Source organism: Macaca mulatta, chromosome 8 (genome assembly GCF_049350105.2).
Source record: "Macaca mulatta isolate MMU2019108-1 chromosome 8, T2T-MMU8v2.0, whole genome shotgun sequence".
Classification (NCBI taxonomy): Eukaryota; Metazoa; Chordata; class Mammalia; order Primates; family Cercopithecidae; genus Macaca; species Macaca mulatta.
The window spans coordinates 69,837,598-70,125,955 of record NC_133413.1 but is presented as its reverse complement, the minus strand read 5'-3'; the positions used below and the strand labels follow the sequence as shown (position 1 = coordinate 70,125,955).

General features: G+C 36.7%; 1 long non-coding RNA gene across 3 annotated transcripts; it reads right to left on the bottom strand.

The window, feature by feature from the left end:
• Nucleotides 1–102,530: 102,530 nt before the first annotated feature.
• LOC144330794 (uncharacterized) lies at nucleotides 102,531–285,767 on the bottom strand. 3 transcript variants are annotated; one of them, XR_013397277.1, is made up of 5 exons: nucleotides 181,122–181,312; nucleotides 179,821–179,999; nucleotides 146,643–146,749; nucleotides 104,938–105,035; nucleotides 102,531–104,222 (listed from the first exon to the last, which is right to left on the bottom strand). It is a non-coding gene; the product is annotated as an uncharacterized LOC144330794 (long non-coding RNA). The 3 variants fall into 3 exon arrangements; XR_013397276.1 differs by lacking the exon at nucleotides 181,122–181,312 and adding an exon at nucleotides 285,714–285,767 and having other exon boundaries at nucleotides 102,531–105,035; XR_013397275.1 differs by having other exon boundaries at nucleotides 102,531–105,035.
• Nucleotides 285,768–288,358: the final 2,591 nt, after the last annotated feature.

Sequence of the window (288,358 nt, the reverse complement as noted above, 5' to 3'; positions counted from 1 at the left end):
GAAAAACTAGAAGAAATGCATACATTCCTAAACACATACAACCTATCAAGACTGAACCATAAAAAAATCCAAAACCTGAACAGACCAATAACAAGTAATGAGATCAAAGCCGTAATAAAAATATCTTTCAATACAGAAAATCCTGGGACACGACAGCTTCACTGCTGAATTCTCCCAAGCATTTAAAGAATTAATACCAATGCTACCCAAACTGTTCCCCAAAATAGAGGAAACCAGAATACTTCCAAACTCATTCTACAAGACCAATATTACCCTGATACCAAAACCAAAGACACATCTAAAATAGGAAAGTATAGGTCAATATCTTTAATGAATATTGATGCAAAAATTCTCAGCAAAATACTGACAAACAAAATTCAACAATACATTAAAAACATTATTCATCATGAACAAGTGAGATTTACCCCAGTGTTGCAAGGATGGTGCTACATCAATCCATCAATCAATGTGGTACATCATATTAGACGAATGAAGGACAAAATCTATATGATCATTTCATTTGCTGCTGAAGAAGCATTTGATAAAGTTCAACATTTTTTTCAAAATAAAAGCCCTGAAAAAAACTGGGAATAGAAGAAACATTCCTTAGCATAATAAAAGGCATGTATGACAGACCCTCAGCTAGTATCATATGAAATGGGGAAAAACTGAAATCGTTTTCTCTAAAATCTGGAACATGATAAGGATGCCCACTTTCACCATGGTTATTCAGCATAGTGTTGGAAGTCCTAACTAGAGCAATTAGGCAAGAGAAAGAAATAAAGGCATCCACATTCAAATGGCAGAAGTCAAAGTGCCCTAGTTGCTGATGATATGATCTTACATTTGGAGAAACCTGAAGACTCCAGAGAAAAACTATTAAAACTAATAAATTCAGTAAAGTTGCAAGATACAAAATCAATATGTGAAAATCAGTTACATTTCTATTTGCCAACAATGAACAATCTGTAAAAGAAATAAAATAATGTCTCATTTGCAATAGCCACAAATGAAATTACATACCTGGAATTAAGTTAACCCAAGAAGTAGAAGATAGTTACAATTGAAAACTATAAAACACTGATGAAAACTATAAAATACTGATGAAAGAAACTGAAGAGGTTGCCAAAAAATAGAAAGATATTCCGTGTTAATGGATAGAAAGAATCATTATTGCTAAAATGCTTATACTACTCAAAGCAATCTACAGATTCAATTCCATCCCTATCAAAATACCAATGACATTCTTCTCAGAAATAGAAAAAAATCCCAAAATATATATATAACCACAAACTACCCAGTATATCTGAAGGTATCCTGAGTAAAAAGAAAAACAAATCCCTGGGATAATCACAATACCTGACTGCAAATTATACTACAGAGTTGTAGTAACCAAAACAGCATGGTGCTGGTGTAAAAACCAGACACATAGACCAGTGGAACAAAATAGAGAATGCAGAAACAAATAAACCCACCTACAGTGAACTCATTTTTGACAAATGTGCCAAGTGACAACAATGTGGAAAAGACAGTCTCTTCAAATGTCTGGGAAAATTCTATATTCATTTACAGAAAAATGATATTAGACTCCTATCTCTTGCCATATAAAAAATTCAATAAAGATAAAGACTTAAATCTAAGACCTCAAGATATGAAAATACTACAAGGAAACTTTGAAGGAACTCTCCAGGACATTGGTCTGGGCAAACATTTCTTGAGTAATATTCTATAAGCACAGACAACCAAATCAAAAATGGACAAATGGGATCACATCAAGTTAAAAAGCTTCTGCACAGCAAAGGTGGCAATCACCTAAATGAAGAGACAAGTCACAGAATGGGAGAAAATATTTGCAGCTACCCATCTGACAAGGGATTAATAACCAGAATATATAAGGAGCACAGACAGTTGCATAGGGAAAAAAAACTAACAATCTGATGAAAAAATGGGCAAAAGATTTAAACAGACATTTCTTAAAAGAAGACATATGACTGGCAAGCAGCTATATAAACAAGTGGTAAAGGTCATAGATCATTAGAAAAATGAAAATCAAAACTACAATGAGATATCTCACCTCAGTTAAAATGGCTTATATTCAAAAGAAAGGCATAACAAATGCTGGCAATGATGCAGAGAAAAGGGAACCCTTGTATGCTGTTGGTGAGAATGTAAATTAGTACAACCACCATGGAGAATATATTGGAGGTTCCTCAGAAAAACTAAACAACCCAGCAATCCCACTGCTGATATATACCCCAAAGAAAGAAACTCAGTACGTCAAAGAGATTTCTGCACTTCCCTTTTTGTTGCAGCATTATTCACGATAGTCAAGATTTGGAAGCAAACTAAGTGTCCATCAGCAGATGAATGGATAAAGAAAATGTGGTACTTATATACAATGGATTACTATTCAGCCATAAAAAAAGAATGAGATCCTGTCATTTGCAACAAAATGGATGGTACTGGAGGTCTTTATGTTAAAGAAAATAAGCCAGGGTCAGAAAGACAAACATCGTATGCTCTCATTTATTTGTGGGATCTAGAAATCAAAACAATTGAACTCATGGAGATACCAGAGACTGGAGAAGGTAGTGATTGGGTGGGAGAGAGGTGGGGATGGTTAATGGGTACCAAAAAAATAGTTATAAAGAATGAGTAAGACCTAGCATTTGATAGCACAACAGGGTTACTATAGTTAAAATAATTTAATTATACATTTTGAAATAACTAAAAGGTTATCATTGTATTGTTTGTAACACAAAGAATAAATGCTTGAGGGGATGGATACTGCATTTTTGATGATGTGATTATTACTCATTCTATGCCTGTACCAAAATATCTCTTGTACTCTGTAAATACATACAGCTTCTGTGTACCCACATAAATTAAAACTTTAAAAAATGTATCTTATGATTCTTAGGAATATGAAAAGTTTACACTTGACTGAAATCTGAAAAATATAGAGAAAGGATTAATTAACTCATTTGAAAAAAGTACTTTAAAAACACCTGAATTTGTTAGAAGGTTGTTATTTGTAATAAAAAACAACTTCAGATTTGAAATGGTAATTGCTCTCTAATAATTATAACAGGAAAAGCTAGTGGTATCAACTTTCTTGAAGACTTCAGGAACGCTTTGATGAAAGCTTGTTTGCAGCCTTGACCCAACTCAAAATAAAATATACTTTGTATGTGAGATTGGAAAAGAGTATTTACCTGAATCTATTTAAATGTTAAAATTATTTCTTAGTACATATTTATTTACAAGAATTTCTGCCCCTTGAAACATAAATTGTACAAAACTTCAAATGTTCAATAATTTTAAAAATCACATTGTTGATGCTTTCTATTTAAAGTGACAAAAAACTATCTTTTCTGCAACATTACACGAATAACTAGTCCTTTCCCTTCTCAAGATAAGCAGAGATACCATGCACACTGTTGTCTATTAGAGGTCATCAGGATGGACGACTGCTTACATAAGAGTATGTCAAGATTTTGAGAGAATCATGTTGTTCTCCTCTGTGTCATAAAAACAAATAAGTTAACAAGTTTAAAAAATCTTATCTCAAAAGTGGGAAGATTTCCTGGCCAGTAAATTGGCTGCCTGAGGTTGTCTTGTTGAGTATGAGTTGGGAATAAATAAGTTACATATTTTTGCCTTGCTGTCAGTGTTATCTATTTTATTAGTCCATTCTCACACTGCTATAAAGAACTACCTGACACTGGGCAATTTATAAAGAAAAGAGGTTTAATTGACTCACAGTTCTGCAGGCTGTACAGGAGGCATGGCTGGGGAGGCCTCAGGAAACTCAGGAAGGCAAAGAGGAAGCCAGTACATCTTTCGTGGCAGGAACAGGAGAAAGAGCTGGGGGAGGTGCTGCACACTTTTAAACAACTAGATCGCAAGAGAATTCAATCATGATACCGCACTAGGGGAATGGTGCTAAACCATTAGAGACCACCCCCATGATTTAATCACCTTCTACCAGCCCCCACCTCCAACACTTGGAATCACAATGTAACATAATAGTTGTGAGCCAAAAGCAGAGTCAAAACATGTCACCCATGTCTGGAAAATGTGACCCTATAATTTATAATACACTATATGTAAACAGATAATTTACTCTAGACATAAGTGAAACTTTGAGATCATGAACTCTAATCTTCCTGTTTTACAGATTAGGAAGCTAAGATGACAAATTGGTTAGTGGTAACTGTTGTACACCAGGTGAAAAGATCATTATTTTAGCATTTAGTGGTACACATACACCAAGGAATACTATGCAGCCATAAAAAGAATGAAATCATGTCCTTTGAAGTAACATGGGTGCAGTTGAAGACAGTTATTCTAAGTAAATTAACACAGGAACATAAAACCAAATACCATATATTCTCACAAGTGGGAGCTACCCATTGGGTACTAATGGACATAAAGATGGCAACAATAGACACTGGGGACTACTAGAGTGGGGAAGAAGGAAGCAGGGCAAGGGTCGAAAAACTAGCATTTGGGTATTGTGCTTAGTACCTGGGTGACAGGATCAATCATACCCCAAACCTCAGCATCATGCAAAATACCCAGGTAACAAACCTACACATGTATCCTCTGAATCTAAAATAATGGTTGAAAAAAGAAAGAAAATTGAGCATTTGATTTAATGTTCTTTATCCCCCATCCATTATTACTTTTGCCAGTGTATAAGAATTTACAGTTCAGAATAGCATCTGCTAAGTAGAATTTCTTTACCCAAATCTTATTAGAACTTCTCAAAACTCCTCACTAAAATTCTCAAGAATGAGAACAACCTACAACTTGGAAAAACCAGAGTTCACAGAAAGTCTGGGAAAGAATCCATAATCTAGGATTAAATAAATCCAATCATCTGGGGGGAAAACAAAATACCAACACATAAGAATCTTAACTTTTGAGGAAAAGTATATGAATTGTAATTGTAGAATACTTAGAAGCTAATAATGAGAAGTATGTATCAAATTTAGGGAATTCCATCCAAGATTCATTTAGAGGAAAACTCATAGCTTTGAATGAATTTTATTATTAAACAAATTGAGATGTTAGGCAAAGAACAATTAAAATAATTGGGGAAAATGAGAAAAAATAAATCTGGGAAACATTGTATTGAAAAGTCTAATATTTCCTTTATCCCAACATCTGTCTAAAGGTTTTCTATAGGTACACCTTGTAATATTGCAAAATCAGGAATAGCGATTTCCAAGAAACTAGTTTCATAACTATTGAAAAATTACTAGTCTTCTGGAGGAGCATTTACCACCATTCTATGGCTTAATTGAGACTGTAATCTTTCACTAGCAAGAATTATATCTGTTGTATTGACTTACTACCTTTGGTGCTATTTGGGACATTTGGAGTCTCTAATTTACACCTCACTGGCATGAATATGATATCTAAATCATATCTAATAAAAGAATAAAACTGGATCCATATCTCTCATCATATAAAAAATTAGCCAAGATGGATTAAAAACTTAAATGTAAGAACTGAAAATATAAAAGTCCTCGAAGAAAACTTAGGAAAAACTCTACTGGTCATTGGCCTAAGCAAAGAGTTTATGACTAAAACCTCAAAAGCAAATGCAACAAAAACTAAAATAAACAAATGGGACTTAAAAGCTTCTGAACAGCAAAAGAAATAATCAACAAGAGTAAAAAGACAACCTGCAGAATGGGAGAAAATATTAGCAACTATGCACTTGACAAAGTACTAATATCCAGAATCTACAAGGAACTCAAACAACTCAACAACAACAACAACAATAACAAAAAACAACAGATAACCCCATCAAAATGAGGGGAAAAGCACGAACAGACATTTCTCAAAAGCAGATGTAAAGTGGCCAACATATGATAAAGAGCTCAGCATCACTAATTATTAGGGAAATGCAAATTACAATCACAATGAGATACCATATTACACTAGTCAAAATGGCTATTACTAAAAAGTCTAAAGACAAACATTTGCAAGTTGCATAGAAAAGGGAATGCTTATGCATTGTTAGTAGGAATGTAAATCAATACAACCTTTATGAAAAATAGTATGGACATGTCTCAAAGAGCTAAAAATAGAACTACCATTCAAACTAGCAATCTTACTACTAGTTATTTACCCAAAGGAAAATAAACCATTATATAAAAAGACACCTGCATTTGTACGTTTATTCCAGCAGTATTCATGACAGCAAAGTCATGGAATCAACCCAAGTGTCCGTCAGTGGATGATTGGAACTACACACACACACACACATACACACACACACACTCAGTCAGAGCAAAGAATGAAATCATGTCTTTTCCAGCAACGTAGATGGAACTGGAGGCCATTATCCTAAGTGAAATAACTCAGAAGCAAATTCAAGTACAGCATGTACTCACTTATAATTGGGAGCTAAACAATGGGTACACATGGACATACAGAGTGGAATAATAGACACTGGAGACTCCAAAAGGTGGGAAGGTGGCAAAGCGGGTGAGGGTTGGAAAATTACCTGTTGGGTACGCTGTGCACTATTTGGGTGCTGGCTACATTAAAAGCCAGACTATAATATGCAATATATCCATGTAACAGAGCTGTGCTTGTACCTCTAAGTCTATTTTTTTAATTGATTTTTTAATAGAACAGAGAAAGAAAGAGAAATAAGTGGCCAATTGTTGCTGAATATTCATCCACCAAAGGAAAACATGCATTTTTCTTGGAAAGTTAGGCTATTCCAGTTCTCAACTGACCTATTGCTTCTTTCCATGAGATTCTGGAATATATTATGCAACTTAAAATTAACCACCAAATTGACATGATTGTTTATGCATGTTTAGTCTTAATACATGTTAGAAATCAGTGTCTGAGTAAAGTTGATGGGAAATGTGAGCATTTTACCAAATAAAGGCAATGCTGACATGTCTTAATTTACGTGATATTATCAGCATGTTTTGTAAATGTGTTCTACGTAAACACAAAAAATAAATTTCAAGTTGTAAAAGATTCTGTAAAAAGTTGTTATTTTTTTTCTCTGGAATTCAAGGATGTAATAATAAGACAGTCATACAGAAATTCTTCTTTTTAGTAATGGGAAATAAGGCATTTATTTCACATTCTCTTTAATTCATCAAATCAATCCACAAACTGAAACCAACAATAACCTGAAAACAATACAGCTAAGAGAGCAGACTTGTAGAATGAGATAAGATAACTTGAAAGTTACATGGTCATCATTTTAATAAACGTAATATTAATTACTCTTTACCAGTCAAAGAAACTTCTTATTCCTTAAAAATATCTTTTTACTAAACTCTTAAGTTGTCTGAAAAAAACACTTTTAATCTAACATGCATTTATCTGAAGTAATATGGGAAGACAGTACTAGGAAAGTAGGTTCAAACTGAAAAGGAAAGGTGAAATATTGTTATAATATCAATGAAAAAAGTGAGGTAGACATTTATATGATCATCTGTCCAGCATCCTCACTATTATTTTCATGATTTATCTTCCTCTCTCCATGATACTGCCACACACACCCGGCCACCTTTCTATCATATTCTTGCACGAAACTGCCACCCTAAACACAGTTGTTTCATCAAGAGTTGACATCCCATAAAGGATAGAATAATCTTAGTGTCCCAACCCCTAGTATCACAATCGATTGGTCTACAAACAGGCACAAGACTTAAAGTGGGCTACATGCTTTACTAGTAGGTTTGAAACATAAAAATCATCAGGATGTACCTCTTTCTCTCTCTTTTTTCTCTCCCAGTTGTTGTCTTAAGATCTGATATTTTAGTCATTTAAAAAATTGTTTCTCAGGATGGGTATAGAGAGCAATGGAAATAACAAGCATCAAAAGTCTCTTGGGTTGGCAATGTGTGTGCCCCACTTTAGCCCCACCTTTTCCCTTGAGGATAAGAGAAATGCCCGAGTGTCCTCCAATCTCCTTAGATTCCAGAAGCCAATGTACTTTCTGCATAAGCCAGCTGGAATTGGATTCTGACCTCTTACATCAAAAGGAAACTCATATTGAATGAAAACACATGTATTAAAGCTGGACAGCAAAACCACTAAACAGTTTGATAATTTCTATGCAACAACTGGTCAGTTTAGTGAAAGAAAATAATCCAAGTAAATTAACCAAAAATTTTGTGCAAAACAGTAGCTCCTCAGATGTAGTTCAGGTAAGAAATACATAAAAGTCAGAAGATAATTATAAGAAAAAGCGAAAGAATGTGACTTATTTATCACAGTGGTATCATTCATTATTGTGGCTCTAATAAACTTCTGCCAGTGAGCCAATTCCTTCAGGGTTACCCAAGTTTTACCTGCTTCTAGTGGCAACAGTGTCTGGCATTATGCAAAAAACACAATTCTAGCTGCTTCAAAGAGTTCTGGCACCAAATAGAAGTCTTTGGTCACACATGAAAGTAAATAAAAGTAAAATGTGAATCCTGTACCAACTAACTTAACCACCATTCTCTTTATTCGTGATAACACGGAAATGGCAGCTGTGCCCTTTTTTAGATTCACCACTAGGGTAAGAGTCAGAACTTCAGTGATGAGATAAGAGGAGCTAGAGAAAATGGTACTAAGGAGCAGATACAAGGCTCCCAATCCCACTTTCCCTAATTCCTTTCCCCTTATGTTTTCTTTCTTTCCTCTCTTTACTTTCCCTAAACTGAAATTACAGACTAGCTCATCTCTGACAGGTAGAAGTGGATATAGCAAAGAAGCAAACAACTTCAGTCTCGGGGCTCATATTAGCACCAGTCCCTCTGGGTGCCGCTTGTGGAGTTTCCAGGAAAGGAGGAGGACGGTAGCACATTCAGGTAGCATTTCTAAATAACTATTTCTGAAAAACTACTGAAATGGTATAGATGCTTGTTCCCTCTATAGCCCATGTTGCAATGTGGTCCCCAGTGTTAGAGGTGGGGCCTGATGAGAAGTGTTCAGATCATGTCGATCACGGAGGCAGATCCCTCTTGAATGACTTGGTGCCCTCCCCATAGTAATTAGTTCAGGCAAGATCTCATTTTTTAAGAGTCTGGGACCTCCCTCTTCTCTTTCTTGCTCCCCTTCTTGCCACGTGAACACTAGCTCCCCTTCTCTTACCATGACTGAAAGTTTCCTGAGCCTGCACCAGAAACAGATGTTGGTGCCACATTTTTTAAGACAGTCTACAAAGCCATAAGCCAAAATAAACCTATTTTCTTTATAAATTACTCAGCCTCAGGTACTTCTTTATAACAACACAAGACCGATTAATGCAACTACCTAAAGAGATTTCAGCAGAATGGCATTAAAACTCCAAGCCTCCAGCAATTTGTTATCATTTCTTTTCTTATTTTGAATAAATATTCACTTTTATTTTTGTGAACCCACTTTTGTGTTCATGAGTTCGTATTTATTATGGACTGAATTGTGTCCCCTCTTCCCTCCTAAAATCCATAGGCTCAAGCCCTAAGCCCCAATCATATAGGAAGGTGATTAAGGTAAAATAAGATTATATGTGTGGTCCTCTGATTTGCCATGACTGGTTTCAAAGAAAAGGAAGGGAAACCAAAGAGCACATGCACAGAGGAAAGATCACATGAGGACACAGAGAGAAGGTGGCCATCTACAAGCTGGGAAGACAGGCCTCACCAGACACCAACCCTACCTTGATCTTGGACTTCCAGCCTCCAGAACTGTGAGAAAAAAAATTATGTTGTTTAAGCCACCCAATCTGTGATACTTTGATATGGAAGCCTCAGCATATAGACAGTGTTCTTCTTCAAGAAGGATCTCCAAATTGTATGAAGTTAAGGTCCTACAAAACCTGGATCTGGCATTGAAAGAAAAATTTAAAATAGGGAATAGATAGGGTAGGGACTAGGGCAATGAGGAAAATAATTTCGAGTTTTTTTCTCTCCTACCATCACCACCAAATCTGATGCAGACTCACTATTTTTCCTCAGAAAATTGTCAAAATAGACCTTAATCCTTAGGAGCGTCAACACTGGAGAATGAAGAGTTTAGAGTATTAGCTGAAGTTTTGCTATTTTTATATATCATACTTTAATTATCGAGACATCCAGAACTCAATAAATAATAAATAATATAATAACCAAAATCATTATATTAATGGTATTGCATAAGCTCGTTGTGATTGCTGTTCTCATTTTTGTTTCACTATAAACAGAACTTGAATAGACAGGAATTTATATGATTAAACATCCTACTTGCAAACATGAATATATTATGAAGTGTTAATGTGATACATTAATAAGTTATGTCATGCAGCATAGATTTGCTATTGGAATAAGGAGAACATTTTCAGTTTCTTTTTTAACTTCAAAACAGTTGATTTTGACAAATTTGGAGAGATTAGAATTTTAGAGAAAATTGATTAATACCACAGAGAACCCAACATAAAGATAACCATTCTAGATTGCTGAAGATGCACCTGACTTTTTGGTAGACTAACGGTGGCATTTAGCCTACCCGCAGAAAGCGTTCATTACTGCATGTGAAGCCATGAGTCGTTTTCCCTTTTTACCTGAGGGACACAGGCCATAGGAGATAGAAAGTTCCTATTCTTTGATGCTTGAAAAAGTATTTCTACTCCTTATTATCACAAATAGCTACAACCTCAAATGATTTCCCAGCACATGGTGTGGTTCATGGTCAAATATGGAGCCTTAAATGAATACTAGTGGTTTTGGAATTAATCAAGAATTAATCAAGAGTGGGGATGCGGGGACATGGAGACTGTTAATGAGTCCAAAAATGTAGAAAGAATGAATAAGATTTGGTATTTGATAGCACAACAGGGTGACTACAGTCAGTAACAATTTAATTGTACATTTTTTAATAACTAAAAGAGTATAAATGGATTACTAAATGGAATTTTTCCATACAGAAACTTGGGAAAATCAGGAAAGGCATCCCCAAAGAAATGAGTCAGAAAACACAAAGATATGGTGAGAAGCTCAATATTTTCAATCACTCAGTAAAGATCCAATATGAATTAATTATTAAATAGATTTAATAAAATCTATTATATCAGACATTATGTGGAGGCATGAGAAAACAAAGGGAAATACAACACTTACCCCTCATGTATGTTGATGCTCACTCAGTTAATGTGTACCTTCCAATCTATTCTCTGATATGATCACAGCTGCATTGCAACACATCAGAATATTTAGAATGTTTCCTTCAAATACATAAAGCTGCAATTTGAGACGCTAAGGCAGGTGCATCACTTGAGGTTAGGAGTTCGAGACCAGCCTGGCCAACATGGTGAAACCTTGTCTGTACTAAAACTACAAAAATTAGGCAGACATGGTGGTGTCTGCCTGTCATCCCAGTTACTTGGAGGGCTGAAGCAGGAGAATTCCTTGAACCCAGGAGGTGAAGGTTGCAATGACCCGAGATTGTGACACTGTGCTGCAGTCTGGGTGACAGAGGAAGACTCCATCTCAAAAAATAAAAATAAGAAATAAAATAATAAAATAAAATACATGAAGTTATAAGGTTTTATATTTTTTAGTTGAACTTGTTCTATTGTAAAATAAAATAATAACAAGTAACATATTTTTCCTAGCATATCCTAAAATTGTCTTTTTCTACCAAAACAATCTTATTCCAAATCGAATGACCAATATCTGCTTTTTCCTCAAAGTTGATACACCAGGGCAGGCTCACAGGGCTCAGTCTTCCGAGCTAATGTAATTTTGTTTTCAATAGCAGTGTAGTTACTTCTCTTTGAAGAGCAAAGTCTTCATGCTAGAAGTGGTGATGTAGAGATTAAGGTGATATTGCACATGTCACAACAGACCCCAACGAGAATACATTTTGGAAGGGAAAAAAGTAAAAGCGACAGTCAACTTAGGTATTTCAAATCCCCAGGGACTGAACACCACAGCAAAAATCGCTGGTGCTTTCTTTTCCTGATTTTATAAGCATTTTTTACATAAGATAGACCGTAATTATTGTTAGCAGTCAGAGAGTTGTTCCAGTAACTATTTTATAAGATACCATGTCATACAGGATAATATTGGTACTTTAGGATCTCCCAGAGAGCTGTGCAGAAACCTTACATTCCTGTCAAAACAGGTAAAACTGTACAATTTGATTCCTTCAGTTTTTCAAATAGGTAAAAGTAATAGTAAAATAGTCCAGAGTATTGTATGTGAGTTAATAAATGTATTTAGTGAAAACAAAAAAATAAAGAGAAAGAAAACAAAGGAGAGGTGGTTTGTTTTTCTTATTAATGCTTGTCTCACTAAACAATTTGCTTTCTTCTTCCACTTCAGCCCATTCAAATGACATTTACATTGCAAGGCATTTGAGTAAATGTATTTAATATTTTTCACTGTTTAGTGCACACGATTGCTTGGTAGAGCACAAAACTGCCAAACTGCCTCTACTCCTCCTTGAAGAAAGACGAAAAGTAGTTTAAAGCTGGAAATAGTGAAACCAGAAGCCAACCACCTCCAGGAGCCAGGGCTCTACTTTTTCCAGGCACCTTCCGTTCAGACGGTCATTCCACTAGCAGGAGCTATGTTGCCCATCTGCTTTGAATGGAGGTGTTGTCAGCATTCAAATGGTAAATGACAGCAAATTCTGATATTTTTACGTGTTATGTGAAAGGCCAGAAAATTCAGGCTGTGAAAGGCAAAAGAAGTCGACATCTGTTGAGCCAAAATGTCGGCTATTGTAGAGAACTCAGACCTTCAGTAAGTAAGTTGTGGGAGGTTTAGAGATGGCTCAGAAATCTTTCTTGTGACTCCTCTGCCCCCAGGGAGAGAGAACAAGCAGCTGCCAGAAGTAAATTTTGATCATAACAATTCATTCGACCAGGAAAATTTCAATCACGTTCCATGTAAATTGGGCCAAGTCACAGGTGTTCCAGTTTCCAGTTACGCATGAGTAAAGTGAATCATACTATTCAGTTAAAAAGCACTTTGAAGTAATCGAAATACAGATATTGAGCAAATACAGTGTAGGCTTAACATAGCTGAGCTGATAATGGTGTTTAACATTTTCCCAGGTACCATTTTTCCATACTTTAACTTGGGTACACATCTTTCTTTAATTTCATTCATGAGTCCACTGAAGATTTAATCATATATACACAAATAAATGTTATATACTATGCTATATAATTTTATAGGTAATAACAATAGGAAATGTGTTTTTTCAGCATACTCATTTAATTTTATTAACAGCAAACAGATATTTTAAAATATTATATTTTTGGAACAGTTTAACTTATTTACTTATTAATTTGGTTTTTTTCTTTTTTCTTTTTTCTTTTTTTTTTTTTTTTGAGACTGAGTCTCATTCTGTCACCCAGGCTGGAGTGCATTGGCACGATCTTGGCTCACTGCAACCTTTGCCTCCCAGGTTCAAGCGATTCTCCCGCCTCAGCCTACCAAGTAGCTGGGATTACAGGTGCGTGCCACCAGGCCCAGATAATTTTTTGTATTTTTAGTAGAGATGGGGTTTCACCATGTTGACCAGGCTCAAACTCCTGATCTCAGGTGATCCGCCCACCTTGGCCTCCTAAAGTGCTGGGATTACAGGCATGAGCCACCACGCCCAGCCCTGTTTTACTTATTTTGTGCAGCCTCTATCTTCCTGGTTTTCTTTTCCAATTTACCCTCAGGATTAAACCACTTAAAATCTGTCTAAACTTTACTACCCATTATGCATTCAGTTTTATAACTAATGAGTCAACTGGGTCAAACTCTATACTTTTTTAGAAGCCTAGTATTTTTCTGAATATGCAGTTTTTAAAAATACTGTCTTATTGTTCCAAACAACATATAATTGGGAGACAAATAATAAGCCTTCTTCTTCTTTCTAGTAAGCCTTCTATATGCCATCATCCCCAAAGCAACTTTTCATTTTCTCCTCAGGTAACTTTATAGAGCATTCATTATGAGTGCACATTATATTAGGTGCATTAATATAGTGTGTTGTACTATGAACACCAAGGATGATTAACTTAATAAAATATTATAGCCAAGATAAGTCTAGAATAGATCTTTTGTGGTAGGTGGAGAAAAAGCCTTAGATTAGGCTGTCTATTCTCTAATCACCAACTTGCTATAATCTCACTTCCTTCTCATTTAGCCCTTCTAAACACTTATTTTCTTTAATATTCAAAATGTTCTCATCTCTACACTCACAAAAGAGGAGAAAAATTCTTGTCATTTTTAGTTCCAAAATCATTCTTAACAGTATGTGTTCATAAGTTTTAAAATTTATGCTAATGGCCATCTTCTGTAAAATAGCTTGTTATCCTTACAGTTTTGCATCTCTCTTGCCATTTAAAATACCTATAACTCAATTCAAGTAAATTGCAAGGAGGTGATACATATAACTTTACCCCATTACACATTTTGAGACAAGAAAGTGAAAATAATTGCACAAAGACTGTGCTGTTCATTGATTTCATAGGATCTTCCAGCCTTTTTTAGAATGGCCACCTCCTTCACGTTTTAGTGCGTGTTTTGTATGCTGCAAGAGCAGTGAGAAGATTACATTTAGAATTCTGTGAACTTTAAACAATAAAAGTTGCAGTATTTGTTCCCAGTTGTTTTTCAGTTCTTTCAATTTATCATGAAAAAGAATTTCAATCTCTTCCATCTTATGAAAAGGTCTCTGCCAGATATATTTGTCTGATCTATAACTAGGAATCTGGAAAAACTTCAGAATATATAGCAGTTTGCAAAGGATATATTTGAAAAACTAAAACTCAGCAGAAATCATTTTTAAAATATTAACCAAAAACAATAGCTTTGACCAATAAATAAGTAGGTTTTTTTGGTGTTTTTTTATAGTCATGATTCCCACATGTTTGTTTAGCTACCCCACAATCTTGCTGACTTTTCTCAGCAGTATCTTGTGATCTTGCTTTTCTTTCAGGAGTACAGTCATATAAGTGCTCCTTTTAAATTGGGACTTTTATGGAGACACATACAAACATTAAACGAAGTGCTTTGAACATTAAATGTCCAAAGTTAAAAGAAAAACTAGGCTACGTAATTTAGGCATCTAAATCTTAACCATCTGGGGCCATACTTTCTATTATTTGGAGGAGCAGTAGAGAAGAGCACGCACATCAGAGTCAGTCTGCCCAAATTCAAATTGGTGTTCTGTCCTTTATTTAGTTCTGAAAGTTTGGGCAAATAACTTAATCTGCATGACTCAGACTTGTCTTCTGTAAAATGGGAATAACAAAAGCATCCGCCTCATAGGACTATTGTGAAGATTAAATGGTTGATCCATGCCCTGCCCTCTGTATGTTACTTAAATAGCTAACATTTAAGTACTCAAATGTTAGCTATTGTTACCCAACATGCAATGATTATGCCACTTACTTCACAGTATGTGGAATCACAATTTTCATGAGCTCTTTGAGGTTAAACTTTGTATACTAGAAACAGAGCTAACCATTGCCATCAGCTCGACTCACACTCCAGTTTTGTTGGGATGGCAGCTCCCCAGCACGCTATTCCATACTTAATGATTTCCAATCAATCACTCACGATTGCACATCACTTCCCATCAATCAGTAAGGACAATTCTCAATCTGATATGAAACTAAAGGGTGGAGTCAATTACAGTTGCTTGATATGTTCTGATTCCATATTCTTTATAAATATTTTATGTATCTAAGTCATATTGTCACAGTTGCGTACTGCATATGTGAAACTACAAGTAATTAGGATGAAAGTTCTTAGAGCCTAGAATACAGGATATCCACACAATATTTAGGAACACTAAAAATACATGGTTTTGTGAATACAAATTTACAGCTTAAAAATAAGTCAAAATGTACTAGGTAAATAAAAATAAAAGAGATCACCAGAGAGAAATAGCTAGAATAATAACCACAGAATCAAGATAAATTACTATGATAATTATTTTGGGTTCTTCTCGTTTTTAATAGACTTTTTTTAGAGGAGTTTTAATTTTACAGAAAAACTGAGCAGAAAGTCACAGAGTTCTTGTACATCACCTCTCCCCACTCACCTATGCACAGTTTCCATTATTATTAATGTCTTGTATTAGTATGGGACATTTGTTATAACTGGTGAGCCATAATTATTAACTAAAGTTAATCACTTATAGGTTCTCTGTTTTTTACGGTTCTATAGGTTTTGACAAATGTATGACTTCATGTATCTACCATTATAAATAACTACCATTATTGTTTGTCTGCTTACAAACTCTTTTGTCTGCTAAAATTTTCTGTTCAGTGAAAGAATACAATACATAATGAACCATTCAGCTAGAAAGCTTCTTTTACTTTTCAGGGCTGTTTACTTCTAAGAACCTATAGGAGCCTATAGATGAAGGAAATTTCTGCTAGCTTCATCTTAACATCTACCTACGAATTTTCTCATATGGAATGCTTTAACTTCACTAAAAAGTCCCCTGTCCCCTGTGTTCCACTGCTTTAATGCTCTCTTCCTCTTCCAAAAACCTTGGCAACCATTGATTCTTTTACTGTTTCTGTGGTTTTGCCTTTTCCAGAATATTATTTTGCTAAAATCTTATGGTATATGGAATGTTCAGATTGGCTTCCTTCACTTAGTAATGTACATTAAAAGTTTCTCTATGCGTTTTTAGGGTTGGATATTTTATTTCTTTTAAGCGCTGAATAAGAATCCATTGTATGGATTTACCGTGGTTTGTTTCTCTGATCACCTATGAAGGACATCTTGATTGCTTCCACATTCTGGTAATTATGACTAAAACTACTATAAATATTTGTGTGCAGATATTTGGGAGGACATAAATTTTCAGCACATCTGGGTAAATACCTGGGAATGCAATGGCTGAATCCTATGCTACCCATCATGTTTAGCCTTGTGAGAGAAGCTAAACCGTCAAACCACCTTCCAAAGTGGCTGTACCATTTTGCATTCCCACCAGCAATGAATGAGAATTTCTGTTCCTCTACGTCCTGCCCACATTTGGTATTATAAGTGTTTTAGATTTTGGCCATTCTAATAGGTGTGCTGTGGTACCTTGTTCTTTTAATTTACATTTATCTAGTGAATAATTATGTTCAGCATATTTTCATATGTGTATTTGCTATCTTCTACAAGTAGACGTCTGTTCAGCTCTTTTGCCCATTTTTTAAATAGAATTTTTTGTTTCTTTATTGTTAAGTTTTAAGACTACTTTGTATGTTTTGGATATACAAACCCTTTATTAGTTATGTGTTTTGCAAATATTTTTCTCTTAGTCTGTAGTTTGTCTCTTCACTCTCTTAATAGTGTCTTTTATCAAACAAGTTTTCATTTTAATTATTTGCATTAAATATATAGCTGAAATAATAATTATCTAATCAGGAAAATTTGATGTATCGATTATTTTTAATAATGAATGCACCCAGAGTCATTTCTGAGATTTTGTGAGGAAAACAGCATAAAGATTGAGCTACCACTGACAAATGGTACAGGAAAATTACATAGAAATGTGAAGAATAAATTTAGAAACATGTTTAGAAGCACTAAAAACAAATGTGGGAAATTCACCAAAAAAAGGAAATTGTTTTTTGGGAAATATGTAGCAATTTTTGAAAAATCAAAATTGGATTATATATATTTCATTGGATCATATATAACATTACATCATATATCACATATGATTCATATATATGAATATGATATATACATATATGACACACATATATCATATATATGAAGTATATTTATCTCATATATATCATACATACTATCTATCTACATATGATATATATGAGAGACATCAGTGAAAACCCACGGTTTCACAAGGAATTAAAAATTATATGTGACAGGATCACAACCTATTCTCTAGGGTCAATTGGTGGCCTCGTACATGCCAGTGCCAATGGATTGGTGGAGCTGCATCTAGGGCAATGTTGAGAAGCCTCCACGGGAAAGAAAGGAAGCTGTGATTGTTGAGCAGTGGAATCTTTGCTATAGAATGCTCACAGCATTCAATCTCAACCCTCAACCACAGCCCAGAAAGGAACAGATCCTGGATAAGTCACATGTTTAATTACAAAGCATACTAAAATAGAGATTTCATGGGAGAAGAAAGGCATTGCACCATAAGCTGAATGGTGAGTCCTTTCTTCTTTAAGTTCTGCATGATGACCAATATAAAAAGACAGACTTAATGGTCACTCTTGCTCTGGTAGAATAGGGGCCCCATACTTGGCAGATATGAGCAAGAATCTGTCCAAGACTCAGGCTGGGCTAAATTTAAAAAAAAAAAAATCGCTTTTCAAAATTTCATAGATGTTGAAGTCATCTCTACTTCTGAGCTGCTCCTTCAGGCCCCAGTTAAGAGTCTTCAGAACAAAGACAAAAATGCAAAAGGAAAAAAAAATCTATGCAAGATGGCTGAATGACTGAGAGAGAACATTCTTTCTGAGTAAAATCAGAATAAAGAAACTTGTAAGGTATCAACTGGTGACAACAGTAGACAATTCTGTGGCAAATACACTATAAGAAGAAGAAAAATAATTGCCTTCTAGCATATGAGCTCTTCAACTCTAAGTCAGAGTCTCAGTCAAGTTGATTAAGAAGAGCTGGCTACAGTTTTTCCAGAAGCTACAACTTAGGGTTAGTAATATTATAGATCTGACAAATGTCTTTTCTCAATGTTCAAACACAAAATCTAAAATTTTGCCTACTTCATAAAGGCACAATTGTCTAAACTGATTGTAAGATAATGCAAATATTGATCTAAAACCAAAACAGCAATCCTGTAGCCTGAGTATGCTAACAGCTTTCCTGCCAGATCAACAATAAAATAGCAAACTGGTTAATTGTGCTCCTCTCTTCATTTCATCATAAGCAAGTATCTAAATTTAGCAAATAAGCTGAATATAGGAATCTCCAAGCGTGTCAAAATATGATGGCAATTAAATTGACATCTCTTCTGCACTTCATTTTTAAGGAAACATATTTTTCAAGGCCTTGACAGTCAAAAACTATTTGGATTATTTATGACATTTCCAATGAATTAGTAACATTTTCTATTGCATTACATTTTGCATAATATAATTTGTCACCATTTCTTTATTAAGCTTGTTTTATATTCATAGTTGTCCCACAACACTATATTTTCCTTTTTGTCAGCCCAGAACTTCATTATGAAGGATGAGGTTTTATCGTTTCCCAGTGATGCAAATGTCTACAGTGAATAAGTGTCATTATGCAGGAACAGGAATTTAGTTTTCCTCCATTAACCAGGCAGGCTAATGACTCAACAAGTTTATAGCTTGCCACAAAATTTGATAGCTCAATGTGAGTTAGAACAAATGAGAGTTACATGGATGTAAAGATTTAAAATACACACTTTTTTTTTTATTTGGTTAATTTTCTAAATCTCCTAAAGTAAATTCCAGATTTTCATTGGATTAATGAGTAAGGACTCTTCCTGACCTTTTCTCCTGAGAAAGAATAACTCTAGTTTTCCACTGCCAGCAGTTCAACAGATCACATGTTCATCTCCTCAGATCCAACTCAGCTTGAGGGCATAGTCAAATGGCAAGCATTCACTCATACCTCCAAATCAACATTTCAACTCCTGTGGAAGAGAACAAGCACATTCAATTCTGAAGATTGTAAAGGAAGATCCCCGGAGTCAACTATTGCAGTCTTATTTCTAAATCCAGGGAACGTAAAAAAGATTGAGCAGGTAACGTGTTCAGCCTGCACATAGGCACAACCTTCTGAGTGCATAGCATTAAACAACCTTTCAAGTTAGCCTAGACCTACAGATCTTAAATCTCTTACCACTGTTAGAAGGTGCTTTCGGCTTTAGATGAAGGGAGGTATTAAGGGGAAGGGAGTCAGGAACCAAGTGTTCTAGTTATTCCCATATCTTTACAATGGTATATGTTGGTTATCTATAACTTTACGGATGTGAAGCAGAGCTAATAAGCAGATATTGTACAAGAAGGTGAGATAATTCCAAATTCTAGGGTGTGAGGGAAGGCCACTACATGGAATATTAACCTCAAAAGACTACTCATAAGGAGCAATAGGCACAGAGCACTATTCTGGGCAACCCAATTTTGTTCTGAAAGTCCCAGACTAGGAGGACACATCCACAAAAGCAAATGCTTACTAGGTATCTGTGGAAGAACAAGACAACCCTTCACTGACTGCGCAACTGCACCAAAAGCAGAAAAGATCAAAACAAATTCACTACCAGTAGAGTTTTCCTAAATGAAAGTGATTCAAGAGTCCACTCATTTAAAAATAGTGAATTTTATGTTATGTGATTTCACTTGAATTAAAAATATATGTATGAGCAGAAGGCATGGGGAGTCCATTAAAGTTATTGACAAAAAATGGTCATATTTTATGAAAGAATACAATGAAACATTTTCAACTAGGGAGCATGCAGAACTGGGTTTTAGACTGAGCTATTTGAGTAATTAGCAGTATTACTCTGAACATGACCCTTAACCTCTCTGGATTTTAAATTTCTACAAAGGGAAAACTTTGGACTAGATGGTGACCAAGATTTCTTCTAGTTCAAAAACCAAATGAGTCTAAGATTCTACTTACATTCTACTCACGTATCTATAAGGGAGTTCCAACTGGTTTGAAAACGTGAAAAGAAAATGTCATTATTTGAATACCTATAGAAGTGAAAAATAATGAAGGACTAGAAACTGCCTATGTTTTCCCATAAAGCAAATATTTAACGTCAATCGCTTTTAATTGAAATCATTTACATAATCTTTACTTGAAGAGGACCACACCAAATACATAAAAGGTGAATACTCATGGAAATTGTTATGCCTAAATACTGCTTTGGTTTAGATTTAGAATTTTATAGAATTTCAGCCTGGATTAATATTTAAATCAGCTTTATTGAGGTAAAGTCTACATACAATTAAATTTTAAGTGTAGACTTTGATGAGTTTTGACAAACGTATACCATTGTATACCCACCACCCCATGAAATAGAAAATTCCCATCACTAGGAAAATTTCCCTTGGCCCCTTTGCACCTAGTTGCCTTGCCATCCTTGTCAACTGCTTAGCTGTTATCTTTATAGTTCTGCGTTTTCCAGATTGTTACTTAAATGTACCTAAACCTTAGGTATGCTTGCGTGTATGACTTCTTTAACATAACACTTTAGAAATGTATTGATGTTGTTGAGTATATCAACAGTTTTTCCTTCTTATTTCTGAGTAGTATTCCAATTTATGGATGTGCTACTTTTCTTAACCAGCTGATGACATTTGTGTTGTTTTTTGTTTCTGGCTACTATGAATAAAACTGCTATGAACATCTCAGTACATATATGTGGATATGTACTGACTAGATATAGCTCAGTTTTTATGTGGATATGTATTTTCACTTCTTTTTGGTCTCTGTCTACGAGTGGAATTGGTAAGTGCATGCTTTACTTTGTGAGAAACTGTCAAAGTGCTTGTCATAGTGACTGTACCATTTTGCATTTTCACCAAAAAGACATAAAAGTTCCACTTTCATCTGGGGAGGGCAAGATGGCCAACTACATGCAGGCAGGTGGAACAGCTCACACTGACCGAGATGACTGGTGTGCTCCTAACAGATCCTCAGGGGGAAGGCACTGAGAGTCGACCAAGGGAAGACACAGAAGTTGGACCGAGAGGAGAGAAAGCTGGGAACCCCACACGGAGCTACTGCGCACTGTGACTTGTTCCTGACCCCACATGGCTCTGGGGGAATGGGTGGCAAGGAGCAACCCACTCTCGCCACGGGCCCGGAGTGCCAGCAGACAGAGACCCTTTGACCACTACAGGCACTCGAGTTGGCAGGGAGATCTGCCTAGAGAAGTGGTAGGGGCAGCAAGTCAGCTGATGTGGAGCCCAGAGGATTTGGTGTGGAAGCATCTGTAGCAGAGCACCATCAGGGACAGCTATCGGCCTAGGCTTGACTGGCTCCCGTAGGAGATGTTATTCGGAGCAGAACTGTCAAACCTGAACTCTGCAGCGCAGTCTTGCCCATTAGATGAGGCCGGTTTGACCTGAGCATCCCTTGATCATCTGGCCTCTCCCGAGGCCCCAGTCTGGCTGTGCCTGCTTGTAGGGCAGTCTCAGGTGCCCTGGGGTCTGCCTCTTAACTTCCGATCTAGCTGACCATGCCTGACTCGTGGCAAGCTCCAGTGGGGGAGTCCCTATGGCCGTGTGCCAGCTGGCATACTCCCTCCGTGCACATATATACATATATGAGCATATATATATATCACACATACACATAATGAAAAAAGTCTTTTATGAGATATATGTTTTGAAAACATTTTCTCACTTTGTGTGGTTTGTCTTTTCATTTTCTCAGTGGTGTTTTGAAGTGCATAAGTCTTTAATTTTGATGAAATTAAACTTACCAATTGTTTTCTTTTTTAATTTTAATTTTATTTTTTGTGAATTTGTTTTTTTTAACTTTTATTTTAGGTTGAGGGTACATGTGAAGGTTTGTTACGTAAGTAAACTCATATCATGGGGGTTTATTGTACAGATTATTTCATCACTCAAGTATTAAGCCCAGTACCCAACAGTTATCTTTTCTGCTCCTCTCCTTCTTCCCACCCTTCACCGTCAAGTAGACCCTGATGTCTGTTGTTTGTTCCCTGCTTTGTGTCATGAGTTCTCATCAGTTAGCTCACAGTTATAGGTGAGAACATGATGTATTTGGTTTTCTGTTCCTGCATTCATTTGCTAAGGATAATGGCTTCCAGCTCCATCCATGTTCCTGCAAAAGACATAATCTCATTCCTTTTTTTTTTTTTTTTTTTTTTTTTTTTTTTTGGCTACATAGGATTCTATGGTGTATATCTACCACAATTTATCCAGCCTGTCATTGATGGGCATTTAGGTTGATTCTGTGTCTTTGCTATTTGGAATAGTGCTGCAGTGAACATCTGTGTGCGTGTGTCTTTATGGTAGAATGATTTATATTCCTCTGCGTTTATACCCAGTAATGAGATTGCTGGGTTGAGTGGTATTTCTATTTTTCACCTCTTTGAGCAATCACCATACTGATTTCCACAATGGTTGAACTAATTTACATTTCCACCTATAGTGTATAAGCATTCTCTTTTCTCCACAGCCTTGCCAGCATCTGTTACTTTTTGACTTTTTATTAATAGCCATTCTGACTGGTATGAGATGGTATCTCACCATGGTTTTGATTTGGATTTCTCTAATGATCAGTGATACTGAGCTTTTTCTCATATGATTGTTGGCTATATATATATCTTCTTTTGAAAGGTGTCTGTTCATGTTCTTTGCCCACTTTTTAATGCAGCTGTTTTTCTCTTGTAAATTTGTTTAAGTTCCTTATAAATGCTGGATATTAGGCCTTTGTTGGATGCATAGTTTCCAAATATTTTCTCCCATTCTGTAGCTTGTCTGTTTACTCTGTTGATAGTTTCTTTTGCTGTGCAGAAGCTCTTACGTTTAATTAGATCCCATTTGTCAATTTTTGCTTTTGTGTAATTGTCTTTGTCATGAAATCTTTGCCCATTCCTATGGCCAGGATGGTATTGCCTAGGTTGTCTCCCAGGATTTTTATAGTTTTGGGGTTTACAGTTAAATATTTAACTCAGCTTGAGTTGATTTTTGTATACAGTGTAAGGAACAAAAAACCACATGATTATCTCAATAGATGGAGAAAAAGGCTTCCAATAAAATTCACCACCCCTTTATGTGAAAAACTCTCAATAAACTAGGTATTGAATGAACACCTCAAAATAATAAGAATCATCTATGACAAACCCACAGTCAACATAATACTGAATGGGCAAAGGCTGGAAGCATTCCCCTTGAAAACCAGCACAGGACAAAGATGCCCTCTCTCGCCACTTCTATTCAACATGGTATAGGAAGTCCTACCAGAGCCATCAGGCAAGAGAAAGAAACCAAGGGCATACAGATAGGAAGAGAGGAAGTCAGACTATCCCTGTTTGCAGACGACATGATTCTGTACCTAGAAAACCCCATAGTCTTGGCCCAAAAGCTCCTTCAGCTGATAAACAACTTCTGTGAGGTTTCAGAAGACAAAAATCAATGTACAAAAATCCAACACTTTGGGAGGCCAAGGCGGGTGGATTGCTTGAGGCCAGAAGTTTGAGACCAGCCTGGTCAACATAGTGAAACCCCATCTCTACTAAGAATACAAAAATTAGCCTAGTGTGATGGTGCATGCCTGTAGTCCCAGCTGCTTGGGGGCTGAGGCACAAGAAACGCTTGAACCCAGGAGGTGGATATTGCAGTGAGCTGAGATCGTACCACTGCACTCCAGCCTGGGTGACAGAGCGAGACTCGTCCTCAAGAAACAAAAACCAAACCCAAAACAAACAAACAAACAAAAAGTTATTAGCATTCCTATACACCAACAACAGCCAAGCCAAAAGCCAAATCAGAAAGGCAGTCTCATTTACAACTGTCACAAAAATAAAGATAGCTAGGAATACAGCTAAGCAGGGAAGTGAAAGATTTCTACGATAAGAATTACAAAACACTGCTCAAGGAAATCAAAGACACAAACAAATGGAAAAAGATCCCATGTTCATGGATAGGAAGAATCAGTATTATTAAAACGGCCACACTGCCCAGAGCAACTTACAGACTCAATACTATTCCTATTAAATTACCAATGACATTCTTCACACAATAGAAAAAACTACTTTAAAATTCATATGGAACCAAAAAAGAGCCTGAATAGCCAAGGCAATCCTAAACAAAAAGAAAAAAACTGGAATGTCATGTTACCTGACTTCAAACTCTACCACAAGGGCTACAGTAACCAATACAGCATGGTACTGATACTTTTATTTCAATAGTTTTGGGGTACAGGAGGTTTTGCTAACATGGATAAGTTCTTTAGCAGTGATTTCTGAGATTTTGGTGCACCCATCACCTGAGCAGTGTACACTGTACCCAATATGTATTATTTTATCACTCATTCTCCTCCTACCCTTCCCCTCCAAGTCCCCAAAATCCATTATATCATTCTTATACCTTTGCATCCTGGTAGTTAACTCTCACTTATAAATGAGAACACACAATATCTAGTTTTTCATTCCTGAGTTACTTCACTTAGAATAACGGCCTCTAGCTCCATCCAAGTTGCTGCAAAATACATTATTTTGTTCCTTTTTATGGCTGAGTGATACTCTGTGGTGTATGTATACCACATTTTCTTTATCCATTCATTGGTTAATGGGCACTTAGGTTGGTTCCATATCTTTGCAATAGCAAATGGTGTGCTATAAACATGCATGTGCATGTTTATTTTCCAAATAATGACTTCTTTTCCTTTTGGTAGACACCCAGTGGTGGGATTGCTGGATTGAATGGTAGCTATACTTTTATTTCTTTAAAGAATCTCCATACTGTTTTCCATAGTGGTTTTACTAGTTTACATTATCCATGCCAACATCTGTTGTTTTTTGACTTTTTAATTTTGGTCATTCTTGTAGGAGTAAGGTGGTATCTCATTGTAGTTTTCATTTGCATTTACCTGATAATTAGTAATGCTGAGAATTTTTTCATATGTTTGTTTGCTGTTTATCTTCTTTTAAGTATTGTCTATTCATATCCTTTGCCCACTTTTTTTTTTCTTTTTTCTTTCTTTCTTTTTTTTTTTTTTTTTTTTTTTTTTTTTTTTTGCTGATTCATTTGAGTTCCTTGTAGATTCTGGATATTAGTCCTTTGTTGGATACACAGGGTTGCAAATATTTTCTCCCACTCCATGGGTTGTCTGTTTGCTCTGCTGATTATTTATTTTGCTGTGCAGAAGGTTTTTAGTTTAATTAGGTCCCATTTATTGTTTTTATTTTCGTTGCGTTTGGTTTTGGAGTGTTAGTCATGAATTCTTTGCCTAAGCCAATGTCTAGGTTAGTTTTTCTGTTGTTATCTTCCAGAATTTTTATGGTTTCGGGTCTTAGATTGAAGTCTTTGATACATCTTGAATGATTTTTTTATGAGGTAAGAGAGGAGGATCCAGTCTCATTCTTCTACATGCAGCTTGCCAATTTACCCAGCACCATTTGTTGAATAGAGTGTCCTTTCCTCAGTTTATGTTTCTGTATACTTTGCTGAAGATCAGTTGGCTGTATAAATTTGGCTTTATTTCTGGCTTCTCTATTCTGTTTCATTGGTCTGTGCCTATTTTTATACCAGTGTCATGCTGTTTTGGAAACTATAGCCTTGTAGTATAATTTGAAGTCAGGTGATGTGATGCCTCCAGATTTGTTCTATTTGCTTAGTATTGCTTTGGATATGCGGGCTCTTTTTCGGTTCCATATGAATTTTAAGATTTTTTTTGTAGTTCTGTGAAAAATGATGATGGTATCTTGATGGGAATTGCACTGAATATTTATCTTGCTTTGGGTAGTGTGGTTATTTTTACAGTAATCAATTGTTTTCTTTTATGACTTTTGCTTATTGTGTCCTACTTAATAAATCATTGGCTAACCCAAGGTCATTAAGATATTCTTCTACATTTACTTTTAGATGTTTTATAGTTTCAGCTCTGACATTTTCATCTATGCAAAATAAATTAATTTTTGTATATGAAGTGAGGTAGCAGTTGAATTTAGTTTTTCTTTTGCATATAAATATTCAATTATTCCATGCATTTGTAGAAAAGTTTATCCTTCCACATATAATTACTTTTGCACCATTGTGAAAAATCAGTTGTCCATATATGTGTGGGTTTGTTTCTGGACTCTGTATTTTGTTATATTGATCTATTTGTCTAACAGGATGACAATACCATACTGTATTAATTACTGTACCCTTATGATGAATATTGAAGTTAGATAGTTTTGGCTGTATGAATTGTTCTTTTTCAAAGTTGTTTTGGAAATTCTTGGTACTTTGCATCCTCATATGAATTTTATAATCAGTTTGTCAGTTTCGTCAAAAATAATCTTCCAGGATTTTGATTGAGATTACATTGAATATATAAATTAAGCAGGGGAATATTGACATCTTAACAATATTTAATATTTCAATCCATGATAGAGCATATATCTCCATTTACTAGACACTTAAAAACTTATCAGTGTTTTGTAGTTTTCACTATATAGGTCTTTCACATATATTGTTGATGTCCTCTGGTAATATTTTATGTTTGATCCTATTATGAATGGTAAGTATAAATTTCAGTTTTCAAATGTTTGTTGTTAGTATATAGAAATACAATTACGTTATCTTATCAGTCTTGTATCCTGAGATCTTACACAAACTTATTAGTACTAGTATCTTTGTGCTAGATTCTTGAAAAATGACTATAGATGATGTTGTCCTTTGAAATTTTTATGCCTTTTGTATCTTTTTCTTGTATTATTGCCAAGCTGGAAAATCCATGAAATTGTTGTAGTGAGAGTGGACATACTTTCCTTGTTCGTGTTCTTAGGGATAAAGCAATAAATATGAGGTCAATTGTAGATTTTTCATAAATGTCCTTTATCAGGTTGAGGAATGTCCCTTCTATTACTCTTATTAGATTAATAAGAGTTTATTAGGCATATATATTACATTTGGAAAGATGTTTTTTCTTTATCTAGTGAGCTGATCGTGTTTCTTTTTTTTAATGTGGTGAATTATAGCAATTGTCAATGGAAAACCAACCTGGAATTTCTGATGTAATCTCCACTTAGACAGGATGTGTTATATTTTTTAGGTACTGCTGAATTTGACTTGAAACATCTGTTAAAGATTCTTTTTATTTTTATTTATTTATTTATTTATTTGGTTAATGAAGAATGTTGTTCCATAATTTTTATTGATATATTTTATTTTTTTAGATTTAGATTCACCAAAAAGTTGATCAGATAGTATAGGCTTTCTGTATACCCTTTCCTCATCCCACCCCCACATTTTCCCCTATTATTAGCATTTTACCTTAGTGTGATACATTTATTAATATTATACACATGTATACATTATTATTAGCTAAAGTCCATAGTTTATTAAGATTTCCTTACTTTTTATTCTAGTTTTCCTTCTCATTTCAGGATCCCATTCAGGGTACCACATTACATTTAGTTGTCACGTCTCCTTAGGATCTTCTTGACTGTAACATTTTCTCTGACTATCCTTGTTTTTAATGATCTTGACAGTTTGAAGAGTACTGGTCAGGTATATTTGTGTAGGAGGCACCTCTATTGGAATTAGAATTTCTTTCTCATAATTAGTTTGGGGTTATGAGTTTGGGAGAGGAAGATCACAGAGGTAAGTGGCACGCCATTTTCATCATGTCATATCAACAGTACATACTATCAACATGATTATGATTGTTGATGGTGACCATCATTGTCTGAATGAAGTAATGAATGAAGTCTGAATGAAGTAATGGTTTTCAGATTTCTTTGCTGTAAAGTTACTCCTTCTCCCCTTTCCCCCTTCCAGGCTGTGGAAGGAAGTCATTATACTTCCCTCATTTTGGATGAAGTATCTAAATAATTTATAATTCATATGAGTGGGAGATTTGTTTCTCCTCCCCTATGTATTAACTTACTCAATTATGTGTTTCTGTCAGTATGGAATCATGAATACTTATACTTTGAGATACACTCTAATAATACTTTATTAATTGTTTTACTCAGATTGTTTCAGCTTTGGCCATTGGGGAGAACTTCAGTTGGCTCCTCGGCCCCATTGACAAACACTCATCTATACACATATATTTTTGAGTACTTTCTTACTTTCTGGTACTACAAGATGCTCCAGCTTCATCTTTTATATTTTCTGCTCCAGTACTAGGATAAGCCATTTCTCCAAGAAACCCTGGTTAACTGCCCTTAAAAGCACCTATGCTTTACCTATTCATTCCACTCTCCTTTTCTTTAGCCCTAGCAGCTGCTGACCTGTGCACTGTCTCCATGGTTTTACTTTTTCCAGAGTGTTATATAATTGAAGTCCCACAGTATGTTGCCTTTTGAGACTGGCTTATTTCACTGAGCAATATGTATTTAAGGTTTCTCTGTGTTTTATCCTGGCTTAATAGCTCATTTCCTTTTATGACTGAATAATGCCCTATTATGTGCGTGTACCACAGTTTGTCTCTCATTTTACCTACTGAGGGACATTTTGGTTATTTTCAGCGTTTAGTAATTATGAATAAAACTGCTATAAATATCTCTGTGCAATCTTGTTTAGACATAAGTTTTCAAATTAGGTGGAGGAATAATTAAAAGCATGATTGCTGGGTCGTAAGTGAAATAGCACTGTGATTTCAAATAGTATTGTAATGAACCTGTAGATCAAGTTGGGAAGAATAGGTATCTTAGCAATACTGAGTTTTTCAAAGCATGAACACAGAGTTCAAAAAAGTAATCTCTCTGATTACTTTTTTCTTTTTTTCAAATTTAGTTTAAAGTGGTACATGTGCAGGTTTATTGCACAATTTATTGACTTTATTGCATAATGCTGGAGTTTGGCCTTCTGTTGAACCGATCATCCACACAGTAAAAAACTACCCGAGAGATACCCAATACATAGTTTTTCAACGCTTCCCTGCCTCCCTGTCTCCACCCTTCTGAAGTTCTTAGTGTCTATTGTTTCTATCTCTATGTTCACGTGTACCTATTTCTTAGCTCCCACTTATAAAGAGAGAACAGGCAGTGTGTGGTTTTCTGTTTCTGTGTTAATTCACTTAGGATAATGGCCTCCAGCTACATCCATGTTGCTGCAAAGGACATCATTTCATTTTTTATGGCTTTACGGTATTCCATGGTATATAGCACCATTTTCTTTATCCAGCCCTCCATTGATGGGCACCTAAGTTGACTCCATGACTTAGGTATTGTGACTAATGACGTGGTGTCTTTTTGGTAGATAAATTTATTTTCCTTTAGGTAGATGCCCAGTAGTGGGATTGCCGGGTCAAGTGGTAGTTCTATTTTTAGTTATCTGAGAAATTTCCATACTGCTTTCCACGGAGGCTGAACTAATTTACATTCCCACCAAAAATGCAAGTGTAAAAGAAACTATTCAACAGAGTTAATAGAAAACCTAAGAATTTCAATCAGATGCAAACTAGGCATCTGATAATGAACTAATCTTCAGAATCTATAAGCAACTAAAACAAACTGGCAACAACAAAAACAAACAAGTAATTCCATTAAAAAGTGAGCAAAAGACACGAACAAATACTTTGCAAAAGAAGACATAAAAGTGTCCAAAAAACATGAAAAAATGCTCAATATCAATAATCATTAGGGAAATAAAAATTAAAATCACAACAAGGTCTCCATTTATTTAGATCTTTTAGTTCTTTCATCAAGGTTTTGTAGTTTTCTGCGTATAGATCCTGTACATATTTTGTTAGATTTATAACCTAACTATATGAGTATATTAAGTATATTATGATTTTGTTGTTAATGGAAATGGTATTGTTTTTATTTTCAAATTTTAATTTTTCATTGCTGAAATAAAGGAAAGCAATTCACTTTTGTATATTAACCTTGTATTCTACTTTGCATCTCTTTTGCCATTTGTTTAACTTTTATCCTATTATCCTATTTGTATCTTTGAATCTAAAGTACCTCCTATAGACAGCATATAGTTGGATCTTGTTTTTTATCCAGTCTGACGATTTCTGTCTTTTGATTGGATAGCTTAATCCATTCACAGTTAATGTCATTATCAATATTGCTGGAGTGATGTCTCTCATTTTAGTTTTTATTCTACATGTCTCATATCTATTTTGCTGCTAGTCCTCCTTTACTATATTTTTTTGCATCAAGTAAATATTGTCTAGTGTAACGTTTTATTACTTTTAATCATTTTTCACTATATTTTTAAGTGATTTCCTTAGTGGTTTGTTTAAGGCTTATCATATACATCTAAACTCATCAGAATCTACTTCAGAGTTATACTAACTGAATTCAAGTGAGGTCTTCAAATGTTACTCCTCAAAAGTTGTATCCCACTTCAGTGAAATTACTGTTATATCTGTTATATAACGATATAGTGATATTATTATCTATTATATAACGATATAGTAATATTAGTGCTATATATAATTTTTAGTGATATTATTATTATATATATTGAAACTTTTCATGTTAAAAACCCAACAATATGTTGTTATAATTATTACTTTACATAATTTTATGTCTACTAAAGGAATTTACAAACAACAAATGTAATATATTTTCAGACCACACTCCTTTGTTGTTAGGTTTTCTTTCTCTATCATTCTGTGGTTTAACTAGTGGCACCATCAACATCAGCAGAAGGATACTAGGCAGCATCTCTGTTGCCTTCTTTTTCCTCATTTCCCACAATACATCAATCAGGAAGCCCAGATTCTGCCATCACCATTGCATTCCCACTCTCAAAGTCTTAATACAAACTCAGCTTCAGCTGACCAATTGCCTCAACCTAATACTTATCACCAGTCCCTCCTCCACTTTGGCCATCAGCTATTTTTCTAAAGCACAAATCTGATCAAATCAGTCACTTAAAAGCCCAAATACTTTTGCATTATGTATAAGGTCCTGCGTCGTACATATCTACCCAAACTGTCTGTAGTCATTCCCCTGCCTCTCAACACTCCAGCCTTTTGCCTGGGACACCATCTTCCCTTACTCCCCATAACTAAAACATGACACATTCTGTTAAGAATTTTAGCCTACACACTTGATATTCTCTTTCTGTCTCTGATGCTTTGATTACACTTCTCGGCTGGTAGACTCCTCTGCATGGTCTAAGAAACACTGTTGATGGGCCTTTTGCCTTTGGAAAACATTTATATGATTGACCCAGGAATTCATCCTGTCTTGTATATTTTCATAATGATTCACAGCATACACTATTTTAAATTATAATTGTATATTCGTGCATTTCTCTTCTCCCCACCCCCGCCATTTCCACCTTATCCTCTGAGCTGTCCTAGATCTGAGACACTATTTTGCTCATCTTGGAATGCCAACAAGTGGGTGTTCACTAAGTATTTGTTGAAAATGGATAAATTAACTAATTTATAGATAATAATGACAAATGTTGTCTTCCTTATGTTACCCTGCCATGGGTGGGACCCCAGAGATATCTGCACTTCTTTGGGACAGATTATATTCTGTTACATATTTATTAAAATTCTTTGAAAATGCCTCCTTGGTCTTATGATTTCATCTCTATATTCTATCTCTGTGCTAAGTTAATTACTGATTTACCTAAGATTACAAAAGCTTTAATCTGCAATCTTAAATAAAGTGACATTAAAGATAGAAACACATAGATTTTGCTTTTTTATAATCATATGTAATCATTTTATAATTGAGCCACGTTAATAGTATCTAGATTGAAATTGGTTGCTAGCACTATTTGCAACAAAAGAAATAAGGTTTTTAACCAGGATGTACAATGCTGAATTTTACAAAATCAAGAAAAAGCATTTACTAGCCATGGATAGGAGTGCAGAAAGTTCTACATATTAACATAAGCAAAATGAGGTTTCTGGCCTTAGGCATCAAATTCAATCACTTCATCTCTCCAAGTAGCTCTTTCTCTATTTTAATATCCCCACAGGCACACACTCACAAGGATAGAAATGATGGAAGTGATTTTGAATTTTAAATCCAAATCAAAGTCTAAATGGAGTACAGAATACAATATTTAGCATACCAGGCTTAGCATCCTAGCTCTTAAGTCTCAGAAAATGAAAGGATCTATTAAAAATTATGATATAATAATGTTTGCTTATTGAAGTTCCTAAAATGATTTGGTCTTTGAATTTTAGGCACCAAACCTAAATGTGGAAAGTAACCAGTATACACTGAAACATTATTGTTATCACAAAACCATAATTATTACAAATACTGTTAGCCCTCTCTACAAGTTAACCAATTAAATATTATATAGATAATCTCTTCATAAGTTTAGTTTAATAAAAAAGAATCTAACTGACAAATGCATGTTATATAAAACAAAAGATATAAAAATTGTATACAAATATGAGCAAAATTGGACATTTAACTAAATATTTATACTATTTTAAGCAATTACTTTAGATTATATATTATGTACAATTATATCAGACAATGAAATATAAATTACAAAGTCCAACTCTTACTTCAGGTGAGTACTTTAGGTGATGCCTGGACTAGGCAGTGTCTTGAAACCAACTCACCTTCAACTTCACCAGCAGGTTAGTTTAATTAAATGTAACTATTAACAAGTTACTCTATTCTTAATAAACATATGGTGGTTTCTCATTACCTGGGGATAAATTTCACATTCCTAATGCTAGTGTTTAAGGCCGTTCAGTCATTTAACGACTAGAGTCTTATACCTTATCTATCTTCAGAGCCTTATCTTCAGGGATTTTGTGTATGAGACTAGGTAGTAATCTATGTAAAGTAAAAAATAAAAATCAAGAACTGTGCAAGTAAGAAAACAATACCCATTTCTGAATGAAAGATAAAAGCCAAAGGGTGAATTAAAAGATCAATACAAAGCACAGCATTTGTTTTGATGGACTAGGAGTTGGAAAGATATCATAAAATTATGTTTCAAGGTCAAGGTAATAGCATTTATGTACTTATTCAAGCATCCTCCCCAACAGTCAAAGACCCTTTCCCCATTCTGTCCCCACTACCATATTTTGGTGTCAGAATCTGAAACAAAAACTTCTGTGCAGGTAGTGTAATTGGGAAGTAATCCCAGGGAGCAAGAGTGAGTAAAACATGGAAGAAGGGAATGGCAATAAAAAGATACTTATTCTGATGCTTATTGCCGGGGGCCACTGGCGTTCAATTCCACAGTAAATGTTTGAAAAGCTTGTGAAATAAGTCACCAAAGTGTCTTCTGGAGGACCAAAACCAGTAGCACTTATCTGCCGCCTCAGCAGTCAAAGGTACACATGCTCCTGAAATGAAGATATTTGATGGAGGGCTTGAAAGTAAAACATGCATCTAATAAGATGCAAATATCAAGTGTCCTGAGGGATCCCATAAGTGCACCATTCCTTGGTGTCATAGGAAAACTCAGCATACGATGAGAAGGGTGAAAAATAATGCCTGTGCAAAGCAGATCAGTGTCTTGCAAAAACTGGCTGTCACAGCAGTGACTTAAGTAAGAGATAGGAATGAGAGGGGCTGATGCACATGTACTTAAGCATATTAATTAACTATCACCTGTTGTTATGGTTACAGACTGGCAACTGGAAAATTTGAAACATCACCAACATCAATCTACATTGGGGTACATTACATAGACCTCTTCATACCCTCTAAGAAAAACTAACAACCACTAGCACCTGCTCTGTTAGGCATGGTAGGCAAACTACAAATACTAACAAAACATGTTTTATAAATGAAAATAAATTTTGGCATTCAGGGTTGGGCTTACCCTACCTAGTGACAGGATCCAAATTTATGTGTATATTGGAAAGCCTTGTAACAGATGGTAGAGACATCGGGCAATCTGGATAAAAATCTTACTCTATTAATTATATGATTGTAGAGAGGTAACTTGATGTGTAAAATTGAGAAAATATCTAGCAGCTAAGGATTGTGCAGAGATAATAATTGGTATTTTTCTTCAGAATGCAATATAACATCACCAAAAACAGTCCCTGTAGAGCAGTAAATGGCATTTTGTATTAGTATGATTATACTTTATTAAATTATGATAAAAGTATATAAATGATAAAAGACAATTTGAAGAAAATATACCATTGGTTCCTTTTTAATGTGTTGTAAGAATACCCATCTTAGTCAAGGATATCTTTGAGGAGGGCATTGGATTTGAAAGTCTTTGACAGAGAACTTGAGAATAAAGCACATGAATCAGAAAAGATGCAAATATCCAAGTACAGCTATTTCCCTGTGTCTGTCAGTATTCATTCCTTCATTTACTTATTCATTCAACCAGTGTTCAGATATTCTCTATACCAGGCACTGTGTTTGGTCCTGATCAGTGGAGATCAAAGCAGAGGTTCTGACCTCCTGGATCTTTCATTGTTGGGAACTACGTGTCTTTTTCATTTTTGAAATAATTTGTTGTTTTATCTTGTTTTTCCCTGGTTAGTAATGGAGAGGAGAGTCTTCTCCCATATATACTAGATAATTTTTCCTAATGGTTATTGGATTTCTTCTTTTATTAATTTTCTTCTCATATTTTTGCACTTTTCCCTATTGTATGTTTTTTCTTGTTGATATGTAAATAATATTTATATATTCTGTGTATATTTTATCTAAATAAAAACTACTTTTTTGTTGTTTTCTGTCATTTTGGATTTAAGTTGGTTTATGGCACATTTTGTCACAGAAAATTTTAATGTATATGCAGCCAACCATATCAGTATTTTATTTATGATATTTATGATCTTGCATTTATGCTTTGTTATCAGAGGTCTCCATTTTCCCTGAGGTTATTGAATTACTGTCTCAGAGTTTTCCAATATGTTTATAATGTGAGGTGTTTATATTTATTTCTTTTTTCTATTTAGACTTTATTTTACATATAGTACAACATAAGTTTCCCATTTTTAATTTTCATATGGATAATCTGTTTCCCAAAAATCATTTATAAAATTGTCCAGTCTTTCCCCAGTATTTTGAAATGTCATCTTCATCAACTGTGCTCAGAGACATTGACCTAACTACCAATTTATTTGCTTATTCTTTATTTTATTTCTGTGGCTTTTCAATATATTTTTCTATGTGATAGAAAAAAAATACTTCTCTTATTCGCTCTCGTTTTTCAGTTTGTTGACTATTCTCACACATTTTATTTTACAGATAAATTTTAGAATTAGCTTATCAAGATCCCTCAAAATCATGTTATATATTAAATGAGATTGCTTTCTAATTTTGAGAAAACTGATATGTTTTGCAATACTAAACAGTTCCATCCCAGAACATGCTATATGTTTAAAAAAACTTTTGTCTAATTTTTCTTTATATGTCTGGAATTCTCAGACACTTGCCACACAATAATGAATATTTTTGTCTGTTTCAGGAAAGAATAGGAATAATAATTTGTCACTTATAACTTTCATTCAAGCAAAATACACAGATATATTTATTTGCCCATTTCCAAAAGATAAATTTCACATTATTGCAAGAGTGAAAACATGTAATGCTTAAAAAGTTCCTGCGTGAAACCTCTATTCGTGACTGTACCAGTTTGCTATTTATTTTTGTTATTTAAGAATAGAGGCATATTGTGACTTCCAAAATGGAAGTGTGAAGAGCTTGGTGGCAAAACAATCATTTAACTGGTGAAAATTATGAAAAAAAGGTCCAATCATTTAAAATCTCTGGAAATTGCCTGAAGTACAGATAGCAAATAGAAAACAGGGACTATCTGTTCCATTTGAATCACAACTTGCTTCCATTCTCATCCCCAAGGTCAGTAAAATTAAAATTTTTACTGAGCAAGAGCAACAATAAAATGGGTCACCCACTGACTTCAGTGCCTAGTCTTGGGCTACAGTTTCAAACCAGGAGGAGCAGGGGTCTCCAATTGCCTCCAGCACCCAGTCTGGGGCTACAGTTTTGAGCTCGGAGGGGCAGGCATCTCAAACTACCTCCAGATCCCTGTCTAGGGCTATAGTTTCAAGCCAGAAGGGGTAGGAATCTGGCATCTCTCATCCCTCATAGCTCTGTGTTGCAGAAGCTCTATTCCAAGCAGACATGACAGAGAGGACTGGTGGTTCCTTCCACAATTCAGCCTTCACCTATACAGTGAATCCTCTATCATAGACATGGAAGGCTGAAAATACTGGGCTTTAATGTATTTTATCACCACAGTTTTATCATAAAATGTTAAGTTCCATTCCCAGTTGAGTAAGCCATGTGCACATGGAACATTCTCCAGGAGACACCATATGCTAGGTCCTAAATAAGCCTCAATAAATTTAAAAGTACTACAATCATACAAATTATGTTCTATAGTTATAAGGCAATTAAATTAGAAATCAACAACAGAAAGACATTTGGAAAATTCACAAATATGTGGAAATTAGACAAGGTCCTAAATAAACAATAAGTCAAAGAAGGTATCAAAGGAGAAATTAGAAAATATTTTTATGTGGATAAAAATGAAGTTCAACATCACAGAATGTGTGGCATGCAACTAAAGCAGGATTTAGGGGAAATTTATACCTTTATACACCTTTTAGAAAAAGAAAATAATTATCTCAAGTCCATAACCTAACCTTCTACTCTAACATTTATGGTCAATTAATTTTCAACAAAGAGGCCAAAACAATTCAATGGAAAACGAACATTTTTTTCAACCACTTGTGCTGGAACGACTGTGTGAATACATGCAAAGTACTGGGTTCCTGCTTCTTACTATACTCAAAAATGAACTAAAAGTGATTCACAGACCTAATATAAAACCTAAAACTAGGAAACTCTCACCAGAAGACATAGGAGTAAAGCTTTGTAATATTGTGTAAAAGTGTAAAAGCACCAAAAGCATAAGCAATAGAAGATTAATAAATTGAACTTCATGAAAATTAAGAGCTTTTGTGCTTCAAGGAATACACCAAAAAACTGAAAAGACAGTATCTTAACCTATTTAAATGTACAGTTCAATGGTATTAAATACACTTATAAGGTTGTGAAACCATCACTGTCACCCATTTCCAGGACTCTTTATTTTGTCATACTGATACGCTATACCTATTAAACAATAACTCCCCATTTCACCAGTCCCCTCTCCCAGTCCCTGACAACTACCATTCTACTTTCTGACTATAATTTTGACTACTGTAAGTACCTCATGTTAGTAAAATCACACAGTAATTGTCTTTTGGGGAATGAAATTTCACTTAGCATAATGTTCTCAAGGTCCATCCACGTTGTAGCATATATCAGAATTTCCTTTCTTTTTAAGGTTGCATAATATTCCGTTGTATGTGTATACCATATTTGGCTCATCCATTCATTCATTTATAGACACCTGGGTTGTTTCTACATGTCAGCTATTGTGAATCGTGTAGAAACTACCACAAGACAATAAAAGCCATATGTGAAAAAGCCATAGCAAACATCATAAACAATGATAAAAAGACTAAAAACTTTTCATCTAAGATTAAGAACAAAGCAAAGATGCCTGCTCTCTTCATTTCAACATAAGACTAGAATTTCTAGCCTAAGCAATTAGGCAAGAAAAAGATAATAAAATAATCTAAATTGGAAATAAAGAAGTGAAATTATCTCTGTTCACAGATGATATAATCACATATGTAGAAAATCCTAAAGATCCCACAAAAAATTGTTAGCACTAATAAATGAATTTATCACAGTAGCAAAATACAAAGCCAATACACAAAAATCAGTTGCATTTCTATACTCTAACAATGAACAATCTGAAGATGAAGGTATGAGAATAATTCCATTTATAATGGAAGCAGAAAGAATAAAATACTTAGAAATAAACCAAGGAGGTAAAAGATTATACAATGAAAACTACAAAACATTACTGGAAAAAATTAAACAAGACAGAAATTAATGGAAGTACATCTCATGTTCATGTCAAAATGAACAGATACAATATAATCGCTATCCCAATGACTTTTTTATTTTTTGCAAAGATAGAAAACTCATCCTAAAATTCATATGGAATCTGAAAGTACCCTGACTAGACGAAACAATCTTGAAAAAGAAAAGCAAAGCTGAAGGACTCAGATTTTCTGATTTTGAAACTTACTGCAAAACTGCAGTAATGAAAACTGTGGTACTAGCATACAGACAGACATACAGACCAATGGAATAAAATAGAGAGCCCATAATTCCACCCTGTGATATATGATAAAATAATTTCTGACAAAGATGCTAAAACCATTCAATAGAGAAAGGACAGTTCTTTCAAAAAACGTTCTGGAAAAGCTGGATAGCCGCTTGTAAAAGAATGAAATTGGTGCGTTACCTAACACCATTTTAAAAAAATCACTCAAAATGGATCAAAGAACTAAATATAAGGTCTAACCTATAAAACTTTTAGAAGAATCAGCATGAGGTAAAAGCTTCATGACATTGTCTTGTGGTAGTTTCTTATATTCCAAGTTTTTTGAGGGCTGAAAAGGTATTGAATTCTGTCAAATGCTTTTTCTGTACCAGTTAAATAATCATGTGTTTTTCTTATTTCATTATGTTATATATGTTATACTGATTGATTTTCATATGTTGAACTATCCTTACATTCTAGGAATAAATCCCACTTGGTCATGGTGTAGAATTCTTCTAAAGCACTGTTGAATTTGGTTTGCTAGTATTTTGCTGAGGATTTTGCATCAATGGGTATTGGTCTGTAGTTTTCTTCTCTTGCAGTATCTGCCTAGTTTTGGTAACAGGGTGATGTGGATTTCATAGAATGAATTAGGAGATATTTCCTTCTTTTCAACTTTTTGGAAATGTTTGAGAAAGATTGGTGTTAGTTCTGCCTAAATGTTTGTATGAATTTACCACTGAAACCATCAGGTCCAGTGCTTATTTTTTAAGGAGATTTTAAATTATGAATTCAATATTTGTACTGTTCATAGGTATATTCACGTTTTCTGTTTCTTTGTGATTTAGTCTCAGTGGGTTTTGTGTTCCAGGAATTTGTCCATTTCATCTAAGTTATTCAATTTGTTGGCAATTATTCATAGTAATCTCTTATAATCTTTATTATTTCTGTAGAATCAGCAGTAATGTCCCCACTTTCATTTCTAACTTTAGTAATTTAAATCATTTCTTTCTTAGTCCATTTAGTTAAAAGTTTGTCAATTTTGCTATCTTTTTAGAGAACCAACATTTAAGTTTATTTTCTCTATTGTTTTTCTATTCTCTGTTTCATCTATCTCTGCTCTAAACTTTATTTCCTTATTTCTGTTTGTTTGTTTGTTTTGTTTGCTTGTCATTGAAATGGGGTCTTGGGTATGTTGCCCAGGCTGGAATGCAGTGGCTATTCACAGGTGCTTTCATAGTGCACTACAGCCTTGAACTCCTGGGCTAAAGTGATTCTCCCACCTCAGTCTTTGAGTAGCCTGGACTACAAGTGTGAACCACTGTATTTCTCCCTTCATTCAGTCAGTTTTTGCTTCATATATTTTGAGGGTCTGTCATCAGGTGTGTAAATGTTTATATTATAATTATTATATCATCTTGCTGTACTGAACCATTTATTAGTATATAGTGTCATTCTTTGTCTCCTGTAATCTTTTTTAAGTCTATTTAGCTGATATTAATGTAGCCATTCTTTCTCTCTTTTGGTTGCTATTTGTGTGGAATACATTTTTCAATCCTGTCATTTTCAATCTATTGGCTTCTTTGGATCTAAAGTGAGTTTTTTGTAGGCAGTATATATGTCTGTTGATTGGAGAATTTAATCCATTTTATTTAAAATAATTACTGATAAGGAGGGAATTACTTCTCTCATTTTTATATCTATTTTTATGTACCTTATAGATTTTCCCCCTCATTTCTTTTCATTATTGCTTCTTTTTTGGTTTAGTTGGTGTTTTGTAGTGAAATGTTTAAATTCCTTTCTCATTTTCTTTTGTATATATGTTGTTGTTATTTTCTTGGTGTTATCATGCGAATACAATTAATGTTCTAAAGTTATAATACTCTAACTTAATACAAATGTAACTTCACTAATGTAAAAAAAAAAATCTATTCCTTTGACAGTTTTTCCCCACCCCTTTTGGTTGTTGATATCATAAAATTACATCTTTATACTTTGTGTGACCAAAAATAAAAACTAAATGTTCTTTGAAATGCATGAATTTCTTAAAATATGTAGAAAACAAAATGTGGACTTAAAAACTAAAGTTATGGTAATACAAGCTTTTAGATAATAATTTCTTTAAAATTTTTTATTAGTCTCTTAAATTATGTTAGAAATGAAAAAAGTGCAGCTACGATTTTTTACAATAACACTAGTTTCAATAATTGCCCATGTTTTACATTTATTGAGATTTTTATTTTTTATATAGCTTCGAGTTACTGTTTAGTGCCCCTTCATTTCATCCTACAGGATGAAATGAAGTATTGAGTACTTAATTGAGTACTCTTGAGTATTTCTTGCAGAGCCGGTTGAGTGGTAACAAATGCCTTCAACTTTTGTTTATCTGAAATATCTTAATTTCTCTCTCCCTTTTGAAGGACAGTTTACCTGGATATAGGATTCTTGGTTGATTTTTTTTTTCTTTTAGCTCTTTGAACATGTCAGACCACTCCCTTCTGGCCTCAAAAATTTCTGATGAAAAATGTGCTGATAATCTTATTAAAGATCACTTCTATGTGATAAATTGCTCCTCTCTTTCTCCTTTCAAGATTTTTATTTGTCTTTGTTTCCCAAAAGTCTGATAATAATGTGTCTTGGTGTGTGCCTCTTTGAATTCATCCTACTTAGAGTTCATTGAGCTTCTTGGGTGTTTATATTCATGTATTTCATTAAATTTCAGAAATTTTCAGCTATTATTTTTTCAATTGCTCTCTGTGCCCCTTTCTCTCTCCTCTCTCTCTCTCTTTTTGTGTGCGTGTGTGTGTGTGTGGTGTGTGTGTGTGTGTGTGTTTTGTTGTTACTGTTTTGAGACAGAGTCCTGCTCTGTCACCCAGGTTGGAGTGCAGTGGCACAACTACGGGCTCACTGCAGCTTCAAACTCCCTGGGTCAAGCAATCCTCCCACCTCAGCTATCCAAGTACCTATGACTACAGATACATGCCACCATGCCCAGCTAATTTTTTAAAAAATATTTTGTAGAGATGAGATCTCCGTATGTTGCCAGGGACTCTGTCTCTTCTATATCTGAAACTCCCACAATGGATAGATTGGTCTAATTGATGGTGTCCGACAGGTCCCTTAGGTTCTGTTCACTTTTCTTCACTCTTTTTTTCTTTCTGTTCATTGAACTTAATAATTTCCATTGTTTTATCTATAAGTTCACTGGTTCTTTCTGCTGGCCTGCTTAAATCTACATTTGAATCCATGTAGTGAATTCTTTATTTCTTATTTTTTATTACTTATTTTAGTTTTCAGCTTCAGATTTCTTTTTTTAGACTTTAAATTGATATTCCCATTTCCTTTATGTTATTTTGTTTAACTTTCTCCACAACTTCCTTTAGTTTCTTAATCATCTTTAAGATAGTTGTTTTAACATCATCATTTTGTAGATTTTCCATCAAATATTTTCAGGGACAGTTTTTGTCTACTTTTTTTTCCCTTTGAATGGGCCATCTTTTACTGCCTCTTTATATATCTTGTGATTTATTTTTGTTGGAAACTAAACCTTTGAATCTAATAAAGCAGCATCTCTGGAAATCAGGTTCTCCCCTTTCCTAGAGTTTTCTGGGTTTTGCTATTTTGTTTACGTATTTATTTTAAATTGTTGTAGGCTGTCTCTGTGCCAAGGATTAGTCTAAGGTATGAACTTAATGTTTCCTTAGATCTTTTCTAAGCCTGCTCCTATCCTTTGGCATGCATGGTCACTTTCTAATTTCCCCATATATTCAGTTGCTTTTAAATATCCTGGCCGTTTAATATCTGCCTCTCAAAAGCAGGGAAAATGGGAATGAAGTGAGGAAGACGTGTTGGCACTTTAAACCTTCTGGAAGTTACATCAGTCAGAGAGGAAGGGGCTTACATCAATAGGGGAAGATGAAACATCAATGACTACTCATCCCCTTGTCTGTACTTCTGTGATTAGAAGTGACAATCACTGATCAGCACAAAGATATCCAGTATTTGTAGGATAGTGTCTGTTTTGCCCATTCTGGCTCCCACAAGTGGTGTGAACTTTGCTCCAGGAACATGTGCAAAATTGTCTACCATGATGCTAGAGAGTGAGAATGGGTACTTACTACGTGCTAATTGCTGAAATTGACTGAAATTAACTGCAATATACTGTCTAAGCCTTCCCTGGAAGGTTCAAGCCTTCAATAGATTCCAGAGTTCCAATATAGTTACATCAGACAGATTCTGCCAGTACAATTGTTGTCTAGGTGGGGAGACAGATTTTTGGTTCTTCCTACTCTGCTATCTTCCCAGAAACCCTTCTTCATGTGTGCAAGTTGCTTAATGAGCACTTGTTTTCAATTTTTAAAAAACATTTCAACTTTTATTTTTGATACAGGGATACATGTGCAGACTTGTTACATGGGAATACAGTGCAATACTGAAGCATGGAGTATGAAGCTCATCATTTAGGTAGTGAGCATAGTACCCAATAGGTAGTTTATTAACTCCCACCTCTTCCACCCTCTAGTATTCCACAGTGTCTACTGTTCCCATATTTATGCCCATGTATGCTTAGTGTTTAACTCCCACTTACAAGTGAGAATATGTGGTATTTGGTTTTCTGTTCTTACGTTAATTTGCTTAAGATTATGGTCTTCGATTCCATGCATGTTGCTACAAATGACATGATTTCATTATTTTTTGTGACTATGTAAATGTTTTATGATATGTATGTACCACATTTCCTTTAATCCACCATTGAGGGGCACCTGGGTTGATTCCATGTCTTTGCTATTGTGAATAGTGCTGCAGTATCTTTTTGGTGGAATTATTTTATGTTCTTTTGGGTATGTACCCAGTAATGGGATTGTGGGTCAAATAGTAGCTCTGTTTTAAGTTATTTGAGAAATCTCCAGACTGCTTTCCACAGTGGCTGAACTACTTTACATTCCCACCAACAATGTATAAGCATTTCCTTTTCTTTGCAGTCTCTTCAGCATCTGTTGTTTTTCACTTTTTAGTAACAGCCATTCTGACTGGTGTGAAATGGTGTCTCGCGGTTTTTATCTGCATTTCTCTATTGATTAGTGAGGTTGAGCAATTTTCTCATGTTTATTGGCCACTTGTGTGTCTTCTTTTGAATATATACCTAGGAATGGAATTGCTGGGTCATATTACCCTATGGGTTATATTACCATATAACTCTATGTTTACTTCTTTATGAACCAACAGACCGTTTTCCAATATCTCAATTACTTTTGTGAATCTATTTTTTTAATTGAGAATTACTTGGGTGTCTGCTAATCATAAACATCCATTCCATAAATGAATGACTTCTCTGCATCCCCTCATTTTCTGTCTATATTGCTGTTAATCAGATACCACCACCCAATATTTTTCTGCGGAGGAGTTTCTATGAAGTCCAGTCAAGCTGAAGGCCATATGTCCCTTCTTATACCATTCAAATGAATCTTTGCTCGACTATCCTGCTTTTTATACATGTCCACATCTAACTACAAATGTCCACTAAACAAAAAATTAGTAACTTCAGAATTGTAAATATTTTAGCCTTAAATAAACAGGGCTATAGGTTCTATATGAATGTTTGTTACTTAACATGAGCATTCAGGATCTCAAAAAATAGTTAATGAATATATTTATTTTAATGATATGAAATTTTCAATTCTGCTTAAGTATCTCTACTAATTATTATGCCATGAAAAAGTTTATGACTAACAGTTCACCTAAACTTACAAAGATCTGGGGGAAATTGCTGGACTGGCTGAGATAACTTATAGCCCATAAATAAAATGTACATCACATAAAAACAAACATGTAATTTCTTCCCAATACTACAATGACTATGTTATTGACCAAACACAATCTGAATTAGTCATACAGAGATCAGTGTATTCTTTACCATGTAGCACAATCCGGCTTTTACATTCAAAATAATGCATTAATTTTGAAAGAAAATTGGATACCGTAAGCGTAACCAGTGTCTCCCCTTCTTGTATCATTTTATGAATTCTTGCCTACTTTTGTGAGTGAATATATAGCTGTTTCATTTGTCTTGGCCTGAAAGCTTTAATGGTGATTTAACATTAAAATAAGCAATATACTAAGTGTTAAAATAAGAAGTCAATAAATGTGATCTTTCCTTATGATTTTAACAACTAAGATAGCCCACAGGGAGTAATTTCAAGCTCTACTTAGTGGATTAAGAGCACTGGGCATACTATAAAGAAACCAATTCAATCCAAGTGTGATTGAGATAGGCTTCAACCAAATACCAGAATTACCAGTTGAGCCACTTACTTTAGTTGAATAGTCAAACTTGGCAGGGCAGGATACTGCTGTTTTTGGAGACTTGCTCAATTGTCCTCCGGGCAGAACCTCTGTGCCATGACACAGAAGCTGGGGGAGGGAACTAGGAAAGAATGCCGCAGACTGGTATAGATCTGCTGTACCCCAGAGCTGGAGTAGGTGGGATCTGAGGATGTTCAGAGGCTGCAGGTCTCCCAGGAATAGTGACACACAGCTATGGGGAAATGAGGGGCTGCATTGTTCCCCAGCTGTCCTGCTTGAGCCCTCCCTACAGAGCAGGACCCGGAAGTTGGGGGACATTGAGATATTGCTTAGAGCATCTTTAGATCCCCTCTGGAATGACTGCTTCAAGACATAGAGCTGGGAGGACGTGTGGGGATGAAACCCCTACATAAATGCTGGCTTCTTACTGTTCTCACAGAGTTCAATTAATGTTGATGAATAAATGACTCCTAATTTGTTGTAAGCCCTTGAATCAACCTCCAGAGACTGAATAATTGTTTTTACTAATTTTGAACAGCTTAATATTTGTCTCTTTGAGGGAGAGTGTTCACCTAACCCCTCATAACACGTTTCTAGAAGTCTCTTCTTTCAGAGTTTTAGGATCAGTCTTGTAGCCCTCTAAACTCAAACTTTGGACAAGTCGTTTTGACTTAGTTTCTTTATCTGTGCTCAGTTTCTTCATCTGTATAATGCAGATAATAATAGTATCCACCTTACTGGGTTGTTGTGAGGATTCATGAATTTCATTTTCATAATACATTTATTTTTAATACATTTTGTAACACATTTAGAATATTGACTACTACATTGTCAAGTTTTTGCTGCTCTGAAGCTGGCTATTTTCCTGGTCTAAGGAGCAAGTTGAAGATACTTGACAGCACAGATGTGCACATACACAAAAGGTTTTTACTCACCACTGTGAATATCTCAGATAGAAGTTATTCCAGTAAGAGTGGTTCTCTGGAACTAGGGAGACACACATCTTCATCTCCTTTTGACATGAAAACCTACCCTCTATTTTAAAAAATATTGTACAGTGAGTACCAAGTGCTAGCCAAGAACCCCTTTTTTTGCCCTGGAGAAGGAAAAGGGAAGTGAGATGGAGAAAATATAGTCGCATGCCACATATTAAAGTTTTGGTCAACGATGGACCACATATGAGACAGTGGGAGGTAACACAATTCCTTTTATTTTTATAACTTTAATGCCGCCTAAATGTACAGAGTTTATAAAGTCTACAGCAGTGTACGGTAATGTCCTAGGCCTTCACATTCACTCACCACTCACTCACTGACTCACCCAGAGCAACTTCCAGTGCTGAAAGCTCACTTCATGCTAAGTGCCCTATACAGATGTATCATGTTTTTCCTTCTATACTGTGCTGTTACTGTACCTTTTTAATGTTTAGATATGTTCAGATATACAAATATTTACTTATCATTATGTTACAATCACCTACGGTATTCAGTACAGTAACGTGTTGTGCAGGTTTGCAGCCTGGGAGCAATAAGCTGTAAAATTTAGCTTAGTTTTGTTGTAGGCTGTACTATCTAGGTTTGTGCAAGTGTATTCTGAGATGCTTGCACAGTGATGAAACTGCCTAATAACACATTCCACAGAACAATTCCCATGGTTAAGTGATATATATGACTGTACTTAAGTGTCTTTTTTTTTTTTTTTTTTTTTTTTTTTGAGATGGAGTCTCGCTCTGTCTCCCAGTCTGGAGTACAGTGGCACAATCTTGTCTCACTGCAACCTCCGCCTCCCAGGCTCAAGCGATTCTCCTGCCTCAGCCTCCTGAGCAACTGGGACTATGGGCGAATGCCACCACGCCTGGCTGATTTTTTGTATTTTTAGTAGAGATGGGGTTTCACCATGTTGGTCAGGCTGATCTCAAACTCCTGTACTCGGGTGTTCCACCCACCTTGGCCTCCCAAAGTGCTGGTTTACAGGTGTGAACCACTGCACCTGGGCATGTGTTCTCTGTAATATGCCACATTTATTGGAAAATGTAGAAGAATGCAGGAAGATATGAAGGAGTGGGATTAATAATTTTCATTTCTGAGCATAAATTTTTGAATACATTTAATACATTTTTACTTCATTGTGCTTAGTTTTATTTCCATGTACTTTACTTGCAACTCTTTCAAAGAACATGCAAAACTTCTTTGATGAGCCCAGTAACAAAGACTTTCAATGGACACATTAATATACTTGTTTTTTCCTTATGTCAATGTTAAACTTTTGTAGTTACATTTAAATGTGCATTTTTTTTCTATGCTTCAATAAGCCTGCATCAAAATTGTCTGTAAAGTAGAGACCAGACTGCATCTACAGAATCACTTAAACCTAGCTGGCAAAGGAAAACTCAGCACAGTAAAGAAAATAACACATCAAAAAATTTAAAGAAAAGATGTAGTGTATAGGCCAAATAACTGTGACGATAAGCCCTTAAAAAAGAGTAAAAAATATCCTTGGGTTAAAAACAACTACAGAAATAACATGAAAGAGAAACTAACAAGATGCTTACTTAAAGAATATTACCAACATAAATATTTTACTATATGATTTTAAAGTAACTTCATAGCTTAACTTTGTTTTAGGTTCAATTGTAGAACCTTTGTGTTACATTCAATTGATTTTCAATAGTTTTATATTCATTTGGTAATATTCTCTTTACAAAGCTATTTTTAAATCTATAATTTCTTTATAAATCCGACACATAAGTCAACATTCGTAGCACATACTCAGTCTTTTTTACGTCCTTCTCTATACTTTCCTTGTCATAAACAAACTATACTGAGGATAATAGTAATTTTTTTCTAGCATTTCTTTGAGAACGTATAGCCCCTTATGTTTTCTATCCATTTTCACTATTGATAAAGGCTAGGGTAATAGTAGAATAGAAAAGTATACCAATGGCACAGTAAATCTCCAATATACTTGTCCTTGTGAATTAGTAAAGTCGATTCTGCAATTAAGGATTCCAAAGTTCTATAAAACAAAAAAACAAAACAAAAAAAAACCCTGGTAAGCTAGAAAACACACTCGAAACAAGAAGATATTCATCTTTTTCAGGTTCTTCCATATATTAATTGTGTAGTTTAGGGCTTGACATTTGAAGACACTATGCCTCAATCTTCTAATCTACACAATGAGAGAGTTGGCAATATCAGGACCCAAACCTGGCTGGCCAAGACATTAGAATCGCCTGGAGGCTCTCTAAAAAGAGAGTCCTAGGAACCACTCAGGAGGCACTGAATCTAGGGAAGCAGGTTATGGGAATCCATCTTATAATTTATAGACTGGTTCTTGGAAAGCCATACGAATGGATCTACACTTTAGATACACTGAGTCAGATAAAATCTAAGATTCCTTTACAGAGTACTGCAGTTCTGTAAAAAGTGAAAATGGTAAATATCAAAGTATTTCCCTTCACTTCTTTGTCCTCACTTTTGTGATGGATAGTCTCTGCCAGAATGTTTTTCAAGACCTTTTAGAAACCTCTCCAAAGTCCAAGCACAAAAGCTGGAAGTTGGAAGTAGGAGTCATTTCTAGACATAAAGTGGCTCTAGAGACCTGAGTAGCAGGAATTCATGGACCTTCACCCTGATTTAGATCACCAAGAGACTCAATTGCATTCTGCCCATCCAGGACTCTGTCTCTTTCAGATCCCACCTGGCCAATTTGTTCCTACATTTCAGTGAGAATTCTGGAAAAAGGGAATCTAATTGACCTCGCTCAACTATTCTTTCCAGTCCACACAATTATAGAGGGCCTGACTTTGAGTTGGGTATATACTGCAGGTAATCAACTACTACACGTGTGTAAGTAAAGACCCAGTGCTATCCCTCTGCCGGGGCCTGTGGGTAAGACAGATTCAACTGGCATATTCTTCTCAGGTACAGCTAATAAGCCAGTTTTTTTTTCTTTTTAATAGGTCAATATTATTCATGTTATGTAGACAAACTTAAAGCTTCATTTTTGTATGTAATATTGGAAACTTACTTACCAAACTTTCATATACAATGTGACATCCTATGGGAAAATCCTTATTAACCAAATTCTAAACCATACAATAGCCTAGACTTTTTCAGGGAACTCATGAGATAAAGATTAACTTGTGCTACCTTGGGTCCAGTTTAAATTTTTATGACTCTTTGTGTAACGAAGGTATAAACTACGCAAAAGCTGAGATACGCTGCCATTAAGAGGGTGTGGTGTCTCATTCATATATTAGATAAGCATAAGTTTCCTTCCCTTTGCTCCACAGAGCTGAGGAAAAAGGGACCAATTCATAAATTTACAACAAGAGACCTGATGAAGGTTAGTGCACAACTCTCATGCCTGCCAGCTGTTCGTAGCTCAATCAGAACAGCCTGCTACTAGTCTCCAATTTAAGTACACTTAGATCGCAAACATTATCCTGTTCCTTAGAATTGGCATTCAACTTTGCGACTGCTTCTCAAAATCACAGTCCATTCTCCATTCCAGAATTAAAACTAAATTGGATATTTTTATTTCTTTCCACGGCTAACACATTGCTGGGTACCATTTGTTATCAAGGCATTGCACAAGCTGTTCCCAGTTTAATGACTATTTGTGCCAGACCATAAATTTCAAGGTCAGCTCAAAGTCACGCAGCACTGTGCCAGAGGATGCGGGAATCTGTGAGTGAACTTCCTTGGCAGTTCTCTCCAAGTGATATTTCCACATTCTTCTTCTGGGGTCCTATATGAGAGTAAAAGGGGTGTTCACGCAGATGTCGCTGTGACAAGAGCACAGCTTTAAAAAGATTGTATTATTGTTCTAGTTTCACACAGTCCCTTTAATTTACATAAATACCATATTAATCTAAAGTCAAGATACTTATTAAAATGTTTGCAGATAAGATCTGTCATCTGAAAATGCACGAGGGCTGATTCTGAGCTTTATGAGTGAGGTCCTGGCTATGTCTACACACACAGAATAACAGAAACTAGTCTTGTAGTATGGTTCACACACTCATCTTTAAGATCAATGTAGTTTACTGCACGGTTGATTTTGTTAAAGTGATCAGTATTGATCATAAAGACACACCTAGTTAATGTATCAGCAGTTTAGTTCCTCCATGCATGCATCCTCAGCCATCATCCACCAGATGCTGCCAGTGTAGACACTGGGCATTTCAGTAGGCACAGTCATCATTTCAGGCCACTGGGACATCATTTTGCTAAATGCAGTGGCTGCATTACTTTATTTCTCAGAGATACTCCTGAATCTATGTTCAGGTGAATAGAGAAGACAAGACACTTTTTTTTTTTAAAATCAAGGTTCTTTAGTCAGTAATCAAAATGTCCAGTGCCTTGTGATAAGCAAAACTTTGAATTTGGTTTAATCTTGAAGCCTCAGAGGTCACACACACACACACACGCCTCTAACCTGTGTTTGGGCTTCCTGAAGACGTGAGACCAGTGCTCAGAGGAGGGAATAGAGACAACTTCTCTCCTTCCTTACCCAACACAGGATTTCTCCCTTTTCTTCGCAGTCCTACTGGGTTTGGAGTATAGGGAGAGAGAGGAGGCAGTGTCACAGCCCAGTTCTTATTTCAGAGTTGCAGGGCTTTCCCTGCCTGTTGATGGGCTTGACCATTTGCTGGATTCTTCTCATCCCTGGGGACCTCTGACTTGCTGTTCTGTGGATGGAGATGGTCCCTTCACCTCGTCCCTAAGCCTTCCTCACTCCCTAGGGATCCTGTGACACTGTTAACTTCTCTACTAAGGTCTGTTCCCTCTCTTGCTCACATGAATCATATGCTTGGCCCCAGCAGACTCTAAGAGTAAAGGCTACACCACCGAGCAGTCTCTGGGTCCCCCCTTACCACCTGATATCTCAGGCAATTGATGGAACTGCAGCTATGCAATCCTGATTTTAAACAGCATTTCACTTTGAACTAAAAACTCTGCTCAGAGACAAAATACAACATCATGAGCTACCCAAGATAACTTTAGATCACTTTTCCTACATCATATTGAAGGCCACAAACTTACTGTCCCATATAGCTAACGACTCTAGGATTGTACCATTTTCAGACTAAGGGAGGGACCTCCTTTATTCGATTATATCCATTTTTACTTGTTGTCTCTCCAACTCTAGAGTTCCACTGTAGCTCCAATGTCTGGAATTTGCTTGGTGAATGAATGACGAAATAAATGAAATGCCAATCTTGAAATTCAAGCGTTCATGTGAACTAGGTTTTACTTCACAGACCCCACCCCTGCTAGAATGCAGCCTCCAGAAGCTCAGAAGTTTCCGGGGTGGCTATACACTATAGTACCTGTAAGGGAGATGATATGCAATAAATATTTGCTAACCAGATTGAATGAATGCTTCATACAGCTTGAGTGGAGGAAATGACTGGCACATTGTGGATTCTCTGTGGAGTGTGGCTGTGGCTTGGAGGCAGAGGTTCAGTCCTTTTCCACATGACTTCTGACATTATGTGTAAAAGGGTGGATTGTCTCATATTATGTTGGTTTTTCTCTTTTTCTATTTTACTCAAATGTTGAGCATCTTCAAAATAAGCAACCTCCAGGGGGTAATTTTCTATGTTGTCAAATGTAAGCATTGTTTTTAAAAAATATAAACATTTTAAATGTATAGTTAAATAGTCACAGATTCTCAAGTAGTGTGTTTTGGCTCATAAATGTTTGTAATTTGAGGTTTAGGAATACATCACTGATACCAGAATTTTCTTCACTGTGGGTGGGTGTGTGTGCGTGTGTGTGTGTATGTGTGTGTGTGTGTTTTCTGTCAGTCGATTTCTGGAAAGAGTTTGACAACTTTGCCTGCCAAGTTTTTCTTTGCAAAAGTTTAATCCCATGCAATTCCTGTGAATGAAACTGCTGATATTGGCCAGTGTTGCCATATTTTCCATATAATGTTGTTAAAATTCTACTACTTGCTATTTTACTTGTTAGTTTATCCTAGGAAAAGCAGATTTTATTTCTATTTAGTTTCAAAAATATCTTCACAACTTTTTGAAGAAGTTTAAAGTGCTTCGGTATATATTTTTGGTTATGTTGTAAATCAAAAGTCTCACGTTTGAATTTAATTTTAAGAATGTATGACAGTTAGAGTATAAATATAGTGATTTATTTTTGTTCAGATTTTGTAGTTCAGCAGCTCCTAAATAGAAACACACATTCTAATTAGTTTTCAAATTTCAATTAGAATGCTCTAATAATTCTTAGCTTCCTGACATTTCATTTGGCAAGAGAAATAACTGTAGTAAAATTCCTGTGTAAAAGGCTACTAAGAGCAAAACATTAAAGGCACTGAGTTAACTAATGCAACTAAATGTAAATTTATATTCTTTGAGGCTCTAATTATTTGTTAATTAGGTGCCAATTGACTTCTAAAGCATATTTATTGAGGTTGAACAACAAAGATATGTCTATTACCATATATACTTGTTTGTCAAGAACTATGCCCTCCATAATTAAGTGTCATTGCCTAAACATGAATACCTTCCTCTAGAAATCAGATTTGCATATTCATTCCATCACAGAGGGGCCTTCATTCTTAGTGACAGCATGTATGTTTTCCTTCAGTAACCAGGCTCCTATTGGTTATGATGGTCCCAGCATACTGGGGTGAGAAAAAGAGACATTCCCCAATTCTTATTCTGCTTTTAGAGGTACACATGCACAGAAACTATGGTTTCTTTTACATTTCACACTGGAAATTTCAAAAACAATGCTTTTCAGAGTAAAACAAGTATACTTACTATAGTACATACAGCTTACACATTGCACATTAAAAATTCCTCTGTCTCTTTAACCTTGGGAGGTATAAAGGGGAAATTTGAAATATATGAGGCATATAAGATTTTGAAGAACTGATATCCAGACCACTTTCTAAAAGAAACTTTGAGATTTTAATGCGAGGATGGAAAACACTTAGCTCCTCCACATGAACTCTTCTTGCTTTTAGACACCAAGATTCTTGTGGAATGAAGATTGTGTAGACTAAAATTTTCTCAACTTAAAGAACACAGCCAGAAATGTGCTTCCTAACGAAACACATTTCTGGTGTAGAATGTTCTCCAAGTCTCAGGAAGAAGTGTCAACATCATAAAGACTGTAAGGTTGACACTGGAAAGGGTCCAGTAGTGCCGCAGATGCCTTTGTTTAGTAGAGGGGGAAATCATGAAGCTGCGTTTCACTAGAGTGAAATTCTAGAAGAGAAAGACTATTATTTTCTACATGATTTTTAAAAAACAGTTGGTATATACAGAATGCAATATGCTGTCTTAGAAAATAAGAAGCGGAGGAAGAATTTTAGAATTAGATCCTTACTTTCCAATTATTTTTTCTTTGTAAGTGAAACTTAATCTATGTGTCTCAGCCCTATTATAAATGATGCAGATTACCCTCTTTCACCCTAACTTTTCCTTTCTAACCTTCAGATATAAACACTAAGAGAAAAAATAAATAAAAAACTAAGCCACAAACACACACGACAATAACATATGGCTTTGATTTGCTTGGCAGATGTTTATTTTACCAATTCTTTTGTGGTATCTATCATATAGTTCTCACTTAGCGCCACACCCTTACTCTAATGTAAAATTATATTTAAACATAAAGCCCTTTATTTCAGGAAATAATACACTAATTAGTGCCAAACAACTTGCAGTTACTTCCTGAATTTGAAAAGAGTAAATATTTCTTTGGCAAGAATATACCTAAACAAAGGGCAAGTTGAAGGTTTGGAGAGAATGAATGGAGACTCTTTTTGAAGAATCAGCAAAAATGTAATATATTAAAGGGTTTCGGGTCCAAAAAGGATCAAATCTACAAGTTTATACTGTATTTGCAAACAATATTACAGAAACAGACCAATCTTTCTACAATTTTAAAATATGATTTAAATAGATACTTCATTAGTAAGCTTTTGCCTTATAACATGTCACCTCCAAAGTTAGAAGCTTAAAACAACATATCTTTATTGTCTCATTGTTTTAGAGGGTCAGAAATCTGGACATGCTTTATATGGGTTGTCTATCTCAGTGTCTCTCCCTTGACTGCAATCAAGTCTGGGACCATGGTCTCATCTGAAGGCTCAAGTGAGAAAGAATCTGCTTCCAAGCTCATTAACACATATGTTGACAGGATTCAGCCCCCTCATGGGCTGTTGGACTGAAGACTTCTGTTCTTCACTGGCAGTTGGTCAGGGGCTACAATTGGCTTCTTGCCACATAAGTGTTTTTAACATGACAGCTTGCTTCATCAAAGATTGTAACCCAAGAAAGCAACAGAAAGAGGTCAGAAGGTCATAATCTTTTTTAAAAAATTATACTTTAAGTTCTGGGTGCATGTGCAGAATGTGCAGTTTTGTTACACAGGTATACTCGTGCCATGGTGGTTTGCTGCACCCATCAACCAGTCACCTACATTAGGTATTTCTCCTAATGCTTTCCCTCCCCAAGCACCTCCCCCCCAAACAGATGCCGGTGTATGATATTCTCTTCCGTATGTCCATGTGTTCTCTTTGTTCAACTCCTCCTTATGAGCAAGAACACGTGGTGTTGGGTTTTCTGTTCTTGTGATTGTTTGCTGAGAATGATGGTTTCCAGCTTCATCCATGTCCCTGCAAAGGACATGAACTCATCCTTTTATATGGCTGCAAAGTATTCCATGGTCTATATGTGCCACATTTTCTTTATCCGGTCTGTCATTGATGGACATTTGGGTTGGTTCCAAGTCTTTGCTATGGTGAATAGTGCCACAATAAGCATACGTGTGCATGTGTCTTTATAGTAGAATGATTATAATCAGTTGGGTATATACCCAGTAAAGGGATTGCTGGGTCAAATGGTATTTCTAGTCCTAGATCCTTGAGGAATTGCCACTTGTGGAATCTTCCACAATGGTTGAATTAATTTACACTCCCACCAACAGTGTAAAAGCGTTCCTATTTCTCCACATCCTCTCCAGCATCTGTTGTTTCCTGACTTTTTAGTGATCATGATTCTAACTGACCATGAGATGGTATCTCATTGTGGCTTTGATTTGCATTTCTCTAATGACCAGTGATGTGAGCATTTATTCATATGTCTGTTAGCTGCATAAATGTCTTCTTTTGAGAAGTGTCCATTCATATGCTTTGCCCACTTTTTGATGGGGTTGGTTTTTTTCTTGTAAATTTGCTTAAGTTCTTTGTAGATTCTGGATATTAGCCCTTTGTCAGATGGATAGATTGCAAAAATTTTCACGCATTCTGTAGGTTGCCTGTTCGCTCTGATGATAGTTTCTTTTGCATTGCAGAAGCTCTTTAGTTTAATTAGATCCCATTTGTCAATTTTGGCTTTTGTTGCCATTGCTTTTGGTGTTTTAATCATAAAGTTTTTATGCATGACTATGTCCTAAATGGTATTGCCCAGGTTTTCTTCTATAATTTTTATGGTCCTAGGTCTTACATTTAAGGCTCTGATCCATCTTGAGTTGATTTTTGTATAAGGTGTAAGGAAGGGATCCAGTTTCAGTTTTCTGCATATGGCTAGCCACTTTACTCAACAACATTTATTAAATAGGGAATCTTTTCCCCATTGCTTGTTTTTGTCAGGTTTGTCAAAGATCAGATGGTTGTACATGTGCGGTGTTATTTCTGAGGTCTCTGTTCTGTTCCATTGGTCTATATATCTCTTTTGTTACCTGTACCAGGCTGTTTTGGTTACTGTAGCCTTGTAGAGTAGTTTGAAGTCAGGTAGCTTGATGCCTCCAGTTTTGTTCTTCTTGCCCAGAATTGTCTTGGCTATGTGGGATCCTTTTTGGTTCCATGTGAAGTTTAAAGTAGTTTTTTCCAATTATCTGAAGAAAGTCAGTGGTAGCTTGATGGGGATAGCATTGAATCTATAGATTACTTTGGGCAATATAGTCATTTTCATGATATTGATTCTTCCTATCCATGAGCATGGAATGTTTCTCCATTTGTTTGTGTCTTCTCTTATTTCCTTGAACAGTGGTTTGTATATCTCCTTGAAGAGGTCCTTCACATCCCTTGTAAATTGGACTCCTGGGTATTTTATTCTCTTAGTAGCAATTGTGAATGGGAGTTCACTCATGATTTGGCTCTCTGTTTGTCTATTATTGGTGTATAGGAATGATTGTGATTTTTGCACATTGCTTCTGTATGCTGAGACTTTGCTGAAGTTGCTTATCAGCCTAAGGAGATTTTGCGCTGAGATGATAGGGTTTTCTAAATATACAATCGTGTGATCTGCAAACAGAGACAATTTGAATTCCTCTTTTCCTATTTAAATACCCTTTATTTCTTTCTCTTGCCTGATTGCCCTGGCCAGAACTTCCAATACTATGTTGAATAGGAGTGGCGAGAGAGGGCATCCTTGTCTTATGCCAGTTTTCAAAAGGAATGCTTCCAGTTTTTGCCCATTCAGTATGATATTGGCTGTGGGTTGGTTATAAGTAGCTCTTATTATTTTGAGATACGTTCCATTGATACCCAGTTTATTGAAAGTTTTTAGCATGAAGGGCTGCTGAATTTTGTCGAAGGCCTTTTCTGCATCTATCAAGATAATCATGAGGTTTTTTGAGTAGTTCTGTTTATGTGATGGATTACGTTTATTGATTTACATATGTTGAACCAGCCTTGCATCCCAGGTATGAAGCTGACTTGATCGTGGTAGATAAGCTTTTTGAGGTGCTGCTGGATTCGGTTTGCCAGTATTTTATTGAGGATTTTTGCATCGATATTCATCAGGGATATTGGCCTGTAATTTTTGTTGTTGTTGTGTCTCTGCCAATTTTTGGTATCAGGATGATGCTGGCCTCATAAAATGAGTTAGTGAGGAGTCCCTCTTTTTCTATTGTTTGTAATAATTTCAGAAGGAATGGTACCAGCTCTTCTTTGTACCTCTGGCAGAATTCGGCTGTGAATCTGTCTGGCCCTGGACATTTTTTGGTTGAAAGGCTATTAATTACTGCTTTGATTTCAGAACTTGTTATTATTTTATTCAGGGATTCAACTTCCTCGTGGTTTAGACTTGGGAGGGTGTATGTGTCTAGGAATTTATCCATTTCTTCTAGATTTTCTATTTTATTTGTGTAGAGGTGTTTATAGTATTTTCTGATGGTAGTTCATATTTCTGTGGGATAGTGGTGATATCCCCTATATCATTTTTTATTGTGTCTATTTGATTCTTCTCTGTTTTCTTCTTTATTAGTCTGGCTGGCAGTCTATCTATATTGTTGATCTTCTCAAAAAACCAGCTCCTGGATTCGTTGAGTTATTGAAGGGTTTTTCATGCTCTGTCTCCCTCAGCTCTGCTCTGATCTTAGTTATTTCTTGTCTTCTGCTAGCTTTTGAATTTGTTTGCTCTTGCTTCTCTAGTTCTTTTAATTGTGATGTTAGGCTGTCAGTTTTTTATCTTTCCTTCTTTATCTTGTGGGCATTTAGTGCTATAAATTTCCTTCTACACACTGCTTTAAATGTGTCCCAGATATTGTCATAAATAGCGCTTATTATTTTGAGATACATTCCATCGATACCCAGCTTATTGAGAGTTTTTAGCATGAAGGGCTGCTGAATTTTGTTGAAGGTCTTTTCTGCATCTATTGAGATAATCATGAGGTTTTTGTGATTGGTTCTATTTATGTGATGGATTATGTTTCTGGTATGCTGTGTCTTCATTCTCATGGGTTTCAAAGAACGTCTTTATTTCTGCCTTCATTTCATTATTTACCCAGTAGCCATTTAGGAGCAGGTTGTTCAGTTTCCATGTAGTTGTGCAGCTTTGAGTGAGTGTCTTAATTCTGCCTTCTAGTTTGATTGCACTGTGGTCTGACAGACTGTTATGATTTCCATTATTTTACATTTCCTGAGAAGTGTTTTACTTCCAATTATGTTGTCAGTTTTAGAATAAATGTGATGAGGTTCTGAGAACAATGTACATTCTGTTGATTTGGGGTGGAGAGTTCTGTAGATGTCTATTAGGTCTGCTTAGTTCAGAGCTGAGTTCAACTCCTGAATATCCTTGTTAATTTTCTGTCTCGTTGATCTGTCTAATGTTGACAGTGGGGTCTTAAAGTCTCCCATTATTATTGTGTGGGAGTCTAAATGTCTTTGTGGGTCTCTAAGAACTTGCTTTATGAATCTGGGGGCTCCTCTATTGGGTACATATATATTTAGGGTAGTTAGCTCTTCTTGCTACATTGATTCCTTTACCATTATGTAATGCCCTTCTTTGTCTCTTTTGATCTTTGTTGGTTCAAAGTCTGTTTTATCAGAGACTAGGATTGTAACTACTGTTTTTTGTTTTGCTTTCCATTTGCTTGGTAAAGATTCCTCCATCCTTTTATTTTGAGCCTATGTGTGTCTTTGCACATAAGATGGGTCTCCTGAATACAGCACACTGATGGGTCTTGGCTCTTTATCCAATTTGTCAGTCTGTGTCTTTTAATTGGGGCATTTAGCCCACTTATATTTAAAGCTAATATTGTTATGTGTGAATTTGATCCTGTCATTATGAGGTTAGCTGGTTATTTTGCCTGTTAGTTGATGCAGTTTCTTCACAGTGTCGATGGTCTTTACAATGTGGTATGTTTTTGCAGTGGCTGGTACCAGTTGTTCCTTTTCATGTTTAGTGCTTCCTTCAGGAGCTCTTTTAAGGCAGGCCTGGTCGTGACAAAATCTCTCAGCATTTGTCTTGCCTATAAAGGATTTTATTTCTCATTCGCTTATGAAGCTTAGTTTGGCTGAATATGAAACTCTAGGTTGAAAATCCTTTTCTTTAAGAATGTTGAATATTGGTCCCCATTCTCTTCTGACTTGTAGGGTTTCTGCAGAAAGATCTGCTGTTAGTCTGATCGGCTTCCCTTTGTGGTAACCCGACCTTTCTCTCTGGCTGCCCTTAATATTTTTTCCTTCATTTCAACCTTGGTGAATCTGATGATTGCTCTTCTCGAGGAGTATATTTGTAGTGTTCTCTGTATTTCCTGAAGTTGAATGTTGGCCTGTCTTGCTAGGTTGGGGAAGTTCTCCTGGATAATATCCTGAAGAGTGTTTTCCAATTTGGTTCCATTCTCCGCATCACTTTCAGGTACATCAGTCAAATGTAGATTTGGTCTTTTTACATAGTGCCATATTTCTTGGAGGCTTTGTTGGTTGCTTTTTATTCTTTTTTCTCTTATCTTATCTTCTTTCTTTATTTTATTAAGTTGACCTTCAATCACTGATATCCTTTCTTTCGCTTGATTGATTTAGCTATTGAATCTTGTGTATGTTTCACGAAGTTCTCATGCTATTTTTCAGCTCCATCAGATCACTTATGTTCTTCTCTAAACTGGTTATTCTAGTTAGCAATTAGTCTAACTTTGTTCAAAGTTCTTAGCTTCCTTGCATTGGGTTAGAACATGCTCCTTTAGCTCAGAAGAGTTTGTTATTACTCACCTTCTGAAGGCTACTTCTGTCAATTCGTCAAACTCATTCTCTGTCCAGTTTTGTTCCCTTGCTGGCAAGGAGTTGTGATCCTTTGGAGGAGAAGAGGCATTCTGGTTTTTGAAATTTTCAGCCTTTTTGCACTGGTTTCTCCCCATCTTTGTGGATTTATCTACCTTTGGTCTTTGATGTTGGTGACCTTCAGATGTGGTCTTTAAGTGGACATGCTATTCTTTTCTGTTTGTTAGTTTTCCTTCTGACAGTCAGGCCCCACTGCTCCAGATCTGCTGGAGTTTGCTGGAGGTCTCCCAACCCTGTTTGACTGGGTATCACCAGCAGAGGCTGCAGAACAGCAAAGACTGCTGTCTGATCTTTCCTCTGGAAGTTTCGTCCCAGAGGCGCACCTGCCAGATGCCAGCCAGAGCTTTTCTGTATGAGCCACTTGAGGATGCAGTCTGACCCTTAACACAGCTTGAAAGCTGTGCTGGGATGTCTGCTGCTCTCTTCAGAGCCATCAGGCAGTGACGGTTCAGTCTTCTGAAGCTGCACCCACAGCCGCTCCTTTCCCCAGGTGCTCTGTCCCAGGAAGATGGGGGTTTTAGCTATAAGTCCCTGACTGGGGCTGCTGCCTTTTTTACAGAGATGCCCTGCCCAGAGAAGGGAAATCTGGCAGTCTGACCACAGCAGCCTTGCTAAGCTGCAGTGGGCTCCACCCAGTTCGAACTTCCTGGCTGCTTTGTTTACATTGTGAGCGTAAAACCACCTACTCAAGCCTCAGCAATGGCGGACGCCCCTCTCCCCACTAAGCTCAAGTGTCTCAGGTCAATCTCAGGCTCCTATTGTGCTGGCAGCGAGAATTTCAAGCCGGTGACTCTTAGTTTGCTAGGCTCCATGGGGGTGGGACCCACCAAGCCAGACCACTTGGCTCCTTGGCTTCAGCACCCCTTTCCAGGGTAGCGAACGGTTCTATCTCACAATGCAAGAATGAATGGCCTACTACATAGCCCTTATCTTTCTAGTCACTTTTCCACAATTAACTGCTTTAGCCCAAACCCCTTTGTCTTGTCATTTTTTCATAAATTCACTACCCTTTGTCCAGACTTGTATACAACCTTTTGGCTCTAACTTCTCCTTTGGGTCATTTTTCTTGTAAAAGTCCCCATATACAAGTAAAAATTACAACATAAAACATGTATGTTTTCCTCCTGTTAATCTGCCTTATGTCAGTTTCATACCTAGACCCAGTCAGAGACCCTAAGAGGGTAGAGAAAAAATTATACCTCCCCTGAAAAAAAAAAATGTTTTTTTCAACATATGAGTTGGGTTGCGCTAACTAAACTCTTATGAAGAACAAGTCAGTCTGGCTATTGTCTTTTACAGCTTCTCAGGGGTGTACTAGGATTTGTGTAGGAATTTTTGTTCAAGTTAATCTCTTCATTCAAATACTGTACTGTTTTATGATGTTTTCTTAAGAATGACAGAAAGTATGAGGCAATACATGCAGCCTTCTTCTAATGATTTTTTTTTTTTTTTTTTTTTGAGATGTTGTCTCATTCTGTTGCCCAGGCTGGAGTACAGTGGCATGATCTCGGCGCACTGCAACCTCTGCCTCCCGGGTTCAAGCAATTCTCCTGCCTCAGACTCCCGAGTAGCTGGGATTACAGGCGCCCACCACCACCCCCGGTTAATTTTTGTGTGTGTGTATTTTTAGTAGAGATGGTTTTACCATGTTGGCCAGGTGGCCTTGACCTCCTGACCTCTAGTGATTTGCCCGCCTCAGCCTCCCAAAGTGCTAGGATTACAGGTTTGAGCCTCCATGCCTGGTTTCTAATGAGATTTTAATCCTCTTAACTATTAAAGTCTCTATTCTACTTAGATTGGTACAGATATATGGCAGAAGTCACCATTATTCATCTTTAAGTTATATTTGATAAAACATGGCAATTACACACTCTAATAAAGTATTTCTGTTTGGATAAATTTACCCAATTGTTGCACACACAAATCCAACTTCCCTCTCTCCAAAATGGTCACTATCTAAAACGATGTCTTGACATAAACATGTTGACTTTGCTGTTCCACGATTGTATAATTTCTAAATCAAAGACTTTAAATTTTTTTCAGAAGTTTTCTTGCTCCTCATCCATATCTGTCTAGACTCAATCTGCCCAACTTCACCTAACAGCTCAGCTTTCTACAATAATCACTTGTCTTCATCTATGTTAATCATATTGTACTGTGGGTTACTTGCTCTTCTTTTTCATTTTTCTGTACAAAATGCCATTGAACACTATCTGTCATTATTAGAACCTTAAAAAAATAAAAGACTCTCCTCCTATCTGTTACAATATTGAGATCCTGTAAGTCTCAGACACCCCCCTGCCAGGGTTCTCCAGCTTTCTGTTGTAACTTGGACTAGCGGCTGCCTAGTCTTTCTCCAGGCTTTTGGGTTCCAGACTTTTTCCCATAGCTCTCCTGGGTCAGTTTTCTGAATCTTATGGCTTCTTTTTGTTTCTGCCCTCTTAGGAAAAGATTTGTAGAAGGTAAACTTTCTGAATCTCGCCAGTATGAAAAGGTCCACCCTCATACTGTTGTCAATAATTTAATTCAGTACATAATTCAAGAAGCATGTGGAAGAACTGCTTACAAATTCACAATAAATCCAGTTTTAAGTCCCATACCACATTCTACCTTCTTTTATAAGTAGCACTTCTAAGTTCCAAGGCCAGGTTATTAGGCTTTGTAGGGAATATAGGCTCACTCTTCAGTTGTATGCCCTTCAAGCAGGTTGTGGCTTCTTTTCCCTATTTCATGAGTCTGATCTCTCCAATAGCTTCCCATCCAACAGTTTATTGGAAACTTCTTTGTCATTTTCTTTTCTGTTGTGTGTTTATGCATATTTGTTTTTTGGGTGTTTTCTTTGTTTTATTGTTTTAGACAGAGTTTTTTTTCTGTCACCCAGGTTGGAGTGCAGTGGCACGATCTTGGCTCACTACAACCTCTGCCTCCTGGGTTCAAGCAATTCTCCTGCCTCAGCCTCCCGAGTAGCTGGGATTACAGACGCATGACACAATGCCTAACTAATTTTTTTATTTTTAGTAGAGACGGGGTTCCACCATGTTGGCCAGGCTGGTCTCGAACTCCTGACCTCAAGTGACCTGCCTGCCTCGGCCTCCCACAGTGCTGGGATTACAGGCATGAGCCACTGTGCCCAGTTGTTTATGCATATTTGTTTCTTTACTATGATTTTCAAAGACATTTTGTTTTGAAACAAAAACTCATTTTAATGTAGAATATTATCCAAATACTGACTTTTATTTATTGTATTTCTTTCATTCATTATTGAAATAACTAGAGTCTAATTTTTTGCTAGGACTCAACATTTATTCAATGATAGAAGAAAATCCAAGCATACATGCTGTCACCCTTAGACTCTCAAGTCAAATACACTTGGGCTCAAATTCTAGTTCCTCTACTGATGAGCCATGTAGCTTTGGGATTGTTGCTTATCCATCTGAAAATATAGTTTATCTTGACCTATCGTGGAAGGATTAAAGGAGATTAATATGTCAAGTGCCCAGCACTATCTATGCCTGATATATATGTGCTGAAAAAAAGGTTAGTTCTATTGTCCAATTTATTTTATTTTTCTATACCTTCAATTATTCTGCAGACAACACTGATAATAGCCAATATTTTCTAGTAGATTTTTGTTTTCTTATTCCCATGATCCTAACCCTAATTCAGAACTTGTTATTTCTGTCTAAACAACCTGAGGTTCACGTCACTAGACACTTTTATTTTAAACTCTAAACCATCAGTTTAAACTTCTGAAAGTACAGCTCTCATTATGTCACCTGTGTTACTGTCATCTGCCCAAATATCTTTACATTTTATCTACTAAATTCAATGGAAATCTTTTGACCATCTCCCTGGCAACGTGTAAACTAACCCCAACCTCCATTCTAGATGTAGGTCATATGTTTCTTAAAAAATGTACCCTCTATTCCAATAAAACTTGATATTTCATAATTCTCTATTTTTTTAACTGGAATATGCAGCTTAAAACCTGACCTGTCTAAATCCTAGCTGGCTTTTAAGTTCAGCTTGCACCATACTCTATAAAGCCTTCAAAATCTTCAAGGCAGAAATGTGCTCTCACTCTTTAGAAACCTCAAAGCATGTTATTTAAATTTCTTTAAATACACAATTATAGTATTCACCATGATTATTTCTCAGTGTACTTCAACTTACCCATTGCGTTATATGCTATTTAGAGGTAGGAGCTAAATGTTATTTATTTTTATATTTTTTCATGGTGTCCACTGTAGTATCTTGTACTTAATAGAAATGAATCATTACTTTTTAATGAACATGTAAGCAAATGCTCTCTATATGCTTTATGCCTTCATAATTTGTCTTACTATCCAGTTAATCTTTTAATATTTATCTAAAATTGATATTTTAAAAATATATTTTGTTTAATTTGTAGAAGAAAACTAGTATTTTTCTGAGTGGCCACTATGTCTCAACTAATATGCTACACTTTTCCTTAAAGCATATAACCTCATTTTTGTCAGCATTACAAGCCATGATATTATATTATTGGGGTTACTGTTTTTTATTTGGGGAAACAATAGTGCTTAAATAATGCTCTAGATCATAGCTTGGATGTTGCAGAACTAAGACTGAAATTCAGGTCTTTCAGAGTTAAAAACACATATTCTTTGCATAATGCTACACATTCTGCTTTCATGGCATAACTCAGTATCAATGAAGATTTTATATTCTGAGGCCAAAGGGTACGCATTTTGTCCCTCACTGGTTCTACCTCTATATTTTGCATAAAACAAGTGCCCAATCAATATTTCATAGATGACTAAATAAGCATAAACCAATCAAGTAGTTTTAAGTATTGACAGCTTTATAGGAAAGAAGACTCATCATAGAAAATTCAATCCCAAACAATTTTTGGGGGGAATTTAGAACTCAAACATTTAGTCAGCAAATATTATTGGAGACAACATTGTTTACACACAAGAATAAATAATGTATTGCCCTTGCCACTAGGAGCTCAACACTAATAGTTTAAAAAAAGTAAGATAAACTACGTGCAAGGTATGTATATGCTTTGGACATACCAACTCTTTCAAGTTGGAACAATTAATATCTCATTTTGGGAAGTGAGGAAACTGGACCTCAGAGTGTTTAGGTAACTTGCTCAAAGTCATAGAGCTAAAAATTTCCAGATTCGATATTTGATCACAGGTAGCTTAGCTTAACTGAGTCTATTCTTTTTCTGACCACAACTAAAAGCTCAGATCCACACTAGAATTCAGGCCTACCCATGATTATTACAAGTTTAGACATAAATGTATCTTATTGATTTCTCCAATTTGAGAGAGTAAAATATTGCTGTAAGAGTTCAGAAAACAAAGTGATTGTGGGAAGATAGGAAAAGCTTAATAGAAGCAACAGCATTTTCTGTAGATCTGGAGAAGCAGGTAGATGTTCCATAGATGACAAATTCCATAGAAGAATTTGTACAGCCAACATGAGTAAGGCAAGAAATGAAAAGGGGTTGGGTTTTGGTTCTAGCTTTGTTTCGTGTTTCTTAAACATGAGGAACAAATCAGCCTCGCCAAAGTAGCACTTCTAGGTAGAAAATTAATTTCAAACAGGAGTAAAGAAACAGATTTTGAAGGACGTAGTTTGCCCAATCAATGTGTCTAAACTTTATTCAATAGGCAGGATAGATGTTGAAACTTCGTAACAGAGAAGCCTTATTAGTGATAGTTTATACATATTAATATGGTGGAAATAAAACGGTATGTGAATGGAGCAACCAAGACAAAATTTTATAGAAACAGAAGCAGCATTTTTATTTTTATTTTTTGAGACAGGGTCTTGCTCTGTCACCCTGTCTGACGTGCAGTGGCCTGATCACGGCTCACTGCAGCCTCAACCTCCTGGGCTCAAATGGAACTACACGCTCATGTCACTATGCCTCACAAATTTTTGTATTTTTTGTAGAGACAAGGTTTTGCCATGTTGCCCAGGATGATCTCAAATTCCTGGGCTCAAGTGATCCACTCGCCTCAGCCTCCCAAAATTCAGAAGTTACAGGCATGAGGTATCACATCCCCGTCAGAAGCAGCATTTTTATTTCCAAAATATGAGTTCAAAATGTTCTTTATAGTTTCGGGGAAAGTTCACAACTTAATATCCTCAGATGGGCACAAAAAGGAAAATCCCAAATAAATGACAGAAAATAAGAAATGTGTTCCCCACTGGATCAAGTTGGAATAAGAGGGTAAAAGGTAATCCCTATACCATTTTCAAATGTTTCAAATCTTTAAGAAGCCATAAAATTTTAGTAGTAAGCTTTCTATTTTCTGAAATATATAAAAATTATGCCTTATTAAACTATCCAGCCTTCTGCTTTGGGACTTTTTCTGTTCTTTAAATGTTCTGTAGTTAGCAAATTTGGGAAGGAGTATACAGTTGAAACAAGTAGACAACTTTATCAAATAAGCCACTGTTGTCTCCAGAAGAGATGAGACATCACGTATGTTTAACTTTACAGACTACTTTCTGAAATGAAGATGGTAACAAAATTAAAACATCTTCCACTGAATGAGTTCAGTCCATTAAAATGATGTTTTCTTGTTGTTATAATTCTTCTGGAAAATGGTATTTTCAACTACAGGGACAAAATGCATTTTTATTTTACTTGTGGTTTAAATTGTATAATATGGCAAAGTTGTTGCATTGGAGATAGTAATCTTTTTTAAAGAATATACCAAAGGAGCACAAGATCTTTAAAACTGGGTAAATTTACAAAATATCTTTACTCTTTATTGTTTCTATTGTTAGAATTTGTTCAGCTTGGAAAATGTATGAGGCAGATTCATTTCCTATTTACATTTAGTCAATTTCATTTTATACTACATGAGCACATTTTAATCTTACATAGAAGAAAGATAATCAGTTTCCCCCTTATTTGCCCTTTTTTCTCCTCATCTTTTCCTCTCTGTCTTCTCAGTCGATCCCTCCCAACCCAAATGAAATTGCTCCAGTTGAAATTTCTAAAAAGTTCTATTACCAAAAAAAAAAAAAAAAATCCCTCTCCTGGAAATTGTTACAAAGGAATTTTACCCTATTACTCACCCTCTTCTTGGCACTTCATTAACATCACTATTAAATCAGTCCCCAATTGGAATCCTGTATTGTGCATGAATTATTCTGCATGAGTGGCCTGTTATAATTCAAAAGTCTTTTTTTATTTCATTCAAGCTATATAGTTATATTGGTATTTAATAAGGCACTTTTGCATTCATTTCCAAATCTGGATAAGGCACCTAAAGTAATTTTGAATATGTCCTAAATTATTAAAGCTATTATTTTTATGGTATAGTCCTTTTAATATTCAAATAATAATTTGGCTACCAGTAATCCACAACCAATTGTCTCCACTTTGTTCTGTACACATTATTTCTTTAATAAATTGATTACACCAGTGTATTTTCTTTATGAAATACATTATGGTATGCAAAATAAATGGAATAAAAAGATTATATTAGAAGCATCCAAGTACAGTAGCAATTAATATGTTGACTTCATAATTTGGATTTATTAATCACTGTATACGCAATGAGGAAAATATGCTATTCTGAGATGTGGGTTTTGTCAATTCACGTATACTTAGGTAAATGTTAAACATGTCCAATATTCGATTACCTGTATAAATGGCTCAAAACCCACTGGATAATTTATAGTTATCTGCACTATTTCCTTCTGTCTTGGAACCTGGAAGATGCATAAGCCAGTTACATCAGGGCAGAGCAATTAACTGGTAATTTGGAGCATTTAACCGGAATATTGGCTTGAGAGGAGTTCTCCTAGCCACGTTGCTCACAGGAAATAGATTCTGTTTATAATCTGGCTCAAAAAAAAAAACGACTCATGAAACAGTTTCACAACAAGACCGTATCAGAAAACACTGAGCCCTTATGAAAATGCTTATCGGGGAAAAAATTTGATCTAGTCTCTGCCAACTTTACAAACAATAGCTAAATTAATGAAATATCTTTATTTTTACTTCAAGGAGCATCATCTTAAGATGCAGAAACAAAATCCAAAAGCAGATTGAGGGATATTGAGAAGCTTTACATATTAGCAATTTATAACCTAGTATCTTTTCAGTAACTCATAACTTTAAACATACCTGCTAAATTCCTGTTCCTGTTTTGATTGCTCCATCATGCTGAACTCTGTTCTTAAAGGGTTTCTTCATTCTGACCATCCCATCACAGCAGCAAATTGTTTTAGTCAGTTCAGTCCAACTTCCTTCAAAGTCTAACAGAATTACAATTTAGAAAAAATTGTTTGAAGAATGTGTACCTGATTTCCTCATCAAGAAACCTTAAATCCTATCATTTAAGAAAAATCAGAGCCACAAGAGGCCAAAATTTGGATCAATTCATTGGAGCTAGATGAAAACAAATCAAATAGCACACTGTGTGTGCATGTATGTGTGTGGTTTTTTGTTTTTTGGGGGTTTTTTTTGGTTAGTTGGGGTTTTTTTGTTTGCTTGTCTGTTTTTGTTTCCATTTTGTTTTGTTTTGTTTTGTGTCGTGTTGTTTTATTATTGTTGTTGTTGTTGTTGTTGCTCTTGTCGCCCAGGCTAGAGTGCAATGGCGCGATCTTGGCTCACTGCAACCTCTGCCTTCCAGGTTCAAGCGATTCTCCTGCCTCAGCTTCCCGAGTAGCTGGGATTACATTGTAGCAACTGAAAGAGAATGGAATAAACTAAGAGGAGCAAAAGGGCACAAAATTAGTCTAAAACAGGCTGAGTTCATCCTCCAAAGGAAACCTCCATTTTGCCCCTTTAAAGGAATTTCATAATTCCAGATAATTATAAGGAAATGACTCTATTATTAGAACTAAGGAGAGATGAAAGAGAAAAGGAATCTAATGTAGGAAACAGTGGAAAACGAATTAGGAAGGAAAACACTTCCGTGAGAGCAAAAGTAGATGAGTTGTCTGCAATGCAGAATGCGCTTATTTTCCTTGCTTCTGCCAAACTATTAAATCACACAATTATTCCACATATTGTATAACTTTGTTGGCCATTAGGGGTTAGAGCTAAACTATATTAGTGTATTCCTTTTCAGATTTTACTTAACTGATGTGTATTTGAATATTGTATTATGTATTATGTATAATATGTATGTATTATGTGTAATATAGGAATGGTCGTAGGAAATCCATTATTATACTTTCTGAAAGCATGTTGTTGACAACAGTGCCTACTGCAAAACTTAGTATTCACTAAAGTCCATCACGAGAAATTTCTTTCTTTATATTATTCAGTATCAGGAAGAGCTATGTGTCACTGAAAGAGTGTGCATGCTTTCTCCACTCTGATAATACAAGTTCCATAATTGATTGCACCTTAATTTTACTGGAAAAATATAGGCCATTTGTTTTTCTTAAGAGAAAAATTTAAAATTCACACACTACAGCCAAAGTCTGGGATTTGGAAATGAATAGGGTTCAATTTGCACTTGCTACTTGGGTAATAATGGACAGGTTTTTTAATATCTCATGAACTTTCAATTTCCTTACTTATAAAATGGATATAATAACAGCTCTCCAACCACTAGAATCTAAAAGGCATGACCGGAGGATATGTTTGTAATAATAACAATGATATTAACAAAACTTATTTGTTGAATATTCATTATGTAACAGTTACTGTGCTGAGCTCTTCACATACCTTATCTCATTTAGTACTTATAATGACCCTCTGAGATACGTACTATTATTCGGATTTGACATCTGAAATTATTGAGATTTGAAGGGGATGAGTAACTGCCCAAGGTTAAAGAGTTAAAACTAGTATGTTTACCTTGAGCCGGTTTCAGTATCTCTGCTTTTAATTACGTAACTGCATGAACCTACCTCTGTTTTAACTGTGCAGGAGATGAGGGGAATATAAAGAATATACTTAGGATATAAATTGATACGTAGAAATAAATCTAACAAAATATATGCAGGATTGTCATGATGAAAGAAAGAAAGGAAGGAAAGAAGGGAGGAAAACAGAAAGGATGGGAGGAGGGAAGGGAAGGAAAGATGGAAGGAGGGAGGGAAGGATGGAGAGATGGAGGGGTTGGACCAAGAAGAGAATAGCAGATCTGAGACTAACACAGAGGTTTCAGATATGAAAAGTAACTCCTTTAGACAAGTAGATATGTAAATGGATGGATTAGGTGATTGACTATAGAGATGAGGTATAAAGACTTATTTCAGAGTTTCTGATTTAGATAACTAGATGAATGGTGACAGTATCAAAATAGAGAGTTCCAGATCAAGAATAAGTTTGGGGGAAGGATATAATGGCATCTTGAGTTAGAAGTAAACAAAATAATCTTAGATGTGTGTGTTTCTAACAAAGATCTTTAAAATACATAAAACAAAAACTAATAGAAATGAAAAAGAAATAAAGCCTCAGTTTTATTTGGAGATTTTGACACTCTTTCTCAGTAAACAATACAATAATTATAGGGAAAACAGGGCATACAAGACCTGAACAACAACAAAACAACCAATATAACCTCATTGACATTTATCAACCAATGTACTTCTGTTGTTACTGAATAACAACAGAAAACACATTCTTTTCAATTTCACATGAAAGCTCACCAAGACAGACCATATTCTGGACCATAAAACAATAACTTAAAACTGATTAAAATCATAGAAAGTATGCTCTTTGACCACAATGTAATTATACTAGAAATGAATAACAGAAAGATATCCCCAAATTTTCCAAAACGAGACAAAGACATTACCAAAAAAGAAAGCTATGGGACAATATCAGTGATGAACATAGAGACAAAAATCCTTAACAAAATATTAACAAATATATTCTAGCACTACATACAAAGTACAATATATCATGTTCAATTGAAGTTTACCCCAAGAATTAAGGATGGTTCAACTTTGGAATACATTAATGTAATCACCCATATCCATATACTGGAAGAGAAAAATCATGTGAATCTCAACAAATGTAGAAAAAAACTTTTTAAAACAGTCAATCTTACGATTTAAAAAATATATATTTGTAATATAGGAATAGAAGTCAAGTTCTTTGCCTGATAAGAGAAATCTATCAATGGCCTTCGGTTGATATTATCTGAAATGGTAAAATACTGGATATTTGCCCCTTAAGATTGGGAACAATGCAAGGAAGTCCACTCTCAACACCCTTATTCAACACGGTGGTAGAGGTTCCACCCCAGTGAAATAAGGCAAAAAAAAAAAAGAAAGAGAAATAAAAGTCTGAACGATTTAAAGAGAAATAATAGTTATAGTTGTAAACTACATGATTATTATATCAACACAAATAATATACTCAAAAAGCAGAAAGCTACTAGATTTAGCAAATTAGCTTCACAATGTTACAAGAATCTAGACCAATATACACAAATTGATTGCATTTCTGTGTACTGGCAATGAACGATTTTAAGATGAAATTTAAAAGGTACGATTTTATTTATAAAACCATCAAAATTTGAAATGTGTAGGGATAAATCTAACAAAATATATTCAGGAATTGTCATGATGAAAGAAAGAAAAGCAGGAGGGAGGGAGGGAGGAAAGGAGGGAAAGAGGGATGGAGTGAAGACAGGAAGGGAGGCTCGGAGGGAGGGGAGGGGAGGGAGGAAAGAAGGGAAGGAAGAGGAAAGGAGGGAGGGAGGGAGGGAGGGAGGAGTTGGACCAAAAAGAGAATAGCAGATCTGACACTAACATAGAGGTTTCAGATATGAAAAGTAACCCCTTGAGAAAAGCAGGTATGTAAAGGGATGTTTCTTCTCTACTACAGTTTCCTTCATGGATAAGGTTCTAAAGAAGATACAGAGGAACAAAGCAGAAACAGAAGAAAGGGAACTGCATGGAGGTGCTGCACATACCCAATATAAAGGACAGTAGGAATCTACCAGCCATGGAAAGAAAGGGAGAAAGTAAGAAGGTAAGAAAGAAACAAGGAAAGAAAAGAAGATGAAACCCAACCCTTACTTGGCACTGAATATAAAATTCAGCTTGAATTGTATCACAGACTAGTTATAAAATTTCCATAAGAAAGTATATGAGAAAATCTTTATGACCTTGGGTCAAGCAAAGATTTCTTAATAGAATACCAGAAAGCATAAACTGTAAAAGACAAAATTGGTAAGCCAAAATTAATGAAATTTAAAGCTTCTGCTCGTCAAAAGATCATCTTCAGTATTTACTCAAGGAAAAGAAAAATGTACGCCTTCACAAACAACTATATGCAAATGTAAGCAGATATATTCACAATCACCAGAACTGGTTACACCCCAAATGATGATCTGGTAGTGAAAGGAAAAACATATTGTGGTACACCAATACAATGGACTTTGTAAATAAATAACAATGAACTACTGATACATGCAACAACACAGGTGATTCTCAAAAGCGCTATGCTAAGTGAAAAAAACTCAGACATAAGAGGTGAGATCATTCGGTATAATCCATCGATGAGACACTCTGGAAAAGGTAGATCTACAGAGAGAAAAGTCAGATCAGTGGCTGTCAGGGGCTGGGGAAGTTTGGGTGGAGGGTTTGAATACAAAGGGCCATGAAGGAACCTTTTGCGCTGAGGTAAATATTTTATAATTTGATTTTTGGCAAAGTTTACAGAACATTATATGTGTTAAACTGTACACCTAAAACAAGTGAATTTATGTAAGTGAATCATAACTTACTAAAGCTCACCTTAAAAACAAAATATGACTATGAGATAGAAGACAATTTTAAAAAGGGGTGTTTTCATAGGTAAAGAAAGTTTTTCAGAAAAAGAGGGCATCAACTATATCATATGCTGCTGAGGTGTCAAGTCAGAAAAGAGGACAACAGTGTCCCTGGGATTTTTCATCAGAGAGGTGAGCAAGCCCTTGACCAAAGCAGTCTGAGTAGGGTGGTGAGGAAAGACGCCAGTCAGAGCAGACCCAGAAAAGAATGTGAGGTAAGGGAGTATTTTATGAAGAGGTAGAAAGATGAGGTGGAAGGGAATAGGTGAAATAAAAGCATTTTATTCTTTTTAAATACAGGAAATGTTAGAGCATAAGTGTTTGCTGCTGCAAAAGTTCATCAGAAAGAAAAAAAAAATGATGCTGCAAGAAAAGAGGAATAATTAGCAAACCCTGATCAATGCAAGAGGTGCATGCAATTCCCACATAAGAGAAGAGTTTGTCCAGGAATCCTCTACTCACAGTAGCAAAATGGAATTGAACTTGAACTTGACTGCACATAATTATGTAATTACCCCCACTACCTCATGAACATATATTTAAAGATAAACTAGAACAGATACCATCTGAAGAAAGCAGAGGAATAGGTGTTTTTCAGGCAAATGAATTGAGCAGATTGTAACATTCGGGTAAGACATTAATCACTATGATTTTTGTCAAGAGAAGTAGAAAATAAAATGTGTCTGGTTACACACTTCTTTTTCCACAACAGGGAGCAGGCAAGTTAATCTACACAGCCACAGTTTTTCTTCACATTAAATTCATGCAGGAATTTACCATGTGTTGAGCAGCCCCTAAGTAGGTTCTGCAACTGCAGTTTTTTTTAATAAAAGAGCTATGAATTTCTCCTCTCAGCCACCTAGGAAGGCAGAGAGAGAAAGCATGGATGCATAGCCCAGCACAAGAGATTCTGTGAAGATCTGAGATGAATGCATAGTTAACATTTGGCTGGGAGAGGAGTTTTAAAAATATACTGTCACAGAATGATAGACAGGTACACGTAGGGAGAAATGCAAACACTACTAGAGTATGGAATTCTGTCAAATATTACCCACCAGAAAGCCTACCCTTGGCAGGGCATGGTGGCTCGCTCCTGTAATCCCAACACTTTGGGAGGCTGAGGTGGGCAGATTACATGAGGCCAAGAGTTTGAGACCAGCCTGGCCAATATGGTGAAACCCCATCTCTACTAAAAATACAAAAATGAGCCAGACATGGTGACAAGTGCCTGTAGTCCCAGCTATGTGGGAGGTTGAGGCAGGAAAATTGCTTGAACCTGGGAGGTGGAGGTTGCAGTGAGCTGAGATCGTACCACTGCACTCCAGCCTGGATGACAGAGTAAGATTCTGGCTCAAAAAACAAACAAACAATAGCCAACCCCAAATATCATACTTTTTGTTTGTTTGCCCTTTCTCCCCTATATTTCTCACTAAACTGAAACCTCCATGGGGGTCAGGGTTTGGTTATAGTTGTACCCCAACTTACATATATGGCTGTACATTGTATCAACCCTCGACTGTCTATAGGAGGATTAGGTCAAATCACGGGAGCAAACAAACAAACAAAAAAGATGAAAACCTACTCCCAGTATTAGGAGTCTGAGTTCATCTAACTATGTAGCACCACAGTTGCAAAATGGCTCCCACAGAATACACACAAAATTCAACAAATAAAGTACTTACCATGGATTGATTAATTCCAAAAAGGAGGACAGTAGTCTTTGCTATATAAATGGGACAAAGAAAACCCAGAGTAACCACCAGAATAAAGAGATAATAATATTTTTTCTTTTCCTTTTGCAACAGTTTTTAAAAATGTATTCTCTACCTGAATTGTTCATTTTATTCCCAAACCATATATTTTCCAAGTTAAGATATGGTTCTTTTTATAACACAGCACATATAATTATTCAGAAGATATTCAGCAGTACAAATTTACTTCCTTTACATTTCTCTGATTTTCTGACTTCCAGTGCTAGAGACTCTGAAGTATTAGTGGTCCTCTTCAAGAGACGATTGTTAGCAATTCTGAGTTTTAGTCCTCTGTGGTGCCTACCCTCAGGTACACAGACAATTACGTTTCACCTCCTCTTATCACTGTAGTTCACTTTTTTTCTCCTCTGTGACCTTATATCCTTCTTCAATATAGCATCTTTTGTGTCTTTTGTACTCCTAACATTTTTATGATTCCACACAATGCTGGTTTATTCTGTCCTGTCTTTTTGCTCCAAGCTCTGTGTGCTTGAATTTTGTAATAGATGGTAAATGTGGAGTTCTTTTCATTAAAAGTAATCTCTTCTTTTTTCAAAGCACTGTCTTTGAAAGCTGCTGACTTGTTATGCATGTTCAAGGAAGAATTAAACTTCTGAAAGTTGCTGCATGCTGCTCTAGCAGAGGCTGTGTGTTCATGCAGTGGAAGGTGTACAAAACAGGAGGACAAATTTCTTAGTTGTTGGAGAAATAATAAAATAGTAGCAGGTGTGACAAATGACATAGATTGAAATGGGTGTACAATCCAGCAAATATGTATGAAAACAAAGCCAATATGAAATGATTCAATATCACACAATTCAATTTCAGTCCCTTCACTCCTTCACAAGATGAGCTTTGAGGAACAGAGCCAATGCAGCAAGTCCAAAAAAATTTATTCTACAATAATTACTTTGCCGCAAAAAGCACCATTGTCCTCACATACACCAGCCAAGTAGAAAAGTAGAAATGTGGACAGCGCCAATTCAGGAAACTGTATTTGATTAAATCTGTGATCAAGAGACGCTATCTACAATTAGCCTTCCTTTAAGAAATACAGACATTTTCACAGAAGATGTTTTGAGAAACAATGAATTCTTTGCTACCCTTTGGCTATAAACTCATCACATTTGGAAGATGAAGGTACACTCTGTTATTGATGAGAGAGTAAATTTGCTAACCTCTACCCTAATCACTCAGAACTCTGTCACATTCTGCCTCTATTAACATCACCATTTTCCTCACCTTTCATTCCCATCATAATCACCACATCAATCATCATTTCCAGCAAACCCCACCAAACCTCTGACCACTTTCCTTAAATAGCCAAATTTCCTTTGCTGAGCCCATAAGGTTTTTCATTTATGAGCGTTCAAATTGCAGCCAGAACCCATTCATTAGCTCTACGCTACTTTATTCTGCCATTTCTTCAACTCTTGCAAGCTATGTTTTTGAGAAAAGCCAGAATGGATGGTAGAACTCCACCGAAGGGGCCCTGCCCTAGGATTGTTGTCAGAAATGTTGGCTTCTAGTTGTCATTTGACAACTTATAGAACTACTTTGGGCATATCACTTATTCTTCTGGGTCTCATTTTTCCCCATAAGTAAAATGAAGAGGATGTGCTAAATTATTACTAAATTCCTTTCCAACTTCAGCATTACATGATTTCATAGAGGCAGTGTTGAATGTTCTCTGGAGTTTTCCATTCATCAGAATTTTCGGAATGAATGACTTGTTGATGAAAGCTTGTTGGGAATTTTGGCCTTACAAGTGTTCAGCATAACATTAGCCTACTTTGCTCAAAAGTCTCATAAATCCCTGAAAAGGAGTTAACTATTAAAGAGGTCCTGACAGCAGTTGGTTAGCTCAATGAAAGATAAAAGGCACGTTCATTAAGAAGGCCCTCTCACTTCAGCAGAAAAACTGGCAAATTTTAATTCCCAGTTGTGAGTGAGCCAATGTCAGAAGTCTTGGAAGTGATCTGAGGACCACAATCTATAGCCTCAACCAAAGACACATGGATTCTATAGCAAGAATCATCAGGCTGGAATGATGATAGGATCCAAGAATTGATTAACCACAAGCATGAGGTTTAACACTTGGGGAAATGTCATCAACACTATGGAAAAGAAAATGAATCATCTATGTGCTTAGGCAAAGTTTCCAAAAAGAATCTAAAGTGAAGAACAGATGGTGAAATGACAAGCCAAAGATATCTGACATTTCTCCAACATCTCCAAGACAGCGGCTTTTGTAATGTCGTGAGTGACAAGATAAGCTATTAAGTATTTATTGAGAATATTTTCCTTATGATGAACAGTGGTGAACACTGGACTATGTAAAAGAGAAAAAGAAAGGAAGAACATGGAAAAACATGTAAAGAATGTTTAGGAATGGACTAACACCAAGGAGATTACATAAGGAGGCTATAAGAAATTAACTATTTGTTTTAAGTAAACTCAAGTGTCTAGGAAAAGTATATCTCAATGTACTACAAAAACTCAGATGACATTAAAAATAACTACCCAAAATATTGTGAATATGGGGAGAAGAGGCACTAGTGTACTAAAGGTAAGAAAATATTTCTTGAATTGAAAAAAGGAGGAAAATGGAATCCAGATATTAGTTATCATAATTAAAGATATCTTAACATTAGAACAAACTGTTAATCAGGTGGTTTGTGATCACTTAGCACAGATAGGTGCTTACTAAAAGCCAGCGCAGACCTGTTTATTTAAGGAGTATTAAGACCTCAGTGATACCGAAACAGAAGACTTGGAAAACCAGAAACACATCTTAGGAAAAACAATATTCTGTGAAGGGGCTGCTTGTCTGTTTCTTTCTCATCTGAGAACCAGAGTCTTCGTTGTAATACCTAGTTAATGTTACTAACAAAAAATACATATTTTTGAAAATCATGCTCTTAATAAGAACCATGTATATTTTTCCAGACATTATACCATTAAATTAAAAGTTTACAGAGCGGATTCTAGAGCCACCTGCTGTCTCCATGTCTTCCTGACCTGGCCAAGTGCCCCCTGAGCAGCTGACCTACTGGTCAGCTACATCTGTGTGTTTCTCAAGACCTGTCTCAAGCTGATTTCACTAGGATGTCACTTCTTAGCTTGAAAAGCATAACTGCTTGGTTTTGAGACTTTACAAACATGCTTCTCATCCCTTAGAATTGCGGATTTATCAGATTTCCATCGAAGGCTTTCTTATCTATATGTTCTGCAAAACTCTGGCTGCTGGCTTTACCAGGTAATGGGAATGCCTGTCAGGGTGTGGCAAGTTGTCTCTCTGTCTAACCTGAATGCAGGATTTCTGTCCTTGCCATTCTCTCTATTATGTTTGCCACTATCTGTAGTTTCAATGGAGGAGGTGGTTTTAAAATCTTTCTGGCAGAAGAAATTACTTTATGTTTCGAATTAGCACTGAAAAGTGGTTCCCCATTGCATAACACCAATACTATTTCTGTGCCAGCCTATTAAACATTGCTGAGAAAATGTGGCTTATCACAGTTGCAAAAAAAAAAAAAATACAAAATGAGAAGGGGTAGGCATGATGTGGGATGATGGAATCAAGGTCCAAAATCATCTCTAGTTTGGAAATAAGGGGAAATTAAAGAGATGAATTTTTAAAGAATGAATAAAAACATCTTATATTCTAATTTGATTCAATTGATTGTACAAGTAACATGTAGAGATCTAGCTTAGCAAAAGTTCAAGTGATAATGATATAAGTTTTAACTTATTACAAACTCAATATGAGAATACAAATCACTACCAAATACTGTATTGAATGGAAACTTAGGTCCCATTAAATACAAGTACATTGTTCATTTGAGGAATGATAATATTCCAATATTATTCTACACTTTTCAGATTGCCAGATTGCATTTAGTATTATATTTCATTGCACATGCCTTTTTTTTTTTTTTTTTTTTTTAGATGGAGTCTCACTCTGTCCCCAGGCTGGAGTGCAGTGGCGTGATCTCAGCTCACTGCAATCTTTGTCTCCCAGTCTCAAGCGATTCCTCTGCCTCAGCTTCCTGAGTAGCTGGGACTACAGGCATGCACTAACACGCCTGGCTAATTTCTTGCATTTTAGCAGAGACGGAGTTTCACCATGTTGGTCAGGATGGTGTCGATCTCCTGACCTCGTGATCCGCCTGCCTCGGCCTTCCAAAGTGCTGGGATTACAGGCGTGAGTCACCGTGCCCGGCCAACATGCCATATTTAAAAGTAAACATTGTCAGTCTGGATCTCCTGTTTATTACCTATTCTGTCTCTGGTCACAGGTCAGACTATACTAAATTGAGAGACAGGGGCAGGAATACATGTATTGGTTATCAATTCTTGCAGTTTCTCTCAATCGTTGATATCATTTACATCAACCAGTGTCCTTCTTGAAGGGATTGCAACATCCTTTTTCTATATTGAAAATCTCTTTGGGGGCCTCCATGCCTCACCTCCAGAACTGTGTTTCACTGTTATGAGAAAAAAATAATGCTTTTGCCAAAATCATTGCTCATTTCAGAGGAGTATGGTTTCATTCTTCTGTATTATGTAAAGTCTTTCAGCCTCATGAATCAGAAGATCACATATTCTTGTTGTTCTTGAACACACTGGTCCAGAGCCAATAGACTCAGTTATTACTCAGAGTTGTTAAGTAAGAGTTTACATTTACAATGTAAGGGATTTATTTATTATATGAAAGATTCCGTAAGAATTTCCAATTAAGCTATAAGAATAGCCACCTATAGTACCAAATAAGGGCCACCTCTACTTTTAAATGATGGTAACTAAGATCATGAAGATTAGCAATCAACACCTAAGGAGAGTAGAAACAACTATGGTTGTGTGGCCTGAATATAAGAGAGGGAGCACATAGGTACATTTGTAATATGTCAAATATGCCAAGAAGAATGAGAGCAGTCTTAGAGGTAGACCTTGGGTTGATGAACAATAGCTTTTCGCATTTAGAACTTAAAATGAAAAACCTAACAATAGGATCTATCCAAATGTGGAATAGATAGCTTCCTGAGGTCGGGGTTTCCCAACATAGGAAGTATTCTAACTTCATCACGTAGAATGAGTTTAGCCAAGAGAAGTTTTTATAGAACTAAGGAACTGTTTCGTTAAAGATTTGTATATCTTTTCTGTATTTTAAAAGTTGTTATGCACAAAGAAAGCATTTTCCAATTTGTCCTGACTGAGCCCAAAATCAAGCTTAGAACCTCTCCAAATTTTGAAAATCTTGTCTTAAAGATATCATGAAATTTTTTGTCTGCTAATGGAATACTCTACATAATCTATTAAATTGAAGATAGGAAATTCATATAACATTTTTATGCTCCTAATTTGAAGCATGGAATTAGGATGGAAATCCCAAATGCTTTAAAGGTGACACTTAGAAAAGTTTAACAAAGAGTCATAAATCCAACAACAAGGATGGCTAGATCACCTTCTTTCTACTAACAGAAAATAGCTTTCCAGCACATAAACAAAATTCAGTCTTCATTCTGCCAACTCAACCACCCAACTAGTAGATTTTGTAAAGTGGAAAAAATTGGAAGAGCTAATTGAAAGATTTTTTATTAAAGCAATGTAAGTAGTATAAATACTTAACATAGACTGCTTTGTGTTATTGTTAAAATTTTACCTCACTTTGCATATTTAAAGCATAGATTTTTAAAAAATTATAATGCCATTTTATTAAACTTAAGTATAGATTGACTCTGGGGTAAATCAAATATGATGCCATAGCTTAAACTGAGCAGGGCATTGTTGAGGACTATTTTCTGTGCAATCACAAAATGATGAAGATCTGTGTATTACGCCAAGTGTGTCATATGAAAACTATACATAGCCTGTAGGAGCTTATGATCATAAGACAAAACTAAAAAAAATACCCAGGAGTCATGATGGACATAAGTAATAAGGGATTATTAGTACTTTTTTAAAAAATTGAAAAACTATTGTCAAGTGTTGAAATAGATTAACAAATGATTCTAGTCTCGGCTAAGACGGGCAAATCTGTGGTTACATTCTATTTCCTGGAAGGAACTTTGACTATTCTCTAATATGCTCATTTAGTTGTCAATAGATAAGTAATAATCTGTATTATCTGCTTTGTAGTAAAATACTTTGTTTAATTATGACACATAAAATACCTATTAAAGTATACACACAGAAAAGGGTACAAATAATATGTGGATAGTTTAATGAATTATCACAAAATGAACCCATCCATGTAATACCCCAGAAGTCAAGAAATAGAACATCTTCAGCACTCCAGGAGTTCTCTTGTGACCACTCTTTCCTCATTAAAGGGAACCCCTATCTTGATGTCTAATACCAGATACTGGTTTTTACCTGTGCTCAAATGTTGTATAAGGGGAATCCTACAGTTTGAGTTGTTTTATGTATTTTTGTCATCCTATGTCATATTCATGAGATTCATCGATAATTACTTTATATAAGTTTGTTCATTTTCATTGATGTATGGTATCCCTTTGCATGAATAAAGTGCAGTTTATTTTCCCATTTTTCTGTTTATGGGTATATGAGATGTTTGCAGTTTGGGACTATTGTGACTTTTATTTATGCCTTTTTGTACACATATATATGTATTTCTTATGGGAATATAACTAAGAATAAAACTGTTAGGTTGTAGAACATGTGTGCCTTCAAATTTAGTAACTATTGCCTAACAATTTTTCAAATGCATTATACAATTTTTGTTCTAGCAGCAGAAGAGCATCACAGTTAGCTTCCCATCCTCACTAACACTTGATATTGCCAGTCTTTTTATTTTTAGTCATACTGATGCAAGTGCAGTGGTGTCTCAAATTTTAATTCATGTTTTCCTGATAACTGCTAAGGTTAAGCACCATTTAATACCTTTATTATCTCTTTGGATACCTTCTTTTCATAAGTTCCTCTAGAAGTTTCTGGCCTATATTTAAATCTTTTCTATTTGCATTGTAGAAGCTTTACATGCATTCTGGGGACAAGCCTTCTGAGGGTTTATGTGTTGCAAAGGTCTTAGTAGAAAAAAATCTTTTTTTTTTTTTTCCTGTGAGACGGAGTCTCGGTCTGTTGCCCAGGTTAGAGTGCAGTGGAGATCTCGGCTCACTACCAGCTCTGCCTCCCAGGTTCCCGCCATTCTCCTGCCTCAGCCTCCCGAGTAGCTGGAATTACAGGCGCCCACCATCATGCCCGGCTAATTTTTTTTGTATTTTTAGTAGAGACGGGGTTTCACCGTGTTAGCCAGGATGGTCTCGATCTCCTGACCTTGTGATCTGCCCGCCTAGGCCTCCCAAAGTGATGGGATTACAGGCGTGAGCCTCTGTGCCTGGTCGAAAAAAATCGTGTTTTATCAGTGTTTTCCTCTATGACCAGTGATTTATTTTTCTTATTCAGGGCATACTTACCTACCTTATAACTTTGAAATACTCCACTATATTACCTTCTAGAAACTTTATTGCTATACTTTCAATATTTAGGGCAACAATATACCAGAAATTGATTTTTATCTATGATGTAATTTCAAGCCAAGTTTTGTTTTTGTGTATGTATATGCCCAATTGACCCATTTATTGAAAGACTGTCCATTGCTCGCTTTTCTGCAGAGGTACCATCAATATAAGTCAAGTGACTTCACATATATCTGTATATTATATCTGAACCCTCTATTCTGTTCCATTGGTTGCTTTGTCTTTCTTTGTGCCAATACCAAGAGGTGACAATGTGTTAGCAGCCCTCACTCTCAGCGCCTCCTTGACCTCGGCATCCACTCTGGTGGCACTTGAGGAGCCCTTCAGCCCGCCACTGCACTGTGGGAGCCCCTCTCTGGGCTGGCTCAGGCCGGACCCGGCTCCCTCTGCTTGCTGGGAGGTGTGGAGGGAGAGGCGCAGGTGGGAAAAGGGCTGCACGCTGCGCTGGCAGGCCAGCGGAAGTTCTGGGTGGGTGTGAGCTCCGCGGGCCCCTGCACTCAGAGCAGCCAACCGGCACCGCTGCCCTGGGCAGTGAGGGGCTTAGCACCTGGGCCAGCAGCTGCAGAGAGTGCGCTGGGTCCCCCAGCTGTGTGGCCTGCCTGAGCTGCACTCGAATTCTAGCCAGGCCTCAGATGCTTCCCCACAGGACAGGGCTCGTGACCTGCAGTCTGGCACGCCCGAGCCTCCCTCTCCCACCATCCCCCTCACTAGGTGGGCTGCCCACGCCTCCCCGAGGAGCACCGCCCTCTGCACTGTGGCACCGGGTCCCATCAACCGCCCAAGGGCTGAAGAGTGCCGGTTCATGGCACTGGACTGGTGGGCAGCTCCACCTGCAGCCAGGGTGAGCGATCCACTGGGTGAAGCCAGCTGGGCTTCTGAGTCTAGTGGGGATTTGGAGAACCTTCTTGTCTAGCTGAGAGACTGTAAATACACCAATCAGCACTCTGTGTCTAGCTCAAAGTTTGTAAATACACCAATCAGTACTCTGTATCTAAGTACCCTAGTGGAGACTTGGAGAACTTTTCTGTCTAGCACTCTTGTGTCTAGCTAAAGGATTGTAAATGCACCAATCAGTACTCTGTGTCTAGCTCAAAGTTTGTAAATACACCAACCAGTAGTCTGTATCTAGCTAACCTAACGGGGACTTGGAGAACTTTTCTGTCTAGCACTCTGTGCCTAGCTCAGGGATTGTAAATACACCTATCAGCACCCTGTCAAAACAGACCAATCTGCTCTCTGTAAAATGGACCAATCAGCAGGATGTGGGTGGGGTCAGGTAAGGGAATAAAAGCAGGCTGCCCTAGCCAATCAGTGGCAACTTCCTGGGGTCCCCTTCCAGACTGTGGAAGCGTTGTTCTTACATGCAATAAGTGTTGCTGCTGCTCACTCTATGGGTCCACACTGCCTTTATGAGCTGTAACACTCACTGCGAAGGTTTGCACCTTCACTCCTGAGACCAGAGAGACCACCAACCCACCAGAAGGAAGAAACTCTGAACACGTCTAAACATCAGAAGGAACAAACTCCGGACACACCATCTTTAATAACTGTAACACTCACCACCAGGGTCCGCAGCTTCATTCTGGAAGTCAGCGAGACCAAGAACCCACCAATTCCGGACACAATACCACATTGTCTTTATTAAGATAGCTACAAAGCCGAGACGGGTGGATCACGAGGTCAGGAGATCGAGACCATCCTGGCTAACACGGTGAAACCCCGTCGCTACTAAAAAAATACAAAAAAACTAGCCGGGCGAGGTGGCGGGGGCCTGTAGTCCCAGTTACTCGGGAGGCTGAGGCAGGAGAATGGCGTAAACCCCGGAGGCGGAGCTTGCAGTGAGCTGAGATCCGGCCACTGCACTCCAGCCTGGGCGACAGAGCGAGACTCCATCTCAAAAAAAAAAAAAAAAAAAAAAAAAAAAAGATAGCTACAAAGTAAGTATTGAAATCTAAGTAAGTGAATACTTCTATTTAGTTATCCTTCGTCAAGATTTTCTCATCCGTTTTTGGCTTTTCAATTACCATATGAATTCCAGGAAACATTTGCCAATATTCATTAATATATTTTCTGGAACATTCATTGGTATTGGGCTGAATCTGTAGATCAATCTCAAGTCTTTGAATTCCTGGGGAAGCCATTTGGCTCTATAGTTTTCTATATTTCCTTTCTTTAATTCCATTGAGATTTAACTTGCTGTTCTAAGTTCTTTAGATAGCTAATAAAAATTGATTCTAACCTATCTTGCCTTCTGATATATGACTGTGTACTTTGCTCTAATCATGGCTTCAACTGTATCCAACAAGTTTTGATATGCTTTTGATATGATTGAAATCTTTCAAAATTTGTTGAAACCTACTTTGTTGCCTAGTATATGGTCAATTTTTGTAGATGTTCCATATGTAATTGAAAAGCATATATATCACAGTTGTTACATGCAATGTTGTATTAATACATATATCATTTATATCAATGTTGTTTGTTCTGTTATTTAAATCTTCTACATCCTTACTGATTTTTTGTCAGGATGTTCTCCTAGTTACTGAAAGATGTGTTATAATCTTCTGCTATTATTGTGAATTTATTTACTTCTTATTTTAGGTCTGCCAATTTTTACTTTACATATTTGCTAAATTAGGTGTACATTTATGATTATTAAATCTTTTTAGTAAACCTTTTCATTATTATAAAAAGACTCATTAATCTTTAATATATTTTAGATACTGTTTACATAATATATCTGTCAATTTAATTTCAATACTTCTGATATCCTATATTCAAATGGGTCACTTATAAGCAGCAAATGGTAGGTATTTTTTAGATCTGAAAATTTTTGCCATGTAATTAATATATTTAGTAACATATTTAATGTGATTGCTGAAATTTGAATGTTTAAATTTACCAAGTTACTATTTGCTTTCACTTTCTATTTGTTCCAACAGTCATTCATTCCCCCTTTTCCTTTTTACTTGTATTATTTTAACTCAAATATGTAATTTTATTATTTCATTTACTCATTACAACTTGTTAGTTATACATCAATTTACTATTTTACTAGTAGTTATTCTAAAAATCACATACATTTTTAGCTTACAAATGTCTATCATAGATTAATACTCATGATTTCGTAGATAATTAAACTATATTAAAACTCTTAGCATTATATACTCCATCTGTCATATGTTGTGTATTATATATTTTAATAGTCAATTTATTATTATTACATATATGCCAATGTTAATTCACATTTATCTATATATTTGCAACTTATCCTGCCATCATTTTTTCCTGTGTCTCTAAATTGCCATAAAAATCATCCCTCTGGCCAGGCCCAGTGGCTCACGCCTGTAATCCCAGCACTTTGGGAGGCCGAGGTGGGCAGATCATGAGGTCAGGAGTTGGAGACCAACCTGACCAACATGGTGAAACCGCGTCTCTACTAAAAATACAAAAATTAGCTGGGTGTGGTGGCGGCCACCTGTAATCCCAGCTTCTCAGGAGGCTGAGGCAGGAGAATTGCTTGAACCCAGGAGGCAGAGGTTGCAGTGAGCCAAGATCACACCACTGCACTCCAGCCTGGGTGACAGAGTGAGACTCTGTCTCAAAAACAAACAAACAAAATCCCTTCTACATAAGGAAAATTGTTCATTTTAATTTTAATTTGGGTTTGCTACTGATAAATGTTCTTAGTTTTTATATGTCTGAAAATGTTTATTTTTCTCTAATTTTTGTAGGGTACTTTCAGTGAATATATACTCTAGGTTACTGTTTGGAGGTTATTCTTTTCATTGAGTTGCTTTTCAGATTTTTTTTTAATACTTAGAGCTAATTGTTATATGTTATGTGTCTATTACACATTATTGCTAAAATATTGTACTATATATATTGCTGAGAAAATATATATGTGTATGTTTTCCAATCACAATATTAATATATCACTGCTGTTTGCTCCCAATGTTGTGGCCTGGTAAGCTACATAACACCCACTTCATCCTGAATGGTTTGGCCTACTTGGTCATTGATGGCCCAAAGTCATGTGTTCTGTTTCTATTTGGATCTTTTAGCAAAGTAGTAGTTGTTTACCAAACAGAAACTGAGCTTCTAGAAAATACAGCATGATTTTATTTTAAAGCACTAGAGCCCTATTCTGTTATTCTCCAGTGGGTAATTGTTAGATGCTCCAAAAAGAATTCCGAGTTGCCACAAAGTTCAGCTGGATTATCTCTGCAGTATGGATCTACCGCAGAGCCTTCTCTGGCAGGTTACTTGTTATATTGATCAGAGCTGCACACCCACATGTGGGATATGTTGTTTCCAAAATACAAAGAGGACAGCCATGCCTTGGGGTTCTTTTTTAGTGACATATGGGGTAAGATCCAGCAGCAGATTTTACACTTTGGAGTTCATATTCCTACATAGCACAGACCAGTGGAATGTGTATTTTTGTGGGATTTACCTTCCACCATCTAAGTTAAGAGGTTTCTTAACGAAGGTAGGTAGGAGGAGGATTGTACTTCTCAAACTTTCCAGCTGAAGAACCACTTGGTTTTTTTTTTTTTTTTTTTTTTTTTAATTTTCCTCAATTCACCGTGGGCTGATACATTTTAATCTACAAAATCCTATGCTTGAATGTTCTATCAATGTCAAATTGCTACAAAAGTTTCCAAATGTTTTTTTCACACAACCTACTTATCTTGCCATGAACTGATAACACAAAGTTTACAGCCTAACACCTGGAGTACCTACTATGTGCCAGATTCTATTCTAGACACTGTGGATTAAAAGAACAAAACAAACAAGGTCCCTGCTCTCAAGGTGTTTATGTTCCAACAGAGGAGAAAAAAAATAGAAATATAAATAATGTAATATCAGGTGGCAATGAGTATTATAAAGAAAAAGTAAGGCACTATCAAAATATAAAGAATCAGCCAGGCGCGATGGCTCATGCCTGTAATCCCAGCACTTTGGGAGGCGGAGGCGGGTGGATCACGAGGTCAGGAGATCGAGATCATCCTGGCTAACACGGTGAAACCTCCTCCTCTACTAAAAATACAAAAAAATCAGCCGGGCGTGATGGCGGGCGCCTGTAGTCCCAGCTACTTGGGAGGCTGAGGCAGGAGAATGACGTGAAGCTAGGAGGCGGAGCTTGCAGTGAGCGGAGATCGCGTCACAGCCCTCCAGCCTGGGGGACAGAGGGAAACTCCGTCTCAAAAAAAAAAAAAAAAAAGGGGGGGGGTAGAGTGGGTGCTACTTTAAATAGACTAATCGAAAGAATTCTCTTATCAAGTGGCATTGGAAGGAGACTAAATGAAGTGAGCAAACAATCCAAATGAAGATTGTAGAAATGAGTATCTTTAGTATTTTCTAGGACTAGGAAAAAGGCCCATGTGGCTGGAGAAAAGAGAGGAGAAAAGTGGTGGAAATTGAGGTTGGCCCTGTTGGGCTGGGAGCTATTTTAACACCTTGGATTGTTGTCTGATGTTGTTCTTACTGTTTAAAGTGTGATATGAAAACAATGACAATCTATTTACGTTTTTAAGGTTAACTTCAGCTAAGGTGTTATGAATAATTGGGTTTGAGAGCTTAATCATGGTATATATGATCTGTAAGAACCTTGTATAAAGCAAATTAATTTCAACATATTAGTGTCAGTGAGCTGGGATTACATAAGTCCATGGCTGAATAATCTGAATTTTTTAAAAAGCTTCTTCTATAGCCATATATACGTGGAACAATGAAACTTTCAATTTCTTAAATGGTCTAAGCCATTTCTTCCCTCCAACATTTAAGTTAACGGATCACCATATGGAGTCAGCTTCCAGAGACAGGACAACTTCTAACACAGTTAGGGATGAAGCCATCTATCTCTTGAACTCCTCTGGGTTTGGGGAAAAGGGTTCACTGCTCCCTTCTCTCTCCTGCTGTTGCTGCTGGAGGCAGTCTGTCTGCCTTAAGCCTCCTGTAGCGAATCCATTTGTTTAAAACTCTTTTCCATTGATTGTTACTGCTTAGAGTTGTTTTTCTTTTTTAATTTTATTATTTTTCAAGCCTGACATTCGAACTCTATTGAAAATGTAAAGGGATTAAGTGGTTAATTTTATGTTGTATAAATTCCACCTCAGTTAAAATGTATGAAGGAAAAAATGTAAAGGGGAAATAATATATGTATATTTTAAATGGAGCTCTAATATTTGGTTAGACTACATCTGCAGTATTTGTGGAAAATGCTGCTAGTCAGATTAATTGTACTTAAATCATGGTTATTCCCCCAGAGTGCATTATAAACATTCAGTAAAACAATACTTCTCTCAAACAATTATATTGAGCTTTACTGGGGGAGCTTTCACTACACTAAGCCAATTTTCTGAGGAATAATTTAGCGGGAAAGTTATTTCACGAAAATCAAAAGAATATATTTTGCTGCACTTAGTTTTGCTCTCATTTTGATAAAAAAGTGAGAGCTGTTTACCTGAAGCTAAAGTCAGCTATCAATTTTAAAAATTGATAATCTCCTTCTATTTTTTAAGATGAGATAGGGGGCTACAGAGCAATCTAGATGTAAGGTTATATGATTTGATGTTCTAGAGGTATCTTAAAACCTCACAGGTTTTCATGACTAGACCTGCCCACATCATCTTCTGGAAGAGTGAATTCCCACAACCTACCAGAGGGTAATAAAAGCCAGAACTCTTGCCCATCCCTGATGGGAACTCAACTGTCCCTGACCCAGATGAGGAAGGGAAGGGAAGAGGTGGGGGTTGGGAACCTTGAATGTGGGAATTGTGAATTGGGACAGAGAGACTACAATTAGTCTTTGTTCAGTGCCAAACTGGAAGAGACTGTAGTACCGGTGCCCATGTGATCAAATTTCGGCATAGAAGTCATGAAAAATAAAAATGCATAGAAATCATGAGAAAATCTTCAAAGGAAGTGAAAATCTGAAACAATGCTCAGAAGAGATCTGGAGGTCCCAGAGAGACAGAGCCTGACAGCCTCTCATGAGGTCCATTTGCATTTTCGTCACGTGTGTGACTCTGAGATTGAAGAAACAAAATATAAACTTTATTCTCTACCCTATTTCCTTCAATGCATTCACTCTATGAGACTCTAGGTCCCACTAGGCTCAGAGTCAAAACTACCAAGCAATTTAAAACATTGATTTTTTTTTCACCCTTAATCTATAACTAAGTATTTTCTGAATCCAAATCAACAACTTTTGTCCTGCCACCTACAAAAACAGCCAATTCACATAGATGGTTTGCTTTTTTCAAGGCCTTCCATTGGTTAGAAATTCAAAACTAAAGATTGATCAGAACAGAATCAATGCTGCTTGGGAGACAGGAAGTCATAATGCTAAATGAACATCTGTTTATCTTGATGAATTATCCATGTGAAACTCAGAAATTGTTCAGACATTCTGATTTTATTGTGGTGGTGGAGGTGTTTAATTGATTTAGGATTAATTAATTTTCCTGTCATCTCCCTAATTTCCACTTATCTGCTGTTTAGGAACGTTTCCTATTGATTACATAGCATAAAACTCATAGGTTTTTTCCCTATTTTTCAAATTATTATTCTACACGTTTGGATAAGGAAAAGTGAACTTCAGAAACACAATGCAAATGCTTGAGCACGTACACAGGTGAAGGTGGCATTGCTAAGTCATTGGGACAAATATTTGTGCCAGCCACCTAGTGAAAACAGAGATGGTTTTGTGCCCTCTCTGATAGATAATACATTTGTTAAAGAAGATGATAGGAATGTCATATTTTCATTCGGCACATAAATAAAATAAAAATGTTATAGAATTGCATAAACTGGTGATCTTCCACTGGGGTATGAAGGTCATTCCTTCATGAATACAGAAATCTTCCACATTTGAGCATAAACTTGCAAATGCATTATGTAACATAATACTGTATGTTTATACTTTATACATTTTAATGAAATATTAAACAGGCTTATTTTGAGTTCATAATATAAATTGCAGTAGAGGTCATGACAGTAAAATGAATGCAATCATTTCCCTGGAACAGTTCTTTTAAAACCTCACACTTCTTCTATAACCTAGGAATAGTCTAGGTAGTTGCTCAAAATAATACAACTATAGAAATTCCTATCATCATATCTTTCTTCTCATTTTTCCCTCTCCACCCCCGTTAGTATCAAGAAATACAAGTCCCCAAACATCTGCATGTCCCTCTAACCAGCTTCCTCATTCATAAGGTCAGAAGCAAATTGGCTACAAAAGATTTTTCTAAGGTGAGAAGACATCTTATGGAAGAAAATCATCTAGATGTCTATTTCCTCCCATTTCTTCATATTAAAGAGTTCTGCTGCACAGTAGGCATAAAATTAATAGGCAGTTTACATAACATTTGCAATAAATTGCCAGATAAAAAAGCTTTCTCAATTGTGTGACTCTGAGATTGAAGAAACAAAACTATAAACTTTATTCTTTACTTGCATCGCTGCCAGCATGTTGTCTAAAACATCTGCTGGGGTAATATGTCATATGCAATAGCCTGTGCAGGTTAGGCCAGGACGTAATAGAAGTAAATGTATTTTTAAATGCCAGGTTTTAAAAGAAGACAGACCGACTTTGTATCTCATTATAAGTGAAATGACTTTTCGTGTCATCCCATCAGTAGTCACAAAGCTTTGGGGAGAGTTTCAAAGGTCAATATCCATAACTCTTTATTCTTTACTCATTCACTATTTTCTCATGAGGGAAATGCAGGAAGACTGTTTTCTAAGTGGACTTGCATTTCATCCAACAAATGAAAAAAATTTGTTGCTCCAAGTTTCTATATATGCCAACAATCCCTTCAATTTAATATATACCGTTACCAAAACAAAACATCACAGAGAGAAAACTCTTAAACTCTATTTCCTTCCTTATTTTCAAAATATATGATTGCATGAAATATACCTAAAATAATCCAAGAGTATACCTACAGTTTCTCAAGGTAAATGGGAATGGTATGTCCTTTCTTTAGAACTGCAAGGTTGTGACTTTGGGGAAACATGTTTTGTAATTTTTAGCCAGTACATCATCATCCAATAAACTCCACCAAAAACAGTTAATATGCTTAGTAATGCAAAGTAGTTACATCCAATAGAAAACAAAGGTTCCAGGCTGTTTCCAAGTTGTTAATTCATCACTTAACAACAATATTACTGGACCTCTCCTATGGGCTAGGCTGGTTCTAGCTCTGGACACAGAAAAGAGACCAAGGCCATCAGCCTCTGCCTTCATCCAGAAGATGGTGACAAATAAGCAAATAAATATAAAGGACAATATATTTGGATTATAGAATGGAAAAAAAAATCAAGATTGTTAGGTCCTTCTATTAACTATTCTCAACTCATGTTTTAATTAGTAAACTCAGACAGAAAAATAAAAGGGGAACTTGATATGGTAAAGTCAATTGTGCTGTTGCAGGTGAGGCAACCCTCTTATGGAGGTCTCAGCATTACAGTTACACACCAGCAGGTTGGGGCTGCAACATACTTTGGTAGATAAGAATCATTCCAAACCAATTTTTTAAAACATTTTTCTTTTCACCCCTCATTACCCACCCCACCCCCAAATTAACTTCTTTGTCTACACGAACTGCCAGTCCCATTGCAGGACAACTATTAAGAGACCCTGGTAATATCGCCAACCAGGCTCTCTAATTTCCACTGTTCTGTACTTCTCCTTTCCCTTAAGACTCATGTGCTCTCTGTTGTTTTCCCCCAAGTACCCTGCTGGATCAATAGCTGTATAATCCAATAATATGGTTCAAGATAAAGTGCAAATGGCAGAGAGTGGTTTTTAATTGGTTAACCCTATCAAGGGCTTCCAATAGCTCAGCGTAAACAAAGGTTAATGATGTCAGCATTCCAGAAATTATGCCAGAGACAATGGGAGAGTTATCTGTGGCAAATGAGGCTTTTAAGGTTTGCCCAGAGAAAAGCTACCAGAGCACCAGCCCTCCTTTATAAGTAACACTGCCCTGTATCATTGCCTGCTGATCAAGAATTATTTGGAGCACAACTAAACATTCTGTACCTACTGAAACAATGCAACACAAATTCCACAGCTTCCCTAGTGAGTATTCCCACCAAAAGCATTTAACCTAAATTTAGTCAAATATTTAGATCTAACTTCCTGACTAAGAGAAATATGGAAGAAAGAGAAATAAGTTGAACCAGGGTGTCCAAGGGAGAGAATAGAGTCATCGGTTCTTAGTTTCTGTTCCTGCTTGGGCCGGTAAAGCCCTTTTCTCATTCCACTTTTCCACTTGTCACTAAAGACAGAAACTAGAAACCATGGCTTCAGGCTGCTAAAAGCCTAAAACAAACAGAAAAAAACAGAACAACAACAACAAAATAAGACAGATTGGACAAGCTTGAGTTAAAACCATGAGGAAACTGTCAGACAAATCAAAGGTAAAAACATTCTAAAAGACAATGGGCTGATCTTTCAAAAAGTCAATGGATTATTTATGCATAGAAAATAGATCCTTATACATTCAGAGGCTAATAAACTAGAGTAGCCATTATCCTTGAACACTCCTGATTTTATTTATTTTTTAAGAAATGATTCTGAAGGAGACCAGGTGAGGTGGCTCACACCTGTAGACCCAGCACTTTGGGAGGCCAAGGTGATTGGATCACTTGAGCCCAGGAGTTCCAGACCAGCCTGGGCAACATGGCAAAACCCCATCTCTACAAAAAATAGAAAAATTAGCCAGGCGTGGTGTTGCACACCTGTAGTCCCAGTTACTCGGGAGGCTGAGGCAGGAGGATCCGTTGTGCCCAGGAGGTCGAGGCTGTAGTGAGCTGAGATCGTGCCACTGCACTCCAGCCTGGGTGACAGAGTGAGACCCTTTCCCCCAAAAAAAGAAAAAAAAGAGATTCTCAAAAGTACTTTTATGACAACTGCTGCAATTTAAATGTAGGTTGAATATTAGATGATATTTTTGAATTACCATTAATATCGTTAGCTGCGATAATGGCAATGTGTTGAAGTGGTCAATATCAATATATTTTGGGAAGTGTTTATTGAAAAGGGTCATGAGAGGCGTGGCACAGTGACTGACACCTGTAATCCCAGCACTTTGGGAGGCCAAGGCAGGCAGATCACTTGACATCAGGAGTTCGAGACCACCTTAGCCAACATGGTGAAACCCTGTATCTACTAAAAATACAAAAATTAGTGGGGCGTGGTGGCATATGACTGGTGGTGCAAATGTAAAATGTTGCTTATCTGAAATTACCATGAAACTATAAACTATCTCCTCTGATAATTAGACTTTACAGAATATAAATAGATTTTTCCTGAATTTAGGTCATTCTTATAAATAATAATGTGACATTAATGATAGAATTGAGAATTGAGTTAGGCTGATGTTGACATATGTTCTAGAATTTATCATCCTGAAAATCTGCCTGGTGTCAACTCGATCTGAATCAATTTTTTCCTTCATTCCTTCAGTGGTATTTGTTGGGCATGTGCTTTGTGCCAGGTGTAGCACTGGGTTCCAGGAATGAATGCTCAAGAGGCTGGATGAAAGGAAAGCTGGGGAGAGGGTGGTCAGTTTTGGGTAGCTCCGAAACCTGCTAAACCTCATAATCACTTGAGAGAATTTTTGTTAAAAAAAAAAAAATATATATATATATATACACACACACACACACACAATGTATGTGTGTATATGTGTATATATATTTGGGGGTCAGGTATACAGATCTCTTAGGACTGGCAAAGGATCTCCAGCTCAAGTCCCAGGGATTCAAGGTAGCTGATGTAGAGGCCAGCATTTGGGAAGCAAGAGAAAGAGGCTCACAAGATGCCTGACCTCCCTGGGGAGTTTGGGGGAAATTCAGCAGGAGTATTTCTTTAGTTAAACCTTGGAAGACAAAAAGGAATTTGGTAAATAGGCAAAGAGTGTGGGGCCTCAGATATTTTAAATATGTGTTCTGCAAAGATAATGGTGTTTTCAAAGCAGAGAAAAGTTACATTGTTGAGGTCAATTTTTTTGTTTTTATTTTTGTTTTTAGACAGGGTGTCGCTCTGTTGCCCAGGCTGGAGTGCAGGGGCGCAATCTCGGCTCACTGCAACCTCAGCCTCCCAGGTTCAAGTAATTATCCTTCCTCATTCTCCAGAGAAGCTGGGACTACAGGTGTGCGCCACCACGCCCGACTAATTTTTGTATTTTTAGTAGAGACAGGGTTTCAATACATTGGCCAGGCTGCTCTAGAATTTCTGACCTCAAGTGATCCCCCCACCTCCACCTCCGAAAGTGCTGGAATTACAGGCATGAGCCACCACGCAAGCAGAGATAAATGTTAGTAAAAAAGATCATGAGTACAGTGATGGATAGGTTGATGACATGACCATATGAAAAGCTCTCTTACCATGCTATCATTGACAAGACAGTAATAATGGGGGTCAGATATCACTGCTGTCTTCTATTTGACTAGTCTTTAAAAGAAAGTAGAGAAGAAATTCTAACATACAATCCAAGCCTGCCTGTCTTCAAATTCCTGCTCATTAACTTAACAGTTGAATGACTTTGGGCAAGTTAAGTTCTATGTGCTTGAGTTTCCTTAAAAATACTTCATAGTAATGTTGTTAAGAGGTTTAAATGACTTAACACATATAAAGGGCTTAGAATGGTGTGTAGGGAAGTATTATGCAATAAATATTAGTAATCATCAAACTATTAAATGTGCAAGGTTGAGATAGCTTCAGTTCTTACTGTCACATTGATCAAATATATCATTTTATGACTGATTTTTAAATAATGTTCTTTTTTATAGTTTAAACTTTTATTTTAGATTCAGGAGGTACACATGCAGATTTGTTACATGGGAATATTTTGTGATGCTGAGGTTTGGGAGCATAGTACCCAATCATTAGTTTTTCAACCCACACTACTACCTCCTTCCCCTTTCTAGAAGTTCCCAGTGTGGACTCAATGTTTAGCTCCACTTATAAGTGAGAACATATGGGCCGGGCACGGTGGCTCACGCCTATAATCCCAGCACTTTGGGAGGCTGAGGCAGGTGGATCACTAGAGGTCAGGAATTCAAGACCAGCCTGGCCAACATGGTGAAACCCCATCTCTACTAAAAATAGAAGAATTATCCGGGCATGGTGGCACATGCCTGTCGTCCCAGCTACTCAGGAGGCTGAGGCAGGAGAATCGCTTGAACCCAGGAGGCGGAGGTTAAAGTGAGCCGAGATCGTGCCATTGTACTCCAGCCTGGGCAAAAAGAACAAAACTTCATCTCAAAAAAATAAAAAATAAAAATAAAAACGGTAAGAACATTAGTATTTGGTTTTCTGATTTTGCTTTAATTCGCTTAGGATTCTGGCCTCCAGTTCCATCCATTTTGCTGCAAAGGACATGATATCATTCTTTTTATGGCTGTGTCGCATTCCATGGTATATATGTACCACATTTCCTTTATCCAGTCTACTACTGATGGGCACTAGGTTAATTCTATGTCTTTGCTATTGTGAATAGCACAACAATGAACATGCAAGTGTGTGTCTTTTTGGTGGAACTATTTATTTTCCTTTGGGTGTATACCCAGTAATGGTATTACTGGGTCAAACAGTAGCTCTTTTTTAAGTTCTTTGAGAAATCTCCAAATTTCTTTCCACAGTGGCTGAACCAATATACATTCCCACCACCAGTTTATCATTGATAGGCATTTAGATTGATTCCATGTCTTTGCTATTGTGAACAGTGCTGTGATGAACATGCAAATGTATATGTCTTTATGGTAGAATAATTTATATTCCTGTTGGTATATACCCAATAATGGGATTGCTGGGTCAAATGGTAGTTCTGTGTTTAGCTCTTTGAGGAATTGTCACACTGCTTTCTATGATGGCTAAACTAATTTATACTCCCACTAGCAGTGTATAAGCGTTCCCTTTTCTCCAGAACCTTGCCAGCATCTATTATGTTTTTTTACTTTCTAATAATATCCATCTAACCGGTGTGAAATGGTATCACATTGTGGTTTTGATTTGCATTTCTGTAATATCAGTGATATTGAGCTTTTTTTCATATGATTGTTGGCCACATGTATGTCTTCTTTTGAAAAGTGTCTGGTTGTGCCCTTTGCCCAATTTTTAATGGGGTTGTTTTTCTCATGTAAATTTGTTTAAGTTCCTTGTAGATTCACTACAATAGATTCTATTAGACCTTTGTCAGATGCATAGCTTGCAAAAATTTTCTCCTGTTCTGTATGTTGTCTGTTTACTCTGTTGATAATTTCTCCTGCTGTGCAGAAGCTCTTTAGTTTAATAATGTCCCATTTGTCAATTTTTGTTTTTATTGCTATTGCTTTTGGCATTTTCATCATGAAATCTTTGTGCAGTCCTACATCCAGAATGTATTTCCTAGATTAGCTTCCAGAGTTTTTATAGGGTTCAGTTTTACATGTAAGTCTTTAATCCATTTGAGTTGATTTTTGGACCTATGTTGTAAAGAAGGGGTCCAGTTTCAATCTTCTGCATATGGCTAGCCAGTTATCCCAGTGCCATTTATTGAATACAGAGCCCTTTCCTCATTGCTTGTTTTTGTCAACTTTGTTGAAGATCAGATGATTAGAGGTGTGCAGCATTATTTCAGTGCTCCATTTTTTTAATTGGTCTATGTGTCTATTCATGTACCAGTACCATGCTGTTTTGGTTACTGTAGCCTTGTAATATAGTTTGAAGTTAGGTAATGTGATGCCTGCAGCTCTGTTCTTTTTGCTTAGGATTGTCTTGGTTATTTGGATCCATGTGAATTTTACAGTAGTTTTTTCTAATTCTATAAAGAGTGTCGTTGGTAGTGTGATAAGAATAGCACTGAATCTATAAATTGCTTGGGGCAGTATGGCCATTTTAACAATATTGATTCTTTTTATCCATGAATGTGGAATGTTTTTCCATTTGTTTGTGTCATCTCTGATTTCTTTGAGCATCATTTTGTAATTCTCATTGTGGAAATCTTTCGCCTCCCTAGTTAGCTATATTCCTAGATATTTTATTCTTTTTGTTTTTTGAGAAGTGTCTGTTCATGTTCTGTGTTCATTTCTTAATGGGGTTATTTGGTTTTTGCTTGTTGATTTGTTTATGTTCTTTATAGATTCTGGATTTTAGACCATTTTTGGATACATAGTTGGCAAATATTTTATCCTGTTCTGTAGGTTGTCTCTTTATTGATATTTTCTTTTATTGTGCAGGAGCTTTTCAGTTAATTCTTAATAACTGTTCTTAAAAATACTACTGGCAATAATATATAGTATAGTATAATAGAATTACTATTTCTACTTTGTCAAAGAACATTTTAACAGACTGCCCAGTGAAGCAAATGGTGAATAAAGAAAAGCACCTTCAAAGTACTTTCAACATTTAATTCCTGCTCGCAGTGTGGTTCCTGCTAGTACTCACTCGGCTCTGAAAGTTTCACATTAAGAAGGTACAATATGCTTGGGGACATCCCCAACATTCAGTTCCAGCTGCCTCTAAGGATGCCAGAAACATCTGGGAGCTCTCTCCCAGACATCAGCTACATTTACTGGCCCCAGTAACATATGACTACATTGCCAGGATATTTGCAAACAGGCTTATTTGGTCTTCTGACTAAAGTACTACTCATAAATTTTTCTCTATTGTATTCTAAACTTATTGTATACTTCATAAAGAGACTGAAGAAAATTGCAGGAGGCATGGTTATTGACAAGAAAAAGGGTTTTGTGGGTTCCGTGCTGTGCAGCTCTTCAGAAGTAGGCCTAATCTGGAGCCAGTACAGAAAGTGAGTTCCACAGAGCTCAGGTCACCATTGGACTCCCATATGATGTCAGAGAGACAATAAGAAATCCCTGTCTCTTCTTGAGGGCTTATTAGGATTATTTCAATCCTTCATTTTTCTTTTTCCTGGGTCTTTCTTTTATGCTTCTTTGTTCCATGCAAGGTCTTTCTGAAAGCCCTCTTGTATAACTAGGGGGACAAAAAAGGGAAAATAAAATACTGCATAGAAAACCCATGGGATCTCTCCTGCTCGCTCTTATTTTTGCTTCCTTCTGTGTCTTTATTTTTCATCCATTCTAGCATGTTTGGAAAAGATGCATTGGATTTCAAATGTATGAGAAAAAATAAATATGCTGTAAATAATCTTTCCTTTTCTCTTAAAAAAAAAATCTCCCAGTATCTTATCCCACAAACAGGACATGACCAGCTTTATGAAGTTAATCAACTATAAGAAATAGTATAATATAATTTGCAATGCCTTTCAGAACATCAATATAAGTGGCATGAAATAATGATTTAATATTATAGAGCACTTCATTTTATCAACAAAAGTACCCATGCAGCCAGCAATGCTAACAAATGTGCACACTCAATTCAAATCTCACCACCCTGACATGTTTTTCATTATTATAATGTCAACTTCTCAAGAGCAGAATGGATAAAATGAAAGCTACCTCCAATTCATGAGTGTTTGAGGGTGGCCATCTTTCTTTCCATGCTGCCTGTGTGAAAGGCATTAATGACCTACCAGCCTCTGCTGCTTTTGGCTTTGTTCTGATGCGTGTCTCCAGCAGATACAAAGAACAGCTGGATCTTTTCCTTGCATTGTCTCTTTTACCTTGGAGAAGAACTTCCATTAGCTTTCTGATCCAAAGCCTAGGAATACATACATTCACTTCCAAAATGTACTCAAAGGCTCAAAATATATGTCTCAACCTAATTCTCTTTTTCATGAATTTTTTCTTTTTAATGTTCTAAGGATCTCAAACACCAAAAGTGTATCCAACATTGTACTTTACATTAACAATCTAGTCCGCATTCACAATACAGTCTTTCAATCCAGAAAAATGGGAAGAAGTCATTTTATTGTAAAATGCACTTGTATGCTACCTCTCTCAGTCATGAGAGAGGTGATTTTTCTACCAATTTCAGAGTGACTGATACAATATTATGTTAGACTTCGTGGAACAATATTTATATAAAATACCTTATACCATTATCAGCTTGTCTGTCAGTTAGATTGAGGATTATGCGTATGGTCACTATGTTCAAGTAAAACCCTATACCATCTTGATTATTCATATGCCGCAGCAGTGTCCCATATACTCCCAGTGCTATATATTCATTGCTGCCTAAGAAGAAAAGAATAGAAACTAACACACCATTCCTCCAATTGCAAATAAAGGGGAAGGGATACTGAGAAAACACATGCACAAGGTAATGATGGTTTTATTTTTGATGGGGGGGGTTTCATTTTTATCAGATTGCAAAATTATGTGTATGCCTTTCATATATACATATATAATATATGTAAGATATGTATGTGGGCTGGGCACAATAGCTCACACCTGTAATCCCAGCATTTTGGAAAGCTGAAGCAGGTGGATCACTCGAGCCCAGGAGTTCAAGATCAGCCTGGGCAACATGATGAAAACCCATCTCTGCTAAAAAAAAAAAAAAAAAAAATCAGCCTAGCATTTTGATGTGCATCTGTAGTCCCAGCTACTTAGGAGGCTGAGGCAGGATCACTTGAGCCCAGGAGGTTGGAGCTGCCATGAACTCTGATCTCTCACTGCACTGCAGCCTGCGTAATAGAGCAAGACCTTATCTCAAAAAAAAAAAAAAGAATATGTGTATAAACGAATTAGTACATATTCTATACATACTATATATAAAGATATAAAATCTTAGTGTCCAAACTAGCACATCCTTGGAAATAAGATAGGTAATGTAAACGAGCTAAGATTAATACTAAAGGACTAGAGAACTAACTAGGACAAAAAACACCAAGAGGATGGGTTAATTTCAGCCCAACTGGGTTGTTACCAGTGTATCAGTGAATGGAAAGGATGTGGCCAAAGACAAAGAGGGTAATAGTTTTTAGACTCAAGTGGGTTTAAAATTATAAACTTGTGAAGCCTATCCAAGTGATCGAACATCAAATGGAAGGTAGGGTTCAAATCTCTGAGGAATTAGGAATCCCCAAAAGAAAGGGGATTCAACAATTTTCAGCATCCTAGTCAAAAGACAAATTCAGCACCAGGGACCTGGACAGTTGGGCACTCATGAGGTCCCTGATCACACTAACAATGAGCACTAAGGGTTTCCAGAAGGTACCTGCTATGGGAGAAGGAGCCCTATAGACTGTCAGACTCAGATGTTGATGATTCCTGGGCCTCATTGCATCTGAGGAAGTAGATTTTAATCACTCTCAGCTGGGGCAGCCAGCCTCGGCTGTGGCACTCTTGGAGGAGGAAAAAAAAAAAAAAAAAAAAAAAAAAAAAAATGCAGGACCTGAACAAATGAAAGTAAAATAGTAATATGTCAAGAATTATGGTGAATATTTAGATGCAGCACTCCCAGACACATTTTTTTCCCTTCACACTGGGGACACCTGTAGTCCCAAGTAGTTGGGACTATGCAACTACTTGGGAGGCTGAGATGGGAGGATCACTTGAGCCCAGGAGTTTGAGGCTACAGTGAGCTATAATTACGCCATTGCATTCCTCCCTGGGTGACAGAGAGACACTCTGTCTCAAACAAAAAAAAAAAAAAGAGAGCGAGAGAAAGAGAGAAAGGCTTTCCTTCAAATTACGTCTGATAAAAATCAATAGGAAAACAATCTGGTAATCAGACAGGGTCAAGGGTCTTCTCTGAGCATTTTGAATATTTCTGACTTTATGTCGAGAAATACACATAGTAAATCCTGCTTGCCCAGAAGTTCACATAACAGGAGTCCAACTGGAGAGACCCTTAGTCAATTAAATAAAAGACCATACGCCTGTAATCCCAGCACTTCGGGAGGCCAAGGCAGGTAGATCACAAGATCAGGAACTGGAGCCCATACTGGCCAACATGGTGAAACCCTGTCTCTACTAAAAATACAAAAATCAGCTGGGCGTGGTGGTGCACTCCTGTTATCCCAGCTCCTCAGGAGGCTGAGGCAGGAGAATCGCTTGAACCCGGGAGGCAGAGGTTGCAGTGAGCCAAGATTGCACGACTACACTCCAACCTGGACAACAGAGCAAGACTCCGTCTAAAAAAAAAAAAAAAAGCCACCAACCTATTAGCATCATAACCTTTTATTTGCAGTTGTATCAACTCTTACTGGGCCTTCAATAACTTAAGAAAGAAAAAGTATTTCTGGGTGAAAGAATCCTAGGAAAATTGATTGATTTCTTCTTGTCATATGGCAATATTAAAGCCTGTTAAATTAAATTCTGAACAAAAATTACATAAGAAAGAGAAATATTCACCCATTCTGTTACAGCATTTCACAATGGTTGCAAATAATCAACTAGCAGAGGATTAAAGGCAAACCCTTAGACGCAAGGGAGTGTAGGATGATTCCATGAGATTTGTATAACTGAGAAGAAAAATAAGTGTGTTGAGAAAAGTTCTATAGAGCCTCTGCTTAGCCTCTAGCAGAGTAAGCGGGGAAAACATGCCATTCCTCCCATGGGAAATGAAGATGACCATGTACTGGGGCTCAAGGTCTGTATTGCTGAGGAGTTCTGTGTGCTTTTCATCAAGCATGGAAACGTTAGGCAAAGAAATGAGTGAAGAAAATATTTAATGAGATTCATTCTTGAAATAATGAAAACAAAGACAAGTGAGGTTCTCAGTTGCCATCTCAACAATGGAGTCAAAAATTAGGGACAATGCTGTAGGAACCATGTAGGATATTTTAGTATGTGACTGCCTCGTATTTTTAATTTTTATTTTCTTGGGCTGTTCCTCTCAGACAATCACAGTTGGATACCTGCACAAATGGTTATTTCTAGAATAAGCAGGAAAGTCTTTTTTTACATTTAATATCCTGGGATGCAAAGCTCCCAAAGGAAAGACTGTGTAGCAGCAGGTTTAAATAATAAGTCAAACAAATAATTATTAACCTTTAGAGTACTTGCTAAGTATCAAGCACTATTCCAAGAGTTATATAGACAGATATATATGTAAAATATTGAAATGTATATGGATGGGAATGGGGGTTGAGAGGTTCAGACACAGATGTACAAAGTCAAAGAGAAGGAACAAGCAACTGTAGCTCCTACTGCATGCCCCAGAGAGGATAGGCTATCAGAGGCAGCTGACCTTGATGGAAAATAGTCTGGGTCTTAACCATGTAATTTCCCAGTATTTGTAAATAGAACCCTTATAGTGCACTCATGTTCAGGGAAAGGGCCTGAATTTGTGACTAACTATGGTTAGTTTCCAGGTACTGGACCCCAAATCAGGAAGATTCCTAAAGCTGCAAGAGCTTCTGGCCCCTCTGATTCCCACATGGAGAGGTTGAATAGCCCCAAAATGTGCCACTGTCTTTCAGAGAAGACGCGGACACAGGGAATCCTATAGCTGGACCAAGTAAGTGGACCTGGATTTCTTGTACTATGGAACAAAAATCAAATACATCACAATGACCTGGAACCCTTTTTCTTTCTGTCTTTTGGACCTTAAGTGCCCAGAATTGAATCATGGCAGATTGTCATGACTGGCCCAAGGAAGGCTCTTATTTCATTCTATTTTATTGCATTGCACTTTGCTTTACTTTTTTGTATACTTTTCCATCATTCTCTTCTCTTATTAGCTCATTCCCCTGTTATTATGGGCACTCCAGCCTATAATATTTAATGCATGTATTTTTAACCCAACTTTCATATCTTTATTTAGGTATATGTTACATCATACATATTTTTATATATATAGTGTATATGATATCAATTATGTATGTGTATATTACTGAAAATTTTGTTGTATAATTTGTTTAAATAATAGTGTGTGATAAATCATTTTTCCCATACTTTATTTGACTTAACAATGTATCTTTGAGAACTTCCACACTGTAGTGTACGAAGTTATTTCACACTTCTGAACTCCCTCATGCACATGCCACGTTTTACCTTTCCATTCACTTTTGGCAGACACTTTATTTTGTTGTAACTTTATTTTGTTGTAAGAAGGAAAATGCTTGGGAGGACAGTAAAAAGCCAACTTTTATGAATTGTAGGGACATTCTTGAAAGTGATAAGAAGGCTGTAATGATTTCCTTTAGAAAATTATCCCAGCTGTCAGTGGCTGCATTTTCCAAAATGAATTCTGCAAAAATTTGTTCTGTAAAATACAAGTAAATATTAAGGCAAACAAGAGTTTCTGCATTCTAGTAGATTTGGGAACAAGAGAGTTGAAAAAGTTAAATGCACTTTTTATCATAGGCTTTCTCTGAGTGTTTAATATCTAAATGAGCATGTGACTCTTCAAAGATAAAAAGTAATGAGATAAACTGTTGCCTAAACCCAAATCCTTATTAACCAGTGGAACTAAACATTCCATAGATCACTATTTTATTGCTGTTATCATTATTTCACTTGTTCCAGGAACACAGTGATAGTATTAGAGCAAATGAGATTTCCATCAAAACAAATTGAGCCTTGAAAATTAAGTGTCCTTTTTGAGAGGAAGCCATTTTTATTAGATTTTTGTATCATTCAATTTTTTTCTAATATGACACATTTTATGATTTCTTGATTTTTATCTTTTTCCAATAGATTAAATTACAAATTTCTGCATAAAACCACGTTTAAAAGAACCTGTGACTGACTGATTACTAAACAGTGGCTTATCCCTGGAACCTCATCATGCCTGGTGAAATCTACCAATATAGGCAAGAGTTTAATCTGCTGCAAATGGCAAACCATGGAAGTAGACTTGGAGTTTGGTAGTGAGAAGAACAGAAGTCTCTATGAGCTTGTCAGCAAGGCCCAGGGCATCTCTGTTGCCTGGAACAGCTCTGAAGATGTTGACCACACAAGTTCTATTAATCAGCATTTGCAGAGCGAGCACTCGCATCTGAGTTCAGGGTCAGCACACTGGATTCAGTATGTTCAATCTAAAACTACACGCCATTGTTAAAAGGCAGTGCATTGTTAATAAACAGGAGAACAATTGTCCAAAAGCCTTCGAAAACTTAGGTTTTCAGGGTTTTCGTCTACTCTAAACAAAACTGGAAATTGAACTTTAGGAAGGAAATTGGGAACCATTATTTACTGTATTATATTCAAACATAAAATTTGCAATTTAATAAGTAAAGAATGGTTGTATGCATGTTGTGAAAGCAAGAAAAGATTCCAAATGAAAGACTATACATTAATGTGTTTCATCTTTATCACTTATTTCTGTAAACTGCTAAAGCTGTGCTTTATTTATTGTAGTTCATCCATATATAATTCTCTGTAGTTTAGAAAACTGCATCTAACATTTTTACCCCAACTTTATAAATTGCATTGATTTAATTCTGTCTCGTAAGCCTAAAACCATTTATTACAACAACAAAACATCCTCCCATTCTGGTGTTCCAGGAACAAAGTCTACCCGCTTACTGTGTAGGGAGCATTGACAGATGGCCAAATGGGGTGATAGCTTTGATTTTAATGTGTCTTAAGAGAGTAAATGAAGCAAAGGCAATCTTCATCTCCTGTGAAAAGTTGGATTTTTGTGTGGCTTGTCGGCAACACTGAGGTGCAATTCTCACAGCACTTCATTGATTTTCCACTCAACCATGACCATTCAAACGGCAAAAAGCAGGGTCAAAGAATTTTGAAAGTTTTTTCTGTTTATCTGTAAGAGTACAAACAAAATTGACCATACTTACTTCGGTGATACTCCATGGTAGCTGATGCTAAGTCTTTATGAGTTTCACAGGTTATGAGTTTTTAATTTTACATAAAATGCAGTGGTTTTGTCGGGAGAATCATTAACATCATAAAGACTGTAAGAATAAAAATTCTTCACATCTCCCCACCTGTGATTTTAGCATATATCATGGATGACAAAGCACTTTGCATTGCTTGCTTTAAGCTCTGAAAAGGGACAGACTTCAACAGCAGGACATGAAATAATGCTTGTAATAGAGCAATAAAGTCTCATTGCTGTAGGATGGCGTGTTATTCTGTACTGGGCCTCAAACCCCAATTTGACTTTAAATACAAAGCACCATTTAAATATAAAGATTAACTTCTTCATCTTCGTCTTCTGTGAGAGCATGAAAGCTTGAATAAGAATTTGCTGAGGGAAGATGTAACAGCTAAACTCTACAGAAATTTTAGCCACTAGACTAGCATTTTAAAAAGTGGAAGCCTGACATTACCAACCTTGTGTACTACAAATTTGGGTAGAATTGTACTTCTGTGGTAGTACAAAGAGTAGCTGTAGAAAATCATCCAGTAATTTAGTTTGTGTAATTTTTCCATTATTTAGTTGGTGTATTTGTGTTTACATTTCACCTTGCAGAACAATAAAATGAAACAAGAACAGGCTCTGGAGATTAAAATACCTGAATTCATGTCCTGCTTCTGTCTTTCCCTTCTTTGTGAAATTGGGAACTTCCTTTGCAAATTGGGAACTTAGCCCCTTCAGTCCATGTTTCTGCATCTGTGTAATAGGATGGTAATATTTTACAAGTTCCACTCATTAGATTATCTGTGAAATAACTAGCAGTGTCTGACATTCAATACATTTTAGTTCACTTGGCACACGAGGCTAATGTGATACAAGCAAGTTTCTATTTTAAATCCATTTGTTAGGAGCGTGAAATGCACACTTTTGATGTTCAGAAGGGAAGGCTCCTTCCACGCAACACAAAGCTCCCAGCACCAGAACACACCAGTACTCCCCAGGCAAAATGACTGCCAAGTTCGCTACCAGGATACAGACAATCAAGGCAACATCCCAGGCACTGAATAGTCTACTGTGTCACATCTGATTGACAGGGCAATGGCATGGGGACGCCCTCGATGTCCATGCTTCATCTTCTAGCCTCAGCAAGTCTGAGTTCACTCAGGTGTGCTACTAGTGGCTGGCGGCAGGAAATGAAAACTCCAGCATGCAGCGCATGGAGGGCATGTCTGCTCATTCGCAAGTGAAGACTGAGTGACCACGAATGGAGATGCAAACGCTGACAAGATAATGGCAAATATTTGGAAAATGAAAAAGCATTTCAGCCAGCCTGAAAGAAGGAAAGCCTAGAGTCATTGTTCCCTGCACTCATTCTGGCTAGCTTCCAAAAACATCTATTTTATTTTTTTCCATAGCATTACTAAGCGCTTAATTGCCCTGACCTTGCCCATGAAGCAGCCACTCTTTACTCTTTTAGAGGAAAGAAGGGCACTAGGGCTATTTTATTTTATCTTATTTTATTTTATTTTATTTTATTTTATTTTATTTGAGACAGGGTCTTGCTCTGTCACCCAGGCTGGATTGCAGTGGTGTGATCTCAGCTCACTGCAGCCTCAACTTCCCAGGCTCAAGCAATCCTCCCTCCTCAGCCTCCAGAGTAGCTGGGATCGCAGGCATGTGCCACCACACTTGGCTAATTTTTCTACTTTTTGTAGAAATAGGGTCTCACTATGTTGCTCAGGCTGATCTTGAACTCCTGGGCTGAAAGGATCCTCCCACATCCCAAAGTGCCGGGATTGCAGGCATAAGCTACTGTGCCCCGCCAGGCACTGGAGCTAATACTCTATAGCCAAGTATAAACTTTTTCTCCCTCCCCCCAGCATGAAGGTTACATTAAAGTAAGCAAGTTAATGAGTTAAGCACCCTGGGCAAGTCCCTTGTTCAGGACTTTAATTTGTACCTTAGGCTGAAAAGTGCAAGACAGAAAGATCCCATCCCCCACCCGGTGTTGAGATGACCACATAGTATATTTCTCCTACCATTCCTTTCAGAGTGAAAGGGGGGTGCCTATATCTGATGAGTCTTTGAGACAACAGGCATAAGCTGGCACTGCCCGGGCAAAGCAGGACACGTAGCCAGCTTACCCCTAGCTTATCCTGAAGGCAAAGGGTCAAGCTCTTGACTCTGGTGCTTTATAAAAATAGAGAAGTTTGACCAAAATCAAAATGTTTATAAAGATCAGAATGTGGGAAGGAGGATATTATAGCATGATTAGCTGCTCCATAATTAGCCTAACATTTACTCTTTTAGCGTTTTGGCCATGAGATCAAATAGACAGCTAACCTTGAATAACCATGGGAAAATCAAACATCATCACCCTAAAACTAGACCCATGACTCAATTCCCCAAACCATGTTCTCCTGTCTTGCCCTGAATTTAGGAACAACAGGCACTCAAGATGGAAATTGAGTAGCCATCAAAGAGAGCTGCTCCTTCTCCTGCATTACATGGCCAGCCATACCATGTGATTTCCTCCCTTACAGATCTTGATTCCTTTCCGTTTGCCATAGGCTTAGTTTAATTCATCAGCTTTTCCTGCTTTTATTGGTTTTCTATAGCCACTGTAACAAATTACCACACCCTTGGTGGCTTAAAACTGCACACTGTTTTATGAAAGCAACAAACAGCATTTCCTGTGTTAGGGTTCTGGAGGCCAGAAGTCTGAAATTAGCTTCACTGGGCCAAAACCCAGGTGTCAGCAGGACCGTATTCCTTCCAGCCTCTGAGGGCTTCCGGCATCCTTTGGCCTGTGGCTGCATCACTCTCATTTCTTCTTCTGTAGTCACGTTGTCTTCTGCCCTTCCATGTGTTTCCACCTCCCTCTGCCTCTTTCTTATAAGAACATTTATGATTACAGTTAGGTCCTACCCAGATAATCCAGGATAACCCCCCATCTCGAGATCCTTAATTTAATCACATCTGCAATGTCTTTGCCATATAAAGTGTTGTGGGTTGTACTGCATCCCCCTAATATTCGTATGTTGAAGCCCTAACCCTGGATGCCTCAGAATGTGTCCTTGTTTGGAGACAGGGTCTTTAAGAAGGTAAGCAAGTTCAAATGAGGTAATTAGAGTGGCTCTAATCCAAGGGCCACTCTATGTGCAAATTTCCCCTTTTTTAAAGACTTTTATCCCTATAAAGATTTGCACATAGAGACATTCATAGAAGGAAGATGCTGTGAAGAGACATAGGGGGAAGATGGCCACTTACAAGCTTATAAGAGAGGCCAGGAATAAATCCTTCCTGCTGACACCTTGATGTCAACCTTCAGCCTCCAAAGCTGTGAGACAATACATTTCTGTTGTTTAAGCCCCCCAGTGTGTGGCACATTGTTCCAACCACTCTAGTACGCTAATGTCTAAGGTCACATTTACAGGTTTCAGGGATTGGGACCTATGTCTTTGGGACCATTATCCAACCTTCTAAACAGACTCAGCGTGTCCAACATCTCCTTGTCACCAGGCTCTCCTCTTCCAGTTCCTTCTCCATCCCACTCCCAATCCTGAGATGCAAATGAATATGTCCTTCCCTTGCTGCAAACCCTTCACCCTCTGGCTAGAGTTTCACACCTTCTGACCTGCTCCTCATATACTGGCTGACAGAGCCTCTGCACCACCTGCTCTTCCACGCCTCCGTCTTCACACTTTCTGTCTCTTCTTCCTTGGAAACTTCTCTTCTGTGTGAGGCCTCATGACTTCTTCAAGAAAGCTCTCTTTGACACCTCCCTCACCTCCCAGCAGTGCAGTGGCCTGTGCTTTAGTGTTTCTCTTGCCGTCTTGAAATCCTTACTAACTTTTGAATGGAAGTCTCACATATTTATTTTTTACCGGGCTGTTATTTATGTAGCCAGTCCTGCCTCTCATCCTGGTAAGTTTCTTCTCTGTCAGTGGGTTAACAGAAAGATCTCCCTGCAAAAGTTTCTTCAGAAACCTTCATCCAGGAAGGTTGACAAGAAGGAACTGGTTCAGCCTGGGATTTTACAACACGATTGTTCCAGTAAAAGGAGTGGTGCTTCTGCAGTGTGAATCCATGATCAGAGAACACCCTCATGGGTGATCTGTGACAGAGAATACTGGCACCTAAAGAGAAGGAAGTGGTCAATGAACTGTTGGTCCTAGGGAAGTTTTGAAGACACAACCACATGTGTCTGAACATTGTGGATGTTTAACCTGCCAAGACAACAAGCAAGGGGAAGTCATTGTTGGAGAGAGAAGAGTCCAACAGAGAGATCAGATCTATGTCAAGAATTAAGGCCTCAGTGACAAATCTTCAAATTTTAGGTCATTTTGTTCATAAGATGCAGTCTGTTTTCCTTGGATGGGCCCAGGTGAATAAAAGTTCTGTCTTTATTTTAGCCACTTTGTACCTTCCATTGAGTGCTATGAAGCAGCCCTTCTAATCTCTCCTACCTGAGAATGTGAACCCTCGGAGTGTCCCCATTTATGGCCTAGCTCCATCTCTGAATCACAGGATAGGAGAATCATCACCGTGCGGGTGCTTCTCAGGGAGCCCCAGCAATGATCTCTGCTCCCATAGAGCTTATATTTTGATGGTCAAGGAAGTCATTTAAAAAGTAAATAAGCATAATATATACTTGTGGTAATGGACACTGTGGGGGAAAGTAATGCAGGAAGGGCAGATATGCAGTTTGGGGGAGAAGGAATTTGGAATTTTAATGGGAGGATCAGGGAAGGTCTCAGAAAAGATTCCATTTAAACAAGGACCTTAAGTAGGTCACTATCTGGTCATATTATGACCTTTTTGTATTTCTGTACCATGATCAAGTTGACATCCCAGGACTTTGAGCACCACAATAAATGTACGTGGGGGAGCAAAGTTCTCCTTTCTCATAGTCAAAGGGGGACAGAAAAAATCAACATAAAGACTAAGGTGTTTACCATGTATACAGAATTATGGTTGAGAGCTTAAAAAGTTACAAGTTTGGGTTTTTTTAGATCTATATTCTACATGAGGTCCAAATAGGTCTTTTTACCAAAAAAAAAAAAAAAAAAAAAAAACTGTTCCACAAGTAATTATTACTATACTTTTGATCAATTTCCACAGAAATGTGTTAAGAATAATATAATTTGTAGGTTGAAATGGTCATTTTTTACACTATGAATCTAAGAACAAGAAAAAGTTATGGACTGAAAAATGGTCCCAGTGGTAAGCCCCTTTTAATGAAGATCTAGTTACATTTAACATTTAGACTTTCTAAAGCATAATCTCTCAGTACAGGACCTTGGGACCTTTAGCTTTCACAGATGGTGTAAGATGCTTGGATGGGTGGCCACATTCGGCAGCTGTAGAGATAGGAGTTCAATGGACATCTCTGTTTTTTGAAAGTTCTTTAGAGCTTTTTCTTTAATATATAATTTTTTTTTTACATGGGGTCAGAATGAGTAAATTGTATCCTGGCAGATTAAGTGTTAATGTCAAATAGGAAAAACAAAATTTTGTCTGCCTGTTCTACCCAATGTGAGTGTGTCTCTGTCTCATCTTGTACCTTAATCATTTAAATCTAGCTTTGTGTAACTTAGAACAATGGTTTTCAGACCATGTTCGCCAGAGTTTCTGAATCCACAAAGATTCTTGGGGACACACTGTGGAAGTGAGGGTGATATCACAGAGCAAAGTACCAGGTTCGTACTCTGATTTTAATGATACTCACTTTTATCTATCTTCATAATTAAATTTAAATGTATTTAATTTCAATACAAAAGAAGATTCTTGGGAGGAGGATCATCATGGCAGACAGGAGGCAGGACTAGATTGCAGCTCTGGACAGAGCAGCATGCGGAGGCTTACACTGTGAATTTCAGCTCCAGATGGACCGCAAGAACAAACCAGCAATCCTGAGAGGACCCACAGACCCTCTGAAGGAAGCGGACTGCTCCTGCAGGACCCAGGAGACACCCCAAATACTGTAAGTGCCCAAACTGCAGAATTGGGAAAGGGAGACCCTCCTCTCCTGAACCGACACACCCCCACTGGAGAAGCTGAAGGTCTGTTTGGAGGAGACGTTTCCAACTTTAGCTGGAACTGTGTCAGTTTGGAGAGTGGAGCGAAATACAGGGATAGAGAAAGCAGGAGAAAGGCCCTGGGAGCTCGCTGGGTCCCCTCGCAGCCCATTCCTGGCTGGCACTAGAGTATCCAACGGGTGAGGAGCAGGCAGTATAACTCCACAGGGAGAAGGAAATCTCTAGTTGAACTTGTAATAATTTGAACGGGTTAAGAAGCCTGCTGGCCAGAACTCAAGGGAGGGCTCAAATCTGGTGTGCAAACTCCATAGGCGGGGGAAGAACCAAGCCCTTTTCTTTTGCAACTGGGAGGTGGGTAGCCTGGGGCAGGGTTTCAAGCCCCTATAGTTCTCTGCCAGAAAATGGACTGGGGGTTGTTGTGGGGGGCAGCACAGTGGGAGTGAGACTGACCCTTCAGTTTGTATGGGAGCTGAGAAAGGCCTGTGACTGCCAGCTTTCCCGCGCTTCCCTGACAACCTGCATGACTTAGCCAAGGCAGCCATAATCCTCCTAGGTACACAACTCCAGTCACCTGGGAATCTCACCCCCATGCCCCACAGCAGCTACAGCAAGATCTGCCCAAGGAGAGTCTGAGCTCAGACATGCTAGCCCCGCCCCCACCTGATGGTCGATCCCTACCCACCCTGGTAGCAGAAGACAAAGGGCATATAATCTTGGGTGTTCTAGGGCCCCACCCACTGCCAGTTCCTCCCCATACTACCACAGCTGATGCACTCTGGTAAGTGCCACCTCCTGGCAGGAGGCCAACCAGCACAAAAATAGAGCCAACGTTAAGAACACTCATGGAGTCCATTGCATCCCCCTCTCTCCTGCCACCTCCACCAGAACAGGCACTGGTATCCATGGCTGAGAGACCCATAGATGGTTCACATCACAAGACTCTGTGCAGACAACTCCCAGTACCAGCACAGAGCCAGGTAGACTCGCTGGGTGGCTAGACCCAGAAGAGAGACAACAATCACTACAGTTCAGCTCATAGAAAGCCACACCCCTAGGAAAAAGGGGAGAGTACTACATCAAGGGAACACCCCATAGGACAAAAGAATCTAAAATCAGCCTTCAGCCCTAGACCTCTGCTTTGACAGAGCCTACCCAAATGAGAAGGAACCAGAAAACCAACCCTTGTAATATGACCAAACAAGGCTCTTCAACACCCTCAAAGTAGCACTCATTCACCAGCAATGGATCCAAACCAAGAAGAAATCCCTGATTTACCTGAAAAAGAATTCAAGAGGTTAGTTATTAAGCCAGTCAAGGAGGGACCAGAGAAAGGCAAAGTCCAATGCAAGGAAATCAAAAAATGATACAAGAAGTGAAAGGAGAAATATTCAAGGAAATAGATAGCTTAAAGAAAAAAAAAATCAAAAATTCAGGAAACTTTGGACACACTTTAAGAAATATGAAATGCTCTGGAAAGTCTCAGGAACAGAATTGAACAAGTAGAAGAAAGAAATTCAGAGCTCAAAGACATGGTATTTGAATTAACCCAATCCAACAAAGACAAAGAAAAAAAGAATAAGAAAATATGAACAAAGACTCCAAGAAGTCTCAGATCATGTTAAATGACCAAACCTAAAAATAATTGGTGTTCCTGAGGAAGAAGAGAATTCTAAAAGCATGGAAAACATATTTGAGGGAAAAATCGAGGAAAACTACCTTGGCCTTGCTAGATATCTAAACATCTAAATACAAAAAGCACAAAGAACACCCACGAAATTCATCGCAAAAAGATCGTCTAGGCACATTGTCATCAGGTTATCCAAAGTTAAGATGAAGGAAAGAGTCTTAACAGCTGTGAGATGGAAGTACCAGGTGACATATAAAGGAAAACCTATCAGATTAACAGCAGATTTCTCAGCAGAAACCCTACAAGCTAGAAGGCACTGGGGCCCTATCTTCAGCCTCCTCAAACAGAACAATTATTAGCCAAGAATTTTGTAGCCACCTAAACTAAGCATCATATATGAAGGAAAGTCTTTTTCAGACAAACAAATGCTGAGAGAATTCACTATTACCAAGCACTACAAGAACTGCTAAAAGGAGATCTAAATCTTGAAACAAATCCTGGAAACACATCAAAACAGAACCTCTTTAAAGCATAAATCACACAGGACCTATGGACCAAAAATACAAGTTAAAAAGCAAAAACAAAAACAAAAACAAAAACAAAAACAAAAAAAAAAACAAACAAACAAAAAACAAAGTACACAGGCTAAAAAGAGCACAATGAATGCAACAATACCTCGCATTTTTATACTAACATTGAATATAAATGGCCTAAATGCTCCATTTAAAAGATACAGAACTGCAGAATGGATAAGAACTCACCAACGAACTATCCGCTGCATTCAGGAGTCTCACCTAACACATAAGGACTTACACAAAGTAAAGGGGTGGAAAAACACATTTCATGCAAAAGGACACCAAAAGCAAGCAGGGATAGCATTCTTATATCAGACAAAACAAAATTTAAAGCCACAGCAGTTAAAAGAGACAAAGAGGGACATTATATAATGGTAAAAGGCTTTGTGCAACAGGAAAATATCACAATCCTAAAAATATATGCACCAAACACTGAAGCTCCCAAATTTATAAAACAATTACTAATAGACCTAAAAAATGAGATACATAGCAACACAATAATAGTGGGGAATTTCAATACTCCACCGACAGCACTAGACAAGCCATCAAGACAACAAAGAAACAATGGATTTAAACTGTATCTTGGAACAAATGGACTTAACAGATAAATATAGAACATTTTATCCAACAACCCACAGAATACACATTCTATTCAACAGCCATGGAATTTTCTCCAAGATAAACCATATGATAGGCCATAAAACAAGCTTGAATAAATTTAAGAAAATTGAAATTATATCAAGCACTCTCTCAGACCACAGTGGAATGAAACCGAATCAACTCCAAAAGGAACCTTCAAAACCATGCACATACATGGAAATTAAATAACCTGATCCTGAATGAGCATTAGGTCAAGAATGAAATCAAGATGGAAATTTAAAAATACTTTGAAGTGAACGGCAATAATGGCACAACCTATCAAAACCTCTGAGGTACAGCAAAGGCAGTGCTAAGAGGAAAGTTCATAACCCAAAATGCCTACATTGAAGAGTCTAAAAGAGCACAAACAGACAATCTAAGGTCACACCTCAAGGAACTAGAGAAACAAGAACAAACCAAACCCAAACCCAGCAGAATAAAGGAAATAACCAAGATCCAAGCAGAACTAAATGAAATTTAAACAAACAAATTTAAAAAATGCAAAAGATAAATGAAACAAAACCTGGTTCTTGGAAAAGATAAATAAAATTGATAGACCATTGGCAAGATTAACCAAGGAAAAAAGAAAGAAAATCCAAATAGCATCATTAAGAAACAAAACAGGAGATATTACAACTGACACCACTGAAATACAAAAGATTGTTCAAGGCTACTATGAACACTTTTATGCACATAAAATAGAAAACCTAGAAGAGATAGATAAATTCCTGGAAAAATACAGCCCTCCTAGCTTAAATCAGAAAGAAGTACATACCCTGAACATACCAATAACAAGCAGTGAGTTTGAAATGCTAATTTAAATATTACCAATAAAAAAGAAGTCCAGGACCATCTATTTCCAAAACATTTTCATCATCTCAAAAAGAAACCCCATGTCCCTTGAGTAGTCATTCCCCTTCCCCTACTCACCCACCCAATCTCCAGCAATCACTGATTAGAAACCATGAGTCTACTTCCTGTATCTACGAATTTACCTATATTTGATGTTTCATATAAATTTACCTATATTAGATGTTTCATATAAATAATTCATATAAATATAAATCACACAATATGTGACCTGTTTTTCACTCAGCCTAATGTTTTCAAGGTTCACCCATGTTATAGCATCAGAACCTCATTTCTTTTTATGACAAATAATTCTGCACTGTATGGATAGACCACATTTTGCTTATCCATTCATTTGTTGATGGACATTTGGATTGTTTCTACCTTTTGGCTGTTATGAAGAGTGCTGCTGTGAAAATTCAAGTACAAATTTGTATTAAAATACCAATTTTCAGTTCTTTGGTGTCTGAGTTGAATTGCTGACTCATATGGTAATTCTATATTTAACTTTCTGAACTAGACCACCACACCATTCTCCACAGTGACTACACAATTTTACATTCCGGCCAGCAATGTACAAGGATTACAATTTTTTTAAATCCTGACCAACACTCGTTTATTTTCTGATTTTTTGATTATAGCCATCCTAATGGGTGTGAAGTAGTATTTCATTGTAGTTTTGATATACATGTCTTCAATGACTAATGATGATGATCCTTTTACATGCTTATTGGTCATTTGTAAATCTTATTTGGAGAAATAGCTATTCAAACCTTTTGCCAATTTTTAATTGGGTTGTTTGACTTTATACTGTTGACTTGTAAGAATTCTTTGTATATTCTGGGTGCTAAACCATTGGACTTTACTTAACTGCTACTTAATCAAATGTTCACTTTATAAGATTTTATGAGAAAGATTTATATAGCTCCATTGGAAAATTGTCTCTTCTTTCAACATAAACCTTATCAATGACCCTACTCCTCTTTTGGTGTTTGCCACCAAGAAGCTCAGAGCAGAGTAAACCAATCAATTTAGTAATCATAAGAATTTTCAGCACTCTTTTCTATCTACTTTCTACTTCTAGCCTTTCTCTTATCTTTCTTCCTTTGTATTTTCTTTGCCTTCATTCAGTTTTTAAATAATATATACACATTCTTCTGAGACTTCTCAATTTTAATTCCTTTGTAGAAGACACAGTGAATAAATAAGTCATAAGACCCTTTGCCTGCTTCCTGGTAACGAGAGAAACGCTGTAAGTGATAAATGGCATTTTGACCTTAAGCAACATTTTTTTTCTGTCACCTTGCCATTTTTTGCATATTTTTTCTTCTTTTGGGCAACTGCCCACCCACCATCCCTCTCTAATTCTCACACTCAGTGCCTCACACTTTCAATTCCACTCAGTTATTCACAGCCCCCACACTGCTCCTCCTCCCCAAACACACTCCATGTTTTAGCCCCTATTGATAACTTCTGTAAAATGCATCTTTCTTTCCTAAATTTCATGCCTTCTAGACCCAGCATCATCATTAATGTAATGATTCATGGATTTGAAATATATACTTGTTGTCAATGCTGAGGAATCTTATCCCACATAGAAAACATTTACATTTAACAGGTATTTTCGAGGTTCTGGTAAGAGGAGGTGGAGGAAGAGAAAGAGGAGGAAGGGGAAAGAATCAGGAAACACCAAACACCATGGTATAGAGAGTGGGGAAGACGTTTTAAAGAAAGAATAGTTGTGACTGTCCCTAAACATCTCAAAGTTTATGAAGGAGACTTCCACTCCTTCATAAACACATGGAATTAACTGGAATATCTGTATGCAGTGAAGAAAAGAATTTCTCAAACTTCTTAACAACATCTGTGGTATTTGAGGGCACCCCATCAATCTATTTGGTAACTGATAGGTGTTAGGAACTTTATTTCAAAGCAATTCCATATATAGTTAGTAATTATTCTTCTCAGAACCATTGTACAAAGCTCCAATAAAAAGAGCTTTAGAACTGTAAAACATCTTAATTAGTATCATTATTGCTGAGAAATTAGTAAAATTTGTATTTTTATTGACCAGGGGAACAATTAAGATTAAGAAGGCTACAGCTGACTACTCATGAAGATTAATATGACCATAAACAGATTTGCAGTTGTGTCAAAAAGTGGAACTTGGGTTTCTAATCTATAATTTCCCTTCTTCCTTTCACTATCTTTACTGGTACAAAACATGCTAGCCCACATCCTTCCTTTGTGTAGAGAAGAGCACTCACTCTATCCCCTTTTGGGTGTGGAGAAATCATGGGCTATTCTGAGCCTCAAGTCCAGCGTCCAAGCTCACCAGAGGTAGAAAACAAAACTCCTCCTGCCAGCTGACATTCACCACACGCTAAAGGGGGAAATATGCTGGGACACCAAAGGCGTATGGCAGCTACTGTGGCTGCAGCAGTTCTACCCAACTATTGAAATCAATTCCATTGTATCATACGGTGGACTCATGGCTATAGTATTAGAAATTTTAGGCTCAGCAGCAAACCCCAATTCAAGTTCCGCTGGTTTTAAGAATCTTACTCTTATGAACCTGACCCAGAGTAACCTCTCCCTTCTCTGAACACTTCATGTACTTATTTTTATTGTGACTTTGCAAATATGCCTCTTTTTAAAATTTGTGTTTCATTTCTCCTAATAGTTTATGAGTACTATATCATTTAGCTAGCTTTACCTCACCCCTCTTTGGACAATGTACCTGGTGTACTCCTATAGATTACAAGCTTAGTCATGATTGATTTGTTATGCATCTGTGTGTCTGTATCAGTGTATAAGGTAAGATGGTAGCTATTTGAACCATTAGAATGTGTTGATACATGAAACTGCATATGCCAACAGCCTTAAACAACCTAAGCTACCATCTAATTATGAACTCAAAGATTTAATTAATTACAAATTGCAGAATGCCTCTGTCAACTATTCATATTTTGGTAGTTTGGGATTTTACACATACTTCAAATGCAAGACACAAAAGAGTCCTCTTATGCAACTCAAAAGCCATGCTTTTATGTAATTTGTGGCTAACCAACCATATATTTCTGTATCAAAGCTATGGTGCCTTCTGTTTTGGTGCAATTTAAAACTGCCTTTTGGGGAAAGGGGTCTGGCCCTTTAAGAATTAGAATTAGGTATGGATATAAACCTTGATTTCTGTGTACTGTAGCAAAGGAAACTGCATGTTAAAGTTCAGACTTCCATTCCAAAAGGCCAGGAGCTGACAGAACTCAATCACACAAAAGAAATGTTCTCCAGGTAGACAAAGGACACATTAGCATTAGTTGTGCACATAGCATAGAGTTCATAGTCACTGAATCATCTCATTTTAGTAATGAGGATTTAGAGACAATCTTTTCTGATACTCTCATTGTACAAAAGACTAAATTTATCTAGCCCTTCTGCCCTAGGCACATGCCTCCCCCTCCAGCAAAAGTACACCTAAGGATGTGGCCCAGGATCCTGGCCCTGGCCTCCAGGATGGGAGAGTCCCCTCACCTTACCTAAAGTCCCTGTCTCCTTCATGCCATTGCTTTATTACCTCTCTTCGTCCCCTCCAGGAGGGCACTCCTAAGTCTAATAGACTTGTTTTCATGCTTAGCTCCACTTTGTGTGACATGCTTGACACAGCAATTGATTTGAAGACACGCTTGCTAACTCATCTGGGCCTCAGTCGTGATTTGCCATGGAAACCAAATCTCAACAATGTCCCTCTCTCTAGTTCTAGACCTGCACTCTCCTACATTGCATCCACCAACCACAGGGGGCTACTGAGCCCTTGAAATGTGACTGGACCACATTGAGAAGTGCTCTAATTGCAAAATACTTCAAAGACTTGGTATGAAGAAACTTTAAAGTAGCTCAATAACTTTTATATTGATGCCACTTTAAATGGTATTTTGAATGCATGGGATAATTCAAATTTACTTTGCCTGTTCCTTTTTACTTTTTAAGTGTGAATACTATAAAATTTTAAGTAACCCATTTATGATCCACATAATTTTTCTCTTGGACAGCATTTTTCGAGTCTAAACAGTGTTTCTCAGAGTCTGTTCAATGTAGCACCTACATCAGAAACACTGGAGGGGCTTGTTACTAATTTAAACAACTGAGCCACATCTCAGCCTTACTAAAACACATGTGGAGGGATGAGGCCCTGGAGTCTGCATTTTAACTGGCTCCAAAAACAAGCCTCAGATATTATGTCTTTTCCTCTCTGTTTATCACAATGGAAACAGAATGATGAGTGAGTGAAGAAATGGAGCATTAATAAAACAAAACAGCCTTTATCTCTTTAAGTCTACCCATCTAGTGACTCAGTACACGAGATAACCCACAAAGGAGGTTGACGTTAAAATGTATCAAAGTCCCAAAGCAGGAGAGCTAAATTCATATGCCCTGACATGCTTCCAACTCTAACCATGGAGGGAACACATATGGGCAGGTGGCAAGCAGTATGGGCCAGTGACAATGGTTCAGGCTTCTGAGTCAGACAGATCTGGTGTCAAGGCTCTGCCCTTTCACTCAAGAGCTATTTATCCTGGGTATGTCACTGTTACCTCTGAAGGCCCATTCTCTCATTAGCAAAGCAAAGAAAATAATGCCTACCTCAGTACGTGTTGTAAGGCCTAACTCAAATGACGTAAATAAAATACTAGCTACATACAATAGTCACAGATTTTACTATCATTAAAAAATTTGCAAGCTGAATTTCTTTTCTTAGTCTTAGAGCTGGAAATATGATTAAATACAATTAGAATAAACAATATCACATAACTCTTGATGTACATGATGAAGCTTCAGAGAATACCTAGACATGTACATTTTTAAAATATTGCCCTAAATTGTACATCATTTCTTTTAAAGTCAGCAATTAGAAACTATTTTCTGTGCCTCATTGTTTGAATACAATTTCTGAATTGAAAGGCATAACTGCATGATTCTTGTATTAGATTCCATTTTATTTATCCTCAGTTATGTGAAGTCTCGCAGTTCAAGCCACAGAGACATTTCCATGCTCACTCTTCATCTGGAACCAATTATCAGAATTTTAGGTAAGTCCCTGGATAAAACAGACTGAAAATTTAACCTTGCAAATTAAAAACAGCAATAAATATTATAGTACATTTGAAGGAACACGAATCTGCTTGTACGTTAAAAAAATATACAATAGCATCCAAAATCCAAACTGAATCTCAGTTCCCGTGGATCTCAACTAAGGTATAGTATGCACAAACGTTACATCTTCCTCTTCAATCTATATTAGCATTGGGATGGAGGTGTCAGACTGTCAGGCTGAGCAAAGGGGCAAGAATCACAAGAATGTTAAGCACAGGCCAAAGGTGAGGAGAAAGCAGATGCTCACTGATGTACATGAGGAGTGTGGGCCAGAAAAACCTACAGGTCAAGCAGGCCATGTGAGACTGTAAGAGGAGGGGCTATGGTGATGGGAAAGTGGGGAGGAGTGGGGTCAGGTTGACAGTTTTGAGTCTAAAATGTTGATTTTTATTGGTCTTTCAAAAATGTTGTGGATTTTCAATCAATTGACCAAAAAATTGATTAATCGCATATGTTTTGTATCTCTCTCTCCCTCCTTTCAATTCCATTTTCCGGTGATCAAGTTGCCCAAAGCAAAGATCTTCCTGATTCACTCATACATTCATTCCTTGAATAAATATTTATTTTGTTTACCTTTACTAGTTTTCAGGCATTTTGACAGATACAGAGGATATCAAAATTAATAAAACATGGTCCCCATAGGATATAATCATTTAAATACATACAATAGAGATATGTACAAGAGCTTATAGAAGCAGGGAAGAGGAGGTCTCTAACGGTGAAAGAAGGCCAGGCAAGTGATGATGACATTTGAATGGGGTGCAGAGGAGTTCACAACACAGGCAAAGTGGGACAGGTTTTTCCAGATGTACAATGCAGCAAAGCAGAGGACATTGACGTATGGTCAGAATACATACAGAAAACAACCAAGAGTTTCATATGACATCAGGATGCACATGGCGAAAGGAAAGAGGGGCATTGGGAAGGGAGACACAAGAAAGATTCTTCCATAGGCATCCATGCATATCATGCTAAGGTGAGGGGGTTCATCCTACACCACTGAAAGAGTATAATCTGAGAACAATATAATGAAATTTGCAATGAAAAAGAATCATACTGGTGACAAGGTGACAATGAATTAGAGAGAAATTAAAGCTGTAGAAAAAGAGATAGACTGGTTAGAGGTTGTCAGAGTAATTCAGGAATCAGTAGATAGCACCCTAAACTGTACTGGCAGGAGGGTTGTGAAGGAGGAAAAAAAAACCGAAAATATGTTTAAGAGGTAGTTTTGACACAGAATAGGTTACTACTATTTCCATCTATTTCCTCTACTAAAATAATCAGCATTGGAGATATTGTTAAATGACTTGATCTTCCCATATGTAGAATACTTTGTAACACTGAAGCATGGAGGCCAAGGTGCATGTTCTGAAGAGAAAAAGTTCGTAAGACTTATATAAGCTGCTGTTAAGTTCTATCAAATGCAGTGTACCAGTGGCTGGGAGGGCCTGGAGGAACCCACACTGTTTTTTGTTTGTTTGTTTGTTTTGTTTGTTTTTTTGAGATGGAGTCTCGCTCTGTCGCCCAGGCTGGAGCGCAGTGACCGGATCTCGGCTCACTGCAAGCTCCGCCTCCCGGGTTCACGCCATTCTCCTGCCTCAGCCTCTAGAGTAGCTGGGACTACAGGCGCCCGCCACCACGCCCGGCTAGTTTTTTTGTATTTTTTTAGTAGAGACGGGGTTTCACCGTGTTAGCCAGGATGGTCTCGATCTCCTGACCTCGTGATCCGCCCGTCTCGGCCTCCCAAAGTGCTGGGATTACAGGCTTGAGCCACCGCGCCCGGCCCCTACACTGTTAACTACCATATCTTCACCTAGCAGGTAGTGAGCTTAGGACAGAATGGGAGGTGAAGAAGAAGAAGGACTCTTTATGAGCTTTTATACTGATTAAATGTTTAAATATAGCATTATCTGATCTATAATTTAAGAGACAATAAAAAAGGAAAGTGTGGTGAAATCGAGTTACTCCTAAGAACAATAATGACTGAATTTCAGGAAAAACAAAATAAGTTATGTGAAAAGAAGATAAATTTATTAAAACTTTGAGGATATTTAACAATTTCTTGTAATCAGAGAAATATGTAAATGTTTAACATACTTACTCTATAAATCTAGAAGTCCTAGGAATTATATTTTAAATGTTGATTCCTTATGAATCACATTTGAAACACAGCTTTAATATTATATTGTTTGTTAACAAACTGGGACTCAAACCACTTTGCCTTTGCTAACATTTTGCACCCGGACCATTGCCATAATAAATTAATGGCAGCACAAGAAATCGGGCAGATGTAAGGCGCATATTCACTCTTTTCCCAATGTACTGGAAAGCCCCACTTTTCCCACTTAATGGAATGCTTCTTCTGAAATCCTTTGGAGCGATGAGCCTTTATCTCCCCCATTTCCCTCACTCAAACAAGAGGCCTCAGGAGGACAGCGACACAGTGTGCCTTCTCTCTAACACCTTGTGTATGTCTCAGGAGTTCAAACACAGGCGGAGTTATCACTGCGAGACCCCCGTGTGCATGCAGGTGAAAGGAACACAGGGAACGTGGTTTGGTTCCATCCTTGTTCTCTCACATCTCATGTCTTTACTTGCGTGGCCATAACTAGGCTGATATATAGGGGTGAAAATTTTCAGAACTCATTATCATTGGGTCCAAAAATAGATGAAGATTGTTTCTAAGATGAATGACAGAACAGCCCGGACTAACAGTCTTTTCCAAAAAGATGGCAATAAGTGGTTAGAAAAAGCCCTTGAGAAAATTCAGGAATCAGGAAATCCACAGAAGCCTAGTTTGGCCAACTGGGTGGATGGTGGTGCCTGCCAACTGTGTAAGGCCAGCTATGGAAGGGGCAGGTCTGGGAGCAACATAGGCCTGAGGGGCTTGAAGAGCATTCAGAGGAAGATGTCAAGTTGGATTCGGGACTGGAGCTTGAGAAAGATCTGGGAAGAATATATAAATTGGTGAATCATTAGCTAATGGTTGCAGAAAAGAAAATAAATTAAATCCGTCATACATATTTGCTTAAAAAAAGGAAGTGAGAAGAAAAACATGGATTTTTTTTTCTTTCTAATCCTCAAAAGCAGCACATCAATTCCACTTAGATGCTGTTGAATGATGACCAAGAGTAAAACTACTTTTTTCTTTTTCTAACTTGTTGCCAGGGAGGGTTTTGAAAGAATTCTTCAAAACAATCTGGTGTGTGTTACAATCTCTGGGTGATATGTTCTTAGAGAGTAAATATTCATCAAAATCATGCTTGACAAGGCATACTCATTACAGGAAAATGTGTAAGAATAGCTAATAAATTTAGTTTTAAAGTATCTACTCCAGCAAAAATATGTAACAATAGCACACTATTCAGAGGCATAAAGATATGTATAAGTATCTTTAAACACTAAATTCCCATTAAATGGTTTATGTAAGTATGGTTCTGCTATACTCTAAAAACTAATAATATAGCACAAATAGCTCGGCCACATAAAGATATAGATTTGTGTGATCTACTCAAAAGTATAGTTTGAGCTATAAGAAGAAGCCCACAATCCCAGCTATGCCCTCCCCTGCCCTACTTTAGCCAGCATCAAACTTCTCCTATAATTTTAAATGCAACCAAATAAGTTTCTCCTCCAATACAATCACTATTTTGCACAAGACATGTTCTTAAAAGTTATCTAAAATGAAACAAAATACAAGTTAAAAAATCTTTAAAATCTCATAAAATAAGAGTTCTTGAGATTATGAGATGAGAAGTGAGAACGTTGTTAGCTATTTCTCCATGCAGTGCAATATGAAATATTTCCTGGGAAATTCTGTCATGCTTGGGAGTTGTTCTAAAAGCAAACAATAGGAAAGGCTAGGGTAGACTTTCCCTCCATGAAGAGACCAAGCACGTTGCATCACTAATTTAGTCCTTGGGCAGCACAACTAGTAGAAATAGTTCCTGGAGGCTTCCCCTCACTATCACCTGACCACAAGTGCCGTGCCGAACAGCCAGGGACACAGGATGCAAGCTCCAGGAGGTGCACCAGTTGTGAGCTTTTGGAAAAGATCTCATGCTGTATTGCACTAACCGGAGTTCAAAAAGGAGCTAATTTCACAGGGCTTAAAATCACACTAAAAATAATTCCTTGGGACTTGTCTTTCTTGACAGCTTGGAATTACTACAAAATATTTGGTATGGCACAACACATTTCCCCAAATAACAGTAAACATGGACATATTTTATTAACTAATGACAGACTCTAATATGTTTAGGCAGCCAACTACTGTCTTCCATTTTCTTCACATAAAAAAGAAGAAATGGAATTTTCCATAAGAATTTTGTCCTTTCCATGGACAAAAACTTCAAAAACGTATAATAACCTTTTCACTGGTTTGAAGCTTCTTGGCAGGTCCTAGTTAGAAAGACAAAATGCAAACAGGGCTAGTCCAAAGACAGTTAAGTAAGGAGAGGCTGTGCGTGTTTGTGTGTGTGAGAGAGGGAGCTAGTGTGAGTGTGTGTGTGTGTTTATGTGTGTGTGCACACTTTTGGACATGACTGCCCGTACATTCTTGCACTGGGATGATGTGAGAGGGACAATGTCAAAGGAAAGGAAAAGGTGTAGGGGACAGCATAGGCACAGGATGCAATCGTTTTCTCCAACACTCCCACGTGGAGAAGGTAGAGCACATCCTTGCATCTGAAGACAGATGGCTATGTGAGTCCCTTATCACTCAAAACCAGACTGATGAATGATGGTAGAAGCCTAGGCTTGGTATTAAAAGATCTGCCTTCTGGTCTCAATGTCTCTGAGGTGCAATAGCCTCATCTATAAATCAAGGGCATAACCATCTACTTCCTATGGCCAAATTCAGGCTTGCAAATGTTTGGTAAAGTGCTGTCCAACAATGAAGAATCCTTACCCTATCTTTGTAGGCACAAGTAGAAACTGAGTCTTGGGTATTGAGGCCAGGGGAGGACACACTCACAAAGTGCTTATGCAAAACTGGATTGCACAGGGGTGCACCTGCTCTGGCCTTAAAACAAATGTGAAGGAAATAGAGTTTCACGTGAAGTCTACATTTAACTCCTCATCCTTAACCAAAAACAAGCAAGAGAGAGACAGAGGGAACACAGGCTACATGAATTCTGCAAAATCATAATGGTTCAGCCATGCATGCTTGCGGTTGACAGACATCCCAACACACATCACAAAAATGTCCAGTGCGCAACATCATGTAGTCCGATGAGGCTCCTGCTCAGAACACAGCAGGCAATGGTGTTTCAGTTTCCACCATATGCAGTCTCAAATCAAATACCAAACTGAAGCAGCAAAGGACATAAAACTGTTTGAGTATAGAAGGCACCTAACTTTTCTTGGAGCTGTGGGAGGACCAGATTGACCCAGAAGACTTCCTGAATATTGAGCAAGGCATAGCCATAGCTTGGGTACTAGATTTTAAGATGTGACTTTCCTCTGAGGTTATAGCTAAGAACTTCTTAGAGAAAAGCAAAATCACCAACAGGAAACTATCTTATCACTGAGGACACTTACAGTGACAAAAAATTCCTCTCAAGTTGAATTTAGAATTAAAAAAGGAACTAAGCACCAAAACTGGAAAAAAAACAAAAAACAAAAAACAAAGATACAGCTGGTTTCAGGGCAATGTGACCAAGGCTCACATACTGTTCCCAGGCCCCAATTCCACTCATTCCACTCCATGTGTCTCTCATCCATAAAGCTTCATTTTCAGCAAGCTCTCCCTTCAAGGGAACGAGTTCACATAGCACCTTCACTCCTTACATTTTTTCACTTTCAAATCCAGTGAAAAAGAGCAAGAGTCTCTTTCCCAGAAGAATAGGCCAAAATCTCCAGATTTAAGTCTGAGTCGCTTGCTCATCCATGAGCCAATCACTGATTGTCCTTAGACAATTTGAGAGTAGGACTTATAGACCCCAGGGTCCTTAAAGCTACTGGAAGAAGCCTCCATTTAATCTAGTGTAGACAAACACGGTGCTTTACAAACTTAAGTGAGTTGGAGCTACAGTGGTCACTTACTTTCTCTACTCCTAAACTTTAGGGCTCATGATCACTGAGGTACAATTATCCTCACATTTTATGATATTAGAATTTCTCTTGCAGATACAATATGGTTAAAGGAAGTCATTATGAGGGGCCTCACAAAATAGATGTAAATATTTTATTTATTGCCTAGAAACATATATCTCAGGCTCATTTTTTATATTTCTCTAAACATCTAAATATCTTCCCATTAAATCAGCATTAAAAGTCAACAATGATTAAACCTTCATCAGTTTATTGAAACAAATTTCAAAATTTAATCTCCCATTTCAAACTAAGTCTCTAGTGGTTTATTTGTAAACATTGATTAAATGCACACTCTGCAAGGAAGAAATAAATTGGCTGGTATACACACAGTTGAGAGTTAGAATGGAGGAAACATTTTCCAAAGCAAAGAATTACTTACAATACTGCCTATTTCCCTAAATATTCACGTAATTGGTAATTGATGGGTTATATGCATGCCTTATGTTATGCCATACAATATTCTTGAGGTAGTCAATTGTTACCTTTTAAAATTCCTACATTTTCCATGTCTATCTGAACTAATTATTTTCTAGCTGAATTATGCAGTAAGACCCAGTTTACACAATAATTTAGAAAAGAGAAGGGACTGTTTCAGATTCCACAAAGCTTTAGCCTTAGCCCTTTCATTATTCTTCAAACTCTTCTTCAGTTACCATTCTACATAAGCAAATCACAAATCTCTATTTAAGCTCAGCTTTATTTCATTTCTAACTAAATTCTAGATTCCTTCACCTGGATATCTTACTTAACTCTGACACACAAAGTACACATACATACTTAACTCATCATATTTTATGCAGGTCAGTCTGTTTCTTGATGTCATGATCTCTAACATTGGACCTTCCTATTGCCAGGCAACTGGGCTCTGTCCATCTTTCACTCCTCTTACATTGCCAGGTCCAAATAAAATGCTTCTATAATGAATGCCTTTCCAATATTTTCTCTGGCAATTCTTAGAAAGATAAAATGTGGATTGCAATATGTCATTTGTATTATGTGAGACATAAATATTTGGCAACACTACATAAGCTGGAGAATTTGTGGTTATCTTGTTGTATATTGGATATTTCACCCTCAACTATGGTTTTATAGGAAGAGAGATATAAATTTAGTAATGTTTGACTATCTAGATCTTTTAAATAGTCTAGAAAATTAAGGCATTCCTGGACATTCATTTCTTTATCAGAAATACTTAATTTTATTTTAAAGTCATTATTGTACCTTGTGGGCACATCTTTCAATGGTAATATTTGTTAATTTTTGTTTTGTTTTGTTTTTATGTGAATTATGCTATAAGTTTTTATTAGATATAGATAATATGTTTAATAATATCTTATAAAATATCTTATTCGGTATCCTATTGCCAAAGAGAATGAGAATTTGTAACATGGCTTTCTTGATATTCATGTTAAAATTAATGAGAAATTACTTTCAAAAATGCCTTTGAGGTTTGATGGTTTGAGAAAATTATCAAAATATCAAGTATCTTCTAGAAGAACATTAATTTTTTACTAAAGTTTCTGAGGGCAAGTTTTCGCAAGTCTTAAGTAATGGAGCACAATTATAATTCCCTTGTAATTTAACCTGATTAGATTCTGAAGTGTAAAGGCACGGGAGCAAAATTAAAATGGTTTTCTTTTAAAGTGAAGAAATACCTAAGGTATATGAAATAGGTGGGGGACAAACAGGAACCACATGGCTGGGATGAGCTCCCTGTCACCTGTTGTCTCTCTATTTATTCTGGTTAATAAGAGCTCATTCAGCACCTAACACCTTCCAGGAACTGGGCTGTACATGATGCAGATCGGGTGAGGAGGTTGACACTCTTCACACATCTCAGATATGTCCCCTCGTTTTCGTCGTCATTCACCAAGCATGCCATAATGATACAGATCTTCTTTTTCCTCTTCTATCAGAAGGAGTAATCATTTCAAGCATAGATAAGGCAGGAGAGGAAATACATACATAGCACGGCAGATTATAAAAAATGCTGTAGAGAACAACAAAGGATGAGGAAATGCTAAAGAGGAGAGGGTGAGTCTTACTCATTTTTATAGAGTGGGTAGAAAAAAACCTTGTTAATAAGATGACATGCGAGCAGAGATTTGAAGGAAGTGAGCATGTGGATACCTAGGGAAAGATGACCTAAGCAAGTGCAAAGCCCCTGAGTTAGGAGAGGCTTGAAATGACTGAGCACCAACCACGGAGGCCAGTGTAATTGGGGAAGGAGAGAGGAGGCAGTGAGAGCTGATGAGGGCAGTCAGCCAGGTGCTGAATGAAAAATGACTTCTGATTTGATTGGGTGTCCAAGTTGCGCATGCGTGTGTTTGTATGTGCGTGCATGTGTGTGTGTGCGTGCTTGTGTGTGCATATTGATAGATCTAGATCTATGTCATATACACACACATTTTAGTAATTTATTTGAAGCCCTCAGTTTTGATTTTTACTTATCCCTCAGAGTCAAACACAGAAATATAGTTTACATATATTTGTGTGTAAAATATTATTTTTTCTCTACTTGTTTAAATACTTAATATAAATTATATTTAAAACTTTAGATCACAATTAAACTTCATATTTATTTTTTAAAAATATTAAAATCTACATAAAATTTATGTATTTAAAATTTTAATTACACATATTTATAGTGTATTATATAGATATATACTATAATATAGATAATTATATGTAGTACAAAATTAAAATTTAAAATGTATAATTTTAATATAGACAGTTTAAAATGCACATAATGTATTTTATGATATGAAATATTAAGCTTAATTCATACACAATATTTTAAAAGACATAAACTGAATTTAGGCTATTTAAACAGGTACAGAACAAAATGAATAGCATCAAGTTAATAGCACAAAATAAACAAGCACTAAGAATTTGCACTCCAACTACACTTTATATCTTTTACTTCTGTGGTCCTAGAAAGAACAACTTGACATCACACAATATTCCCCATACTCTTACACATAGCTTACCCAAAAGTTTTAAAACTTCAAAACAGATAAGGAAAGTTCTCTCTGCTTGGCTATCTGTGAGTTTTCATTCTGCAGAGCATACAATATACAAGCGAGGGAAGCAATATTTTGCTCTGTTCATGAAATCTGACAAACCAAGATGTAAGTACAGTGACAGTGAGTGTTATCTCTCCTCAAAAAGGATTGGTACATTTATTTATTTGCCGGATACCTATGAAGAAAAACCAATTCAGAAGGTACTTAGAGTGGAAGAGTAAAAATAATTAATGAATTATACCACTTTGGTTAGTACATACTTTGGATTTTCAATTTTTGTCAGAAAATCATGTCTTAATTTGGTTACCATTTGCATATATCATTCAAAGCATATTTTAAAGATGGCATCTATGTATAGTAAATTTAGTTAATTCATTTGCTAAGAATCAAAATCACTGGGAATAAAGTGAATTCAGTTTTGTCTGTTAATTAATATTTCTGGACTACCAATGACACAGTTTTGAAGCTTGATGTTCTTAATTCTCACATTTTGACAAATGAGTGAGCTGTAAACAGACTAGAAGAGAGTCAAAAACTCTGGAACTTTTACCCATTGGTAGTAGCACAAGTCTTGTAAAACACACCTAAGCAGGAAAGAAGAGAGGAAGAAAGCATGTCTCTTAGTAAATGCCAAACTTCAGTGTCTAAAGAAATCTTTAAAAATTAGTAAAATTGATGTAGTCAAACATAACAGTCAATTGGGAATATCTGACAGTGCAGGGGAATGAGTTATTTTGGTTTCACATTTTGGCATATTCCTCAGAGAACAGATTGATCAAACCTTCTATTTGTTATGAAAGCAAAGAAACTATTTGATTATTTACTTTCAGTGTACTTGGGATAATTTTACATAAACTATCATCAATCCTGCTCTCACACATTTTTAAAAGTTAGGGGGAAATACAACATCTCCAAATAAGACTTCCATCCTGCAAAAGTCATCTCCATAATGGTAAACATATATGCTTATAAAATTGTTATGAAATCCACCTGTAAAACAAGGTTGATGATCCCCCTGGGGACAAAGAACAGAATTGGTCATGGATTAATGGCACACTCGTCTTTAGACAAATTACTTCGCAGTCACATTTCAATTTGCAATCAGGATCCTTATAGTAGGCCTATGCCATTATTCTCTTTGCCAATAAAAATATGTTTTTCTCCTCATTTGCAGTAGTTATGTGAGTACTGGGTAGGTTCTAGGTAATTTCTAAATGCAAAACTCCATTTAGTGAATACAGTACGAAACCTACATGATGTCAATACACTTGGCTGAGCTGTTACCTATCCCACCTGTTCAAAGGCACTTAAAAGGAGTTCAAATGTCTCTGTTTAGAGCACTCTCAAACCAGAATACATTACATTAGAAAGTTTGAAGCAGATGTTACTAGGTTTATTAATAATTCAGCAGAGTTGAATAATCATAGTACTTTGTGACAAAGACAATGGAGCCAGACTAAGGGGCTAGTCCATGCCTTCATGGCTATTACTGTCTGATGGGATACCAATCATACAGCACTGCACAGAAAACAAAGATGTGCTCAATAAACACTAAATCACAGAAGTCTACAACAGTGTTATCACACAGAGAGGCTACGGGAAAAGACCCACAGAGGAAATAAAATCTCAAGGCATGTCAGAGAGTAAGTGGAAACGAGGGGTGAGAGGAAGGCTGGGAAAGAGGGGACAGCAGGCACAGAGAATCGGAGCTGTTGAAACCACGTGCTCACAGCCAGAGGACCACTGTGTGGTGTTGACTTAGGGCGAGGAGCCTGGAAAGGTAGGAGGAGTGCGATTTTGAGAAGTCTTGAAGTTTATGTTTAAGAGTGAACACTTAAATCTGAAAGCAGTGAAATGAAGCTTAGTAAATTTGGGGCAAGAAAATTGCATCACCTCACTTTTATTTAAGCACACGATTCAGACAGGCATGTAAACAGTGGCCTGCTGTGAGACATTAAAGAGCTTTGGGGAATCTTCCAGTAGTCCCAGTGAAAAATAAAGAGAAACAAAATATTAATTCTCAAAAGCATGTGAATAATTATACACACACACACACACAATGTAATAACTATGTATGTATACACAGTCAATTTATTAATTCATTTCTTGGGTACCTTTATGCACCAGTATCTATGTGTGAAGAATGGTACTATCTGCTTTATGACCAATGAGGATCATAGGTGGGGAGAAGATGAGTTAGGCTACCTTTCTAATAGTGAACAACAACAGCAGCAGCCACATGGAAATGTTTCCTGGCGGAAAGTCATTAAACAAAAAAGACAAATACGTATGTAATTGCAAATTATTAAAAGCATCCCATGCCCTGAGGGACAAAAACCCAGTTTCTACTCCCGGTGGGAAAATGCGAAGACTTCCATGAACAGGTAGTATCCACCAGCACAGGGAGAGGAGAGAAGGATCGCCATGTTCGGGACCCACAGAGAGGATGGAAGGAAGATGGGCCAGCTGGTGTTGGAAATGCTGCAGAGATTAATTGTACAGAATCCACCACCAAATTAGAAAGTGAAAAGCTAATTTCTGAGTACAGAAGAGAACAAAGACACAAAGAACAAATCAACATTACAAGAAGGCCCATTTTGTTTCAATGATTAGTGTTAAGCATATAGCCCTGTGAGGTGAACAGAAGCCAAAGGTACGTGAGAGTGAGAGCTTAGGCTCATCTTCAAAGAACTCAAGGGATTCCATTAAAGGAGAAGGAGAAATGTCAGAAGCAGTGTCAAGGCACAATTTTTGTAGGAAACTAGAGTACATGGATAAGGCCGGGCAGAGGACAAATGGAAGGAACAAAGAAACGGAATGAGGGCCAGGCACAATGGTTCAGGGCCTGTAATCCTGGAACTTTGAGAGCCTGAGGCAGGAGGATCTCTTGAGGCCAGGAGTTCGAGACCAGCCTGGGCAACATGGCAAGACCCTGTCTCTTAAACATTTAAAATTGTGCAATTGCAGTGAGCCATAATCACACTACCGCACTCCAGTTTGGACAAAAGAACGAGATGCTGTCAAAAACAACAACCCAAAAAAAGGAGAGAGAGAGAGAGAGAGAAATAAGATATTTAGCATTTAAGTAGTCTCAGAAGTGTTTGTTATTGGCAGTTAACATTTGTGAAGACTTTATTTTTGTGTTCCCATTTTAGCATAAGGAAACTGAGGCTCTGAGAATTTGAATAACTTAATAGCAAATGAACAATATCATTTGACCCATAGATCTAACTTGCTGCTAGATCTTTGAGAAAACTAGGAATAATTACCTTTAAATATGTGCTTAGTCAATCATTAAAAAATAAAAATTAAAAAAAAAAATCTCCCCATTGCTTAGGCTCTAGGAGAGCAGAGAGGTGACAAGGGTGTTAATTTAGACCTCTGAGAGCATCCCTAAGCCAGTGATATGTCAGTGTGATGCCTGAAAAGCTGCTGATACCTAATTGCTCCCGGACTATCTCCCACAGCTTGTAAGAGACTATCAAGAGTGCCCCTAATTGCCAAAGAGGTCCTGCATCCAGCCCACATGGAGGCACGTGTGTCTGATTTATTCAGAAGATGGAGAAACGTGGTGTCTCTCTGTGACTAGGTGGAAACACTTCCTTCTAGTACATTCTCTTAGAAAGCATTTCACATTCTTATTTGCTGAACACATAGTCACAATTTTTTTGTGTGTGACTCCTTTTTGAAATTAAAGGTCACAATAAATTTCCTGCTCAGTAGCCTCTTCGAACCATATGAAAATTAAATTTATTTCTTGGAAACAGAGAAGCATTTAAAATATAGAGAGTCATCATGGAAACGCCTCCAAGAGCACTGTGAGTGTGCAGGCAATTGATGATGTCAAGCAAAGCTGTATAGTGGGGCAGGAGGGAGAAAATGACAGAGGGACACTTTTCTGCCAGTATCATGTTTTCTCTCTGCAGCATTCAAAATAACGCTTTCTGTAGAAAATAGAGTTTCAGTCGTGCTCCCCATTCTTTCACTTTCCTCCCTTTAAACCTGGCTCACATTCACCGGAGCAAAGGAGAATTCTGCTGACGTCAAATCCTCTGGTCTTCTAGTCATTTATGTTAGCCACTTTTCTGTACTATTTCCAAAACTGAATCCGGACAAGTGTCCCTACAAGATTTCCAAGATCGTGGGGAAGAGTGCTTAGCATGATGCATGCCCAGGGCCCACACCCAGGAAGCCCCAGGGTAATTCACAAATAGTGCAAATAGTGGATGAATTAACTGGGCTGCTGTGTCCAGCTCTTCACACCTGGAGGGAAGTGTTGTTTCTCTCTAACCTGGTCTGTCAGGTTACATAGACTCTCTGACTTTTAAGGAGTAGGACTCATGGTTAATAGCAGAGCTTTAAATAAGAAAAAGTCTTTTGTTTATTGCAGCTTAAAATTATCTTCAGTGGTACCTGCTATTCTAGCTAACTGTGTTCTTCACTCAGCATTCAATTAATATCTAATCCTCTAAGTGCAACATAGTGAAGCAGTAGAGGGGATAATTCAACAAATACAATGGAAAATAACTTGAGAAACAGCAGATCAATTGTTCAACATAAAATGCATATCAAATATAAGATTCTGCAAAGGGTAAATTAATTTGCATGCTCTAAAAAATTCCATTTTGCAATGAGGCATTAATTTTTTACCTCAGCAGAAAGGTTTTCCGGAAAATGAAATGTAAAAATACTAATTATTGTATCCCTTTTTTTCTCCATCTTTTTCTCTCCTTTTCACTTTCCACTTCTCAACAAAATAAGAAAAACAATCAGTATAGGCTTCTGGCAGCACAGCGAGAGAAATGTGAGATTGGCCCTTAAGGGAATTTTTATTCTCAAGTGGATGTAAATGTATTCATCAATTCAAGGAAATGCATAGTGTGTTATAGACACAATACATTAATAAATAGCCATGCATTAAAAAATAATGAGGTTTTCCACAAAACAACATCCTGTGGTGTGTAGGGTCATAAAAAAGATACTAAAAGAGAGAGAAAAGATTATGTGTAAAATCTGATTAAAATACAGAAACACCACCATATATGTAAGATGTAATAAATATTTTATTAGTTAACTATAAACAAAAGAACAAATGCAGTAAAATGTAATTAAAAATGTAAAAGTGAAAGATGTGATTTATTTTACTACAATAATATTAATATTACAAATGGTATGTAAATGGTATCAAGACTATTGTAGAAAGAGTGGAAAGCAGCCATTCATTTCTTATAATGAGATTTCATCCCCTTTTTTGATTTACATTTGTTTAAATATTTCAAATAGTGAATGAATAATGTTGCTCTTAAACCTTACACAGCTTAGCACATTCTCAAATTTCCATCAGCCCTTGGACGAGATTTGCATGTTGGCAGGCAGTTTCCAGGCAGAACCACTAATTGTGAAAATAGAAGAAAATTGACTGGCAGAAACCAAGAATATTTTTAGTGCTGTTGGCTGAATGAGTTTGGCTTTGAGTAGTAACCCCTACTTGTGAATGTGCTAGAACCCAAAATAGCATTTTGCAGAAGGTCCCCCAATTAAAATAGGTGAAAAGACAAAAATGTAACATTCATTAACTACTATTGGCTTGAAAACTATTAGGGATTTAAACTGCTAAGATTGTTTGCATCAAACTTTCCTGCCTTTGCCTCTGAAATTGAGCAGAGTGCCAGAAGTTTGTATGTGGGACCACTGAAACCCAAGCACATCAGAGACCCTGAGCCTTGAGGCCCACCATCATATTGGAAGCCATCCCTTCCACTGGCTGAGCCTTGGTCACAGGGACAAAACGCTTTGCCAAGAATTCTCTTCCATATTGATAGAGAACATGTGGCACAAAATCACACTCAAGCCAAGCGACAGTTTGGTATCAACAAATGTCATGTGTTTACTACTTTCTACCATTTCCCATTGGAGCGGTTGTTTCATACCTCTCTTGAGGTATACGCCTCACAAAATAATAAACCCTCTTCTATGACTGTTGCACAATACATGCGCTTGTGAAAGTGCATGAACTGGTCAGCACGCTCAGCTAGGACATAGCAGGAGTGAGGTTTGAACTCCTACCTCTGAGCTTCTCCATCCTGAGCTATCTGCTACCTCCCGCTGCTCCGCATTTCATCACATCTCTGGTGGCCTCTTCAGTTTTCCATTTTCGTAAGTGTAGCCCTGTTTCTGACCTGCCTGCTGCATTATCTTTACCTAATTCCTACCTTTCCTTGTAGCATTATGAGTTTTCCCTCACGCTGCCAGCTCTCAAAGCCCTCCTGGGGGTCTGCGTCTGTCCCATCTCTGGTTACCCCACAACCCGCCACCCATCGGCATAGCCCAGCAATTAGCTCTTTTTATTTTGCTCATTCTATCTCCATCTCCAGATCACATTCAAAGCAGTACCATATCTATGGGAATTTCTATTTCTTTTAATTCAAGTACCCCAGGCCATTTCTTCTGCTATAAAAAATGATCATGAAATTCTCATTCTCAACGAAGCTTTTTCAAATCAATCAAAGAATAATTTTTGCTTTTCTGGCCTATTGAGGTTAAGTCAGAAATACTTTAGCTAAACAGGAAGGCAGAAATCCACATATAATGCCTTACGCCAATATGGATTTATTTTTTCACACAGAAGATGTTCAAAAGTAGCTTGTTCTTGGTTTTGCTTCCTCAGTGTTAAGATGAAAAGAACAATCTCCCTGCTTTTCTCTTGTTCTCTCCTTCATGGTCTTCAGGAGGCTGCAGCCGGCCACTACCTCTACATTTGAAGCCAGGAGCAGGAAGAAGCAACAGTACATTTACGAGGAAAATAAAAGCTGTTCCCAGAACTACACATCAGATTTCCCCTTCTCTTTCATTAGCTAAAACTATGTCATGGGCCCGACACTAACTGGAAGTTGGCGAGAAAGAAGTTGGAAATAGAGGCTTGGTTAGCCACCCAAGAGTGTCTGCCACAGTCATTGAACCAAAGTAATTGTGTTTCCTTACTATGCAAACATTGTACCAGATGTTTATCCTCTCACGCAGTCAATAAACAAAGGCTAATTGAGAGGCTTTTATGTGCAAGGCATTATGTTCATATTATGGAAGGTACAGAAATAAACCAAGCACAGATACTACCCTCAGAGGACTTAGCCTAGTAGCAAATATAATATATATGATCCCTGTCTTTGACCAGCTTAGAATCTAGATAGGATGCATGACACTGAAGTGTGAGAAAAAATGAAGAGTGCTTTAAAAACTAGCAAACTGTTGCAAACATGTACAGATCTGGCACAGTATAAAATGTAGATAAGGAAAAAGTTACAACAGGATAGAGTCAGCTACCATAGAAGGTTTCTTGTAAGAAGGAATGGGGGATCAAGTTTAAAGGGTAAGGAAGGAACATAAATTGTCGAGAACAGTTGTTTCCAAAATGTTTTTGCCTAGGTAAACTTATCAAAAGTTGTTAGAGCATTTACCCTCCATATGTGCATTGATCAGTTGTTTATAAGTTATATACCAACAGTATTGAACTGATAAAGTATATACATTATAAAAGATACAAAAAAATGAAAATGTTAAAGGATGAAATTCTAACATATCTCCTCACAAGGTATGTATCAATTACAAAGTATAAAATAAAAATTTCATGATGGAGATGGGGAAACCAGGCAGACAGCACCTTAAGCAAATATTCAACATGAACATGAACATGAGTGGGCTATAGATATCATTATCACATGCTTTTTGATAAGATGCTTCAAGAAAGAGGCAATATCACTTCTGTAGTGCTCCTGCTAAAAATGTATCCCTTAAATTTAATCAAAAGAAAACACCACACAAACTCAAATTAGAGAACAGTCTGCAAAACACCTGGCCAATATGACTGAAAAATGTCAAGTTCATAAAAGATGCAAAGCCACAATCTTTCCCAGAGTGGAGACAAAGAGGGAGTCATGATGGTTAAACGTGAGATCCTGGATTGGATCTTGGACCAGAGAAAGGACACCAGTGGGACAATGTGCAACATTTGAATATGGTCTTCAAATGAATTCATAGTATTGTATCAATGTTAATTTCCTGGTCTGGTTACCTGTACTAATAGTTATGTAATGTGTTAACACTTGGAGAAGCTGGGTAAAAAGTACACAAAAATGTTTGACACTGTTTCTGTAACTATTTTTTTAAAAAAGCACTAAAAACAATGAGACCTTTAAGATGTGGGAATAGAAGTTCTTGGCAACGTGTTATTTCCTTTACTCAGTGGATTGTCTTGCTTACATCCTGGTGTGGAGTGTTTGTTAAATTCAGATCTGGAAACCCGATAAAGCCACAGAAGGAAGCCAGCCAGGATTTGTGTCAGAAACTCCCTTAAACTGATGTAACCTTTCTGGTCAGTGATTTTATTACATGTTCTTTAAAAAAAAAATTATATTTGACTATTTGATTGAGAAATTCCATTTCTAGGTACTTAACTAAAATTAGCAATCAGAAATGGGGATAAAAGTGTAAAAAGATTTTCACTGAGGTATTCTTTGTAAGGCTGAATAATTAGAACAAATTTAACTTCCAATAGTAAGAGAGGTAGTTAAATTTATAGTAAATCCACACAATGGAATACTCTGTAGCCACAATAGCTATATGTTCCAAATTATTTAGTCATATTGCAGAATACTTAACATATAAGTGGAACAAGCCTTATAAAGCCATACTTACAGTTTTATTCCAATTACAACTGTAGGCTATGTATATAAATGTACCAAACTATTAATTTGCCTTGTAATATATAGATGGGTTTCTTTTTCTTCTTTGTGCTTGTTTTTCTAATTTCTATTGTACCCATTGTCTTAATAATGCGAAAAACAAATGAGCAGTTCAGAAAAGTAGAAACTGAGTGCTTATTTGTGTTTGAGGTTTTGAAAAAATATCCTAGGCTGAGTGTCATCCAGTTGAAAGGTGCTTAGTGGTCTAAATTAGGCTACATGAGAAAAGGTGAAATGTGCAACATGCCTTCATTTAATCTCTTTGAATCTTTAGGAAAGCAAGCTTTGTTTTTAAAAGGGTAGGAAAGAACACTCAGAAAGAGATTTGGTAAGCCTCATCCTCAGGAATAAAGGTAGGTGAGTAAAATTGGTTAGTAGTATCCAGATCTCTTGTACCAGCTAGTACAAGAGTAGAATAAAACCAGCCCAAATAACATTTTTCAGGGTTGGTAGCCTTGCTTCCAGTCTTGTGATTTTTGTGTTTGTTATCCTTTGAAAGTTCTGCATAATGATTAACAACAAAAAATTAAAAAATACAAATGGTCAGTGTGCCCGTCTTCAGGATCAGGAAAGAAAATGCGAGCTGGGGAGACTGCGTCTTTCCTCACAAGCAGACTAGGATTTGATGGATTCTGGGTTGTTTCCAGTTCAGAGCTCTTAAAATAAAACTGCTCTGAACTTTTACATGCAAGTCTTTGTGTAGACACATGCTTTCATTTCTCTTGGGTAAATATCTAAGAGTGGAATGGCTGGATCATATGGTAACTATATGTTTTGCTTAACTTTTCAAGAAACAGCTAAACTGTTTTGCAAGTAGCTGTGCCATTGTACATTCCAACCAGTAATATTTGAAAGGTCTGAATTCTCCACATTTGCCAAAACTTTTTCTTATCTTTTTCATTATAGTCATTCTAGTGGGTGTGAAGTGATGTCTCATTATGGTTTTAATTTGCATTTCCCTAATAACTAATGAGGTTAGTGTATTTATCTGTTGTAAATTTTTTAGTTTTGTATCTTACATATAGATCTATGGTGTATTTTGAATTAACCTTTATATGTGGTATAAATCAGGGCTCAGAATCATTTTTTGTTTGTTGGGATCTAATTGTTTCAGCACTATTTGTTTTTGTTTTTGCTTTTTAACTATCCTATCTCCATAGAATTGCCTTTGCACAAAGTCTACCTAATGCATCTTCCTTTTGGAACTTTTAACAAAATATTGCAATATTTTGAACCTAGAACTTTATCCAAATAGAAGACAAGTTATTATTTGATGATAATAAGGACCATGTTTTATTTATCTTTGAAATAGCTTGGGTGCTAATAAATAGATAAATAAATAACAGGGTTGGACCAAGAAGAGAATAATAGGTCTGAGGTCAACTTAGAGGTTTCGGATATAAAAATTAACACCCTGAGACAAGGAAATACATAAGTGGATGTTTCTTCTCTGCTGTAGTATCCTCTATGGAAAAGGCTCTGAGAAAGATATAAAGAAAGCAAGCAGTGGCCGAGGAAAGGGAACTATAATGAGGTGCAGCACACACTCTAAATAAAGAGCAGCAGGAATCTGCATGCCAGTGAAAGAGACAGAGTAAGAGAGGGAGGGAGGGAATGAAGCGGGGGAAAGGGGATAGGAAAGGAAATTTAAAAGAAAAAGAAAAACTAGTCAGAAACTATAAACCAGGCAGCATGACCTTAAGAACCTGGAAAAGCACCTTAAATCTCTGTACCGTCTTCATTCTTCGGAATAGTTTCCTGTTATTATCTCCTGTGTGTTTCTTAACAATAATAAGCAGATGACCCTTTCAACCAACATGTTTTCCGTGGTAGTCAGCAAGAAAGAAAAGATGAGAGATTTCTGTCCTGGTTCCTAGGTAGAACACACCGGGTACAGTATGGAGCAGCTTACATAGAGTAGGAGAGATGGGAAATCACTGAGCACAACAGCCAGAAAGAGGCTCGAATTGGAAAGATATTTTATTCCTGTAACTACTCCGTTCAACATGCTAGTTCCCATGGTGAATACACAAGACAGACACATAGCAAAGTTTGATAGTTTGATAGCAGACAGACTCTGATAAATACCAGAGAATTTGGAGAAGGGAACAGTTAATTGTGCCTGAAGGATCTCATAAAGACTTCTTGGAAGAATTGTCACTTAAACTGCAGAGTAAGGGAAGAGAAGGATTTCAGCAGGTGCCTTCAGAAAAAAGGCCTTTTTGTTTTGCATTTCAGGTAGATCATGAAACTAGATAATGCCTCCTGCTGTGTACATCTCCAGTAATATCAATACCTCACTACAGTCATAATCATTTTAACATCTCTAGTCTGTGACATGATAGATGTATCTGAATGTATCTTGTTTAGGTGGATGGAGTTACCATTTTGCAATGCAACTCTTGTAAGAGTGATCTGTTTATTAAATGTTGATGACAGAGCAAAGCAATGACAACCTCAATGACACTCTCAACTGTTCTTTTTTATTTTATTTCATTTTATTATTTGAGATGGAGTCTCACTCTGCCTCACCCAGGCTGGAGTGCAGCGGTGTGATCTTGGATCACTGCAACCTCTGCCCTCCAAGTTCAAGTGATTCTCCTGCCTCAGCCTCCCGAATAAGTGGGATTACATGTGCCTGCCACCACACGCAGCAAATTTTTTTTTGTTTTCAGTAGAGACAGGGTTTCACCATCTTGGCCAGGTTGGTCTTGAACTCTTGACCTCATGATCCACCCTCCCTGGCCTCCCAAAGTGCTGGGATTACAGGCGTGAGCCACCACGCCTGGCCGACACTCTCAACTTTTCACATGAAGAAGTGTTTGGGTTACTCCTTGTATTATTGTGTGTCTATGCTAAGGAATGCCTGAGTAAAGGTGAAAAGACATCCTCCCTATAACTCATGTGACATCAATGGTCAGGTTCAATAAAACTCTCTGGTCAGCTGTCATCCATGCCTTCTAGAAAAGCTGAAGGTGGAAAAATTAACAGTTGACATTCAAGGTTAGCCTACAGGGCTTAGACACCTCAGGCTTGCAAGAATCTCCTAGGAGAACAGGTAAAAGGGTAGATGATTATCCTATCATTGAACCAAACTTTAAATGTCTGTTATATATATATATATGGATATATTTTTATGCGAAATGTCAAATGAATCAAAATGATAACAAATTTAGACCAAAAAAAAACTTGGGGAGTGGAAGACAGATATAGGTCTTAAAGGTAGACTAAAATGGGCCGGGCCCAGTGGCTCACACCTATAATCCCAGCACTTTGGGAGGCCGAGGTGGGTCGATCACCTGAGGTCAGGAGTTCAAGACCAGCCTGGCCAAAATGGTGAAACCCTGTCTCTATTGAAAATACAAAAATTAGCCAGGCATGGCGGCACATACTTGTAGTCCCAGCTACTCGGGAGGCTGAGGCACAAGAAGTGTTAGAACCTGGGAGGTAGAGGTTGCAGTGAGCCAAGATCGCACCATTGCACTGCAGCCTGGGCAACAGAGCGAGACACTGTTGCCAACAACATCAACAACAAAAAAAGTACTAAAATAAGGAAAGATCACAACTAGTTTTTGATTTGAAGAATATTAAGATATGTAATTTAAAATTTTCTGTATTTCAATAAAAATTACAAAACCCATCTACCTCCATATTGAGTCTGTAATCACTAAGAAAAACACTCTGTTTTAATGCTCTGTGAAAACAAATAATCAAATCATTTTACAGGAAGTTCTCAACCTTCTATGGGAGTAAAAAAAACCTAATTTTTCTAAATTATAATTCAGGGGCCTGTGTGAAGATTCTCACGGTGTCACACTTCACTGAAATTTCAAGGGGACATGCCTGCAACAACGGGAAGAGAACTCGCATTTTAAAGCGCCAATTATTGGCAAGGCATTTTAAGTTTTCAATCTTACCTTACTGAATCCTCATCAATACCTTTAAAATAGAGCAACACATTTAGAATATTATTATTCTGTTATAATACTACTACTGACCGTAGAGTAAAACACATTCAATTTTTAGTTCTCTAGTCAATGTTTAAAGGGAAATTAAGTCAAAATTGTCCCCATAAAACCATTTAAATCACATTTTAATGTCTAGAAATTGACACTTAGGAGTTCCAATCGAGCATTTATTAACTTTTTTGTTGATGTTTTGTTTTTTGTTTTTTTAAGGCGGAGTCTTGCTCTACGGCCCAGACTGGAGTGCAGTGGTGCAATGTCAGCTCACTACAACCACCGTTTCCTGGGTTCAAGTGATTCACCTGCCTCAACCTCCTGAGTAGCTGAGACTACAGACATGCACCACCATGCCCGGCTAATTTTTGTATTTTTACTGGAGATGGGGTTTCACCATGTTGGTCAGGCTGATCTCGAGCTCCTGACCTCAGGTGATCCACCTGCCTCGACCTCCCAAAGTGCTGAGATCACAGGTGTGAGCCACCAAGAGTGCCCAACCCATTTGTTAAATTTTTCCCTATCTCTCTGCTTTTGGTCTAGAGGCTTCTTTCTCTGTTAAAAATCTCTCCCTCTCCATCCTCATCCCTCTTCCCTTCCCCATTTCTTCTCCTCTTCTTCCTCTCTTTCCCTCTGAATAGTTGCTTTTAGGTAAGTGAAGTGTGCACCGGAAGCAAGTGCATTATCATTTACTAAGCATCTTGTATGTGCCAGGAACTGTGCCAAATTATTTCAATGTGTATTATTTCTAATGCATAAAGGAGCTTGAAGAGTATAAAACTTTGTCCCTATTTTATATAAGACATAAAGCTTGCTCACAGAGGTCAGAGTTGGCACAAGATCCCAAAAGTGATGAAGTCCCAACTCATGTTTTTCTGAGCACTAAACAATGTTACATATTCTAAAATATGGTATGATACCTCCTAGTCAAATTTGTTGGTGTGGTGACAAATATTGACTCAAGTTCTGTTCACACCCTGCAGAATCTTAGATTTCTGCTAAAATTTTAAATGTGAAATTTCTTCAACCCTCAAATAAACAAAACCTGCAATTTGGATATTCTGCCATTAGGTGGTAGAAGGTCTTCAGTCATTACTTTGTGGTCTAGATGGCAATTACTATACAGTCCATATGTTTGAGAGTCTTCATCACTTACTAACAATATATCTTACAAATTATTTAACCACTCCAAGCCCTGACTTCTCAGTTTGAAATCAAGTAATATCAGTATTGACTTCATAAATAATTGGTTCTGAGAATTAAATAAAATAACAGGATACAAAGGCATTCAATGTGTATTAACCAGCTGGAATTCTTTATCTTTTCCCTTAATCCAATATCTTATAGTTTGTAAAGAATTTCAAACTATTCTTTAACAGCAGGGACACACTTGAGTCCTTTCTGGTCCTGCGATACACTACATCTTGTTTGCAAATCCAGCCCTTTCCAGCCAGTTCTCACATTTTGCTGTTCACATTCCAATTTTTAAATTGTATTATGTATATACGTGTGTGATATGTATTTGTCATAATATCTGAACAGTATCATATTTACGAAGATTGCATTTTAGAGGCACTTCTAAATAAATGCTCAGGATACCAGTAGGCATCGGATGTTTACTGAGTATCTTTACTCTACCAAGTATTTTGCCTATAAGTTTATTTAATCATCATAACAACCTTACGAAGCTGGCTCATAATAATAATAGTTTCCCAATATCACTTGCATTTTACATATGAGAAAACTGAGCTTAGAGGGCACAACTCAAGACATATAGTTAATAAGAGATCAGCTCAGATTCAAATCAGCAGATCAACTACATACACAGCCCAGGCTCTTAACTATTTTATCAGTGATTATGAACCTTAACAGTGCATTGCGGTAACTTGAGAAGCAATTCTAAAAGCACTGGAATTTCCCCAAGCCTACTGAATCAGACTGTGAGCAGCCTCCATTCCACAGGGTTATGCAGAGAGGCTTGTGACCAACCGTGTGGCTCTTCTCAGCCTCCCACTAATAACAACCTAGAGGAAAATTCTATACTTTTCTCATTAATCCTGAAATTGTCTTTTCCTTGAAATAAATTCTACATTTGCAGGTAGTCTGTACTCCATCTTCACGCTAACCCATCATCAAAGCACCTCTTGCCGCTTATCTGACAGAAACGAGCCTCGCTCCTCTCTCACTGTTAGAGGAGGAATAACTGCCAGGGAGCAAGATAAATAAACAGTTTCTTGTCTGCGGTTTCCTGTTCCTAATTCTACTGCATCTTTTTCTGCTATCCTGTCCTTTTGCAACTTGAAACAAATAGAACTAGGAGGAAAATGATAGAACAACATAATCCCATTGAGACCCTACTACGGCCAGCGGCTGAGGACTTGGAAGGCAATAAAATAATTCTACACTTTCACCTTAAAGAAATGTCAAGCGGCCTTTCACAGTTCAAATCTCTAGCTGGATATAACTTCCTGAAATTAATTTGCAGATGACAGTTGTTAAAATTAGCCAGTGGGTTCAGCCAGTTTGCTTTACCAATGCTCAATAACCAATGCCTTTTCTGTCTTCGTTATGAAGTTATTAAACAGTATTTCTGCTCTCAAGTAAATTGAAGAATTGGGGGCCTGGCCCTGTCTCAACACACACGGTCAAATATTCTGGCCGTGTGCTTATTTTCTCTGGACTCTCAAATTTATCATCTGTAAAATTTAAGGATCATACTAGATGACTTCTAAAGTCAATCCAGTTCCAAAAAATACTGTGATGATTTTTATCACCTTATTAAAATATTAACAATTTTTAATTATTTCCCCTTCAAGTGTTTGCACCAGAATAGAAGGGAGAGGTATTCATTTGTCAGAGTTCTTCATGGAAAATACCTGGAATTTTAGATTATCATGAGTTCAATTAGTAAGTGCTGAAAAGCACAAGGTATTCTAGGCTACATTATAAGAAGTGGCAATTATTAAAAAGTCAGGAAACAACAGATGCTGGAAAGGATATGGAGAAATAGTATCGCTTTTACACTGTTGGTGGGAGTGTAAATTAGTTCAACCATTGTGGAAGACTGTGTGGTGATTCCTCAAGGATCTAGAAGCAGAAAAATACCATTTGACCCAGTGATCCCATTACTGAGTATATACCCAAAGGATTATAAATCATTCTACTATAAAGACACATGCACACGTATGTTTATTGCAACACTGTTCACAACAGCAAAGACTTAGAACCAAATGCCCATCAATGATAGACTGGATAAAGAAAATGTGCTACATATACACCATGGAATACTATGCAACCATAAAAAAGGATGAGTTCATGTCCTCTGCAGGGACATGGATGAAGTTGGAAACCATCATTCTCAGCAAACAAACACAAGAACAGAAAACCAAACACCACATGTTCTTATTCATAAGTGGGAGCTGAACAATGAGAACACATGGACACAGGGAGGGGAACATCACACACCGGGGCCTGTCAGTGGGTGGAGGGCTAGGGGAGAGACAGTATTAGGAGAAATACCTAATGTAGATAATGGTTTGATGGGTGCAGCAAACCACCATGGCACGTGTACACCTATGCTACAAACCTGCACATTCTGCACATGTATCCCAGAACTTAAAGTATAATTTAAAAATAAATAAATAAATAAATTATGGCTTGCATATTAAGAGGTGAGAGATCCATTCTATTTTTTATTATTCAGATCACATTTAGATACATTTTTAGTTCTGCCAAGTATTCCATAGGAAAGACATTTGGCAATCTAGAAGACATCAAAAGAGGGGCAAAAAAGGCAAATCCCTCGACCATTACATATGAGGAACTGCTGAAGAAGCTTGGAATATTTGATTTGAAAAATCAGCATGCCACATATATGAATAGTCTCCAAGTGAAATGCAGTTTATTCAATGATGTTCCAGAAAGCAGAACCAAATGCAAAGGTTGGAAATTTCAGAGAAGCAGTTTCGAGTTTGATTTTAAAAAGAAGAATATTCTACAGTAAGAGTTATTAAAAATAAAATGGATTTATTTGAAAAGTAAATAATTCCATATTACTGACCATATACAAGCAGAAGCTGTATGTCAACTATCATGGGTCTTATCAAGTGGGTTTCTACATTTGAACCAAGCTAAATTAATGGACATCTATATTTCTCAACAAATCAAGACTCTCTGAAACAAAATATGCACTACCTCCCAAGCCACAGTTCAGCCAAAAGGATAACTAGGTCAATTCTTTAGCTGAATTTAAGAAAGTAGACGGTAGGTAGAAAAACATTTTTTCTTCTTTATTCTGATGAGTTTGTAATGAATATTCCCCCAATCTGAAAACGTAAAGCCAAACCATTAATTTATATCCAGTTCAAAATTTCTCAAAACGATATCCATGAAAGGAAGATCATTGTGCATTTCTGCCATCAATCACTGCTTCTTTCCGTGATTACATGTAATGTGGCCTTTACTCTTACAAATTTTACATTTTTCATCAGTGTTCACTGATATAGAATTAAATCATTATAAAGTGATTTTACATTTTTTTAATAAAATTGAGATCCTTTAAAAGCAAGAATTACTGTTCTGAAAAGCTACCCTATAAACCAGATTCTCTGACATGATATTTCAAGGACAGTCTGTAAGACTGTGGAAAAACAAAGGTCAATTTGAATATTTACATTAAATTAAGCAGAAAGTGAAAACAAATGACCATCTGCTAATGAAATGGATGTTCTGTAATCATTCATACTGGCTTTTAAGACATTGAATGCAATTTGGTCTCCAGTTAGCCAAAGAATTCCAGATCATATCAAAATCTCTTTTATGCAGCTGAAAAACATTCTGCTGGCTCTCAGGATATTATAGGCACTTGTGCTTTTACATCAAACCAAGGGCCACCCCAACAGCCATCCGAACCTTGGCAGCTAATGAACTCACCCATGTTTGTGAATCGTAGCTTCTAAATGACAGAGACAAAAGCTGACATGCTTTCAGAACATAAATTAAGAATAAAAATGCTCTTTTCAGCAGTTAATAAGGCTATGAGAGAAAAATGTTTCTCCCTAGTAGAGCAGAAAGATTTTAAATGATGAGCGAAAGCATATATTAGATTCTGGTTTTAAGCACTTTTGGGTCAGTGGTTGACAGTAGAGACTAGACCTGTTGGAGAAGAAAGGAAGATTCTGTAACCAAATTATCTCTTTTTTCTTCAAGGAGCTATTAATACTGAGTGCTTTAGGTGCTTCAGGTAGAAGTTAGTCAAGGCAAAAAACACCAACCAGGAAAGAGAAAATAAAACTCTATTTTTAAAAATGTATTGGCACTGGATCCCAGTAAAGGTTTATGAAAGAAAGTCACTTTCATTAATCCTAATAACTCTAACAAGATATATTGAGTGTGTCTGTGTTCCCCCAACATAGTGAATAGGAAGATTGTTTCAACATTCCCACTTTATTCTCAGACTCTCACCTTTGGGTGTCTTCTGTGTCTCCCTTAAAGCCTTTTTACAGCACAGGGCGTGGTAAGTGAGTTCACACCAAATTCATAAGTAATAATTCCAGATCATGTCAAAATCTCTTTCACGTCATTGGAAAACATTTTTATTGTTGTCAAGATTCTCTGGGTGCTTAGGGTGTTGGGTGTCAACCATCCCCAGGATACTCACATTTTAACAGACTTGGGATCTTAGTTCTCAGGCTCTTCTGTAGCATGTTGTAATCATCCTGAGGGAGGTAGAAAAGGCTGTTCCAAAAATCCTAAAATTCCTGTACCCTGTAGACATGTACAATTACATTGGGTCAAATAATACCTTGGGTCATTCATAGATAGATAGATAGACACAAGGATACATAGATAGATACATAGATGATAGATACAGATACATTTTAAACAGATACATAGATGATAGATATAGATACATTTTAAACAATATATAATTGAAACAAAAAAGTCCTAAAGTTCAAACCATACCTAGAAATCTCCATGAATTCCTAGTTTCGAAATAACAGCAGCTACTGCCATTTCCCTGATGTGATTTTTGCAATGCCTACCCTGAAACAGGCATGAATAAATATGCTTCATTGACTTCTAGCATCATGAGAGTTCCCCATGAAAAGCTGCACCTGGAGCTCCCCCACCATATCTGAGTTTGGGACATGCTAGAGCCTTTGGACCCTCAATGACCACAAATGTCTTATTAACATAGCCATTAATTCATCCATTCAGAAAATATTTATTGAGTACCACCAGGTTTCACTGCTGGGAATGAATAAAACAGGGTCCCTTTCCTCAAAAAAGCTACTGTCTAAACTCCAGCCAAATAATTTTTTCCTTTAGTCATACTGTGATGGCAAACTCAAAAGTATAACACATGTAGGAGTTTGAACCGAACTTTACTGCTTTTTTTTTTCAAATCTGTGTGTTCCAGAACTTGCAGGGTTTGCTAGTTTTGTTATATAATATCATGCAATGTAAATACCAATATAGCATATGGACAACCATTTTGGAACTAATGTTTATGCTTAAAGCTAAGATTCTGCTCTGAGTTTTAAGGATCTTCCCACAAATGGAAGAGAAACCCCAAATTCTCAAGAAGTAAATTTAGTGGTCTCAAGTTAGGGATGATACGTCTGCTGCTCTCTGTTCAAAACACTCATTTAGAATCAGAAAAAAAAAAAAATCTTAATTTCAACAATTTCCTTGACTTTGGAAGTCTAAAAGGCAGTCGGCTATTGATTTTTTCCTCCAATATGTATAAGGCTAATGAAAATTCATAAATACAAGTATAAATATATGTGATTCCTTGGGGGGGGGGTTGGAAACATTACAGTGCCTTGGTAAGAAACCACAGAGCCAGGATGGGATTGTGTGCGCCCAGGACCATGGTTCTGGTTGCAAATATTAGGTATACACCCAGTATTTAAATAGATGAGTTATCAAGTTAGAAAGCTAAAAGAAAGATTCTCTTTTTGTTACTTGGTTGTGTTTCTCAGTAAATGTATTGTGGGAGTTCTACATGATAGTTTTGAGATATTACTTGATTTCCTAATTATACTATTACTCTAGAAATAATATCTTAACTGTCATGTATATTGAAGTAATTCATTCAAATTCACTTTAAATTTGGGAAGGGCTATTACTGCCCAATTCTATATCTTACAATTATTATTTGAGCACACTGGAAGTCTCAATTTAGGGTTCTGTTCTAGGAAGAACTTAAAAAGAAGCAAGTGAGTGATTTGTCATTTGTAGTCACAGGAAAAAATGTTTAAGTGTCTGTCTATAGTGTTTGTTAATGACTTACTAGTTTACGGGTATTTAGAAACATGTTTTATGACTTACATAATAAAGAAAGATCCACAGTTTGATATTTCAAAAGCAATGTAAGTATTGAAATACAATTCCTGTTTAACTGCATGTGGCTAATCTGCAGACCAATTTTACCAGCCCTTAAGTTATAACCACCCACATTCTGTAATTGAGACATGCCGATACCTTGGGTGGTCACTTAAATGTTGATACTTCTTACATTATGCCGCACTATTCCTTTTGATTTTTTCTTCTAGTTTCAGAATTCTCAAGTTGAGCTCCCAAGCAGCACCACATGAAGTTACTTTACTATGATTATAAAAAGAAAGGGTAAAGCGTGCACTATTTTCATTCCCATTGCAATCATTGTCCCATGAATAGATTCTTGATCTGACATTTTCTATTCTTATTGCAATCTTTGTCACAAGAATAAGTTTTTTTCTTTTTTTAAAAAAATGTTTCATCCATGCTGTGAAAGCCAGCAGCAAAGTCTACTGCTCTGACCTTTTTAATGTTCTCCCATTTGATTGGGCAACCATTTCTCTTCTTTTCTTTTAACAGCATTGGTAACTTAGGAGAAAGAGGTAGAATAGCTAGTCAATCAAAACGAGACCATATAAAAGGTTAAAACAGAATAGTTTATTGCCTTTCATAGATAACACTAGCCATTGAGATTCTCATATCTTGTTCTTGTGACAAAAAATGTCAAAGAAACAGAAAATGGCACAACATGAATCCATTCTCATAACAACAATTGTAACAAGAATGAAAACTAGTACAAACAACCTACTCCTCTTCTAATCTTATACTTGGAAACTTGTTGCTCTACATGACTGTAGTTGCAGTTTTCCCCAGCCAACTACAACAATTTCTTTTTCAATTAGTTAATTTAAATGAATTCAACTTTAGGAAAATATCAATGACAGATGGATCATAATCACTTCTATACTTCCATTCATCACTTACAATTACATACATTGCTCTCTATAGAAATTATTCCCACGTAAAGTACGAAATACATTTGACAATAAAATGCTTCAGATTTGTCTGGTAGTTTGTTTTTTTTTTAATCTCAAAATAAAACATTTGACAATAAAGCACATAACCAAGTTTGAATCAATTTGGGAAAAATTATTGACCACTTGGTTTAATTTTTTTGGCATTACACATTGATTGTAAAGGGTGGAAGTGAGCTGACACTTTAATTTAATTGGTGTGGACAGCCAATGCTGGCCATTACTCTAGATGGCTGGGGCAGGCTGGGGTAGACTTTGAGGTCTGGATGACCCATACTGCCTTTCCAGTCAATCATACATATTGTCAGCTCTTACCTTTTATTTATACATAAGTCGTTAGTGAACAAGTCATCTAAAGACATTATGTTTTAAGGCGAGACACCCAGCTCTCAAAATAATTTCAAAAAAATGTTTTATCTATATCTATTTTATAATCAGAATTAAGCTGAAGTTTTAAGAAAACACTGAATGTATTATATATTTGGCATCATATAGATGGCTGCATTAGTTTCATGCACCTAGTATGTGTTCAATAAATTTTGGTTGAATAAACCAATAAATGACAGCTCAAATTTCTGTCTTATGTAGCTACCCATGGGTTGAATGTCCGTGTGTTATGTCTAATTTTTAGGTGGTTTCTTTATATATATATATATATATTTGTTTTCTTAATGGAAATTCTGGAGAATAATGAGAAAGCTCAGAAAAGACACTACTAACAAGGGAAATCCTACCAGCACAATGGGGATGGCTTTGTTAGTAGGAGATTAAGATAAATTGCACAACCTGAGCATTTAATCCAAGCAATTGCTGGCTGAATCTAGCAGGCACAACACTCTAGAACAAGCTGACTTTTGCTTTGATAAATTCAGGATATGGCCAATATTTGGCCCCTTAATGATCATAAAATGCCAAATTTGTTTCCACTTGGTGAGCACTCAAAGAGAGTTGTTAAATTCGACAATTGTTAAGGTAGAAGTTTATAAATATGCCTTTTTGAAATTATTGTTGTAAGGGCAACATAAAAGTTTAACACTTAATTCATGTTGTTGCTTAAAAATACTTGAGATAAGAACTTCAGGACAGAATTAAGAGTATTCTATGGAAGACAGGCATAAAGATGGTCAAAGCTATTGCCATAACCCGACAGATGAAAAACAAGAAAAATCTTCTGTACCAGAGAGGGGTCAAGTCAAATCTTTACAGCTGTTTTGTAATCACTTGGGGTATAGGGCTCTTTTCAAAGGCTATAATAAAATTAGTCACTTATTGTAGTTGACTGGTGTCAGAGTTAATATCCTTCAGATGTTATAGAACCTGTGTCCTAGGAGCTGTTTCAGTCCATCATTTTTCTTGCTCTTCTTGAAACATATATTCTTTTTTGAAGCATTCTACTCTTTCCTGTGCTATATTTTGAAAATCCCGTGTGAATATTTTAGTACTTTTACTATAAGAAGCCTTACTTCTTATAGCTTTGCTTCATTAAATGAAAAAGTAAACTGGCTTGGAGTACTTTGGTTTTCTGAGTTTGAATTTCTGTTTTAAAAAAGCAGAAACAAGAATATACAACTTCATTTACTAAAACAGAAATGAATACAGTTTGTACAAACACAGGCTCCATTTTGGAGGTTCCCTTCAAGTAAAAAGGAATCAAAGCAAGCCAGAAGGAAAGCAAGGGTAAAAGTTACATAATTAGAGCAAGAGCAGGAGCATTCTAGAATCAAATGCCCTACCATGCATGGGATGAACCTCACAAGATTAGTGATGAGATGATGACAGAGCAGGTCCCACTGGACTGAGAGAGCTTGGTGTGAATGGTGTTGCAAAGGTGTTGTTGCCATACTATGTGTATTCTTTCGTTTGAGCCTCAGTTTCCCTTCTATGCCTGTGATGCCCTTCCCTCTTCTTCTTGGCCTGGATAACTTCTTTGGGGTTTGCAGGACATGGCTTACATGTTGCTCCATTGAGGAACCCTTTCCTGATTCTTCACAGGTTCAGGCTGGATACCCTTCTGGGGATTCCATAGGATATTGTATTATGATTAATTGCTTCTCTGCTTGTCTCTCATTCCTACCAGGTTTGTTCTTCCATGAGGGCAGGAATACACCTTTGTATGGAGGGCACCTGACTCAGTGCTCATCACAGAATATGTACCCAGCAAATATGTATGAAAGAATAAATGAACTCAGGAGAGAAAGAACTTCTAATGCAAACAGGATACCTTTGGTTACCAATGACTAAGAACTGTGCAATAGAAAATTCTAGCCCTGAAGTTAAGAAGATGGCCCACTCAAAAGATCTGATCATACCAAACACCCAAAAGAGGATGCAGGCTGGTTGAACAAAGATTTAGGGTTGGTATGAATTTTCTAGTTACATCAGAACCTATCTCTAACCTTTAGCATTTGTTCTAGTACAACATATTGAATACTACCCTCTTTACAGAGAATGGGCTCAGTAAGTTTTAACAAATCCTTTTGTCATTTTCAAAAAGACCCGATTTCAAACACATCCTCAGTGTTATGATAAAATGTCTTATAATGAGACAGACCTCACCTAATTATCATAGCTAAGATTCCTATATGTGGGAAAACCACAAAAGCATCTGTTTAAAGAAAGGTATGCGAGTATACTGGCTGTTGCAGTTATTCTCATTCAAAACCATCCTCAGGGGTTTCTAAGTCTTAATAGGACAGTTTTGTTTTCCAATTAGATGGTTCTTAGAAAAACTATGCATGAGGTAAAATTGTATGGAACTATTCACCCCCAAAATACACTACTGGAATAACTATTTTTGCATTGTTTTTGAACTATTTTCTGTATTTTTGAGCTATTTTCACAACTTCTTATGGGTCCAAAATTGTTTCCAAATAAGAACTTTTTTGAAATACACCTTTGTGGTAGAAACAATTATCCTATGTGTACAGATTAGGTAACTAGAGAAGTTATCCAGTTCCTCAAAGTCATCCTGCTGGAACAGGGCAGAAGTGGGGCTGAAATCCAGGTCGCTCACTGTCTCCCAAGATTATGCTTTTCCCATTTTAGCACACAACTTCCTTAAATCACATGAGCATCCTCTAAGTATTTAATCAAATACTCATTGGATGCTTTCAAAAGCTTTAACCTTTTTCATGTTTTCTGTCAAATGGAATATGTCCCTTTACCAATACCAATACCACACACACACACACACACATACACACACACACACTCTAATACACACGTGTACACACACATATATACACTCCCACACACGTGTGCACATACACATGTCGGCACACACACACCTACTTCCATCTCCACCTTCACTGCCACCATTTCATGTAACCAGTGGCTATGAACGACTTAAAAGGAGAGATCTAGAACCAGAGGAAGTCGAAGTTGGCAATAAGAATCCTTTGGTGTGATTTTGGTTGAACAACCACACTCTCAGATATGGTCGTGGCAAGATTTACATATTTGGAACTGAAATTGGCATAACAGTGGTGGGGAGAAAAACTGAGACTGAAGAAGGGTTTTTTTTTTTAGCAGTATGTAGTTCAGAAATGTGTTCTTCCATATGTTCTTTAGGTTAGGCCAATTTTTTCACTTTTAAGTTTAAAAATTATTCTATTTTTTTCCCTACCTCACAAGCTTAAGTAATTATCCTTTATAAAATTATATAATTTTCAAATTTTCCATGACAAAGTCAGACACCAAGTTTGCTCCGTACTTAGGACATTTCTATTTAGAGGAAGCATTTCTTGGGTCTGATACACCAGGAGACCAGTCCTCAATGTGTTCAGTGGTAATTATTAACAGTCTCAAATCATTGATCATTGTTCTATCAGAATGAGGCTTTGACAACAGAGAGAAACCACTTGGCATTGACAGTATACCTGCTTGATTATTTTTGTTTCCATATTCTCTTCTTCCAATCTCTACCTGAGGTCACAGAAGAATGTTCTAATGACATTAGAAAGTATTGACAATGCCCTTATATTTTACACAGCCTTTTTTTCCTTCAAAGTGTCTAATGTACTTTTTCCTTTATGTAATTTGTCTAGGGAGACACAAAGCCTTTGCATTCTAGAGATGAAAAATGAGAAAAAGAGATGCTGTCAGCCACCTAAGACAACGTGGTTAGAGTCAGCAATAATAAGAGAGAGAGAGTCACATATTTATCATCAGACTGCTATTGCTGAATATGACAATCAGACCATCGCATTATGCTTACATACCTCTTTATTTCTACTCCAGTATATCATACTCCAATTAGGAAGTATTCCAAAAGATCATCCCCTGATGTCTGCTTTGATTGAATTGTATCCCCCAAAATTCATGTGTTGACACCATAACCCCCAATGTGACTGTATTTGGAGGTAGAAGCTTGAAAGAGGTAACTAGGGTTAAATGAGGTCACAGGGTGGAGCTCTGTTCCGGTAGTACTGGTGGCCTTATAAAAAGAGAAAGAAACGCCAGAGACATACATGTGCACAAAAAAGGGCCATGTGATCACACACAGCAAGGCAGCCATCTGCAAGCCAAGGAGAGAGGCCTTACGAGAAACCAACCCTGCTGCCACCTTAATCTTGGACTTCTAGCCTACAGAACTGTGGGAAAGTAAATTTCTATTGCTTAAGACATTCAGTCCTTGGTATTTTGTTACGGGAGCCCTAGCAAACTAGTATAATATTCATGATTCTGCTGGAAACTAATATAACATATTTGACTTTACTAACCAATGAATATTTGCTGTGCACTCAAAAGTTTACCTGTCCTTTCAATCAACACATGTTAAGAACTCTTGGTGTAAGTGAGAAGTAGGATAAATTGGTTGGATAAGATCTCATCCTTGCCCCATGAAGCTTTCAAGTCTGATAGAAAAAACAAAGTAAAATACATGAAACAATTATTAAAATCTCTAAAACTGTTATTCACACAGACACACAAGGCAGCGAAATTCTGTGATACAAATTTAACATGTTCAGAGAAAGAAGGGCTCAGTAAGACAAGTCTCTGTAATGTGGCTTAACACAAACAGGGACAACTTGTTTTGCAAAGGGTCACTTAAAAAACATTTTAGGCTCTTTAGGCCCTGCGGTCTTTGTTGCAGCTCTTTAACTCTGCCATTAAAATCAGCCACAGACCCATAGACAATACATGAGGAAATGAGTGTCATGTATTCGGATAAGGCTTTATTTTTGGACATTGAAATTCAAATTTTACATAACTGTCACATGTCATGAAATACTCTTCTCCTCTTGATTTATGTTAACCATTAAAAAATGTGAAAACCATTCCAAGCTCACAGGCCATACACAAATTAAGGGTAAGGTCAGATTTGCTCCACAGGCCATCATTTGCTGACCCCTAGTATAACTCATTGCATTTCAAAATGATTTCAGCGACAGATTTCTTTGTTCAAATGAAACTTGGCAATGGAGCACAATGAAGACAATGAATAAATTAACATGAGGAGGGAGAATGAAGCACCCAATTTGTCTGTAACTGCACTTTCAGAGAAGCTCTGGAGCAACACTGATACAGTGGTTTAGGAATCAGAAAACCAGGCTTTTGTTCTGGTTCTCTTATAATTTGTGAAGACGTCATCAATTATTTAAATACAACACCCTACCATTTCCTCAATTTCAAAAAGAACGTCTTGGACCACTTTTGCTCAAAACTTCTATTTTTTATGATGAGTATCAATAATTGATTCATGCAGTAGATTCTTATACCTGAGCTTTGGTTTAAAGAATGCTAGAGACAACGAGCAAAGTGGAGTGCCCTTCCTCATCTCTGTTTATGTGACCCCTCTCCCTTTGAATGCCCTCCCCTCTCAGGATGGATAGGCAAAGGGACAGGCTCCTCAGTGGCAGCCTTGGAGACGATTTCTGAGGCCAAACAGAATGGAACATATTTGCCAAGACACAAGAACAAGAAAGTATTATTCCAGGAGAAAACAAGTATATTGTAGCTTAAGAAAGAAATGGAATTTGGGGAACTGAGAAAAATGAAATAGGTAGTTTAGGATGCTATATACATTATTAGGCTGCAATGACAAATAGGGTTGGATGGGTTGATAGGGATGGATCCTGGCAGGTCAAGAAGAGGAGACTGCTAGGTTTACACTTGATGTAACTAGGAAACAGAGGTGATAGCATGGCATGATCTAGTGATCAAGCAGCAGAAGGAGAGGCAATGCAGAAAAAAGGTTAAGAGTTCAGTCTCTGAAGCTATACTGCCTCAGACAAGTCCCAGATTTTTCATTAGCTGGATGTGAGTTTGGGCAAATTATTTCCCATCTCAGTGCCTCTGTTTCCTCAAAAATATAAATAACAATAGTATATCCTTCTTTGGTTCTTATGAGAATTAAATGTGTTAATACTTATAAAATAACAGGTATAGTCCCTGAAATATAGTACATGCTCAATAAAAGTTAGGCTATTGCTATTATATACCAATGATTACACACACACACACACACACACACACACACACACACACACACAGCTTCTTCAAATAGATCAACAAAAAAGTTTTTATAGTTATTTAGTAGTCAGTGTTACTATGTGAATGACAATAGGTTGGGAAAGGATGCAGCCAAAAGAAATTTCAAAGAATTGTCCATTTGACTCAATGATAGATAGAAGAAAATGATGCAATTAAAGATGGATCCAAAGTTTTGTGCCTAGAAAACTAGGAAAAACGTGGTGGTGTTAACAAATGGAGTAGTTCTGAAAGAGATTTGTGAAGGAAGATTTCTGTGGTTTCAGGAATCCTTTTTGAAGCGTTGAGAAATTGTTTAAAGATCATTCAAAGACGTGAGATTAGAGCTTGTGCCAAAGTTTGGGCCATTGAAAAACATGGTTGACCGGTAAGAGGATATCTAATCATTAAGTCAAGGAAGGAAGCTAGAAGGGAATGGAGGCCTAAACCTTCCAAGAATGGCCAGAATTTGGAAATGGAAACAGAAAAAAAAAAGTCATCAAAGCAAACAAGAAAAGGTCTGTCCAGAGAGGTGGTGGACAGACAGAAAGCTTGTTGTATGTCCAAAGCCAGTGACAAGAAAATTTAAGGAAGAAGGAGATTTGATCAGTGAAGCAGTATCCATTGTGACAACACTAAAAAGAATGAGAACAAAAAAGAAAACACTGAATTTTTAAAGAAGAAAGTAACTGGATATCTTTCAAGAAACAGATGAAATAAATTTGTCAGGATAAAAATCATATTGCAGAAGGTTAACAGAGAATAGTGTAGGAAAGAAGAGTTAATGAAGATGGACAATTCAGTCGACTTTAAATAAATAAGAAATAGTAAATAATTAGACAAGATGCCACCACTGAAGTTTCCCTACCTACTTCATAAGCACAGTCAGTAGGAAAGGTGTTGACAGCCTCACAGGATCACTAGACCATGGTGCCATTTTAAGAGACTGTCCATCGTCTCCCAATATTAATACATTCCTTCTTTAATACTAGAACTCTTATTTTCAGTAAGCATACTGTCAGGCAGATATACAGCTACATTTCCCAGTTTCCCGTGCATCTAACTGTGGTCATAGGACTCAGTTCTGGCTACTGATATGTAATCAGTGTGATGTTTTACTTCCAAGATGTCTTCTTAATAGAAAGGGTGCAAATCCCAAGCATGCCATTTGCCTGTTCTTCCACCCTAAGACAGACGGACTGCCTAGACATTCCGCGGTCATCTTGGTGCTCCTCAGGTGGCTGGAGTAGTGAAAGGAAGGAGCCTGGCTCCCTGATGCCATAACATCGCTGGCATATACATTTCAACTTCCTTAATGTGAGAGAGAAATGAGTTTTCATCCTGTTTAAGCATGCATTATTTGAGCTATTTCTATTATCAGCCAAACCTAATCCTAACATTTAATCAATGATACTCAGGATGCTCCAGGGATGAGATAAAACAAATGAATAAAATAAACAGATTCACATAGCAATCTGAGCCTAATCCAGGTCCTTCTCTGTTTATAAATGAGAAGCAATATACATTCTGGAAAACTGGAGGAGACAGAAAGAATCTCTAGTGGTAGGGCTCCTGGCCCAAGTGAGAGGCACACTCAAAAGAGGCGATTAAGAGAATGCAATGAAGATATTGTTTATCTAACAATGCAGGGTTAAGCAAAGCCAACAGCACTAATGAAGCACTGGGAACTAGCAAAGTAGGAAGCTATGGGCACTCTCAGGCCTGAAGGCAGAGGTGGGAGCAGTTACTGGAAGTAACTGGAAGTAACTGCTCCCACCTCTGCCTTCTAACCACTAGGCACTTGACAGAAACTCTCACCTTCAGGAGGGAAATGCAGCAACTAGGTCCTGTCAGGGAGGGAGGCAAGGCAATGAGTACCCTGAGATCTCCTTATGCTCACTCGTCTCCTGCTGGGGCCTCCCATTGGCAAATCCAACCAGAGGCAAAGAGCAGAGAGTCTGTTAACGCCAGTTCATAAGGTTCAGCCTAGCAAGGTACCAAGCAGGGAAAAGAAGTAGAACTGGAGGGGAAAAGGAAAATATCCAATTCGGGCATGATTCAAAGTGTGAAAATGGTGTGAAGACAGTTATGACAGAGAAAACTGAATGATATACAATGAGCAAATACATTGTTTGAAGCAGAACTTATGAACAGGGAATGAGACAAAGGGAAGGACCCAGTATGTTTAGCAGAGTCTAAAAGAAAATGTTTCCATCCCTGAAGATCCAAAAGAAGGAGTCAGATGGTCAACTCAGCTAGTTGTTTCTAAACCATTTCCCTTCTGCTTAGGGGATCCACAGTAACAAGCGTTGACACCCAAAGTACAGAAAATATTTCCCCTTCTAATAATGCATTTTAAATATCAAAGCCTGGGTGTCTCTGAATTTAAACCAGCCCTCTTTTTCCCTTTTTGTATCCAAAGGAAACCGTATATATTATCCACTATAGAGATATATTAAGATAAATTTGCATCATTTAGGGAGAGGAAGCTCCTTCTCATCACCATCCATTACTTGGAAAAAAAGAGGTTAAAATGGACAGACTCGGACTTCTCGTGTGGTTACATATGGCACACTATTTCCTTACTTCCAAATAAATGTATTGACTGCCCACTGTGTATTTGGCATTGCTCCATATTAAGTTATTATTAAACTTGGCAGAATCAGATGTAATAGAGTAATAAATATTTACAATTTTAAAGAAGATTATCTGAGAAAAGACTCAATAACCCTGAAGCTGGAGATGATAGTAATGGAAGCCAAATGTGGTAATCTTGCACATCAATAGCAAATGAAATCAAAACAACAACAAAATAACACCACGTTATGCCTTTACTTCCAACGTCTCTAGACCCTTGATATATGTTGCTTGAAGGAGAGCCACTCCTAGATTGTGTGGGGCTTTGTGTAAAATATTTGTCAGTGGGGACTCTGTCTATATAGATAACTTGATTTTTAAATGAACTGCAAAATTCAGGGGCCCATGTGAGGCATAGTCACCCCTGGATGGAGAATTTCAAATCTCTTTGTCGCAGAAAAAGGTAGCAATGCCAGGACTTTCTGGAACATATTTGTATTGAAAATCTTGATCTTACCTTTGCATTTCCCAGCACCATTAATGTAGTGCTGGTTACATCACTGCTAATGAACCGAATCAGCCACCGTGTACGGCACTCTGGTTGCCAATGACACTCTCAGTAGTTGTTACCCTGCTTCCTTGATAGTGACCCCAAATGCAAGTCTTATCCAGAATACATAGGAAAATTGCAACGCTGATTCATTTTCTGTTCCTATTACATTTACCTTTCAGAATTTTCTAGCATCAACTTAGGGCAACATATCCTCCAAAGTATGAGCTTTAGGTTACACTCACTGCATTCCTAAAATGAGATGTTTTTCGGTGTTTACTCCACCAGGCCACCAACAGGAGGAACATGCACAAAGTGAGAAAAGCAATCAGTCCACCCCCACACGGCCTAAGTAAGATGCACCCGGAAGGGCAATGTCACCATAGCCACTGCAGGCAAGAGCGGCCAGCAAACTGAAGGGCCCTTGGGAATTGGGTCTGGAAGACCCTCAGACAAAACAGAGGGCTGCCTGACACGCAGTGTGGAGTCTTCAAAGGACAGGGCAACCGCCCTGAATGCATTCTGTACCACCATGGATGCTGTGGCCAACCCAGGAACCTCCCTCTCACCCTATACACGACTCGAGCCCAAGTAAGAGCCCTGTGTCCTATTTAAATGAGAGTTACTTAAAATCAGCCTATTCATCCCAATCCAGTGGCCCAATCTCCTGTGATCCAGGGAGCCAAGCAGATTGCCAGGCCACCCAACTAGAAACAGGGCCAGCCAAGGCACCCACCGCTGGCCTGTGGTGTAGAGGGTTGAAGATCTCCTGGCAGAGGAGAAATTCAGCCAGGAACCCAGCAGGTCTGGTCCACTCTGGGGCCACCCTGTTATTCTGCAGAGATGGTGCTGTGGGACACACCCCTGCCCTCCCCTTCGGGACAAGAAGTTCCAGGAAGACATTCCAAACTCAGGCCTGGGGCAGGACACTGTTTGCTCAGGTCTAATTGTGGGCTGGTCTGAAGCAGGTAAAGAATAAGTCTAGAACTAAAATCACAATAAACTCTTCTAGACATAGAAATTAGGGCACTTAAAGTGACTGTTTTTCTTAAACTTCTATGCACCCATTCATCCTAATGACCCTTTGAGAAGCAGACACATTGGTTTGGGTGTTCCCGCAAAATCAAACCACATCTTCAAATTGACGTTTCAGCACAGTAAGCATAACTGTGGGAAAATCCATTTAATCTTTTCATTTAGAAATTCCCTCTTTGTCTTTCTAATGGCAACTTCCAGTGAATGTTCCCCTGAATAATTGTGCGCTTTAAGGAAACACACACACACAGACCCCTAAACAATGTTCTACACTTGTACGCTTGATCTTAGCCAAAAAGCCAATAAGTAATCTCCACATTTGCAAACGGGAAAAAGAAAAAGAAAAAGAAAAAAAGCATCCAGGTGTAAGAACCTATGTAAAATTCCAGGGTGGAGTTATGCAGGCTGAACTTCCCAGGCAAGCTAGAGCCTCAGATCTCATTGAATAGGAACACTTAGTCAACTTGTCGAGCTAATCTACTATATGTAACCCTTAGTAAAGCAAAGTGAATGTAAGACTCATATCTCAAATATAAAGCATGGTACTTATACACAAATAAAAACATGTAGAACTGGGGCAATTATCTGTGTAAATAGAAGCACTATGGGAGGAACAAGTGGAGATTGACTATTTACACCCCTCAGTTTCACCCAATGATTACTCAGTTCTCCAGTGTGCTGTGAAAATGCAGTTTGAAATTAGTTACGGGCTGAGTAAATAGCTTTACCAATCTAGCCTCTGCAGAAATCCTAATATGCAGACATGACAAAATTGCAACTATCTCGGGGAGAGTTATAATGTGGGACTAGCTGTTGCTTAAGAATAGACAATTATGAGGCTGTGTCCCAGTCAGGAATGAAGCGCTGTACGATGGAGTTGAAAGGCCACTCATGGTAGACTTTAAATTGAGTTTACAACCAACTGGACTGCATACGGTTTTGCACTTTAATCAAGATCTCTTTACATTCCCTGCTTCTCATAGAAGGTCTTATGGGAAAATAGCGGAATGCAAGCCCAGAATATTTCATCAGCTGTTTTGTGCCAGACTGAATTTCTTCAGTTTATATTTAGAATACTTAGGTTGGCAAGAAGCACTGAAAAACATACACTGAAGTAGTTCTTGTATAAATTACAGTACATCAGTGTCACACAAATCACCAAAACTAAGAAATCCTAAGAATTTTATTTATAAGTTATACTTTTAAAAATAAAGAAAATGAAAACACTGAGAAACACAGAAGAATTTTCATGGTTGACTTCTCCCCTCTTTAAATTGACAAGAGATAAAAAGACATCTCATTTTTTTAACTGATTAAAAAAATTAAAATGTGCCCATCTGTTTTTGCTCTACGGGTTGATTGCTTCTCTTTTCAGGATTTCTTCCTAGACTGAAAAAAAAAAAAGAAACAACCAAACAAAAAAAACCTTTGTTTTCAAAGTAGGAATGTAGCCCTTTAAGACATATTTTTTTCATCACTCTCTATGAAAGGATATCATAGCCTCCCTTATTTATTGGCAAATAGTCCTATATTTCATTTATGCTTTCAAGTGTTTCATTGGCAATCTGTGACAAGCTGTAAAATTTGCCACCTCTCCCCAGAACAGCTTATGAAATCTGTCAGCTCTCTGTGTAATTTACATGAACCTTAATTATGAATCAATGTTTCGTTATGAATAGAGGTGTTCGTCGTTAATGCCTTCACCGCTCAGTAAGCAACACCGCTATCGCCAAAAACAGTGTTCCTCTCCCACAGCACTTCCTTTTGGATGGCCACTTCTGTGGTTACAGACATTTTACTCAATCTGATGGTCAAGTTATAGGGAAATGATGCATGATCTAGGGACTTTTTACATTGCAAATAAGCAAGGATATTCTTACTGGAAAAATGAAAATCTCCTGAGACTGTTGCTGACTGACACTAGATTTTATCTGCACACTGAAACAACACACTTATCAAATGAAAGAGAAGAAGAAAAATTACAAGAGATTTGATCTCCTTTATAGCTTCTAATAGTAAAATACACTGTATGATTAATGAACCTGTCAGTTGTAATGGGAAGAATATGTAACAAGTAACTGTGCATTACTCGTTTGTGATTTTATCTTTTATAAATTCAGCCATGTGTAGTGTGATAAGATTAACTCTTTACAATTTTAAGGTAATGCTATAAAGTAAGTCGAAAACTGAGTCTGTTCTATTTTTGTCTTTCTGCCAATTGTTAATGTGACTTTTAAAAACACATTTCCGTCAATCGATAATTACTCAATTAGTAGCTTATTAAGTTTATATGTCAATAAATTTCATTACCAGGTGTTTGATGAAGGGGGAAAATGCTCTGGCATTCTTAGTGTATGCAACGGCTCCATGAGAAAAAAATATTTTTTAAATGTGTTCTTTGCTAGATTTATTAACCTATATAATATTCATAGAATTCAAGCCTAGACATACAACTACCATTACTCAGAAATATATGCATGGCTTAAGTTAGGAAGCATAGGTAATGAGAATATCATTGTAGCATCAGATTTATTACAAAGAAAGAAAGAAAAAGAAATTTTTTAAAAAAGGAAGGAAAGGAGGAAGGGAAAGAGGGAAAGCGGGATGAAGAAAGGAGGAAGGGAGAAAAGAAGATAGGGAGGGAGGCTGGGCACAGTGGCTCACACCTATAATCCCAACACTTTGGAAGGCCGAGGCAGGTGGATCACTTGAGGTCACGAGTTCAAGACCAACCCGACCAACATGGAGAAACCCTGTCTCTACTAAAAATACAAAATTAGCCAGGCGTGGTGGTAGGTGCCTGTAATCCCAGCTACTCGGGAGACTGAGGCAGGAGAATCACTTGAACCCAGGAGGTGGAGGTTGCAATGAGCCAAGATTGCGCCATTGCACTCCTACCTGGGTAAAAGAGTGACACTCCATCTCAAAAAAAAGAAAGGAAGGGAAAGAAAGCAGAAAAGAAGGGAAGGGAAGGGAAGGGCAAGGGAGGAAAGGGAAGAGAGGAATTGTTAGAGAAGGAAAGGAGTGGTAAGGGGTTAAAGGCAAGTTCTAGCGGCAGTAGAACGCTCTGAGGAAAGGAGTTGAGAGAAGCGGTAGGTAAGGACAGTGTTATAATTGAGTCTCCATCTGCCTTTTTGCCTAAACTTCCTGAGATGGAGCAAAGTGTTCTGAATTACATCCTTTATGAAAAACACAAAACCTGTGAGAGCATCTCAACATTTAAGTGCAAACCGGATGATATTAGCCGCCAGGACCTGTGTGGTTTGATGGTTGCCAGAAAAACAAAAAAGCCTCATGACTCTTCTATTAGTCTACCTGGGTTCCCTCCTTGCCCTTGGAGATTAGCCTGAAATCCCACTGCTTAGTTACTTTAATAGACTACAAAAGTAGGTTGCAAAGAGAGAAACGCCAAATTTAAAATGCATATATGTTAAAATGAGGGGAGAAGACGAAGATGAAGACCAAGACAAAGAAGAAAGAAGAGACATTTGTTGAGCTTACTACATTCCAAGTTTTGTAATAATAACATTATGTTTTGCCTCTTTAAATACTTTTGTAAAAAATAATGTTACTATTATTTGTATTCTCATTTAACTCATGAGAAACTGAGATAGAGAGTGGATATATCGCTTACTCAATGTCAGAGAGCCAATAAACAGCAATGATAAAGTCTGAATTTGCAAGGGCCATAATAGTCCTTAGCCAGAATCTGCAAAGAGAGATTCAAGAGAGGTATTGTTTCCCAGGGGAGAGACCACACCTGGAGAGGGTGGTTAGAAGTCTCATTCACAGAGTCAGCAAGAGGTCACAGGCCAGTGGGAAGACAAAGTAAAGACCCAGGTGGAGGGTGAAGGGGAATGGCACCGAGGTGCTGTAGACAAACCTCTCTTACCTCACCTTTCTCCTACCACAAAAGCGCGACATACTAGAAAGGGTTGTAAAGAAAACACCTGAGTTGTATCCTGGTGGGGCTTTCATGTGCCCTGCACAACCCTAGGGGATGTCAATTTGCAAAACCATATGTGAGGCCAGTTGAGGTGGCTCACGCCTGTAATCCCAACATTTTGGGAGGCCAAGGCGGGTGGATCACTTGAGGTCAGGAGTTCAAGACCAGCCTGGCCAACATGGTGAAACCCCCGTCTCTAGTAAAAATACAGAAATTAGCCAAGCGTGGTGGCACATGCTTGTAATTCCAGCTACTCGGGAGGCCAAGGCAGGAGAATCGCTTGAACCCAGGAGGTGGACAGAGGTTGCAGTGAGTCGAGATCATGCCACTGCACTCCAGCCAGGGCAATAGAACAAGGCTCTGTCTCAAAACAAACCATGTGTGGCAGGATCTCTCACTGTTGAGATAAAGCTCTGCCCCCTTGGGGAATTTATGTAATTTTTCTGAACTCCACTTCCTCAGGTGTAAAAAGGGATACAAATTTCCACCTCAAGGTATTCTTATGAAAATTTAATGGGTATTACATCTGGCATAGAGGTTAGCAATCTGATCGTTGAGAGTCTGGTGTCTGGTTCAATGTTAAAAATCTGTAAAATAAAGAAGTATAAAGTAAGTTTAAAAATGTGACTATTCCTACATATATTCAATGCATTATAAACTATAATTTGCTACATGCACACAATTGGCTAATCAATAGATGTTCTCACAATATTAGGAGAATCATTTCAGGTTACATTTTGGACAAGTATTAGGAAAAGGATTCTGTCTGTGGGGTCAGGGAAATTTTCTGAAATAAGATGAGATATAATTATTGGATTGTTATCAATTTATGGCAGGGTAGACTGGAGAAGATTGAGAGTCACATTGAAATATTTCATTTTTTAATTTTTATATTTTTACTGGAGGGAATCGCCTTATTACTTCACATTTCTTTTCTATTTTTATTTTTTAAACTTATTTTTAGGTTCAGGGATACATATGAAGGCTTGTTATATAAGTAAATTTGTGTCACAGGGTTTGTTGTACAAATTATTTCATCATCCGGGTACTAAGCCTAGTATCCACTAGTTATTTTTTCTTATCCTCTCCCTTCTTCTACCCTTCTCCCTCAAGTAGGCCCCAATGTCTGTTTTCCCCTCTATGTGTCCATGAGTTCTCATCATTTAGCTCCCATTTATAAGTAACAACATGTGATATTTGGTTTTCTATTCCTGTGTTAGTTTGCTAAGGATAATGTCCTTGAGCTCCATTTATATTTCCGCAAAGGACATTATCTCACTTTTCATGGCTGTGTAGTATTCCATGGTATATATGTGCCACATTTTCTTTATCCAGTCTACCACTGATGGGCATTGAGGTTGATTCCATGTCTTTACTATTGTGAATAGTGCTGCAATGAGCACGTGCATGCATGTGTCTCTATGGTAGAATGATTTATATTCCTTTGGGTATATACCCAGTAATGGGATTGCTGAGTTGAATGGTATTTTTAGGTCTTTGAGGAATTGACATAGTGCTTTGCACAGTAGTTGAACTAATTTACACTCAACCAACAGTGTTTAAATGATGAATCAATAATTTAAAGGCCAAAATCAAACAAGAGAACAATGAATTCCTGTAAGAAACACCTACAGGAAGTAAGGAATACTCAACAGGAAAAAACAAAAACCATGCTTTTGGGAGACTTACTGTAGCCCTGGATGAGTCACTGTATGCCAATCACAAACCTACAAAGTATCATCTTGATTCTGGTCAGAATTTGGAGAAAGAAGTGGCTCAATAGCATGTTATTTAATTTATCAAAAAAAAAATTACCTGGTATTTATGAGATTGTCTATATTTTTAAATTTTTGTGTGCATATATTTATTACTTATCTTATAAATCTACCTACTATGGTATCCAAAACTAAAGAATTTTGCCTACCAAAAGAAAATTCCTAAGCCACAATCATAGATAATAATAACCATACTCTGTGGGATATTAATTCATAATCTAACTCAAGGTTAATTTCAACTGTCTAATTACTATGCTATCTGTGGTTTGAGTGCTAGAATTTTTCACATTTAAGTAACCCATAGATTACAATTTGTCAGAGGTTATTATATGTGACAAATACTGTGAAGTTAAAGTTCTAAATTTGAACATGTAACGTATGGCCTTATTTCCTGAAAGTTTATATGGAGACCACAGAAAGCACTGCCAGGAAGAGTTGATTGGTGAACCATAGAATTCCTATGCCAAACATATATGAACAAGTAGAAACTCTATGTCTAAAGATAACTGGTCTTCCTTGAGATTTATTATTGCACCCTGCACTGAACCTGGCAGCACAGGTGAGCTTTGTGACTGTACACTTTGAGATCATAGCTTACCCTTAGTTGAAATCTTGACTCACAAAATAATTGTGCTTGGAATCTTTGTTGCAGCCTAATGAGTTACATATGGAATGCATGCAGTATCTTTTTACCCTCCAATTATCCAAGCAAAAATGAAACCGCAGTTACATAAAAAATCATTCTTTTATTAAAACCCAAATGTTTTCAATTTGAGGTGGAAGCTCCATCTAGGACAGACAATGCTAGAATCAAGTTTCTCTTGATGGTATTTCCTTCTCTTTTCCCTGCCTCCTTCCCATACCCCATGGCGGAAGATTCTATAATATTTTATGCCCTTCTCTCACCTCAGTTTTGATAAGATAAAAAGCATACTTTTAAAATATTCATTAGTGAAAATATTCATTAATAAAAATTGTTTTTCCTTAATTAACAGGTATATCCCTTGACAAGAAAAGAAATTATACTGGGCAAAAGTATCAGTTAATATTTAGTATCTCAAGATTTTTAGAAAGTTATACATTTTTAAACAATTAGCTATTTTAAAACTTTTTAAAGTTTTTCAACAACCTTTCAATTTCTACCATAGCTTTTCCTTTTTAAAAAGTCTTGTGCTTTTTATTCTCTAAAATCCCTATTCATGTTTAGAAATGAGAGTAGTATATTTGAAATAAGTTAATTTCTCAGTTTCCTAAGAAGTAGAGTACATATCCATTGAAACAGTCATTTTCTCAACAATTTTAACTAATCGTGGTCTACCAACTATAAACTTGATTTTATGTCTCTTTACCATTAGCACCTGCTTTGAACATTATTCTTACATAGATTGGTACAGAATTACAGAAAGTCAGAATCCTAGAATTTTAATACTGTATCTTACCAAATTCATTTTGTTTCTACTTAAGCAGCAGCGTTTTCCATGATGAAAATAACACAATCAAACTATAGGTTGCCTATATTTCTGAAGATATTAGGTTGTCAAAATAAAGCAGTAAAAATTATGCTGAGTTTCCTCCCACAGAAATTTCCACACTCTTTATACCAGGCAACAGTTAGTAAATTCTTTATATTTTAATTGGATTGATATGCCCAGCTATATAAATGAGTATGCTTTTGAAATAACAGCCAACCATGGGTTCCTAAACCAAAGTTCCAGAGCCAGTAGAATCAATATAGAAGGCCTGTTATTTTATGACCATGTAACTTACCACGTAGGATCTCCTTCACAGAAGAAACTCAATTTCAGGCTTATTCTCCTTTTAGGACACTAATATTGTCAACTTTCATCAAACTATATTAATACAAAATTACTTTTCAATTGGAACTAAAATCTAATAATTCTGGAATATTTCTTTTCTCTTTTTTTTCCTCCTCTAAATTTTCTAAATTGTCTTCAGCAATTATATATATATCTTTTGATACATGTGCTGAAAGTTTCATTTTCTATTTTAAAGAAGCCAACAAGAGCCCTACAACTGCCTAAAGGTAAATTTAGGAGGAAAGTTTGTCTCCCTCTGACATCATACACCAAACATAGTCTATCAAACTAATCCCTTTCGATGGTATGCAATTAGCCTGATTCAAGGATTATACTTTTAATTCTTAATTCTCAGACATTTGAGTTTAAAGTCAAGTTAAAAATTGCTGCCATTTTGTTTATTTTTTCACCAACATTTAAATGCCACTTTTACTCAAAGTGGAACCAAAGGATTTGTAAAATAAAGGGCTGCTGGGCCATCATAATACCAGGGTTATCATGACCAGGACAGGACATGGAATATGCCTTGGAAGCCAGCACTGTTCAAAGCAAGCCCCACATGGGCACAGCCTTGCAACCAAAATTAATCTGATAAATGGAGATGAGGAGGAAAGTTAAGAGCCATTGCAAGGGAATACTTCACTTCCCAAGAGAGAAATCAGACACACAACCAAGTCCAGACCTCTTAAAGGAGGCACTTCAAAAGTGAACAGTTCTCTGCTTCCTTCAGATTTGCCCAGTCCTGCCATTCACACCAGCTAGGTCTGACATTAATCACACTGTCCTCCCTCCCCCTCGCACACAGCAATTAAAATTAAATTTGCAATAGAATATTTACTGACCTAAAAATATGTTCATGATATATGATTAGGAAGATTCCAAAGCATGTATACTATAATTTAAATCTGTAGAAAAATTATGTTAACACAAACATACATAAACACATGGAAAAAATGTAGGACTACATATACTCATATAAATATATATGTATTTTATATTTATATACACAGATCTTTATATTTGCATATTTATGCTAGGTGATTAATTCATGTGGTGGGGTTAGTGTCAATTTATACTGTCTTATTTTTGCTTTTCTATTTTTAATCCCAATAAACATTTGTCATGTGCAAAAGTTTTCTAATAGTCAATTGTGAATTGACTCTCCTTTATCTAGAGGAAAAAGTCCCAAGCTTCTTAGCTCTCACAGAGATTCTCCAGGACCCATTGCTGACCATCTCACAGACTTCCCTTTCCCGTCATGCTCCTTACGCGGGAGCTTCTTTTTCCCAACACACCTGTTCTTTTCTGTTCAAAGGCTTTTGCATATTGTTATTTTTGCCTGGAGTGTGCTTTCTCTCCCTGTTATCTGGCAAGCTCTTATTCTCTATTCGAGCCCCAGAATTTTCCAGGCCTATCCCCTCTTTTGTTCCCTTCTTGACTTATACAACCTTCCACCAACATGTTAACCTACAGTGACATTGTGAGTGGTCGGAATCAGGGGCTACCTATTAGCCACCTTGGCTTCACAAGCCTCTGGTGAGAGACACTGAGGTATCAGATGAATGAATGAGTGCTTGAGTAAGCCTCATAGGGTTAAGCGGAAAGTTAGATGTGATGATGCTTGGAAGGTGGAAAGCAGAGAGCCCAGAATACAGCAAGTGTTTGTGTGGTGAGTAGCCTCTGTTGTCATCATGACTGTATGAAGCACTGCTGTCTGTTTTGCTTTGAGTGTTGGGTCTCTGCATTGTTCACTCACCACATTCAGGGCAAATGTGTGATTAAGTTCCATGAAATCAAAAATTCTGCTATGGTCTCTGCATACTGGGTGTTATTTTTCTGTAGGAACAAGATATCCAGAGCAAGGTAGCTAGAGGACAGAGGAGATCTGAAAGCTGATGATTTTTTAAAATGCAAAAGATTGAGGGCCTGAGGCTTTCATCATTAGGTTACCACAAGTCAGAACAAGAAGCAGTTGCTCAAAAAAATGAAAAAAGCACTCTACCCACCACTCCTGCACCCTTCCTTCAGGAAGAGCACTGCTCTTCTCTAATAACATTTACCATTCACTTTTGCTTTTAAAGCTACTGTCCATGATCCACCTCATCCCCACGCCATCTCAGCGTGAGGCTGGGATGTCTAGAGTACCTCAAAATAAATAATAACCATAGTTAAACATTGAAAGAAAACTTCACAGTAAAAGTAGAATGTAAACATATTAGAACTAAACCTGTATAATGAGCTTTCACCTGGGTTGGATGGAAAGTTGGCTAATGTGAAATTTCAGAAGCTTCTCCCTTTGACTAAGAAAGCCACGGGTTCCAGGATGGTGTTCCTCACTTAAGACCCAGAGATATGTTACCAATGGGCATAATTTTAAAACAAGTATCAGCGATTACATGAATACTAATACAAAATACTTTCCCATGATTATTTCTGTGTTTTGTGAGTAGGAACTTAATTTTTTTAATTTGCCTTTAGCCTTCTTATTTGCCACTGACTTTGGTAGCAGCTTACCTGGGGTCAGTCCAATTCTTTCAAGTCACTTATTTCAATATTTTTAAGTATAGGGATATTTTACATTTTCAAAAACCCAGCTTTTCTGTGTCAATTTTCTTAAATGTTCCACTATAATTTCTCCACTTTAATTAAGTTAATTTTCATGTCCTTCATTATCCTTTTTTTCTTTTTCCTGGAATGGTGAGTATTCTGTAATATGCACCACAAAAAGAATTCTCTTATCTGGCATGTCATTTCGCAATGGATAAGGTCTAAAAAGCAAAAAGACTATAGGCTGTCTTATTATATCAATTATATCAATTATTTTTAACTAATCGGTTTTATAAAAAAAAAATCTCAATTAATCTGGAAAGATTGCCATCATATTCCTCACATGCTGTATCTCAGACAGTTGGTACTTGTGGGTGTGGGCGATTGTTTTATGCAATTACTCACGTTGTGTTGTGAGCGTGCCCCGTCACATCACTCTAATTAAGAGTCTGACAACATATCCCTTTGGTTGTTGAAATGCTTATTGAACAATGTCAAGTGGTTGCTTTTTCAGACTAAATTCTAACATGAATAAAAATGCTCAAATCACACATCTGTTTAAAGTGAGATTCCAGTTCCAAAAACGGCTCTCAAGTTTCTATTTAAAAGCAAGAAAATAAAAGGCATGTACACACAGAAAGGTGTCCTCATTTGGACGGTTACATAAGTAGGTATGTATGTAGGCATCACTTGAGGAGCACTAGATGGGGGTCCTCTCTTTGGAAATATCTGTACTTGGAATTTCACGATTAAACATTAAATCATTTATATTCCATGTTTCTATAAGCACAGAATGCTTTAGGGTCTTAAACGTCTCATATTAAATCTTAAATATATTGGAAAGGGTAGTTCCTAACTGTTTCAACTACAGCATATGGAAATTAACTGACAGATGGCAGAAGGACGGCCTGTAGAAATGAGTTCCACATAGGTACCTGGTTGAGGGGATCGTGAGGAAGAGAGTAAGAATCCTGAAAAAGTAGCTAAGAGAACACCAAAGCCAGCAGTGCCTGTCACTGAGAATGACTTCATCTGGATAGATGGCAACAGCATTTTTAAGCCAGCTTGTTCTGCTGTAGGTAGTGGAAATTTGCATTTAGAGATCTTGACCTAATCACTGAACACATAAAGGGCTTTGGTTTCAGAATTTTTACATATGCCAAAAAAATAATCACGATGCAAATATATCTTCATGCAAATACATTCAAATGTATCAACACCAAACAACTTACCAGTAAGCATTTTTTGTTAAAGGGAGAACTTACAGAAAATACAACTGCAGAGAACAACTTGGAGACATGCTGGACTAGAAATTAAGTATGTTTAATTGAACGATTAAGTACATGGATGGCAGCTGGTGGGAGCCAGGTTCTCACTGTTGAAGTGGGAGTTAACAGATAAGCAAGGTAGGAGGCTACAATTATCCAAGTGGCAATGGATTAAAGTTGAGGACATCAGCATGAACTCATACTTAGGTTAATATAGATACAGATGGTTACACATGGATATATGTATAGATACCTGTATATACACAGGTTAATATGCACACACATTATTTCCTTGCCCTGTAAGCTGAGAGGGCTCAGAATCAATGATACTCCAGAAGGAAGGAGCATACCTAGAGTCCAGATCTTGCTTTCTAATATCATTCTCAAATAAAAGAACATAGAGGTATGTCAAAGCATCCTGGGAATCGGCTGAAAGAGTTCCCAATGGCCAAATCTGGAACAATTTAAGCAACAAAATAGAATAATATAGAATTATAATATGAGCTATGAAATAAATATTTGTACATGCATATTAACATAATCACAGTAATTAAATAAGTAAGTAAATAGGGGAGAAGAGACAGATTTCCAAACAATGTATGTGAATACTCTGACCTCAAGGAGATGGAGCATAACTCCCCACTCCTTAAATGTGGGCTCAATACATCAACTTCCTTCCAAAAAGTAAAGCTTGGAAAGGGAAAAAAATAGAATAACTTTCAAGCAGAGAAATCTGACAAACACTATCTGAGCCAGGAGATCAAAGTCAACAGCAACAGTGATCGGTCATGTTGACAATATGTACCCATGATATGATGTGATAAATTGAAATAAGCCAGACACAGAAAGAAGAATACTGCCTGACTCACCTATCTGCGGACTCGAAGAAAAAAGCTGAATTCAAAGAAATAGAGACTAGAATGGTAGATACCAGGGATGGGGATGAGGAGAAAATGGGGAGAAGTAGGTCAAAGTTTACAAACTTGCTATTAGTGATCTCATGTGCTGTGTGAGGACTATGGGTAATAATACTGTATTGGATACTAAAATGTGTGAAGTGTAGATTTTAGGTGCTCTTACCACACTACACACACACACATACACACGCACAACTATAAAGGTGGTGGCAATATTAATTTGCCTGACCACAGTAATCATATCACTCTGTGTATGTGTATGCACATGTGTATGTGTGTGTGTGTATATATATACATATATACATATATCAGAACCTCATATTGAATACTTTCAATACATACAATAAAAAAAGACTTAAAAATGGCATTTTATCTCTCTGATCTTCCTTCTGAAAACCCACAAACTCAAACTAATCATAGGAATAAGACCAGACAAATACCAGTTAAAGCACATTCTACAGAATACCTGACCAATAACTCCTCAAAACTGTCAGCTCATCAAAAATTGAGAAAAGGTTGATCACTTGTCATAGCCAACAAGGACCTAAGGAGACTCAACAACTAATGTGATTGTGGTAACCTGGAGGGGATGTTGGAAGAGAAAAAGAACCTTAGGTAAAAACTAAGGAAATTTGAATAAAGTATAAACATAATAATGTATCAATATTGTCCATTAGTTGTTAACAAATGTACCATACTACTGCAAGCTGTTATTATTCATTGAGGAAACTAGGTGAAGGGTATATGGCAGCTCTCTACCCTCTTTTCAATTTTATGAAGATCAAAATCTGTTCCAAAGTAATGTTTATCAAAAAATGTAATATGTTTACTTTAGGTTGAGTGCTTGACACCAATTTAATCATAAACACACGTGTGTTGACATCACAACTGTGCTCTATAATACCCATATTATAGATGACACAGAATAGTTCAATGTTCAGATATTCACTGAGATAGAAGCACAACATATTTAAAATTTTCACTCAAGAGTCTCAGATCACCACAAAATCCTTCTATGATCCCCTGATAACCAACCCTAGTTTCCAGAATTTGCTTCAAGGACCTCTGTGCACTCAGCCCTTAGGCACACACCAGTGAAGAGAAGGCCAATCACTTTAGAGGCTTCTGTTCTATCTCCACTGAGAGCAATTGGCTTTCATCTCCCAAATAACAACTTGTGATTGTGATTGACCTGTAGATAGGTTATACATATATATATATCTTTCTAAAATATATATTATTTTAGAATATATATTATTTCTAAAAAGAAAGCAAGATCTGGACTCTAGGTATGCTCCTTCCTTCTGGGGTATCATTGATTCTGAGCCCTCTCAACTTACAGGGCGAGGAAATAATGTGTGTGTATATTAACCTGTGTATATACAGGTATCTATAAATATATCCCTGTGCAACCATCTGTATCTATATTTATTTATATCTATATAACCAAGTATATGAAGAACTATAGTGATTGCCTGCTGTCTACTGATTAGTAATTGATGGTTTTAATACCTAAGACTCAGGTTTGGTGCTGCAGTGTCTAACATGCGTGGCTCACTTCAATATAGTGAAAAAGCACATGGTCTGTGCAAGTGACAGACCTGAATTCAAATCTTCAAACCTTCATCTGGCAGCTTAATAGTGCAAATTACTTAAACTTTCCAGACCATGTTTTTCCACCTGTAAAGGGTAGCATGATAATATTTCAGGCAGGCTTATCTGATTTGCCTGACATGTTATCATGCTACCCTTTACAGGTGGGAAATCAGACCATATATAGAAACACACAAAGCACACATACATATACATAAAGATAAACAGGTAGGTAGGTTGGTAGATACGGTGTGACTAGGACATTGGAAATACTCAAGCAAAAGGTTGCTAACATGATTACTATTCATGAGATTCTCTGGAGGCTCTGTCCACTGGCATACTTCAACTCTAATTCCTCCCAGTTCCCATCACAAAATACAAGCCTTGTAGGTGTACCGAAAGCTGGGTTTTGAGAAGTATTATGTAATTCCTCCACGCCTTTTGCTGGGTAGCAGATTTTAAAACTCCCCAGGCAATTCAATGAGCCATTGTACTTGATCAAAGGTCTTTGCAATTTCCCACCAGTGTGGAGCTACTCTAGTTCTGGGACATGGGACCATCAGGCAACACTAAGCACTTCAATTCCTCGATAGAGGGGTTATACTGACAATAAAATGATACCTTCCTGGAAGGAATGCCAGTATTTTTTTACCTTTGCAACTCAAAAGGCAAACAAATGGTGAGTGTCATCTTGGAGGGTATTGAAGTAAAACAAATCCTGGTGCATTTGTGCCTGTGAAATTTCACATAGTTCTAGTGGCCACAATTCAAGAACAGTAAAATGGAGCTGGAAAATGTGTGAAAAATAGGAATTCAAATGTTCAAGTAAAAACCAGAGATTTTAGGCCAGACACATTAGATTACAGAAGTCAAAATAGTTTCATTTTTTAAGCATTCATCTCTGAGATATTCTCGGAGGCTAGATTCCAGGGACTGTTGCTACAGTGAAATACCATTAGAGGTTCAAATAATAGAGCATAAATACATTCATTAATAACAGATACATTATGCTCTTTGTCCAGTTATTTTCGGGTACACAAAAAAAAGTTTCTATGGATTTTTTTTTTGTTGCTATGATTCTTAACCTAATTTAACTACATGGTCACATTGAAGCCACTTAATTACTATGTTTCCACTCAACACATCTCTATTCCCTAACCTCCTGAGTGGTATATTAATAGACTCTTATAAACAGAATTTCTACTGACTTCCATTACTGTTGAATATTTATTTTCATTGTAACTAAATACTATAAAATATTAAAAAGAACACTGTGAAAGAAATACAGACACTTCTCTCTCTCTTTTTTTTTTTTTCAGGCATAAATATACATAATGAGTTGCACAAAAATAGCTTCATCTCCAGAGCGTTAACATCACTACCTCACCCTTATGGTACATATAGAATACTTTGGGGACAGATTTTACTTTTCACTATTATTTCACTCCTATACTCTCTACAGAAGGCAAAGAAATGCCTGCTTTCAGAGCTGATGACACCAGCCTCACAATATCACTGAAGACAGAGTCTTTCAAGAGGCTTGTGAAATGCTATTACAAAATTCTGTTCTCAAAGATAGATTATTTTAAGGCATATTTCTCAAACACGGAGCATCTGAAGGCTCTAGCTTTGCTAATGCATATTCACGGCAAGAAGAAAAGGGGTAGATCCCATGCCCTTAGTGGAGAAGCTAAATGCTGAGAAACAGCTCTTTCCTCCTTGGATTTCATCTCCTTAGAGTATAGTAGTCCCTTGATGTGGCTGGATTTCAACAGGACATACAACCGTACTAGAAGTGAGTCACAGAACTAATGACTTAACAAATGTCTACCAACTGAGAGGAGTACATGGAAAGAGGCCAGTACTTTTCTATCTTAATATGTATTCACTCTTCAAACATTCCTTGAGTGCCTACTCGGCCACGCACCTTGCTTAGGCACTGGAAATACACCATAATTTTTATAAGACTGATTTCCCCCACATTAATTAGAACGAAATAATATTGAAACTGTGCTTTGTAATGTTTCATTTGTCATCACTGCAGCAGATTTCCTCCATCTTGTTATGAAGATCCACCCTTAACTGCAGTCAACAAACAAGCTCTCTGCTCAGCCAGAACCAGAGGGCCTCTCAGTTTGCCTTGAAAGACCTTCGTGGCAGAAAATCACAGCAAGGAGAGCTGGCAGTGAGTCTAGAGAGCACCTGGAAAATTCCCTCTTCCTACTGGGATGCACTTGTTAAGTGGGGTGCACCCCTACTTGCAGAGAAACTCACCCTACTTTGAATCCAGTCTCTGTGTGACCATAGGTTTCTCAGCTCCCTGATACAGAAAACAGCAGGTATTCACAACAGTCACTGCTCACAGTTCCCAGAAAGAGAATTAGGATTAGGATTATGTGAGAAAATTTACAGAGCACAGCACATGGTCACACCAGTTAGTGTTCTCAGGCAACATTATTGTATCATTCTGCTATCATTATTTTCAGATTTCTATAATAGTATCATTATGTCATTATTATAATTAGTGAGTAGCAGAAGAATGAAGAGTTCAAAAGAAGAGATTCTGGAGCCATATTGCCTGAATTATAATCCCATGTCTCCCAGCACCAGTAAATTACTTAACTGTCCTCTGCCTCAGTTTCCCCATCATGCATAGAGAGATAATATTAGTACTGCTACAGAGTTATATAAGGATTAATCTAGTTTAAACTGTCCAAAAAAAAAAAAAAACACTTGAAACAGGGCCTGGCATACAATGAACCCTATTTAGTGTTTGCATTATCAGTAAATAATAATGATGATTAGTTATAGATTTGGAAACTGAGCCTGCCTTAGGGGAAGGGACTTGGAAAAACTCACAGAGTTAACACTTAAAGCCAGAGCTCACAGACCTTTTTTTTCTCATTAAGTAATAGAAATACAAACATGGAAAACAAAATAAACAGCAATATGTATTTTATAGTACCTTTCCTTCTGGTGGTACTTTTCTGTCAAATTGTACTATTTCTCTTAAAAATAAGTTTTTAAAAACGAAGCTCAAAATGAGGAAAAATCAAGGCATCCGGGGACATATGATTTATTTAAAATGACAAAAAAGATGATCGATGAATTTCATGTGGCTCTGAACTCCTCTGTTTCTATTTCCACCCTGGTTCCTTACCACCACCAGTGTATTTAGCAGAATTTCACAATTCACTTAAAGGTTGGTTGAAACACTGGCTTATGGAGAACCTTTCCCCAAAATCCCATTCAGATTCAAATGCTTCATTTTTCATTTCCACATGCTTTGCTTACAGTAACACTTCACTGTGCATCTCCCTGCAGATATTTTGCATCCTCCTTTTCTCTGATCAGAACAAGCATCTGCCCTGTGACGACAAACTCTCCAAAAGTCCTGGGCTAATGGCGACGTGCTATTACATCCAGAGGATATACCCTAATTTCCTCGATCACTTCTCTGATGTTGAACATCTAGTTTTCCATTTTTTGTTTCACTATTATAAGCAATATAATGAAGGTCCAAACAGTATTATGAATTGTCCAAACAACGTTTGGAAATTGGAGACTTTAAAACATTAATGTGCGTGAGCTCGTTGTTGGTTTTGCAGTGAGTCATCATCCCTGTTTGTGTCTCACCTTTCCAGGCGGTCATTTGATGAACTTATTTTGCCAAAACAACACTCACACACAGACACAGCAAATTGTTGTATTTATGGCTTTTTTTTCCATGTTTGACTTTACAGTGGCAATGTGGAACTTAATAAAACAATTGTGATAGTGCTTTGAAATTTGCACTATCTTTTATTCTTCGGTATAAAGAATTAGACCAAAAATTATGATGTTCATCATCTGAGGTGACAAAATATTTTCACTCTTCTTTCATTTTTCTTTTCAGTTTGTTTCATTTTTAGCTATAGGGAAAGGACCATATGTCTCCCAATTTTTTTTTTTTTGCCTTCTTAAGCGAAATTTTTCTTGAGAAATAGGCCAATAAATGGGCAAAAAAAGTTTGCCTTGAAAATTATACCAATTTTGTTAAAACTCCAATTTCCAAGTTATTTCTCTTAAGGTTTACTCGGCAGTATTTTACTTCTCCCACTTAGTTGTAGCTCACAAAGTATATAATAAAAATGGAAATATCTGTTTATGACTCATTTATTTATAGTCTTGCTGCTTTTAGTGGAGCCTTTGAATCTAGGCCACACAATAGTTTTGCAGAGAAATCCCTTTGTATTTCTTGGAAAAAATGCTTTCTTAAAACCTGTTCAGATGTGTGTTCAGAAACTGAATACTAAGAAAATAAAAATAGAGTTTTTTTTTTTTCGAAAAATGTAATCTGTGCCAGAGGCCAAGCTGCAAACCATCCATAAAATTTTAGTCTGCTAATAAATAATCCAGTGACATTTAGATTAATCAATCTACCAGAAAGGGGAAGATAGCAACAATACTTAGGGGAAATGTTGTAAAGTGTTTTTAAAAGGAGACAAAGAAGCCAGCTACTAAGAAACATAAGGGAAAAAAGTATTAAAAAGTTTAAGAAAAGAGAGAAAGCAGAAAGTAAAGAAACCTAAAGGCAAAAGGGGGATTTCCCTTAATGGTTGTACCTAGAAAGTTGTCAGGTTTCTCTTATTAGAGGGAAAAAGGAAATACATTTTGAAAGGAAAACTTAACAGAAAAAAAAAATTGATGGAATAGTTTATTATCCGTAGATGCTAATAGAAGCTATTGAAGATTTATCTAAGCTGAGAAAAATATACAGTAAGCCAAGTTTATTCCATATGTGTGGGAAAATAAATCTAAACAAATCCAATTTAACTAACAAGATTCCACTATTAGTGGCCAGGTTCGGTGGCTTGTGCCTGTAATCTCAGCACTTTGGGAGGCCGAGGTGGGTGGATCATCTGAGGTCAGGAGTTTGAGACCAGCCTGGCCAACGTGGTGAAACCCTGTCTCTACTAAAACTACAAAAAATTAGCTGGGTATGGTTGTGTGCTCCTGTAATCCCAGCTAGTTGGGAGGCTGAGGCGGGAGAATCACTTGAACCCAGGAGGCGGAGGTTGCAATGAGCCAAGATTGTGCCACTGCACTCTAGCCTGGGCAACAGAGCAAGACTCTGTATCAGAAAAAAAAAAAAAAAAAAAAAGCTTGTCATTAGTAAAATGGATATCTAACTGTACCTGCGTCCTTTTTTTCTTTATATTATACTCCAGTTTGGATTTTCTCATTTTAAATACAATAAATGAATAATTTTAGCAAAAGTCATTTTGTTATTTGAATAAAATACTACTTTACAGAGAGTTAACAACAATTAAAAATACATGCTAAAGTTTTTGACTCAACTAATTATGCATACCTAAACAAGCCTCTTGGTTAAAACCCTGAATACGTAACCAGGCAGCACCATCCACATGATGTCAGTTTGCTACATTACCACCTTAGGAGAAAATATATACCAGATTGTTGGCCATGCACATCTGAACCAATGAAGAAATAACAAATATTTAAAATTCCATAAACTACCTGCTTCAGGGGGCCTTATTTGTGATCCATCTTCACAAGGAAAAAAATAATAATAATATCCAATACTATATATCAGCTGAAAGAGTCATACCAGTCACTAGAAAATATAACCAGCTGAAGATTTCCAATGAGGAGACTGAAGAAATCAAGTATGAACCATCAGATGGTAATTTGGTAACCACAGGAGTGGAGTCTCTAGTGTTCACATTCTCTTAGACATATGTCACATGACACCAACTTGGCATTGCACACACTGTTCTGCTTATTTATTTGATATGAAATGAGTTGATTTTACTGGACTATATCTCTTCATACATGCAGAATTCCCATTGAAGTAAAGAACCCTTCTGTTTACCATTGAAGTTTATCATCATTCTGTTTATCATAATGAAGTAAATGGGAGCTCTGTGCACACAAGGAATGAGGCAGCCAGCAAAATCAAGCCCTAAATACTAGAAATCTGGATAGAGGCCAAGGATGAACTGGCATGAAAATGGAATTACCATCTTGCCTTTACAGCTGGTCTCTTCAAATGGAATGGTAGAATATGGCAGGATGCACTGCAGAAATGGTACCTCTGCACCGCATTTAGTCTCTGGGCAGAGGACTGGAGCGCATGGTTGTCAATCTGCCACTGGATCCGTGGGACCACTTTCATCAACCCTTTATGAAATTAATTAATCTAAGAGAAAATGAAAGTGAAGCAAAGTTATCTTGGAAGTAAAAAAAGAAATTCATCTTGTAACGAAATGGTAAGTTCAATAATTTGAAAGGAAACGGTGTCTGAAGAAATGATCTTAGCCACATTACAGCATGAGGTTCCCTCTGACCCACCCACACCCACCACAAACACTCATTTTCTGAAGGGCAAGATTGTCTCAGGTCTTATCGGCACTAACTGCATTATGAAGGCACACAGCATACAATCAGATCTCTCCCCTTCATAATGTAGATGTTGTCTTTTTAAAGCAAGCTTGATTATATTCTGAATAGGTCAGTCTGTGTGCCTGACATTTCTCCTCAGTTTCCTGTGACCTTTTAATAAGAATGACTTGGTTTTGCACTGCAGAAAATGGAACTGTCCCTTTTCAATCAGTGAATATGAGAAGCACAGTGTGAACATATCACATTTTCTGTACTGCATTATTACTCACACAACAACAAAGTCTATGAAACCCTATCTTTCTTTAAAAACATGTGTCCTATTTGGCTTTAATTTTGTCTTCTTCTGCTGCTCATTCACCTACATTTGTAAATATTTAAACCAATGTGCAGTCACATTTGCTCAGGGAAGGTAACAAATTAATAAATTCTCTGTTGAACGAATCTGACTTTTATAATGTATGCTTAAACAGATGTCATCTTTGAATAGTATGGCAAAGAATTATTAACATGGACCTTTCATGGTTATAGAAAGACAATTATCAACAGTAATCCAATTTCTAACATTTCAGAATTGTTGCTCTTGATTAGGTTTCAGTTACAGAGGATTCAACCAGACACATCATCAGCGGTCAAACACAAGAACGGTCTCCAGCCTGCCTATGCAATGCTATAACTACCACGTCACGGGGGCCAGCCTCCCGACTCCCCACAGGAATAGTGATGTCTGTGAAACTCACAATAGGTAGCCCTTATGCACAACCCTAGAAATGCAGGGTCACACTGCTGAATTCACACATGCTGGAAAGGAATGGGTACACATTTTATTCCCACAACTGAACTGGGCTTCCTAATGTAGAAATTTCATGTGACTAATTACACAAAAGTAAGCACAGAAATGGTAACTAACCTGGTAACTAACCTGTGATGTGAGCAGGAGCACCAACCATTAAAGGACATCTGAGAAGTTGAATGGGGAAGTGAAACCGAAATATGTATTTAGCACTCATGGCAGCAAGACACGTGGAAGACACTGAGCCATACACTCAAGAATTCTGCAAGGATGGCCTCTGTCCTTGCAGAGGCAGAAAGGAATCAGACCTTCAACAATTAAGGACCCTAAAAAGAATATAATTGCAAGGTGAGGTATGCAATATAAAGAACATAACTAGAATGCATTAGTAGAGACAAATGAATTTAGATAGGAGTTGACAAACTTGCTATAATAAGCAAGATAGTAAATATTCGGGAGTTTGGAGACCACATTTCATATCTACTGCATATTTTTTCTGGAACACTTTTGAAGCATAGAAATGATTTTTACTTAGTTCAAGGGTCTTACAAAAACAAGGCAAAGGCCGAAACCAATTTGTGGGCCATAGTTTGCCAACCCCTAATGACAAAAGAGGAAGATGGGAGCCAGAGAACAATTATGCACAAAGGTCCCAAGGTGCAAAATCAAAGCCAGTCCAGGTGATGTGTTCTCCTCAGAAAGGAGGAGAGCACCGAGGCTGGGGGGCCATGTGCTGGGCTTCATTGGTGGCAGTGAGGGATATAAACATTATTCTTCATTGGTGGCAGTGAGGGATATAAACATTATTCTAAAGGCAGAAAGCCACTGAATAGTTTTGAGCAAGGGAAATAATATAATCCAATTTATGTTGTTAAAAGGCCAGTTTCCCTCCTGTGTAGAAAATTAGCATGAGTTTTATATAGAAAGTGATGCCCAGAAGGTGCCACTGGTGAGAGGGAATCGGGAGAGGGTGAGCAGACAGGGTGGAGTGGAGCTGGCTGAGAACAGGAGATGGATGAACACCTGTTCCTTCCTTTGCAGGGCTCTGTCATGCCTCCTCAATGCATGCAGGCTAAAGGTATCTTCCATCTTGCTGCTTCTAAGGCTCTTCTAGTAGGGCTATTGCTCCTGCACCTTATTTTCTATTCTTTTAATTTCCAAGAACCTAATTTTGAACTTAAAAACTATGCACTTTCTCTAATGTGATTGTTCAATTAACAATATTTTTTAAAGTATGAATGTGTCTACTTAGAGGAAACTCTTCAGGAATTTTCTAGCTGAGAATGGGGGTAGAAGAACAAAAACAAGTACCTGGAGCCAAGGAGAAAGGCTATAGTATAAAAGGGTCAGCAGGAAAGATTTATGAGATCACAGGTGTCCTCCTTTTCCCATGTTTTCCCCTCTTCTAGAATGGGGAATAAACTTAATTAGAGTGCCTGGACATAGAGGGCACAGAAATCAATTGTTTACTGTCTCCAGGAAGTGATTCACCTTTTCTAGTTTCACACTTTTCCCTGCCTCGTCCGGAGACTTAGCACGCTCCTGCCAAAGTCTCCCCTCCTATAAAACTGAGCTCAGGACTCACTTTTTTTGCGATGCTTCCAAAGGAAAAAAGAAACCCTTGCCTGCTTTATTTGGTGACTGCATATGTGTGCATCTGTGCTTGGGACCTCCTGGATTCAGCGTTTCTTCTTGGCTTTGGGTACTTGTTTCTGTTCTTCCATCCTTTCTCAGCCAGGGCACTCACACACTCCAGGACGATGTCTACTTTAGGAAGCTTCCCCCAAAAGGGATGCCCAAGGTGATACTAAGGAGAGTATCAGAAGTAGGGTCATCCACATAAAAACAAACACTACCAATGTGATATAACTCAAATATCACAAAGGGGAAAACTTCCCAAAATTTGTCCCTTAATCACCTATCAAGGGCTTCAGAAATTCCCACTACTTCTTTAGGTCGAGCCAACGATTTTTAAAGTATCTTACACAGAATACTATTCCCCTAAAAGCCTCTATTTAAAAAAATAAAACAGCTAGATGTGGTCAAATATATTTGGGGTATCTTATACATTAACTTTCTCTCTTGGAAACCAGTAAAGCAGATTAACACATTAAAGACTCTGACCCTGTTAAACTTGACTCGGACCAACTGTTTGCAGTTCTTTGACCACAAAGTCTATTTTTCTTCTAACACATACTAGTTCCTCAAAACACTTTGGACAGTACTTACTTCAGGCGTTTCCCCCAGCAGGGCTAGCGTAGAGAGTTGGGGGGAGAAAGCAGCCATTTCTTGAGTGGTGTGACCCATTAACACTCAACCCCAACTCAAATTAGCTCCTTGCACAAAGAAAGTAACTCGAGATTGGAGATGGGGGAGGGAGAACAGCATGCCCAGCCTTGGGCCATTTCCTGGAAGGGCTGGCAGGGCCCTTCGAGAGTCAGCTCATGGTCATGTCCACATGAAGCCCAATCCCTCACCACTAGGCATTGTTGGAGAGTGAATGGGCTGCAGAGCAAGACACAACTCTTGGCAGAATGGGTGTCTCAGCGTGGAAGAACAGGCCCTTTGCCTCAGACAGAGTTGGATTAAAATCCAGGCCTTTTTTTTTTCCAGCTGCGTGGGTTGCCCAGTAAGCTCTGGATTCTTCAGCTGTAAAATGAGGTTAATGATGTTGAGGTAGGATTGGTGAAAGCATAAAGTTAATTTTCTCAAAGTAACTAATATACTATGACAAATAGGAAAAGCTATATAAATCGAATATCTGAGAGAACTTTAGAAAGTGGTTTCAAGGACTATACTTAAATTTAGTCACAATTATCACTTTTCATCTGATTCAAATCTTCCCTCATGCAAATTTAAATCAAGTATTAATTTTATTCAATTATATTCTAGCCTAAATATATGTTTAGCCCATATATCTTATTTTCATTATAATAGGAAAATATCTAATGATACATAATTTTAGAGAAATAAATAACAATTACTGATGGAATTAAAAATGATGAACTTCTGGCCCAGTGACACATGGGTGGGTATTGGTTTATGTTAATTTCAAAATTATGTATGCATTTCTTAAACATAAGGCTTTTCCATTAAATGTACCTCCTATTTAGTTTTGTTTTACTTGTATATTTATTTCATCAGTAGGCAAAGAATGATTTTTTTTTTGTATCAAGTTAGCCTTAAGATAGAAAGCGACTCAGTTTGGGCAAGGAAAAAATAAAATGCCTAGTGGATAGTCATCAGAATTCTGCAGCTGCCCAAAATACTCTTAAAAATCAGCTGTGCTTACCATCTTTAATTTTGACGGTGAAATGTTTTTGGCCCAGATAACACAGTATTTGCTACACAAAAGCAAATCAAAACACATCTACCCATGTAAATGTCATGAAGGAAGGCAAATTATACGGAGGTGTTTTGTTCATATGTCTAACTACAGGCAGCTTAAATTGAAAAGAATCTCATTATCTCAGGCCTACCATATGTATATGTGCATATAAGTAGAAGGAAAACAAACTCAAAATATAGCCTCAGCTGGTAGGATTGTGAGAGCCAGTCCAAGCACTTTAAATGAAATGCTGCATATTAGCTTTAATCCTTGTGACACACATACTCCAGCAACCGTCAGGTCAAGAGAGGATAAGGGCACTGATATTTTTTACACTCAGAATTTATTAAAAATTAAGGAAATCTCAAAACAATATTACAAAAGTCGCACCATAATTTAAATATTTCCACTTAACAAATTAACATTTTAACTTAAAAATCCAATGCAATATAAATGTGCTTCTCATGTGATAATTACAAAAAAAAATTACTGCAAATGGAGTGTCTAGTAATAGGAAAAGAGAATAAAGCTCTATGACTAACATTTTCTTTCATTTATGTCAGAGTTTCTCTGTAATAATGTGTACATCATCACTTGGTAATAACATATGACCCCATTAAAAAATGGGCAAAAGACATGAACAGACACTTCTCAAAAGAAGACATTCAAGCAGCCAACAAACACGAAAAAATTCTCACCATTAATTATCAGAGAAATGCAATAAAAACCATCATGAGATACCATCTTACACCAGTCAGGAGAGCTATTATTAAAAAGTCAAAAAACAATAGATGTCGGTGAGGCTGTGGAGAAAAGGAAACACTTATACACTGTTAGTGGAAATGTAAGTTAGTTCAGCCACTGTGGAAAGCATTTTGGAGACTTCTCAAAGAACTTAAAACAGAATTATCATTTGACCCAGCAATCCCATTACTGGGTATATATCCAAAAGAAAACAAATAACTCTACCAAAAAGACACATGCACTAGTATGTTCATTGTAATACTATTAACAATAGCAAACATAATCTAGGTGCCCATCAACAGTGGATTGGATAAAGAAAATATGGTACATATACACCATTGAATACTATGCAGCCATTAAGAAAAAAACAAAATCATGTCTTCTGTAGCAACATGGATGCAGCTGGCAGTCATTATCCTAAGCAAATTAATGCAGGAACAGAAAGCCAAATACTACGTGTTAGATACTCATGGACATAAAAATGAGAACAATAAACACTAAGGACTATGGGGGGTGGGGTGTAGGAATGGACAGGAGCGAGGGTTTAAAAAAATAACTGTTGGGGACATATGCAAAAATGTCATCATCACTGGTCATTAGAGAAATGTAAATCAAGACCACAATGAGATTCCATCTCTCGCAAGTTAGAATGGCGACCATTAAAAAGTCAGGAAACAACAGATGCTGGAGAGGATGTGGAGAAATAAGAAGGCTTTTACACTGTTGGTGGGAGTATAAATTAGTTCAACCATTGTGGAAGACGTGTGGCAATTCCTCAAGGACCCAGAACTAGAAATACCACTTAACCCAGCAATTCCATTATTGGGTATGTACCCAAAGGATTATAAATCATTCTACTATAAAGATACACACACATGTATGTTTATTGCGGCAATATTCACAATAGCAAAGACTTGGAACGAACCCAAACGTCCATCAATAATAGACTGGATAAAGAAAATGTGGCACATATAGACCGTGGAATACTATGCAGCCATATAAAAGGATGAGTTCACGTCCTTTGCAGGGACATGGATGAAGCTGGAAACCATCATTCTCAGCAAACTATCACGAGGACAGAAAACCAAACACGGCATGTTCTCACTCGTAAGTGGGAGCTGAACAATGAGAACACACAGACACAAAGAGGGGAATAACACACACTGGGGTCTGTTGGGGGATGGGGGGTCTGGGGGAGGGATAGCATTAGGAGAAACACCTAATGTAAATGATGAGTTGATGGGTGCAGCAAACCAACATGGTGCATGTATACCTATGTAACAAACCTGCACGTTGTGCACATGTACCCCAGAACTTAAATTATAGTTAAAAAATAAATAAGTAAATAAACAAAATAACTGTTGGGTACTATGCTCAGTACCTTGATGATGACATCATTCGTACCTCAAACCTGAGCACCACACAATATACCCAGGTAACAAAGTTGTACATGTACCCTCTGATTGTAAAATAAAAGTTGAAAATAAAAAAATAAAACCAAATATAAGACCATTGTGAGTATGAAGATCAGGCAAACATGTCCTCATCATCACCCACCAATGACAAGCCAGGTTGCCAACAAAACTCTTCCTTTTATTGATAATGCCCTAAAGAAGAAATTTAAGGATGTCATCTAAATTCACAATCGGAATTAATATTAGGTATAACCTAATTCAAAACGATTTAATGACAGACGAGAAAACTGAGACTGAGGAGAACTAAGTGACTTGCACATAGCACACAGCTTATAAAATCCTCATTAAGACCAAGAACTAGGTTCCTTGAGCAAATTGCCAAAATATTTTTAATATATCTAATTTTAAAACACAAACCTAGGACCTAGATCTATTTGGTATCATGAAGGGAATGAGAAAAATCTCATTTGATAATTAATATATTCCTAAAATAATTTAATAAATGATTAACACTGAATACAGAATATGCTGTGCACTTACATTTATTCATAAAAGATAACTATGTATGTGCTATTCTAATCAAAGAAACTAGATAAACAAGTATAATACAGTAGGATAAAATGATACATGGAATCTTTCTAATAAATGCATAAAAGTTGTACTAAAAAAGTCATAAATAATTAACTTTAGAAGAGGGTTTTGCTATAAACAAAAACAATGAAAGAGAAATTTTACTTCTCATTTTATTATTGTCTTCTCTGTTTTATTTTTGTAAACATAGTTCTCTAACTTTTATTTTATAAAGAAGCAACCAAGCTCTGAGGCTGGGGAAAGAACCACCTGAAAGAATTAGAGAAAACAGTACCCAGCAGCACTCACATGACACAGGGACTGGAACCTGTCTGACCAACCAGACTACAAATACTCATAATTCTTGTGGAACTGGGTAAGATACAGGAAATGGTAGAAAAACTTCTGTAGAGGAAAGTAATCAGCACTAGTCTAGGACTCTCCTAATCTTAAAAGCAAGGCCTGAAGGATCAAGCTAATTTTAAGTAACTTAACATTGACTGAGAAGCAAGCAAAAGCATATTTATAAATTATCCTTCTACCCATAAGGATAAAATTCATAATGTCTGTTATCCACTTAAGTTGCCAGACATGCAAACAAGCAGGAAAATATATCCTCTAATGAGGAGAAAGTTAACTATTTAGAAAAAAACAAAAATTGACATAAATGTTAGGATTAGCAACCAAGTACATTAAAACAATTCATATAATTGCACTCCAAATGTTCAAAACATTAAGCAGAGACATGAAAGTTCTGAAAAAGAACTAAATTAAATTTCAAGAGATGAAAATTCCAGTGTCTGGGATGAAAACTATATCAGATAAGATTAATGGCAGAGTAGACATTGCAGAAATTATTATTGACCTTAATAATTTAGCAATATAAACAATTCAAAATTAAATATAAAGAGAAAGAATTTTTAAAGCTGAATAAATATATGAGCTTTAGGCCACAACAAAGTGGCCTAATATACAAGTATTTGCAATCTCGATAAGGGAAAGAGAGCATTATACAAAAAAAGTTTGAAAAAATAATGGTCAGGGATTTTTCAAATATGATGATAGTTATAAATCTGCAGACCCAAGATAATCAATGTATTCAAACACAATAAATCTGAAGAAAATGACACCAGGGCAATTCATCATCAAACTGCTCAAAACTAGTGATAGAGAAAATCTTTTCAGGTGGCCAGAATAAAAGACAGGTTACACATCAAAGAAGAAGATAAGGATGAGAGCAGGTTTCTCATACAAACAACAAAAACAAGAAAAAGTTAAACAACATATTTAGAGCAATGAAAAAAAAAATCCCAATGTACAGTTTTATACCCAGCAAAAAGACCTTTTCAAAAAAATTTTTTTTTAGAACAAAGCTACACTATAAGAAATACCAAAGTCTTCCAAGAAGAAGGAAAATTATATCAGATGGAGAGGGTACGGATCTGCAGAAAAAATCAAAACAACACAAATGCTAATTATTTGAATAAATATGTAAGATTTTCAAAAAATACATTTTTTAAAATAACTCGCTGCTAAAACAAAAATAATATGAGTATAGTGTGGGGCTTAAATATTGGAGAAAGTAGAAGGTATGACAACAATAGTAGAAGTGCCTGGAGGGAACAAATGAGTGTCTCCTGCACTATACATGATGTGTTCAATATAATTTGGAGGTAGAGTGTGCAAAGTTAAAGATACACATTTTGAGCATTTCACATCCAAAAGTCCAGAACTTGAAATGCTCCAAAATTCAGAATTTCTTAAGTTCCAACATGATGCTCAAATAAAATGCTAATTGAAGCACTATAGATTTCAGATTTTCAGATTTGGAATGCACAATCAGTAAGTATACGCAATGCAAATATTCCACAATTTGAAAAAAATTTGAAATCCAAAACACTTCTGTTTCCAAGCATTTCAGATAAGGGATGCTCCACCTGTATATTTTTTTAAAACATACTAAAATAACAAAACAACAAGTTGTGGCGAATAAGCCAACAGCAATAACCAAAAAAAAAAGAAATTATTTTAAAACAATTAAAAAATCATAAAAGATACCCAAAAGAAAGAAGAAAATAAAGGAAAGGGTAGCAAAGAATAGATGAAACAACTGGAAAGTGAATAGCATGATAATAGAATTAAATCTAACCATAAATTCAAACTAAACATGCCAATTCAAAGGCAAATGTCAGACTGGATAAAAAAACAAAGATTTGACTATATGCCACATCAAAGGAACACAATTTAAGCATAAAGATACCAATGGGTTTAAAATTAAAGAAATAAAAGATGGAAAGGGAAACTGACAACACTAATCAAAAGAAAGCTGAAGTGGCCATATTAACATCAAAGAAGACTTCAAAATGAAGAATATTGTCATAGATAAAAGTCATTTCATAATAATAACAAAGTACACTTATCGAGATTGCATAACAACTCTAAACGTGTACGTACTTAAGACAGAATTTGAAAGTACATGATGAAAAAAAAAAGAACTGCAAGGAGGAATAGAAATGTCCACTATAATAGTCAGAGATTTCAGAATCCTATTTTCAATATCTGATAATACATGTAGACAGAAAATCTGTAAGACTTTTACAAAAGACTTGAACAATGCTATCCATCAATTTGATCTGGTTGGTATTTATAGAACACTCTAAGCAAAAATAGCAGAATATATATTTACTTAAAGTACACACAAAATACTTACCAATATAAACAATATTTGGTCATAAAAAAGTTTTAATATTTTTAAAAGGAGAACATACAAAGTATTTTCTTTGACCACAATAGAATTCAATTAGAAATCAATAACAGAGAGATCTCTGAAAAATCGTCAATATTTGGAAACTAACACTGTTAAATAACACTTGCATCAAAGAAGAAAACCAAAAGGGAAAGAGAAAGTAAAGTGAACTGAATGAAAATGAAAGCACATATATTAAAATAAGAAGAATACTGCTAAAGCAGTACTTATAGAAAATTTGTAATATTAAATACATATGTTACAAAATAATAAAGGTTTAAATCAATTATTTCAATTTCTACATTAAGAAATTTGAAAAAAATGCAAATTAAAGTAAACAAAAGAAAGAAAATAGTAAAAATGAAAACAAAAATCAGCTGGGTATTGTAGCACATGCCTTTAGTCCAAGCTACTCAGGAGGCTGAGGTAGGAGGATCATTCAAGCTCTGGAGTTTGAGGCCAGCCTAGACAAAACAGTGAGATCTCTCCTCAAAAACAAAAACAAACAAATCAATGCAATAAAAAATAGAAAAATACTAGAGAAAGCCAATGAAACCAAAATCTCTTTTATTGAGAAGATTTATAAAAGTGATATATTTTATCCAAACTAATCAGGAAAAAAAAAAAAATGAGAGAATAAAAAAACTACTAATAATAACAATGAAAGAAGCATCATCGGTACAGATTCTATAGTTAACAGTAAGATAATAAGAACTTATCATGGACAACTTGATGCCAAGTAATTTGATAACTTAGATAAAATGAAAAAATTCTTTATAAGATTAAAAACTACCAAACCTCACTCAGAAAGAAATACATAACCTGAATAAGCCTATTTCTATGGAAGAAATTGAATTTTCACTTAAAAACTATCCCACAAAGATAACTCTAGGTCTAAATAGGTTCATTGGTGAATTCTACCACAGTTTTAAGGAAGAAATAGTACTAATTTTAAACAATTTCTTCCAGAAAATTGAAGAGGAGAGAATAATTCCCTGTTCATTCTACGATGCCAGCATTACCCCAGACAAAAATGCTTAAGGAAAGAAGACTACAGGCCAATATGTTTCATGACTGTAGAGGTAAATATTGTAAACAAAATTTTAGCACAATGGCTCCAAAATATATAAAAAGACATACATATAATGTTCAACTATAATTAATCCCAGCAAAGGATTATATTACATGTATATTATACATATATATTACATTTCTATTATATGTACATATACATATAAAGATCAAGTATAATTAATCCCAGAGAAGTAAGGGTTTATTGCCAGCTATTCTGTATTTTGATGTGATATTAAAAGATATGTTTAAGTTTTTATTGATTGGGCTTGCAGCATATTTAAATAGTTTCTCACTATGTTTTATAGTTTTTAGGGTAGAGGTTTTCCACAGCTTTTGTTAGGAATATAATTAATATTTGTATACTAACTTATACCCTGCAACCTTGCCAACCTCACTTGCTAGTTTCAGTACTTAGTAGATAATATAGGATTTTCTATATAAAACTATCATGCCATCTGTGAATATAGCTTTACTTATTCCTTTCCAAACTGGATGCATTTTATTTCTTTGTCTTGCCTTACTGTACTGGTAGAACCTCCCCTATAAAGTTGAATACTCTTATTCTTGACAGTCTTCTGCTATTAAGTACACTGTTAGTTTTAGGGTTTTGTAGATGCCATTTATTAGGTTAAGAAATTCCCCTTCTATCCCTACTAGGTTGAGAACTTTAATGAGAAATGGATGCTTAATTTTCTCAAATGCTTTTTCTGCGTTAACTGATATGACCACATCAACAGACATAAAAAACTACCATTTAATATTACATCAAAAAATATTAAATACTTAGTGATAAGTCTGACAAAAGATGTCTAAGTCTTGTGTAGTAAAAACTGCCAAACATTGGTGAGAAATGTAAGAAGACCTAAATAAACAAAGATATACTGTGGCCATGTGACAGAAAACTCAATATTTCACAGATTAAAATTCCTTCAAAGAGAGATGCAAATGAAGCAAGGCAGCAATTAGCTGAGAGGCTCTCCAGAAAAGGAAGGTTCCAGGGAGAAGGAACTGCAAGAGCAAATACCATGAAACAGGAGCATGATAGGTGTTTAAGGAACAAAATGTGACCATATGGCTGGAGTGCAGAAAGCAGGCAAAGAGAGAATGGGGATGAGATTAGAGAATTATCCAAGTGCCAGATTATGTAAGGCTAAAAACATGGAGTTTGGAACCCATTGAAAAGTTATAAACAAAAGAGTATTGTAATCCGATTTGGGTTTTACAGGGAGGCAAGACAGAAGCACAAACATCGCTGAGAAAGTAATTTCAATAACCCAGTAGTAGGGTGGTGGTCGAAATCAGACTGGTAAAGGTGGAAATCATGAGAAATGGTTGAATTAGGAATGAAACCACAAAATTCTACCAAACTTGCAAAGAAGACCTAACATCAATATCTTCAAACAATTCCAAAAAATTGAAGAGGAGAGAATTCTGTCTAACTCATTCTACAAGATCAGTAAACCCTGATACCCCAGTAAGAAAAGAATACAATTATTTAAAAAAGAAAAAAAAAATCCACAGGCCAATACCTCTAATGAACCTAGACACAGAAATCCTTAACAAAATACTAACAAATTGAATCCAGCAGCACGTCAAAAAGATAAAATATATCATGATCAAATGGAATTTATATCAGGGATGCAAGCATGGATCAACATACACAAATCAACAAATGGGATACATCACATCCATAGAATAAAGGACAAAAATCACATGTTTATCTCCATAGATGCAGAAAAACCATTTGATAAAATTTGACATCCTTTAACAATAAAAACTCTCAACAAGCTAGACATAAAAGGAACATACCTAAACATAAAGACCACATATGACAAACCCACAGTCATCATCACACCAAATGGGGAAAAGCTGAAAGTGTTTCCTCTAATAACTGGGACAAGATAATGATGCTCACTTTTACCACTTGATTCAACATAGTACTGAATCTCCTAGCTACAGCTACTAATCATGAGAAAGAAATAAAATGCATCCAAGTTAGAAAAAAGTAATTCATATTATCTGCTTTTGCAGATGACATGATTTTGTATAGAGAAAAACCTAAAAATTTCACCAAAAAACTTTTATATCTGATAAATAAATTCTTTAAAGTTGCAGGATATAAAATCAGTGTACAAAAATCAGTCGTGTTTCTATACACCAATAATGAAGTAGCTGAGAAATAAATTTAAAAGGCAATCCTGAAGATGGCCAAATAGGAACAACTCCAGCCTCCCGCTCCCAGCAAATGCAGCTCATCGCCAGCAATGGAACAAAGCTGGATGGAGAATGAATTGGACAAGTTGAGAGAAGAAGGCTTCAGTCGATTAAACTTCTCAGAGCTAAAGGAGGAACTACGTATCCAGCGCAAAGAAACTAAAAACCTTGAAAAAACAATGGATGAATGGATAACTAGAATAATCATTGCAGAGAAGACCTTAAAAGAACTGATAGACATGAAAACTATAACACGAGAAATACGTGACAAATGCACAAGCTTCAGTAACTGACTCGATCAACTGGAAGAAAGAGTACCAGCGACTGAAGATCAAATGAATGAAACGAAGTGAGAAGAGAAGTATGGAGAAAAAAAGAGTCAAAAGAAACAAACAAAGCCTCCAAGAAGTATGGGATTATGTGAAAAGACCAAATCTACGTCTGATTGGGGTGCCTGAAAGTGAGGGGGAAAATGGAACCAAGTTGGAAAACACTCTGCAGGATATCATCCAGGAGAATTTCCCCAACCTAGTAAGGCAGGCCAACATTCAGATTCAGGAAATACAGAGAACGCCACAAAGATACTCCTCGAGAAGACCAACTCCAAGACACATAATTTTCAGATTCACCAAAGTTGAAATGAAGGAAAAAATGTTAAGGGCAGCCAGAGAGAAAGGTCGGATTATACACAAAGGGAAGCCCATCAGAGTAACAGCAGATCTCTTGGCAGAAACTCTCCAAGCCAGAAGAGAGTAGGGGCCAATATTCAACATTCTTAAAGAAAAGAATTTTAAACCCAGAACTTCATATCCAGCCAAACTATGTTTCATAAGTGAAGGAGAAATAAAATCCTTTACAGACAAGCAAATGCTTAGAGATTTTGTCACCACCGGGCCTGCCCTATAAGAGACCCTGAAGGAAGCACTAAACATGGAAAGGAACAACAGGTACCAGCCATTGCAAAAACATGTCAAAATTTAAAGTCCATTGATGCTAGGAAGAAACTGCATCAACCAGCGAGCAAAATAACCAGCTAATATCATAATGACAGGATCAAGTTCACACATAACAATATTAACCTAAAATGTAAATGGACTAAATGGTCCAATTAAAAGACACAGACTGGCAAATTGGATAGATTCAAGACCCATCAGTTTGCTGTATTCAGGAGACCCATCTCACATGCAGAGACACACATAGGCTCAAAATAAAGGATGGAGGAAGATCTACCAAGCAAATGGAAAACAAACAAACAGAAAAAGCAGGGGTTGCAATCCTAGTCTCTGATAAAACAGACTTTAAACCTTCAAAGATCAAAAGAGACAAAGAAGGCCATTACATAATGATAAAGGGATCAATTCATCGGGAAGAGCTAACTATCCTAAATATATATGCACCCAATACAGGAGCACCCAGATTCATGAAGCAAGCCCTTAGAGACTGACAAAGAGACTTAGACTCCCATACAATAATAATAGGAGACATTAACACCCCACTGTCAACATTAGACAGATCAATGAGACAGAAAATCAACAAGGATATCCAAGAATTGAACTCAACTCTACACCAAGCGGACCTAAAAGACATCTACAGAACCCTCCACCCCAAATCAACAGAATATACATTCCTCTCAGCACCACATCACACTTATTCCAAAATTGACCACATAGTTGGAAGTAAAGCACTCGTCAGCAAATGTAAAAAAACAGAAATTAAAACAAACTCTCTCAGAACACAGTGCAATTAAACTAGAACTCAGGACTAAGAAAATCAAAACCGCTCAACTACATGGAAACTGAACAACCTGCTCCTGAATGACTACTGGGTACATAACGAAATGAAGGCAGAAATAAAGATGTTCTTTGAAACCAATAAGAACAAAGATACAACATACCAGAATCTCTGGGACACATTTAAAGCAGTGTGTAGAGGGAAATTTATAGCACTAAATACCTGCAAGAGAAAGCAAGAAAGATCTAAAATTGACACCCTAACATCACAAGTGAAAGAACTAGAGAAGCAAGAGCAAACACATTCAAAAGCTAGCAGAAGGCAAGAAATAACTAAGATCAGAGCAGAACTGAAGGAGATAGAGACACAAAAAGCCCTCCAAAAAATCAATGAATTCAGGAGCTGTTTTTTTGAAAAGATCAACAAAATTGATAGACTGCTAGCAAGACTAATAAAGAAGAAAAGAGAGAAGAATCAAATAGATGCAATAAAAAATGATAAAGGGGATATCACCACCAACCCCACAGAAATACAAACTACCATCAGAGAATACTATAAACACCTCTATGCAAATAAACTAGAAAACCTAGAAGAAATGGATAATTTCCTGGACACTCACACTCTCCCAAGACTAAACCAGGAAGAAGTTGAATCCCTGAATACACCAAGAGCAGGTTCTGAAATTGAAGCAATAATTAATAGCCTACCAACCAAAAAAAGTCCAGGACCAGACGGATTCACAGCCGAATTCTACCAGAGGTAGAAGGAGGAATTGGTACCATTCCTTCTGAAACCATTCCAATCAATAGAAAAAAAGGGAATCCTCCCTAACTCATTTTATGAGGCCAACATCATCCTGATACCAAAGCCTGACAGAGATACAACAAAAAAAGAGAATTTTAGACCAATATCCCTGATGAATGAACATTGATGTAAAAATCCTCAATAAAATACTGGCAAACTGAATCCAGCAGCACATCAAAAAGCTTATCCACCATGATCAAGTGGGCTTCATCACTGGGATGCAAGGCTGGTTCAACATATGCAAATCAATAAACGTAATCCAGCATATAAACAGAACCAAAGACAAAAACCACATGATTATCTCAATAGATGCAGAAAAGGCCTTTGACAGAATTCAACAGCCCTTCATGCTAAAAACTCTCAATAAATTTGGTATTGATGGAACTCAGAATAATAAGGGCTATTTACGACAAACCCACAGCCAATATCATACTGAATGGACAAAAATTGGAAGCATTCCCTTTGAAAACTGGTAAAAGACAGGGTTGCACTCTCTCACCACTCCTATTCAACATAGTGTTGGAAGTTCTGGCTAGGGCAATCAGGCAAGAGAAAGAAATAAAGCGTATTCAGTTAGGAAAAGAAGAAGTCAAATTGTCCCTGTTTGCAGATGACATGACTGTATATTTAGAAAACCCCATCATCTCAGTCCAAAATCTCCTTAAGCTGATAAGCAACTTCAGCAAAGTCTCAGGATACAAAATCAATGTGCAAAAATCACAAGCATTCTTATACACCAGTAACAGACAAACAGAGAGCCAAATCATGAATGAACTCCCATTCACAATAGCTTCAAAGAGAACAAAATATCTAGGAATCCAACTTACAAGGGATGTAAAGGACATCTTCAAGGAGAACTACAAACCACTGCTCAGTGAAATAAAAGAGGATACAAACAAATGGAAGAACATACCATGCTCATGGATAGGAAGAATCAATATTGTGAAAATGGCCATACTGCCCAAGGTAATTTATAGATTCAATGCCATCCCCATTAAGCTCTCAATCACTTTATTCACAGAACTGGAAAAAACTGCTTTAAAGTTCATATGGAACCAAAAAAGACCCCGCATTGCCAAGACAATCCTAAGCAAAAAGAACAAAGCTGGAGGCATCACGTTACCTGACTTCAAACTGTACTACAAGGCCACAGTAACCAAAACAGCATGGTACTGGTACCAAAACAGAGATATAGACCAATGGAACAGAACAGAGTCCTCAGAAATAATACCAAACATCTACAGCCATCTGATCTTTGACAAACCTGACAAAAACAAGAAATGGGGAAAGGATTCCCTATTTAATAAATGGTGCTGGGAAAATTGGCTAGCCATAAGTAGAAAGCTGAAACTGGATCCTTTCCTTACTTCTTATACAAAAATTAATTCAAGATGTATTAGAGACTTAAACATTAGACCTAAAACCATAAAAACCCTAGAAGAAAACCTAGGTAATACCATTCAGGACATAGGCATGGGCAAGGACTTCATGTCTAAAACACCAAAAGCAATGGCAACAAAAGCCAAAATTGACAAATGGGATCTTATTAAACTAAAGAGCTTCTGCACAGCAAAAGAAACTACCATAACAGTAAACAGGCAACCTACAGAATGGGAGAAAATTTTTGCAATCTACTCATCTGACAAAGGGCTAATATCCAGAACCTATAAAGAATTCAATCAAATTTACAAGAGAAAAACAACCCCATCAAAAAGTAGGCAAAGGATATGAATAGACACTTCTCAAAAGAAGACATTCATACAGCCAACAGACACATGAAAAAATGCTCATCATCACTCGTCATCAGAGAAATGCAAATCAAAACCACAATGAGATACCATCTCACACCAGTTAGAATGGCAATCATTAAAAAGTCAGGAAACAACAGGTGCTGGAGAGGATGTGGAGAAATAGGAACACTTTTACACTGTTGGTGGGATTGTAAACTAGTTCAACCATTATGGAAAACAGTATGGCGATTCCTCAAGGATCTAGAACTAGAAATACCATTTGACTCAGCCATCCCATTACTGAGGATATACCCAAAGGATTATAAATTATGCTGCTATAAAGACACATGCACACGTATGTTTATTGCAGCACTATTCACAATAGCAAAGACTTGGAATCAATCCAAATGTCCATCAGTGACAGACTGGATTAAGAAAATGTGGCACATATACACCATGGAATACTATGCAGTCATAAAAAAGGATGAGTTCGTGTCCTTTGTAGGGACATGGATGCAGCTGGAAACCATCATTCTCAGCAAACTATCACAAAAACAGAAAGCCAAATACCGCATGTTCTCACTCATAGGTGGGAATTGAATAATGAGATCACTTGGACACAGGAAGGGGAACATCACACACCAGGTCCCATTGTGCGGAGGGGGTAGTGGGGAGGGATAGCATTAGGAGATATACCTAATGTAAATGATGAGTTAATGTTAATGGATACAGCACACCAATATGGCACATGTATACATATGTAACAACCCCGCACGTTGTGCACATGTACCCTAGAACTTAAAGTATAATAAAAAAATGTAAAAAAACAAAAACAAAAAAAAAGGAAATCCTATTTATAATAGCTACAAAAAAAATAATAATAAAATACCTAAGGATCAATTTAACCAAGGAGGTAAAATACCTCTACAAGAAAAACTATAAAACACTGATGAAAGAAATTTAAGAGAACATAAACAAATGGAAAGACATCCCATGCTTTTGGAGCAGAGGAATTAATATTGTTAAAATGATCATAGTGTCCAAAGCAATTTACAGATTCAATGTGATCTCTATCAAAACACCAATGTCATTTTTTGCAGAATTAGAAAAAAAAAAAAAACAAAATTCATATGGAACTGGAAAAGAGCCCAAATAGCCAAAGAAAAACAAACCCAAATCCTGAGGAAAAAAAAAAAAAAGCTGGAACATCACTCTACCTGAATTCAAAATATATTACAAGGCTAAAGTAAAAAAAGCAGCATAGTGTTGCTATAAAAACGGACATTTAGACCAATGGAACAGAATAGAGAACCCAGAAATAAATCCAGATATTTACAGCCCACTGATTTTCAACATAGGCACCAAGAGCATGCATTGAGAAAAGGATATTCTCTTCAATAAATGGTGCTGGGAATATTGGATATTCATATGCAGAGGCATGAAAATAGACTTCTATCTCTTACCATATGCAAAAATGAACTCAGAATGATTAAAAACTTAAACATAATCCCTGCAACTATAAAATCATTGGAAGAAAACATAGGAGAAACATTTCAGGATATTGATATAAGCAAATATTTTATGGTTTAGTTCTCAGAAGTATAGGCAACAAAAAAATCAACAAATATTAAATGAAAAAGTTTCAGCACAGCAAAGGAAATAATCAGCAGAGTGAAAGAACAACCTGTTGAATAGGAGAAAATATTTGCAAACTATTTATTCACCAAGGGACTCATATCTAGAATATATAAGAAACTCAAACAACTCGACAGTAAAAAATAATAATAATCCCGTTAAAGAGTGGGCAAAGTATGTGAATTGACATGCCTCAAAAGAAGACCTATAAATGGCCAATAAGTATATGGAAAAAGGCTCAACATCACTAATCATCAGGAAAATGCAAATCAAAACCACAATGAGGTATCATCTTGCCCAGTTGGAATGGCTATTATTAAAAGGAAAAGAGAAAAGAAGTAACAGATGCTGGTGAGGATGTGGAGAAAGGGAAACTTTTATACAGTGTTGGGGAGAATGTAAATTAGTGTAGTCATTATGGAAAACAGTATGGAGATTTCTCAAAAAAGTAAAACTAGAACTATCATACAATCTTGTAATCCATGTACTGGGTATTTAACCAAAGGAAAGGAATTCAGTATATCAAAGGAATACTGGCACCCCATGTTTATTGCAGCACTATTCACAATAGGCAAGGTACATAACCAACTTCAATGTCCATCAATGGACAAATGGAGAAAGAAAAGGGGGTATATATGCACAATGGAATGTTATTCATTTGCAGCAACCTGGATTGACCTGGAGATCATTACGTTAAGTTAAATAAGCCAGGCACAGAAAGACAAATATCACATGTTCTCACTCATATGTGGGGGCTAAGAAAGTTGATCTCATGAAATTAGAGAATAGAAGAATAGATCATAGAGCCTGGGAAGAGTATGTGTGTAGGTGGAGTTGGGATGAAGATTAATGGGAACAAACATAATTAGATAGAAGGAATATATTCTAATGCTTGATAGCAGAATAGGGTGACTGTAGTCAACAACAATGTATTGTATATTTCATAGTAGCTAGAAGAGAGGATTTGAAATGTTTCCAACACATAGAAATGGTAAATACTCAAGGTGATGAATACCCTAAATACTCTGAGTTGATCATTACACATTCTATGCATGTAACAAAATATCACATGTACCCCATAACTATGTATAAATTGTGAATCAAAAAAAAAAAAACCTTGGCATAGTTCAAGTTAATATGCCTATCAAGATGTGCAATTGGAAAGGTGAGTCTGAGAAAAGCAGTTCTGGTAGAAGCCATCTAAATAACATTAGAGACTTGAAGCTGAATGAGTTTATACAAGGGAGTGAGAGTCAGCCCTGAGATGTCAACGTTTAGAGACGGGAAAGACCAAGAAAACAGCAAAGAAGAAGAATGGGAAGAGCAGCTAGGTGGATATGAGGAGACCAGAGAAAAATGGCATCCTTAAAGCCAGTATACACAATGTTTCAAGGAGGAAGTAATTAACAAATGTGTCAATCCTGTCTGAGGACTGAACACTGGACTTAGGACCAGAGTTCACTTGTGACCTGAACAACAAAAGTTCTAGGTGTGGTATTAACAGGATTGGATTTGGCCCCTGAGAGAAGGGGAGTGGAGGATTTACAGACAGAGGGGCCAACTATTTTGAGGACATTTTCCGTAAACAGCAGCAGAGAAAGAGGTCAACAGCTGGAGAGGAGATTGAGATAAAGGCGAATTGAGAAATGTGTGAGGTGAAAGGAGAATTGTAAATAAATCAAAGTTTGCCTTTGGATGATGAAACTGTTGGAGGGTGGTTTTCTTTCCTTTTATTTTTAGTGGATAAGTAATTAGTCTATATTTTCAAATTCCTATAATGAGTATATGTTGCTTTTTTAACTGGAAAATAAATGGCGTATTAGAAAAAGAAAAATATGTGAGTAATTTCTCCTCCCTCAGTGTTCCCACTACAGAAGGATTAAATATGTTAGTAAGATAAAGGATTATTGAAAAGCAAGTTTTTAATTATATTTATTTATCTTATAAGCTAGGCCACAGTATCAAGAGACAAACTATACAGGCTCTACAAGGTGAGTGGAAATTGAAGTGCCTTGGCTCAGCCTCACCATGCCTTAGGCTATCACCAGAGGTGTGTCTGCCACCCAAAAAGCACTTTCAAAGTCTTGGAGGCTTTTCGTTTTATTATCCATCTGTTATGATGATTCAAGTTGCTTACAATTATTGTGGAATGGAGAGTGCCTTTGATACCAATAATTTTGCTTCTTACTCTAGGCATTAAAAAACCATGGGCTTAGGTCCTTTAACTACTTCTCTGATTAATTCTGCTTAGTTTTTACAAAGGCTCCAAACTCATGTCAATCAAGGGTGCAGGCGAGTGTAACCACTGCGTGCACTATCCAGATGAGCTCTGAAGGGGCCACACCACAGACTCCTTAAAAATAAGTAGCAACCACTGGATCCAGGCAGTTGTCCTGTAGAAATGCAGGTACTGTGTTCCTATCTTTTCTAGTCAAACAAACAAACAGGTAACATTATTTTTCACGGATAAAACCATTTTTAAGACTGGGCTCAGCATTCTTTTTAAAATGGAGACAGGGCCAAATGAAACATGATGCCAGTCATACCGCAGGTGCTCTAGTACACACATGCAAGCCCTTCTTTTCCAGAACTCCCTCACTGTGTGAAGGACACCACTGTGGGAAACAATGACGGTCGTTAGGGCCTTGTGCGCTGCAGCTGAGCGCAGGGCGGCATGACCTCACCTCTCCCAGCAGAGGGGGATGCTGTGTAGAGCCATTTTGGAAATGCCAATACGGGACTGCTGTTTAATGTCCTTCAACCTGTTTTGCACCTGCCCCAACACAACCAAGGCCTGGCTTGTTCTCATGCCACCCCTCCACATTGTCCCTGGCACTCAGCTCTGTTTGCTCTGTTTGGAAGGTCACTGCAGTTTCCTTAGGCCCACCAAGGCCTTTCTTTTGCTTCAGCTTATCTCGCCTTGTGGTTCCCTAATGATCAGCTGGCCTCTGACCTGCCAGTTCACCTCCCATTTTACAGTTGGCCTTCTCAAAATATGGGCTGTTATACTAGGGTTGGCCTCAGGACTGCCATAGAAACTTCACTGCATGCCAAAATAATCCTAGAATAAACTCGTTGTTCCTGTAACCCACTGGTCTATTGGTGGCCTCCTCAGTTTCTATTCCCCCTCTTCAACAATTGTTAATTTCCACTTGGAGAATATGCATTTCCAAAATGCAGTATTTACCCATAGGGCTCAGCATGTGGACTAAGCTAACCCAATCAGCAAATCCTACTCCTCTGGCTTCAGATATTAGTTCATTGGTAGACATGTAACAAACACATTCAATAAACATATTATTTTAAAGAGAAATCTGAGGCAAACATGTCTCTGGCTAGATGTAAATATATATAAGTAGATGTCCCTAGGATAATCAGACATTAATCTAGGAACCATAAATAAAGCCAACCCAAGAATGAAGAGTCAACAACATAAGAGAAAGAGCAGAAAAACAAAAGGAAGTGGGTTTCTTGGTGAAATGATTAAATGTCTTGATCGAGCTATACCTGAAGCCTGCACTAATTTTAGATTTTTCATGTTAACAATAACTCTCTTTTATAGAATAAATCAGTTTGAATAGGATTTTCTGTTACTTGACTGAAATAATTCTAAAGAGGTATTACCAGATTCTTGTCCAAGTAGCAAGCAATTATAACAACATTGACTACAAATACTGCACAAAGTTAAGTGATTATAGGCTATCTGATCAAGATTGAGCTGAAATTTATTATTTAGAGCAAATTAGCCAAAATACTACAGTTTTTCCCAATCTACAAAAATCAGTAGATTTGGGAAATGGTTTCTGGGAATGCAATGGAAAGAAACTGACTCAAAAATTGCGCAAGGTTAATGAATGTAATAAATTGTCAAATACGACCACGAGCTCCTCCCATTCCAGTATGCTCACCCTTTTGTAATGTGACTCTGCTGCTCTCCCTAGGAGGTGATGACCATTTGCCTCCCACCCTTTAATTCAGATCAATATTGCGACTTGTTTTAACCAATAGAATGCAAAAGAAATGATGCCTTGCAACTTCTGAGATTAGGTCTTAAGAGACTTTACAGCGTCTGCTTTTTCCTTAAGATCACCACACAAGGAAAATGTTTAGCCCACCGGAGAAGAGGCCATGTGAAGGAGAACCAGGAGCCCTAGCTGAGGATCAGCACCCACTGCCATCAGCGTGAATGAAGCCATTTCGGCTTTGCCTGCTTACCCAATCATTCAGCTAAATGCAGCCACAAGAGTGAGCCAAGGAAAGCCAGAAAAGAATGTGTTCAGGCAACCCAGAGAATCATACAAGACTTGTTTAGTCCACTAAATTATAAGAGTGATTTAATCACCAGCAAAATCTGACTGATCCAATGAAGTTTAAAAAATTACATCAACAAAGACTCAAAGTATTCTCCGAAATATATCGTAACTCCTAAAATCTTCTATAGGCTGAGAACTGTTTCCTATTTGAGGGGGAAAATTAAAAAATTTGGGCTCAGAGCAGGAAAGACCATGTCAAAAAAAGAAAAAAAAAATAGAGAGCAGACTTGGCATGAAATGGACACAGAATCTTGCATTATTTATTCAAGAACCTGTGCATACATTTTCAAAAATAAGACAGAATATGTGAAAATCTGACTGAAGTGACAGTCACATCTCTTTCTGGGATTTTTTTTTCTTTATGCTTTATTGTATATATTTAAGATATACAACATGATGTTTTGATATGCACACACATTGTGAAACATTTACTATAGTCAAACCAATTAACATACTCATCATCTCACATAGTTACCCCTTTTTTGTGGCAAGAACACCTAAAAGCTATTCCATTAGCAAAGCTCCCACATCTTATACAATACAATATCATTAACTGCAGTCCTTATCTTGTACATTAGATACCTAGACTTGTTCATCCAAATATCTCCAGTTTGTATCCTTTGAACTACATCTCCCCCTTTTTTTCCCTCACCCTCTCCATAACATCCATTTTACTGTTTTATTTGTATGCATTAGACTTCATTTTAATTCCATATATAAGTGAGATTGTGCAATATCTTATTTTTCATTTTTTTCTTCCTGTGTCTGGTTTATTTCCCTTATCATAATGTCCTCTGTGTTCATCTACAGTGTGACAAATGGCAGTATCTCCTTCTTTTTGCTTTTTAAGGCTTAAATTGTATATTTATATATTATTTATTTATTTATAATTTATTAAATATAAATTATACATTCCATTATATAAATGCAAACACACACACACAAGCACACATCACATACATATCTCACATTTTCTTTATCCATTCATCTGTTAATGGACACTTCATTTGTTTCCTTATGGTGGCTACTGTGAATAGTATTGCAGTGAACATGAGAGTGCACATATTTTTACAAGATGGTGATATTTCTTTTGGGGATATATCCAGAAGAGGGATTCTTGGGTCATATGGTAGCTGTATTTTTAATTTCTTTAAGAATTTCCATACTGTTTTCCACTATACCCACACTGGTCTGTATTACTACAAACCATGGACAAGGATTCCCTTTTCTCTTGGCAACACTTGTTGTATCTTGTCTTTTTGATAACAGCCATTCTGATAGGTATGAGGTGATGCCTCATTGTGGTTTTGATTTGCATTTCCTTCATGACTAATGATGTTGAGCACCTTTTCTTATGCCTCTTGGCCATTTGTATGTCTTCTTTAAAGAAATGTCTATCAGATCTTTTACTTTTTTTTTTTTTTTCCAGACGGAGTCTCACTCTGTTGCCCAAGCTAGAGTGCAGTGGCACGATCTCGGCTCACTGCAAGCTCCGTCTCCCAGGTTCATGCCATTCTCCTGCCTCAGCCTCCCAAGTAGCTGGGACTATAGGCGCCTGCCACCACACCTGCTATTTTTTTTGTTTTGGTTTGGTTTGGTTTGGTTTTTGTATTTTTAGTAGAGACAAAGTGGGTTATTTATTTGTCTTCTGTTAAGTAGTGTGAATCATTCATGTATTTTTAGTATTAACCCCTTATAGGATATATGATTCGCAAATATTATGTCTCAATCTGTAGGCTGGCTTTTGATTTTTTTTAATTGTTCCTTTTACTAGTTTTATGTAGTCCCATTTATTTGTTTTTGCTTTTATAGCCTAAGCTTTTGGTGTTTTAGCCAAAAAATCCTTGGCGAGGCTAATGGATCTTTTCCCTTGTATTTTCTTCTAGGAATTTTATGGTTTCAGGTCTCACATTTACATTTCTACCTACTTTGAGTTGATTTCTGTGTATAGTGTAAAATTAAGGGTACAGTTTCATTCTTTTGCATGCAGAAATCCAGCTTTCTCAACACCATTTATTGTACAGATTATCCTTTCCCCATTGTGTCTTCTTGGTGCCCTTATCAGAAATTAGTTGACCGTATATATTTGGGTTTATTTTTGAGCTCTCTATTCTGTTCCTTTAGTCTATGTGTCTGTTTTTATGCCAGTGTCATATTGTTTGAATTACTGTATCTTTGTTATATAACTTGAAATCAGAAAGTGAAATCTATGAAGTCTGATTGCACTTTCCAATTACAAATTATATTACAAAGCTACAGTAATAACTTTTTTCCCTCAAAACTGCTTTGACAATTCAGAGTCTTTTGTGGTCCCATACGAATTTTAGAATTGCATTTTCTATTTCTGTGAAGAATGCCGTTAGAATTTTAATAGGGATTGTATTGAATCTGTACATTGTTTCAGGTAGTATGGACATTTTAACAATAGGGATCATTTTTTATGTTGGCAAACAAAACACATTTACTTTAAATATTTGTAGCATATAAGAAGATTAATCAAGAGATGTAGAAGAGGGTCATTAAGAAGAAAAATGTACTTACTATGTGAATCATTCAGTAGAGTAGAAAGATCAAATTCTTCTCTTCAGAATATTCTGATAGTTTCGTGGTGGTACAAAAGAAAAATAAATATTGACAATTAAAAAGCTTTTTTCCCTCAACAAATATTGGTGCTTAAGTTTGTAAACTGTTTGATTTAAAAGATGAAAGACCTAGTGGTCAATTCCTCCCCACCTCAACAAGATTCCTTAGCATTTATTGAATAGTGTAAGTATGAACATAGACTTTGGCAGAACGTATTTTCTGGTCACATATAAACGCACTTCTGAGACATAAGTAAACACCTAGGGCTTCGCAAACCTGAAAATCACAAGAGGCTTGTCCTGGTGTTTTGGAGCTCAGGATTTTCAGGAGAAGAATCAGTGCAAAAGGATGATCCATCTAATAAGTGAATTTCCTCTCCCCATCTGCCTACCTTCAATCTAAATGGTCTACTTATCAATTCCTTCATTCTTTTAACGCTGCTATGTGAAAGGTACTGTTAACATGCTGCAGATACGGCAATGAATAAGACCAACAAAATCTCTGCACCCATGCAGTTTATGCTATGGTATGAAGAGACTGATAAAGAAGGAGACAGGAAGGTACCCTGTGAGGTTTCATAAGCCACAGGAGGGAATGCATATAATTTGTTTCTATGTGCAATGAGAAGTCACTGGCTAATTTTAAGCAGGGAAACCACACGATCTTGTTTCTATTTTTAGAAAACCACTCTGGCCATGGAGTGGAGAATGGAATGTTGGCAGGCAAGAATAGAAACAGGCCAGGTAAGAGACAACGGCAAGGCTCTGTGGTATGGAGGATGAGATAATAGACTCAGAGCCCCTTCGAATGTTGGCTTTTTCATATATCAGCTATGTGGCCTGCAGCAGGTGGTTTAAGCTCCCTGAACCCCTCTTTCCTCATTTGTAAGCAGCAATAATAATAATGCTCACTTTGCAGAGTTGCTAGGGGGTTCTTAGGACGCTGGCACGTCACAATTGCTCTTCAGGTGTTTTGGTTTGCAGCATAACAAGCTTGGGTTAGAGATGTACTAGTGAAGATGAGGAAAAACAGTAGAATCTGGGTAGGTTTGAAGGGAATGCTGTTGGACATGCTAACATTTTGATATCAAATGTATGCAAATTGGTGAATCAAATATTTTTGCCTAATCATTTATAGCTTATTATAATTCTTTTGGATTAAGGTGAGTCATAAAAGAGCAGCATTAATCTGTCATACAGTCAGGGAATTTTAAATTTAGAAAAAAACTCAGAGTAAACTCAGCTCAGAAGTTTTCCAAATGAGCTCCACAGGGCTAGCCCCAAGGGCTCTCAAATGTCCGCAGCAGTGGCATGTACAACTGGAGGCACATCCCCATGACAAGTCATTTTGAGGATGGTGAAATGTCTTCCTCCCAGCAGGTATTTTTGGTTAAGTATTGCATTCTGTAAAATATTACCAAAGGGAAAAAAAAAAAGGATGGAAACAAGAAAGCAAGAAAAGAAACAAAGCAATTCTAATGTTCATTTATTGATTTTTTTAATAACAATTAAAATAAGTAACTAAACTTCCCCCCAGAAAGTTATTTAATTACTCCAAATTTTATTTTCTATAATTTGAATATAGAAAATAAGCAAGCAATTTAAAATAAAATGTCTGACATTCCTGTTCTTAAAATCCATTTTCCCATTTCTTGCCATCAAGAAATGTGCTGAAATATCCATTTTCCTTAGACTCTAGTCTGCAGCAATGTTTCTAAACTCTCTCTTCTTCAATTTTCTCCAAAACTTATCTACCCTTAATACCCATTTCTTATGAAAAAAGAGTACAGTTCTTTGTCATTCCTAGCTCACACTTTCAGGCTCTAAACATTATCTTTCCACATCTAAAATTGCACATTGAGATTTTTATAAACAGACACATTCCTCTTAAGATAAATTTTAGTTGCCACCATAAAAGATTAATATCTTGTATCTATTATCCATATGGGCATGGGGATGGGAAGGAAAAACTGAACCAGATTCTAGGGCTAGCTTTCATAACGGGGATGACAATGACACATAATTAACCTATGACATCCATCATGGAGTGACAACCTCAGGTACTGTCCAGGTTAGCACCTGAACCTGGGGTTCAATCTGATGGGTCATGCAGAATTTGTCAATGTCAGTCAACAGATATGCTCATTGATCTGAGTGATTCAACTAGTTTGAAGCAAGGTCCTAACCTGTGGCATGGTGGGTATGAAGAAATATTTTAGCCCTTGCAGGGAGGGTGTTGACAAGGACCAAGACAAATAGAATTGGATTGCATGCTGTTCTTAGGAGCCTCTAGGATTTGGAGAACCAATACGAACACCAGCTCAGAAGGACTGTCCTCTGTGCTCTGCACCAACGATGATTAGATGAAGAGGTGTTAGGATTCTGTGCAGCTGGGAGGGCCCTTGCACTCTGCACAAGGATCACCAGGTTTGTGGCAGCAAAAGTTCTAATTGCCCAGTAAAAAGATCCTGAGATACACACAGCCTTCTTTGGCAAGGATTGCCAGGAAAATGAGTAGAGTTAGCCCTGAAAGTTGAGGACATCAGTTTCTGTGGCTGAAAAGTTCTGGAAACATGAAACCTGACAAGTGGAAGACTTTGTGTATACACCGAAAGAAGGGAGAGACACTTATTTTATTTAGTGGCTGCTTTGGAGTTAACTAAAAAATACAAAATGGTGATATGCAATCCCCAGGTCCTTTGTGTCCATGAGCAGTCTACTATTCCTTAAAGTGAATTTACTATGATTTTCAAATATTCTAGATTCTGAATTCTGATAAATTATTATTAATTGAGGAATAAGTGTATGTAGACTTTATATCTCTGTTGTTTTGTTGCATTTAATATGTGATGTATTTGTGCAGATAGCACAGGGAATTTTCAATGATAGAAGCAATAGCTTCACATACTCTGTTATGACAGGTCATCTTTATGAATGAGTGTCTTTGTTGGTATATGCGTATGAATCCATACATGTAAAATAAATGTGCATTGTACATATTTGTTTCAGAATGTGATAAGCAAAGGCAAAAAGATACACGTTAGTCCCAGCCTACAGCCTTATAACCCAGGGCACTCATGTTCTGCTTTGATGTGGTAAATTCCAGCCTTGGGGCACACTCCAAGAGCAAAGACAAAGCGATAAAGGTGAGCAGGGTGAGAGAAGGCCGGTGCAGAGAAAGGCACAGACCCGGAGACTGCCTTCGCCACCACACGCTATCAACAGATGATCCAATTTTCAGGCAGAGTTACAACTCTCTCCAAATGGAGACTTTTGATAAATACAGTGTTCATATGAAATATCACCAACTTTGAATGGTTCGAGAGAAAGAAAGGAAAAGAAACAAAAGCAATGCATGCTACTTACAATTATACTTAGAGTGGGTAGACTACAGATGTCTCATTCTTCAGTAAATTCTTGAATTACTCCCAACCTTATTTTTCTCTATTTTTCATTTTTTGTTCTCTTCCCCCAAAGATTACTGAAAGCTATAAACTTTCCTAGTATTTGACCAGTAATAATGAAACTAAGATAATCTATATTTTTTCTTTTTCCATTTGAGCTCAAGAATTTATAACCCTGTCTATTTAGGTTAAGCTATCTAGTTATCCTTATGACATTGGATTGTCGTGTTTAGTATAGCCATCAATGTTTAATAATCTGTGAATTTGCAGATTAACAAATTCAGCCAGGGTAACCTGTTTCTGGTCATGCTGATCCGTCTAGAACTGCTCTGAGTCATGTTCACAACTCCTCCAAGTCTCAGCCTCCGTGGATTTTGCTGCCTACACTGTGTCATTTATGAAATGCCAAAAGAATTATCTAATCACTTCATGTAAACAGTTATTATTAAGGAAAATATTTTCCCACAGACTTGCATATAGCCTAAAATTCCTCCCATTAATATCATTTTATAAGGACAGTCATTTGATACATAATTATTTTAACTGAACATAACATTGTCTAAAAGAGAAAAGTAGGGTTAACATATTATCTCAATGGGTTTATCTATTTAATTAATTCATTATTAATTAACACTGCCTGTGATAAGTAGAATTCAAGTAAAGAATGAATACGTTTTGGTGGAGACACAAGAAGAAAGGCCAAAGAAGCACAGTGGGCTCCTGAGTACAGCTGACAGTCAGTCAACACACATCCTGACCTTCTCTGGACCAAACACTCTTGGGCAAAGGGAATGGTGTTCTGAAAAAATAGACTAGATTCTGACCTCATGAGACTACTGAAAATAAGTGGGAGGTCACTAAGGGAAGAATTGGAGAGAAATGAAGGCAACTTACTTTCCTTTTAGATGATTTCATGAAAACCTCTGATCAACTCTCCCAGAACCTCAGCACTCTTTGGTCTGTTAAGGATCCCAGTGAAAATATTCCATCTAAATACATTGTCTAATAATGATATTGGCCTTTCTAATAAGTAGTAAAGACTGTCCTTACCACTAACGTATTACTTTCATTATTATAATACTTGTGTTATTGTAATAATATACTAATGTATCATGCAAGGAGAACAAAATCTCAATGGTATCTATCACATGGAGGAAAAATGACATTCCATTGATTGTGCCTGGAAAGAATCAAGTGCTCTGTGTTCTAAATGGCTTTGAGCTTATATAGTAATTTACAGGAAACTAAAGTTGTGTACTCAGGTTAGAGTTGAGAGCTAATTTTGTAACACTGAAGTGTTTTGTAAGATACCAGTGAGGTCAACTCATTTTAAGATAAACCACAAGTCAAAACAGCCAGTATAGCAAATGGTTTTTAATAGGAAGTGTATTCCCAGCATCACACTAAAGCTATTCTAATAAGGCCAATTTAGGAAATTTTTAAGGCAGGTACCACTTTCCAGGTTTTCAGTTCACTTTTCTTAGTTTTAAATCCTGATTAAATACTCAGAGGAGTGGAGTCCACTGGCTGGAGGTGGTGGAGCCGCAGTCTGGAGAATGGTTTTACAGACTGCTCTCCCAGTTCTCACTTCTCCCTTTTCATCATTTTCTTTGTTATGGCTGATCAAAAACTACAACTGACTGAGATCTCAGAAGGGTCACCTGCCCCTGCACTGAGAATTTGGATTTCTAGTTATCTTCCTTCTTATCTAAAGTCATTCTGATTATAAACAAAGGAAAGAAAGGATCACAAAGAAAGAGAAAAAAGAATGCTTACAGCAAATAAAGGTATCAAAACAACGTAGCCCCACCCAGAGCGGGGAGAGAGAGGAAATTACATTTATGGATGACCATCTTATTTTTTAATTACCAAAAAGGGGAATAATTGTCACTGAAAGTATTTTCAAATGATGTGTCAAAAACTTCAAGTAAATAAAATTTGAAATTTGTCACTTGTCGATAATTTCAGCCAGAAAGTACATAGCAGTTTGTATCTTGGTTTCCTTCTTACAGTTAAATAGTTTCCTAGAATAGTTCATGTCAGCCAGGCCCCCTGTTACTGATAGGACTCCTAACCATCTCTAAGACCTATCTCCTACCCATCTTCTTGGGCAGCCCTCCCTTAACCACTTGACTCCTGAGCCCTCCATCACTCTGTCTCTGTCACATGCATTTGACACTCACCATAGACTACTCTGGCACTTCTTCTATGTGTGAGTGTTTGTCTCCCCAGTTATACTGATATCTCTTTAAGGACAGAATACCTAACTTCCTCTGTATACTCTGTAATCCTTATCACAAAGAACCCTTATCACAATTCATTCACAAGGCATTGTACCCTCATCATTGTCATTATAGTAATGAAACGAAACAAAGCTAAGAGTTTTTATGAAGAATATCAATCCAATCTTGGAACAATCTTTCAAGGAAACTGTCAGAGGAGTTAAGCAACCCACTCAATAGTAAATATTAGTAAATAACAATTATCTACTCATTTATTCAATTGCTCCGAACAAAGCAGTGATTCTTAATCTTTACCACATCACAGCACACATAAAAATATGTTTGGGAGGCACACTGGGTAGAATGGGCTGTTGGTGGGTGAAGATGACTGTCCCAGGCTGATGAAATCCATTTCTCAGCAAGCATACCCATGATCTATTCATGGAATGCCAGCATAGCATGGCAACAGAGTGGTTCTGCTGTAAATGATCTATATGCTGTAAGATAGTAGCTTTCATATGAAGACGGATACAAGAGTCAATAAGGTTTGATCCTTGCCATTGGAAAGTAGAGATTGGGAGATGGTAAGTAAAATAAATACACAAATATCTGTAACCCAAGGCCAGAGAAGAGGCAATGAACAGGTGAAAGAACAGAGAAAGTTTCATGCAAAAGGTAGGATTACATTTACAGAAGTCATTGAGAAATGCCAGTTGCAATCTACTGTACACTGAGCACTGTGTGAGACACAGCGGGAAACAGTTCCAGTCCCCAAGGAACTAACATGCAGACCAATAGGAAAACCACACCAAAAAAAAAATACACTGTGAGAGGAAAGTGGTTGCAATGATGGAGGTATACATGGGGTTGTGGGGAAGCACAACCAAGTTGAGCATTAAAGAAGTTGAATTTTAACAAGCAGAAATCTATGGTTTTAAGAAATAAGATTAATCTACATGGAAGGCATAGCAGAAATAAAGAGAATGATGAGTCATCATGGTCAGATAACTCCTGGAGAAATATGAAGAGAAATAACAGTGGGAAGCAAAGTCCAAGTTCAGTGTCGTACTGCATATAGAGGAAAGCTGAGGTCCAAGCACATTTATAGAGTAATGGCAAGCAGTTGTTTTCTAACAGCCATCAGAGACAAAAAAAAAAAAAAAAAAAAAAAAAGATAAAGTAAAACAGAGCCTTGGACAGAGTAAGGAAGTAGGGGTCTCATGTTTGGCAAATAAAACTATAGGATGTTGTGATGGATAATACTGAGTGTCAACTTGATTGAACTGAGGAACACAAAGTATTAATGCTGGGTGTGTCTGTGTGGGTGTTTCCAAAAGAGATTAACATTTGAATCCACAGGCTGGGGAAAGCAGATCCACCCTTAATCTGGTGCGCCCAATCTAATCAGCTTCCAGCGAATATAAAGCAGGCAAAAAAACGTGAAAAGGAGAGATGGGCCTAGCTTCCCAGCCTACATCTTTCTCCCATGCTGGATGTTTCCTGCTATCGAACATCAGACTCCTGGTTCTTCAGTTTGGGGATTTGGACTGGTTCTCCTTGCTCCTCAGCTTTCAGACAGCCTATTGTGGGGCCTGGGGATCGTGTAAGTTAATACTTAATAAACTCTCCTTTTCATAATTTTTAGCATAATCATATCTCTTGCAATGTTTGGGACATAGGTTAAAAATTCTTTGTTGTTTACCTGAAATTGAAATTTAACTAATGTTCTGCTTTATCTCAATTCTAGCAAGAGAGATACAATTCAGAGGACAAGCAAAAGTGAGCCTTGGCCCTGAAGCAGTTTTTCTTACAGTAAATCTATGGCCCTTCTGCAACAGAACTCCTTGGAGTAGTCATGCAATTTCAGATTCTTGGGCCCCACTACAAACCTGCTTAAGCGTTGTCTGTAAGGCAAATGCAGGAAACCTCCATTGTTAATGTCTTCAAATGGTTCTGTGATTTACTGGAGTCTGAGAACCATTGCAGTAAGGACCCTTTTCTCAAATATAAGAAATAAAGAAGCAGGTGGGAGGAATCATAGTGTAAAAGGACAGAGTGACAGCACTGATATTAGACGCCTCCTGTCTCCTGATTAGTTTAGAAGGTATCTGTTCGGAACTGGGGGATTGGAGTCAAGTTAGTAACCTGAAAAGAGCTCAAAAGAATTGCTGCATTCATTGCAGATACTGGGAATAGGGATACTGAGCAGAAATGACAGCCCCAATGGGGCTAAGTAGCATGGATGTGTAATAGATTTGCTCAGAAACATAACTTTATCAACCCTTGACAGCTCAGGAGTAAAAAGAGTAGCAGTGGAAATTAGAATCTGGGGATTAATTTAGATTAATTTGATTAAGATAATAGAAGGCAGGAATGGCAAGAAGTCAAAGAAATAAAGCATTCAACAAGTTCAGGTTGGAAAGAGAGACCCTAATACCCAGGAAAGTGAGAATAGACATGAAAAATACCAACTAGGCCAGGAAAAGATGGCCCAATGAACACAATGGCTTGTCTCAAAGAGAATGGAAACTATTAAATAATAGGAGAGAAATTTTTGTATCTCTAATGTTAGAGGTAGAGTAAGTCAAAGAGATCAATGGAATGGCCAGTATTGACTAAAACTACATGAATATGGAAGCTCTGCAAATGTGATGTTATGAAACTAGAGTTTTAAAAGGGTCATCAAGATAGATGATGAAATTGCCCTAGAAGACCTGAAGTCATTGAGATGTTGGTAATTTTATGGGGTTATTTATGTATGGAAAGTAAATCATAGATTTTAATGAATAAATAATTAGATCCTCACCTTTTGTATAAAAATATTCTCCAAATATCTCTGAGGGTTATGACAGCTCAGTCTGCATAGCAACAACCAAAATTTACCCTTCTATTTACAACTTTCCCATTCTGTTATAATGCAAATATGTTTGTTTCCTATTGAAGAAAAGCAGCATTTTCTTTCCAATGATAAAGAGTCTTAGTTTATGGCAATCTGTGAAATGCATTAGATGAAATGAGATTTTTTTTTTTGCTTTTTCTCATCTTTTATGAAAAAATTCAATAGCTTCACATTATATGTGAACATTTTCTCACAACTTTCCTATTTAGAAGCTATTATAGCATAGTCAAATGGAAAGTAAATGCTCTCTTTATTTCACAAACCACTTACAGGAAAGCAAAAATGTACAGATAACAGATTCAAGAAAGTGTAGAATGAAATTCTAAGCATGCCAAGAACAGAAGAACCATTAGTAATGAATAGTCTCATCAAGATGTATACAACAGTATTTAATTCCATTTAAAATGTACTTTCCCAGTTCACCTGTCTGTAGAAGATTACTATCTAGAAGGGTCACCTTAGTTCTCATATCTGTTGTGATCAGCACAGAAAAAGGTTGGCAGCATTAGACGACCTGATAAAAAGACTAATAAAAGAGTGAAAATTTTGCAGAGAGGAAGGTTTGGGGTATTGCTGGAGAGACAGTTCATGATGAAATCCAGCTGCAATGAAGTACACCACTAAGATAAATTGTTGAAGGTGATATTGTCAAAGATATAATGCATATTTCAACACTATTGGTTCTTGGCTGCTCAATTCCAAGGCCACACTGCCTAATAAAATTTTATTAATAATAATTTCATTTATTATGTAACTAGGTGCAATTCAAATTTACACCAACAACCACCCCATAACTTGCATAAAAATTACATGATTGTAGTCCTGAATGCCCAATAATATGTAATTGTCACCCCATAATACATATACACAACACAATACAGTGCGGCTAATAAAAAATCACATTCTAGAATAATATTTAATAATATGAAAATGTTCACGTTATATTGTTAAGTTAAAAAAAGGAGGTTACAATGGTTTGAATATTTGGTTTGAATCAAACTGATAAATAAAATATGTATGTGTGTGTGCATATATAAAGACAAGGAAATTGGACAGTGAGAAAACTCATTAAAATATTAATGGTTATCTCACCTTTTGGAATTAGAGATGATTTTTACTATATTTTTCATGTTTTCCAAATGCTATGAAGTAAATGCTTATTAATCTTCCTTACTAATCATCCAATATGATAAAACATTTCATCTGTGCTTTTATTTTTTTTTTTTTTTTTTTTTTTTTTTTTTTTTTTTTTTTTTTTGAGACGGAGTCTCACGCTGTTGCCCAGGCTGGAGTGCAGTGGCGCGATCTCGGCTCACTTCAAGCTCCGCCTCCTGGGTTCACGCCATTCTCCTGCCTCAGCCTCCTGAGTAGCTGGGACTACAGGCGCCCGCCACCGCGCCCGGCTAATTTTTTTTGTATTTTTAGTAGAGACGGGGTTTCACTGTGGTCTCGATCTCCTGACCTTGTGATCCGCCCGCCTCGGCCTCCCAAAGTGCTGGGATTACAGGCTTGAGCCACCGCGCCCGGCCTTCATCTGTGCTTTTAAAAACATATTTGCTGAGCTCAAGTCTGGAGCTAAACTACATGTTTGGAAGCTGACAGCCAGGAGGAGTTAGTAGTTGAAACCACTAACTGTGCTAGATGAGACCGATTGCCTGAGGAATGCACATTTCTAAAAATTCACTATTAAATTACAGCATCCAATTATCCTGGGTAAATCCCCATTAAAAATTGAATAAGGACAGCAAAGAAATGAATAATACAGTAAATGTACAACAGTTAGATGTATATCAAACTCTATACACCCTTAATAGGAATTACATCTCCTTGAAAGGCACAGTAATTTAGTAAAAAGGGCAACAACCTTTGGCGTCACACACACCCTAATCTGAGTTCCAGTATGACCAGGTACTCAAGATGTGATTGGGCAAGTCACTTAACTGTATATCTATTTTTCAACTGAAAAAAAGTGTAGATAATAACTCTTACCTCGCTGTGTTGTTATGGAGATTAAATGAGATATACTGAAAGCCTTTTTATACGGTGGGTACTTAAAAATCATTAACTCTCTTCTCCTCCCACTCCTTTCCAACTCTCAAGTGTCCACAAAAAATTCACAAACATTGATACTATACTATGCCAAGAACAAAAAAAGAGGTAGATTTAAAACACCAAAAATTGTACAGATTCTTTTCTCAAGATCCAACACAATAAAATCAGACACTTTACATGTCAGAAAATACGAAAACCTATAGACACACTTCCCACAATAGTAATTATGTCAGAGAAAAGTGCAAGATCACTACTATAGAGCATTTAGAAATTCATATAGATAAATCACTACAGATTTTATCATATTAGGTACAGATGAAAAAACTTGGAAATATATTTCTACATATTGTGGTATGAGTCCAGTCATGTTTTCACACAAAAAGATTTCTTAAGTATGCTACCTGTGAAATAATGATACCTATTCTTTAACATGTCAATGTGTTTGTGAAGTTGCTCCTTAAAATTTGGAAATTTGGGTTGAGTATTGAAACATCACAAAAAGTTCCAGCAATCTATCATATCTGGACACCATTATTTCTGGAAATGCTGATGTTTACACAAGGAGAAAATGTTTTAGACAGTAGAAAAATAATAGATCAATGACAAATCTAAAAGCTAATTTTGCTGGTAAACCAATAATATAAGATTTAAAATTCCAGGCAAGTCAAATACTACAAAAGACAAACAAAAATTAAGATGAGAATGGAGAAGGAAATAAAATTTTGTAAGCATTGTGATTTACTACTCGTAATTGATTTTAATTACTCAAGCAAATGGCAGAATGTCAACAAAAAATTTTTAAATATAAAAGTTGACACAAGTTGAAAAAGCTATACAGGCCAATATATATCTATAGGAGAAATTGTAAAACATGTATTAAAAACCACTCTCTAAAATATGTCAAATACTGAGAGATTTACTAATTAATTATTTCAAATACCACAGAATAAATTGTTTTCATGTTAGATACTTTATTTCAGAAAACAGAAAAATTGTAGGAAGCTACTTGATTTATTCAATGAATAAAATATAAAAATCTTAAGCTTATAAAAATGTCAAACTGGCATATATGTTTGAAATATCAATTAAAATTGATAATATAATAAAAAGATAAATCTAGATACAAATATGTCAAATTTTTAAAAGTCAGAGGCAATTGTTCAAAATCTATTTGGTTATGACAATTAATTGTTTGAAAATGAATATGTATAGCAGGTGGTGTTGGTAACTGGTGCACCTGGGGGAATGTTTTCAAAATTGTTCTGAGTCTATTTTGTCTGTGTTTAAATTTCGGAAGGTTTTGTTTGTTTCTACAGTTCAAAATGCATTTCATTTTTATTTACAACCAATTTTTACAATTCATTTTTGCTTTGTGTTGCTAATAATAATGAAATGTTAGAAACAATAACACTGCCCAATAGTAGGCAACTAAGTAAATGATAGTCCAATAAAATAGAGTGTATGATTGAAATTGTATATAATCATTAATGATGACCTTGGAGAAATTACCCATTGCCCTGGAAAGATATTCAGGAAAATAAAACAGATGCTATGTATGATATATATTCTATCTTTGCAATTTTTTTTAAATTTAGTATATGTGTTGGGAAAAAAAGATCTGGAAAAATGTGCAAGAATATATTAATAGTGATAGGCTCAGAGTGGGTTATGTCATGGGTATTCTTTTGTGGGTGTGTTTTGTTTACTTCTTTTTTTTTCTGCATTGAGAAAAGGAGATTAAAATCTATGAAAAGAAAACTGTCATTCCAAGCTTTAAGATTTCTTAAGTATTTTTAAATTCAATTAATTTGTAATGAATTATGCCTCTTCCCTTTTAGAAATGTTTCTGTTAATTTACCAACAATGTCTTCTTTTAATTAGTCTCCACTGAAAATATACTAAATATTTTATCACTTCATGTCAAACCAGTGCCCTTTTTAAAAAAATAATTGACTGAAATTGATCCAGAGTTGACCAGTGGTATTAGTGAGAAATCCTGCTTAAAACAAGACTAATAGATAGTGTTTATTTGGGGGCCAATTTTTTAAAAGAAAATTTTATTATGAACAATTTGTTTCTCATGAAGTTGTTTTAAACTCAGTGCTACACCATGCCAAGATTAAGAAAGTTCGATCTGGGAATGTAAGGATGCCACAGTATTTAGCAAGCTATTAAAATAGTTACCATAAATCCATGATAAACTCAAAATTAACATTCTATAGCTTGATAATAACTTTAGTACATACTGTAAATTGTTAAAATTTTAATGAGACTCAATGCTACACCATGCCATGATCAAGAAAGTTCAATCTGGGAATGTAAGGATGCCACAGTATTTAGCAAGCTATTAAAATAGTTACCCTAAATCCATGATAAACTAAAAATTAACATTCTATAGCTTGATAATAACTTTAGTACACACTGCAAATTGTTAAAAATTTTAATGAGAATGGAAGGATTTTTAAATAAGGAAAATCTATTTTAAATAAAAAATTCAGCATTAAGAACTCTAAAGTCATTTTCTTTTATAAAAAATTTATTTTAGGTTTGGAGATACATGTGAAAGTTTGTTCAAGGATAAACATGTGTCATGGAGGTTTGTTGTACATATTATTTTGTCACCCAGGTATTAATCCCAGTACCCAATAGTTATCTTTTCTGCTCCTCTCCCACCTCTCACCCTCCCACCTCAAGCAGACCCCAGTGTCTGTTGTTCCATTCTTTGTGCTCATAAGTTCATATCATTAAGCTTCCACTTACAAGTGAGAACATGTGATGTTTGGTTTTCTGTTCCTTCATTAGTGTGCTAAGGATGATAGCCTCCAGCTCCATTCATGTTCCTGAAAAAGACATAATCTCATTCTTTTTTATGGCTGCATAATATTCCATGGTGTATACGTACCACATTTTCTTTATCCAGTCTGTCACTGATGGACACTTAGGTTGATTCCATGTCTTTGCTATTGTGAATAGTGCTATAATGAACATTTGTGCACATTTGTCTTTATGGTAGAACACTTTATATTCCTCTGGGTTTATATCTCGTAATGGGATTTCTGGGTCTGATGGTAGTTCTGCTTTTAGCTCTTTTAGGAATTGCCATACTGCTTTCCACAATGGTTGGACTAATTTACACTGCCACCAACAGTGGATAAATGTTTCCTTTTCTCTACAACCTTGTGAGCATCTGTTATTTTGTTTAATAAGAGCCATTCTGACTGATGTGAGATGGTATCTCATTGTGTTTCGATTTGCATTTCTCTAACGACCAGTGATATTGAGCTTGTTTTCATATTCTTGTTGGCCACATGTATATCATCTGTTGAAAATTGTCTACTCATGTCCTAATGCATTTGTTCGTTTTTTTTTCTTGTAAATTTCCTTAAGTTCCTAAAGATTCTGGATATTAGACCTTGTCAGATGCAAAGTTTGCAAATTTTTTCTCACATTCTGTAGGTTGTCTGTTTGATAGTTTCTTTTGCTGTGCAGAAGCTCTTAAATTTAATTAGCTCCCACTTGTCAATTTTTACTTTTGCTGTACTTGCTTTTGGTGTCTTTGTCACGAAATCTTTGCCCACTCCTAAATCCAGGACCTTTGGTTTATAGGATATTTACTACCAATTCAACTTTGGAGCTCATTATTCATCTGTTCAGGGAATCAATTTCTTCTTGTCTTAGTCTTGGGAGGGTGTATGTGTCCAGAAATTTATCCATCTCTTCTAGGTTTTCTAGTTTATGTGTGTTCATAGAGGTGTTCATAGTAGTTTCTGATGGTTCTTTGGGGTCAGAAGTAGCATTCCCTTTATCATTTCTAATTGTATTTATTTGCATATTTTCTCCTTTCTTGTTTATTAGTCTAACTAGTGGCTTATTTTATTAATTTTTTTAAAAAAACAACTCCAGGATTTACTGATCTTTTGAATGGCTTCTCATGTTGATTTCCTTCAGTTCAGCTCAGATTTTTATGATTTCTTGTGTTCTGCTAGCTTTGGGATTTATTTGTTCTTGGCTCTCTAATTCTTTCAGTTGTGAAGTTAGGTTGCTAATTTGATATCTAACTTTTTGATGTAGGCATTTAGTGCATGAATTTCCTTCTTAAAGTTGCCTTAGCTGTATCCCAGAGATTCTGGTATGTTGTATCTTTGTTTTCATTATTTTCAAATAACTTCTTGATTTCTGTCTTAATTTCATTATTTACCCAAAAGTTATTCAGGAGCATGTTGTTTAATTTTTGTGTAATTGCATGGTTTTGAGCAATTTTTGTTGTCTTGACTTCTATTTTTATTGCACTGTGGCCCTAGAACATATTTAGTATGATTTCAGTTATTTTACATTTCTTGAGGACTGTTTTGTGTCCAATTATGTGATCAGTTTTAGAATATGTGCCATGTGTCATTGATAAGAATGTATATTACCTTATTTTGGGGTGGAGAGTTCTGTAAAGTTCGATCAGATCCATTTGGTCTATTGCTGACTTTTACATCCTAAATACCTTTGTTAATTTTCTGCCTTAGGGATCTGTCTAATACTGTCAATGAAGTGTTGAAGTCTCCTCCTATTATCATATGTGAGCCCATGTCTCTCTGTGTCTCTTTGTAGGTGTCTAAGAACTTGCTTTGTGAATTCAGGTGCTCCTGTGTTGGGTGCATATATACTTAGAATAGTTAGGTCTTCTTGTTGTATTATACCCTTTACTATTATGTAATGCCCTTCTTCGTGTTTTTTGGACCTTGTAGGTTTGAAATCTGTTTTGTCTGAAATTAAGGTTGGAACCCCAGCTTTTTCCATTTTCCATTTACTTGGTAGATTTTCTTCCATCCCTTTATTTAAGCCCATGAGCATCTTTACATGTGAGATGGGTCTCTTGAAGACAGCACACTATTGGGTCTTGCTCTTTTATCCAGCTTCCAGTGCTGTGCCTTTTAAATGGGACATTTAGCCTGTTTACATTCAAGATTAGTATTAATATGCATGGATTTGATCCTGTCATTGTGCTCTTAGCTGGTTATTATGTTGGTTGGTTTGTGTGGTTGCTTTACAGTGACACTGGTCTGTGTATTTAAGCGCACTTTTGTATTAGCTGGTAGCGGGCTTTCCTTTCAAGATCTCTTATAAGGCAGGTCTGGTGGCAATGAATTCCCACATTTGTTTATTTTTCCTTTACTTAGGAAGCTTAATTTGGCTGCATATAAAACTCTTCGTTGACGTTTTCTTTCTTTAAGAATGTTGAATATAGGCCCCCCAGTCTCTTCTGGATTGTAGGGTTTTGGCTAAGAGGTCTGTTGTTAGCCTGATAGAGTTCCCTTTGTAGGTGACCTGCCCTTTCTCTCTAGCTGCTTTTAACATTCTTTCATTTGACCTTGGAAAATCTGATGATTATATGTCTTTGGAATGATCTTCTTGTGTAGAATCTTGCAGGAGTTCTCTGTATTTCCTGAATTTGACTGTTGGCCTCTAACAAGATTGAGGAAGTTTTCATGGACAATATCCTGAAATATGTTTTCCAAGTTGTTTGCTTCCTCCCCCTTCCTTTCAAGGATGCCAGTGACTCGTAGATTTGATCTCTTTATATTATCCCATACTTCCTGGAGGTTTTGTTCATTACTTCTTATTCTGTTTTCTTTATTTTTGTCTGACAATCTTATTTTAGAGAACTAGTCTTCAGGTGCTGAGATTCTTTCCTCAGCTTGGCTTATTCTACTGTTGATACTTGTGATTGCATTGTGAAATTCTTGTGCTATGCACCTCTGTCAGATACGTTAGGTTGTTAGGTTCCTTTTTATATTGGCTATTTTGTCCTTCAGTTCCTGTATCACTTTATTGTGATTCTTATTTCCCTTGGATTGAGTTTTGCCATCCTCCTGAATCTCAGTGATCTCTATTCCTCTCCATATTCTGAATTCTATTTCTGTCTTTCTAGCCAGCTTGGACAGGTTAAGAACTCTTGTTGGAGAACTGGTGCAGTCATTTGTAGGCCATACGACCCTCTGGTCATTTGTATTACTGGAATTCTTGCGTTGATTCTTTCTCAATCTCTGTATGTGAGTGTTCCTTTAACTACAGTGTAGATTGAATATAGTCAATAGACTGATTTTCTGAGTGTTATAACCAGGCCAATGCTTCATGTAGAGTCCGTATTTGAAGCTGACTTCTTGTCTCTGGTTTCAGAGGCAGGTATGTTAGTTAGGTATTCTTGATGTTGAGGCTTTGGGGTGTGATCAAGCAGGTGACACTTAGGCTTATTGGTCAGTTGGTAGACTCTTGCTTGGTTGTGTGGTTCTCCTATATTTCCTCACAGTTGAAGCCATGTTCTCTCTCAATCCTCTGAAAATGTGGGTTTCTCTCCTCCTTGAGTGCTGGCTGTATAGATCACGACTTGGCATTCCTGGGCTGCCCAGCAGCTCTGGGGCAATTTCAGTGTTTATGTTCCTTCCCCAGCTCAGAGACAGCAGAGGAGAAGATCTCAGTACTGGGTGTGGCTAAAGGTCATTTGTCTCCTGGAGGCTCCACTCCAGAAAGATGCAGTTCAGCAGTTGCTCAGTGTAATTAGCCCAGGATGGAGGGTCTGTGCTGTGAGTCTAAGCCAGGGGTTCCCTTTCTGGTGGTGATGGGACCCATGGGAGACAGACTGGCCTCTCCTTGGGTCAGCTTGTTGAAGGTGTGGATAAGGCACTCTGGGTCTTTGCTCCTTGTTAGTCTGAGGGTGACAAGGCCTGTTCCACTGCAGAAAAGTGGAAGGGAGGCTTTCAGTTGCCCCAGAGGCTTTATCTAGATAGTTGCTGAGTTGCTACTGGCTCAGTAGCTCTGGCAAGGAGTGGCTGGAGACCCAGGCCTGCAGGACCTGCCCAGTGAGGAGATATAGGAATGGGCATTCCAGTAACAGTCTGGCCACTTTTCTATAGGGCTGCTGCAGTATGCTTGGGGCCCACTCCAGTCTTTAGTTGCCTCAGATTTTCCAGTACCTAGAGGTATCACCAGTGAAGGTTATGAAACAACAAAGATGGCAGCCTGTCCCTCCCTCTTAGAGCTTTTTCCCAGGGAGATAAGGGCCTGTTGCTGACCCAAAGGCACCTGTAGGAAGTGGCTGGAGATGCCAGTTGGGAGGTCCCATGCAGTGAGGAGAAATGGGATCAGGGATCCACTTTAAAAACAGTCTGGTCACATTTTGATACTTAAAGAAGCAGTCTGGACACATTTTGGTACAGCAGCTGTGCTCTGCTGAAGGATCCCTTCTGCCCCACATTGGCTCAGACTCTCCAAAGCCTGAAGGCTGGATCAGCTAAGTCACCCAAACAGCAAAAATGGTGGCCTGCCCCTCCCTTTTGGAGCGCCATCCCTAGGGGAATTCAGATCTCTGTCAACTGGAGAACACAGGTGGGGAAGCTGAAGGCCCCAGTTAAGAGGCACCACCCAGTGAGGAGGAACAAGACCAGGCACCTGCTTAAATCAGCAGTCTGGCCAGGTTTTGGTAGAGCAGCTGTGCTGTGCTGAGTGATCCCCTCCACCCCGATTGGCTCAGACTCTCCAAAGCCTGATGGCTGAAACAGCTAAGGTGCCTGAAAAGCAAAGATGGCAGCACACCCCTCCCTCTAGGAGTTTTTTCTTAGGGAGGTGCAATGCCACTACCAAGGGTGGCTGGAATGCCAAGCCAGTGGGTCTTACCATTTTGAGGTGCCATTGAAGGGGGGCCTGCAGGCTGTTACTGGATTCAGCCTCTTTCCTAGAGGTATGTATGGGTGTCTAGCCTCCCACTTTGCCAGAGCTGCAGCTACTTTTGCCAGAAAGACCAAGTATCTAATGTTCTAGGGTCTCTACGCATGCCTATACAGTGTTCCGCCAAGACTCCACGTAGTTCTGTCTGTCGGACTGAAGGCCCATGGTGGAGTGGGTTCACAAGGAGATCTGACCCAAGGGTTGCAAAGATCTGCAGGAGAATCGTGGTTTCCTGGGTCGCTCATTCACTCACTACTTCCTGGGCAGCAGAGGTTCCCTTGGCTCCATGTTGTCCCAGGTGGCCCGTTGCCCTGCCTTGCTTTTCTTTATTCTCCATGGGTCAAGTTGTTTCCTTGATTAGTCCCAATATGAGTACCTGAATGTTTCAGTTGAAGGTGTTGTATTTAGTCGCCCCTTCTGTTCCTCTCTGTGAGAGCCATGCACACTAGCTGCTTCTAGTTAGCCATCTTGACCACTTCCCTCTAAAGTCATTTCCAACAAATTCAAAAGCAACAACAAAAAGGGGCACACTCTTTAAAATCTCACAAATCAGGAAAAAAATAGAATATCAAATTCTGGAAAATAAGAAACAGATTCATTAATAGATAACATACATGTATATCAAGAGTCACCATAGAAATTATTTTCAAAACAAACCAAAATATTATAGTAGCCTGTGGACTCCCAGTTAGTCCTTGAGGGTTGGGAATATACAGATATAATATAGATATGTTAAAGATAAGTACAGAAAAGTCAATTTATTCTTCAATTTCTATATACTTGGTTGAAATATATATTGGAAACCAAAAAACCCAACTCATAGTAGTAGAAAAACAGAAAAAACATTTTAGAAATCAATTTCAGAAATTCATGTGCAATAAGAAAGTAATCCACAATATATTTAAGATAAATAATTTTTGCCAAATGGGAAATAGAATTATTAACGGTATGCTTTTATAAATAATTAAAATACACAAAAAATTTTATCTGTAGCTAGTTTCCTAAGATTGCTAACTCTATGACTTGTACTAATTTTTATCCCAAGGAACATAGTTTTCGATGATACCTCTAGTTTTCATATCTTTTCCACTTGTATTAATAACATCTGTCAATGAGTGCTTTTTCTTTTTTATTTTGTTTTTCTTTTCTTTTTTTTTTTTCTTTTTCTTTTTTGAGATGGAGTCTCGTTCTGTCACCTGGCCAGACTGGAGTGCAGTGGCATGATCTTGGCTTACTGCAACCTCTACCTCCCGGGTTCAAGCAATTCTCCTGCCTCAGCCTCCCAAGTAGCTGGGACTACAGGCACAAGCTGCCACGCCTCACTAATTTTTGTATTTTTAGTAGAAACGGGGTTTTGCCATGTTGGCCTGGCTGGTCTCGAACTCCTGACCTCAGGTGATCTGCCCTCCTTGGCCTCCCAAAATGCTAGGATTACAGGTGTGAGCCACTGTGCCTGGCCAATAAGTGCTTATTCTTCTTATAAATACTTTGCTAGAGTCAACACTGTATATTGCTCTAAAATGCTGAGAAAAATGTTGAAGACCCTATTTATACAACTTGAGAATGTCTCCCAATGGACAAGGATAATACTGACCATTCTCCAAATGTCCAAAAGCTATCTTTCTAAGTTGTGTAAACATAGATTATATGACAAAGAAAAACATCTTTCAAAAGTTAAATATTTTAAAAGCATTTGTTAGTAAAACATTTTTTAAAAATCATTGGAAACCGTGGCCAAATGGATGACTGGCCGAAAATTTAAGTTTCAGATATTATTCATCACTGGTTGTTCTATTTATACTTTTTCATATTTGGTCACTTGTGTAAAAGGAAGAAAGGGAGGGAAAAAGGGAAGGAGGTGTGGAGGGAGGAATGCAAAGTAAACCAGAGAAATCTCAATACTATAGTCCCAGCAAAAGAAAAGGAACCAAATGAAAGTGATATGATGAAAAACAAGAGAGAAAAAGAAAATATAAACTGTTGAATATTTCATGAACTAGGGAAACTAGATAATTTAAGAAGAATGAGAGCATGAATGGAGGTATTAATTACTTTAACTAGGAAACATGTCACTTGAATTATCTAGGAACTCAACACAAATCTTTTTTTTTTTTTTTTTTTTTTTTTTTGAGATAGGGTCTGTCTGTGTTACCCAATATAGTGGCTATTCACAGGCTCAAGCATGGCACAATACAGCCTCAAACTCCTGCCTCAACCTCCAGAGTAGTTGGGACTATAGACATTCATGCTCTCATTCTTCTTAATAATATTTAGATTTCTATGGTTTACTTTCCATTCCTTCCTCCACACCTCCTTCCCTTTTTCCCTCCCTTTCTTCGTTTTACACAAGTGACCAAATATGAAAAAGTATGTCTGCCTTCCCAATACAAATCTTAAGTTCAGTTGAAAGTGAAGAGGTTGAAATAGGTTGAGGCTACAATCACTTTGCACTTTACTACTGCACTCATTAATTAAACTTAATTTATATAAATGCTCTAAACATTCAAATTCCTACTTCATCTATCAATCCATTTGTCAGCTTACAGATATATAAAGTCACCAAATTATAGAGTTCGAAATATGTAGACCACCTAGTCAGTCTTTCAAATATTACAGATTAGGATACTAAACCTCTGTTGTTATTCAGATGAAATACCCTGTTTTAATTACATCAATGTTTTATGCCGTTATTTGCAGTCCTGCGAGTGAAATTTTGAAACCTCTTTTTTTGTTTGTTTGTTTTTTGGACACAGAATCTTGCTCTGTCACCCAAGCTAGAATACAGTCGCGTGATCTTGGCTCACTGCAACCTCTACCTCCCAGGTTCAGCGATTCTCCTGCCTTAGCCTCCCAAGTAGTGGGGATTACAGACAGCCACCACCACACCCGGCTAATTTTTGTATTTTTAATAGAGACCGGGTTTTCACCACGTTGGCCAGGCTGTCTCAAACTCCTGACCTCAGGTGATCTGCCTGCCTCAGCCTCCCAAAGAGCTGGGATTACAGGTGTGAGTCATCCTACCTGGCTGAAATCTCTTTTTAAAAAGATCTGTGGAAATTATCCAGAGGTAATATTATCTATTCTAGTGAGCTTCAGATTATTCCTAACAGCATTCCAACAAATTGTCAAGGAGCCCAAAGGTAGTAAAACGCACTGGAAAAGTGGAAAACATCCTCCCAAAGCAGGGTGACATTTCCCTCCTTTCCTTCTCTTGTCTTGATTTAGCTTATGCCGAACAGCCTAACATTTCACTAGAGTTATGATTTGGGGCTGCTTTCTTGTTGTATGCAGAAAAACAATCTCTGGACTCACTGATTTTCTCTCTGTTTGCCTATTTTCTATTTCATTCATTCCTGCTCTCATCATTAATATTCCCTTCCTTTTAATTATTTCGGTTTGATGTGATCTTTTTCTAGACTCTTAGGTTGAAAGCTGATATAATTTATTTCTATACTTCTTCCTTTTCTAATATAAGCCTTTGAAGCGATAAAGTTTACACTAAAGTTTGCTTTAGCAGCATGTTCCACAAATTGAAATCTTTTGAATTTTCATTTTTAGTGAGTTGAATTTTTTCTTTGACTCATGGGTCATTTAGAAATGTGCTGTTTAATTTGTAAATACTAGGAAATTTTGCAGATAGATGTGTTATTGATCTCTACCTTAATTTTATTGTCGTCACAATACATACCTTTATTATTTCAACATTTAAAAATGTATTCAGGCCAGTTTTATGGTATGGCCTGGAACATGGTCTATCTGAATGTTTTTCATGCTTATTCTCTGTTGTGGCTGGGAGTATTCTATAAATATCAATTATGTTAAGTTCCTTGATAGTGTTGTGCAGGTCTTCTATATCCTTCTTGATATTCTATATGTCCTATTAATTACTGAGAGAGAATTATTAAAGTCTGCAACTGTAATTGTAGACTAAACCATGTCTCTTTAACAACTGTCAGTTTTTGCTTCAGATATTTAGAAGCTCTATTATTAGGTGTATATATATATATATATTTTTAAAGATTATTATATTTTATTGATAAATTGACCTGTTTTAACAATGAAGTCTTCCTCTATCTCTAGTAATATTCTTTGTTCTGAAGTAGATTTTAGCTATGTTATACCTTCTCTAGTTTTCTCATAAGTTTGTCATAATAAAAGTTTATTTCATCTTTTACCTTTAACCTACAGTTTCTTTAGATTTAAAATGGTTTTTGTTTAGGAAGCATATATTTGTCTTGATTTTCTATCCAGCTTCTCATTCTTTTAATTCAAATTTAATAATTATTCACGTATTTGGGTTTAAATCTACTTTCTTGCTCTTTGTCTTTTCTTTATCACATTTATTCTTTTTTTTCCTTTTCTCTTTTTCTTCCTTCTTTTGTATTATTTGTTTGTACTGCGTATATCTCCACTGTTGGTTTATTATCTGTGTGTTGCTTTATTTATTTTTTGTGTGATGGCTCTAGGATCTACAGGATGCACCTTACACTTAATTTGGTCTACTTTCAACTAATATTATATTTCACATAAAATATAATAAAATTAAAACAGTATATTTCCATTTCCTCCTCGAATTACTTTGTTATTTCTGTCATACATTTCACTTCTGCATATTTTAAACTTCACAATGCATTGTCACTATTTTTAGATATTATTTTTAGATTAATCAATTTAAAAAAAATTAAAAACTAAGAAAAAATTATTTTATTTTTACTCATGTAATTATATTTTCTGATTCTTTTGATTCCTTTGTGTAGACCTACTGTTCATCTGACAATTTCAGCCTCATGAGCTACATTTAACATCTCTTATAGTTCGGTTTAATGGTCATCAATTCTCTCACATTTGCTTGTCTATAAAAAGTCTTTACCTTGCTTTTCTATTTAAGATCAAATGTTCACTGGATAAAGAATTCTAGATTGACAAGTTGGTTTTTGTCCTGATAGCACTTTCAAGATGTTCATTGAATGTCTTCTGGTTTTCATAATCTCTGACAAGCCTGTTGTCATTCTTTTTATATAACATTTTTTTTCCAGCTGCCTTTAAGTCTTACTCTTTACCCATTTTGTGAAATAATTCGTTGCAGTGCGCTTGGTGTTAGAAATTTGGAAATTGTTTATTTCTTTAATTTTTTTCTTTGAATCTTTCTGATCCTTTTGGAACTCAAATAGCACACTTGATAGACCACTTGATGTTTTCCCATAGTTCCCTGAGGATCTATTCATTTTACTAAGCTTTGTTTTTTTCTTTTGTGCTTCATTTCAATCATTATGGCTTCAAGTTCATTTATCTTTTTGTTTTTATTTTTTTGCTTGTGTCTACTCTGCTATAAATCTCAGCTAGTGTTTTTCTCATTTTAGCATTTCTCACCTCTAGTTCTATTTGTTTTTTTAAAAAATCTTTCATTTCTCACCTCATGATGTTCATGTTTTCCTTTAATTCCCTGCTCATATACAGAATAAAACAGTTCTTTTGAAGTCCTTTTCTGCTAATTCCATCACCTTTATCATTTCCCGGCCCGTTTCTCATAGCTGTTTTTTTTCTTTTAGTCATGGATGCATTTTCTAGCTTTTGTCATATCCTAAAATTCCTGACTAGATGCTAGATATTGTGTTGTTACATACTTGAGTTCTGGATTGTGTTGTACTTGTTCTGGCAGACTTTGTTTCTCATAATAAGTTTGATCCTCATGAGGCTATTTTGTAACCTTTGTTAGGGTGAGTCTAGAGCAGCCTTTATCCTAAGTATTGTTTAACCATAATATTAAATGAAGAACATTTTGACATTTCTACCAAATTCCCTGAGCGACCTAAAGTAACTCTTTACTGTAGCTGATGAAAGCTTGACTATCTCTCTATCCTGTGTGATCTGTGGAAATTATTTCGTTTACAGCTCCCTGATATTTCTTAACTAGTTTCATGTATTATCACTCTCTGTGGACACAATTAAGAATTAAGAAAATACTCTAGGAGACTCTCAAATTGTTTCCTAAAGTTTCTTTTTCTATGTAGTATTCCCCTCTCTGCCCCACAACCTCTAGACTCTTCAGTTTTCTTAAAGTCCAATCTCTGTCCTCTCTACTTAAGGTCCCTCTCCTTGAACCAAAAACTGAAACGAGACCCCAAGAAAAAGTCAGAGCAACTCTAGGGCTCATTTCATTTGTATCCTTCTCAAAGATCAGAGTTCTGTGCTGCCTGTTGTCTAATGTACAACAAATTGTTATATGTACTTTCTCTAGTTTTCTAGTTGTTTACAGTAGCAGGAAAAACCTGCCCCATGTTACTCTAAGAGTCTGAAAATCTTTTGGTGAAAACCTTTGCAAAAGGTTTTTAAAAAGATGGATCCATCAAAAACAAAAAGAAAATTATAAATTCTAATGAGATAATTAGCTTAATTAGTGTTATTTAAATATATCAATATAAAAAGTTATCAATGTTCATTATTATACTACAATAATTTTACATTTAGATTTTGTAAGTGCATTTTTAATAATCAATCTTCGAAGTATATGTATGTCTACTTTTTAGAAATTGGACTTCAATTTAACATTTTACATTATTTTAATAGTTTTAATAATATTTACAATATATGTATAGTAGTACCTCTTTACTCATGGTTTTACTTCCTGTGTTTCAGTTACCCATGGCCAACTGTAGTCTGAGAAATATTAAATGGAAAATTTTAGAAATAAGCTATTTATGCATTTTAAATTGCATACCCTTCTGAGTGGCATGATGAAATCTTGCATCATCCTGCAGAGGATGTGACTCCTCCCTCTGTCCAGTGTATCCACTCTGTCTATCCTACCAACCAATAAGTCACGCAGTAGCCTTCTCAGTTATCAGATCAACTGTCAGTCCTTGGATCCAAATACCCTTACTTTACTCAAAAATAGCCCCAAAGTACAAGAGTATTCATGCTGGCAATTTGGATAGCCAAAGAGAAGCCACAAAGAGCTTAAGTAGAAAGGTAAAAGTTTTCTACTTAATGAGAATACATAAAAATTGGATGCTGAGGTTGCTAAGATCTACAGTAAGAATTAATCTTTTTAATCCATGAAATTGTGAAGAAGGAAAAAGAAATGTGTGATAGTTTTGCGATCACACCTCAAACTGTGAAAATTATGGCCACAGTACATGATAAGTGCAAAGTTAAGATGGAAAAAGCATCGAATTTTTTAGTGGGAGATACGAACAGAAATGTTTCAGTTGACAGCATCTGTGTTGCCCCAGAAAGCATTGAGCCCACAGGAAGCCATTTTTTATTGATACGTAATGGATGTACATATTTTAGGGTATATGTGATATTTTGATATTTGATACAGTAATATAATGTATGAAGATCAAATCAGGGTAATTGGGATATACAAAGCATTTTGTCATATCGCACCATCAAAAGAGGATGGGTAAGTACAATATAATAAGATATTTAGAGAGAGAGAAAGGGACCACTTCATGCAATTTTCTTACAGAATTTGTCATAATTGTTATATTTTATTATTAGTTATTGTTTATATACATATATATATGAAAAAGCATGGTGTATATAGAGTTCAGTAGTATCTGCGGTTTCAGACATTCACTGGGGATCTTGGAACATAGCCCTTGCAGATCATAGGAGACTGCTGTCACTGAATTTCACGTATCAGTTTCTTAGTACACTAATATATTCTGAATTGGGCTGGCGTGTTTCTCTGCTATAGTCTGATGTTGGTAATCTATTCCAGTTCAAAACGTATATAACAATGTGTGTCTGCTCGTGTGTGTGTGTGTGTGTGTGTGAACTTAAGAAACCCTCAATAATAGATTCCTCCATATGTTTTCCTAAAACTTTCGTCACATGCCAATTTGTTGGCTTGTGCATTTTAGCAGGTGACTAAACTGATCAATACATGAAAGAATATAAAAGGAAAAACAAATGCTATTTCTAAAAACAGTTAAGATATAGTATTATTTTGAAAGACCAACATGTACATAATAGAGTAATATTTTATGTTAAGACAATTGTACTTCGATCACATGACAGTATTACATATATTTGGTGCAGCATTTTTCACAAAAATTGTCAGATTAAAAGTTTGAGAATCATTTATGAATTCAGTGTTAATTCTGTATCAGAAAGACAGCTTCTGATTTTAGGAGCATTCTAATGAGAAAAAATTGATATTTTTATAAAAATGTAGTTTATGATAAGGCTAATCGAAGTGTATGTTGTTGAAAGGTAGGAACTGTGATTATATTTTAATGGCTTACTTTCCTTTTTAATTAGCAGAAGGTGAAAGTTTATTAAATTTAGGGAAAAAACAATTTAACTAAGTTCTACCTAATACTAATTTAACCCTCTGTTGACATAATTTCAATTATGAGAATTAATTAAAAGCCTATGGGTAATGAAATATCATTTTCAAAAAAGGAAAATGTATGTTGCTCTTCTAAAAGCAAAAGTTGGAGATGAAATAGAGATGACAGGTGGGAAAGAGAAAAACAGTTACACTCTCTTTTCCTCTTTTCACCTAAGACAAAGCTTATGAAGGGAAGGGCATTCCTCAGGGTATCCTTGGTCTCTTTGCAGAAAAGCTTGACTTTAAGAAAATGAACAAAAGGGGAAGATTTCTATTCTCAGAACAGCATTTTAGGAAAACTAAGAGATTCTGCAATAGACTATAGAATGGTTGAACAGGAATGGCATAAAATTATGAATAATAATCCTGGAAGGAGCCAGATGGCCAACTGGATGCAACCAGGAAATGCCCCTCCACAGAGAGAAACCAAAATGTCAACAGAGGGTTAAATTAGTATTAACGTTAATTAAAATGGTTTACATCACACTTTGAACAGATTTTTTTTTTTCTAGACAGAGTCTCACTCTGTCACCCAGGCTGGAGTGAGCAGTGGTGTGATCTTGGTTCACTGCAACTTCTGCCTCCCGGGTTCACGCGATTCTCCTGCCTCAGCCTCCCAAGAACTGGGATTACAGGGGTGCACCACCATGCCTGGCTACTTTTTGTATTTTTTGTAGAGATGAGGTTTTGCCATGTTGCCCAGGCTTGTCTCAAACTCCTGACCTCAAGTGATCCACCCACCTCAGCCTCCCAAAGTGTGGGATTGCAGGCATGAGGCACGGCTCCTGGCCAGAACAGATTTTTTGAGAGAAAACACTGAAAGTCAATAGAAAGGTGACAAAAACACCAAAGTTGAAGAGAGAAGAGGCTGGGAAGCCTGCACAGAGTTACCGTGTGCCAGGATCAGCTCCTGGTTCTGAACAGGTTCTACAGTGAAGGAACTTCAGGGCACCACCACACTCCTGCCGTGGACCTGTGGGATCCTAATTGCAAAAGATCCCAGGACTCCCAGATATGTATACTGTCAGGGGGAAACGGTTCAGAGAGTAGGCAGAGGCAGAGCTCAAACCTGTGCAGAGTCCAGAAGGTTTTGCACCTGGGACAGCTGGAACAAAATGCAACCATAGGTGCTCATGCCCCCAGGCTCTCTAGCTTGCTATGAGTGGCTCCAGTTCCTGCTGAGCCAAGAAAGAGCAAGGCTGTCTTTGCCACAGGACTGGGCACATCTGATCTGTGTGTCTTCTTGCCTGCTGCTCCCTCCCAAGGCCCCTGCCTGGCCACTCCACAAGAGGATTCACACAGCATAGCCTCTACTGCCCCACCTGAGTGTTTTGCTGTCTGTCAGACAGCAGTTCAGCAACCCCGCCCAGCCATTACGCCACCCTGATGGGCCAGAGGAAAAGCCGCAGGCTCCGTCTCAACCACACAGGTTTTGCACATACTGTCCAGGTGTATTGAGCTAAGATCTGGGGCCTGGGTCAAGCCGGGGAGGAGCCCCAGTCTCAAAACACCAAGAAGGTGAGAGGTGGTTGGTGTGCCAGTGCAGGAGCTAGGCATTCTTCTCTCCATAAGACCAGTCCAGGAAGGGCGTAGACTGTTTGCCAGCCACAGCCTCTACCCATGAGAGTCACATGGCCTGGAACACTGAACAGTCCAGCAATCTGGGTGCAGAAGGATGGAACAAATCTAGCTTCTTGGGCCGACTCTTGGGGCAGACACTGGAGGGAGACCCGGTCATGGGAAGCATGAGCTGGGTGGTCCCCACAGAGGTCTGCTGGGCAAAAATCCCTGGGCTAGGGGAATCATATGAGCTGCACATCCACAGCACCACTGGCCTGCCCAAGGATCCTCTACCCTTGAACCACTCACCAGAGCACCTGCAGACATACACTACAACTTGCCCTGACTCTGCCAAGCTCAGAGGACCACTGGGTGCCTGGGTGGTTATGGGTCTCCTGGCAACATAACCTTCCTCTTGGGCTGTTCTTAAAAGGGGTGGAGAAGGCAACCCGCCAGGGCCACCCTTGGGGTTAAGGAAACACAGACACACTGTCAGTGATTGGAGAGGGCTTCCCCAAGGCTCAGGAATGAACCTGGTGAAGGGGGTCATCTCTTACCACTTATTTTCCCCCTCCCCGGAGTGCTGCTGCAAACACATGAAGATACAAAAGAGGCATGTGGCCAATAACCCATCTGCTGGCCCTTACTCTTAAGTGCCATCTGCTGCATTGAAGCCTGCATTACACCACCAAACAAAAATAAATTCCTTCAGCACACCTTGCCTATTTTCATAGATTTTCTAGATTCCCAATATAGGAATCTAGCCACAACTAAGGAACTGGTACAGAGCCTTGGTCCTCTGTAAGTACCCAGAAATGATGCACATTTGTAGTGTGTAGTCCATACACATCATAAACTACAAACACGCAAGGGGAAAAAAGGAATATAAAAACCAAAAAGCCCCATCCAAACAACAGCAACTTTAAAAAGATTTTTAAAAACCACTCCTCTCAGGTGAAAATCAGTGCAAGGACTCTGCCAATTCAAACAGAGTGTGGCCTAACCACCAAAGGATCTCACTAGCTCCCCAGCAATGGATCCTAACCAGATTGAAATAGTGGAAATGGCAGGGATAGAATTCAGAATATGGATGGCAAGGAAGCTCAATGAGATTCAAGAGAAAGTTGACACTTTGGGAGGCTGAGATGGGCAGATCACTTGAGGTCAGGAGTTCAAGACCAGCCTGGCCAACATGGCAAAGCACTGTCTATACTAAAAATTAGCCGGACATGGTGGTGCATGCCTGTAGTCGTACCTACTCAGGAGGCTGAGACAGGAGAACCGCTTAAAACCCTGGAGGCAAATGTTTCAGTGAGCGAAGATCGCACCAGTGTACTCCAGCCTGTGAGACAGAGTGAGACTCTGTCTCCAAAAAAAAAAAAGGAAAGAAAGAAAGTTGAAACACAATCAAGGAAGCCAGTGAAATGTGAAACGATCCAACAGTAGAAAGATGATATAGCCATTTTAAGAAAGAACCAAATTGAACTTCTGGAATTGAAAAATTTACTACAGGAATTTCAAAATACAGTTAGAAGCCTTAACAACAGACTAGTATAAGCTGAGGAAAGAATTTCAAAACTAAAATCAACTCAATCAGAGAAAAATTAAGAAAGAAAGAAATTTTTACAAATGAACAAAACTTACAAGAAATGTGGGATTATGTAAATAGACCAAACCTACAAGCCAATGACATTCTTGAGAGAGAAGGAGAGTAACTTGAAAAATATAACTGGAATATAGGTCATGAAAATTTCTGTCATCTTACTAGAGAGTTCAACATGCAAATTAAAGAAATTCAGATAACTCCAGCAATATATTATACAAGACAACCATCCTTAAGACACATAGTCATTAGACTTTCAAAGGTCAACATGAAAGAAAAAAATCTTAAAGCCACCTGCAGAAAAGAGTCAGATCACTTACAAAAGGAACCCCATCAGGCTAGCAGCAGACTTCTCAGAAGTAAGCTTACAAGTCAGAAAATATTGGGGGCATATTTTCAACATCTTTAAAGAAAATAAGTTCCAACCAAGAATTTCATATCCCATCAAATTAAGATTCATAAACAAATGAAAAATCAAATCTTTTCCATACAAGCAAATGCTGAGGGAATTAATTACCACTAGACTAGCTTAACAAGAAGTCCTTTTTTTAACATATAAATTGCTCACAATAGAGCCTCAAATAGCTCAAATTTGTTTTCTTCTTCTTTTTCTTCTTCTAGATTTTTCTTCTTCTAAATTTTTTTTCTCCAACTTTTATTTTAAGTTCAAGGGTACATGTGCAGGATGTGCAGGTTTGTTACACAGGTAAACATGTGCCATGGTGGTTTGCTGCACAGAACATCCTATCACCTAAGTGTTAAACCCAGCATCCACTAGCTATTCTTTCAGATGCTCTCCCTCCTCCTACCCCCAATCTTCTGACAGGCCCCAGTGTGTTATTCCTTCCCACCCACCATGTGTCCATGTGTTCTCATTGTTCAGCTCCCACCTATAAGTAAGAACATGCAGTATTTGATTTTCTGTGTTCCTGCATGTTTGCTGAGGATAATGGCTTCCAGCTCCATGAATGTCCCTGCAAAGGGAATAATCTCTTTCTTTTTAATGGTTGCATAGTAGTCCACTGTGAAAATGTACCACACTTTCTTTATCCAGTCTGTCATTGATGGGCATTTAGGTTGATTCCACATCTTTGCTATTGTGAATAGTGCTGCAATGAACATACACAAGCATATATCTTTATAACAGAAAGATTTATGTTACTTTGGGTATATACCCAATAACGGGATTGCTGGATCAAGTGGTATTTCTGCCTCTAGGTCTTTGAGGAATCGCCACACTCTCTTCCACAATGGTTGAACTAATTTATACTGCCACCAATCATGTAAAAGCATTCCTTTTTCCACAAGAGGTCCTTAATGAAGCTCTAAACATGGAAACAAAAGAACAATACCTGCCACCACAAAAACACACTTAAGCGCATAGCCCACAGACCCTATAAAGCATCTACACAATCAAGAGTACAAAGCAACCAGCGAACAACACCACAATGGTATTAAAACCTCTTATATAAATATTAACCTTGGATATAAGTGGCCTTAATACCCCCATTTAAAAGTCACAGAGTAGCAAATTTTATAGAAAAATAAGATCCAGCTACCTATTCTCTTCAAAAGACCCATCTCAAATATAACAACACCCACAAGCTCAAAGTAAACAGATGGAGTAAGATCTATCAAGTGAATGAAAAACACAAAAGAGTAGGGGTCACTATTTATATATCAAGTAAAAAAGACTTTAAACAAACAACAGTTAAAAAGGACAAAGAAGGACATTATATAACGATAAATGGTTCAATTCAACAAGAAGGTTTAACTGTCCTCAATATATACACACCCAACATTGGAGCATCCAGATTCATAAAACAAGTATTTGTAGATCTGAGAAAAGACTTAGCCACATAATAATAGTGGGGAACGTCAGCACCTCATTGACAACATTGGACAGATCATTGAGGTAGAAAAGTAACAATGAAATTCAACATGTGACCAATTGGACCTAATAGACATCTAGGAAATATTCTACCCATCAATCACATAATAAATATAATTCTCATGTGCATCCAGAACCTACACAAAGATCAAGCACATGCTCAGCCATAAAGCAAGTCTCAATGAATTTTAAAAAACTGAAATTATACCAGCCATCCTCTCACACCACCATGGAATAAAAATAGACATCAAAACCAAAACGTCTCTTTAAACCACACAACTACATAGAAATAAAACAACTGTTCCTGAATTACTTTTGTGTATACAATAAAATTAAGGCAGTAAGTTTTTTGAAATCTTTGAAATAAATGAACACAGAAACACAACATGCCACAATCTCTGAGATGCAGTAAAAGCAGTGTTAAGAGTAAAGTTTATATCTCTAAATGCCTACTTTAAAAATTGAAAAAGCTCTCAAATTAATCATCTAACATAACAGCTAGAGGAACTAGAAAAACAAAGACAAACTAATCCCAGAGATAACAAAAGAAAATAAATAACTAAATCAGAGCAGAACTGAATGAAATTGAGACACAAAAATCCATACAAAGGATCAGCAAATCCAAAAGTTATTTATTTGAAAGGATAAACAAGATTGATAGACTGCTAACTAGATCAACAAAGGAAAAAAGTGAAATGATCCAAATAAGCACAATCAGAAATGACAAAGATGACATTACAACCAATCTCACAGAAATACAAAAGAACGTCAAAGACTGCTATCAATACCTCTATTCACACAAACTAGAAAATGTAGAGGAAATGGATAAATTGTGGAAACAGCCTCCCAAGATTGAAACAGGAAAAAATTTAAACCGTCAACAGACAAGTAATGAATTCTGAAATTGAATCAGTAATAAAAACCCAGCAACCAAAAAATGTTCTGGACCAGATGGATTCACAGCCAAATTATACCAGACATACAAAGAAGGGCTGGTACGAATCCTACTGAAGTTATTCCAAAAAATCAAGGAAGATGGACTCCTCCCTAACTCATTCCATGAATCCAACATCATCCTGATGCCAAAATCTGGCAAAGACACAATGGAAAAAGAAAACTGCAGGCCAATATCCCTGATGAACATAGGCACAAAAATCCTCAACAAAATACTAGCAAACTGAATCCAGCAGCACATCAAAAAGTTAATTCATCATGATCAAGTAGGCCTTATTGCTGTGAAGCAAGGTTGGTTCAACATATGCAAAGCAGTAAATATGATTCACCACATACACAGAATTAAAAACAAAAGCCAAATGATGATCTTAAAGACACCGCAAAAGCTTTTGACAAAATTCAACATCCATTTATGATAAAAACTCTCAACAAACTAAGCATCAAAGGAGCATACTTCAAAATAATTAGAACCATCTATGACAATCCTATAGCCAACACCATACTTAATGAGCAAAAGTTGGAAGCATTCCCCCTGTGAAGTGGAACAAAATAAGAACGCCCAGTCTCACCACTCCTATTCAACATAGTACTGGAAGTCCTAGCCAGAGAAATCAGGCAGGGGAAAGAAATAAAAGGCATCCAAATAGTAAAGAGGAAGCCAAACTATCTCTCTTCACTGACTATATGGTTCTATACCTAGAAAGCCGTAAATAGTCTGCCAAAAGGTTCCTAGAACAACCAGTAAAGTTTCAGGATACAAATTCAATGTACCAAAATTAATAGCACTTCTATACATCAATAATGTTCCAGCTGAGAGTCAAATCAACAATTCAATCCCATTTATAATAGCCACAAAAATAAAGTACCTAGGAATATAGCTAATCAAGGCAGTGAAGGAACTCTACAAGGAGAATTACAAAACACTGCTGAAAAAAATCAGAGATGACATAAACAAATGGAAAAACATTCCATGCTCACGGATTGGAAGAATCAGTATCATTAAAATGGCCATACTGCCCAAGGCAACCTACAGATTTCATGCTATTACTATCAAAGTACCAACTTTATTTTTCATAAAATTAGAAAAATAATTATAAAATTCATATGGAAAGAAAAAAAAAAGCCCAAATAGCCAAACTATCCTAAGCAAATAGAACCAAGTGCGAGGCATCACATTACCAGATTTCAAACTGTACTACAAGTCTACAGTAACCAAAAGCAGTATGACACTTGTACAAAGAAGACTCATAGACAAATGGAACAGGATAGGAAACCCAGAAATAAATCTACACACCTAAAATTGTCTGATCCCCCCAAAATATTTGTGACTAAGTCCTCAGAAGCAGTTGCAACAAAAACAAAAATTGGCAAGTGAGACATAATTAAACTAAAGAGTTTCCGCAGAACAAAAGAAATTATCAACAGAGTAAATAGGCAACCTGCAAAATGAAAGAAAATATTTGCAAATTATGCATCTGACAAAGGTATTATGGAACTTTTAAACAAAGCAACAAGCAAAAAACAAGTAACCCAATTAAAACATGGGCAAAGATATGAAACATTAATTTCTCAGAAGAAGACATACAAGTGGCAAAGAAACTTACGAAAAAATGCTCATCATCACTAACTATCAGAGAAATGCAAATCAAAACCACAATAAGATGCTATCTCACACCAGTCACAATGGCTATTATTAAAGTCAAAAAACAACAGATGTTGGCAGGACTGCAGAGAAAAGGGAGCATTAATACCGTGTTGGCGGAAATGTAAATAAGCAGTGGAAAGCAGTTTGGAGATTTCTCAAAAAACTAAAAACAGAGCTACCTTTCAACCCAGCAATCCTTTTATTGGGTATATACCCAAAGGAAAATAAATTGTTCTACCAAAATGTCTCATGTACCTGTATGTTCATCACAGCACTATACACAATAGCAAAGACATGGAATCAATCTAGGTGCCCATCAGTGGTGGATTAAAGAAAATGGAGTACATATACACCACGGAACACGATGCAGCCATAAAAATGAATGAAATTATGTCATTTGCTGCAACATGGATGCAGCAAAAGGCCATTACCCCAAGACAACTAATGCACAAAATGAAACCCAAATACTGTATGTTCTCACTTATAGTTGGAAGCTAAACACATAGGGACATAAAAATGAAAACAGTAGACACTGAGGACTACTAGAGGAGGGAAGGAGGGAGGGGGAAGGTTGAAAACTACCTGTTGGGTACTATGCTCACTACCTGAGTGGTAAGTTCAATCATATTCCAAGCTTCAGCATCCTACAGTACACCTTTGTAACAAACCTCCATGTGTACCTCCTGGATCTAAAATAAAATATGAAAAAAAATTATGTTGGTACTTTATCCATTTGGAACATTGCTGTTTGCTGATTTTTCAAGAGGTAAGTTTGTCACCCAGGATAGAAGTATCTCTTCATGGGAAAGTGGTATCACCTGTTCTGTTGTTTACCCAGAGCTAGACATGGAGTAGGACTTTAATTTTTTTTTTTTTTTTTTTTTTTTGAGATGGAGTTCCTCTCTGTTGCCCAGGCTGGAGTATAGTGGTGTAATCTTGGCTCACTGCAGCATCCACCTCCAGGGTTCAGGCGATTCTCCTGCCTCAGCTTCCCGAAGAGCTGGGACTACAGGTGTGCAGCGCCACGACCGCCTAATTTTTGTATTTTTTAGTAGAGATGGGGTTTCACCATGTTGGCCAGGTTGGCCTTGAACTCTTGACCTCAGGTGATCCACCCACCTAGGACTCTCAGAGTGTTGGGATTATAGTCATAAGCCCCCGCTCCCAGCCTATAGTAGTACTTCAAATACTAGTTTAATTTATTTTCTCAGCCTGTTTGTTCTTTTCATGAAATTTATTTACTCCTGACTTTTGATCTTGTAGGGATCCTTGTTTTTCATCTGCTATCTACAAGGGGAAATGATCAAGAGAACTTAAACAGGCCTTATGACTCAGACCCTTAAGAGAAAATCTTAGTAAAAAGTTTAGAACTTTGTGCTCTTCTAGCAGAAATATGTTTGTTTCTTTTCCCCTTTCATTAGTCGCATATGGGAGAAATAATGGCAATGGCCTGATTGCTTGCCCTGACAATAGCGAATCAGGACTTACCCAATTGTTGTTTTTCAGGACAGGAACTGTACCTTTATCTTGTAGCCCTTTTGAATGACTCTTAAGAGCAAGGACAGAGCAGCTGACTACATTTTCTGAGAAAATTAAAAATGAAATCTATTGTCGGTAAGAGCAGTCAATGCCACGCAGATTCGCTGTTTCATCAAATGGCTAATAGTTGAGATTTATTACAGATAGAATTAATACCACCTGCTTCTCCACCTTGTACCATTTCACTGCTAATAATAATAGCAATGAATTTGGAAGTGGGGATTATTAAAAGCTCCCTTTTGTTTATAGTAAACACTTCCTAGACCTCAAATCTTTAAAACTTAAGATTTAAAAATATTTTCTTCTTAAATCTTGTCTGCCTAATCTTTCTGTCTACTCCGAAAACCCCTTTTCCTTCTGTGGGTTTTTTTTTTTTTTTTTTTTTGGTATTCCTTGGGGTCTATTGCTGCAATTGATTCTTTTTAATACTATACCTCCAATGTATTTAATCCTCTTTCACACAAGTATACTGAGTTTCCACTTAGTTATTCATATAATAAATATTTACCAAGTCTGTCTTGTGTGGCAGCCTTTCTTCAAGGTGCTAGAGTCAGAACATTGATCAAAACAGACAAGGTCCTCCTTCTCATGGAGTTTGCATGAGAAAATGAGTAAACAAATAAATAAAATAGATCATTTATAGTATAATAAGGTATATGATGGTAATATACCGTCATATACGGTAATTTTTCTTACCGTATATGGTAATATTTTCTTTCTTTCTTTTTTTTTTTTTTTTTTTGAGACAGAGTCTGGCTCTGTCGCCCAGGCTGGAGTGCAGTGGCCAGATCTCAGCTCACTGCAAGCTCCGCCTCCCGGGTTTACGCCATTCTCCTGCCTCAGCCTCCCAAGTAGCTGGGACTACAGGCGCCCGCCATGGCGCCCAGCTAGTTTTTTGGTTCTTTTTTTAGTAGAGACGGGGTTTCACCGTGTTATCCAGGATGGTCTCGATCTCCTGACCTCATGATCCACCCATCTCGGCCTCCCAAAGTGCTGGGATTACAGGCTTGAGCCACCGCGCCTGGCCAAAGATGGTAATATTATACAGATTGATCAGAGAGCCACTTTAGATTGAATAGGCAGAATATGAATCTTATGACAAAGACCTGAAAGAGATTCAGAAGTTAACCATGAGAAGATTTCAGGAGAAGGTGCAAGTATAAATGCGCTAAACTAAGGATGGACTTGGATAAATCCAGGAACAGAACTAAGGCTCATTCATAGAGGGTGGCTTTATTTCTAGCTCATGTGAGAGATAAAGGCTATGTACTTCTAATGTTTGGTAAAATAACAATTTTTCAAAGATAGAACGTTTAACTGGAAAGTCTCTTATTTAAAATCACATTATGAGACATCAAACAAAATGCTAGAAAATTATTCACTGACAACATCTTTATCTTCTGCGAGTGATTGTGTTTGTGGAGGGGTAACAAAAAGTTAGAAAGGAGTGCAATAGCTGAAAGTGCTTAGGTAACTTTACTGTGATATTAACACATATTTCAGGTTGCTGTAGGTGTTTGAAGAGTGGGTATACCCAAGCAGCTTTTTAGACCTAAAAACATCCAGAATGCTTTAATCATAAACTTCTTCTATTTTCGATATTGATAAAAATGATTGATACTGGTAGATATTTTGGAAGTTGAGGCAAGAAATAAAATGTTCTGGATTGGATTTCACCCTGCAAGTATCAGATCTGAGGCCAGATTATTAACCTTTTGAACAAACTAGCCTGCTTTTTTTGCCAAAATTACAAATACTGTTATAAAGTAAAGACGTAATTACAGTCATTACTTATTTGCTTATTTTTGCAATTCTATTCAAAGTACAACAAATGATTTATTAATTTTTTAATGGCCAAAAACATGTCATGCCTTTGCAAATAATTTTTAGCAGCTGTTGGATTCATGTTGGGATCTAGAATAGTTCTTAAAAGTAATAAACATTGAAAGTAAGTAAAACTTCAAATACATTATTATACTCTGGAGGAAGGATTGGGCAGGAGAAGGAGTACTGGTTGGGAGGGGAATGGGAAGTTGGCATCATGTTCTAGCTCAGAGGTAGTTCTCAAGTCATGTCTGTTATTGATTCATATCTGAGTCATAGAAAGGGCTTTCAGCAGGAACAAACAAATCATATTTACAAAAAAAAATGTGATATTTTATGAATTAAGGCTCCTTAATTATCACTAAGCAAGCTTGCCTCTGCAAAATCTCCTTAGAGATAATCATGCTGGATTGAAACAATGATAGGGGCTAAAGCCAGGGGTTTTTCTTTTCTTCCTCAGCATTGCTACAGAGAAGTATCACGATGAGATAAAACACACTGGGATCATCACAAGAAGTAAGAGCAATCTGGGGAAGCAGCTCAGGGATGGCGCACTGGTGAGCCCTTTGCAGCTAGACATTGGAGAGACATCACTATACCAATTGGTGGATGAGAAATGGTAGCTGAGAGAACAAGTTTGGAAACATTTATCGTATACCGTCTAGGAGATGGCAGAAATAGTTAACAACATTGAGGGTGCGGGAGGGAGAAACTAAAAGGCACAATAGAATTAGCCAGAGAATCTTAAATTACTTACAGTTACTTGTTATGGTGAGAATCAATCAAAACAGGATCTTTAAGACTTTGTAGAGAATTGTTTTCAAATAAGTGATTAAAGTTACGAAGCTGGGCTAGAATTTTAACCACATCCTCCATACAAGGAAATAATGAATTACTCAATAAATGATAAGCAATTGCTTGCATTAGTAATGATGAAATTAGCTGCAATCCAGACTTTGCCATAATATATATAATAATATCTATTCCAGAGGAGTCACTGTGGACACAAACTTTGAAGCACACTAAAACAATCTGGAAACTCTCCAAAATCATTTTTCATTCAACTGGGAAGCTTCCCTTTATATCCTGAGAGAAAATGCAAGGAGCCAGGGAAAGAAATACAAGACAACTAATTATCTCATGATAATTTGAAATGGGAGGGGAAAGGTAGAAAATATTTAGCCCACAAAGGTCTCAACTTGATGGAGGACAGACGGATAAATGAGTCTAACAATCACCTAGGGAGTTTTTCGAATGACACTACTCCCACGTCCCTACCCAGAAGGTTCTACTGTAGATTCTGATATGCTGTTATTCAAAGCCCCTGCAAAGCAGGTGCAAATGATTATCCTAGATAAATAATAAATGTCTAAATGTTATTATGACCCCTGTATAGATTTAAGTTGCTTGTGATAGAACAAGTCTACTACTAAGAACTTCTGAAAACTAAATACACTATAAAATAATTTGTTTAAAGGCATCAGAGACCTACTAAAGCAAGGAGAATTAGAGAGAGCAAGAGCCATAGAGAGCTGAACTGATTATCTGCAGCTTCTTTTTCTCTGAAAACACTTGTTGATTCTGTGTGCAAGAGGAGAGACTGATCATTTGGGTGGCATCCCAGCAGGAAGACCAACTCTTGGAGAAAGAGAAATATCTGTGCTTTTGACAGTCCCTCGAGGCTACAGGGATAAAACTGGAGATTTTAGAGGCATCAAATAATAGCCATTTTGCCTTCAAGACAGTTGCAGAATTGTTAAGAAGTGCAGGTAGAAGGCAAAACAGCTAAGCAAACTGAGGAATAAAATGGAAGACTCATAATGGGAGGGACTCTTTGCTTATACCACTTAGCCTGTGAATAGAGATATACAGCCTAGAATCATAGGATGAAGTAGTAGTACACTGAGCCTTATCAAAAGTTTAATCCTGGCTGGACTCACTCAGTTCCTGATTGGATTAAGATAATCATCTAAGAAAAGCAAGAGGTTTTCCTTGTTATCTTGATCCTCTGCAATCTTATGTGCCAAAAGACAAGACCAAAATAACAAAAACCAACAATAACCAAAATAGGCAATAGAAACAGACATTCAGGTGATTTAGATATTGAGGTTAGCAGATACGAATATTAAAGTAATTACAATTAACATATCAAATAAAATTTGGGAACATGTAAAGAAAATAAGTAAAAAGATGGAGAAGTTCGTCAGAAAATTAGAACACAAGAGACATAGAGATTCAAAAACTAAAATGGATAGTGTCTAAAAATTGATTTAATAGCAGATTGAAGGAGAGATAATGGCAGATAATTTTTCTGAACTGATGAAGGTTATCAACCCCGGGTTCCTCTGTAAACCTCAGTAGGACAAGTACAATGAATCCTACTTGACACATCATAATAAATCTGATAAGAGATGAGAGTGGAGTTGGGAGGAAAGCAGAGACGAGACAGACCGACATACATGCAGACAGAAAGAGATATTTTAAAAGTTGAAAGAGAAAAATGATATATTACTTTCAAAGAATGAATAGTTAAGACTGGGAGCAGAATTTTCAATAGAAATATGGAAACCAGGATACAATGAAATATTATGAATATAATGTTTAATGTGCTACAAAATAAAGAAAACACAGCTTAGAATTTTATAACCACAAAAATATTCTTCAAAAACAAATGAAACTAAGATATTTTTAGACAAATAAAATATGACATTTTATCTAAGAAAAAACTGAACTGAAAGAGAAAATTATGATTTAGATAAAAAATTTAAAAACTAAAATATGTTTAAAATAAAAATAAATACTTGCCACTTACAAGACATGTATCTTTAATATAAATAAAAAGTGAAATATTTAAAAGTATAATAAAAGAATGAAAAATATCTACCATGACAATATCAACCAAAATAAATACATTTTTATACTAATATCAAAGCATATTTTAATTCAGAGAACATTTGTAGACACAAAAATTACTATTTCATAATGATGTAAGCATCAATCCACTAGGAAATTATAACAATTCAAAATCAATATGCACTCAATAACATAATGAAAAAATTGATAAATTTTGAAAGAGCAGACAAATTTATGATCATAGTGACTTTGGCACATATTCTCAATAGCTGACAGAACAAGAATATAAAAAGATATAAATTGACAGAAAACAATTAACAAGTTTAAGTTACTTCAGATATAAGAATATTGCTTTCACTAATGACAAAACATACTTTTTCCATCTACATATGGAATATTTACAAAAATTATCCATATGCTACATTATAAAAAAGCCTTTAAAAATTTCAAAGGATTGCTTTCACTCAGAGTATATACTCTGCCAATATTGGAGACCCGGGAGGCAGAGCTTGCAGTGAGCTGAGATCCGGCCACTGCACTCCAGCCCGGGCTACAGAGCAAGACTCCGTCTCAAAAAAAAAAAAAAACAAAAAAACAAAAAACTAGAAATGAATGAGTAAAGATAACTAGAAAATCATCAACTGTTAGCAATCACACAGGTAATTTCTAAATGACATACTAGTCAAAGAAGAAATCACAAGAAAGTTAGAAGATATTGTTAACTGAATGAAAATGAAGATATCATATATCAACACAGAATACAGCTACAAGTCTTAGATTAAAATTTGTAGCTTTTTATGTATGTATTGAGAAAGAAAAAGACTGAAAACTAGTCATCTCATATTTCACATTAATAAAAGAAAAGCAAAAGGAAGTAGAAAGGAAAAAAGTAATAAAAAAATAATAATAATAGGAGTCAGGGGCAGTGGCTCATGCCTGTCATCTCAGCACTTTGGGAGGCCAATGTGGGAGGATTTCTGGAGGCCAGAGTTTTAGATCAGACTGAGAAACATAATGAGACCTCATCGCTAGAAAAAAAAATACAAAAATTTGCCAGGAATAGTGGTGTACACCTGTATTCCCAGAAACTCAGGTTGCTGAGGTGGGAGGATCACTTGAGCCCAGAAGGTAAAGGCTTCAGTGAGCAATGACCACGCCACTGCACTCCAGCCTGGGTGATAAAGCAAGACCCTATCTCTAAATCATAATAGCAATAACAATAGGAAAAAATCAATGAAATCAAATAACTAAAATACAATATAAAATCCAACAAAGCCAAAAGTTATTTATTTGAAAAAAATAATTAAGGTAATAGTATTATTTTGTCTTCATTTATAACCACATATTTTCAAGGTTCAGGACAACCTCGATTAAATAAATAAATAATTTAATGAATAAAAAGTACTGTTTGGTATAATGCAATGTAAATGATATTCATGCATGACATTGTACAAAGCAGTATTTTAGAAGCTAGATTTGCACTAATAATATGTTTTGGAAGGAGAGAAGCATGAGCCATACCAACATGTAAAGTTGTATATGTTTCTGTTTTTCTCTACTTTTCGTGCCTGATCAACCAAGTACTAATAAGAAAATCATCAGTTATACTCATTGAATTCTCTTTTAATTAATAATACTTAAATTCAACTTGATCCTATTATTGCTTGGAAATCTTTTCATTCATATTGAATAGATTTCATTGAAGTTTTTCAAAATTATCCCTAGAGTACAGAGCTCCCCCAACCCACATGCAGATATAGACATTTATAAGATTATCTTGAATTCTAATTTCCTAAGATTTACATCATTTAACATTGATGTCTAACATTTTTGTTTTTAAATCTTTAATCTTCATTAACCATATATAAGCCCCTTGAAAACAGATTATTTTTGGCTTATTTATTGCCATCTATCCAGCTCCTAAAGCAGTATCAGAACAAAATAAGCACTTAAATATTTACTAAAAGAATAATTTGGGGCTTTGGTTTTCATTAATTTGGGACCAGGTTATTCAAGACATTCTTTGCTCTGAAAACTCAAGTACAAAATAAAATATTAAAAATATTTTTGTAAAAACAAGAACAAACTAACAAAAGAGTAAAGTACTGCCAGGTCAAAATATAAGAGAAATCAGAAACATAGAAAGGGAAGCAGATGACCAAAACACTAATGCCACTCTTGTTCTGAAGTATTTGCTGATCCCTGAAAACATAGGCTTCAGTATGACAAACTCATCAGGTGAGACAGATGGAAGATAAGGCTCAGTGGCCACCCAAAATAAGGAATCTAATAGGAGAACCTCTTTACATTAAGAAGAATTTTCAAAGTGCTAAATGCTTAAGATTAAAGATAAACCAGAAGTAAATCCATCCAATTACATAACTTAATGGATTGGCACTAAACAGAGCACGGTGCAAAAGAAAGAGAAATAACAATTTGAGAAGTTATGAGTGAATTTACTGCCTAGGTTCACATTACCTGGATGATCCAGGCAAACTCAAAAGATGAACTGTATAAAAGTGTCCTGAGAATAGTTCAGGAAAAAACAGTAATCTTCTCTAAATGAAGACACTTTAATTGCAGTCTTTAAGGAATCTCTTCCCCACAAATAAGTTTTTTAAAAATAATAACAAATAATCAGCAGTTGAAAAAAATATATAAGCTTATAAAGAAACAAGGCACTATAACAAAAAGAAGTTAAAAAACAGACAATAGAAATACATTCACACTATTTTATTAGCTATTGGAATTTTCAGAACATTATTAAATAAGTATACTTACTGTTTTTAATAAATTATAAATAAGCATAACTATATCCACAATAAGCTAAAAATTATTAATAATGGCACATTTTTAAAAGTTGCAAAAGGAAAGGGAATTTCTAGTAATGAAAAGTGCTAAAGCCAAAATTAGAAGCTAGTAGCATTTTACATAGAGTTGAAGAGAGAATTAGTGAATTGGAATGTAGATTTTAATAATCAACCAGAATATAATGGGGGAGGCATGGAAAACAGGTAAAGAGATCAAGAACATAGACTGAGGAAGCCTAACATACTTATTGCTCAATAAAAATAATAAAACTTATTTCTTCTAGAAGAGTTTTCAATTTAACAAAAAAAGATGGCAGAGAGTTCCCACATACTCCACACTCAGTTTTCTCTGTTAATAACACCCTATATTAATATGGCACATTTGTTTCTATTAGTGAACCAATTAATATTGATGCATTATCATTAATTAAACTCTATACCTTACTCAGATTTGCTAAGTTTTTAACTAATGTCTTTTTTTTTAATTTCCAGTATCTCATTATAGATAACATATTACATTTAGTAGTTTTATCTTTTTAGGCTTCACTTGGCCATGACAATTTTTTAGACCTTTCTATTCATGATACTTTAACACTAATCTTGAAATTCTGATAGCTAATGTTTGTGTGAATCTATTTCTATTGTTTGTTTTTCTACTTGTTTTGTGTTATAGTGCCTTGTTTCTTTGTGTGCTTGTTTTTTTGACTGCTTACTGTTTGCTGGCATTCTTGAAAAATTGATGATCTTGACAGATTTGGAGAGTACAGATCAGGCATTGTATAGACTGTCCCTCTATTAAAATGTGTCTGACTTTTTTATTAGACTAGCATTATGATTTGGGGGAGGAGTACCACAGAGATATAGTGCCACTCATCACATTGTATCAAGTGTACACATTCAACATAACCTATAATTGTTGACGTTGTCCTTGACCACCTGGTTTAAGGAAATATTTGTCAGGTTTTTCCACTGTAAAGCTATTTTTTTTGTTTTTCCTTCTCCATACTGTAGTCTTTGGAAGGAAATCACTGTGTACAGTCCACATTCAGGCAGTGGGGAATTAAGCTCTACTTCCTTAAGGGTGAAGTGTCTATGTAAATTACTTGAAATTCTCCATGAGAGATTGGCTCTTTTTTCTCATTAGTTAATTAATTTTATTATTTCTTCTTATGAAAGCAGACTCATAAATATTTGCTTTATGCTTTAGGTTATAATACAATATTACTTAATTTATTTTACTGCTCAGTTTGTTCCAGATTCAACCATTTGGAGCTCCTTCAGGTGGTTCCTGTATCCTTTTGATGTTTCTACATTAATGTAGGGGTTTTTTTAAGTTTTCTGAGTACTTTCTTACTTTCTGGCACTGCAAGAGGCTTCAAGCTCATCCTGTATATTTCCTGCCCCAGGCCTGGAATCATTCATTTCTCCAGGAGTTATTGTTTTAACTGGAAAATGGCTTAAGAAATCAAGATCTGGGCACTGGATGTGCTTGTTGCTAGTGGGTGCCATTTCTTCCAGGCTTTCTTGAAAGATAGTAATAAAATATACGTGTGTGTGCTAACCTGTGTATTATACACATATCCATAAATATTTCTGTATGTAATCTGTACACCTACACTAACCTAAACATGAGTTCATATGATGTCTCCAACTTTAATCCTTTGCCACGCGGATATTTCTAGCCCCGTCCCTTTGTTTATCTTTAATTCTCACTCCAACACTGAGAAACCTGGCTCCTACCATCTGCCATCTATTGACTTAATTCTTCAATTCCAGTGCACATATATTGCAATTTTAGAAATGTGAACCTGTACCATCATAGGAAGTAACTTTATCGACTAGATAAAGTACACTGCTTATTGGTTGCACTGCTTAGACACAGTTTCTTTTGCATTCAGTCTTATAAACTCTGCTTATTTTCAGTTGCTTTGGTCAGCACCTTTCCCCATCAACCTTTTTTGGGTTGTTGCATACATTTTGTCACATTCTGTATTTCATGCTGGGCTTTCTGAATTTCTAAATTTTTTTTTTTAATTTGCAAGCAATAAGTTTTCTTTTTTGTGCCATAATGTTCAATAGGTTTGACAAATGCATAGTGTCATTTATTCAACATTATAGTATCATATAGAGTAGCTTTCTCACTCTAAAATCATCCCTATTTAACCTTCACCATCTTCCCCCAAATCTTGTCCACCACTGCTCTTTTTATGATTGCTACAATTTTGCCTTTTCCAGAATTTCATGTAATTAAAATTACACTGTATGTAGCCTTTCAGACTGGCTTCATTTATTTAGCAGCATGAATTTAAGATTTATTTGTGCTTTATTGTGGCTTGATAGCTTATTTCTTTTTATTACCAAATAATACTTCATTGTTCAAATGCACTAAAGTGAGTTTATCAATTGGCCTATTTGAGGACATCTTGGTTACTTCCAGTTTGGGGCAATTATGAATAAAACTGCTATGAAAATTTACATGCAGATTTTTTTGTGTTGGCATAAGTTTTCATTTAAGTAAATAACTAGAAGCTTAATTACTGGGTCATAGGATAAGATTTTGCATTTAACTTTGTAACAACTGCCAAAGTGAAGTGGCTGAACTGTTTTGCATTTTCAGCAGCAATGAGTAAGGGTTCTTGTTGCTTTGCATCCTCACCAGTAATTGGTATTATCAGCTTTAAAAAAAAAAAAAAATCAGGATCTAATTAAACTAAAGAGCTTCTGCACAGCAAAAGAAACTGCCATCAGAGTGAACAGGCAACCTACAGAATGGGAGAAAATTTTTGCAATCTACTCATCTGACAAAGGGCTAATATCCAGAACCTACAAAGAACTCAAACAAATTTACAAGAAAAAAACAAACAACCGCATCAAAAAGTGGGCAAAGGATATGAACAGACATTTCTCAAAAGAAGACATTCATACAGCCAACAGACACATGAAAAAATGCTCATCATCACTGGCCATCAGAGAAATGCAAATCAAAACCACAATGAGATACCATCTCACACCAGTTAGAAAGGCAATCATTAAAAAGTCAAGAAACAACAGGTGCTGGAAAGGATGTAGAGAAATAGGAACCCTTTTACACTGTTGGTGGGATTGTAAACTAGTTCAACCATTATGGAAAACAGTATGGTAATTCCTCAAGGATATAGAACTAGAAGTACCATATGACCCAGCCATCCCATTACTGGGCATATACCCAAAGGATTATAAATCATGCTGCTATAAAGACACATGCACACGTATGTTTATTGCGGCACTATTCACAATAGCAAAGACTTGGAATCAACCCGAATGTCCATCAGTGACAGACTGAATTAAGAAAATGTGGCACATATATACCATGGAATACTATGCAGCCATAAAAAAGGATGAGTTTGTGTCCTTTGTAGGGACATGGATGCAGCTGGAAACCATCATTCTCAGCAAACTATCACAAGAACAGAAAACTAAACACCACATGTTCTCACTCATAGGTGGGAACTGAACAATGAGATCACTTGGACTCGGGAAGGGGAACATCACACACCAGGGCCTATCATGGGGAGCGGGGAGGGGGGAGGGATTGCATTGGGAGTTATACCTGATGCCAATGACGAGTTGATGGGTGCTGACGAATTGATGGGTGCAGCACACCAACATGGCACAAGTATACATATGTAACAAACCTCCATGTTATGCACATGTACCCTAGAACTTAAAGTATAATAATAATAAAAAATAAAATAGAAAATAGAAAATAAATTTAAAAAAAACTAAAATGTTCCCACAGCATTAAATATTCAAAAGCAATTTTAGCAGCTGTGCAATATTTCACTGTATATCTATGAGAGAGGTTATTTAAATACTTCCTTGTTGAATGTTAGACTGTTTCTAATTTTTTTACTACTATAAAAATACATTGATAAACATTTTTTTAACTGAAAAAAAAATCAGAATTACCCTTCATTTTTGCTTAGCACTTGGTAACTTTCAATTCTTCATGTGTGTTGCTTCTTAAAAATTATCCTTCAAAACAGTTTTCTGAGAGGGATAAATGTTTGCCCTCTTTACAGGTCAGGAAACTGAGACATGGTGAGGTTGTGCTCATGTTCAAAGTTACCTAGTGACAGCATGAATCAGAATCCAAATGTCCCAGCCCTTAGAGGTGTTTAGCCCATTGTGTTTACTCTCCCAGGAAATACTGATTGAGCGCATACTATGTGCCAGGCATTGGGGCCCATACTGGCGAAGAGCCAAAGAGACGGGAGAAATAGGATGTGTAAAGGACCTGGAGTGAAAAGGAAAGGGAGTGAAAAGTGGGATGAAGAGCATGGTACAAAAGACACAACCACACAGGGTTTTAAGGCCACATTAATAATTTAGAACTCTTCCTTGAGGCCAAAGAAAAACCAGTGAATAGTTTTGAGCAGTGAAGTGACAATAATCAGATTTGCATCTTCTCCTTTCTATCCATATGCCCAGAATCTCTCCAGGACTTAGGCACAACCTAAGGTGTGATAGATGGTAAAATGTCAGACACCATCAGCCATGGCCCTAAATTTGACTCACCGGGGCAAAGTGATAGCTAAGAGCACAGACTGCATTCAATCTCACTGCGTAACCTAGAGCACTGTCTCAACCTTTCTGGAGCCGCATTTTCTGTCTCTGTAAAATGAATGGTTGTAGTTCTACCAGTTAGAGTTTGTGTGAGAAATATGTCTAAGGTGCTTAGCACAGTGCTCGATAACAAGTAGATACTCTAGTGCCCATTGGTCATTAGCAATGTCGACGCACTTTCTGATTGGTTTGTCAATTATTATTCTGATACTAAAATGAGGCTTTGGGGGTCTTCAAAGGGCTGGTGTTTTTAAATTTTAGAATTGGGGGTGCACCAGCAGGTTCGTTACATGGATGGGTATATTGTGTGATGCTGAGGTTTGGGCTTCTAATGGTCCTATCACAAATAAGTAGTGAACATAGTACCCAATAAGTAGTCTTTCAATCCTTGCCCTCTCCCTTACTACCCTCTTTTGGATTCCCCAGTATTTATTGTTTCCATCTTTGTGTGTGTGTAATAGTCCATACATACCCAAGGCCGGATTGGGTGGTTCATGCCTGTAATCCCGGCATTTTGGGAGGCCAAGGAGGGCGGATCACCTGAGGTCGGAAGTTCGAGACCAGCCTGGCCAGCATGGTAAAACCCTGTCCCTACTAAAAATACAGAAATCATCCAGGTGTGATGGCAAGCACATGTAATTCCAGCTACTCGGGAAGCTGAGTCAGGAGAATCATTTGAAACCGGGAGGCAGAGGTTCCAGTGAGCTGAGATTATGCCATTGCACTCCAGCCTGGGCAATAGAGCAAGGCTCCAGCTTAAAAAAAAAAAAAAAAAAAAAAAAAAAAAAAAAAAAGACATACCTGAGACTAAGTAATTTATAAAGGAAAGACGTTTCATTGACTCACAGTTCTGCATGACTGGCAAGGCCTCAGGAAACTTACAATCATGGTAGAAGGTGAGAGAGAAGCAAAAGCACATCTTACATGGCAGCAGGTAAGAGAAAGCAAACATGCAAAAGGGGAAGACCCCTTATAAAATCATCAGATCTCATGATAACTCATTCACTATCACAAGATCAGCATAGAGGAAACTGCCCCCATGATCCAATCACCTCTCACCAGATCCCACCCTCGACATGTAGGAATCATGGAAATTGCAATTTGAGATGAGATTTGGGTGGGGACACAGAGTCAAACCTAACACTATGTGTACCCAATGTTTAGCTCCCACTTACAAGTGACAACATGCAGTATTTGGTTTTCTGCTTCTGTGTGAATTCACTTAGGATGCTGGCTTCCAGCTGCATCCATGTTGCTGCAAGAGACATGAATGTGTTCCTTTTTATGGCTATGTATCACCTTTTTAAAAAATTTGTGATTTCCTGGCAATTGATGTTGATCATCCTTTCATATGCTTGTTTACCATATGTACATCTTCTTTGGTGAAGTGCCTATCCAGATCTTTTGCACATTTTTAATTTGGTTGCTTATTTTATTATTGTTGAATTTTATGAGGTCTTTGTATACATTTGATACAAGGCCTTTGTCACATATTTGTTTGGCAAATATTTCTCCTGATCTGTGATTTAGTTTTGGATTTTCTTAATCATGTCATTAACCAAGCAGAACTTTTTACTTTTAATAAAGACCAGTTTATCAACTATAACCTTTATAGATCATGATTTTCATGCTGTATCTAAAAACTCATCATCAAATCAAGGGTCACTAGATTTTCTCCTACTTTTCTTGCCTAGAAGTTTTATAGTCTTTCACTTTACATTTTCATCTGTCATCCATTTTGAGTTAATTTTTGTGAAAGGTTAAGATCTAGATTCATTGTCATCACATATAAACTTACAATTGTCCCAACACTATCATAAACAATTTTCCTTTCTCCATCTAAGTACTTTTGCTCCTTTGTCAAAGATCAGTGGCTGTATTTATGCAGGCCTATTTCTGTAGTTTACATTCTGTTCTATCAGTCTAGAGCCAGTTGTTTTGCCAATAAAATCCTGTCTTGATTGCTGCAGCTTGAGAGGATTAAAATTGAGTACAACTTTATTTTTTTTAGTATTGTGTTGGCTATTCTTGGTCTTTTTATATTTCTATGTAAACTTCAGAATCAGTTTGTCAATTTTAAAACAATATATTTCTGGGATACTGATTGGGATTGCATTAAATCTATAGATCAGTTTGAAAATCATCGACATTTTAAGAATATTGAATCTTTCAATCCATAAACATAGAATACCTCTCACCTAACATACTTTTACTTGCAGCTCTACAAAGAAACAACAACAAAGGTGGAGTAGGGAGGGAGGAGAAATGTTAAGGCAATAGTTTTTAAAAGGCATGTGTTGAGAATTTTTCATAATAGATTGAAAATAGCAGTCCACAAATTCTTATACTAAACAAACCATAGCAGGATGAAAGAGAGAGAGAGGAAAGTAAGCTAATCTTACACACATAATGGTGAAGTTACAAAACACTAAATAATATGCAAATTTTTAAATAACCTAACAATAAAATGATTGCATTAAAATAGTGACAACTAAGTCACAAATAAGTAGAACCAAATTTGCAACAGAATGAAAGAATTCTAGACCCAGTGAAAATATTTTTAAAGAATATATGTGAAATAAAGACATTTTATCATGAAATGAACTGAGTTGTCATATGAAGGTTAAATATCTTTCCATGATGATTACCAGGCCCACAATCTTAGTGTCAGGGGGTTATCTAAAGGTGATAAAAGACAGGTCAAGAGAGAGAGAAGAGGGGTCCACGCAGCTTCAATTTTTTTTCATTTTTATTTCACCTAGAGGACCCAGCACAGTATCTTTCATACAGTTAGCACCCAATAATCTATGAATAAAATTTGCCAAACATCACAAGGATAAAAACGTATTATTTATCCAATCAGCTATTACTTAGTAAACATTTATTAAATAATCACTATATGCCAGATTCTTAGTCTTTTAAAGAAATACTATTTCATATGAAATGTGACTGTTAGGAAACATTATATCCTGTAAAAGGAGAAAATTATAACTGGTCAGGAATGAAATTTTGGTAAATGTAAAAAAGGACCAATGGAAATTTTGCCATCTGCTGGAAATATTTCTGACCATGTGATGAGAAAAGTTAAAATACTGTTTGCTTTTCTACTTTTTATGACTTCATGTAACTTTGATTTGTATAACTTTAAATTCCTCTTTTTAAGGTCTAAACAGGCTTCTAGCAGATCCTGTTGGGTGGTGCTATTAAGCCTATAATGAAGGCAACAGCATTTGGTGCGGATTGGCACCCAGTGTAGAGTGGGTGCTGGCCGTTCTCACTCAGAAGGAGATAGTTACATGTAGCACTGTTCACTTCTAGTGAAGGAAAAACATCTCCTGCCACTCATGGATGACATGTAGTGCAAACTTGAGAGTGATGCAATCCTTCTAAGAGCCTAAGTATATACATCAAAGATTTGCAATTGCTGTGAAACCTAACTGAGGTAAATGAGAAGTGAGAGCAAAGGAGTTTTTCCAGCAAATTCCAAATGAAGGGCCTCCCACAAAACTTGCCTGGGACATAAGAGCACTGTCAAGGTCATCAATAAATAGGAGTCTGAGAAACTCACTGCCAAGGAGAGCCTAACGGGTCAAAATGACTAAGTCGAATGTGGGACCCTACATGGGATATTAGAACAGAAAAAGGACATTAAGTAAAGACTAAGGATATCTGAATAAACAATGGACTTTAATCATAGTAGTGTATCAATATTAGTTCATTGATAGTTACAAATTGCCATATTAATATATTGATAAGAAAAGAAACTGGGTGATAGGTATATGGGAACTCTTGGGACTATCTTCTTGATTTTTCTATATATCTAAACTTCTAAAGATTAAAGTCTTTTTAAAAAAGATTATTGGTACTGAATTTATACTGAGGTGTGGTCAAGAGCATGGGGATCCTTTCATAAGTCTAAAAATTACACCATAGTTAAAATTAACAGTTTTAGAAATATTAAAATCAGGTAATAAAGAGATACCTAGAGGTATCAGAGACAGATGTTTTGGTTTACTAGTAGTCCTGAAGATTATAATTTGATCAAAAGCTACTTTTATAAATCATAACTTATTGTTAAGTAAAATACAGATTTGAGGAGCAAGAGAGTTATTTACTATTTAGGACTATATTTGCACCACTGCTCTATTCCATTTATAGGAAAATCATAAGAATTAAAAACAAAGCCCTTTTCTACCCAGTCAATTGCTTCTAAATTACATGAGTTATTATTTAAAATGGACTTCATCTTTTATCATCCATTTGAGATATTACTATTCATTTGAGACTGCAGGAGTTATCACATATCTAAAGTGACATTTTTATCTTCAATAAATTCTAATTCAGTTCATACATTAACTGGAGAAACATAATTTTAGTGTGCTTAATCAAAATGTTTTATGGATTCTTCATTCCATACTAGTAATAGCATGATGCTTTAACAAAAATAATAAGTAAAATATTCATTTAAATAACCATAAGGAGGCTTTCTCTCCTGTCCCTTTAAGGGGACTCTGTCAAATGGATCAATCTTGTTCAGCAACTCAAACTTTTCACAGGTGTCATGATAATCTAATGATTTGATTATTTTCTTAATTCTTCATTTACTTAAGGATTTCTCTATAGATAGCATCTGGTGATTTGACTTTAAATAACTCAGCATTTTAACTGATAAATATACTTTTTATTGTCACCCCTATAAAAAAAATCATATATTTTCAGAGACAGGGGTTTGCTCTGTCACCCAGGCTGAAGTGTAGTAACACGATCATAGCTCACTATAACCTCTAACTCCTGGACACAAGAGACCCTCCTGGCTCAGCCTCCTGAGTAGCTAGGACAACAGTCATGTGCCACCATGCTTAGCTCATTAAAACAACTTTTTTTGCAGAGACAAGATCTCACTATGTTGCCCAGGCTGGTCTCAAACTCCTGGCCTCAAGTGATCCTCTTGCCTCAGTCTCCCAAAGTTCTGGGATTGCACTTGTGAGCCACTGTGCCCAGTCAAAAATATCTTGCTTTAACCCAACATTCATTTGCTGTTAACATAACTGACAAACTTATCGTTAATTCTAATTGGCATGTTATATTAAACAACGAAGAGTTGAAAAGAAGAGGGTACACTATCCCATAATTATAATGCCATTTGCACAGTGCTGTACTCTAAACTGTCTCTGTTGTTTTGTTTGTTTGTTCTGAGACAAGGCCTCACTTTGTCTCTGTCACCAGGGCTGGAGTGCAGTGGTACAATCTCTGCTCACTGCATCGTCAACCTCCCAGGCTCAAAGGATCCTCCTGCCTCAGCCTCCTGAATAGTTGGGACTACAGGCATGTATCACCATACCCAGGTAATTTTTGTATTTTTTGTAGACATGGGGTTTCTTGATGGTGCCCAAGATGGTCTTTGACTCCTGGGCTTAAGCAACCCACCCACCTTGGCCTCCCAAAGTGCTGGGATTAAAGGCATGAGCCACCACATTGGCCCCTCTACATTTTTTAGTGTGAAATAAAATACCATATTTGATGTATTCGCATAACCTTTATACTCTGTACTGGTGCATAAGATTTATTTCCATCTTACGGTATGTTTTTGGCTTAAATTCTTATAATTGATATTCTTTCATCCAAGATTTATACCCTTTTGAATATCATTGACTGGGAGTTTAATGAACTAACATTACTGTGTATATTTTTAATTTAATCTTCTAATTTTTCAATATTTTTACCTTCATGATCATATGGTCATTAAGAGGTTTTAGTCTCTCAATTAACAGGTCCCTTTAATCAAATTTTAAAAGATTTATTTCAAGGAAAGCCTTTATGTACATGTGTATGCTTACATAATTCTTCAAATTCTTCACACACACACATACAAAGTTTATCTTAACCTCCTCCAAAGTTTGTTTTACTATTTCTGCATTCTTCTCTTGGAAACAACTTTTACTCCATGAATGGAAACTACATATTTAACTTCTATTCTAGCCCCAATAGAGAAGCCATTCTCTCTTCCACACAACCCAAGTCCTTTGAGTAATCTCTAAGCCATCTCCTAACCAGTATAAATCATTATAATAATGAACTTGTAAAAATTCTTTACTTTTTCTCAATCTTTTTGTCTTCTGGAATAAACCAAATAAAGTTAATTTTCATGTTAGTACACAAACATACTGCTAGCTTTTTATCACATTAATTATATGCATCCATTTTAACACAATCTCTTTTTGACTATTAACATCATTTAGGGATACAAATGAAACTTCAAAAGGAATAAGGCTTAAATAATTTAGCCATACCTTAAGGCAATTCTTTTCAGAGTTTTCACAGAGCATTTCAGGGTTACACCGATGGAATATTTACTTTTAAAACACATTTTGAATATCCCTGTGCAGAGCGGTAAGCTTGATTTTGACAAATACTAGTTCTTCAATAATTTCAGTGTTCATGTCTAGCCACTTTCCTTCAATTTTTTAGTACTCTCAGGATGTTAGGCCCAATAATCTTTTAAACTGTAAATATGAGTATTAGCTACTGTCCATTGCATTCATCAATCATTTGAAGTATTTTAACAAGTCAGAAAATAAATCAGTATGAAGTGGGATAAGCTAAAACCTTGCTACAGAGTTAATAGAAACTTGAATGCAATTTGGGGAAAATCTGCCCAGACCCAAATTTGTTAACTCTAGGAGAAATTAGAACCTGAATAGAAAGCACAACAGTAAGAAAGAGGAAAATATATAAAAGCAAAATATGGATTTTTTTGTTTCTTTTTTACTTAGTTTTATAACATTTCATGAAACACTAATTGAGCTAAGATGTGATATTCTAACAGTGATAGTACTAATCCCATCTGCCTCATACACAAATGTGATTTATCAGTGGTATGTGTAATAAATGAAACTGCATGTATTGAGAATGGAAGCGGTCTGTTCCCTGCAAGCTTGAAACCCATTGCTGTGACTACTGTTCTGCCATTGGCATTGCCATTCTTCCATGACCTTGAGAGGGACTAAAAAGTAACAAACATTTATAAAACCGATTTCACTCTTAAAGAAGATTTGAGTTTCACTTTTTAGAATGATCATCCTTTCCCTCAGTACTCAGTACATAACAACACTATTATAAATTCTATTCTCATTGTATAAACTAAAGGGCTTTGGAGATGAAATTCACATTTTTATATTGATGAGAAATCATAGTAGAATGCTAACAGAATTATCTCTAAATCTGCATCTGATTTGTAGTGATGATTTATAAGCTAAATAAATTTCTCTGGCTCAATTACTTTTGTGAGCAGTAAAAATAAAATTCTAGCCAATGACACAAGTTGAAATTAAGGAATGAGAAAAAGCAAAAAACTCTATGTATGATTAGTTGCCTACTTGGGGATTTCTGAAGGAACAAATTTATGGAGTTAATGTAATGAGTTACTCTGAGATCTCTTCCAAGAACATCAGCTTGTCTAATTAGGTTTTTGGACAATTTGCCAACCATAAATAAATTACAGGAAAAGTTCATAGTTTCTATGAGCAATATATTTTCCTAATCACTCCATTTCACTAAATTTGGCCTTTTCTCAAACCTCTCATTTATTCTGTAATATTCGTAACTGGTGGTTACTCTTTTATTGGTCATAGAATCATCCTTTTATTTCCAAATAAATTGCCAGTTGACTGATACTTTCAGAGAAACTCTCTCTTTTAAATGGTTCTGGGTCCAGCATATATATTTGTGTGTGTGTGTGTATATATATGGGCTTTCTAGTAGCCAGTAAAATCTAATCATGTGGGTCATTATAATGACTCAAATTTTCATAAACCCTAAGAACCTGTGTTTGCATTAATGGTTCACAAGTAATCAAAAATGTAACAGAAAATGAGTGACTATTATGTGACGCACCTTACCTCAGCTTGTAACATTCTTACAGTTTAATTATACACTGTAAAATTCCAATATGCTTCCCAAATGGCCAAGAAGCAGTAAACATGGTGAACTACAAACCCAAATTTGTCCCTTTATTTTGACATTAAGGATATAAAATATAAGTTATAATGGAAAATGAGCACTGTGTATTCATGCTGAGTAGCCTTGGCAGAAGGTTGGCTTTGAAAGACCTACTTTCATGGCTGTGATCATTCTGTCTGCCTGCATTTGAAGAAAGAGTCTTTCAGTTTATCTGAATCATATCTGATATGTGGCATCAAGCGCAGCACTATCCAGATCTCCTAGTCTTTAACTTCCAGAAAATAGACAAACCTTGGTAAAGTGATTTTATTTTTAACTTCATGAGGTGATAGGCGTGTGGTGGCATAAGTCTTTGTGAAGTGGCAGTTAACCCACACCACAAGCCGTTTCAGCCGACGTGGGTGCAGGAAGAGAAAGCGTGGGCTTCTCAGGCTGATCGTTACCAATGAAGAAGGCGAAAAATGCCAGTCCACGGCAGGCTTCGGGGTAGCCAGCTCAGCTCCAGTCCGCTCGAAAGAAAGCTGGGAAATCTTAAGATTTTTATTTATTGTTTTTAGAAATAAACTTAATGTTGAGGCTATGCAGATTACAATCAACACGTGGCAGCTCCAGCTTGACTGTTGGTCATCATCGGATGAGCTAGTCTGAGATCTCTTCACAGGATCCTTCTAGTGTAGGAGCACAGAAGGTAGTAATATCTTGTTTTGTTCTTTTTATAAGACAGGGTAACTTGAACAAATAGCAACATTCTCTCTCGCTCTTTCTCTTACTTTTTCTTCCTCATCTATTTATCGGTTTTCTTTGCATTAGGCTTCTTCCAGTGAATTTAAGGGTACAAGGTATTTATTTATCGGGGAAAAAAAAATAAGAGGTTGACTTTCTGGAACCAAAACTCTGTTTTCCGAGCATCTCCACTGAAGGCCTTTCTCATGCATGGCTCTGTTGTCTTCCCAGTGTTGTTAAATGACACAAGTCAAAGCTGTTCATCAATTTACCCACTTCCCCATCCCAGTCTCTCGCTCACTCTCTTGCCACATTAATAGTTCCCCTGAAATCCTATCACTTTGCTGGAGGATTGATGTAAGTCTCCAGCAATTAACATAATTACAAGCCTGATTATCTTCTAATTGCATTATGAGTATTTGGTTATTCACTACACAAATTAGAGGAAATTAAAGAGGAGCAAGATCCTGCAGTGTGGGCGTCAAGCTTTCTACAACAGTTATGAGCATTCGAATGTAAAGTGATCACTGGAAGGTGAAGACTATTTTAGATTTCAGTGAGCAAACAACGCATACGTTTCATTTTGGAGAAAGGTACTTCTTTTTTACTTTTTCCATTTTTCTTTTCGGTTAATGGCACACAAAATTCTCCCTGAATTGTTTATAAATTCTCTTCAAAACACCAAAGCCATCAGATAGGTTGTGGCAATTCCATATTAGTCTGTGTTGGTTCGTGTATTAATAAAAAGATCAGCGATCAAAAATAAATGAATAAATGGCAGTTGAAAATACCCTAAGTCAGACACAGAAGTTATCACTTTAAACATCCATAATTTCTGGCCGGGCGCGGTGGCTCACGCTTGTAATCCCAGCACTTCCGGAGGCAGAGGCGGATGGATCAAGAGGTCAGAAGATTGAGACCATCCTGGCTAACACAGTGAAACCCCATCTCTGCCAAAAATACAAAAAATTAGCCGGGCATGCTGGCACGGGCTTGTAGTCCCAACTAATCAGGAGGCTGAGGCAGGAGAATTGCTTGAATGGGGGAGGAGGAGGTTGTAGTGAGCTGAGATTGTGCCACTGCACTCCAGCCTGGGTGACAGATAGAGACTCCGTCAAAAAAAAAAAAAATCCATAATTTCTAAAATAACAGTAATGATAATTCCAGGATAAAATTCACTCTAGTAAAGAAAACGAGGCTTTAAACTCTGAAGTGCATGGTCTTTATAGACTATGCTGCCATATCAGATTCAAGAATATTGACTTTCTTTCTAAATAGAAGGCAGAATTATCTCATACATATTGAGCAACTTTGGAGGAACAACTGGAGTCAACTCTTCCATTATTACTCCACTGTGCTGTGGAGTCTCTTGCTTTAATTCTTGTGGCGAGCCTGTGCTTGACCTGCAAGGGGGCACACACTCCTTTTTAACGTTATGCCTTCATTTGATAACACACAGGACAAACACACAAACAAACAAAACACACAAAAAAATTCTTTGCTTATTTATTGCATACTTGGGACCAGCTGATTCTCAAGGGGAACTTCATTAAATGCTCAGGGAGAACAGAATGAAAATAGCAAAAATAAAAAATATAAAACCAAGTTTCCAAAAGATAGGTTCCCAAGTGTACAGGAATTTCCCCAAGCACTATTCAGGGTTCTTTCTCCCTTGGCTCCTTGCTAGCAAGGTCTGTGCTGTGTTATTTCCTGCCCTAAGAACACATTATTTTGGGTACCTCAGTCTTTTTCATGTCAAGAATCACATTCAGATTTTGAAATTCTTCTCAGACTCTATTGGTGTGAATGACAAGCTACTCCCATGGCCATTTGGCAGAAATGGGTGCTTAAAACAATGGCCTTAGTCAGTGCATTAAAAAAAAATTCCTCTTTGCTGTCTTTCCCGGTCCACGTGGGGTGGGACCCTAGGTGGTCAGAAATAGAATCACCAAAAACTGTCTCTAAGTGCTTTTTACTTGGAAATCTTCCACTTTTTCTAATAGACAGCCAGGAAGGGTAGAAGTAGCAATGCACTAGAAAGGATTTTTGCTGACAGCATGTTCTTGATGACAGCTGACATCCCATTGCCAATAGTCACCCTGGCCAATGGCAGAAAGTACAGCATATAGCAGAAGTTAACGCAAGGTAGTGAATTCAAAATAATGGCCTGAATAAGAAAAACCAAACATTAGTAATTCTAAATGTGCTGTTTACTTTTTCCTGGTTAAATAAGGTATCTTAACTGCTGCATAAATTGTTTCTCATTTGTAAAATAATAACAGCTCTCTATTTTGCATTCCCATACCAGTTTACTCACCTGTCCACTTGCCATTCATCCATTCATTCAATTAGGAACTATTTAGTGAGAGCTTACTATGTGTTTGACACATTGACCAAGCCAGAGGTAGATCTGCCCTCCTGGAGCATGTGGTCAAGTAAGAGACTCTTACCGAGCTGTAAGTGCTAAGGTAGTAGACTTATAAGGCGCTATGGGAGTTCATGGGAAGAGGCAATATTGGAAAGATTTTTATTTTCATAAGAAAGAGCACATAAGGCAAAATTGGGCAGGAGTGGAGCAAGGTCACGAAAAAAGACAAGTATGTCAATAGAAGACAGACAACGGACGGCCTAGGCAAAGACCAAAAGACAAGTGACTATGGTACCTGTAGCAAACAAAATAACTTACTGTGGCTGGCTGGAACACAAAGTGTGAAGGTAACAGTGTTCTAATAATTTACATAACACTTGGTTCATCAAAATTGCCATTGCTTAATGCCTGCGCTAGACTCTCAGCTCCAGAACAATAAGCATAGTGTCTATCTGGGTTATCATTAAATCCTCTGCACAAAGCACTGCCTGGTACATAGTAGGTGCTCAGTAAATACTGTCATAATGACACTGAATTAAGATGAGGTGAAAGACCAAAGAGGAACCAGAGCATTCAGTGAATTTCAACTCACGTAAGTGTTTTGAACATTGTGCTAAGCAAAATGGAAAGTTATCTAAAGGATTTGAATATAAGAAAAGCATTATCTCATTTGAATTTTGGAAATATCATTGATTTATTCCTTTAATAATTAGTGGTTGAGTTCTAGGCGATTCTGTTGTATAAGCTTAGAGTAATGGGGCAACATAATCAGAATTTTTGAAAATATCATGAACTGTAGTATAGATAATAAGATTAGGATCAGGCAACAGGAGAGGATGTGGAAAGGATAGTTAAAGATTATTAGAGTTTCCAGGCAAATTAGGGTTATATTCTGAACTTCCATGGTGGCAATGACGTGGGGAAGCTTTGTTGAGACATCCAGGCAGAAATATTTAGAAAGTGGTTGAATAGAAGGTTCTCGGTCACACACACACACACACACACACACATATATACACACACATATATATACATATATATGTATATTTTTTTCCTGACCTTGCTCCACTGCTGCCCAATTTTGTCTTATGTGCTCTTTATATATATATACACACACACATACACACACACACACATATATATACACACACATATATATATACACACACACACACACACATGACTTTTATATATAAAAGTCTAGATTAGAGGTAACAGATTTTAAATGATTGGTTTATAGATCCTGAACTAAAGAGAGGGTACAAATGTGATTCTCTTGGAAGTGAAAAAAAATGACAACAGAATTTTTAAACTTCCCTCTTTCATGTTCAGAGAAGGAAGATGAGCATGTAAAAAGCAAAAAGTAGAATGGCCAGAAAAAAGTAGCCATTCTCACCTCTACCAGAGTAGAGGTAATTGTGTGGATGGATTAGAGAAAAACTAACATCTGGGAGCCAAGTGAGGCTTCAGTTTGGTAAACCAGGTGAAATACAAGTTGACTTCAGCTAAGGTTAAGTGCATGGTAGTAAAATAACTGGATGGTGCCAGAGATTCCTAGTAAATAGCATTGCCTGGTCTTGGTGATGGAATGGATGTGGGAGATGAGAATAAAACAATAGTTAACAAGATCTGAAATCTTTGGCTTGGATAACTGGGTAAATTCATCCAAAAAGGACAGAGAAAGAGGAGAGAACTTTATTGAGGGAGAGGCAAAATATTAATTCCCTTTAATACTTAGGGAAAAACATGTTGCTTAAAATCCTGTCAGGAAGAGTTCGGGTGAAGCAGTAAGAATATTAGCCTGACGAAAGAAGGTTAATTTTAACATATGTTAGTTATTTGAGTACCTTTGCTTACTGTTCCTACTAGATTTTAAGTCCTACAGAGCAGGAAACATATGGGGCAAGATAGCAGAATGGAAAGAGGAAGGAAGAGAAAGTGAGCTAATAATTTGCACCCAAAAGGAAATAATTAATAATAGTGAAAATGAAACCTAATAACAAAGAGATGTAAGTTAAACCAGTGTCATACCTTTAATTTCTAGCAGAACTTTAAAACAAAAGCAAAGTTATTGAAGTTTGTATACTCATATCCTACATTATACTTCATATTGCAAACTCCAGTTTTAATGCAATAGAAAAAAATAAAAGATTTTCCAACTGAGCTTTGAAGAGAGCAGTGGTTCTCCCAGCACGGAGTTTGACATCTGAGAATGGACAGACTGCCTCCTCAAGTGGGTCCCTGAACCCCGAGTAGCCTAACCAGGAGGCACCCCCCAGTAGGGGCACACTGTCAACTCACATGGCCAGGGATCCCTCTGAGACAAAGATTCCAGAGGAATGATCAGGCAGCAACATTTGCTATTCAGCAATATTCACTCTTCTGCAGCTTCCACTACTGATACCCTGGCAAACAGGGTCTGAAGTGGACCTTGAGCAAACTCCAACAGACCTGCAGCTGAGGGTCCTGACTGTTAAAAGGAAAATTAACAAACAGAAAGGACATCCACACCAAAACCCCATCTGTACGTCACCATGATCAAAGACCAAGCGTAGATAACACCACAAAGATGGGGAAACAACAAAGCAGAAAAGCTGAAAATTCAAAAACTCAGAGCACCTCTCTCCCTCCAAAGGAATGCAGCTCCTCGCCAGCAACGGAACAAAGCTGGATGGAGAATGACTTTGAAGAGTTGAGAGAAGAAGGTTTCAGACAATCAAACTTCTCCGAGCTAAACGAGGAAGTTCAAACCCATTGCAAAGAAGCTAAAAACCTTGAAAAAAGATTAGACGAATGGCTAACTAGAGTAACCAATGTAGAGAAGTCCTTAAATGACCTGATAGAGCTGAAAACCATGGCACAAGAACTACGTGACAAATGCACAAGCTTCAGTAACTGATTCGATCAGCTGGAAGAAAGGGTATCAGTGATTGAAGATCAAATGAATGAAATAAAGTGAGAAGAAAAGTTTAGAGAAAAAAGAGTAAAAAGAAACAAAGCCTCCAAGAAATATGGGACTATGTGAAAAGACCAAATCTAAGTCTGATTGGTGTACCTGAAAGTGACGGGGAGAATGGAACCAAGTTGGAAAACACTCTGCAGGATATTATCCAGGAGAACTTCCCAACCTAGCAAGGCAGGCCAACATTCAGCTTCAGGAAATACAGAGAATGCCACAAAGATACTCCTCGAGAAGAGCAACTCAAGACACATAATTATCAGATTCACCAAAGTTGAAATGAAGGAAAAAATGTTAAGGGCAGCCAGAGAGAAAGGTCGGGTTACACACAAAGGGAAGCCCATCAGACTAACAGCAGATCTCTCGGCAGAAACTCTACAAGCCAGAAGAGAGTGGGGGCCAATATTCAACATTCTTAAAGAAAATGATTTTCAACCCAGAATTTCATATCCAGCCAAGCTAAGTTTCATAAGTGAAGGAGAAATAAAATCTTTTACAGATAAGCAAATGCTTAGAGATTTTGTCACCACCAGGCCTGCCCTACAAGAGATCCTGAAGGAAGCACTAAACATGGAAAGGAACAACCAGTACCATCCACTGCAAAAATATGCCAAAATGTAAAGACCATCAATGCTAGGAAGAAACTGCATCAACTAACAAGCAAAATAACCAGCTAACGTCATAATGACAGGATCAAGTTCACACAAAACAATATTAAGCTTAAGTATAAATGGGCTAAATGCTCCAGTTAAGAGTCCCGGACTGGAAAACTGGATAAGGAGTCAAGACCCATCAGTGTGTTGTATTCAGGATATCCATCTCACATGCAGAGACACACATAGGCTCAAAATAAAGGGATGAAGGAAGAGCTACCAAGCAAATGGAAAACATAAAAAGGCAGGGGTTGCAATCCTAGTCTCTGATAAAACAGACTTTAAACCAACAAAGACCAAAAGAGACAAAGAAGGCCAATACATAATGGTAAAAGGATCAATTCAGCAAGAAGAGCTAACTATACTAAACATATATGCACCCAATACAGGAGCACCCAGATTCATAAAGCAAGTCCTTAGAGACTTACAAAGGAACTTATACTCCCACACAACAGTAATGGGACACTGTAACACCCCCACTGTCAACATTAGACAGATCAATGAGACAGAAAGTTAACAAGGATACCCAGGAATTGAACTCAGCTCTGCACCAAGCGGACCTAATGGACAGCTATAGAACTCTCCACCCCAAATCAACAGAATATATATTCTTCTTAGCAGCACATCGCACTTATTCCAAAACTGACCACATAGTTGGAAGTAAAGCACTCCTCAGCCTGTGTAAAATAACAGAAATTATAACAAACTATGTCTCAGACCACAGTGCAATCAAACTAGAACTCAGGATAAAGAAACTCAATCAAAACCGCTCAACTACATGGAAACTGAACAACCTGCTCCTGAATGACTACTGGGTACATAACGAAATGAAGGCAGAAATAAAGATGTTCTTTGAAACCAATGAGAACAAAGATACAACATACCAGAATCTCTGGGACACATTTAAAGCAGTGTGTAGAGGGAAATTTATAGCACTAAATGCCCACAAGAGAAAGCAGGAAAGACCTAAAATTGACACCCTAATATCACAATTAAAAGAACTAGAGAAGCAAAAGCAAACACATTCAAAAGCTAGCAGAAGGCAAGAAATAACTAAGATCAGAGCAGAACTGAAGGAGATAGAGACACAGAAAAACCTTCAAAAAATCAATGAATCCAGGAGCTGGGTTTCTTTGAAAAGATCAACAAAATTGATAGACCTCTAGCAAGACTAATAAAGAAGAAACGAGAGAAGAATCAAATAGACACAATAAAAAATGATAAAGGGGATATCACCACTGACCCCACAGAAATACAAACTACCATCAGAGAATACTATAAACACCACAATGCAAATAAACTAGAAAACCTAGAAGAAATGGATAAATTCCTGGACACACACACTCTCCCAAGACTGAACCAGGAAGAAGTTGAATCCCTGAATACACCAATAGCAGGCTCTGAAATTGAGGCAATAATTAATAACCTACCAACCAAAAAAGTGCAGGACCAGATGGATTCACAGCTGAATTCTATCAAAGGTACAAGGAGGAGGAGGTACCATTCCCTCTGAAACCATTCCAATCAATAGAAAAAGAGAGAATCCTCCCTAAATCATTTTATGAAGCCAACATCATCCTGATACCAAAGCCTGGCAGAGACACAACAAAAAAATAGAATTTTAGACCAATATCCCTGATGAACATCAATACAAAAATCCTCAATAAAATACTGGCAAACCGGATTCAGCATCACATCAAAAAGCTTATCCACCATGATCAAGTGGGCTTCATCCCTAGGATGCAAGGCTGGTTCAACATATGCAAATCAATAAACGTTATCCAGCATATAAACAGAACCAAAGACAAAAACCACATGATTATCTCAATAGATGCAGAAAAGGCCTTTGACAGAATTCAACAGCCCTTCATGCTAAAAACTCTCAATAAATTTGGTATTGATGGAACGTATCTCAAAATAATAAGAGCTATTTATAACAAACCCACAGCCAATGTCATACTGAATGGGCAAAAATTGGAAGCATTCCCTTTGAAAACTGGCAAAAGACAGGGTTGCCCTCTCTTACCACTCCTATTCAACATAGTGTTGGAAGTTCTGGCTAGGGCAATCAGTCAAGAGAAAGAAATAAAAAGTATTCAGTAAGGAAAAGAAGAAGTCAAATTGTCCCTGTTTGCAGATGACATGACTGTATATTTAGAAAACCCCATAGTCTCAGCCCAATATCTCCTTAAGATGATAAGCGACTTCAGCAAAGTCTCAGGATACAAAATCAATGTGCAAAAATCACAAGCATTCTTATACACCAATAATAGACGAACAGAGAGCCAAATCATGAGTGAACTCCCATTCACAATTGCTTCAAAGAGAATAAAATACCTAGGAATCCAACTTACAAGGGATGTGAAGGACCTCTTCAAGGAGAACTACAAACCACTGCTCAAAGAAATAAAACAGGACACAAACAAATGGAAGAACATACCATGCTCATGGATAGGAAGAATCAATATCATGAAAATGGCCATACTGCCCAAGATAATTTATAGATTCAATGCTGTCCCCATTAAGCTACCAATGACTTTATTCACAAAATTGGAAAAAACTACTTTAAAATTCATATGGAACCAAAAAAGAGCCCACATTTCCAAGACAATCCTAAACCAAAAGAACAAAGCTGGAGGCATCAAACTACCTGACTTCAAACTATACTACAAGGCTACAGTAACCAAAACAGCATGGTACTGGTACCAAAACAGAGATATAGACCAATGGAACAGAACAGAGCCCTCAGAAATACCACACATCTACAACCATCTGATCTTTGACAGACCTGACAAAAACAAGAAATGGGGAAAGGATTCCCTATTTAATAAATGGTGCCAGGAAAACTGGCTAGCCATATGTAGAAAGCTGAAACTGGATCCCTTCTTTACACCTTATATGAAAATTAATTCAAGATGGATTCGAGACTTAAATGTTAGACCTAAAACCATAAAAACCCTAGAGAAAACCTAGGCAATACCATTTAGGACATAGACATGGGCAAAGACTTCATGTCTAAAACACCAAAAGCAATGGCAACGAATGCCAAAATTGACAAATGGGATCTAATTAAACTAAAGAGCTTCTGCACAGCAAAAGAAACTACCATCAGAGTGAACAGGCAACCTACAAAATGGGAGAAAATTTTTGCAATCTACTCATCTGACAAAGGGCTAATATCCAGAACCCACAAAGAACTCAAACAAATTTACAAGAAAAAAGCAAACAACCCCATCAAAAAATGGGTAAACGATATCAACAGACACTTCTCAAAAGAAGACATTTATGCAGCCAACAGACACATGAAAAAATGCTCATCATCACTCATCATCAGAGAAATGCAAATCAAAACCACAATGACATACCATCTCACACCAGTTAGAATGGCGATCATTAAAATGTCAGGAAACAACAGGTGCTGGAGAGGATGTGGAGAAATAGGAACACTTTTACACAGTTGGTGCGACTGTAAACTAGTTCAACCATTGTGGAAGACAGTGTGGCGATTCCTTAAGGATCTAGAACTAGAAATACCATTTGACCCAGCCATCCCATTACTGGGTATGTACCCAAAAGATTATAAATGATGCTGCTATAAAGACACATATGCACACGTATGTTTATTGCAGCACTATTCACAACAGCAAAGACTTGGAACCAACCTATATGTCCATCAAAGACAGACTGGATTAAGAAAATGTGGCACATATACACCATGGAATACTATGCAGCCATAAAAAAGGATGAGTTCATGTCCTTTGTAGGGACATGGATGAAGCTGGAACCCATCGTTCTCAGCAAACTGTCGCAAGAACAGAAAACCAAACACCGCATGTTCTCACTCATAGTTGGGAATTAAACAAAGAGAGCACTTGGACACAGGAAGGGGACCCTCACACCCCGGGGCCTGTCGTGAGGTGAGGGTCAAGGGGAGCGATAGCATTAGGAGATATACCTAAAGTAAATGACGAGTTAATGGGTGCAGCACACCAACATGGCACATGTATACATATGTAACAAACCTGTACGTTGTGCACCTGTATCCTAGAACTTAAAGTGTAATAAAAAATTAAAAATAAATAAATAAAATAAAAATGTTCACACCTATATGTATAATATAAATTATAATTTATAACTTAGATGTCTCCTAATTGGCCAGAAGTAGTAAAACATGCAGCAATATATCTTCTGTAATATAATGCAATTGTTAGAAATAATTGTAAAATTATTCACAATTTTAAATCTAGTTATTATCTAAAGTGAAGCAAAGTAAAAAGAACTGACTTTTATGCTGTGGTTATAAAAATTATAACACACACAACTGAATATTTTTACTTTTGAATTTCTACTTTTGAGTTCTACTTTGGGTAGCCTGGGCAGGCATAACTTCCCTGCTACTAGTGAGAAACGAGAAGAACCATCTAATGAGCAAACTTGTTTAGTTTCTCTAATACCAGTTGCCAACACTTACTGTTCCGAGTTTCCTTGCAGTCAGCCACAGTGACAGAATAGGAGACAGCATGGACATGCAGCCCCATGACTTAGAATGGGCAGTGGCTCCCATCAAAATCAGTGGAAGAGGGCTGGGCGCAGTGGCTCACGCCTGTAATCTTAGAACTTTGGGAGGCTCAGGCAGGATCACTTGAGGCCAGGATTTCAAGACGAGCCTGGGCAACATAGGGAGACCCCTATTTCTACATACAATTTATTAAAAATTATCTGGGTGTGGTGGCATGCAGCTGTGGTCCCAGCTACTCAGGAGGCTGAGGCGGGAGGATCACGTGAGCCCAGGAGGTGGAGGCTGCAGCAAAGCATGATTGTGCCACTGTGCTCCAGCCTGGATGACAGAACAAGATGTTGTCTCAAAAGAAAAAAAAAAAATCACTGGAAGAAACCACTTTGGTCCTCAGAAGCTTTGTTACACCCTTACCTCAAAGCCCATTCTTCATGACCTCAATCTTCAACTGCAGTATCATCTCTGCTTACAGTCCTCTCCTGACTTTCTTCAAGACAGAACAAATAGATACAAGTTCTTCCTCCTCTTTTTCTTATTTACTTCTTTCGGAAGGTAGACTTTTTTAAAGGAGGGGGTGGGAGGGGGACTAACAAAGCAGAGGGGACTTCTCTCCAGGGTAATAAAAGTGGGGCATCCAGAGTTCAGCCTTTCAAAAAACTTTAACGCTATCAGGTCATTTTAACAACCGTATTCTCAATACAGTTGTTGAGAATTCTTGCATCAAAACAATACAATGAAACATTTCTTAGTTCTGCCAGGTTCACTCCTGTGCTCTGCTTCCCAACAGCACGATGTGAATCACTCATCTTTTCCCAAATGTATTAGTGACATATTTTACTTCAACTTCCTAACTGCCATAACTTTTTCTACTTTTCTAAATAAGCAGTCTCTCTGAATATCCCTTCAAATCCATTAATGATTACTGTTTAAACATGAACAGTCTAAAAGATAAAATGCTAAAAATTAAACTTATTAAGATAGTTGGGTATATGTGATTTTTTTATTTTAAAATTCTATTTTGTTTTAATGTTATTACTGTACAAAAGTAAAATTTTTAGATAAACAATAATGTCTCAGGTGGAGGTTTAAAGACCTTCTCTGACAACTGCCCAGGATTCTGAGGAACAACGAGAAAATATATGTGTACATGCTCTGGAAATGGCAAGCCACCTGTCAAGTGAAACAGATTCCTATAAAAATCTCTACATTTGTTAGAATACTTAGCATCGTACCTTGGGAGAATTGAGACACTAAATTATTGTTTATGGAAAAAACTAATTAAGAGCTGGACTTACGTAACCAAAAAAGTCCTATAGTTTCGTGTATCACTTTATGCAGTTATTATAAAATGAAACTTATAATTTCTGGGAAAACAAAAGTAATAGATTTTTCCATTGTCATTGAAATGACTAAGCCCCAATACCAAGGATGTAAAGAAAAAAAAAAAAAAACCTTGTTTATTAATTTTCCAGGGGAAGTGGTTTTATTTTGTAATGTTAGGGGAAGACTTATGAGGTTACAATTTAGCCTTTTTTTCATAAATTTAATTTTAGAGCAGTTTTAGGTTCATAGCAAAGTTATGTGAAAGTTACAAAGATTTCCTATATGACCCCTTCCCCTACACAGGCACAGCTTCCCCAGTGTCCACATCCAACCACGGTGGTACATTTGTTAACCATTTGTTACAATTCATGAACCCACATTGACTCAGCATTATCACCGGAAGTCCACAGTTCCCTCCCAGTTCACTAGCCCCTGGCAGCTTCTGCCACTTAGCTTAACTTTTATAACAGTAACACCAGTTCTTCAGATGTTTTAAAATGCCTTTTTATACTTTCTCTATTGGTTACATAGAGGTGTATAGCTGCACGTCTCCCACCACCATATCCCCTACCTATTTGCTTCAAACATTATCTGTTATACAACACCATTGTCTGAAATGAAAACCTACAACATTACGGCGGGAAAGTTCACTAACAATTACTATTTAAACACCAGTGATGTAATCATTCGCTGGAAAAATATGAATTGAAGACCTACTATGGGCCAAGCTTTAGGGATCTAGCAATGAACAGGCAGATAGAGTCCATGCTCTTGGGTTATTTACATTTTACCTATGATATCTAATACATCAATGGTCTGGATGCTGAGTGAGCTGGTACATATTTCTGGATCTTGATCCTGTTTCTTATGCTTACCTTTTGAGAAAACAGCAAGATATGGAGATAAATATATTATCCAAAAATTTTACCTCAGAATTAGTGTCCCAAAGAGATTAGAGCTAAAGCCTAATGTGATTTTGTCTCTCTTAAATTATTTATCTACAAGTCCCAAGTAGACATTTTGAAGTTAGGTGACAGCAAAAGCAGAGATACATGCATTTTTTCTTCTTGCAGTCACCATAGCAGTTGCAGTAAAAATAACAATTAGTATGTGTGGGGTATATGCTAAGTGCTTCATATATATATATAATACATATATGTATGATATATATTATATATGTATGATATATATATTATATATATGTATGATATATATACACACACATATGTATATACACACACATACACACACCACAATCTCATCAGTCCTATAAAAATATGTATTATTGCCCAAACTTTACCCCAAAAATTGCCATGCTCAAAGCATACTTATTTAGCATCACATTGGCCAAAATGTGACAAATTTTGTAAGAGATATCAAAAAAGTATGAGATGCTACTATTTTCAAATGTAACAATGACCAAGACATCAGCAGTAGACACACACGCACAAATTAGAAGCACATTTACTAGTTCCTCTCTCACTCCTTCATTCCATTCTTTAGCAAAGACATATCCAACGACCACTTTATGGCAGGCCGTATGCTAATTTTAAGAGCTGTCTTGGTTAATAAGACATAATCCCTGCCTTCCAAGAGTCCTATCTAGTGCTGAAAGGCAGCAAGTAAACAGACAATTAAAATAATGTTTACTAATCTCTAAACTATGGGTATTTACAGAGTGACCAGAGAGCAATATGCATACTAAAGAGACATTTTTTATATATTCCCCTCCAATCTCCAAACAAATTGTTAAATTCCCCTTTGGCCTTCTGAGTATGATATTGGAAGTCATTATAACAATGTGATAGCAATTTTACTACTTCTGCTATTGCTGGCTGAATCTAAAGCAAACAGACATTATCAAAGTTATTGATTTAGTAATGACAAGTCTCAACATGAGAAAATATTTTAGAAAAACATGGGAAAAAGAAAGTTTGGGGTGGAGAATGAAATAAACACAAGACTACTTGTAAGAGGTACTTTGTGGCCTCATTCATCATTTTCAAGAAAATGTCTGCCAAATACCCAAGTTTGAAAAAACAGTTTATCTGTAACATTATTTCAAGTAAAAATTGGTGTTACATGAAAAAATGGTTAGTTCCAGTTGCACCTAAAATAATCACAACAGTGTTTTTTCCTTGCAGCAACCATAAATACCTCAATATGCAACAGGAACACTTCATGTATACTTCCCACTTCATCATGCAGAATAGACAAAAGGTGGATACTTGAGGATTGATAGTTCATAAAAATAATTATTTTTACTGCTTAATCAAGGTCATTCTGAAGCGAAACTGGCTTTTTTTTTCTTCTGCAAGTAGAAAATAATATAATGATTTCTTGTATGGTTTGGTACCACTGCCTTGATTCATACTAAAGTTCCAGCAGTTTTAACCACTATCGTTTCTGCACCAACCATTGCTTTTACACCACCAGTGCAAATGTCAACAAAGTGCAAAAGGCAAATGACACCTCGGGCTCCTCAGGAGTCCACAGACTTTACATTGCAAACTGCTACCTTAGGGCATATTATGCCATTCCCCTCTTACTCCTTCGTGTTCCTTCACAATCCACACCTTTTTCAAACTCCTTTTTATTCTCTAGTTCCTGGCCCCTCAAAACACAATAAATATTCCTCCACATGCTCCTACATAAAGTGTTGAAAAATGTGAGAGATATCAAAAAAAATCATGAGATGATACTATTTTCAAATCTAACAACGGTCAGGATATCAGGAGTAGACACCATAAAATTAGAAGTAAAGTTGCTAGTTTCTTTATCATTTAATTCATTTTATTCTTTCAGCAAAGAAACATCAAATGCCTACTATGTGCCATATCCAATGTTAATTTTAGGAGATTTCATGAAGAAATGGACCTCCTTAAAAAAAAAAAAAAAAAAACTGGCAAACTTAACTCTATGAAATACCTTGTAAAGACGAAAAGACAAGCTACAGACCAAGAGAAAATATTTGCAACCAAAAATATAACAAAGAACTAGTATCTAGAATGTAAGAAGAATTTTCAAAACTCAACAGTTAAAAGCAAAAACAAATAAGGACTAAAAGTCAAAATGAGCCAAAAACATTAAGAGACATTTCACTAAAGAGGTTATGCAGCTGGCCTTAGGAAAGTGCAAACTAAAATTACAATGAGATATCACTACACACTTGTCAGACTGGCTAAAATAAAAAGTAGTGACAACACCAAATGATCATGAGGATGCAAAGATACTGAATCATTCACATGCTGCTGGTGAGAATGAAAATGGTGCAATCAACACAAGGAAAATGTTTGGCAGTTTCTTGCAAATCCAAACATGCAACTCCCCTGTAGCCCAGCAATTTCACTCCTGGCCATCTATCCCAGAGAAATTAAAACTTAGGTTCACACAAAAACCTGTACATAAATGTCCATAGAAGCTTACTTACAATAGCCAAAAACTGGAAATGCCTTTCAATGGGTGAATAGTTAAACTTTGATGCATCCTTATCATAAAATATTGCTCAGCAATAAATAGAAATGAACTATTAATACATGTAAGAACTTGGATGAATCCCTCCAAGAAATAATGCTGAGTGAAAAAAGCCCATCCTAAAAGGTTACATCTGTATCATTCCAGTTATACAACGTTGCTGAAATGACAAAATTACAAAGACAGAGAACACATTAGTGGTTGCTAAGGGTTAGGAAGAGAGGAAGGAGGTGGGTGTGGTTTATAATGTAGTGAAGGAATGGTTCTGTATCTTTACTATCATGATAGATACATGATCCTACAAATGTGATAGAATTGCATAGAATCAAACACACACATATGAAACAAGTGAAATCCAAATAAGTGGATTTCACCAAAGTCAAACTTCTAGTTATGATATTGTACTAAGATTCACAAAATGTTACCATTGGAGAAAACTGGGTGAATGGTACATGAGATCTCTATTATTTCTTAAAATAGCATGTGAATATGCAACTATCTGAAGATAAAGTTAAATTTAGAAAATACATTAAGAAAAGTTTCAGGATACAAAATCAAAATTTAAAAATTAATTGTATTTATATAAATTAAAAATGTGTTAATAATACAAAAAATAAATATGAAAACAATTCAATTTACAATAGCATCAAAAATAATAGAACATTAATACTTAGAAATACACTTAACAAATAAGTGAAAAACCTATACACTGTAAGCTATAAAACACTGCTGAAAGAATGTAAAGAGTACATAAATAAATGGAAAGACATCCATGTTCATGGATAGAAAGACTTCATATTGTTGAGACGTCAATTACCTAAAGCAATCTAGAGCTTTAATCCCAGTGACATATTTTGCAGAAATAGAAAAATTCGCCACAGAATATATATGGAATCTCATGGATTCCCAAATAGTCAAAGCAATCTTGAAAAAGAAGAGCAAAGTTGAAGGACTCACACTTCCTGATTTCAAAACTTACTACAAAGTTACAGTAATCAAAACAGTGTGGCACCAACATAAAGACAGATATACAGACCAAAGAATAGAAAGCCCAGAAATAAACCATCATATATATGATCAAAAGGCTTTTGACAAGAGTGCCAAAACCATTAACAGGGAAAGGACAGGTTTTTAAACAAATGGTGCTGGAAAAATATAGTCACATCCAAAAGAATAAAGTTGGACTCTTAATTTACACTATAATATAATATAATATAATATAACATAATATAATATAAAAATTAACTCAAATTGTATCAAAAATCTAAGCATGAGTATAAAAACTATAAAATTTTAGAATAAAACACAGGAGAAAAGCTTCATGACATTGGATTTGGCAATTATTTCTTGGATATGACACTAAAAGTACAGGCAACAAAAGAAATTTAGATACATTGGACTTCATCAAAATTGTACACCACAGGACACCATCAACAGAGTGAAAAGACAACACAGAGAGGAAATATTTACAAATCATATATCTGATAAAGTATAAATGTCCAAAATATATTTTTAAAACCTCCTATAGCTCAAGAACAAAATAATCAAAAAATATAATTTTAAAATGGTCAAATAATGAATAGACATGTTTCCAAAGAAGAAATATAGGTGGCCAGTAAGTACATGAAAAGATGCTCAACATCCCTAAACATTAAGGAAATGCACATCAAAACCACAATGAGTTCATCTCACACATGTTAGGATGGCTATTATAAACAAACAAGCAAACAGAAAAGAAAAGTGTTAACATTACGCTAAGTGAAATAAGCCAGTCATGAAAAAAGAAATATTAGATGAACCCACTCATATGAGGTACCTAAAGTAGTCAAATTCATAGAGACAGACAGTAGAATGGGGATTTATAGGGGTTGGAGGCAGAGGAGAATGGGAAGTTATTATTTAACGGTATGGAGTTTTAGTCTGGGAAGACGAAACGTTTTGGAAACGGATGGCAGTGATGACTACACAACAATATGAATGTACTTATTGCCACTGAACTGTACCCTTAAAAATGGTTTAGATGGTAAATTTTATGTTATGTATATTTTATTAGAATAAACATAAAAAAACACATTAAATAACAACAACAACAAACACCGACAGGTAAAATAATGTAAAAAAAAAAAAAAAAAAAAAAAAAGGCCAGGGTGGTGACTCTCACCTGTAATCCCAGCACTTTGGGAGGCCAAGGTGGGTGGATCATTTAAGGTCAGGAGTTCAAGACCAGTCTGGCCAACATGGTGAAACCCCATCTCTACTAATAATACAAAAATTAGCCGAATATGGTGGCACACACCTGTAGTCCCAGCTACTTGGGAGGCTGAGGCATGAGAATCACTTGAACTCAAGAGGCTGAGGTTGCAGTGAGCTGAGACTGCACCATTGCACTCCAGCCTGGGCGGCAGAGAGACTCTGTCTCAAATAAATTAATAAATAAACAATAAAGTAAAAATGCTTTATTTTTCTAAAACTGTACTTTTTGCTGGCCTTGCACAGATACGCATAATGTAAATATTTTGTGGCTTTAAAAACTAACCTATCTTTACATTCATATAATTTTGTGATAAAAACTTGCAATTTGGTATTAAAGCATCTTTTAACGTATAGAATATTTTATTTAAGTGAGAACTAATGGAATTATTGCAGAATGAATATGTGAATTAAAATGCAAGCAATGATATTGTTATGTTTTCTGTAATTCTAGAGAGGAGAGTTGACTTCCCTTGAGATATGATCTTTCCAGACTAAAGGTGAAAAGCAAATAAAGTATTGCTCTGTTGCTTCATTACCTTATTAAGGAAGGTTGACTCTGTGTTTGGCCAGCAGAAAAAATAATTTATTTCACTGTCACTTTATTTATTCACCTGCAGCAAGGTAAAGATGTTACTTGTAATTTATTTAGCTTATATTGGACACCTACCCATCACAGGAAACATACCCTATTATTAGGAAAGCAATTATCTTCTCTTATTTGGGTAACATGTATAACCAAATTATTTATAATAAAAGTTTTCTACACATGAAATGTTCACGATTCTTAAACAAGTATTTCAAACTTTTAAAAAATCCATTTGCAGTAGTACATTGTTTTAGTTAAGAAATTATAACAAAATCAAAACTAAAATCATCTTGATACTTATGGTAATATGACTATGTATCTCAATTACACATGTTTTTAGAAGTGGCAATCGTGCTGAGTTAAATTAACTCTTACATAGATAAATACAGATTAAACTTTGTAAAAATCTTTCAAAGACTCTTAACTTTAATAGTTAAGTAGTAGTTATAACCAAAATTGAGTGACTGCTGGGTCAGAAAAAACAAACCTGAACATTTTTCACCTGATATAGCCTATGTAAACTGAAGTGATGTGGAAGCTACGAGATGCCTAATCCTAACAACCTTGTAGAAGAGTCTTCCAAATCCTACTAAACTCCTACTTTGTCTCATGAAAAGGGAGGCTCGGGACAAGACCATCATAAGTGTGCCTCAATAGGAGGGAAATCCTTTAGTCTTTATTATAGAATCAGAACAAAGTGAAAAGCATTCCAGAAATTAATCTTCAGGCCTCCTTTGACCTTCCTTCCAAGAAATCATGGACTACCTGAGTGTTCCCTTAACATACTAAAAGTGATACAGTGTGGGACACTTTCAGGGCGAGGCACTTCCCACAATCATCTTTCTCTTCTTTCGCTCCATCCTGTTCACAGAGATTGATTGTGATCAGTTACAGATAAGAGAGGTCAAGAATTTCAAATCATATATTTCTTCATAAAGGAAATGGATACTTCCGTATACAAAAACAATCCTTCTATTGGTCAACCTGAACTGGACTTGCTATGACCATAGAGAGCGGAGGGAGCTTTCTTCTCCTTGGTTTTCTGCATTAGATGCCCAGTGGTCCTGTAGGTCTTTACTAGATGGCTGTTTTTAAAATATGTAAATGTGCCTAAAAAATATAGAAAACCACAAAGCACTCTAGGATGGAGAGAGAGGGAGAAATAAACTAAGTGAAGTAGAGGCCATATTTAGCGTCATTAACTCAGTTGTTCAGTTGGCTCCCCAAAATATAGCTGGTAATAAAATCAGAATGGCCAAAGAAGCATAGCTGTACTCAAGTATATATTTAGAGAGGGTCTGATCCACAAGGGGTGAAAGTCCATGTAAATACTACCAGTTCTGAACAATATTTACATAACTTTCCCGGGATGCCCTGCCAACTTAGAACTGGGTAGACAAAATGGGCTTCAGACCTTGGGGAGAAGTTAGCAAGAACAAAGTAGGTGATCAGGGCCATAGACTAGTAGTCTGGGATACAAAATCAGGGTCCAGTCCTGGAGATAAACGGATATATATATTCCAAGAATTGGAGTGGATGCCAAATCCTAGAGGTTGAGCATGCAGGAGGGTTATAGATGGTAAAGCTAAAGGTCCAGAGATACACAGCTTCCTAAATTCAATACAGGATATAAATACAATTAATTATATATGTCTGGTATAGATAGAATTCTTAGCACATTTCCTAACCCATATGTACATAGGCCTGACCCAAAAGAATGAGAACTGAAATTACACTTGAAGGTGACATGCAACCTTCCTTAGTCAGAAAGTAGACTATCCTCTCATTAGTCTGGTTATATCTGATCTTTATTTATACTATGTGCAGAAGTAGAATTAATAGCCAATTAAAATATTTTTGAAAGTCAGAAAATATGACAGAAAAAATGATATGATTGTAACATTATATAAACAGCTTTCCACTAAATTCAACACTTATTCATTATTTTAAAAAAAAAACCTTTTAAACTAGAAAAACTAATTTTAATCTGGCAAAGAACTATCTTTAAAAATTATGCCTACAGTATGCAATATATTCAATGATGAAATCTTGAAAACATTCTCTGAGCTTGAAAAGGAAACAATGAAACAATGACCACCACTATAAACACTTTTATTTACTAGAAATTTTAGCAAATTTCAATTTACCAGAAATTTTAGCAAAATGAGGCAAATAAAATAAATAAAAGGCATAATGAAGCTACCATTAAGACAACATGGTTGTGTAATTGAAAATCTACATGAATCTACAGACACACTGTTAGAAATAAAAAGTAAATTTAGCAAGATTTCTTGGTAGAAAGCCAATAGAAAAAAATCATTTATATTCCTGTTTATCACTGAAAAAGAAAAAATGAAAATTTAAAAATAATATTATTTATAATGCCATTAAAATCATCATTTAGCAACAAATCTAAACAGAAATGTGCAACATGCCTACACTAATATGGATAAAATATTGTTGAAAAGAATTAGAGATCTTTAAAACATCAGGGTTATGCCATTTTCACAGATTAGGAAACTCAGTACTGTTTATAGATACTGTTTTAAGATAATGTTTCTCCTCAAATTAATCTATAGATTCAATGAAATCCTAAGTAAAATATCAGCCGGTTTTATGTGTGACAGGGAGCAGTGAAAAAATTATCAAAATTAATAAGGAAATGCAAAGGGCCAAAAATAGCCAAGATAGTCTTGAAGAAGATGAGTAAAATTGGTAGATTACACTATAAAATATTCAGAACTATTATCAATCTACAGTAATTACAACACTATAACATTGACTCAAAAGTAGACAAACTGGACAACAGGACAAAATAGAGTTCAGAAGCAAACCCACACATGCGCAGTCACCTTATAACAAAGCTGACTAAATTGCAGGGGGAGAAGTTACTGTGAGAATTATGCATATATGGGAACACACAAAATATACAGATATAAAGTAAAAATATAGATGTAGATATTTTGACACTCTAACATAACCAAAAGTCCATTCCAAATAGGTTGAGAAGATCTGAATATTAAAGGTAAACACTAATATGATAAAACAAAATTAACATTTTTAGAAGAAAATCTAATAGAATATTGTTGTAATTTTGGAGTAATCAAAAATGTCTATTAAAAAATGAAAAGGCCAAGAAACATCTGGAAAAATTCTCAACATCATTGATCAGAGAAATGCAAACTAAAACCACAATGAGCTATCACCTTATACCCATTAGCATGGCTACTGTCTAAAAACAACAAAACAAAACAGAAAATAATTGTTGGTGAAGATGTGAAGAAATTATAAAGCTTGGGCATGGTGGGATTGCAAAATAGAGCAACCCCTATGGAAACAGTATGGAAGCTTCTCAAAATATTAAAAATGAAACTTCCATATGACCCAAAAATCCCACTTTGGATATATAGCCAAAAGAATTGAAAACAGAGTCTTGAAGAGATATCTGTGAACCCATATTCAAGATAGGAGCAACCTAAGTGTTCGTGAATGGATGAATGCATGAACAAACTATGGTAGATAGATACATATACAATGAAATATTACTCAGCCTTGAAAAGGAAGAAAATCTTGTCATACACTGCCACATGGATGGACCTTAAGGGCATTGTGTTAAGTGAAGTAAGCCAGTCACAAAAAGATAAATAGTACGTGATTCCATTTATATTAGATATCTAAAGTAGTCAAATTCATAGAAACAAAGTAGAATATTAGTTACCAGGGGCTAAAGGGTGTGGGGATATAGGAGTTGTTTAATGGGTATGGAATTTTAGATTTGCAAGACTAAAAATTTCTGGAGACCTGTTTCACAACAATGTGAATTTACTTAACACTAGTGAACTGTACCTTTAAAAAAATGGTTAAGATGGTATATTTATATAAAAAGATATGAAAGCACTAAATTAGACTATACTAAAATAAAGATTTTTGTCAAGTTACCTGATAAGGCAATTGATAGAATGAGAGAAAATATTCACAACACATGTGTTAGCAAAAACAAAAAAAACAAAAAAACAAAGTATATCTAGGATGTGTTTTTTAATTGTAAGAATCAGAAAAAAAAAAGATATAGCAGTAGAAAATGGGCAAAACTTTCAACAGACACTTGAAATAAATTATATTCAAATAGCAGATAAACATATGAGCATCATTAGTCTCAGAGAAATACTAAAACTTAAAACAACAATTGAAATAAAATACTATTATACACCTACTAGAATGTCTAGATGAAAAAGATATATAACGCCAAGTGTTGGTGAGGGTGTGGGACAACTACAAACTCTTCTCATTCCTAGTAGAAGAGTACATTGGCATAACTACTTTGGAAAGCCCTTTGCTGGTATCTTCTAAAGCTAAATACACGAATATTCTATGATCCAGCAATTCTACTCCAAGGTATATTCCTGCATAAATGTCCACATTTGTTCACCAAGAGACAACTACTAGTACTAGTAGACAAGTATTAGAAATTTGTAACAGATGTACTAGATTACTACCAGCAGTACTACTCAACCAAATGGTCAGCTGAGGTAGAATGACAAATACATTGTGGTACATTCACAGCACAGAGAAGACAATACGACAGTGAGAACCAATGGTATTCAACAATGAGAGTCAACAAATACAACTGCTCCATAAAAAGAGATTCCAGTCACAAAATTGACTCCACCTATACGATTAATTGCCACGTTAGAAGTCAGCTGATTAGATGTCACGTATTCCTGATCTGAGCGCTGATTACATAGCTGTTTTCAGTATGTGAAAATCTATGTTGATGTATACTTACATAAGTACTTTTCTGTAGGTGGATTATAATTTATTTTAGCAAATTTACATAATTCATAAGGAAGAGGTTTGGCATCATCCTCTGCCCATTCAGTTTTCTTACCTTCTTCATCCAACTGGTTACAAAGTTCCATGAATACCACATTCTAAACATTCTCACATTTTCCCCAATTTCTATGTCCCCGGTTCCACTTTCTGCCTTCCACCCCCTTACTCTTATTTATTCATTCAGTAAAATGTTTGAAAACATGCATACTATGTACCTGGCACTCTGCTTGAACTGAGAATTCACGATGAACAGAATGCTATAGTGGCCCCTACCTGGTGGATGTGTTAATCTCCCATGCACCATGTGGCACAGTGATGATTCCCAATGCCAGTCTGACCCAAGTCAAACAATCAGGATCTTCCCTAGCATTTTGGTGGTGAGGGCGTGAGTTGTTGCAAACTTTGGGGAAAGGAAACTTTGACCCTTCCACCCACTTGCATAAATCTGTTCTACAGAAGTAATGGCACGAATGTATTTGCCTGTTTATTGCAACATTTTGTATTGTAACAAAACTTTCCATATGAGAGTACAAAACCTGAAAAATCTCCCGAAAGTCCATCAATGCAACAATCTTTCTTTCCTTTTACATTTTTCCTCCCTCTGTTTCTGGGGTTTTGCCTTCTTTTTCTCCTTTTGATCACTCTCCTTTACCACCCTCATTCGCACCATCCTCTCCTGATTGGCCTCCACTTGTCTCCCAGGACCAGCTGGTGCATTCCTCCATCTAGAATGTTCCTGGTACCCCAGGCACTGTGGAACGTGCTGCTTCTTTGCTTCAATTATACTCTATCACTCTGCATACTCTAATAAATACTAAAAAGGATTAATTACAACCTGCATTATTCAGTTCTAAAACAGTACGGTGGTTTAAGAAACACACAAATTCTCCCCCAAAAATTCAAGTTAAGTCAGCACTTTTGTTTTCTCTAACACCTTAAGGGAACTTATAGCCCGCCAACAACACTTATTTAAAAAATCATCTTTCTCCTTGTCCTTAATATATTGCCTTTTTTCCTCAAAATTTTCCCTCCCAAATGTAAATTAGTACAACCACTATAGAGAACAGTTTGGAGGTTCCTCAAAAAAGCTAAAAATAGAGCTACAATATGACCCAACAATCCCACTGCTGGTTATATACCCAAAAGAAAGGAAATCAGTATATCAAAGAGATAGCTGCATGCCCGTGTTTGTTGCAGCACTGTTCACAATAGCCAAGATTTGGAAGCAACCCAAGTGTCCATCAACAGATGAATGAATAAAGAAAATGTGGTACATATACACAATGGAGTACTATTCAGCCATAAAAAAAAGAATGAGGGTCGGGCGCGGTGGCTCAAGCCTGTAATCCCAGCACTTTGGGAGGCCGAGACGGGCGGATCACGAGGTCAGGAGATCGAGACCATCCTGGCTAACACAATGAAACCCCGTCTCTACTAAAAATACAAAAAAATTAGCCGGGCGAGGTGGCGGGCGCCTGTAGTCCCAGCTACTCGGGAGGCTGAGGCAGGAGAATGGCGTAAACCCGGGAGGCGGAGCTTGCAGTGAGCCGAGATAGCGCCACTGCACTCCAGCCTGGGCGACAGAGCGAGACTCCGTCTCAAAAAAAAATAAAAAAATAAAAAAATAAGAATGAGATTCAGTCATTTGCAACATGGATGGAACTAGATATAATTACATTAAGTAAAATAAGTCATGCACAGAAAGACAAACATCATGGGTTCTCTCTTTTTTGTGGAATCTAAAACCAAAAACAATTGAACTCAGGGAAATAGAGAATAGAAGGATGGTTGCCAGAGGCTGAGAAGGGTAGTGGTGAGTGGGAGGGAGGTGGTGATGGTTAATAGGTACAAAAAAAAGTTAGAAAGAATGAATAAGACCTAGTATATGATAGCACAAGAGGGAGACCACAGTAGATAATAATTTAATTTTACACTTTAAAATAACTAAAAGGATATAACTGGATTGTTTTTAACAGAAATAAGTGCTTTGAGGGGATGGATACCCAATTTTCCATGACATCATTATTACACATTACAAGCCTGTACCAGAATACTTCATGTACTCATAAATATATATACCTACTCTGTATAACACACAATTTTTTTATTTCCCAAAATAATTTATTTTGTCCTCTTTTTTTGTATGCATTTTCTTGTCCTTTTCCTCTCTTCTTTTGCTCAAAATATTTCATCTCAAACACCCAAGAGCTCATTTGGCAAGCAGGCCCCTTCTTAGAGAGGACAGAAAGAAAGGGAATGAAGTAGATGGAGCCAGAACGCTCTTTAGTATGTGGGGATCAGGAAGGATAGGATTATTCTATGTTAATCGTTAGCCCATCACACATCTGTTCTAACCATTATGACTACATTGGATAATTTAATTGTACATGGATGGAACATGTATAACTTTCTACCTAGAATGTAAGCTCCTTGAGGATAAGGATTTTATCTCATTCACTATTCTTTAGAACACTTGTACACTTAATGAATATATTGAATAATTGATAGAATGAATCATGTAAATATACTGTTAATCTAACTTCATACCTTAAAGATACCCTGTCAGTTCCCTGGTATTTTCGTTGAGATTTTTGAGACTGGATAACATACATTTTGATCAAAATACACTGTGTCATTCTAAGTGTATCTGTGGAGAAGATGTCTGTGAGGCTCTTTTTTATTTATGAAAAGCATAATATCTTGGACTGCACTTATTTTCTTGAGCAGTCAAGAGTGTTATAAAATCCATTCTTTATCAAGAGAACACAGACCATGTGACTCAACAAACTATGAGCTCATACACAAGGAAGTGTATTGCTTTGATCTTAGTACACAGCACAGTGCAGTTTGATACTAGCTCTATGTTCCAAATTGGAAATTCTAGGTAAGAAAAACTTTATATGTTAATAAGTTCAGCA